The 251,185-nt window shown below is 42.4% G+C and overlaps 13 protein-coding genes and 1 non-coding gene across 15 annotated transcripts in view; 4 read left to right on the top strand and 10 right to left on the bottom strand.

The window, feature by feature from the left end:
* The first annotated feature begins 11,554 nt into the window (after nucleotides 1-11,554).
* Nucleotides 11,555-56,024, top strand: LOC133023459 (ras-related protein Rab-26-like). Its single transcript, XM_061090493.1, has 9 exons — nucleotides 11,555-11,731; nucleotides 14,060-14,170; nucleotides 31,150-31,191; nucleotides 33,265-33,331; nucleotides 39,360-39,412; nucleotides 53,609-53,674; nucleotides 53,988-54,044; nucleotides 54,770-54,846; nucleotides 55,925-56,024. Exons 1-9 carry the CDS (start codon nucleotides 11,555-11,557, stop codon nucleotides 56,022-56,024), a joined length of 750 nt encoding a protein of 249 aa, XP_060946476.1.
* A 1,307-nt stretch (nucleotides 56,025-57,331) lies between these two features.
* Nucleotides 57,332-67,796, bottom strand: LOC133022996 (arf-GAP with dual PH domain-containing protein 1-like). The gene is made up of 11 exons (XM_061089911.1): nucleotides 67,580-67,796; nucleotides 65,742-65,872; nucleotides 64,725-64,816; nucleotides 64,063-64,145; nucleotides 60,223-60,335; nucleotides 59,738-59,884; nucleotides 59,421-59,504; nucleotides 59,020-59,082; nucleotides 58,842-58,913; nucleotides 58,402-58,630; nucleotides 57,332-58,310 (listed from the first exon to the last, which is right to left on the bottom strand). The coding sequence occupies exons 1-11, from the start codon at nucleotides 67,668-67,670 to the stop codon at nucleotides 58,282-58,284; spliced, it is 1,134 nt and encodes a 377-aa protein (XP_060945894.1). The 5' UTR covers nucleotides 67,671-67,796; the 3' UTR covers nucleotides 57,332-58,281.
* A 1,954-nt stretch (nucleotides 67,797-69,750) lies between these two features.
* On the bottom strand, nucleotides 69,751-72,976 carry LOC133023155 (RNA-binding protein with serine-rich domain 1-like). The gene is made up of 7 exons (XM_061090116.1): nucleotides 72,913-72,976; nucleotides 72,082-72,225; nucleotides 71,802-71,978; nucleotides 71,587-71,692; nucleotides 70,782-70,935; nucleotides 70,558-70,699; nucleotides 69,751-70,126 (listed from the first exon to the last, which is right to left on the bottom strand). Coding segments are annotated over exons 1-7 (831 nt in total). The 5' UTR covers nucleotides 72,915-72,976; the 3' UTR covers nucleotides 69,751-70,020.
* Nucleotides 72,977-73,026: 50 nt separating this feature from the next.
* Nucleotides 73,027-76,879, top strand: LOC133023173 (uncharacterized). Its single transcript, XM_061090136.1, has 4 exons — nucleotides 73,027-73,184; nucleotides 74,349-75,035; nucleotides 75,203-75,316; nucleotides 75,553-76,879. Exons 2-4 carry the CDS (start codon nucleotides 74,391-74,393, stop codon nucleotides 76,501-76,503), a joined length of 1,710 nt encoding a protein of 569 aa, XP_060946119.1. The 5' UTR covers nucleotides 73,027-73,184; nucleotides 74,349-74,390; the 3' UTR covers nucleotides 76,504-76,879.
* LOC133023175 (cytochrome P450 2K1-like) lies at nucleotides 76,675-81,989 on the bottom strand. Its single transcript, XM_061090140.1, has 9 exons — nucleotides 81,786-81,989; nucleotides 81,522-81,681; nucleotides 81,226-81,375; nucleotides 80,925-81,085; nucleotides 79,072-79,251; nucleotides 78,665-78,806; nucleotides 77,903-78,084; nucleotides 77,309-77,450; nucleotides 76,675-77,217 (listed from the first exon to the last, which is right to left on the bottom strand). The coding sequence occupies exons 1-9, from the start codon at nucleotides 81,984-81,986 to the stop codon at nucleotides 77,027-77,029; spliced, it is 1,509 nt and encodes a 502-aa protein (XP_060946123.1). The 5' UTR covers nucleotides 81,987-81,989; the 3' UTR covers nucleotides 76,675-77,026.
* Nucleotides 81,990-85,551: 3,562 nt separating this feature from the next.
* On the bottom strand, nucleotides 85,552-91,163 carry LOC133023174 (cytochrome P450 2K1-like). The gene is made up of 9 exons (XM_061090137.1): nucleotides 90,949-91,163; nucleotides 89,112-89,274; nucleotides 88,867-89,016; nucleotides 88,611-88,771; nucleotides 87,848-88,027; nucleotides 87,602-87,743; nucleotides 86,998-87,182; nucleotides 86,735-86,876; nucleotides 85,552-86,636 (listed from the first exon to the last, which is right to left on the bottom strand). Exons 1-9 carry the CDS (start codon nucleotides 91,156-91,158, stop codon nucleotides 86,449-86,451), a joined length of 1,521 nt encoding a protein of 506 aa, XP_060946120.1. The 5' UTR covers nucleotides 91,159-91,163; the 3' UTR covers nucleotides 85,552-86,448.
* Nucleotides 91,164-95,041: 3,878 nt separating this feature from the next.
* abca3b (ATP-binding cassette, sub-family A (ABC1), member 3b) lies at nucleotides 95,042-128,473 on the bottom strand. Of its 2 annotated transcripts, XM_061090135.1 has the most exons (31): nucleotides 128,128-128,473; nucleotides 125,907-125,997; nucleotides 122,996-123,242; nucleotides 119,470-119,594; nucleotides 117,276-117,441; nucleotides 115,657-115,916; nucleotides 115,451-115,567; nucleotides 114,865-114,985; nucleotides 112,515-112,688; nucleotides 112,188-112,369; nucleotides 110,765-110,911; nucleotides 110,463-110,592; nucleotides 110,216-110,370; nucleotides 108,856-109,011; nucleotides 107,631-107,841; nucleotides 107,140-107,290; nucleotides 106,624-106,722; nucleotides 104,758-104,956; nucleotides 104,352-104,658; nucleotides 103,991-104,264; nucleotides 102,662-102,866; nucleotides 102,288-102,507; nucleotides 101,175-101,333; nucleotides 100,889-101,061; nucleotides 99,816-99,950; nucleotides 99,494-99,688; nucleotides 99,215-99,402; nucleotides 98,951-99,121; nucleotides 98,374-98,570; nucleotides 98,151-98,224; nucleotides 95,042-97,407 (listed from the first exon to the last, which is right to left on the bottom strand). In XM_061090135.1, the coding sequence occupies exons 2-31, from the start codon at nucleotides 125,958-125,960 to the stop codon at nucleotides 97,276-97,278; spliced, it is 5,124 nt and encodes a 1,707-aa protein (XP_060946118.1). In that variant the 5' UTR covers nucleotides 125,961-125,997; nucleotides 128,128-128,473; the 3' UTR covers nucleotides 95,042-97,275. The 2 variants fall into 2 exon arrangements, with proteins under 2 accessions (XP_060946118.1, XP_060946117.1); XM_061090134.1 differs by having other exon boundaries at nucleotides 103,991-104,658.
* Nucleotides 128,474-130,531: 2,058 nt separating this feature from the next.
* ccnf (cyclin F) lies at nucleotides 130,532-141,076 on the bottom strand. Its single transcript, XM_061090401.1, has 17 exons — nucleotides 141,064-141,076; nucleotides 139,420-139,571; nucleotides 139,131-139,237; nucleotides 138,970-139,037; nucleotides 138,593-138,789; nucleotides 138,070-138,123; nucleotides 137,582-137,686; nucleotides 137,236-137,313; nucleotides 136,563-136,717; nucleotides 135,921-136,085; nucleotides 135,655-135,778; nucleotides 135,319-135,499; nucleotides 135,061-135,148; nucleotides 133,399-133,498; nucleotides 133,134-133,267; nucleotides 131,947-132,125; nucleotides 130,532-131,614 (listed from the first exon to the last, which is right to left on the bottom strand). The coding sequence occupies exons 1-17, from the start codon at nucleotides 141,074-141,076 to the stop codon at nucleotides 131,160-131,162; spliced, it is 2,355 nt and encodes a 784-aa protein (XP_060946384.1). The 3' UTR covers nucleotides 130,532-131,159.
* Nucleotides 141,077-153,283: 12,207 nt separating this feature from the next.
* On the bottom strand, nucleotides 153,284-158,274 carry LOC133023268 (uncharacterized). The gene is given in 8 exon segments (XM_061090257.1): nucleotides 153,284-153,904; nucleotides 154,030-154,172; nucleotides 155,163-155,301; nucleotides 155,851-155,929; nucleotides 156,026-156,091; nucleotides 156,094-156,751; nucleotides 157,102-157,160; nucleotides 158,067-158,274. Coding segments are annotated over 8 exon segments (1,398 nt in total). The 5' UTR covers nucleotides 158,171-158,274; the 3' UTR covers nucleotides 153,284-153,754.
* On the bottom strand, nucleotides 157,755-157,828 carry trnat-agu (transfer RNA threonine (anticodon AGU)). The gene has a single exon. It is a non-coding gene; the product is annotated as a tRNA-Thr (tRNA).
* A 6,262-nt stretch (nucleotides 158,275-164,536) lies between the features above and the next one.
* hmox2b (heme oxygenase 2b) lies at nucleotides 164,537-170,442 on the top strand. Its single transcript, XM_061089630.1, has 6 exons — nucleotides 164,537-164,683; nucleotides 166,024-166,115; nucleotides 166,236-166,353; nucleotides 166,470-166,961; nucleotides 168,264-168,387; nucleotides 168,475-170,442. The coding sequence occupies exons 2-6, from the start codon at nucleotides 166,036-166,038 to the stop codon at nucleotides 168,600-168,602; spliced, it is 942 nt and encodes a 313-aa protein (XP_060945613.1). The 5' UTR covers nucleotides 164,537-164,683; nucleotides 166,024-166,035; the 3' UTR covers nucleotides 168,603-170,442.
* A 1,260-nt stretch (nucleotides 170,443-171,702) lies between these two features.
* dnaja3a (DnaJ heat shock protein family (Hsp40) member A3a) lies at nucleotides 171,703-177,864 on the bottom strand. The gene is made up of 11 exons (XM_061089609.1): nucleotides 177,657-177,864; nucleotides 176,039-176,175; nucleotides 175,264-175,347; nucleotides 174,968-175,174; nucleotides 174,271-174,423; nucleotides 174,038-174,185; nucleotides 173,670-173,734; nucleotides 173,363-173,491; nucleotides 173,155-173,270; nucleotides 172,944-173,041; nucleotides 171,703-172,348 (listed from the first exon to the last, which is right to left on the bottom strand). Exons 1-11 carry the CDS (start codon nucleotides 177,862-177,864, stop codon nucleotides 172,329-172,331), a joined length of 1,365 nt encoding a protein of 454 aa, XP_060945592.1. The 3' UTR covers nucleotides 171,703-172,328.
* Nucleotides 177,865-178,851: 987 nt separating this feature from the next.
* coro7 (coronin 7) overlaps nucleotides 178,852-251,185 on the top strand; it is a 107,309-nt gene continuing 34,975 nt past the window's right edge. Inside the window, exons 1-9 of the mRNA XM_061089729.1 lie at nucleotides 178,852-178,960; nucleotides 182,115-182,211; nucleotides 183,214-183,294; nucleotides 183,440-183,510; nucleotides 184,445-184,631; nucleotides 186,515-186,591; nucleotides 190,360-190,410; nucleotides 212,621-212,704; nucleotides 213,099-213,181. Of these exons, the coding sequence (XP_060945712.1) occupies nucleotides 178,901-178,960; nucleotides 182,115-182,211; nucleotides 183,214-183,294; nucleotides 183,440-183,510; nucleotides 184,445-184,631; nucleotides 186,515-186,591; nucleotides 190,360-190,410; nucleotides 212,621-212,704; nucleotides 213,099-213,181 (791 nt within the window). The 5' untranslated portion in view covers nucleotides 178,852-178,900. The remainder of the gene's footprint in view (nucleotides 178,961-182,114; nucleotides 182,212-183,213; nucleotides 183,295-183,439; nucleotides 183,511-184,444; nucleotides 184,632-186,514; nucleotides 186,592-190,359; nucleotides 190,411-212,620; nucleotides 212,705-213,098; nucleotides 213,182-251,185) is intronic.
* Nucleotides 234,422-250,504, bottom strand: vasnb (vasorin b). Its single transcript, XM_061089731.1, has 2 exons — nucleotides 250,445-250,504; nucleotides 234,422-238,252 (listed from the first exon to the last, which is right to left on the bottom strand). Exon 2 carries the CDS (start codon nucleotides 238,243-238,245, stop codon nucleotides 236,164-236,166), a length of 2,082 nt encoding a protein of 693 aa, XP_060945714.1. The 5' UTR covers nucleotides 238,246-238,252; nucleotides 250,445-250,504; the 3' UTR covers nucleotides 234,422-236,163.

Below are 251,185 nucleotides of genomic sequence, written 5' to 3'. Positions count from 1 at the left end.
CTCAGGCGCCACTCACTCTCTCTCCCCTCCTCAGCCTGACGAGAGAGAAACCAGATTATTGATTCCAGGCCTCATCTCTCCTCGGGCTCACGTTTGCTTTTTTTCATTCTTTAAAAATCCTTCTTTTTGTCTCTTCTATTTCTCGTCATCTTTTCCCTCGTCTCATCACCCACTTCGACCTATTTTCACATCGTTTTGTTTCTTCTTTGTGTCGTCTATTCTCTGCCGCTGTGAGATGTGAGTAAACACTGTGGACACCGGCAAACCGCAGCGTCTCCAACCCCGGTCCATCACACTCGTGGGGCTGACGACGCTCCCGTTGATTTACAGACTTAATTTTATTTATATCTGACGCTGATTTGTTTGTGTGTGTTATTGATTTTTTATTGTCCATACGTACACATCAAACATGGCAGTCATTTCATGTGGCGAAGAAAGCCCAAGGTCAGGCTTCTGGGTTTAGTCTGCTCTCAAATGATGCACATGCACGCTGTGAATTACAGGACACCATTTGGTGGTAGTTAGGAAAGAGAAGGGGACTTCCAGGCAGACAGAGCAAAAGACTTTGCTAACAACATCAAACGCTGTTTTTGTTGTTCTTCTGGCTGAAGCTTAGGAGCAGGAACTCAAACCCCAAAAAGAAGGTGAGAAGGTCACGAAGAAGCTTTGCTCGGCTGCATTGCTGTTCCTTGTAGCTGTGAAGAGGGATAACAACAATGTACATCCAGTGGGTGTTTATGGCTTATCCATGTTTTCTGTCTTGGTAACGTGAACATACGATATCAGGAACGTGGTCCCACTCTCCGCTGGATGTAATGATGCAGACAGCAGGTGGTTTATTGGTCCTGATCAATGCTGGCGCCAGATATGACGACATTATGGGTCCAGATTTACGTTGTTGTACATTTAACTGTTTCTCGGCTGCATGTGTAAACTGGCTCTGTCATGATAACAAAGGAGAATGCAGCTTTGAGCATCCTAACTATAGTAATGGAATAAAAATCCGTTAAATTCATGTACATAATCGTTGTTATTCCATAGAGCTGTGTCTTTTGGGTCAGTTTTGCAAAACAAAAAAATAATGTAAATTTTCCTTAGTGTAAACTCAGCTCAAGTGTGTATTTTTGTAGTATATATACAATCAATTAGATAATATTTTGAGAATACTGTCACAGGGATTCAAAATCAGTGGAGTCACCTGGACTAAGAATGCATCCTTCAACTTGTAATTGCAGCTACTAGTTGACATGTGTTTTAATAAAATATTCCCTTTGAATTTGCACTATTTATTATTATTTCTATACATATTTATACACATATATATATATATAAATGTTAAATATAAATCGAGGTCAGAGGCTTTCATACTTGGATCTGGAGTAAAATCATCAAATCTGAAATCAAGTTTTAGCATATTGACTGTTTATGACTTCTAAATCAGCAGAACAGATTCTATGAGGCTCAAAACTAACCGAGACATTTTTAAAAAATAAAAATGATTAACATGGCCTCATTCTCCTCTTCCCCTGAGTTTGGAGGAATCGAATAATTTCTGCTGTTTAAAGTGGATCCAGTTCTTTCTCGTCTGAATGCCAAATCAACACATTCCAGGAGACTCGAGACAAACAGCAGCAGTGAGAATGTGAGAGAAGTGAGAAGTGAGATGCTCTGATCCCACAGGTGTTTCTCTCCTCTCTCTGTCATGTGAGTTTGCAGCTGCATTGCCCCCTAGTGGGAAATGATGTTTACCGTCCATAGAGGTCTGTGGTTTCAATAACTGTGTGTTCATTAAGCAGAGGCGGTGAATATTGGATCTCTGAGCCCGGAAGGTGTTGGAACCAGCAGCTCAGTGTCAGCAGCCTGTCGGTCTGTGACTGGAACATGTTCCGCCTCAGTGACTCCATCCAGCGCAGGCAGTTCACATCTGGAGCGTATGTGGGAGATAGACATCGATATGTCAGGCCTTGGGGTCACAGAGCATCCCTAGCATTGCAAAGCATTAAGAACAACTCAGTTATGAACAGATCCAAAGGCCAAAGATGCACTTAAACCCTCTGTCTCGAATGGAAAGAAGGGCTGGGCGGATGAGAGAGAACATGTTGTAAAAGCAAGGGAACGTTTGTTTGGCCACATTTTGCTAATTGGTCTCAGTGGTGCAGCTAATGGTTTAATCTCCGGGCTTGTGAAAAAGGAAGAGGGATGCGTGTAGCGAAGGACTGTAGCTGCTGGGTTTTAGGCTTGTTCATCAGTTTGTGAAGAAGAAGAAAATTGAAAACGGACTCGGACAACATGTGACACAGATGTTAGGTCGTAAGTTTGGAGCAGTTCCATCCAAATGCCAGGTTGATATCTAAAGATCAGCGAGAGGCTTTCATCCAGTTGCATATCTTCCCTTTCGCCCGCCCCCCCTTGTCTTTCAACCCGCTCAGGTTATAAGTGCTCCCTCTCCCGACCCTCACCACTCCATTTTGTCCGTCTCTCATCGGCCCCGGCTGAGGCATGTGGCAACAAAGCTCCGCTGAGGTCGGACGGCATCTGTCCCCTCGGTAATCCTGGCGTTATCGCGACACATCAAAGCGTCAAGGGGCTTGCATAATTGAGTTAACGAGTGTGTTTGGTTCGTAACCCGATCCTTGAGGAGAGTGACAGAGAGAGAGAGAGGGGGGTGGGGGGTGAGAGAGAGAGAGAGAGAGAGAAAGAGAAGGCCCCAAAGCCCTGTAACAACTGTGGGTTCAGGCTGTGGGTTCACGCTGTGGCTCTGGCAGGACTCGCAGCACCATGCGCCAGCACCGGGCTAATGAAAAAACAACAGTGGGGTAATGCTGGTGTGGAGCCGGGGGGGGCCGCAGCACCGTGCCCACTGCACAACTGCCCCCGGTCGGCGCTGGCACCGGCCGCAGCACCAGTTGTCACGGCCTTAATCCTGCCTGCCCGATGACCTCATCACTGCCCGCCTCTCTGCAGCGGCTGCTGTGGTTCGTTACTGCGACAGAGTGACTTCACCTCACGGTCACATGCAAAGTGCTGCAGCGTTCAAAACATGCAAAACCTGAAAGGGTGAGTCCAAAGCAGTGGTGTATAAAGTACTTTAAAGGGACTCTTACCTTTGTTGCATTTTGACACTTTTTTTGGATAAGGTTAAATTGGTATTAATAAGGTAATGACACTCTAAAATGCAAGACAGACCCACCAGGAGTAAAAACAAACAATTATTTCACTCTCATAATATTTAGTGAAAACTTCAACCAATAAAATTCTTCGGACCGAAGGACCTTATTGGCCGACAGACCTGTCTGTTTGCTGCATGGACATGCAGGTTTTCCGTCTGCTTCTTGTGGCGCATTCGGTATATATAACTATGTATATATGTGTATGTATATAACTTACCGAATCCATTGCTTTGGTAAACAAAAACTCACGAGCGTGCGCGGAGGCAGTAATTGTAAGTCTGCTTGTAAATAAAGTTTCTTCAAAAAAACACGGCGGATGGGAACGAGGGGGTGGGGCATTGGAGGAAGGCGGGATGATTTGAATGTGCTGTAATTCTCAAATGCAACAAAGGTAAGAGTCCTTTTAAAGCCATACTTGAGTAAAAGTACAGATGTCTTACCTGAAAGTGACTTCGGTAAAAGTAAAAGTCACCCGTCAGAAAATGACTTGAGTAAAAGTCTTAGAGTAGCTCATATTAAAAGTACTTAAGTAACAAAAGTATCTGGTGTTGAAATGTACTTAAGTATCAAAAGTAAAAGTACAAGTACCAAAATTAAAAATGCAAAGTGCTTTTTATAGTGGTCCTATACAGACACAAAACAACCCAAAATGTTTCTCCTCAAGATTAATCTCAACCGACTGAAAAATTATGACAACAATATGAATATAATGTATATAATGTATAATTTTACAAATTTTGAACCCTAGATGATTGAGAGTGAGAGAGAGAGAGAGAGAGAGAGAGGTGAAAGTACAGATATTTTTGTTCAAATGTAACGAGTAAAAGTAAAAAGTCGTCAGGAAAAGAAGTACTCAAGTAAAGTACAGATATGAGAAAAAATCTACTTAAGTACAGTAACAAAGTATTTCTACTTTGCAAAGTATTTCTACTTTGTTACTTCCCACCACTGGTCCAAAGGCAGATTTCTACGTCTGCTATGTGTCACAGTTTCTTATGATTCTGCCTCCACACCGTTTCCCCAAAAGATCTTTTTACAAGTGGCGGTGAAAGTGTTGGTGTTGCTCAAGCATTGAACCGAGACTATTAAAAGTTTGACAGCAGCGTATCGTTCCAGGAGTAATGTCCCAGTTACTTTGGATAAACCACAGACCTCACTGTGGGCAAAATGTGTATATAAGTAGTCCCAATGAAAACTGCTCATGACGTGTTCTTTGGATTGTTCAGAGCAACCAGGGCCATTGTTTCTGAAACACATTGCTAGTCCAGTTTTCAAAGGTTATTTTTTAATGCTTTGATCAACAAACTTCCAATCACATCTTATTGTGCTGGGCTGCCAGAAGGTGAAGATCTCAAATCCACCACAGTGAATTTAGGAATTATTTTATTGGACAATTCTGCACGTCGGGATTTACGCCCAAAAGACGACATTCTGTTTGAGTTTCCTAGCTGTTGTTCTGACTTGAGATGGCAATCACGTGGATTTTCTCAGTCGGCATCTTATTTTTCCGATTATCCCGACACAACATAAAAGCACAATTACAAACCAATGAACAGACTTTCGCTCAAAACTTCTGCAAATGAAACCAATGCTATAATTCACAGATAAAAACTATTTCCCTGTGATATGGGCGTATTGACACTTGAAAGCTGCCTTAGCACAGTGCATGATGTAAACATGAGGCTCATTCATACACTGGTTAGCACATGGATGTATAATTGGTCCATGTTGCACCCGCATCGAGCGAGATCAAACCGGTTCTGCACATACAAACCAAATCAACAAGCAGAGTGCAGATATTAACAGGAACAAACACAGATGTACATACTCTCCGTGAAACGTATATATCCGCGCGCACGAGGACTCACTTGTGCGTGCGCGTGAGGAAAAGAACACGTGTGTGTGATGAAAATAAAGAGACACTTGCTCTGTTGGCACCTCCTCCGATCACACACGCCGCCTCCACTCCTTCATCCCAGCTGTCACAACTGCAAAAACTCTACAAATACACACGCACACTCTCGCCTATTCACACTCACCCACACACACCACTTCTCCTGCTCACACCTTTTCCCGCTCACCATGGCTCTCTCCAGTTGGTGCTTGTGTGCCCACTCTCTGCCGCAGCTTGTATGTCAAGTGTGTGTGTGTGTGTTTGTGTGTGTGTGTGTGTGTGTGTGTGTGTGGGTCTTTTATTGCCGTGGTTCCAGCTGAGCTCAGACGTGGAGTTGCCACCTCTGGTCCTGCAGCCTGAGAGAGAGAGAGAGAGAGTGGACCGCGGGTTGAGTTTTATTCCGAACACCTTTGAGCTGTGAAAAGTTGCAGCCACCTCAAACTCAATCTGTTCAGCGTCTCTACCCACAGACCCGCTGACAACGGACACATCTGTACACTCGAGACTGCGTAAAAAACAACACCATTTGGTCGTCTGGAGCAGATCTGACATTGGTGTTTATTTGCATGTAGAGCAGGGAAAGTGAGATCTGATCGCATGTGGTCACAGGAAACCTTCAGGACACATTTTATCCCCCAGTTGTGAACAAGGCCTAAATATGAAATCAGGGCAAATTGATGCTTTTCCTCTTCTTTTCACCCATTTTTTTCTTTTTGCTCCGACCGTCCAACTCGATCCCATGTAGTGTTCGGCCTCTGAATCTCATGATCGGTGTGTGAAATCCCTCCTGTGCTTACTCTGCATGTTTTGGCATGTCAGTGCACACAACACCAAGCGCTTCCTGCTGGAACGCCATGTGTGAGGTCATAAATCTGATCACCACAGCAACAGAAACCAGTGACACTGACGCCCGCAGGAAGCACCCCGGATTAGTGAGGATTTATTGCCGGGCCTCGGATAACACACCCCTCATCGGTGAGGGCACCGGGTACCCTCTCACTTGAGATCTTTGCAACCAGAAACCAAAGCGTTTCGCACGTTAAACAAATCCATAAAAGCACTGAGCAGATTCAAATTAAATTGAACTTAAAGGGCCTATATCCAAATAAATAAGGTGGCTGGAAGAAGGAGCAGATATTGAGGGAAATTGGGCCCCTGGTAGTGATTATTGCTGTCATACAGTTTTTCCATCCTGGTACCCTGGCTCAGACTCTTATGCGTCTGGATCTTTTACAGGGTCCTGGGGGAGTTGGGCATGTATTATTTTCAACACTTCAGATTAAACCCTGCTATGGCTCTCCGGGGCCTTACTATTGCAGACCCCCTGCTGGATTGCAGCAAAAAGAAAAATGCCAAAAAAAAAAGGCAAATAAAAAGCTCTGCGAAAAAACGGTGTTAAAACAGAGGTGGAAATTGCAAGCGTGACACTGAGATGCTGCGGTGACGTCTCTGGAAAGGTAACAATTAATGTTGTCACCTTTTTACGACGTAGAGGAAAGAGGATTAAAAATTTTGTTTGACAGATTTGAAGTCGGGGTTTGGCTTCAGTGGTTTAGCACATTAAAACGTGGCAAGACTGAGTGAAACAATCCTGCCAAGGTGATTTCAAACCACCAGAAGAAATTGTTTCTGCAAAGGCTCGTTTCCCTTCTTCTTTTTTCTTCTTTTACTTGTGTTGAGCGCTTGCATCGAGACATTAAAAATCCTATTGTGATAATTATTCAATCATCTCCTGTCTAGGAAAAGTTAATGAGACGAATTTAAGGTATTTACTAATAAAATATGGATATAAATAGTATTTCTGTGTCTTATTTACCAGTCTAAACACTTAACAGTACAAGTCATTCAATTCAGATTCATCAATTTGCACACACATGTATACAGAGCTTCTATACACAGCGCTAATTTCTATCACAGATAATTTACTGCCATCCTGCAGAGAAACACAAAGTTAATGACATGCAGTAGATTAATATAAATGGATTAGAGAAAGAGAGAGGGACAGAAAGAGAGAACACAGTGCATCTTGGGAGTTTTCCCAACAGTCTGCGCTTACAGCAGCACAACTTCAAAATGGTTCAGCGATGACCTGATTCATCCGTAACTTTGATCGGCTTTATCAAAGAGGAAAGTTCTACTTCACAAAGTCAGATGCTTTTTACGATATGAGCTAATTCAAGGGGGAACTGAATGTCACCTTTCCCATAGCACAAAGAAATAAAAATCATGTCTCAATGCAGTACAATATAAGTGGAAAGCACAGCAGCAATATTACCATCAAGGTGTAAGTTTATTACTATTATTGTTCAGTATTTTTGTTTAGTTCTTGTCAAATTTGTGAAAGTTTTACCTCTGAAAAAGGTGTAAAACGTCAGGACCACTGACATCCAGTGTTCCGAGTGACACAACATTTATATAGTTTATAACAAGAACATAATAAGAAGAATATTGTTGTATATTACATGTGAAAGTGAAGGTTGGGCAGTTCTGAGCATTGGATTGCAGTGTGTATGCTGCAGCTTAATACAAATGTTTGATTACCTGTTACATCTCTTGATGCATCCATGTAATATTATTTTTTATTAATTCATTTATTTTTCCAATGGGCCTGAGGGAAGGTGTAGCTGGTAACAGCTAACAGGGATCAGGGTTTGGTTTGCGCAACCTGTCTAGTTTTAAGGAGGCTAGTTAAAGCAATGTTATGGTCCAATGATGATTTTAATGTACTATACATGTTGTGCTGTTTTTTTTTTATTAACAGACTTGTTATCCATCATTCTCTTCACCGTGTGATAACTGCTGTGGAGTTACACGTGGAAATAAACAGGATTATGGATTTAAAGTCAAAGTAAACTCCAAGCCGAGTAAGAACCTTCCATAAAGGAAAAGTATTTTTATGTCAAACCAGTGTAAACTCCAGATTTTCTTGTTCATTAAATCATGTCCTTTACAAATCCAATTTTTATACGCAAGCGGCCCCCATGCCACCCATTCTCCTCTCTCTCTCTCTCTCTCTCTCTCTCTCTCTCTCTCTCTCTCTCTCTCTCTCTCTCTCTCTCTCTCTCTCTCTCTCTCCCTCACACACACTGTCTCTCTGTTTCTCTCGTTTAAGATGCCTCGGGGAGGGAATAAGTGCCAGGCAGTGCCAGTCCACTGATGCTCGCTCTCGCCCAAGCCTGACAAACAGGGGGTGTCGGCTGGCATGATGCCACCCCCCCAACCCACCCTACCCCCCCGCCCCTCCTCACAGCGCTCAGGCCACAGGCAGCTGGGAGGAAGAGCGGCCAACAGATCAACAGTTGCTGGGACTTTGGTTGAGCGACTGGCCGGGCTGCTGCACGCCACCCAGTCCACGCTCGGGGCACCTGACCATGGGTAAACTGACAAATGCCTGGCCTGTGGGTGCGCCTGCAGATGGACGTTGGGGGTCATGACCTCACTGCACCGGGCGCACACGCACACACACACACACACACGTATGAATGCTTGCACTTCACCCTCTCTCTGCCTCCTGTTTAATGTCACAATGTTTTTTTAAGCACCTGACCAGGAACACTGCACACACACACGTTTCAGGATGTTTGACTTATTGTCACGGAGCTTTGTAGACGCCGGGGGAAAGTGTCGTAATTTGCTCCTAATGAACATGTTGAAGTCATGAGATTTGAAACATTCTCAACGGCTGAATCACAGAGTTGCTTTGCAAAAAAGGGACAAAAGGTTTGATTTGATTTCTCAACCCTGCCTTCAGTTTGTATTCGTACATGTACTAATGCTGCCATCTAAGTTGGCACAGACAGCCACAAACATACAAGCATATGGAACACGGATACACATCGCAGGCGCACAATGTACAGTACACTCGCGGGCCATATTTAACTCATCTTGACAAGGCTGTTAATTTCTCTGAAAGCAGGGACGGATTCCAGCAACCCTCTCTATCCACGTCCCCTCTTCCCTCCAAAATGCCCAGCTGTTGCCACAGTAGACAGCTGCTTTAGGGGCAGAACGAATCTCAGCTGTCGAGCAGAGTCGTATGTTGGGGGTTGGGGGGGGTTGGTGGATTTTGGGGGTTTGTGCTCCCCTCAAACCAATGACGCTCCACTTCCTACTCCGCGTGGAAAGAAAAAAAAAAACGCTGACAGACGGCAGATTTAAAGACAGAAACCAGGGGCTACAGCTGTCTGTGTGTTTACAACCCGACTGAACCGGGGTTCAACCATGAGATGTCCCCGAGAAATCGATGTACTGTAACCCCAGCTTGATACGAATCTGGCTGGAAAATAGAGAAATGTGCTCGAATATTAGATTATGCTAAAATCTAATTTTGACATCAAACGGTTTCCAACAATGAATATTCACCACATAGGGATTTGCTGAAAAATGCCTCAGCCGTTGCCAAATCCAGAAAGAGGCGAACATATTGTCGCCGTTCATCCACTTGCACAGAAACTCAACATACACACGGACGTGACTCACAAACCGGTTTATTGCCCTGGATCCATCTCAAATCTTCCAAAATGGTTTGTGTTAAACAGAACGGCCTCTTTGACAGTTCTTGACCCGGCGTTGTAAAGGTCAGAGGTCGTATGAGCCCATTTCAGTCGCCTGGAGCAAATGAGGGCTCTGGGCTATGATCTCTGAGCGTCTTCTAATGAGCCTGGACAGCCTGGCACTTGATCAGAGGGCAGTTACATGATGATACACAAATTTCATATTGCTTAACAAACTAGATTACGGACAGGGGGTGGGCGGGGGGCAACAGCGTCTCATTACTGGCCACAAGAAGGCCGGGGTCTAATCAGAATACGCTGCTGTTCTTTGTTGCAAATGTGGACAATATGTGGAGGACAGCGTGACGTCCACCAGGTTATAGAGAGACTCGGAGTTTCGAGTGATGTTATGAATTAAAACTGTTCTGGGGGAAGAGTCACAGAAAGGCCACTTGTTCTCTGGTTTGTCCTGATTTCAACTACAGATTGTGGATGAAGGAAGCAGAAAGCTAAACTATACCACATACTCTGTATCACTTCAAATATAATTACATGTTATGCACCCGGACTCTTCCTATTTCAAACATTGATCTAATCGGTAATCTTGACATATTCATAAAATGATTCAAATTTCGTCATGATCGCATTCCTTTAGTAGAAAACATTAACTGAATGCAGTAGCAACCATCAAGGGTCCACTTTAACCTGACTTCCTATTTCATGTTCCCATGTCTCCCTCTTGTGGTGAATAACTGCAATCACATCACATGTTCGCTCCACAGGTGGCTGGGTGTCATTACCTGCATTTGATTTATTTCACCACTTAATTTTTCCTTACATTATATAAGTTAAGTCCCTGCTTATATAGAACCAGGTCGCTTAAATTAACTCTGTCTTTTTATTTTTATTTGGCAAATTACTGGTTTCTTAATTGTTCAATTCAACCAAAGGACAACACATCATATTCATATTATATTATATCTTATTTTCATGTAAAACATTTACTTTATTCTGATTATCTCTGGCCTCCAGTTACACCTCATGCATGCATCCAACATTTTGAAATATGAAAACCTAGTATATTCTATTACAAAAAATAGAGTGTAGCCAATATATCCACAAAAATAGCGAATAAGCCTGACCCAAAACATTAAAAGTACACATGTGGCTTTAGAAGATTCCTATACAGCATAAAGTGTCTGATGAAAGACAGGTTGCCCCACGTCATCTTTGTTTTTCTCTAGTGTATTGTACTATATGCAATTATGCACCTTACCATGGAGGTTTGGACTGTTTCAATATTCCATATTCATGCAAAATATTAAAAAATGTCCTTTCAGAGAAGAGAACATTTGAATCCACAACAGTACCATAACGTTTTGATCCCATAAGGTTTGAATCCTTATGGTGGAAGCCTGTGATCATACAGTGTTTGTACAGATGCAGTTATATTTTTCAGCACCACGGAGAGCGTCCTGTGTCTATCTGCCCCCCCCCCCCCTCCCCCTCCCCTTCCCATAGACTGTATATAAGGTGTCACCCTCATAATCACATGTGATGATCCCACGTACACCTCCCAGTTAACACAGTGGAAACAGAGACTCTCTCTCTCTCTCTCTCTCCTGCTCAGTGCAAAGTGCTGCAGCTCCAGCCTCACACCACATCCCATCCAGACTCAGATCCGAAGCTGCTGCCCTGAGGAGAGAAGCCTGTCCGCGGCAGGAAGCGGCTCCACCACAGCGGAAGCCACTGTGTGCAGTTTGTTGGGATCATTACTCCCCCCCCCCTTGCTCTTGAGTCGAGAGGTGTCCGGGGCAGCATGTGTTTGAGGAGCAGGTGAATTTATTTCTTGCCACTTCAACTCTTCCTCGCTGTGCAAACTTTTCAATCCCGCCCTGGATTTTGTTTCTCGTTCCTATCTTTATTGTTTTTTTTGCTTCACCTGAAATTCACTCGGATTTAAAAAAAAAAAAAAAAAAAAAAGAACATCTTGAGAAATGTCTCGCAAGAAGTCTGCCAGGGGCAAAGCGGCGTCCAGCAGCCCGGCCACCGGCAGCCCCCCCGCCGGGAAGGCAGCGCGGAGCAGCCCGGCCATGGTGCAGATGAACGGAGTGGTCCATCCCAGCAGACCGTCCATCAGCAACAGCAGCGAGTTCTACGACATCGCTTTCAAGGTAAGACACACGCTGCTGCTGCTGCAACACAACCAGAAGTGAGCTTTAATCCAGTGTTTCCACCTCAGAGGTGCACAGGCTGCAAACCCACACACACAGAGGTCACCAGACACTGAACACAGAGGAAATGAAATAATCCCTCAGGTGAAATCACATATAGACTTCTCTCTGTTTTCTTTATCTCTGATACACACAAAAATACACACAGGGAACACTTTATGTTATTTCATTTATGTGTGTCAGTGTTTCTGTCTTGTTAAGCTTCCACTGTCTTTGTCAACCTGTATTCACAAGCCAGCAGAGCTGACACCAGCTGTGTCAATAGGATTGATAACCTGGGAAAGTACACACTCATACAAACACACACCTTTGTACCTCTCTATCTTAGTGGGGACACTCACTGAAATAGTACCTTCCCTAGCCCCTTACCTTAACCTTAACTTATCACAGCCCATCGAAATGTCCTCACTTTCCAAAAATATCCTCGCTCTGTCGGGTCTATGCACAAAGATAGAAGAATAGTTTCCTTTCACTTAAACCATATCCATAACCATAACTGATTCTTGCCAAACTCTAACCTTAACCAGGACCTCAGAAATAAAGTTGTGCCTTATTAGGACCGGGCATTGGTCCCCATGAGGTCCACTGGTACGGACAAAATCTGTGTTTATGCTGGAAAAGGTCTATAAGAGGTACAAAAAAACCCAAAGTACACACACACACCTTGTACTTCTTTCATTGGCATAATGTATTCCCTTTAGCCCCTTACCTAAACCTAATTCTAACCCTAAAAGCAAAATGTAACCCTTTAAATGCCCTTTAAAAAGTGCGCACCATCCAAAATGTCCCCATAAGGTGTCTGCTCAAAATGCTAAACACAAAGATATACGTTCAAGTACACACACACACACACACACACACACACACACAAACTGTTTGCTCACGCTGTGCAACTTAGGATCAAGTGCGTGTTTGTCAGCAGCACAGGTGGCTGGGTTTGTATTAACTGTGTGCAATTGTTATCTCTCTTTGGCTAACTACGATGCGAGCACTTGTGTGAGAACAGAACTGTCACTTCATTGCAACACAAACACAGACTCACTCCCACAGACTCTCAGCCTGCACTCCCAGCTCGGCTTCAATGGGACTCGTGCCACCTACTCTTGTGTTTTTGAAGCAGCTGTTTAGGTGCAAGTGCAACGAAACACAGCTTTTGTTTTGAATCGATTGTTCCATCGAGGACACTTCACTCTGTCAACTCTGGATATTATGTAAATTGTTTGTATTTTTTTGTAATGCATTGATGACAACTATAAGCTTGTAGCCAGCAAATTAACAATTACAGGAAAAAATTCAAATTCTCTGGTCTCCAAGTTTCTTTCCTTGAATATTTATCATACATCTCCTGTTCTTATATTCAATTAATCAGTGTGAGTAGTAACATACAGTTTAAGGCAGATTTAATTTTTATCTGTTTGCATGTCTGGGTCAAAATCTGAAGCTTTTCAGAATTCGACCTCTACTATTTCCTGTAAAGAAAAGTGATTGTCATTTGTGGTCCATTGTGCCACATGTCATCATATCCTGTGTTTTCTGTAAGAGCATTAATCTTCACTGAGGAGACTCCATACATTTAATTTAGAAAGACCAGGTGGCTCCTCCTGCAGAGCTGCATAAAGGAGGCACGGGGAAACAGGACAAGAGAATGAGAGTGGATGCAGAGAAGGAGAAATGAGAAGATAGCAGAGAGGGCTCGAGCCTCAGACGTGTTTCTCTTATACCCGTTACTACATCACTTGGCTCTTCCACTCTCCCATCTGCACCCAAGGGGCACTGACTTTATGATTTCCGTGGTCTGGGGGCCCCACAGTCCTTCAGCCAACCTGATACCAGTGATCAGATCAGACCTGTAACTTCATCACAGCTCCGAATATAAAGAGAAAATGTGAGAAACATTATTTTCAGTGGGAAGGAAACATACAGAGTCTCACATACAGACCAGGGGCTGCAGAAATCCACTGGCTGCTAAAATGAGCAGCAGCATACTCGCTCATATATACCTTCATACATCTTCACTGGCCAAGAACCAAAATATCATTAATATTCATAAATAAAATTGCAGGCATCTCCCTGTTTGTTTGTGTTTGTGTGTATATGTTGTGAGTTATTTCAGTGTTGTCTGATACTTGCCCTCATCGAGCAGTCAGACAATCTGAATATTTATAACTTATACCTCTGGTTGTACATATTTTGTGTTTGTGTTTCTTTGTTTACCCTTCCAGTCGTTCCTGTCTGAGCTTTTCCCTCTTGTTTTTTTTTCCCGAACAGGTGATGCTGGTTGGAGACTCTGGCGTTGGGAAAACCTGTCTCCTGGTCCGCTTCAAGGACGGAGCGTTCCTGGCGGGCAGCTTCATCTCCACCGTGGGCATTGACTTCAGGGTGAGTTCAACAAAAACCAAACAAACGTGCCCGATCCACCACAGACGTCCCTTAGTACCTTTTTATCAAAATGGGGCCATAAGTATGAGTGGGTTTTTATAAGCCTTTCAGTGTCTCATGTATTCTATTGCCTGGAGCTGTGTGAGTGTTTCTAATGTTAGAAGTCTCACAAGATATATTGATTTCTTAAATTAGTTTGACATGCTTTAGTTGTTTTTTTTTGGCTCCCTGGGTGATAACAATGTCTCTTATGTGCCAGTTTCGTGGTCCCACATGGACGTCCAGGAATAAACCGTGTCCGTCTTTTCTGTCCGTCCGTCCATGAGAGGCAGACGGGTGGGCACTAAGACCCAGGGCGGCAGAAAGAGACAGTTGCCTCTTTCCAGTACTTATCACTTCTAATACTGTTATTAGTTCTAATCACTTACAGGTTTCATCCAATTTTATTTTTTCACACACTCATTGACAGTTTAAAATGATCCCTTTACACTCACTGGCTCAGGTACATTCAGTCACACACACACACACACACACACTGACACACACTGACACACACACACACACACACTCAGTGTCGCTTTGTCAGATTGGATGATTGTAGACATGACTGACTTCTTCCAGTTCTTCTCTCGACCAATCATAGCTTGCCATCTTCTACGCCAGACAGGGAGCGCACAAAACTGACTCCAGAGCACAAGGATGTAAACAAATATGGCGTCCAAAGTGGCCTACATTACAACACATTACATGATATAAGTTGATAGATTGTCGCGGCCAATCCCCATTGATCATTTCCGAACCCACCTGACATCGACACCTTCCAGGTCGGGGTTTAATCCGGCTGATAATATGACCGCAGCATTTGTCTCTATACCATGATGGAAACTCTACATGCAGGTTGACCTTTTACTTTTTCCTCAAACCTATCGTGGTAATTTAGTTTAAGAAGCTTTTTTAAAGTTACCATGTTATCACCTTTACATAAAGAGCAGGTGCAGCATTAGACCCATTAAACCCCGGCAAGGCATATTCACATGGGCTGCCTTTTGTGTGCAAGTGTTCAACTAAATTTTCCAACCATTCTATAGCCCTGTGTGTGGGTTTGGATGAGTAAGTGGGCGGATGAACAGTTGATTTATTTACTTATGTAACATCTCTTACAACACAGTGTCTGTAGCCCCAGTGTACGTTTGGGCCTATCTTCTCAAAGCAGAGACCTTCATCAGCTATTTCTCTTCGCTGCATTTACCACTCGGGGAGGAAAAAGTGCAAAACTCATAGAGTTTAGTGCTCAGTCGGCTCTTTCCTCATATTGACTTGTTTAATCGCAGTGTGGCACCAAGCTTTGTGACATGAATAATTTCATTATCAGTCCTCAAGGCTCCCATTCTCTTCTGCATGGTTTCGGGTTAAATGGCTCAGTTTCTCAGCGCAACTGAAACCTCATCCTATAGGTTAGGAATGAGACATTTCCATTTTTCAATGAAATCAACTAAATTATCATGACAATTTTGAGAGAAAATCTTTGTATTCATATATTTAAATTTACCGTTTATGCGACTCCACGAATTGCATAAACAATGTATTTGTTTTGCGAAGTTGAGAAAGCGAACTTTGTTGAGAAGAAAAACATGAAGGTCCTCTGTGTTTGTCTTCCCACGGTGGATGCACCGAGACACAGAGAGGCAGGGAGTGATTGTTATTTTTAGGAAAGACAGTTTTGATCCTCATTATTTGCTGGGAAAGAAAAAAAACAATTTGCTCCGTATGGGGATTTGATCCGGTTTCCACTTCAAAGCTGCAGTGCGATGCTGTGTTTTCCCTCCCCATCTTGTTTATTGTGATCTCATCTCGTTTAAACCTCAGCATGTTCTCAGGATTACTGAGCTGCACTGGTACCTTGTTAATCTTAAAATCCAGGCAGTCCGAATAGGAAATACAAGTAACATTGGATTTTATTAGAGAATCTCCCTATGAAGGGCAATAAATTCAAAGAGAGAGAGAATATTGTATCTAATCATATTAATTCCATGTAGGTCTTACCTTGTTATATCTTACTCTGAAAGAGAATTGCTGCCAAACATTAATAGGAAACGGACCAAAGTCTTCTCCAAGAGAGATATGAGAACAAGAGATGAGCACAAAACTACAATAAGCAGAAGCGACAAAGCTCAATCATATGATGTAAGCAGCTAAATACGTTACAAAAAACAGGAAACCATAAAGCTTGGGAGTCTCCAAGGTAAATAGATGTCTCTCAGTCCACGTAAGCGGTGCATAGTACCTGTAACCTCACTAAAATTTACAGCTTTATAAGATAAAAGATTGCAGGCATTGCCTTTGTCTCTCCCTCAGAAGCATTTATACAACTCCCGAGAGCTATGAACTATATTTGGCTTAAAAATCTGTAGAAAACTTGGAGTAGAAGATCAGATCATACAGTCCACATGCCAACTGTGATGTAGCACCTCCAGGTCACCTGTTGCCATGGTAATACAGTTCCTAACTGAGCTTTGGGTTTGAATGTGTGGCCTCTGACGCTTGAGCTTGAAGGAGTCGGTGTGCTGCTTCCATCAGAAGGGAAGGGGGCAGGCATCAGTCCGGTGTCAATGACCCCTGTCGCTCAGGCAGAAGTTTTTTTTTCCTACTGTGTAAGAAACTTTGATTTGTTCTCCCTCGCGAAAGTAAAGATTTGCATCGTGCATAGAGACACACAAACACAAATCACAGGACGAGGACATGTTCTTCTCTCCTTTCCTCTTTAATCACAACTTACATCACTTGTACCTCTTCCAGCTCCTTGAGATACGATGTGAGGATCAGACTTTATCAGTGGAGGACAAATGTAGTTTTCTTCATAGAATGAAAAAGACTTAACCTTTTGAGACTCCACCGACCCTGACTTTCATACCAAGGCCTGGCTCTCCACGCCTTTATTCATATCTCAACAGACAGCAGAAGAGAAAAGGCACAGTTTTTTTGTCATTGGATTTAGTTTTTAATTAAATATTAGACACATTGAAGACGTTAAATTGTGAGAAGCAGTGTCAGTTTTAATTCAGATTTAAAAAGCCATTAAACAAAAGGAGTTAATCAAAAGGAGTCCAAAGATGTCAGTTCACATATTCAAGCTTTATGTTGGTATCAGAGAATAATAACTTCACATTAATTAATTTTCTCATTAGTCGGAGACAAAGATGAAACTGTAATGCCGTTCTTTGTTGGGTCTGGGATAATTATTAAGATGCATGGTGTTATTCAGCCTTTTCCCTCCGTCAACAAATCTTAAGAAAGGGCCAAAACAAAGCATTAGTCATTCACACAATACCTTCCAGCTCCCCCGCCCTGTCTCTGGCACTGAGGCTCAGGCTCCACTGATTCAGACTGGAGATATAGTGTACATCTTTGAAAGCGGGTCACAGATGCATTAGTTTCATTCATCTTAATGCTTTAAGAAGTTTTTAAAAATGACTTGGCAGTGCATTTTCTTATCAAACATTACTCAAACTGAAGTACAGTTTCTATTGCTGTAGTTTCAGCTGTGGATGAAAACACATTTGGGGCTCTAGTGTGTTGGAAGCACACGGGCAGTGTGAGTGGGATTGACACAAAAGACACTATTGAATTTAAGTAAGCAATATGTGACCTAGTGTGGTACATTCATGTGCCTCATTAATTGAGCTCTACGGATCAGAAGAATAAGCTTCATTATATCAGAGTACACAAGCAGTACTTACTGTATTGGTGTGATCAGTTCTCTGCAGGGTTTAGAATATTTTTCTCATTATATGAAGTATGTTCACCTATTTTGTTTGTACAACAAACAGGGTTTTATTCCCGAGGAGATTATCTTTTCTTCTGATACTTTTTCTGTTAGTTAGCAGGATTACAGTTGCACTAGTGGACAGATTATAACCAAACCAGGTGGAAGGATGCAATATGGGTCAGGAGAGAACCCATAAAATGTTGGTTTATATCAGGGGATAGATCCAGGAATGCTTTTTCACTATCTGTATTGATAAGATTGGGTGTTTTTTCAACCTTTACATTGATTTTTCAGACAATAAATCATGGATCTTGATGAGGCAAATCAGCTGTGTCTGTGTAATTTGGTGCTAATCCAAATAAAAATCTGTATCTAGTGAGATTAAATGTGGTTTTATCAGGGGACTGTTCGGCCTTGGCGGAGGTACGCAATCCAGTGAGTGCCCCCTTAGTTTTGGATGGATCTGTTTTCAGATCACTTTTTTTATTGAAAAGGTTGTGTTTGTTCTCTTTGGGTCTTTAATTCACTACCTTTTATTAAAATAAATAAATAGAAGACGGCCGTGCCAAGTACAAATCTTTAACCGAGCTGTGGTACAGTCTGTGGTGGGAGCTGTCCATGGTGCTGAACCCCTAGTCCAGACTGGGGTTCCATCACCATGTTCGGTGTATTAGGCCATTCTACCAATCTGTTTCCAATATCATTTAATAACTGTCATGTCAGCCACTTTGTCTCAATTACACACTGATAGTCCAATATCAATTCCCCATACTGTAATTGTTTAGATCCATCATACTTAAAACTTGCTTCATTTTTCTGTCACTTTTCTCCACGGTGCAGCATTGGGTAGATACTCTCGAGAACATAAAATATTTAATGTGTGTTGTTTATTCTTTTAAATATTGTAGCCGGAAGGCAAACATTTATTTACACTTTTAATCCCTTTTAAGTCCCACACACAGGCAGGGAAGTTGGTAGGCCTATCTCTCGCTGTAAACTCGATGAGTCACCACTGTAACTGACAGAAATACAATGTTTTCAGCTCAAGGGAAGAGTCAGTCTCCGTGAACAGGGTCAAAATGTCTTTGTTTGAAAGCGAGGCTTGAAAAGCAATTTCTTTGGGAGAGAACTGTGGGATCATTACGCGTGAGTCAGATAATTGGGGACAAAAGGGGAGCAACTAATTCCTAGGAGAAGCAGTAAGGCCAATTAATAATATTCCTTCAACAACCTTGCCCTCATTTCCAATGGAGTGGGAAAAACCACCTTCCCTCATATTTTCCTCCTCACTCTCTGACACCGGAGAGACGTTAATCCCTCAGTCATCTTAACGGATGTAAATCCAGTGGGGAGGAGACAAGCAGCACTCGCCTCCACTGAGACAAGGGAGCAGCCCCCAGCTGTCAGTCGTGTGTGTGTGTGTGTGTGTGAGACTTCTTATGCCTCCACAAGTTTCACCATCAAAACACATTTGAACAACTTTACCAAGATCCTATATTGACTTGTTCTGCTGTTTGGTCCAAACTGAAATACCTCAAATTATAAGAATGGATAACAGTTAAAATTATTGCACAGGTCTTTATGTTCCCTAGTCTAGAGGATGGATATTCCTTGACCTTTTCTCTAGCGCCAGAATCAGGTTTAAATTTTTTGGCTTACGTCAATTCTTCGAACAACTATTAGATGGACAACCATGACAACCATAGACTGTATATAAAGATGGACGATGCATCTCCACTTCCTCCCACTAACCAGATATGAAACCAACATATCCCTGATACCAGCTCTGCCATCTTCATCATCACAGGTCTGAAGACCACAGTCTGCACAGTAGAGGGGTTTGTTACATTCTGGAGTTAGAGTCTGTTTCCCAGTGTCACTGTGCAGCCCATACCAGATGAAACATCACAACACTGCTTTACTTTACAATGATTTACTGCAAAGATATTGTCATTGTCATTTGATCACCAGCGTCATCTCTTGTGAGTGGGCGGTTGGAGTGAATGATCTCATTGTTAATAGAAATCCTTTAGTCAACACGGTGTCATCAATGTAAACAAACGTTGCAGCTGAATCCACAAAAGGTTTGCACAGGTAACCGGAGAATTAGCAGCAGACGGGTTGTAGTTCATCCCTCAGATCTGATGAGCAGCTCCAGTGTAGTCACGCTACATTGAAACAGTTAATTGTGACCGTCCTTCACGATGGACACAATGTCTTGATGGCAAGGTTACCCTAGCATTTTGCATATTTGTATATAAATATCAACATGGTTGTAGTGAATGGGGACTTACATAATTCACCCTTGTGCTCAGTATAGTTTCACACCGTTATTTACTTAATGTGTTCGGCGTCAGAGTCCTATGTGGGTGATGACGTCGACCCCAGGGCATGCCGGGTAGCGTGATGACGTCAGGATCCCAATGCATGATGGGAACGTAATGACGTCTGAGACCCCAGGGCATGCTGGGATATGTAACGCCATCTTGGTTGTTTTGTTTTGATGCTACATGGATGCTAAATAAACGGAGCACCATTTGTGTTTCCGACTTGAAGGAAGTTGTGCTGTGTTTAATCACAATTTCCACAGGGTGAACTTTATTCACCTGCACAAATGAAAATAAAAAAGAGTGCGTCACTCAAAGCTCAGGATACTCATGGTACTGACAAAAAAAAAGAAAGGGATGGGGATCAGAGAGGAGGTGCAGGTGCTTTCCACTTGTCCACTTTCCCAAAAAATGTTCAGCTTGAAGCATAACCATACCTCCTCCACTATCCTGTCGCTTGACCCTTCTCGTTTCCATTTACACCAGTGACACTCCTGTGTGTCACAAGTCCGACCGGAGGTTTCACACCTCGCTGGTGGAGCTGGAGCATCATGTAAAATCCAGTTTACATGTGGAGGTAGAGACGAGTTGTGCACCTAACCAACAGCGTCTATTCCGATTTCACTGATGTTATTTTTGGGTGTACTTAGTATGTATGTGGGGCTGGGGGGGAGGATCAGTCGACTGCAACCTTTTTTTGCTCAAACCTTTCAGTCGTCTGATTTTAACAGAACGTGAAGTGTGGATACATGTCAGCACTCCTGCTCCTGCATTTAAGGACTTTGCAGCTATTAGACTGAAAGATGCATGAAAAATAAATCTTCCGCCCTCCAACACAACACAAGCTGCCGTTTTCTGCTGCTCAGACCTAACTTGTTTTCAATGTGCTGAACCCAGTCACCATTTAAAAAAAGACACAGTATGGAGATGGAAGAAAGTCGCTGGCATCTCAGATACTTGAGGTTTTATTCAGCTGTGAATTTGCCACGGGGATCACATTGATGATACTGTTAATATTTACATGTAGCTGATATGAAACGGTATTTATTCAACTTGGAGCATCCTTATCCAGTGTAGAGACCAACCAATAGGTTATCAGGGGCAGATTTGAGTTCATCACAGCTTTATTAATACTCATTATTTTCATAATCCAAAAAGAGCTTAATCAGATTAAAAGCTGTATTTTTTATGCTTTGTAAAATGTTCTCATCTTGACTTGTTGATTTGTGAAGTCTGTGATATATAGCTTATACATTTCCTACTCAATAAAATCTTGGTCATAGTCTTGTAATGTGTTTATGCTTAAAATAAATACAGGTTTGTCTATAAACTATATTGATACAATTGATATAAATAGATATATATCGGCGTCTGCCCCTAATGGTCTTTAGTTCTTTACGTTTCCTGCACAATTTCCTTTTCTTAAACCAACGACAACTACCAGACGTTGTTGATGTTCTCTGTCATCCCCCCTCAAATTGAAGCTGTAAATAAAGATTTCTTGCCTGACCTCTGACCTCCAGAATGCAGAGCCAATCATCCCCATGTGGACGTGCAATTCATCAGAGGGGGTTGTATTTACTGTGGTTTGCTCAACCACCCAGTAAACAGTGCTTGATGGTTGATGTGGAAACCGAAGCCCCTCGTCGTGTGATCAATAGCACTGATAACAGCTTAGTGCTTAAATGGGCTGGAAATATGTCCGACGTTCACTTAACTGATCCGAGGCTCCGCCCACAGTCGCACACGGATGAGATGTTATTTCACTTTGATGAGGTGAGAGCATATGTGTGTTAAAGTTCAGACGGAATCGGGTTGTGTATATTTCCTGAGCGAGGTGAGGACATTAAACATTAAAATTCCTTTAATGAAAAATTCATCCCTCTGTCATTAGATTATTGATGGGGTGGGGTGGGATGGGGGGGGTGGCCGTCTGTCTCCCTTGCGCTCAATCATGAAGTGAGATCCTGGCTTGGTTTCCGTTCGGTCACACATCCAGCGACACGAACAAACACGTACATTCACACACAGTATACAAACTCACACTGATCACAGAGCTCAACAGATGTGGAAACTGTTAATGAACAGTGGGAGATCCAGGCATTCAGATCTTGTTATGCATCTGTCTCTCTCTCTTCTGTCTGTATTGTTTGTTGTCGCTCTTACATCATCATTGGCACAAAACATCCAAGGAAACTGCATCAACCTGCTCACGAGTCATGTTTTAGGACGCAGGCTACTTTAACGCTTTGTTGCTCTAGTCTGCTGTTCTGTGGACAGGATTATTAATTGATTAATCAAGAGCTGAATCATTTAACTGTTGTTGAAACCTTAATGTGGAGGTAAGATTTAGGGTTAGGCATTTAAGTATGTGTGTGTGTGCGTGGTTGAATGCATACACTCAGTGGAAGTTGCGTCCGACTTCTTCAGTACAAACATCATTCTACTGTAAAGACACTGCGTTTTGAAGTGTCTCTGTTATGGTCAAAAATCACAAGGTTCTCGGCTTCAGATGTTTGAGATTGTGACTCGTGCAACGAGTGAACCCTCACGTTATTACCACTCTGGCCCTAGATGCATTTTGCATATACTTTAATTTTAATGTTGTTTTGCACAGTTAATTGAGCAGCTTTATTTTTAGTCAACATAGGTCAGCAGGAGTAAAATGAAGGACGCAGGGAGAGCAGTCAAGCTTTGATGCTTCGACAAGTTGAAGGACGTGTGTTTGTTTCCCTCCCACTGCTGAAACTGTGTTTCTGTTGCACAGGGAAGTGGTGTCACAGAAAATTTGCTTGTAGAGAAGATGCCTGTAGTGTCTGTGTAAAATTAATTGATTTTAAATTATCAATATCTGACCATGATTTTAAACAGTGTGTGATGAGGTCATAATTAATACAGAGGTTACGCTGCTTCAGGACTTGTGATCCTTTGCATTTATTCCTCTTGTCCATGTTAAATCCTGAGCTGAACAGCAGAGAAAGTGTTTCTACTTGCTACTAAATGCAACCTGGAAATCAGGCGTTGTGCTAGCAGCCCTTAACTCCACCTCCTCCCCCCAGCCCTTCACTCCACCTGCATCTGTCTCAGCTAATGCAGGAATCTAGAGCATGCTCTTCTCCGAGTCAGACAGCCTTGGTGCTAGAGGAGCAGACCAGAATCTCTTAGAGCATAATAAAAGTTACATACTGACACTTTGAGTGTTTGAAGACTCGCAACCAGCAGAAACTGTAATATGAGGCTGGAAATGTTTATTATTCACATTTATGAGGAATATAAGACTGCAGCGAGAGAGGCAGGTCTGATGGGTGAAATGACAATAATGGACCCATCTCAAAAATCTCCTCCGTCACTGTTGATGTCTCCGTCTCCTCATTCATGATGGTCCTTATGCATCCGTCTTTCACTCGTTTCCAGCTTCTGCATGTATTTTATAGAAGGTGAATGCTTGACCGACTGATTTCTCCATTATCCACTCTCCTGCCTGCCTGTCAGAGCGCCTGCCTCCTCTGAGTGGGTGCAGTTTAAGTGCCAGGCGTAATCATGCCAGCAAGTGGCAGTAATAGTTTTTTCCTGCTTGGGAAAGAAAAAGAAGAATTGAATTAAGATGGAAAAATAAGTTACAATGGAACAATGTATATCTATATATACATAGATTATATAAACATTTTCAAGCCCTTTTGATCATCGCTAATTGTCCTGTGTGTTGGCCTAGTTGTATTATAATCAGGGGTAAGCTGTTTTATTTTGTTCAGGCACAAGACTCAGCCCTTATTAAATTGAAAAATGTCAAACGTTCAGCTACACTTGAATTACTGCCCAATTCTGTTTATGTAAACGTGAACATCCACGTGTAAGTGTGTGTGTGTGTGAGCATGTGTGTTTGTGTGAGAGTGGGCTGGGGTTCACTTGTGCCCAGGGAGATGTTTGTAATTAACCAGTCTATGGTAGTTAATGAAAAGCAGCTTTGCCACATGCTGCCTTAATGTCACAGGGATGTAGAGAGGAGAGCCCTGATGAGCATCATGAATATTTAACCGTGGCATGAAAGAAGCAGCGAGTTGAGCTGTTTGAATGTGGGAGCATTTCACGATGAAGCAGATGAGAGGCAGAGATGGGAAACAGACAGTAAAGCAAAAGACAGAGGGACATTCATCAAAAAAGAGATGCATTAGTTTGCGCATTCAAGTTGCTTTTATATAACTTATTCTAATATCAACTCGCAAACCAATTGTTATCCGTGAAATTGTGTGTTCAAACAAATAAACAAGTTGATTCGAACAGGACAATTTCCTTGAAAAACGTCTTTTTGTCTTTTGCTCAAAAGTCAAATTGCAACATCACAGGCGGCGCAACATCCTCATTAAATCTCCTCTGGTTGAGTTTTCTTGTAAACAAACAAAAGTAGTGTTTCAATTCAGTGTCAAAACTCAGCTTGAATCGTTGAGGTCTAACAACCGTATTGATCATTATTTCGTTCATCATGACACATTAACAAGGCTGGTTTAAAAAAAACACGTTGTTTACATGTTTAGTGTCTTATCATATACATTTCAGTGGAATCGTGGGAATGTACTTTTATTACTTGGTTCCAGAACTTGTGTTTTCACCCAAACCTGTTTTTGCTAAGTTGTAGTACATAGTCGAGACCCTAAAGGCCACATCGAGGAGCCCGATCTTTGTGTTTGATGGTTTCTGTTTTCCGTCTGAGGATTGAAGAGATTATATTTTTGACACAGTTTATGTTTGAGGTTTGTTTTCAACAATATTCTTGAGAGTGTGGCGCATCATTGCATGAAATATCTTTCAGGAGTGTAGAAATTCTGAGAAGCATATGCAACATTTTCAGTTTGGCTGTGCTTATAGTGGCGGTGTTTGGATGTGTGTGATTGCAAAACGCACCATACGCTGTCTCTGTGTATGTTTATATATTCAGGTAAAACTGAAGACTGCCCCCGATCGCCGTTATTCATCTTCGCACATGGTCACACAACACACACACACAGCCATAGCGTGGCGTTGCCATTTTGATTTGCAGCAGGCCAGCGTGTGAGAGGAGCCTGGGGAAGAGCTCCAGGTCAAGGCTTTGTGATACAGCATCAGAGAAAAGTGCCTGCGTAGGTGTGAGTGCTCTGCTGCAGGTTACAGGTGATGGATCAAAACACTCATGAGAGGCTTTTTCCAGGAAGGAGCGTTAATCCGAAACACGGGCTGAAACAGAAAGAGCAAAGTTTAACCACTTAAATCATGTGAACATCTGGTTGGATGTCACATTTTCAAGGCTTTACAGCACAGTTCAGGAAAGTGAGGCTTGGAAGTAGCGAATTGCTCTGGCTTGGGAATTTTTATAGATACAAGTGCATGTTAACCTATGCGTTGTGGTACCAGATCATCAATTTTACCTATCCAAGTTTAGTTTATTTCTTCATTCATTTGCCCTGATCTTCTGCAGCAGCTCTCTAGCTCTGCCGGCGCCTCTGAGCCGTGGAAATAAAACGAGCGAGCCTGAGTTGTTGCGGGAGCAGGTTTGCTTGTCTGAAGGAGCCCAGAGGTCCACAGCTCTTTCAATTAGTCTCTGTTTCCCCGAGTGAGTTGGAGTCCATAACAGAAAGGTTCCGGCTATTACACCGACTTCCCTGTCAGACGTGTTTTGGGGAAAAGAGACTTTTTGCCAGTGATGCACAGTGAACTTTCTCCCCCTCTCTGTCCTGCACACCCTCACAAAAGTCTTGAATTCAAAACATAGAAGTCAGGAGCCAAAACCATGGTGACCACATGAACAAGGGCCTAATCTCTGCCAACTGTGCCGGCTCAGCAAGTGTAGCCCTTTTAATGAATGAATGAACTCCATTGTTTGCATTATCTGCGTGTCTGGTGTAGATGTGATATATTGTGCTCTCTCTCTCTGTCACCAGGAGAATATGCAGTGCTTCTTAATTTGAACGTATTTGTAGGAAGGGGTTTCGAAAATGCTGAGCCGACTGTATCTAGGAGAGGAGATAATAAAAATATGATTAGCTTCTTAGATAATGAAGGTGGGGGGGTGTCTGCTTCATACATGCTGATCATAACAACAGTTACTTAACAGATACTCATAGATAATACTAGGCTGACCGTAGGTTCTAAGCAGTTTACCCATAGCAGTAGTTATTTCTCCAGTAATTGTATTTGAGAGCATCATCTTGTGGCTGATTTAATTCACAGGCCTCAAAGTCCATGTCTGCTTGATACACTGGTAATTATGATTTGACCTCAACTAAATCAAGAGCTTCCACAAAAACAACTACAGAGGAGTCATTCCTCCAACTTAACACATAAAAAATCCGAGGATATGTTCATTGATTTTAGAAAACTTGCCCACACACACAAAGACACATCTATCAAAGGTCAAACTGTGGAATGTGTGTAATCTTATAAATACATTAGGACTATTGGGTTATAGCTATATTTGCACATTTGGCCTTATCAATAGTTTTTGTGGTCTTGTCTTCTGTCAGTGTGATATAATTTCTTTGGATGGATGCCATCTCTTTTTTTGCAGGGTACAAATAAAGTAACGTAGTCTGTAAAACACAGGGAACAGCTGAAAGGCGGCTTAAACTTGAGATGCATTATGGTGTAAGACAAAGACGAGTGAGGAAGAGGAGGGGAGATTGAGTTATTGATATGGACAAGCTGTTTCCACTAGCAACTTCATTGAGGAGCAGCAGATGGAACACGTTCCTCTCTGCAGCAGATGGAGAGGTTGAGGAAGCTGAATGTTTTTGGTAGAGTAGGTGAGAGTGTGTGATTATGTCTGTGTCAGCAGGACATAGACAACCTGACAGCTGGAAATTGGGCCGACTGCGGAGTAGAGAGCCCTGCCTCTCGTTTAGATATCCTCCCTCTGTTCTTTGGTCTGTTTTCCCCAACTGCTTTGATTTCGGACATGTGTTGATGCCTTCGGAGCAAAAGGAGACATTGAGGAACGGCACCACTTTCCCGGATCAATCTTTTATCTAACAATTCCAGAAATGTCTTGTTTGTCTGTCTGTGTGTGACTCGCATATCTCGAGAACCGTCCATCTTCTCAGCATCACACTTGGCAATTGGAATTTGGACACCAGTTCAATACTCGTATCGGTGGCTGCTGGGAATCATTAACATGAGCGGGTTGTCGAAGTCCACCACAGCTGATTCCTTAGTTTGAGCTCCACCGAACTTTGAATAAACCGGTGAACTGCTCCGTGTGCAGCAGTCCTGGCTCCGGGGTTCTGTGGACCGAGTATGCGGCTCAATTACTGCAGGTCACTCTCACAGGTTCAGACAGCACACCACAGCAAGAAGTTCCTTTCTGTGAGTTCGCATGTTCTCCCTGAGCCAGTGCTCCATTGATATGCAACTCTAAACTTCCCGTTCAGGTATGAATGTTAGCCTGTGTGTTTATTAGTCTCTGCTTGTCAACCCTGTCAATTCAGGGTGTTTCCCCGCCTCTCGCTCAATATCTGCTTGGATTGGCTGTAGGGTTGCAAAGGGGCGGAAAGTTTCCGGTAAATTTCCGGAAACTTTCCGGAAACATTCCATGGGAAGTTAAGCTCGGGAAATTTTGGGAATTTTTAACAAAAAAAAGATAAACGCAAATTAAACTCTGAGCAATAAAAACATCATTCAAAACTCTATTTTAAAGATGTATCGAATGCAGCACACACTGCACATTGAATTTCAACCCTCCACGATTCCAATTGTTTGGCTAACTATTTATATCTCTGGCATTGCATTAGTGTTTTTTTACAAACTTTTTTCTCATCTTATTCTACTGAACAATGCCACGTGCACTATCTCATGTGTGGAGACATTTTACCACATCCAATGTAGAAGGAAAGGCTGTGTACATTTGCAAATACTGTGCAAAGACCTATGTTAAGAATGACACAACGATGCAGAAGCATATAGTCAAGTGTCCAAAGTTTCCTCAGGGCTCAAATCAGCCTATGACAAAACAAAATGTTTACATTTATGTCTGTATATGACAAGGTAAATACAGTTAGTATAAATTACCCACAACATTTCCAGTTTATTCCCATTAAATAATTCCCGTTAATTACCGTATATTCCCGTATATTCCCGTAAATATACGGAAAGTTTCCAACTTTGAATATTCCCGGAATTTTTCAACCCTAATTGGCTGCCCCCTCCCCCCCACCCCACCCTCCCATGACCCTCAAATGATAAGTGGTATATCTGATTGAAGGCTGACACCTGCTCTGAGAGCTCCTTGTGCATTTATAAGTTATGATCCCATGAGAAGTGCTGTTTCTCTGCCGACTGTATCTTCTCACTCACTTAAACATATGCATTCTTAAGGCAGCATCCGGTGTCTGGCTGCTAAGTAGAGCGGTTTGTATCTGAAGATGTTTTCTGCTGCGGCTCGGGGGAATTGAACGGACCTGAGAGTGGTACGAGCCTCTCAGCCACCCCTCTATTAATTGTAAGCATATCACAGAGTATCAGCTGTTTCCCCTTGAAAGACGCTGAAGCTCGAGAGGGTTTTTTGAAAATAAAGTGGAGAAAGTAGAGTCTTGCTGGAAGTGTGACTGGCAGTCTTTAATCTAAACCTTAATTCCCCGTCTTCCACAGTGGACTCGTTCTCTATATAAGCCGCTGAGATGCTTTATTAATCCTGCTCAGGCCTCGCTCTCTGACATTATTAAATCTGCGTTGCTATGCCCTGTCCTGTCTGGTTTCAAATACTTCCAGCGTAATTCTAGGTGTAATCAACCCTGACTAACCACAAAATCCTCACCATGGTGGTTTCGAGCGATAACAAGAACATGGAGGAAGTCTTTGGAGACTCTTGATTCCTATCACACATACAGACACACAGTGTGCAGCTTGACTCGTCTGTGAATATTTATGAGTTTCCTCCTTTGTGACTCGTGAGGAGGTAAATCAACCGAACACGTCAACAAAGGCTGCATCTATTTTTTTCTCCGATGCACCGAGGGAAGATTAGCATCTTGCCGGGGTTGAATATTTCCTGTGTCTCCTTTTGGGATCGGAGGGTGTAGAAGGTCAGCAGTGGCTTTCAGGAACAGCTCCGTGGGGATGATGATGGTGGAGAGGGAGGCTTTGACCGTTGCCGTGGCACCAGGTGAGGTCATCCACACGTCCATAGGGAGGCTGGTGTGTGAGTCACCGAGGGGACGCCTTGACCTCTTCTTTTCTGCAGCAGCGACTCAGAAGACCGGGGAATCCATGTGGTGAAATAAATGTATTGATGAGAATGTGACGCAAACAGCTGCACAGCTCATACATTCAATATGTAGAGTTGTCTGTTTTTTTTTTCTTCAGGGCCAGTATTGATTTTTATTATTATACAATTAGTTTATTAACCCATTAGTATATCAGGAATTATTTCAACAATTGATTAATCATTTAGCCATGCTAGATTGAGCATGTAGCACTGTAGTAGCCATAGACTGCATAAAAAGATGGACGATATTATAGCCCTCCAATAACAAAGCCTGGTCATAAATCCTGCCTCCTCCATGTTAGTGGATAGGACATGACTAAACCAAAATATCTAAGTTCCTGTCAGGTTCTTATCACACTGATGTTTGTTCAATGGTTTTTATTTTCTGGATTTTTTAGCTTCATTAGCTCCAGTCGGAGGAAGTGGTGTGTCATCCATCTTTATACAGCCTATTCTACTACCCCTGCTGTTGCATCACCAGCAGGGGTCCAGGCTGAATCATCTCAATAAATATTGAATGAATTTGCCAGAACTTGCCTCCTCTCACACCTGCTGTGCCTCAGGAAGCTTTGGTGAAATCCTGCTGTTGCTTTACGGTCAACTCGCAAACTTACACCTTGTGCACAAGCAGCTTTGTTCCCTCTGTAAAGAACCGTTCTGTCTTACTACCTGCAAATCTGCAATGGCAGTCGCAATCAGGCAATGTGAAAGAGCACTTGGCTTTTAGAGGTAGTGGGAGATTTAACTCTGATTGGTTTATTGCTTGTTATTCCCAAGACACGGAAATGATTAATTAAAAGACAAAGTACAATCCTTTTCAGCCACGTGCACGGTGCTGCCAACCTTTGTGTCCTGACATTAAACAAAAGTGCATTCAGTATTGCTCAATGTTCTTTAGATTAACGTGCTAAGATAGTTAAAATAGTTCAGTTCAAAAGTCAGGATTTGCTGAATCAAGGATTTTGAACTTTCCATAATTTGGCTCAGAGAAATTTGAAGAAAAATGGTTTCATGATTGAACCAAACGATGAATCGGTTAATCAAGATACAGATTCATTTTGAAAAAAGATTCTTAATTTTCATCACAATGAGGGGAAGCATTGAGAGTGTCATCGTGTACATCCTCTGGGATTTCCAGCCCCTCCAGCTGTGAGAACATGAATGATGTTGGATCAATGAGGACGAAGGGCTCCTCTCCACAGGCCAGATATTTTTAACTTAAAGCTCAGTCATCATTTAGACTGAAGTTAATGTGATGGCAGGTTGTTTAACCTTTGTCCACGCAGCTCTCAAGACAGAGTCATCTTCTGACCTGACAAACTGCTCGTCTGTGTGGTGGAGCAGATCGAAGCTGCGATCAATGTCCGCTTAGGAATGAAGGTACGAGGAGCGAGGCGCGGAGAGCAGGGCGGGTTAAACCTCCGGAGGAAACCAGCCAGGCCTCATCAAAAGAGGCCGGGTCAGGTGGAACAATGCAATATTGATAGAAAGAAGAGGAGGAGAGTAAGGCTGGTAGATGAGAGGAAGAGAAAGGTGTACACAATAACACAAACACACACTGCTGAGATTGTTTCTTCCACACACAGAAAACGTTCCTGGTTGGAAAAGTGCTTGAATTTCGGCTCTGTCACTTATATTATCTTCCTTTCTTTCCCAGAATAAAGTCCTGGACATCGACGGAGTCAAGGTGAAGCTCCAGGTAAGTTTTATTTCATCCTGACAATCAATTTCAAAACAGACTCGAGCTAAATGACTGTAATAGATGTCAAATGAAAGACATCACCCATATACAAATGAGGTTTTACTGTCTCCTAATAGACCACACAGATGATAAAACCAGTTGTTATGGGTTTTAGGAACAAAGCAGACACGTACAGTATGTTTTCAGTTCTGCAAATCAAGAAGTGCTTACATTCAAAAAGGGGGAAACGCTGTCCTGAGATGACCCCTGGTGTCACCCAGCAGTGGGACCCTCACAACCCTGACATCCAGACACATATTTGGATCCAAACAGATACTTTCTCTTTCTCATCAGCACACAAACAAAGAGCTTTATAATGCTGCAGTTTATCTAAGTCGAGCCCACCACCACCACCAGGGTCCCAGGGCACTGTGGTTTCCCCATTTGTTTTGGTTTTATTGCTGCATTCTGGATTCCGAGCACATTTCCCTTAATGTGCGTGCTTTCTCTACTGCTTGTGCTCGGTCCTCGGGGGCCACTATATGTTTTAGGTCTTTACATTAAGCTTTAATGCTTATGCCTTACAATGAAGGAACCCAGTGTCTGTCGCCTTATTTTGTGACGACAATCAATGATCCAGACACAAAAATCTGCTGAAAAACAATTTGGCTTCATCCGTCTCCATGAATACTTTCCACGAGGCTCTGACACTCTTCATTCACAACTGTGAGAACTGACGCCCATAGTTCGGAACAACTCTGCACTGTTGTATGTTTGATATTCAATCACTGCAAGTAATTACGAGAATGCGCCATAATGATCTTAATTAGGGGTTGACGGAGGCTGGTGGAGAGGACTCCTGCCCTGTGATTAATCTATTTGGGGTTAATTGGCCTAGAGTCCGTTTGCAGAGCACCCTGTCCGCCTGCAAACAGAGACAGCGGAGAGTTATTTTTCCTCGTGTAATTGCCATTCGTCACTGCTGCCACACGGATCCTGGGAGGACTGTTGCCCCCGGGTGCAGCGAGGAGACAGAGCCAGCATCCACACGGACATGTCACTGAGAGCGGGGGGGTAAGAGGGAGTGAGGGTAAATTTGGGTAGGTATGCACAGGGAATGATAAGATCCAGCAGGTGACAAGCCAGGACAAACTCCAGGATATGTAGTTTATACATAAACCAAATGAGGGCGGCTGTCAACCTGCACAGGTCGGCTCCAAGGACGGGAGAACGTGTAATTGGCACTGGAGCCCAACTGCCTTGGAAAGCAGTGTTGCCTGATGGGAAAGAGCAGAACTTAAATTGCCTTATTCCGATGCTGTTGGACAAATACTACACTGTATTTACCGTATGCAATATGAGACCTCAACTCTATGTTTTTATATTAACAATAGATGAGATTTTATTGTGCAGTATGAAACAACCCTGCAGCTCTGCTCGGCTCAGTACCCGGTTCGTTTCATTAGGACTCGGTGGAGACCAAAACAGAGCGACCCGTTTCGCACATAACAAGCACTTTGCTCATGCATGTCAGTGTTGTGCTTGTGTTGCTGCCTCCTAGTGACCAAAAGATGCGGTTTTACACCACCCAGAATTTTCACCAGGGCAGACTTCATAATTCAGTGGACTAATTTCCATACTCCTGACTTATCCAGTACCACATGAGTTGATTGAATTGGCTCAGAAGAAACAGGAGAGTTATTAAACAGATAGAAACGTCTCTGCAGTGATTGCCTTGTGATAGAGAGGCAGTGGACTAGTGGCAGAAACTTGGACTATGGGCAGAAAAGGTTTCTGGTTCGACTCCACGGAGAAACAACAAAAAGACGAACCTGGATTGATCTGTCCAAAAATCCAAGAGGATTCTCCCTACCCTGTCTAGTGCCCCTGAGCAAGGCACCTTACTCCCCCAACATCTGCTCCCCGGGCGCCGTACATGGCTGCTCACTGCTCTGTGTGTCCTGCACCAGATGGGTTAAAAGCAGAGGTTACATTTCCCTCCTTGCATGAGTGTGCTTGTGCATGTCTGTGCATGTGTTTGGGACAAATAAATGTATCTTAATCTTAATCTTCCTCTCTCCCTCTCTGCAGATATGGGACACCGCCGGACAGGAGCGCTTCCGCAGTGTCACTCACGCCTACTACCGGGACGCCAACGGTGAGACACACCCACTTATACACCAGAATACTCTTTTGTGAGTTACAAGTTAACGAGTTTTCACCTTCACCTCCAACCAGTTCAGAACACAGCAGCTCAGGCTTCTCTCTGGTCTTTAAAGGCAACTTCACATCCCCCCCGATCCCTGCTTCGCTCCATTGGCTCCCTGTCAGTTTTAGAATTGATTCTAAGATTTTACTGATCACTTTTAAAGCACGCCAGGGTCTGGCCCCGAGCTATATCCCAGAGTTATTGCCCCCCTCGTGTGCCTGGATGCAGCCTTAGAGCCTCAGGTGGAGCCCTGCTTGTTGTTCCAAAGTGGAGGTTAAAGCTAAAGGCGACCGTTCATTTGCCATCAGGGCCCCCCGGCTTTGGAACGGCCCACATGAGGAGTTAAGGCTCGCAGAGTCCGTGACTTCTTTTAAATCGCTTCTTAAATCCCATTTTTATGGACTTGCTTTCATGGGATGTTGTGTTTTCACTGGGTTTTTATTGTTTTCCTTTCACCTTTAGATGACCTCTTCTTAAAGTTTTCCTTTACTTTTCTTGCTTTGTTGTCAAAGGACTTTGTAAACTCTGTATTTAAAAATTATTATTATTATTATTATTTTTATCTAATGCATATCCACTAGATTGTACTGTTGGGGTGTGCGTGTGTATCCATCCACATTTCACTCCTCCTTTTGTGTGTATGAAGATATGGTGAAAATGTGTCTTATGTCATTTTGTATGCTTTGCTTTGCAGTAAATTATATTATTGTATAATTCACAGCCATGTTAGTTTCGCTGTAGGTGAGATTGTTTCTCTTCCGCTGTGCAATATTATCAGGCGATGAAGTTTTTCAACTCCTCTCCTGAGATGAGAAGACAACACCCTCAGGATTCATGGCACCATTTAATGATTTGTGATCAGTCATTCAGACGTGTGTTTGTGTGCGAGTCTGCATGTGTGTCTTTTTTTATGCCTCCGTGCAGATGGCACGTCCGTCTGTTTTATTTTTGTCAACACGATATCTCGGGAACACTTTGACTGAATTTCTTCAGATTTGATGCAAACGTTCAGTTGGACTCACGGCTGAACTGATTAGATTTTGGTGGTCAAAGGTCAATTGTCAAGGTCGTGGTGGCCTAAGAAATTCTTTTTTTGGGCTTGTGAACGTGTGGAATCCTTTCAAATTGGACACCAATGCTCATTGTTTATTCACAGATCAACTGATTATGTTCGGGCGTTCAAAGGACAAGTTCAAACTGTTTCAGATATTTGTGGGCTTCCTTAACATGATATATCAATTTGCCTTTAGTGAAATTCTTGTTTGGCCAGTTGCACACAAACTTTAACTGGGTCACGGTGACCTCATATGTCTGAGAAAGACAGAGGTTCATTTTGTAAACTGCTTGAATCAAATGTCCAAAAGCTGCTTTTAAGATATAAAAAACCGGGACCATTAAAAAACATAGTTTGTTCTGTTTGGTCATCTTTTACTTTTTGTCACTATCCTGGTGAGTTTAAAATTAGCAACACACATACGGTGTCAAGGATTGTGTGACATTGATCACGTCACCAGATGAAAATGCTTTTGAGAACCTTTAAAGAGCAGCACAGCTTTTTTATCCTGAGGGGGGAAATGTTGGCTCTTCTCTTTCCGGCTCTTGATATTCACACAGTGTCGCAGTGTGTGTTTGTCATTTTGTCACCTCATGCGTATTGGACAATGCATAACCTGGTTTGACTTTTAATCTCCAGGCAGTCGGGAAGTTTTATGCAAATTAAGCAGGAATAGGTATTGTGTGTGCGACTCTGTGACACATTACATGCGTGATTTAGAAAGTGTAAATGATCTGTGTCTCTGTGTTATCCTCATTATGCATGTTAGGGGTTGACAATCAGTCTGCAAGGATTAGAGCAGGATTTATCTGCGGCTGTCTCCTGAAGGTTGGGGACCTTGGAGGAGGTTTAAGAGTTTGTACCTCCTTCTGAAAATCACATTTCACATCTACGAAGTATAGACTTAAACTTTTACTTTTCCACTACAACAGTGAAGTAAAACACAGGGGTTCATCCTGTTGCTCTGTGTCTAGAACTATATCTATCAAGGGTGCATCATAAATATCTATATATAGAGATGTGACCTTTTTAAAATGATTATCATCTTATCACCACTCTGTTGCTGAGGTGAGAAAAGAATTAGATGAAAAACCCAAAAGGCCAAAATCTCTGAGAACACAAGTTTCAGTGTGTAAAGCCTATTGTTTTCCGTCTTTTGTTTCCCAGAAGTTTACTTATCATCTAGTAAGAGCAGTCGTTATCCTCTGTGACTTTATTCACCGTTCAGATCCGTCTTCATCGAAGTGTCTCTGTGCAGACGCCTCCTGCAAAAGCCCCTGATTGAATCCTATCTGAATCTTTAAATGCTTTGTGTGCCAGAGGATAACAAATATGAGCCAGTAAATCGTCGTTGATAATGGTTCTCATTATTCTTTACAATCTGAAAATGATGCGCCCGAGCTGTGATTAAAGGTCCACTAAGTAATCATTTTAATGTTCCGTCACACTTCATTTATAACGGAATCCCCACGATGTGATAAGGTCATCGATCAATTCCAATTAGAGTCGTCCTTGTGAGGTTTCTTGTAAACAAACATAAGTTCCATGGTCAACACTCATTTGGTTTTTACGGTCTTTCTCTCCGGCGCCTTTGTTGGCACGATGATGTTTCTTTTTAACAGCCGAGTCTGGCAACGCCTAAAGATTTCAAAAAATAAATGATGATCATTGAAGGAAGGAAGGAAGCTGCAGTGTTAAATGCCAAAAGCCACAAATCAAATTAGGGTCCCGAGAAGACTTAGATCAGCTGTGAGTTACTGTAAAAGTTTTATGTTTTTTTCTGTTGTATTTATGTGCCAAAAAAAATGAATATTTCAGGCTGACAGTGACGTTATGGTGCGATAAAGGATGTGGAGGTCGTTTAGTTTAGAGAGGACTGACAAAACTGCTTTAATGACCTTAAACTCTTTTACATGCAACTTTCAAACACACTCATGCATGGATGAGAGTTATTACAATTACTTTCTTGGGGGGGGGGTCAGGGCTGCAGTCTTGGTGTGGGATGTGGGGCTGTGAGATAGGAGAGGATTATTTGAGATATTGCTGGATTGTCTCAGTATCTGCTCTGTGGGAGAATAAGTGTGGATACCAGATCATCAGATATTTCCAGGCTTGTTTTTGTGTTAGAAATTTAAGATGCTTATCTTGATTCAAGCTTATTTGTGTATAGTGTGATAAAATGGGGGGTGCGTTAAGTACATAGGGAAAAGCACAAAGTAAATGTAAATTACAGGTTCACCCGCAGAGAGATTGCTGGATAAGAAAAACAATCTCCAACTGAACAAAAGCAATGTCCTGTTTGAAACAATTTGATCATGATTAAGTTCTCCTGATTCACATAAGCTATGATCGGCCTGTATAGTCGAGTCTTAGAAAGCATAATGTTTTGATCTATTAGCCCTGTAGCTATGTTTAGCCTTCATTATGCACAATCATGGGAAGAGTCATACAATCCAGGATGCATGAGGGAAATAACAAATTACAATGTCACTCAATTGAGCGCATACAGCCTTGGAGGAGCCTTGGAGGAGCGGAGCTATAAAACTGGAACCAGGGAACAAAAAATGTATTCAAAGGGTTTAAATTGTTTAGTTTTCTAAACTACTTCTGCCAAACTCTAACGGTCCCCTTACAATCAATCAAGCTGCACACGTTTATAGATACAGTATCAGTATGAGTCTCGGTCAAATTTAAATTTTCCATCAAGATCCATGAATTATTCCCTGAGAAATCATTGAAAATGTAAAAAACAAATGCTCTATCTTGCAATGATTAAGAAACCCTGTGTGAAGAACGTGTCCTTGGGCGAGATGAATTACAAATGGCTCCTGATTGCTGTGCTGGCATTGAATGAGTAAGAGCTTCAGAAAGAGGAAAGTGTGCATGAATGGGCGAATGTGACTTCTACTAAAGTTAAGTGCGCAGAGGGGACCATAGGACAAGAAAACGTGCAATATCAATAGAGTCCATTTACCGTTTAAATGAGCTGTTATGGGGAAAAAAAGAGACGCACAATTAAGTATTCATCACAAGTGTTTTCTCCAATTCCCACTGCTGTACCTCCATCTTTGTTGTGATCTCTTTCCTCTTCATGCTTGTCCTTGTTTTCACCTTCTAACGTGTCTGACCGATTAAACTTTTCCTCTTTTGTTGTCGCAACACTTTTTATTCCCGCTGCTGCTGCTCTTACTTTACCAATCAACTCTCTCTCCCTCCCGCAATCTCCGTTTATTCCCTTATCCAAATCTTGACTTCGCCGTTCCATTTGCCAGTAAGTCCTGTGTATCGTGAGACGTCTTGATTGCATCCATTGTTTCTACACCGTACACACGTTACAAATCGCTTATTTGGTTCAAGTTACGCATGAATCTGCGCATGCACACTCCCAACAAGCGATCCGGCAGCGGTGACGGGTTTCATGTGTCCTGACTTCAACCGTGGATTGATGAGAGGGAGCAGAAGAGTGAGAAGCAGCTCCAGGACAAGTGTAGCAGAGCTCGGCTTTATTACACAGCTGTCAGTCTGAATCATGCTCATCCCGACTGGGCCGCCTCTGTTTCAGCTGCACAGCCTCTCACTAACTCTTTAATACCTGCGCTGCCCCTCTCTCAGAAACAGAAGGACATGAGCTGAGGCATCTGTGCAGCTCAAGAGGTCCTTTCACTCTTTTAATCTTCGTTCTTGTTGTAAAATCCAACACCTACAAAATACACACCATTAAATACTACAGTATATTTAAATCTTTTGCACATCAGATTATCACATTGGCTATTTGAGCAAGTTAAATATATATAAATGTGGCGTTTTCCTTTAATTACTTGGATTTCCTTTAGTCACTTTTTCAGTATGTCGCATAATTTCAGGGTTTTTTAAATGTATTGTATGTTCCAGTATTTTTATTCTGTTCAACAAACATCAGTGATAAAAACAAGAGAAGTTTGAAGTCTATAAAAAAACGGCTATATGTTGAAGTTACCATAGTAACCAGAGAAGTTTGACACGACTATATTCCAATGTGCAAAAGGGAACTCGACCAATTTTACATTCATATGTTCATATGTTTTAGACTGTACATAAAGATGGACGCTGTATCTTGACTTTCTCTCGCTGTCTTTAAACTTTTCCCGGATACGAACGCTGCGATCTTTTGCTTTTGGAATCCGCAGCGATCTGTGGATGGAGCCTCCGTAGCAAGTCCCACCATTACACATTTTTGCTTTTATACCTTTTTTTGACGTTTACTTTGACTTTTTAGTTTGGTCCATGTCCCATCCACTAACATGGAGGAAGCAGGGTTTATTACTGATACTGCTGCCATCCACAAGAGGCTGATTGAGAAACTTGGGCTTCACTCGTTTTAACCTTTTTTGTTCATCCTTACATGCAGTCTTTGATAACAACTAGAGTAACACATCAGAATCATGAATCAAACTGTTGGTGATACAGTTGCATTATATGGTGTAGGAGCTTTTTATATGGAAGAAGTTGAACGATGATTTCTGTTCGCCTGCTGCATCTTCTTCCAAAGGGTTTCTGGTCAGACAATGATATATGGGAGCCATGCTAAATCGATGGGGTCTTTTTAAATATCTCTATCTCTGATTCCCATTTATAAAGCTGTGTATTTTTATTAAAAATGCAGGAGGCATGATGTTAGTCAAAGAGATTGAGTCTTAACTCCGGTCTGTCTGAATTCCAAAATGTCACACAGGACTGTAATTTTCAAATTAATCATCCCGGAGCTCGCAGCTAAATGAACTCTCGTGATTTAATCTGAAAGGAAATTGAGACATCAGTCAAAGATTAAGTTAAAGATTACGTTAAGCAGTTGCACACATTTCTATCCAGCAAACTGTTTTGCATTATAATGTGATTTATGGACAGGGATTTTCAAAGTGATGCTCTCTTCTCTGTTTCTTCCAGCTCTCCTTCTGTTGTATGACGTCACCAACAAGACATCCTTCGACAACATTCAGGTGGGCTGTTCTTTTGTTGGCTTGTCCTTTGTATAATTGTGGATCTGTATTCACAAAACTGCAGAGTTGCTTGAATGAGAAACCTCTGTTTGATTTGTGTGAGAGCAAACAACCTCCAGTTTCATTCTATCACTTCTTTTTCATATTTTTCCACAAAGTGACATTTTCCAGCTGTCATGCTCCACTTTGTAAATCAAAGTTGTTCATTAACATGTTGGCCCATCAGATTGATTTTATAGATTGAAGGCTGTGGTTGGATCACGACCGCACATGTTGTCACAGAAGCCTCAGCAGCATCTGCTATGTCATTCATTATTGATGCCTGAATGACTGGATGATGCAGCTTTGTTATACGTCTGCGTCTGTTTCATTATTTAACCCACATGTTGATTGAAACCAGTCCAACAGGCAGAGACTGTATCGAGGACCACAGGGGAAACTGGAGAGAACAAAAACATGATCAAATAGGAGCAGAGCTTAAAGAGATTTGGTGTGTGATGGCACAGGTTAGCCTTTAGTCCAAACTTTTTTTCTGTCCATTCATCATGGCAGACCCCATGGCTGCCATGTTTTTTTTTACAGTAGCCCAGACTGGACAAAGTAAACACTTTTTGAGTTTTAATGACAACTGAAGGCTTCCACAGGTTCTCGTTCATGTTTGGAAGGGAATGGGGTGAGGTGAGGGGTATTCAGCTGCAACATGCAACTTCACCACTAGATGTCACTAAATTCCTGACACTGAACCTTTAATAGGCATGTTTATGCAGGGTGAAGAGAAACCATCATGCAATGAACATGCTAAGTCAACACAGAGGGGTTTGAACCGCCCTGACCACTGAGCCACCGCGGCGCCATGTCCTGCTTGTTAGCACAGGCTGTGAAATGTTTGTGCTTTATGCTTTATGACCCCGGGAACAGGTAAAACTGATTAGAAGAAGAGGGAAGAGACTGCAGGAAGAATTGCCTGAGCGCTCATGCAAAGGAAACCATTTACTTTAGACCAGAGAATTGTATTACCTACACAGGCAGATGGGCTGGATACAGGACTTCATAAACTGAAGCTCAACATGAGAGATGTTGGTACAGAGACTGTGTTGAGAACCTTTAGTTGAAAATGAAAAAAAGGATTTTAGTCCTGCACAGCAGTTTCAAAATCAAAGCACAATCATATCCTGGCTGTCCAGACAAATTCCCTGAATTGACTTAGCTGAATAAAATAAAATAAAAATTAAATGCAAAACTGGAATTCCATGGATTGTTTTGTCAAAGATTACAAATCTACTTATAAAATAATTGTATTAAATCAAATGAATTGACTTTAAGTTAAACAAATTTGATTAATTTGCTTCTTACCAATTTAATTAATTGTTTGAAGTTGGTCCAACAACCTTCTTCTTTCTGCGTATAATAAGTTTGCCAGTAAGATGACACTAGAGTACCTATACATACTTTTCTGCATATAAATGAAGTTTAGTGGAAAATCTTTAACAAGCTATAAACAAAAACGGGCAACATCTTGAAGCATAAGGGGGGAAATCAACACGGATAGGAATTGAAAAAAACAGAGAAGTCAAACCTTGATTTCACGCCTCCATTCAGTCAAATTAACAATTCACATCTTAATCAAGAATGAATGAAGATGAATTTGTACTAAACTGAACAAACATCCCCGTCTTCCTTGAGGTTGGGAGAATACTTGTGGACAGCACCACTGGTTTGCTACCTGTATAAATTAGATAAGATTATAAAATGGCGTCTGTCTCCTCCGGTGCCATCCTTCATCGTTCCACAGCTGTCTGGGGGACGGAAGGTTGTGCCGGCTGGTGTCACTGTGTCATCATACCTTCTGTTTCCCACTGTGTAGTGAATGTACCCTGCACCAGACGGGGTGGCAGCTCTCAACTGCTTTAATTGATGCCGGTCATCAGATAAAATGTCTCTCTCCGGGCAGCAAAGGCGCTGTTAGGGGAAGGAGAGGTTAGTCGTAAGCAGCCTCTGCCAGAGAAATATGACGATCTACCCTGAGAGATCATTAAAGTGGGGAAAAGTGACTCTAGAGCTCCAGGTTTGAACAGCAGCTCAAGGAGAAAGGGAGGGGGGGGAGGATGAGCAGCAGCGGAGGAGACGGACGTGGATGGGTTTTGCAAGCAGAAAGGGAAGGGAGGATGAGTAATGTGCGGTCAGTCATCTTAAACGGATGTTTCCTAATGAGACGGTTCGGCTACAGACCTTTCAGCTTGTCTTATCTCTACTTGGTCCAATGCTTCAGCTTCTGTTTTTTAAGTCTTTTATTTTTGGACAACAGCCTCAATCTCAACTGGTTCACAGTCCTTCCATTGTCTCAGTGGTTGAGCTTTTCGCTGTTGGCAGTATATACGTGTTGCAGTAGGAATACCAGACAGTATAAACACCCTTAATTTGAGTGTGGAAAATGTCCTTAGGTCATCTGTGTATGCAGCTTGCTACGACTCATAGCTGAGTTTTGCTGTTGGGTTGGTTCTGTCCCTCAGGAGTGCTGTCAGCTGTCCGGCTCGAGGGCTTCACCTTTGACTCCCTGTAGTCACATGACTGGGTTGTGTACCACTCCCTCAACATTAGATCCTTTTTAAAAATGTCCAAACTGTTGCACAGTGGATATTTTCAGATTCAGCGCCCTGCTGTCGTGCACGCTGGCTCACAGTCCCACTGTCATCGCTTTCCGTGGCACTTATTAAAAAGATCAGTTACCTCTTGTGTTTTCATTGCTGTTTGTTTGACCTTTAGCAGAAACTACTGAACGGATTTTCTTGAAACTTGTTGGAAGGGTGTGGGGGGGCATATAGGCCAAGGAAGAATACATTAACTTTTGGATCTGGTTCGATTAAATCACATTCAGGAATTTATTTTCATTTTCTTTAACCTTTTTCCAACTTTTTTTGAATTTCTGAAGAACTTACTCATGGATCTCAATGGAAGAAATCAAGCATATTGAGGAGACTAATGAGTCTGTGCAATTTAGGACCGTTGATCATAGTTTGTCTGTCTGTAGGATTATGAAGAAACTACTGAACATATTTTATTTAAACTTGATGAAAGGGTTATGGGCCAAAAAGGTACACAACTTAAATTTCTACGCAGATCCGGTTAAAGACGCAATTCCAGGATCACTTTCTTTAACATCGGGAGATAAGTCAAGTCAAATGATCTAAAATTATAAATATCTGTTCACTAATAGACTTATATTAACCCTTCTTTCTGTTCTGTATTCTGTTCTGAGATCTTTTATTTCAGAATTGATGCCATTTCCCCACTGAGACTGTATAAGTTTATTATTTTAAATAGTTTTTAGTTTCTACCGTTTTATCCTTATCCTCCTTCCTTTATCACATCCACCTCCCTCCACCACCGCACTCACATCCACTCAGCGAGGAGATGAGCCTGTGGCACGAGCTACAGATGCCTGCTGGCCCACGGCTGCCTAACAAGCCCTGATTCATGTTAATGAACGCTAATGCTGATGAATGCCCCTCTGAAGAAGATGAAGAGGAATGAGAGAGGATCAGGGGAGAAATCCTTCTCCTCCTCTTCCGCCCTCAGACCTGTCTGCAGTGTGCCCTCGTCTCCCCGGCTCAGAGAGATTTCAGGCAAGCAGAGCATTAACGCCATCACAGCTGTCCATCACCCGGGGAGAGAGGCTTTCATTTAAGACGAGAGAGTCTCTGACATGATACATCTGAGACACCAGCTGCCTCCGCCTTGATAGGATGATTGTGTTTTAAGTGGTGTGACGATAAAAGTGTCATTTCTTGAATCCCGCATGTCACCATTATTATTTCAAGCTCCTTCCTGGGTCAGAGACTCAGAGAGTTATTGTGGGGTTTCGTGATCATCATCAATCTTTTGTTTGTGTAATCCACTGCAGCAGAAACACAGAAGCCATTTAGCGATGTGATGGATGTCTTCTTGTCAGAAGTCGTGTTTCAGGGGGACTAGAAGAGTCCATTTAGGCCTCTGCTGCAAATCATTTGTCTGGGTTACTGTGCAGAAGCAGCTTGGACTCCTGTGGCGCTGTCGTTAAGACCCAAGAATCGTTTTCTGGTGATGGTTATCGGGAACATTGTCCAATCAGAGATTCAGTGCTGCCTCTCTGTAAATTAACCTGCAGGTCCTGAGACACAGAGTTCAACAACGGGGGCAGATTTTGTTCCCGGACCTTGAAAAGTGATTTTCTTTTTTTGAGCTGCAAACCCCCATTATGCTCATGTCATCAACCTCGCTAACCGGCTGTTAGACGGACACAGCCATGGGGAAAGCAGATATAAACTAAATAAAAGGCGACCGCAATGAAACTTTAATAAAAAATTGGGAATTTCTCTGCGTTTTTGAACATTGTTGGAAACATTTTGGATAATATAAGAACAAAATTACACAAAATATATAACTTTAAGGAACAATTAGAAGATATATACACACAATGTTCACCAAGTAGTTGCATTAGGGTCTGTACAATATTTCCTGAGCTATTGTCCAGAAAGCAATGTTAAGGAAAGTGATAAAAAAACTGAATTCACTCCAAAATGTAACAGATTCTTTACTGGCCTATGTCCCATTCCACATCGGCTCATTGCTTTGTGTGTAATCCTGTTGACAAATACACAAACAGACACGGGTGAAAGCCTCATGTCCTTGGTGGAGACAATAAGCTTAATGACACTAAATTACTCAGTAGAACCGAAGGAAACTAGAGTCAGGTCATGACTTTCAGTCGGTTTGCTCTCTTTAAAATTACAATCATGTCAACGTTGTTCATGTAAAATAAAATAGCCGTGGCAGATCAGGAAAAAAATCTGATAACAAATCTTTTGTAACCATTTTAAAGGCAACGATAGTTGTAGCTGAAGCTGCACTATTGACCGCATGCCAAAATACAATCCCTCACAACATTAGAATTGATCAGCGCTCTGGCAGTGATCCATGTGAAGCAGCCTCATAAGACACCAACTCTGTTCAGATCAATAACTTGGATTGGATTATGTTCTGTGGTCGCCCACCAGTCCTGGCACATGGATCGTGTAGTGCACCGATGGTCAGGGTGAGCATGTGGCCGTGGTCGGTAAAAAACATATATATGTTAACTTTAACAAGTCAAACCTTTCTCTCACATCTATTCTTTCCCCACTCTTTACTTGAGCTGCACTTGCTTGCCTTGGCCAAGTGTTTCCTGCGAGATCCCACAGAGACGTGTAATGTGCCGCGGTTAGATGCACGTAGCAGAAAGAGAAGAATAAAGCTGTATCCGTGCGCCTTCATTCATCTCTCTGTCTATCCCCGGCGCACGGATCAGCTTCAAATAACCACCGACCACGCAGCTGTTACTTAAATGTCATGGCACCAGCGGGCCAGACGGTGATGAGAGAAACTGTCGGTAAATAATGCAAGAATATGAAATTCAAATACCATTCGTTATAATCAGCGGCGGCCCTGGCATTTTAGAAGTGACTCGTTTCACAAGTGATGTATGAAAACAACATTTCATGGATCATTCTGCACCACCACGTTCTGTTCAAGTTCTTGAGGGCATGGCGTGCAGCAGACCTCATCCATTAAACCTGTCACTCACACACCGCCTTTGATTTTCTCTCCCTCATGGAACATTATTAGCATGTCAGCTGGATCCCTTCACCGAATTTACGGCTTGTCCTGGACTTCTATGTGCAGCAGTGGAGCGGAGCTGTGCAGAGGAAAAGTGTCGGAGGAAAAGCAATTCACCTGTGTGTTCAGGCAGCTACTCTCTGTTCACGTCTCCATTAACTTTCATGTCAGCTGCAAAGTGGCAAAGGGGATGGGGTTCTTATCAGTGCACAAACATGCAGTCAAGCACAAGCAAGATTAATGAGGAAAGCCCCATAAATCACCTGCTTTTTGCTGTCGTTGGATCCGTTATCCAAAGGGCAGCGGGGGAGGAAGTGCAGAAAAGAAAACGTGTACTCAAGTAAAAGAAAAGTACCTCATTAACTTTTTCAGAGGTAAGGACTAGCTTTTAAATATACATAAAATATTAAAAGTAATGACTCAGTATAGCCTATTCCCTATGGCAGAGTCTCGGCACTGACGTCTTCTGATTTAAGTTTCTTCTTCTCCTCGTTGGAGGAGGCAGGGCTAATAGTACCTGCCTCCTCCAATGATCCTGATACGATTATTGAGAACTTAATAAGACTGATATTTGCTGATATTTGCAATAAAGTTGAAACGTACCTGAAAATAAATCTGTAAAGTAAGACGCACAGATAATGTTCAAGCTTACAGATACAGACGAAACAGAGCATGACTCCTGGAAATCTTACTACGACGTAAGTGGGCAGGCATGGTTGCATCATTTGAAACTGACATTTCTCTGGTTGTACATACGGGAGACATAAATGAGAAATTAGAAATATATTAACTTCAAACTTAAAAACAATATATGTAATTTTCCTCATTCTTTGTCCTTTTTCCATGTTTTTATCTCAGTTTTATAGCTTTTTAAAAAAGGATTGTCTTTCTTGTGGAGAAAATGAACAGTGTAGTTTGACTTTATAGTTTGTCCCATCTGCTAACACGGAGGAGGCAGGGTTTATGACCTATACTGCAGCTAGCCACCAAGAGGGAATCAAGAGGCTTTGCACCCCAATTTCTTATGAATTATTTAATGTGTAACATGTCAATATTTTAGCAAACGTGGATCATGTTCTGACTCGACATCAGTTTGTCAAAGTCAGTAAACTCCACACAGGACTTTAGGTGGTTTGAGCTTTTCAAAGAAATCACTTCTCTTGACACGACGACTGCACTTGACATATAGTGAAGCTCATTTAGGCCAAAGAAAAAGCCCATTTAAAGAGGACTTGTGTTTACCAGGGCTGACATGAGGACTGACAAGATATCAGCTTGATTGACAGGAAGGCACAGACCCCCCCCCCCCCCCCCCCCCGACACACGCAGAACACATCTCTGGAGACTGTTGACACGGATGTCACAGAGCATTTCATGATAATGAGGCGTGCAACCTCCGCATGCACATTTAGATGCCACGTTCATTTCCTTATCATGAGAAATGTACAACAGCAGCAACAGTTATTCCCCGGGAGCTTTGAGAGTTTTCACCTCCCTCCACATCTATATTTCTCATCAAAGTATATTGAAAACCATGAATTATTAATTTGGATATTCACACTTTCATTATTCATAGAAATAAAAATCAATTTACCAGGTGGAGATCCTGGCTCGCACTGCCAGGGTGTGTGAGCTGATTTCATTTACTCGCTGACCTGTCAACTTGCAGGTGATGCAGCACAGTGGGTGTTTTGCCTGTGCATACTTCACTGTCATAGTGCACTGTAGGTTATCCCAGTTTCATGCATAGACTGTATATTAAGATGGACGGTGCGTCTCCACTTCGTCCCACTATTCAGAAATTAAGCCAAAGATATTACGGAAAGAAAATCCCTTTTTTAGCTTTCAGCTCCTGTGTTTCTTTGGCCAAACTGAATCCCTGTATTGTATAGAAAAAAACAAGTTTACCTTGAGCCCAAGTAATGGAAAGAGTTTGGTGCTGCAGGTGCCGGGTTAATTCTGAGAACAGACCCTGGCACCTTAACCCACAGGTTTATTTAACATCACTCACAACTAGGGTTGCAAAATTCCGGGAATATTCAAAGTTGGAAACTTTCCATGGGAATTAACGGGAATATACAGGAATTAACGGGAATATACGGGAATTAACGAGAATAAACGGGAATATACGGGAATTAACGGGAATATACGGGAATTAACGGGAATAAACTGGAAATGTTGTGGGTAATTTATACTAACTGTATTTACCTTGTCATATACAGACATAAATATAAACATTTTGTTGTGTCATATGCTGATTTGAGCCCTGAGGAAACTTTGGGCACTTGACTATATGCTTCTGCATCGTTGTGTCATTCTTAACATAGGTCTTTGCACAGTATTTGCAAATGTACACAGCCTTTCCTTCTACATTGGATGGGGTGAAATGTCTCCACACATGAGATCGTGCACGTGGCATTGTTCTGTAGAATAAGATGAGAAAAAAGTTTGTAAAAAAAACACTAATGCAATGTCAGAGATATAAAAAGTTAGGCAAACAATTCCAATCGTCTGTAAACATATTTTACAATTGATGGATAAATGAATGGAAATAGGCTAGATGAACAGATGAACAATCCTCAATCAGCATGCTAATATATTTTCCCAGTAATATCATGGAAACTTACCTGACTAGTCCTGCACTCTACAGCAGGCCTCAATAGCCCTGCTGTAGAGTGAAGGATGCTGGGAATTATCTGTGCATGTGATGGAAGAATGCTCAGTGGAGGGTTGAAACTCAACGTGAAGCGTGTGCTGCATTCCATACATCTTTAAAATAGTGTTTTGAATGATGTTTTTATTGCTCAGCGTTTAATTTGCGTAGTTTTTTTTTTTTTCAAAATTCCCGGGCTAAACTTCTCATGGAAAGTTTCCGGAAATTTACCGGAAAGTTTCCGCCCCTTTGCAACCCTACTCACAACTAAGTAAACTTGTCACTGACACTGAGGTTAAGGTCAGGCCTTGTGCTCAGAAACAAATTGGACGAGAGCGCTGAGAGAAGTGATGGTTCCTCTCTGCACGTCTCACTCTCGTGCTCACTCTGTCTGCAGCTTTACAAAGAGCGTCAGTCATCCACACAGGTCTCGCTCCCGTGTCTTCTGCCAGATAGACCCGTCAGCTGCTCTTCTACAAACATAAAAGCCTTTTCCTCTTCCCTGTCAAAGGGAAAATCAGCTTACGATGCTGATGCTTTTAGTGTTGTTTTTATGATGTGAAGAGGTCGTTCACTGATCTTTCTTGGACTGGACGGACTGTGTATGTGTGCACCTATAAAAATCTGCTGATAGATAGAAACCTGGATAAACAAGATCCCACGAGTCTAAAAAATGCTGTTGCAAGTGTTGTATATTCGTTAGAGTAGATCAATTTGGTATGTGTTCAAAACATAATGACAGGCCTACGTTTGTGATGCCTGCCTTCTGGACTCTCGGACATTCTCAGGGAGTCCTCCAGGTGGTTACTTTAGAAGTTCTCTCCCTTTTTGAAATAATCCTTGACTTTGGGAATGACCTCTGACTAGCTAATGGACGGGTGTAGAAGGAATGTTCTTGACCAATGTGTCTTCACGTTCGGACACAAAAACATGTCCCTCTTTAGTCAGAAATCCCATGGGGGGACGGCATTTACCTGAAGTCATGGGCGGAACCAAACTCTCTATATATACTGTGTGTCCGACCCCTGGAAGTCAGACTTTCACTATTGGCTTGTGATGTCTCCGGGTATACCATGGTATCCGTCTGACCTGTGAAACTTCTGTGTAATAATCATTATTATACTTGTGAGTACTGGGTCCGCGGTCCTTTCCTTCATCATCAAACTTCTACAACCACTTGGCTGACCACAATATACTTCACAAGCTTTACAGAGCCTTTTTGGTTTTGAAATGATAAAATATATAGCATATGATTTCCCGCGCACCAGCTCGAATGTGTGAACCCACACAGCTGCGGGAGGATTCCTCTGCATCTGTTCTCTTCGTCTTCTCGTGTCAGACAGCGACGGTGTCACTCAGTTTAGCTCAGCTGCCTCGAGGAGCTTAAACCTCCTCTCAGGGGAGAAGCCCTACTTCCCCCCCCCCCGCGCTACTCCGGGTCGGCTCAGTCTGACTCTGCCGGCTGTCGGGAGCAGACGTCTCCACTCTGTCAGCTGCTGTAATACTCTGATCAAAGTCTGGCAAGAATAGCATCGTCACACCGTAGCAAATCTGCTTAGACGAAAGTGCAACAGAGGGAAAGTTGGAATCGGGTGGAAAAAGGCCCCGGGGCTCCGTGAGGAAAGTCATTATCCTATTCAGAGAAGTGTGAGTTTCAACAGGATGAAGAGCGATTCTGTGAAGAGGAAGGAGCATCATCATTTGTTGTTCATGCCCAGAACTTAGTGGGGTATTCAAAGACAAATGTATCTGAGGCAACAGAGAGATGGTTCACGTGTCCTCACAAGAGAGCTGCTCTCAGACTGGCACGAGATGACATGGAAAAAGGAAAAAGGTGAAGCCAAACTCGTAGAAGACACCAACGAAGATGATAAAGAGGGTTTGTGGTGATTAGAGTCGATGCTGGTGTCTATGTGCTGCAAACAAAACCACGTGATCTCCAGAGCGGAATGAATGCATTCTGTCCTGTCTCTGCCACGTGTGAAAGGCAAAACTGCAGAGACAAGTCCGGACTCAATTCTCCACAGATCCTCCGCAGGACACTTCTGCGAACATCTCAGTGAAGAAGCTATTTAGATTGTTTACTCGTGTCCTCTCACGCCAATTCTTCAGTGTGAAGATTGTTATTCCGAAATAGCAGCGTTTGTTGTGGTGTGATTTCCATTTTCTTTAGTCTTCACTTTGAATCTGTAAAGATATATATTTAGATGTATATATTTTATTTTCTATTTAAAATTTTTGATATTCTATTTCATTGTTATTCTATTGTATACTATTTCTATTTTTATTTTATTTTTTGGGGTTGAAATTACTGAGAATTGCTTAAAGAGAGCCTGTGACCCAAGTATTTCATTGACAGTGACTTCTTCATGTTATCTCTGTTCATTTGACAATAAAAATCTTGAATCTTGAATCTTGAATCTTGAACTGCTGTGACCTTCGTGTCAGATACTAATCCGTTTGAGAGGAGCTCCACCTGACACATGCATTCACATATCTAACTTTACTCATGAGGCAGTGCACCTAATCCTCAATTGTACATAATCAGCAAGGACAGTTTTAAAGGACACCTGCCGGCCTATCACAAACCAGCAAACCGCTCCGGCTGACCTGGCTCGTGCTGTGTTTGGAGCCGTGCCCTGTTTTTTCTTCTCAGCGACAACAAAGGGAGAAGGGATAGGAGGCAGCATCAGAAGTAGCCTCACATACCTCCGCCTGTGACAACTTGTCTCTGCAATGTCAGGATGTAGCCGCCAGCTGCTGTCTGCCCGGCTTTTATCTCCCTTCCTCTCTGATACAGATCCCTCGGTCTTTGTTTTTCACTGTCACTGTCTGTCTCTCCATCTTGCTGCCTCTCGGCACCCTCTCTGTCTCTGTCACATCTCTGCCTCCATCACATCCGTCTCTGTGCCGTCATATTGTCGTCTCGTACTTCTACAGCTGAGCAGGCAGTGTGAGTGTCAGCAGGATGTTTAGGCGCATAAGCTTTTTTGGGGATTTGATATTTTAGAGCAAGTAGCAACCAGTTATTTTCCATAGTTTCATATTTAGAGGGAGCTCGGCTGGGAGGTTTTATTAAACCTTTTAAACTGACATTTGAATTCATCAGAGAACAGAAAGTAAAGCTGCACTTTGAGATATAGGAATAGGGCGACTTGATTCGATTAGGAGCTTTGATTAGGCTAAAAGATGAAGCCCAGTTCCTACAGCCATGGCCACTGAGGATATTCATTATTTATCTGCTTGGTTAAACCTATAATATTCTTGAGATGGTTGGGAGGCCATGTCAGCCTTGACTGGGAGCTTGAGGTCACTATGCCCACCTACACCTGCAACCTGCACCCAATAGGATCATGATTTATTAAAATGAACCTCATGCTGTAGGGAAGAAGACTATTGAGTCGCCCTCTACTGGTCAGAATAGGGCTTCACGTGTCTACATCGCTTTTTGTATTCAGTGTATGATGCTACCTTTAGTGTCAAGGCAGACACATTACCTTACACTGACACTTATGGAAAAAGGAAAAGTGTAAAAAGCAACAGCAGTGTTTTTAATATTCTCAACATTTCAGCTCAGGGGAGATTTGTTGACTGATTTCCTGTGCAAGGGAAGAGTAGTTGAACAATTTCCTGTGTATCATAAAGAGCACATATGCTAATATTTCCGTCAGTGTCACCTCATACTAACAAAACTTTTCTTGAGAAAGATGCACACGATTTAATGAGAAGCCACAACAGCAGTCGGCCTCGCCAAGCAACATGTGAATGAAGGGAAACACTGTCGAAAGTTGAATTATGTATGAAGCAATTAGCCAAATGCAAAATGTTCTTCAGTAAAGTTTCAACCCCTCAGTCAGCACAAATGTTGAAGAGCAGCGGAGATGCAAATTCAAACGACCCGACTCGATCTGTTTCTTTCCAGTTTTCTCAGAATAGCAGAGGGTTGAGTCAGAACCTTTCTCCAAACGCTCCTCTACACTCGAGAGGTTGTGTTTTCATGTTGCTGTTTGTCTGTTTTTCTATCTATTAGCAGGATTTTGCACAAACTTCTGAGCCGGCTTTCTTGGTGGGTCTTGCTTGGTGGAAAACTAGGTGGAAAGGTGTAGATTTGGGATTGAGATTCTTATGAGAAAATATCTGTGAAAGGTTGAAATTGTAGTATATATGGTGATAAATCAGCCTGGGTTATATGTGCTGTCCGATTGCTCTTCTAGTTTCCTGAATAAATAAGTTCAGAGTTTGGATCTCTTGATCTTTTTGACCTCATTGACTCCGGATCACATCAAAACGCAAATGTGATTCAGAATTGATTTGAAGAGAATCGACATAGGCAGAGGGCAACAGAGGCATGTACAGGCAGGAGCGTTTTAAGGGATTTTGGCCTCTTTAACGAAACTTGAAAGAAACACATGATACTTTACTACATTTTTTTTGTATTAAGATTATGAATAATGCACATACTACTGTGCTACTGTGTACACATACATTATAGCAGAGTTGTAAAGTTGAAGTACAAACCTCCACCACCATCTCAGTCATATCATACACACATTAAAACGTTCTAGTCTTCAACCAAACCTCTAAAATTCATGAGATTCATCAGGGGGCTTGTAGGGGTTTTTCAAGATGTTGTCATTGTCATTAAATGGGAGAAAAATATGGTAGAAGGAAAAGCTGAAAAGAGTGAAAGTATAAAACCTAAGCTTTCATTATTCAGTCCTGCATGACCGTTAATTGTTACAGTGTTATTAAAAAGTTCTGAAAAGTTTGGTTTGGGAAAACCAAAGTCATTAGATTAAATTACATTAGAACCATGAGTGTGCTCATACATTTTATGTGACAATATATTAAATACCAAGACCAGAATGGCTCTCGACAGAGCTCATACCTCCAATAATCCCCTAAAATTCAATCAAGCTGCACCAAGTTTCATACACTCATAGATATCACTTCCATAAATATGCCAGAATTTCTTATAACAAATTATCCTCTGGGAAAATGGTGAAAATCTTGCAATGTTAAAGAAAGTGGGAGAAAAAAATCCTGGATCCGTCCCCTGATTAAGATCTGCCCTCAAAACTGAATGGGTTTGTTTGTTGATCATCCGTTCAGGAGTCTTCGTGTCATCCTGCTCACAAACAGACAAACATAACGTCCTTCGGAGGAGAAAAATAACTCCCACACACTTATCATTTCTCTCATGTGCAGGGCAGCAGTGTCAACACCATGCCTGTTTCATCTCCTGTTAATTAACGGGAGACTTTGGCTGGAGGTGACCCCCCCCCGGTGAGATCCTTTCACAAACACGGCGTCATCAGCAGCATTAATTAGAAAAAAAAAACGGGAAGCTGTCGGAGGGGGAATCGCCTCTTGAGCAGGAGCACTCTGGGAAAAAAAGGAGGATTGATGACCAGGAGTTCAGAAATCCAATGTGGAGTAGTTCAGTGTGGGTACAATTAACCTTTGCCGAGATGAGGATTATTAGTTCATCAGCAGGAGAAGCTGCAGGTGTCTGTCTGTGCTGATGGATCATTCATTCACAGTGGACGCCGGGTCAGGGGCTGTCAGAGTTCACACAGTCTGCGTCCCTGTGTCCAAACGGGACGGAGCTTTGATTAAACCCAATCCGATGGGTTTTCATTATAGTAACACTCTCACTCTATTTCTCTCTTGCTGTTAGTCCTTGTAGCGCTCTGTCCTTTCCTCTGTTATGTTCCTGTCTGCCCTTTTTTCTACCTTCTCTCATATTCATCTAAATGCTGCAGTCGCTCTCACTTTAATCCTCCTCTTTATTCCCGTCATTAGATTTAATGCTGCGTCTCGTCCTTGTCGAGTCCCAGACAAGCTTTTCTTTTCTTTTTCTTTTTGCTTTTCTAACAGCCACATGTCTTTTGTCTCTGTGCTGTCACCAGGCGTGGCTGACCGAGATCCATGAATATGCCCAACAGGACGTGGTGCTCATGCTGCTCGGAAACAAGGCAAGGAGTTATGGGAAATATTTGCGACTGTGGCAAGACACTATGATGATATACAAGGTTGAGTGACATGACAGCTCCTTATAAGTGAAGCTAAATCATCTCAATGTTAGTGGATGGGACATGGACCAAAACTTAAGTCAAAATAAATGTAAATTTAAGGTTATTATAAAACAATGTATGTTTCAGTGTAAATTTCTGCAGTGTATTTGGTTTTAGTGTGTTATTTGTTATTGTACGTGTGTTTGTGTTTTTTTGTTTGTGGGTCTACATCTGATGTCGTTCTATTTGATCTTCCTTCTCCACGTCTCTCCAGGCGGATGCCACTCACAACAGGGTGGTGAAGAGAGAAGACGGAGAGCGGCTTGCTAAGGTGAGGAAGTGAGAAGCTAGGCACCTACAGCCTCCGCACCCTGGTGGCCACAGCTAAGATAATCTGTAACCAAGCAGCATAGAGAATAAAAGAAAACGGCTTTGAATTACGGTGAAATCCAAGACCCTGTATTAGACCGTTTGGATTTCAGATTAGAAGATTGTGAATATTACAGAGCAGTTTGAATTATCTTGGTCGGTTTTCGTTTTCACTCGGGCTCCTTATCTCCGACTCTCCTGCTCTAAAGAAAGTGTATCGCCTGCAAACTAAAACGATGAGACAAAGAAACAACACACTCTTCAGATAGTGACAAATTTCAGCGACCAACACAACCACCACACACTGACAGAAGGATGAAAATGATATTCATTAATGTGTTAGACTGTTGCTACACAGCCCACAAAACAAACAGCAAACAGCTGAGTGATTGTCTTCAGAGGTGGGAGCAATAAAGTGCCAGTGAGTAACTAAAGGGAAAGAAAGAGCATCAGTTATCATCAGAGAGGCAAACAAAAAAAGACGAATCCCTTCAGAGCAGAATTTATTCGACATAAACAATTTCAGAGCTTGAACACTGAGCTGAGAAATTCTGATGGAATCTCTTGTTGTTTTTGTGTGATTTGTTTTTTGTTTTTGATGCAGAAACACCAACCTGTTATTATGAGTCACGTTTTCATATGTTTCTGTGAAGTTCTCCTGTAACTGTCACCGCTCTGACACTGCAGGAGTTTGGAGTTCCCTTCATGGAGACCAGCGCCAGGTCGGGTCTCAACGTGGAGCTGGCGTTCACTGCTGTGGCTCGGTGAGTATCATCCTGTTTGTTGGTCCAATCACAACATGTTTTGGAATTTAAATCCACTAAATATCAACCTAATGTAAATATAATAAAACCCCTATTTTATATGATTAGGAAACATTAAAAGCTAGAGTTACCAGCCTGCTGTTGAATGCCTCTGCAAACCAACGCTGTTTCAGGCAAACATTAAAAAAAATCTAGACTCATAATGTCTGCATGACCTTTGAACTTTGACATGAAATCCAACCAATTACATTGAGTCCAAGTGACAAATATAGCCAACATTTGAAGGAATTCACCTAAGAATTTATTTTAATATCTAATCAGTATTAAATTAAATTCCAACAATTTAATGTTGTACCAAAATGGATGAAAATTCACTAGACATGATCCCAGAAATGTGTGTTCACAATACCAACAACGTGTTTTGTGAAGCCACGGTGACTTTGACCTTCAACCACCAAAGTCTTGTTAGCTTTTACGTGAGTCCTAAAAACATTTGTGCGAAATTTGAAACGTTTCTGAGATATCACACTCAGCACACAAAATGTGTTTTTCGAGGTTTGACCTTTGACCACAAAATTCGTAAAGCAACCAACAGCTATTTGGAGTAATGGCCTCCTGAGTGGAGAATGACATCGCACTTCCTCTGTTCTTTCCCTGAAAACGTTTCATCAACTTTGTGGGTTGACGGCAGGTTTCTACGACAGCCTCTCTCCGTTGAAAGGATGTGCAGGTTGCACCTCAACCGCAAATCATCCAAACCCCCATCTAAATTCATCGAATGTCGCTTCTTTTTTTATTTATTTGTCGGCACCATGGTCTCAACGTGCACTGAATCTCAGAGAGGAGGAGCTGGACCACGATTGGCCTCCAAACTAGGTGTCAAAAAGTCCTGCGCTCATACATACACATAAAGTGATTCTCCTGCAGCAGAGGAATATGAAAACAGTCCTCTTGTCTCAAACTGTAGACACACATGATTCTGCACAGCTAAGGTCAAACCTGAGCATTTGTTTTGATTATGGTGGGGGGGGACTCTGGTTGTGTTTAGCCTCATCTCATCCTCTTCTTTTTGTCTCAGGGAGCTGAAGCACAGGTCCCTGAAGGATCCCAGTGAGAAGTTCAAGCTGCAGGAGTACGTCAACCAGGAGAAGAAGGGCACTGGGTGCTGCAGATCTTAAAGCCTGATGCACTCACTCTCTGGATATGTGTGTTGGTGTGTGTGTGTCTGTGTGTGTGTATCACTCATCTTCAAAAAGTGTGTGTTTATGCCTGACACGATCAGAGATGAGGAGTCAGCTCCAGCGAGGTATTAACCTGTTTGTCCTTCTGATCCTTTACTGTTAAACCTCTCAGTTCTCACAGCGTGGGTCTGTTGTCCTCTCCTCCTCCATCTCGTATGTCTGTCATTATCTTTGGACCCCCGGGGGTAGAATGTGACACGTTGCCAACATCTCTGCATCAACGTGTGTAGTGATTTTATTGTGAAGAGGATTAAAATAAACTATTGGCGGAGACAAGGAAAATGTATTTTTAAGCCTTTTTGTTTTTTTCTCGCATCCACTTCAAATTTCAGTTGATTTTTGAAAGTTCTCTTCTTGCTCCATGTACGTATGAATGTCCATATAACAGATGTGTAGTGATTTGTCTTCTGTCCATAGGTTCAGTGTTCACGTCTGGATTTTAAGCTCCACGGAGCCAGGTTTAGCTCACCAGCATAAACTCAGTCGAAGTATTTCCATGATTCAGCTGAACAGAATATAAGCAAATCAATGTTTTTGTATTGAAAAGATACTGAGTATAGCAGCAAAGCTTGTTTTAGTAGATATAGATTCGTGCTTAATGCATATATAAAAAGTAGTTCAAGCAGGTCTAAAGAAACATGACAAAAAAATAAATATCGTAATATTTTCTATGATTCTAAGCTCCAATTCAACCGGTCTTCTTGATAATGCAATGTTTTGTTTTGGAAATGTTCTAAAACAGATGGTCAAACACCTTATGTGTAGAAACTTATCACATTTATTTCTGCACGTTAGAAAAAAGTAAATAGAAAAGTAGCACTTTAGGTGAATAATGACTGTGAGTGGGTTTTGGGAATAAAGATCTGGAGTCTGTTGACAATGTTGCGTGAAGTATTGTAAATAAAACATGTATAATTCTGTTTTTATTTCACTGTTTTAGTTGTAGCCGGTGGACATGTTACTAGACTGCTTCAATAATTCCTGCTTTAGTTTTGCATTCATTCATATAAACAGATTAAATATAAAGTGCCACAGTCTACAAAACATTTTTTACCCTTATCATCTGTTAACAGTCTTTATCCTATTCATAAAGAATCGTAAGCCTCTTTTTAACAGTAAGTTGATTTAGTAGATTTCACCTTAGTCATAGAATTTAAATATAGAGTATTTACTTAACATGGTTTTACTACTTTTCAATGTGCAGCTTCTTTCTTGTAACTGAGAATAAACACAATAAAAACGGGTTACGTGGCTTCGAGCCTTTTTAATCATGAGCACATTTCAGATTCACTGACACAAATCCTCCTCTCACACTTGAATGAATTGATCGCTGCTCAAAAACATCTTCAGGCCTTTCTCTTCAGTCATTGTATGAAATATATTTAACATGCACACCTGGTTAACGTCACAGAGACCTTTTGCGTGGACAGAGTGTGGTGGTTGTGGGTTAAATCACAAGATTAAACCTCCTTTGTCTCCCTCTAGTGGATAAATAGCCTTGACATGAAATAGTCTTAATTTGTTGGTGTTACAAAAATAGGAATGGGAATGCAAGCCAAATAAACCACACACCATACATTTACATGCAGCTGATTGAATGTGTATTAAATGTAAAAATGTTAAGTTGTACCTGCAGTGCCTGGCATTATAACCTTGAACGTTTGCAGAGAGCAAATTAGACAAACAAATAAATATAACTGAATAAATATTATTGTCATTCATGGAAATAAACATGAGTAATAGTATTATTTCTTCTTACTGACATATTTCATTCCTACGTCCGATTGTTTTAATTCGGCCTGTAACTGACCTGAATGGCACAGTTTGTACACTTGGTTGAAATTCAAGACAATGACTCATGCTATTTTTACAAGAATGGAAAACACCACATTTAAATCTCTTCCAAGTCTGAGCAGCAACAGTTTTCACTCCTACACAAAAGGCAAACATACATACATTTACAAATGCATCAGTAATGGCACATTCAGGTCAGGATGGCTGTCCACTTTCAAGTGTGAGAGTTTCCGGTTATGAGAAATGAGATTCAGGCCAATTCTGTAACACCGTCACCCTGAATTTTATAAGACCTATTAAGAGATGTCAAGCACAAATATCTCTCTCCGGCCCTTTTCTTCTTCAGGCTCCACTTCTTGCTCCTCATCCTGAACCAGAAGATCCTCAAACACGACAAGAGTCATGGTTTGTGTTTAAAATAGGCCTCAACTGCAGAGAGAAGATAAAAACAATCAGCAACTCCGAGAGAAAACCCCTAAATAAAGACTTATCTTAGTTGTTTGTTTTTTGTTCATTTTACCTGCATACTCCTGAGGCAGCATTGGTCTGTTGATAACCGTTTGGAATTCAAACATCCAGTCATTCTGACTCTCTTCAGTCTCGCACGCAAAGAGGAAATTCCTCTCCGGGGTCACGATGGTGATTCCAAACTGCCAGTGGTAGCCCTGAGTGTTGGCCGGGAGCTCAGGCAGCAGACTGTAGCCGTTCTCCTTACTGCCCACGAACACCTCGCCTCGGGCATAAGCGTCCTGAGAGCAGGGGGAGAAACAGTCTAACTGATTTAAACAAAGAATACTGACACATATCACATATTTCATTGTTTTGTCTGTTTTGATATTGTTGTTCACCACAGACAAAATGTTACTGAGTGCTCTGTACTGGTGCATGTTTTGAGTTTTGTTGTATTGGGTTGTTTCTAAAAAATAAAATACAGTGTGCAATCGCGGCAGTTTCAGATACCAGTGGATCTTTGTAGTACATGAGTCTCCTGTCGTCCAGAGTGAACCACCTCTTCTTGAAGCCCTCTGTGTGCTGTGGGACAGACACAGAGCTACAAATGAAAAAGTTCCTTCTGCTTTCATGTTTTCACCACAGATATCATGAGTTCTACACATTTCTCTGCTGTGGTAGACCTCACCTTCGGACCAGTCTTCTCCATGTAACCCTCCCTTGCGTAGTTCCTGGTTAGCATCGGCAACAACTAGAGAAACACCAAGCAAATACCTCAATGATTAAACAGCGTGTGTGCTTATCTTAGAAGTTGTGACCACACAGCTTGAGAAAAGTCTTGACTTAGATTCATATTTTATTTACTCAATTTATACAGAAATGTATGCTTTCATTTATTTTGGTATCTTAAAAGTCATCAAATATGAATTTAAGCCCAAGACGCTTGGTATGTTTTTTTGATTGCATAATTTAATCCCCAAGCTTTTTGAAACTCATGAACTATTCAAACCACTCGATGTTGGTGTCCTCAGTAGCAGCTATACACCCTGTGTGTTTGTGCCCATATTGGTACAAAGTGCATATACTCACAACAGAGAGGGGAGACACAGGAAAAGCCACCTGCAGGTAGTGAAACCTGGCTGCTCGGATGGCGTTGAACCAGTCCACCATTTCCTTCAAGACGGAACATCAGGAAGGGCAGTTAAACCTGTGTTCTCTCAGTTTTATTTATCATAAGACAGTCTCTAATGATCACTTATCATAAAAATCAATACACACGGATCTGTAATGACAAACCATCTCCACCAGATGGACACACACGCACACGCACACACATGCTTTTCCTGGACCCACCCCTGCCTTTATTTCCAGTCTAAACCTCCCCACAGACGTTCAGTACCACTCACCTTTCCATCCTCGTGGTAAACAAAGACATTCCTGGTGCTGTTGTCCTTCAGATAGGTTATCTGCAGGCCATGAGGTGTTCCGATTTTAGTTGGCTGGAAAGTGGCATTCACCGTATTTATCTTCATTATCGCTTTGGGCTCCCTGGCCTGCAACAAGGAAACACATTTTTAAGAGAGAAGATAGTCAATGGCAAAGTCCTATTTCTTTATGTCCTGAAATGAGAACTATGAGGATCAATAATAATGTGGTAGATCAAAAAGATGTTGAAAATACCCTGATTGTGGTCAATGCAGGCAATAACATCCATTCGTGGTGTTTTCAGATAGTAAAAAGCACATTTGGAAAAAAACATGCAGATCTTAAAATTGTGTAAATAGAAAGATCTCCGGGAAAATCTGAACATTTTGAGGTAGAATAACAGAATAAATGAAGTGAGATCAGTACTTCAGCTTCAGCAGAGGAGAAGGGGAGAGAGAACACTCACATCGTGCTTGTTGAAGTATTTCAGAACCCCCTCCCGTTCGGACAGGATGAATTTGCGGCTCAGGTACTGTCCATTGTCTCTGCCTCGTTTCCATAGGAACCCCTCTCTGTATCCTGAGGGACCCATTCATCGACATGGGATGGAAATATAGAGATTATACAGCAGACATTTACAACAAATATTAACCTTTAATATTACCTTAAAATCTAAGACAAACATGAATATTTCTAAATAAAATCATAAATAATGAGAAGAGGAGAATGAAGCTATAATAATAATAATGATTATCACGTAGATAATATAGAGGTTCAACCGATTTGGAGCTGCAGGGACTTTTTTAAAGTAAAAGTACTGATAAGTGCTTTTTTAATGATATTATCAAGGCAGGAAACAACTTATTGCTGCATGTGTGTTGTTTATGCACTGGTTATTACAAACTCATGAAGTAAAAGTCTATTTTATACTTTACATAATGCATCAAAGATTACTGAGGAATCTTTAACTAAGTAACAAGAAACTATGCTGCTGCTGGAAAATCCCTGAAAGCCCCTGCGTTACAAAGTCCTGTAGCACCTGTGTGTGTGTGTGTGTGTGTGTGTGTGTGTGTGTGTGTGTGTGTGTGTGTGTGTGTGTGTGTGTGTGTGTGTGTATAGTGTGTGTAGTGTGTGTGTGCAAGTGTATGTGCACACTTTTAGCTTATGTGGTCACTGCTCCAAGCAGCCCAGCAAGGGTGGTAGGAAGTGGTTCTGCTTTTACTACACATCGATAATTCACCTCCATCTGATGAGCTTCCTCTGCAAGCGTGAACATATCCGAAACAAAGCTCTTACGCATATACAGACATATATACACTATATCAAATCATTTGTTAACAAGAACCAGCACAATCTGTAAGATTCTTCTTACAATCTGCAGAGTATGTCTCCCTTTCTCACGCACACAAAATCACACACACACACCCCTTGTTGGCCTGATCCTGACACCAGCTTCTCTGCACATATTCAGCGAGAGCCACCACAAACAGCCTTGCAGAAAGAAGTGCACTATCATTGCCCTTGACACACACTTGCATTCTCACACATACTCACACCGACCATATTGTAGTCTTGATCTGAAGGTTTCTTTAAGCTTGGATGTCCAAATGTCAGATTGTTGTATGGAGAAGCTTCGCTGATTTGATACGAACACTTGTTTGAAGCCAGGGAGCCTAATTTTAAACTTAGTTCCATAGCTTTCATCATTCCAGCAAGACTGTGACACTGCAATATCCAGGAATAACAACTGCTGCAAGAAAACATAGAGCATCAAGGTACTTTTTCATAGATCTTATGGTTTCCTGAAGTGGTTTTTGCCTTGTTACATTTCTTGTTCCCTTTCGTTCAGCTGTAGTCTCAGTTCCACAATTGTAATAGTGGCGTTGCCCTCAAAAAAGGTAAATAGATAAACAACAAACCTCGGTGCTTCCCATATAAACATCACTTGTTTTCATGGGATTACATTCAAATCAGCAAATAAACATCTGATAAAACCACCTCCCCTGCAAGTAACTGAGCAAGATAAAGAGTTCAACAGGAACTGTCTCCGTCAGATGCTGATATAATATCAAGCTTTATGTACAGCGCCATGAAAAGCAGAGAATAGAGACAATTTGAGAAGAACAAATGCATGAACTTTATATCTGAATCATCCCTCTCCTCAGGGAAACGGAGCTGAAACTGGACAATTTAGCTGTTTGCTTGTCCATCTGCAGTTTACAGATTCTTTGTACCGTATAAAGTTATCATGGTGTGGTGTGGGCCACACGCAGCAGCACTGGCTTCATCAATTATTTATGAGTGGGAATGTTTTGTTTAACCACCCGGAGGACACATCGGCACACAGCAGAGGAGAAGAGTCATTCCCTGAAACTACAGGCTGTAAAGTATTTGCATGAACACGGGAGAGCAGAGTCAGTTTCACACAACAGCATTTGTCTTCCTCCCGATCGCTGCTGGGGTTTTGTTTGTCCTGCTTTTCTTATGAGCCAGGTTATATAGAATATTTGCACACAAGAGGCACCATTCTTCCTCCGTGGCAGAGGCACCCACATGCTCCTCGGCCCAGCACAACACAAGAGGCCTTTGACGGAGAGGGAGGGAGACGGAGGACGAGCTTGACAGTCATGAGACTCTGATAATAGAGCTTTATCTTCTCTACCTTAAAGGGAGATAGTGGTTGTTTTACTTTTAGCATGTTGGTATCATCTGTTGCATGAGAAAACCCAAGAGATTTACTTTCTCGGATTTCCCGTATTCGACTAGTCTTACTGCTTTGTTTTTATTAAAAATAGAAATCAAATGACTGTGTTTGAGAAATCCCAGGTCATATTTCATCTCTTATATGCAACGTAAACGCACTTCTTAATGTGCCTGATGTTGACAGCAATAACCAAGAATTTCTGTGAGTAAAAGGAAACTGTGCTGATTTCTAACCTTACAATCCATTTCCTTGTCTCCATGAATACTAATAAGTAAACCTGATTGTGCGGCTCTAACAATGACGTCGCTTTTCTTCACATGTATCAAGACACTCCCTAGTATTGCTCTCACAAGAGAGAGGGGGAGAAGTAACACAGCAGTGTCACAAACCAGGCCTTCTATTGGGTTTAACTGATTTCATTTTGCGCAACTTCCTGTTTCCGGCTCAGATGTTACAGAGGGAAACAGGCAATAAGAGCTGATAGAGCGCGTGGTCAGTGGCCATCAGGTTTTATCAGCACAACATTCAGACGTTTCTGACAGCTTCACATTTCCTTTATAACAGCGCTAAAGACTAGAAAGTGGCAATGAAACGATGAAATTTGCAAAAAACAAATTTGTGATGACGGACAAACGTAGTTATAATGTCACATTTCATTTAATAATTGGTTTAAAATTTCAAGAGTGTGCTATGGACACCTGAAAGGCAACTTTTGAATCATATTGGTCCACTTATAGTTACATGGTGATGTGTAATAAACTCTTAGCTCAATGGCAAACTGATTTCACACAGTCCACTGCAACAAAAGGTTGAGATACTTGGGTAGATGTACAGACGACAACTGTGGCAATGTGGAGCAGAAAGAAATTAGGACACACACACACACACACACACACACACACACACACACACACAGACACAGACACACACACACACACACACACACACACACACACACACACACACACACAGCGGAAAGTTCTTTTTTTCATCCCTTGGTGACAGGCCCTCAATGTCTCTGCAGCTATCCCAGCAATAACAGCCGTGCAATCTGACTGACTGAATAACTGGGCGGGGCAATGGTGACTATACTAGCAATGGTGCAACCTGTGCAATCAGTTGCTTGGCATTAATCCCTTTGACAGGATCATGCCATTACCAGACCAAACAGCACAATCTTCAACACACACCAAACCCCAGCAGATACCAATGCTGCTGTTTTCTCAAAGGATCGACTAACTGGTCAAACTTGAGAAGGAACTTCGGATACTCATGCAGAATTTGTTTTGAAATGTAATGAAAACATTTTCAGGTTTTAAATGTAGTTTAAAGCTCAAAATAAGTTTTTCTTATTTGCAAGGCAGCAAAGTGGGACGTGAGCCGCGGCCTCCTCTCCCTCTTTCACTCATTACCTCGGATGTGATCGGCTGTTTTGAGAATGTTGACAATGATAAATGGATGATGCTGTTTTCCTGCTGAGTATTCAGTCAATGCTGAACAGAAGGTGCTGTGCAGGACACAGACAATTACTTGTTTTCCCGAGTAAGCCATAGCATTGTGTGTTTGGGTGCTTGACCGTGCAGACACACATATATTCCTCACCTGCAGAGTAGGGCTCCTGCCTCTCCACTGACAGGAACTCCTTCCTCTCGTACTTGGCTCGAATCCATTGTTCCCGGAGGAGCCTGCAGAACAGTTGGTGTTGGATACTTTGATTATTCTGATCATACAGCTCATGCTTCTCTTTTATATCTCATATCTAGCTTTGTCCCTTTATTTCTCCAGACTTTTCCTGTAATACTCACACAGCATCTTCAGAACGTTTCGAACTAAGATAACTCATTTCAACATGTTTAATCTGCATCACTCTCTAATGGCTTTGTTCAGCTCCAAGCCCTTCATGGATTTGTCTTTTTCTCAACACAGTACAATCTGTTGATAATTATATCCAAAGAGAGTTCAGAAGAAACCACCCTACTGAACTGTGGCCTCCTGTTAGAACTCGTTGTAACATTACTCCCTTTTTTTACCATAAAAATTAACAAATGAGGAATTAATTCCTTCAGCACAATCGCCATGAACTACTTTTATCCATTTGAACCTTCATGTTGTTGTCATATGCCATTCAAAAATAAACGTTTCTATAGTATCCACCTGGGCAGCAGATGTTTACTCATGCAGCTTTTAGAGAGGACCACCTGTAGAGAAGTGGAGGCAGCTCCTGAATCAGATATCTAAGGAGGGTGGAGGACCACATCACTTACATGCAGTCTTTGTGTTTGGGTTGGTAAAAGAAGTCAGGAACTATCTGCTCATATTTGGCCTTGGCAGCGTTGTTACCAGCAGAGTCCATGAACTGCAGAGGTGAGAGACAAACACATCGGATGTGCATCTAAGTTGCAAAATGGCTAATTTGTCTGATGAGGGCAGTTTGCAAACTCACACACAGAGTGACAGAATAGAGAGAGAGAGAGTGAGAGAGAGATTTCGTCTTCACAGTTACATTGACTTTGAATTCATTTCCTGGAGACTTGCTCAAATCTTAGCCATGGCTGCTACTTCCCTAACCTAATAGTTACCAAAAGAAATGTCCTTTCCTTCAGATTCTATTGATTTACATTATGGAAACTCACTTGTTGTCCCCATATAACAGATGTAGGTCCCCACAACATTAGCAATACCTACACCAGCAACCCTCCCACACACAAGAAAACAAAGTGAGGTATGATGTGGTGCTTGCATTTATGGGTCGGCCTCTTTTCTTCTCATTTATGCTGCTGCCATGAAGGTTTCTTTGGGGTTTCTGTACTTGTTAAGACATATCTGAGTGTTTATAACCACAGGGCTGAGAAGCAGTGGATCACAAGTGCACACACACAAATCAAGAAAGAAAAAGGGGGAAGCACGGAGAGAATGATGATAAAACACACCACAAACCAATTTCCTGGTGCCAAATTCACCATCAGCATGATATAAACCTGTGACGTTAAGTCTGAAAGTCACAGCATTCAGCAGCACAAACACATATTCAGAGATATCAGTTACATCTGCCAGCTGCTGGCTCATGGCTTTCAGGCCGTAGTGAATTGAGACTTGTTTCTTTCTCCCGCTGCAGCGAGAGTGACGCTCACAGCCCAACAGGGTGGGGTGCCTGAGGCCAAAGGCTGCAGAAGTTACTTCAAGCCAAGTTTTAGATTAAAATCAATGCCTGCTCTTCTCTTATAAAACAACTGGGCAGAGTGTGTGTATGAAGAAAATCCTTCAGACGTTATCGTTCTCACCTCCACCTCTGAGGAGCTCCAGGGATCCAGCAGGAGAGACTTCACCTTGCTGATCTGAGCAATGTTTCTATGGAGACCTGAGCAGCTTTGACACACAAACACACCCAGGGTATAGGACGCCCACTCCGGATCTGCAGAGCAACACACAGACTTGTTTGTACATGTGTAAAACCCATTGCAAATGTTGCATATTAGTGCACAAAGGTTGACACTAAACTGGATTGTAAAACAGTCTAATTCCTCAGAGTGATGGTATCGTAGCTCAGCTCCACAGACGATCAATATTTCTGTAAAACGCGAGTATTCCTTTGTGTCTCAAGATGATGCCAACTTGGAAAGACAACAACATTCCAGAGAGTGATTGTTTTACCTTGAATGACCCTTAGGCTTATGACACTACTACTAATACAGTGTATGTTGCAACAATAGACCACAATTACTTTCTTACTGCTTAGAAATGGTGAGCTATCGTTAAAAATGTATTTGGGGTCAAATAAAGTTGAATATTAACCCTTTCAGATGCCGTTATTAATATATCTATTTTGTAGGTACATATATTCCAGCTAGACAAATTCACAGGTACATCATGTGTCTGTTGAATAATGTTTGCAAAATGTTATCAAGTTATGCTTCAGCGCTTGTGAAATGTATCTGTTCTCTGCTGAGAAAGGTCCGAACATTAAGAGTTGAATCATCACTGTGAAGGGACACAAGTGTGGGAAAAGTGCATCATAGCAAACATCGGTTCCTTAGAATCTAAGACTTAAACCAATGGAACATGTTTGTGTCTTTCTTTTTTCAGATCACAAGATACAGTTAACAAATCCATTTCATTTCAGGCCTGTCAAGAAAAAAAGAAAAGCAACGTGTGAAACGCTGCACACACAGCTCTCAGGATCTCACGCTCAGAATCATTGCGTTGATGCAAAGTGACATTACCGCCACTGTCGTGGTTTCTTTGTGAGTGAGTCAAAGAACTAGGGCAGTGTGAAGCAGACTATCAGTGAGCTGCAGCCCTTTAACCGCTGATGACGACTGAAGGAAAACGGTCTCAGCTCAGGGCAAAAATAGCAGCCTGAGAAAAAAAAGACTTCCTTGTGCATAATCTCAAAGATGCACACCAGCATCTGTACGAAAGAGAAAAGCATGATGTGGTTAGACACTTTGCTGTGTGTGTGTGTGTGTGTAATATATAATCCAGACAGGCAGTCAGTAGATAGAGGGTGAACACACCTATTTGGAAGGGAATTTTAACAGAGTTAGTGTTTGTCATCAAGATATGAAACAAATCCTTCAAAGAGATCTGCGTGATTAGAACTGTATAGAGCTGAAATTAATTTTACTGAGGTTTGATTGGATGCTCTGGGGTATTTATTTGGTCATCACATTTCACACTGGAGCTCAAATTACTCAAAATATTTAATAATCCGTAAACTTGTGCTAATTAAGTAATCCAAAAGGACACATTTTACAAGATCTTTCTCACCTCCACTCCGAGTGGACAAGCCTTATTTAACAAGCCACACCTGTTTGCATGTAAGGAACTGCAGATATGACAAGTGCAAACCGAGGTGTGAGCATGAGGGGACGTGCAATATGTCCATGAAGGAAATCAGCCAACAGTTCGATACACATTTGAACCCTGAATCTTTCCAGCAAGTTGAAGTGAGAAACACTAACAGCTCAGCAAGTGTTTCTTATTTAAACGCTGGGTTGAAAGGTGGTTACACATTAGTTAGATCACTCTCCTGTGTGAGGATTGTGTCAACTGTTTTAATTTCATAATCGAAATGACGAATGAATATCCAGCATCTGTTAACTCCCGTCCTCCAGCATACCTGCAGTTCCGCAGTCGGCACACTCTCCATTCCCAGGTTTCCCCAGGAGCTGATTCATTCGCCCTCTGTTATTTTCTGGATCCGAAGCCATGATGACACAGACTTTGCTCTAAGAAAAAAAAAAAAAAACTCCTCAGCGGCTGAAAACGTCAAACTCTTGTGGATCGAAAGTTACAACATAAAGCAGATTTTAAAATAGCGGCCGGACGCGCTGGACTCAGTGGGCACAGTGCGTCATGACGCGCCGGAACACCGAGGAGTGGAGGGGGGGCTTGTGAGCGGAGGGGCTTGGTCAGTGTGATGTTGGTGCTCCAGTCATGACTTCATCTAACTCACAGTGGTGTGTGACTGGAGGGAGACACCCAGCGGAGGATCGCGCTCCCTGCTCTCCAGACACCCGCATCTCTGTGGTGAACTTATTGAGCAAGTGTTTTTATAGAACTTTGCAATATCCAGAAAATGAACTGATTTGATTGTACACATGTTGGACTTTACTTTGAAAAATCTCCAAATCTATACAGTAAAAATGTTTGATCTTCAGTATGTAGGTAGTCAGAGAGGTCAGGAACACAGGCTGTCAGTCTCTCTCTGAACTTATTGAGCAAAATGTTATTATAGAACTTTGAAATATCTAGAAATTATATATTCCTAAGTGAAAATTGTGGACTTTACCTTGAAAAATCTCCAAATCTATACAGTACAAATGTTGATCTTCAGTATGTAGGTAGTCAGAGAGGTTCTGAACACAGGCATGTCAGTCTCACTCTGAACTTATTGAGCAAAATGTTTTTATAGAACTTTGAAATATCCAGAAATTAACTGATTTGATTGTTCACTTGTTGGACTTTACTTTGAAAAATCTCCAAATCTATACAGTAAAAAATGTTGATCTTCAGTAAGTAGGTAGTCAGAGAGGTCAGGAGTACAGGCTATCAGTCTCTATCTGAACTTATTGAGTAAAATGTTTTTATAGAACTTTGAAATATCCAGAAATGAAATGATTTGATTGTGCACATGTTGGACTTTACTTTGAAAATTCTCCAAATCTATCCAGTAAAAATGTTTGATCTTCAGTATGTAGGTAGTCAGAGTCAGGCAGGACTTCAACCACCTATTCATTGCACAATATCTAATAATATGTATATTTAAAAACAAAAATGTACCATAATCATTTCAAATTAAATATAAAACATTTAAAAAAAATTAATTTAATTCAATAATTTAATTTAATTTAAAAAAATAATAATAATAAACTGCGGGCGCACATCCTGCTCAGAAGCCCATTGCGCAGGAATTGCGCCCGTTTTTAAAAAAAAAAATCTTTTTTTATATTTAATTAATTTAAATCGACAGTGTAATATCTTTTGCAATTAATAGGTGATTGAAATCCTGCCAATTTTAAGAGAGATTAACTAAAGCTGTCCATAAAAACATTTTATTATCCTTCAAGGGCAATTTGATGTACAACCAGCAACCAGTGCACGAAAAAAATAAACCAATATATACAATGTAAATAAAACACAATATAAAAACCCCATAGACTAAGTAGCAGGGGAAAATGAGCTTTTAATAAATTAGGGTAAATTACCCGCCAACTATTTAGATATTCTAGAAACATTTCATTCTACTTTTAATTTCCTGTTGTGTTTCTAATTATTAATAATGTTGGTGACATTTCCTTGATAAATGTGTGGAGGTTTTATTACCTCTGCTAAGGAGGTTATGTTTTCACCTCTGATTTGTCAGTCAACATGTAATAAACTACTGGACCAATAACCACAAAACTTGGTAGAAGGAAGCTGCATGGGTCAGAGATGAACCTGTACGGCTCTGTTGAGCTCTACTGAGTGCCAGTCTAGTGAATGAATCTGGAATCCTCTCTCAAAAAACATTTCCCCCCCCACAGGGTTTGTAGTGTGAAGTCCAAAAGTTATTGTGGATGTTGGGGGGCACCAATTTGAAATCTTGCCTAAGGCGCCAACATTGCCACAACTACCCTGCTCAAAACAATGTAACAAACCAACCAAAGAACAAAAGGGTGTGCAGACATATTAAATGTTTTTTGTGTTCTCTAAAGACTGTGAAGCTGTGTTGAGCAAGGTAAACGCAAAGCAAAGAGAGTTGAGGCTGAATCGCCCCCTGGCTGTTACAGACAGAACTCACACACTGTACATGTTTCAGAACCTTTATTTGTCAAAATATCAAAAAAAATTCAGAACATGGTAAAAAGAAGAAACACTTTAAAAAGAGACCAAAGTGGGCCTGACCCAACATTGTGCCAACTTTTCAGAATAAACACAAAACAAAACAAAAAATCCACTTCCTACATGCAGGCAGATGTTTATATTGGCTACAAATCAGATGAACCTATTTCTGGTAAGTCCACAATATCAGTCAAAGCAGGAGGGTGATCACTTGGAATCTGGTGGCCGGAAACCTGTCTATCTGGAGGAGTTAGAGCTGGAGCGGGAGCGGTGGCGCCTGCGACCAGGAGATCTGGAGCGAGAGCGGCGGCGGACCGGGGACCGCCTCCTCGGTGAGCGGGACCTGCAAGAGCACAGGAAGAAAACGTTTGTGGTTTAGAAGCAAGAAGAACAAAATACAATGGATAAATACCAAGATTCAAGATTCAAGATTCAAGATTTTTATTGTCAAATGAACAGAGATAACATGAAGTAGTCACTGTCAATGAAATGTTTGGGTCACACACTCTCTTTAAGCAATGCTCAAGTATAAAATAGAATAAAAAAAGAATAAAATAGAATAACAATGAAATGGAATATCAAAAATTTAAATAGAAAATAAAATATATACATCTAAATATATATCCTTACAGGTGAATGTTCAATTTGTGCAGTAGTGCAAATGTTCAAAACCACACACACAGTGCAGTAGTGTGCAAATCAAGTCCAGGCAGACATTTCACTGACTGAAAGAAATCACTAGTTGACTAAATTTCACGAGATTTGGAGACTGACCTTCTCCTCATGCGTGGAGGGCTTCGACGCCACATAGGTGGTGGAGGGGGCATCCTGCGAGGGGGAGAGGGTCTGCGAGGTGGAGGGCGGACTCGCTGAGCCAGCACGGCAGACGCAGAGATCTCCTGTCCGTCAATCTGACCTGTAGATTACAAAAGTCCTCGAAATGAATACCCACAGTAATCTTGTGAGACAGAAGCACAGAAACAAGAACTCCAGCCCACCTCCGTCCATGTGCTTCAGGGCCTTCTGGGTGTCCTCGGGGGTCTCAAACTCCACATAGGCGTAGCCCCTGGACAAGTGGGGGTGGACCCTATCCACTGGCATGTCAACCATTTTTATCTTCCCGTAAGTGGAAAAGATCTCCTGGATGTGGTCCTGTGCAAAAAAAAGGTAGACGGATATTTATTACAAGTGTGGAAACAAACATCCTTGATTATCCGTGGAGGAATTTTGACGAGGAAAATAATCCATATCATGCTATGAAATAGGCAGTTGAAAATTGGACAACGTTCATCAGAATCAGAAGTATTTTATTGCCGAGTACGTTTACACATACAAGGAATTTGCTCTGGTTATTGGTGCATACAATGAACATAGAAACCCAAAAATGCAATAAATACAACATACATAGGAGAGCAATAAAAAATAGGAAACCATTATATATTTACTCACTGTTTACTTCTTATTAACTCTCTTTTTACCAATATTTATACAACGTAACATTTATTTTGACAAACATTTCTGAATAAAAATATATAAAATATATAAAAAGTGAAGTAAAAAGTGAAATGCTAAATGCAAAACAGTGAACAGTGTACATGTTCATGTTCATATTAATAAAACATAATCACGCATATCAGAACGTTTTCTTTCCCTCATTTTCACGTACGGCGGTAATGTATTAATTTGAAATCATCCAATCCTTTAGAAAACCTTGAAATAAAGAGTAGCAGCTTGGAAGCAGCAGAGCTACCACTCTGTAACTTGCTTGGGTTGGAAATGTGTAATGTGTTTCTTTTTACTGACCTTGGTGACATTCCTGGTCAGCCGGCCCAGGTGGAGTTTAGTGGGTTTGGGGCTCGGGCTTCTTTTCCTTCTCTCCTTATCGTCGCCCCTCTTCTGTGTTTTGGACCTGCAGAATCACAAATCAAACATGGATTAACTTCACAGCGATTTAAAAAGGAACAATGTAGCAAATATTGCAAAAACTCTGTGCGGATGAGTTCGACGAGGGGATTTACTCTGAGCGGGAGCGCCGGCGGTTGTCGTGCCGTCTGCGGCTGGGACTCGGGGAGCCAGAGGAGCTGGAAGAGGAGGAGCGAGAGCTGGAGGAACCAGAGCGACTGGTACCAGATGAGCTGGACCCACTTGAGGAACCTGAACTGGAACCGGAGCTGCTGCTTGATCCAGAGCTCGATCTGGTCACATTCAAAACAAAGGTAAGCTTTAGTACAAAATATATTAAGTCAAGAACAATGTTTTCCCAGGCATTGTTACAAATGTGTGTTTTAGGGAACAAACCTGTTGCTGCTGGTACCACTCGAGCTGCGTCGTTTCCTCACTTTGTCCCGTCCTCTCTCCTTGTCTCCTTCCTTCCTTTCACTCTTGTCTTTACCTCGGTCTTTAGTTTTCTCCTCATCTTTCCGCTTCGTGGGTGATGGTGCCCTAAAGTCAAGAGAAAAAAGGTGTGAGTGAGATTATATGAACGGTGAAAGATGTAGGGCTGCAACAGTCAATCAATTAGATTGTCAATCAATCTGTCAAGGCCATAAAACCTGAAAAAAGTCTTTGAATTAATATTTGGCCAGAGCTACAGAACAAAAGCAAAAAAATATTAAAACTACAATGATTACAAACGAGCCAATCCTCACTTTTAAGAAGATGTTACCCACAATAAACAACAACCGAGTCTGGGATGATAAATAACGAAATAATTGATAGATAAATAAAATGTTTGGCCACTTTGTTTTGGGAACAAAACAAAGTGAAACGTTTCCCCTCCCTCGCACGACCAGCTGTGTGCTGGGATCAATATATCACATTTAAAAACAAACGGGGAAAGCAAATGGTCTAAGAAACCAAATGTAAACTTCTTGTCTTAGGTAAAAACAGAAAGTTACATCGTTTAAACCACTGGAACCTCGCTCGTATATTAACGTTACTAGCAACAGAATGAACGCGCCGCCATTGATTTCCATTCCAGACCAGAAGCAGGAGCCTGGTCCCCGCTGGTCGACAACTTCTCCTCCAATGAGATGTTCACGCTATCAGAAAATATATTCGTATAATCTAATCTGCATTACTCAAATAACCCGAGCTTCGTTTAGATTGTTTTTAAAAGCCTGAACTCACATTTTCGTTTCAAACGAGGGTGAATCCGCTTCAAACACCGACGGCGCGTTAAGTCGCTGGGTGATGACGGGGAAAGCGGACGTGACGTAAGAACCTGAGCGCCCCTTACACACACACAAGTGGTTTGTTTGTATTAGTTCGTATCGAGGAAATGAAAGAGAAATGTGCAGCGTCTGTGTGTGTACTTTGCATCGTAGCTGCCAGAGATGTGACCTGAATTGATTTAAATCTGACCGGAAACAATAATCCACACATCACCTCCTGACAGCCAGGTAAACGCATCACTTTATATATAGACCGATCATAGTGTTAGCTGTTGATGTTAGCCAGCTCAGCTAGCGTCCCTTACCTGGCGTGGGGGGGGGGTGGGGACCATATATTTATATAGTGTGTATTAATGTGTAGCCAGGATATACAAATGTTAGCTAGTGGCGCCGAGCATTGTTTGATTTGTTCCACTTTAAAGTAAAACTAGTTAATTCACACTATATATAATAATAATAGTTAATATAAACCATATTGATATTATATATCATTTTATACAATAATATTGTCTTTTGCACACTCTGTCTACATATTCTTACACTCATAGTATATTATATTATCTATCGTATACTCAAATACTTATATTTATACCTCTACTATATATCATACTCTCTGTATATTCTTTGTATATATAAATCCATATACACATATTTATACATGTATACATGTTATAATTATTATTATTATATTACTATTATTATTATATATACTGTTGCTGCCATTATTACTATATACTGCTATTATATTGGTATAATTACTATCATATATAAATATATATTATGTTATATTATATACTATATATACTGTACTATTTCATTATATACTGTCTAACAATAACGTTACCATCATCTTGCCACTGCACCTTTTCTACCTATTTATCTTGTGTTTCTGTTTTTTATTCTTTCTACCTCAATATTTTTTATTTTATTCTATTGTATTGTATTCAAATATACCGGTTGCTATGACGACTTAATTTCCCTTAGGGGATGAATAAAGTAATCTATCTATCTATCTATCTATCTATCTATCTATCTATCTATCTATCTATCTATCTATCTATCTATCTATCTATCTATCTATCTATCTATCAATCTATCTATCTAATAGACTATCTTGTGGCAGATTGGAGGGGAAAAAAACAGTCGATACAATTGTACAAGAGACATTCAAATCGGTTGCAGTTGTTCAAAGCGTTGCTCTAATGGGAAATACTTTTTCAGTATAGAATAGTTTGGAAAACATAAGAAGATAACAACCTTATTATAAGAAACTGTCAAAACCCAAAAACGATCTCTGGACTGATCACTTTTCTTCTTGTGATGGTGGCAGCGATATATTGCTAATTGAGTATTGATGACAGTTTTTTTTGTTGTTATTTCAATTGTCTATAGATAAACAGCCAAACTCCCAGGGCTGTTCTCCTTTGAGAGACCATGGGCCGGCTGGATGACGCCGCCAAGCACAAAGTGGTGGAGCTGAGGAAAGCTGGTCTGAGTTTCCGTAAGATCAAAGCGGTGCTGGACCTGGAGAACATCAAGGTGTCGGCCCAGGCCATCTACCTGTTCCTGAGGGAGTTCCAAGGGAGGCCCCCGGGGAGGGTCCGACCTGTGGAGGGGGGAGGCAGCACAACAAATGTAGCACAAGTGCAAGCTCGAGCTGCGACAATACAAGATAACTGGAGTAACATTCATCTCCAAAACCTCCTACGGGAGGCATCTCACCACGCTGGCTTCACAGCAGCTGCGGACTTTGCCAAACAACCTTCCACGAATCCAGAGGCTTGTGGAAAGCCGCCTGGGCACGGCGAGTCGAGCGGCGGCAGCAGGTCAGAGCAGCAACGCGTGGGAGATAAGGAAGAAAATGACATCCAGATTGTTAGCGTCACCTCCCTTGCACAGAACAGCCAACAGAGAAGTCCCCAGTGCACCGTACCACAGGCAGTGATGGGCGCTCTGTCTTCCACACCGACAGGCGCTGGAGCCTTCATGAGGAAGAGAGTCTCTCCTTCTCCAGCCTCCAACTCAATTTTGGCAGCCCGAAAGAGGCTTTTGGATAAAGCGCTGTCACATAGGATGAAGGTACCTTCCTATGTTCCCTCATGTGTCAACAGCTTTTGTAATTATTGTTTCCAGTTGCAAAAAGCTGTGTTTTTTACCAAATACTATAACCATCAAATTGTCTTTTAAGCTGTTTTCACACATGACCTCCGGGTAAAGTCTAACTTACATAAATTGTGTCTCAACAGTCATTCCACCAGGGGGCACCGTTGCTCAAAAGAGATCACCCAAGTGTCCAGGGGTCGAATATGAGAAGTGCAATGCCTCAGGTGCCTGAAACATATGATCTGACCACTGAAAGGGTGAAAAAACTTCAAACTTCATAACTGATCTCAAATCCGAAGTGTGTTCCTGCTCTTTAATAAAAGTAGACTATCATTCATTTTGAGTTTTTCTGCTTCTACGCCTGTAGCTGGTTCCAGGTAGAACTGTATTCTAGCATAGATCTGTCATAGTAGATATGTATACCTGAATAAGGGAGACTAACCAATTAAGGATTGTATTATAACTCTAATAATTTCTTTTGCATGTTGAACAGCCTGTTTTGGAGGGTCAGTCTGGAGGAAGTGGTGCCCCCAAGCGTTTTCTGACACAGAGACCAGGCCTGTCTGTCCGTTGTCCTCACCCTCCTCCTCGGGTTGGCATTCGTCCTCCTAATCGCCTGGGAGCACCTTTCACATCCTCAGCTCCCGGGGGTTCCGTCATCCGCCTGCAGACCACTGGAGGCCAAGGTGCTACTCATAGTGAGCAACACCTACAGCAGGCCGCTCAGGACACGGGGGGGAAAGGTGGTCTGCAGGATCAAATCCAGACTCTGGGTTCCGAGGTGCGCGGCTTGGGCCTGGCAGTGAAGATGCTTGTGGAGCAGCATTGCCGCCTGGAGAGGGAGCAGGTGCAGCAGACTCACATTCAGAAGCAGATTCTCAGCACTCTGCAGAGCCTCAGCCTCAAACTGGGACCCTGTAGCAGTTCTCATCAGCAGCACAACAAAACCCCATCCCCCTCTACTTTGCCAACAGCTTCTGCATCTACCTCCTTCAGCCAAGACAACTTCAGCTTTAGTCGGGGCACGTACACACAGTGCAGCCAAACACAGCCAAGCTACAACTCTTTAGAGAGTTTAGACAATGTAGAGGCCTTTAAACTGCCAGGACTGAGCCCTACAAGTATGAATGGGTTTCTGCCATGTAGAAATGCTGAGAACCTTCCACTTACTCACACTCCCCCTCAAACGCAACCATATGCAGCTGCATACACACAGCAAATGAGTCCAAATCTGCTGCCACCCTACACACAATCCTACCCCTCTACATTCACCCAGTCACATTCTCAGAGTTTCAGAACATCAGAGAGCAAGTCATCGGATTTCCCAAGCAGCTGCTCAGCGAGGACCCTCCAGGGCTGCAGCGTTTCCACGCAGCCGCTGGTGAACTCAAGTCACGCTGCACAAGATCAGCGGCTCAATATCATCAAAGTGGAGGGGCCGTAGAGGGCCTCGGATTCAACAATGTGTTTGGAAAATAAGGGCTTGGATTTGCTTTTTAAAAGTCACTTTAGTGTAGTAATTTAAGACGCACATGTTTTTACAATAAGCATAGTTGTAGCATTTTTCAATTTATTTATTATAAATTACATTTTAAGAGAATAAATACAGCAATAGAATGAGGGGATTACAATGTTTTAGGGAAAATGTGGACATGACTGAATTAAGATAATTTAAAAGGTATGTGCAGGCACCTTTTTTAAAAAAAACTTGTTTATTTTGTATTAACCTATTTTGTATCAGTATGACTGACATGAACTGTTACTGTTCTTACCTCTATGCTTGTTGATTGAAAAAAGAATAAATAGCTGGTCATGATTGAAGGCACACACAAGTGTGTGAGTGTTTCATTAAATCATTTTTCAATATATATTAATCATAGCTTTAATACATGTAATAAAGTTATAAAGAGATTAGCATGTTGAGGGTGTACCACTCAAGCTTACTTGACCAATCAATAATTGTTTTATTACAGATGTCTGCTGATAGCACAGAGCTTGTGCATTGCAGGGGTGAGGGTGAAGCCCACAACTGGTGTCAGATCGAGTTCATCCTGTGTGACTCCTGGTGGAGGAGTGAAACGAAAGTGCTGGAGGAGGGAGGTGAAGAAGAGGAAGATCTCCATCCTGGCCAGACTCTCTCCTAAGCAATTTCTTGAGCCTGAAAAAAAGAGAAGACATGAAGCAATGTTGCATCTACAATTAAATGTGTTCTGTAATTTCTTAGTTTAGTTAAACCAAATCATAGGTACCTGCAGAGAATGGTAAAAATGCTTCCCTCTTTTTAAAATTCCCGTCCTCATCTAGGAAATGATCTGGGTTAAAGGAGTAAGTCTTTTCCCACTCAGCTTCCTCTTGAAGAGCAGACGACAGTAGAATAACCACTGGGGTGTCCTACAACATGAAGGAGATGGTGGAAAAGTTTAGGTACCATTGTAAATGTTTTTCACAGTTCTACAATCATTAAAACCAATTTTTGTAGTGACCACACTTTGCTTTAATAATAGCTTCAATTGTCCTTAGAACAATTAATCTAACCAGTTCAACTAAAATTCTTTGTTTCTGATTCATCTTTATTAGTTTGTTTGTTGACAAAATAACACATTGTATCACAGGTATAGAATGCTAAAGCCAATGCAATGGGTTATTTCCTGACCGTGTCCAATCCTTCCACAAGGTTCACTTTGTAGAATTTAGGGACACCTAGTGGTCTAGTTGCATGTTGCAGCTGAACACCCCTCACCTCACCCTCCCCTTCCAGACATGATAGAGAATCTGTTGTAGCCTTCAGTTGTCATAAAAACTCAAAAGGTGTTTAACACTTTGTTTTTGACGGGTTGTTTTACCTTCCTGATGAAATGGCCCTGGAAGGTGACGTCTCTGGAGGCAGAACGTACAGTCAAAGGCACAGCGTTGGCAATTCTCTGTGTTTCATGGATGACAGCATCAATGTATGGCAAGTCCTTTCTATCCTCTACTCGGGGCTGACGGCTTCCTATCACCCTGGCCAGCTCCATCTGGACCCGATCTGGGATGTGAACAGCAAAAGCAGATTAATGTTTTGTAAAGAATGACAGGACAGTGATGGGTGACTGCAGTGGATGAAGGGTTTTGTTTACATTCAATGGGGCACTTTAACACAAGCTCCCTGTCAAACCTGTAGACTCTTATTTATTTTGCTGACTAAATTAAAGTGGGTTATAAAATGCAATATTTCCTGTAAGGAAAAGTAGTAGTGGCTGCACACTGCATATATCTTCAAACACGTCGGCAGAGGTACAACAGTCCCCTTAAAATTAATCGCCACAGTAAATAACACACAAGGAGTTCCTTTTATATGCCAAAGTGTATTCATGAATATCGTTATTTCTTTAGAAATTCACAAAAATGTTGAAAGACCTCTATCTCGCATTGTTAAAGTGAGGGGAAAAACAAACTCCCTGGCGAAGGTCACAATTAACCAGCTGGTGGGGGGACGCATTGGGGGAATGGTTTTCTCACAGAGAATGAGTATTGTCTAATAAGTAAGTGTGGGGATTATAAACCAAGTCTATTCAAACAAGACTTAAATTAGATACCCCTCTGTAACTTAGTCTAACCTTCCTTACCTTGTATTTCTGGGTACTTGGCCATGATCAGTAAGGAATATCTTAGAGTCGATGATGTGCTGTCGCTGCCAGCAGAAAACATGTTGACGACAGAGATCTGCAGATTGTCATCATGGTATTGAGAATTCATTTTCCCAGATTCCTTGACAGATTTTGGACAGAAGTGTTAGTGATACACTTACTTTTACTGATGCAGAAAAGTTATTGTGGTACTTTTACTTCAGTACAATTTTCTAATGAAAAAAGTTAATTGTTTGAGTACTGCCTCGACCAGTCACAAAGACAGATTTTGTTTCTGACAGACTGATTTATTTTTTTCATTAAATATTTAGATCATTCAGATTTGACTAGATATGGATACATAAATACTTTTTATTTCCACACTCACACAGGAAACAAATTTTTACCTCGAGTTTTATCTTGTGTGTCAGAAAGGAATCCACGAAACCTCTGCACATGTGTGGATTCAGAGTCTCCTGTAAACTCTTGATGATCTCAGCCACCCGTTTCCTGTTTGCAGATGCACCCTCCAGCAGTTTATTTCGGGCTCCAACCCAACTGAACAACCTTGGAAAGCTGTTGTACAACTGTTCATGAAAAAAGGAGCAAATTCACATAATAGGTCAATGCAAGAGCCAAATATACAGCTTCCAGTACCCAGTGGTGGGAAGTAACAAAGTAGAAATACTTTGTTACTGTACTTAAGTAGAATTCTCACATATCTGTACTTTACTTGAGTATTTATTTTCCTGACGACTTTTTATTTTTACTCGCTACATTTGAGCACAAATATCTGTACTTTCTACTTCTTACATTCTCAAAACTGGATCGTTACTTGAGCAGCGGAGGTTGGCGGAACGTGCAGCTTTACACACGGTGCACCTCTCTCTCTCGCTCCTGCAGGAGCTCGGTTCAGTCTTTATTATTAGGGCCCGAGCACTGACAGGCACTGACAGACGTGAGGCCCTATTGAAATTGTAAGGATTATTATTCAGGCAAATGAATTGGCTTTTATTAGGTGACTTTCCATAATTTTTTGAAGGTATTCCTTTTTCGAGCAGCAAGTGGTTAACTTGTCTTAAAGAAAATATTGGAAGTAGTTGGTTTAAACAAAAACTGTTGGTAAATAGACTATCATTGGTTGGCCGTGTCTACTTAGTCTTACACGTCCACGTAAACAAAACAAACAGATTTAAAACAAGTCGAGATGGAAAAACAAACAACACACCCAATTATATAAACAAACGCAAAAACAACTTTCAGCCAACACAACCAAAAGCTAACACTGTGTCGTGGACTACTGCATATTCACACACACAATTCAGGTTTTTTAATGGACCTCGCCAAATGGAACCCTGGGTAATCAGGCCCAGTTTTCCACTCACTATAATGCCAATATAATTTTTGCAAAGATATTATTTATCTATATATTGCCAATTCCAATCCTTAGTCGCCCTTTGTGCTGACTCAACACAACTTAGAAGCTGTTGAGTCTTTATATATGTATTGTAAAAACTGGCTAATGTGTACAACTTCAAGCAGGGTTGTGTCTTCACTTTGTCGTCCCTACAGGCAAGATACCCTACAGGTGTATTGTCACCCAGCTGGAAACAAATGCAAACACAAACGCGGGCCCATTCAGTGAAGATAGTCTAATGATAAATAAACAGGCTTACATGTAGATGCGTGGACAAGCTGGCGGGCAAATATACAGGCAGGTAAACATCCAGGCAGTTACACATGACAGCTAATAGACACAAAAGGTTAATTTGGTCTATTAGTGGCAGGTCTATTAGTGTTCTTAGGTAGAATCAAGAGGCACTTGTTTATTCTGTTGTGTTGATTCTTTGTTGTCGCTAGAAGTTGAGATGCACTTGTCCAATACTATTTTAACCTCAGCATCTCGGGTGCAAAATTTGTAAAATTATACATTATATAGTGTTGTTATAATTTTTCAGTCAGTTGAAATAAATCCTGAACTGTACAATTTTGGGTTGTTTTGTGTCTGTATAGGCCTACTATAAAAAGCACTTAGCATTTTTTATTTTGGTAATTGTACTTTTACTTTTGATACTTAAGTACATTTCAACACCAGATACTTTTGATACTTAAGTACATTTAATATGAGCAACTCTAAGACTTTTACTCAAGTCATTTTCTGACGGGTGACTTTTACTTTTACCAGAGTCACTTTCAAGTAAGATATCTGTGCTTTTACTCAAGTATGGCTTTCAAGTACTTTATACACCACTGCCAGTACCTGTACTGACGGAGAGCCCATGAGTTGAGTGTTGGTAATAGCTTGATCCACCATTGATCTGAACTGTTGGTCGTCATATTCATATCTCTGCCCGTAAATTAAAGAACAGATGATATTGGAGACAGCGTAGCTCACTGGCTGGGAGGTGTCAAAGGCTCTACCTGAAAAGGGAAAAAAAGATATTGGCTTAATCTGATATAACTAACAACTTGGGATAGATAATATTCAAGATAAGATCAATTTGAATATGTTCAAATCCCACAAACAAAAACCAAATGATCATGTGTCAGAGGTTTATTACCTTGGTTTCTTTGAAAGACCTCAATCAGGTTCTGAGCCTCCTCTATAATCTTCTCTTCATTCGACCTCTTTCCCATTCCAAACTGTTTCAGGCTGGACAAAGCAAACTGCCTCATCTCTTTCCATGTGTCTCCATTGGAGAAAACAATTCCTGCATAAGACAGGGTTTTATTTTTTTATTTAACAAAAGACAATAAATGATCCAAAAAAGGAAACAAAATATATACAATGCAACAAAATACGTATTTAATATCATTTCTAAAATACAAAATGACACATTTTGTCGTTGCTCCTCACCGTGTGTTAATTTCAGGTCACTTATAATTGGCAAAGCTTCTCTATCTGCAAATGCATCATTCTGGACCAGAGCCTGTCTGATCGTCTTGTGTCCTGCCAGCACCACTGTTTTTTTAGGTCCAAAGTGCATGGTGTAAACCGGTCCATATTTCTTGGAGAGCTTAAATATACATATATACATATAAAACCTTCGTTATTTTTCTCCCTGATTTATAGCCAATCTACTGATGTAAATTCTTGCAACTTTATATCTCCTTCACTTACCTCATACAGTGCTGTGTGAGGTGACTTGGGGTCCAAAAGCAGCAGATTACCCAGTAGAGGCACTGGTCTGGGCCCTGGAGGCTCCTTCCTCTGAGGGCTGGAGCTTGAGGAGACCAGATAGAGGATAAATAAGATCAGAAATGTGCTGATTAGAGTGGTTGTATTGGTGAAGTGCAGCAGGAGCTCTTCCATTGCAGCCATTCTTTCACTTGTGATACTAAGTTGTGATACTAATGAGAAGTCAGACACAGGACTCAGTAGTTAAATATTAGTTAATGTATGACACTGGAGACAACCTCTGAACTTTGCAGGTGAAATCTGATACGATTACAACAGAAGTGATCAATAAATAACTGCCTCTCCTTCTTTCTCTCTATCTGCTACTTTCTCTCCTCCTCCTCTCCATCTTGTTTGTGTGCCTGTGTGTGTGAGCAAAATCTACATCTTGTGGATGCTTGGGTTTTATAATTTATTCGCAGTGGAGAAGGATTTTATCCATGTAAGCCTGCCTCGATTGACTAGAACCAGAGAAAATATGGAGCAGTACAAATAAGGCAGACTCAGAGATGGTGGGAAAAAATATCCCAGCAACTCTGAATGGAGAGAAATCAGTCCATTTGTAGTTGCATTAGACTAATCCCAACTGAGCTAACTATTAATAATTATTAAATCATTATTTATTAAAGAAAGTGAAACAAGTCTTGGATCTGCCCCCACAATTAAATTAAATAAAATTAAATAAGACCCCAAAATAATTTAGAAAATACTTTGTCCTTGTCCAATATAACCCTTCCACTTTTTCCAATTTTTTTTAACTGCTACTTTATTTGTTTCAATTGAAATTGTTGAGAATTTATGGGATATAAATTGAAAATTGATTAGTGATAAGATCCCAAGATGTATCCCAGGTGCACTTTACATGACTCGTCTCTTCACCCACCACTCCATCGTTATTGTGGTGAGTAGATAATAATAATAAAAAGTTTTGGGGGACCTATCCCTTTAATAGGGGATAAACTATATTGTTCAATTGTAACCCTTTGGTACGATTCATTTTGATAGACATTGTGAGCCAGGTAGTAGTAACAACTCAAAAAGACCCATGGATGTTAGTTCTTTACCAGATATTCTCAGAAACTTTACATGGGTATTTTTGAAAAAAAGACAACAGTACACATATTTAATCTATGTGTTGAAAAGTCTTAAATATGCACAGAGATATTAAAATAAAGGTAAAATCCGTAAGTAGCCGTACCAGGATGGCAGTGGTGGGAATTAACAAAGTAGAAATACTTTGTTACTGTACTTAAGTAGATTTTTCACACATCTGTACTTTACTTGAGTATTTATTTTCCTGACAACTTTTAACTTTTACTTGCTACATTTGAGCACAAATATCTGTACTTTCTACTTCTTACATTCTCAAAACTTGCTCGTTACTTGAGCAGCGGAGGTTGGCGCAACGTGCAGCTTTACACACGGTGCACCTCTCTCTCGCTCTCTCGCTCCTGCAGGAGCTCGGTTCAATCTTTATTATTAGGGCCCGAGCACTGACAGGCACTGACAGATGTGAGGCCCTATTGAAATTGTAAGGATTATTATTCAGGCAAATGAATTGGCTTTTTGTGGGCTTTTATAAGGTGACTTTACATCATTTTTTGAAGGTATTCCTTTTTGGATTCACATTAGTTTTCCCTTTCCTGCTTCGTGTCAACATCTGCACATAAATACATAGCTCGAAGCAGCAAGTGGTTAACTTTTCTTAAAGAAAATATTGGAAGTAGTTGGTTTAAACAAAAACTGTTGGTAAATAGACTATCATTGGTTGTCCGTGTCTACTTGGTCTTACACGTCCACGTTAACTAAACAAACAGATTTAAAACAAGTCAAGATGGAAAATCAAACAACACAACCAATATACAGGCAGGTAAACATCCAGGCAGTTACACAATACAGCTAATAGACACAAAAGGTTCATTTGGTCTATTAGTTTTCTTAGGTAGAATCAAGAGGCACATGATTATTCTGTTGTGTTGATTCTTTGTTATCTCTAGAAGTTCAGATGCACTTGTCCAATACTATTTTAACCTCAGCATCTCGGGTTCAAAATTTGTAAAATTATACATTATATATATAGTGTTGTAACAATTTTTCAGTCAGTTGAAATAAATCCTGAACTGAACAATTTTGGGTTGTTTTGTGTCTGTATAGGCCTACTATAAATAACACTTAGCATTTTTAATTTTGGAACTTGTACTTTAACTTTTGATACTATACATTTCAACACCAGATACTTTTGATACTTATGTACATTTAATATGAGCAACTCCAAGACTTTTACTCAAGTTATTTTCTGACGGGTGACTTTTACTTTTACCGGAGTCACTTTCAAGTAAGATATCTGTACTTTTACTCAAGTATGGCTTTCAAGTACTTTATACACCACTGCAGGATGGACATTGTTCCTGTGAGATACATGGACTCATGGCCTCTTTCCACGAGAGTGGAGTTCAGGGTCACTGTATTCAAACCTCTTCCCAAACAACAGAGCTGATATGATATTCGAAGATGCATAAGCGAGTGTCTGGCTGTTGTTGAAGGCTTTACCTGAGAGAAGAGTCAGACACAAGGTGTTAATTATTTAAGCGACTGCAGCAAACTGTGAAGGAAAAATGTAGTTTAGAAATCCATCACGGCTTACATTTGTCTCCCACCTGACCCTCGGGGGGCTCCGTACAACTTCAGTGCTCCTCTTCCCCATCCCAAAATCTCTCAGCATGGACAGAGCAAAGCGTCTCATCTCTTTCCCTGAGTTGCCGTTGGAGAATATTATTCCCGTGAGAGAAAATAAAACAGAAAGGTTCAACCCAGAGGGAAATGTTTGCTTTTCTACAGCTCTAGGGACAAGATTCTTTTTAGCCATGTGCTGTTCTCTTCTGCCTGTTTTCCCATGTTTTCATCAGCGTTAGTTTCAATTCCTTGGATTTTCTACAAGAGACTGGAAACACCAAAGTTATCTATGTGTATTTTAATAGGGGCTTTCTGCAGAAAGGATCAACACAGAGAGTCACAGGGATCTCAGAGAGAAGATGGAGAACAGTCAAATGCAAGGAGCTTATATAGGAGAACAAGGCTGTTTGCCTGAGCCAGTTCAGCATGGTTCTGTAGGCGTAGTTAAAGACAGGAATCTAAAGAACAGGAATAAATGATTTGCATACATTTCCATTGGCTTCTTTGGACAGTCAATAAGTAATGGAATGGGAAGGTCATACAGGTATATAAAAAGGTGATACAGGTTTCAGGTCATAAACATGTCAGGTCACGGAGTCTGAGACAGGTCTGCAAAAAGTTACTCTTCAACTACAAAATAGGTTTCAACCACACCATCCTGAAGACTTGAACTAATCTGCAGCCCCTCCAAAGGAAGCGTGCTGCAAGTTAACACTTAGCCGTCCCTGGTTAATCAGACACAAATCTATTTAAGCGTTAGATCTCTTCAATTTACTCTTTCGCAGCTCAACCTGTTTCCAGCCTGACCTGAACCAGTCAGGAGCAGGTTAAACTTGACTTATTCACTCCACTGTTGTTCACTTCAGTTCCTCGAGCAGCCTTGACAATCAACTCATGGGAAATGTTGTCATTTTGTCAGCTGATGAAATTATAATTTAAAAGCAGCTTAAACTCAATTTCCCCTTTATGAATTATTTATTTATTTGTTAACGTCTGTCATGGGAATTTCTCAATAGTAAAGCACAAGTCATTACAATTGTTCTTTCTGGAAGTTTAATTCTACATCTGCAGATGGGCATCACCGTACAAAACCATGGCAAAGATTTCATACAATGAGCAATGACATACAAGAGACACAGCACTTTTATACATTTCCAAGCTCCTCCTGGAGAGGAACACATGTTATCGATTAACCTCTTTGATCATTAGAAATAGGTGATCAGTATCCTGTCTTCTGCTCTGTCTCAGGCCACTTGAGTGAAACATCTGTATTCAAAGATCTCTTATCAATGTTTTACAACCCACTCACATCCCCTGTCATGTGACTTCATTGCTAGGTGACCATGTGAGTGAGGAAGTCATATAACATCAGTTGCTTGAGCAACACCCTGATATGTAAGGGAATCCATTTGCTCATCTTTCTATACATCAAAGTGGTTCCTTCCATCAATCAATGCCCAAATGGTAAAATTGCCACCACACATCAAAACATTTTGAACATTTCAGACATGTATTGTAATTTCACTTTATATTATCCAGAAGAAATAAAGATGTAGGCACTAAAATAAAAGATCAGAGCAAATAACTGACACTGATGTCAACAATTTGCTGGCAAATCATCTCTGACTAATTGTAGAAAAGAAAAGTAAATCAGTTTGTAAAAAGAAATCCCCAGTTGCTGAAAAGCAGGAATATGCTCTTGTCTTCTCTTACTATAAAAGTCCAAATACATCAAGTTTCTATCGATATATATAAAAAAAAAGACAGGCTAGTCTGCGTTCCCATCTCCTCTCAGATCAGTTCTGTTTCCTGATGCAGATCTGACTGACTCACAGCTCTTGATCTTGAGGATTTGGAAAGCATGAAAAATAGAAGAAAAACTCTTTGTTCAAATGACAAAGGCTGTTATAGTCCAGTGCTCTGGCCGGCTCCATCACTGGCGACGAGCCGCACACAGCTCATGAGGTAAAGGGCTGAGGGTGAAGCCCACAGCAGGCGTCAGATCCAGTTCATCCTCCTCGACTCCGGGTGGAGGAGTGAAGCGAAAGCGCTGAAGGAGGGAGGCGAAGAAGATGAAGAGCTCCATCACTGCCAGACTCTCTCCGGGACACATTCTGCGACCTGGAAGAGCAGCGAGTTGCAAAAAATCACGTGTGTTCAAGTGTAAATTAGTCCTGATCTATAAATGAAAATGAAAACTTGTGACGAAGCTGCTGTACCTGCAGAGAAGGGCATGAAGGCGTCTCTCTTGATGAATTTACCCTCACTGTTCAGGAAGTGGGACGGGTTGAAAGTGTGCGGGGTCTCCCATTCGCTCTCGTCAGCCAGGACAGAAGTAAGAAGAGGAAACACAATAGTCCCCTGTCATGAAACGGGGAAAAAGCACGTAAAGCCCGAGAATGAAGGCATTTTCCAGTGCTCAGAGGTGGAAGACCCAGCAAACACAAATGTATATGTATTGACCCGAATGTGAAGAACTGACCGCTTTGATGAAGTAGCCCTGGAAAGTGACGTCTCGGCTGGTTTTGTGAGGAATGGACATGGGGACGATGTTGGCCAGTCTCTGCGTCTCATGGACGACGGCGTCGGTGTACGGCAGGTTCTTCCTGTCCTCCACTCGAACCTGACGGCCTCCGATCACCCTGCTCAGCTCCTCCTGGACTTTGTCTGAGTGCACATGAAACTAATATTAAAACTTGACAAATGTGGGACGCTACTTTAATCTTGTTTTTGACCCGGTCATTTATCTGGACCGGACTGTTTCCTATCACCCAACTCAACTCCTTCCGCCCCTGGTCTGGCGTCACGAGATGAGTGGTATCAAAGCATGTTTGAAGTGCTCACATATTCGGCCTCTAGTGTTTTTCCCTGTCCTTTATTGTGTCATGAAGAAGATGTTTCTTTTAATTGGTATAAAAATCAGGCCACCACAGATTAATATTCACTTTTAAGACACAATTCAAACGAGATGTTAATGTCTTTAGACAGCTTCTACACACAAAAAAAACTGAATTCTGATTACCAGGATGGGAACTAAAAGGCATTTCAAGGCACCCACAGGTTAAAACAAACATACTTCATCTTACCCTGTAAATGTGGATATTTGGCCATAAACAGCAAACCCCATCTGAGTGTACTTGCAGTGGTGTCGGTGCCAGCACTAAACAAGTTTGTTATCGTAAAAAGTAAGTTTTTCTCATGGTAGTGAGTGTCCATAACACAAGAGTCCTGAGAGAAAGAAAAGCCACAGAACATTATAAAATATTCGTGGGCCACAATCTTATTCTTTATCTAATAAAAAACATGAATTATTTTGGATAATGCAGTCCTACCTCTTCTTTCTGTTTCCGAATCATAAAACAGTCCACGAGCCCCCTGCAGGAGTTCGGGTTCAGCGTCTCTCTGAGTTGCTTGATTAAGTCTCTGACATCCCTGATGCTCGAGTGGAGATTTTGTAATACGAGCTGCCGGGTTCTTATCCAACCGAACAACCTGGGAAACATGTTGTAAATCTGTGGCACAACAGTAACAAGACAACAGAGATGATTTCAGACAGTGTTCAACAAAGCCACAGAGTGTTAAAGCTCCTGAAAGAACTAGAATGGAAGTCAGTAGAGCACACACACCAAGTCCAACAGTCCTCTATAAATTCAATCAAGCTGCACCAAATATAAACACACATATAGACATCAGTCAAATAAATATGCCTGTATTTCTCTTTTATGAATCCTTCCCTGCGATAATGGTGAAATTTAAGGGCCTTGGCCCATCAATTGTACCAAGTTTCAATTAAATCAGTCTTTGTGATTTTGCATAATCCTGTGAACAGACGTCCTTGGAAGGGATGATACAAATAAAGAGAGTTTATTAACTGTAGTACATAAATATTTTTCTCAACACTTCAACTTCAAAAATTCCCAAAGCAACTATAAACTGATGCTACAAGTTATTTGTATCCTACATCATTTGAGCGATTCTCCTTTTTAGTCACGTCCTGATGTGTCAACATTCAAACAAGATCACATCTGTCATCACTGCTGACGAACACATCCCCTTTAATCAGAACTGATTCAAAAAAACAAACATGAGGTTTACCTGCATTGAAGCGGCGCCGCTGTATCGAATGGTTTCATTCGCTCTTGTCACCATTTTTTGAAACAGAGGGTCGTTATATTCAAATCTGCTCCCGAACACGATGGAGGAGATGATGTTGGACGTTGCATAATTTAATGGATTTGCTGTATCAAAAGGTTTCCCTACCGGAGACAGGAAGTAAAATACGTTACATCCAAGCCATTTGTTGTTTTGGCACATCAGAACATTTTGTCAGGTTCTTACATTAACTCAATACCTTTGTGCTCCTCGAACATCTGGATCAGGAACTGGGACTCCTCCACGATTTTATCCTCAATTGCTCTTTTGCCCATCCCGAAGTCTCTCAGGGTGGAGAGGGAGAAACGCCTCATCTCTTTCCACGACTCTCCGTTTGCAAAAATGATTCCTTTTAAATCAAATCAAACAGAGTGTCATCCAGAATTTGTACTGATTTTGCTTTTGTGCCTAAGAGGAAAATAAATAAGAAAGTGTTGACCTTACCATGACCTTGATTCATTTCATAAAAAATGGGGTTGATGAATCGGTCTCCAAACTCGTCTGAGAAGCTGAGCAGAGCCTCCTTGACCGCCTTGTATCCAGCCAGCACCACCACTTTATCAGGTCCAAAGTATACAGTGAACACTGAGCCATATTTCTCTGAAAGCTGAAATAACACAAAAGTCCCACATCGATGATCGGTGTCGGTCGACAAACTGTAGCATGTGGATGTTGCCTGAATCAGGGTTTCCCCCAGAAAACTTGCTAAGCCTGGTGGTAGGGCTGCTAGAAGGCAGCCGCGGGGGGGGGGGTTGTTGAGTCGGATTTTGAGCTGGACACCATTGTTTCTTATACTCTAAACATGATGCACTTTGTTTAATATGCACACCTAACTTTTTTATTTTGATAAGGGGTTAAATAGATACTTTGATATCTTTTTGAGTTGCACTGCTGACTTAACTTATAAGCCCTCTTTTTTATTTATTTTTATCACGTTGGAGCTGCTAGTTTAAACCTACAGTTTTGCACTTTAATATTTGAGCCTTTGTTTACATTTTGTTTTGTGCTGCATTATATGGTGACATACAGTTTGTTGTTGTCAACATAAAATTAACTGAATTGAAATGGTCAATTTGATTTTTTTGGAGGAAAATTAATCGTTTACATTAATCGACTAATCGATAAAATAGTCGTCAGATTAATCGATAGAAAAATAGTCGTTAGTGGCAGCCCTACTTAATATTTAAAAAAATTCAAGTTAGCTGTGAACATAGCAGTCAGGCCTCTTATTTCAGAAACAATGAACCATAACAGTTAGGTTACCAATAAAATGTTAGCCTTTGCTTTCAGCCAGCTACTCAAACAGACAAGCAACAAAATAACAAACAAACAAAATACACAGGCAAGTGTCGGCCTACTTTGAAATAAATTAAACACAGAACTTTGTAGGGCTATTTGAGTCCTCCTCATATTTGTGGAAAATGTATGAAATAAGAAGTACCCTATTTTTAAATAAATAAAACCAAATAGCTGCAGCCTAATCGTGTAACGGACTAGGTTTATGTTTATGTTTGGTTTTGACTTATGTTCAGTAAAACACTGTGTTGAAGGAGCGTTCTGATGTCCGACGGTCAGTGAATGGGTCTGAGTGGGACATGTGACTGTTTGGACCAATAGGATGGTTGCTTGGGGATCGGGGCTCAATGAGGAAGTGAAGTGTTTTTGATGTGCGCGAGTGACGGATTTATTTATTTTTTTAAATAAAAAAAACAAGCGACGCTTAGCCTGGCGGGGGGGGGGGGGGGGGGGGGTATAGTCTGGCGGCCCGCCAGGCCTATACAGCACTGGGGGAAACCCTGGCCTGAATAATGAGATCACCTGTGTATATAAATGTCCTGAGAGGAAGTCCAGACATTTGGTCTTCATCAATCTACAAATGATCTGCCTTCAAGCCAATGACATGCAAATGTGCTCAGAGGCTCTGAGAGACTGTAGGTGTGATTACATCTTCCTCTTAGACCCAACGTCTCTGGCCCCTGTTGTAAAACCTTTGTTCTAGCAACAGGTATTGAAGTCTCCAAGCAAATACACATCTGAGCAGAGGAAGTCACAAGAACATTTTAGTGTTTACATCTCTAAGCCACACAGAAATACTTTGTCAGTAAACTCTTCTACAAAAATGTAATTTGTTTCATTGCACATATCTAAATACAAAAAATTCCCATCACACACATTAATGACAAAGTGAACATGTGAGGAAAAGCACAAGCTCGGGTAATAAAGCAAAGGTGTATGGATGGATGGATGAATGGATGTGCTGGAGCAGGAGGCCTCATCTCACCTCACACAGGGTCCTGTAGGGTCTCTTGAGATCCAGTTGCAACACGTTGCCGAGCAGGGGCAGAGGCCTCGGCCCCGGGGGACTCTTCCCGGCTTCCCCCGGGCTGAGGCTGCTGGAGACCAGGCAGAGGACGAGGAGCACAACAGCAGCTCCCAGAACAGCGGTGGGGCTGGAGACCAGGGAGGAAAACAAGTCCTCCACAACAGCCATGGGGTCAGCTGTTCTCTCCTCCGTGTGTGAAGTGTCAATGCTGCTCTCTGCTCAGGAACTTGAAATAGAGTGTGAGGTGAATTTCAAGTTCCTCCTGCTCCTCTCTCCTCCTACTCCTCCTCCTCCTCCTCTCTCCTCCTCTCTCCTCCTCCTCTCTGTAATGAGCCTCTGCCTCACGTCTCAACAACAACAATCTAAAAAAAAATCTAAATTTCTACTATTTTCACTTTTATTTCGCTGGTGGGTTATTTAGGGTCCTTGAGCTGCTTATATTTGATGTAATGAAATGTGTTTGTTGTTACTATTGTTGTGTGTTCACTCAATTTTTTGATTGATTATTGATTGTGATCGTGACAATTGTAGAGATGAGCCCAAAATAAAGATCCTGGACCCTGTGACGTCCCGGCTGGGGCAGTGAAACCGGATCCTTCCTCCTGGATGTGGCTGCTCCTCCCCCGGGGTGAGGCTTCTACAGAGCTGTGTAGGGAAAAACAGAAACTCCTATGACAATATTTATTGTGTCAGAGTTGAACCTGACATCTATTTGAAACAAAGCTAGTTAAGTTGGAGTGTGTGTGTGGGCGTGCGAGCATGTGTTTCTACAAGTTCAAGAGTGATGGCAGCAGAGAACTAGTTCAACTAGTTGGTGGGTTTCTGGAAGAAGGCTGTAGAATTTTCTGAAAGTCGTTTGGCTCCTCCTCCAAGAGACCGGGGGAGGTTTCAGGTATTTAACCTCTGTAGGTGCTTGTGTACCAATGAACAACTCCTGCATAAACCTTGACCTAGATAGCTGAGAATCGTCACAGACATGTTCTGCAAGTCCTAAAGCGTTTCAAGATGCTTCTGCTGTTGATAGAATCAGAATCAGAATTCTTTTATTTGCCAGGTATGTTTGCACATATAGGAAATTGACTTGGTGTCATTGGTGCACTGAACATAAAACAACAATATAAAAAAAAACAACAATATATAAGAAATAGAATAAAATAAAATAGAATAAAGTAGAATAAAGTATATACATGTATACAGTCACAGAGTAACAGAGTTATGGGCACGTGCTGTGCGAAGGTGCAGAGATTGGTGATAGTGCCAGTAATATATGTTATAAATTATAAATTATGTGCAGGGGGGGGGAGGCTGGTGGGGTAGAGTCAGTGTGATGCAGAGTCAGTGTGGTGCAGGGGGCTTGTTTGTGAGCCCCACTGCCACGGGGAAAAAACTGTTCAGATGGCGAGACGTTTTAGTCCTGATGGCCCGGAACCTTTTTCCGGAGGGAAGTCTCTGGAACAGGTGGTGACCGGGATGTGAAGGATCAGCAATGATCTTGCCTGCTCTCCTAATGGTCCTGGAGTGGAACAGTTCTAGGAGAGCCGGCAGGTCGCAGCCGATGACCTTCTCAGCTGACCTTATGACCCGCTGCAGTCTGCCCTTGTCCTTGGCAGTGGAGGCAGCGAACCAGACGGTGATTGATGAGGTGAAGATGGACTCAATGATGGCCGTGTAAAACTCAACCATCACTTTCCGCGGCATGTTGAATTTCCTCAGTTGCCGCAGGAAGAACATCCTCTGCTGGGCCTTTTTGATGATGAAGGTGATGTTCTCCGCCCACCTCAGGTCCTGTGCAATGATGGTCCCCAGGAATCTGAAGGACTCCACTGTTTTAACTGGGGTGTCACACAGGCTGAGGGGGGGGGGGGGGGGGGCGGTTTGGGCTGGGCTTCTCCTGAAGTCTGCTACCATCTCTACAGTTTTTAAAGCGTTCAGCTCCAGGTGGTTCTGGCTGCACCAGGAAGCCAGGCTGTTAACTTCCTCTCTGTAGGCGGCTTCGTCCCCATTGGTGATTAATCCGATGAGGGTCGTGTCGTCTGCGAACTTCAGGAGTTTGACAGAGGGGTGGCTGGAGGTGCAGTTGTTGGTGTAGAGGGAGAAGAGAAGAGGGCAGAGCACACAACCTTGTGGGGCTCCAGTGCTGATGGTCCGGGACTCAGAGACCAGCTTGCCCAGCCTCACGCGCTGCTTCCTGTCAGTCAGGAAGTTAGAGATCCACCTGCAGGTGGGCTCAGGCACGCTCAGCTGTGTCAGCTTGTCACGGAGAAGAGCTGGGGCGATGGTATTGAATGCGGAGCTGAAGTCCACAAACAGGATCCTGGCGTAGGTGCTGGGGGAGTCCAGGTGCTGGAGGATGAAGTGGAGTCCCATGTTGACTGCGTCGTCTACGGACCTGTTGGCTCTGTAGGCAAACTGCAGTGGGTCGAGGAGGTGGTTGGTTATGGTCTTGAGGTGAGTCAGCACCAGGCGCTCAAAGGTCTTCATTACTACAGAGGTCAGGGCGACCGGTCTGTAGTCATTAAGGCCTGTGATCCTCTGCTTCTTGGGAACGGGGATGATGGTGGATGTTTTGAGGCAGGCGGGTACAACACATTCAGCCAGGGAGGTGTTGAAGATGTCCGTGAACACTGGAGAGAGCTGGTCTGCACAGTGCCTCAGTGTGGGGGGGGGGACAGCGTCGGGTCCAGGTGCCTTGCGGGGGTTCAGTTTCTTTAGAAGCTTGTTTACATCTCTCTCCTGAATTAAGAGAGGTGTGATGGGGGGGAGGGGGCAGTCAGGGGCCATATTGTGTGTGTGTGTGGGGGGGGGGGGGGGTTGAGTCTTTGTCCAGGCTGGGGTGAAGAGGTGTAATAGCTATGTGGGGGGGGGCTGGGAGTCTGGGTTAGAACTGGTCCATTGTCTTTCAAATCTACAGTAAAAGTCATTCAGTTCGTTTGCAAGTTTCAGGTCTTCTACAGAGTGGGGGGGGGGGGGTTTGGTTTTGCAGCCGGTGATCACTCGCAGCCCCTCCCAGACTGACGAGGAGTCGTTGGCTGCAAACTGTTGTTCCAGCTTGTTTGAATACTGTCGGTTGGCCTCCTTAATCTCCTTGCCAAACGAGTATTTTGCCAGTCTGAAACTATCCATGTCCCCACTCTTGAAGGCCGCCTCCTTCTCCAAACGAAGCTGTTTGAGTTTTGCTGTGAACCTGGTGCGTGTCAAGTGTCATCAACTGTTACCTCCAACCAGGTTACATTTTACTGAAAAACTTAATTTTTAGGGCTGGGCAAGTTAACTTGTTTCAATCGAGTTAACTCAAGTGATGAGTTAACTCGATTAATTATTTTATCTCGCATTAACTCAGGTTTGATTATTTATTGTTTTATTGTGAAAGTCAGGCTTTTATTTTGTGAAAGTCTGTTGCTGACTGCTGCAGAACAGGAAAAAAGAAAATAATTGGCGGATAAACAATCGAGTTAACTCAAGTGATGAGTTAACTCGATTAATTATTTTATCTCGCATTAACTCAGGTTTGATTATTTATTGTTTTATTGTGAAGGTCAGGCTTTTATTTTGTGAAAGTCTGTTGCTGACTGCTGCAGAACAGGAAAAAAGAAAATAATTGGCGGATAAACAATCGAGTTAACTCAAGTGATGAGTTAACTCGATTAATTATTTTATCTCGCATTAACTCAGGTTTGATTATTTATTGTTTTATTGTGAAGGTCAGGCTTTTATTTTGTGAAAGTCTGTTGCTGACTGCTGCAGAACAGGAAAAAAGAAAATAATTGGCGGATAAACAATCGAGTTAACTCATCACTTGAGTTAACTCGATTAAAACGAGTTAACTTGCCCAGCCCTAGTAATTTTATATAAATGAGTCCGTTAGAAAAAAAGCTACAATACATGGTTGACAATGATCCACACATGTCAATACAACAAAAAGATAAATAAACAATATGATTTTCTTGGAGTTGAACCAGACATCTCTGTTCTCTGGTGGCGCGTGTGCAGAGAACAGATTCAGAAAAGTGTGAAGTGTGCGCTGGTGGGAAAACAGGACCTGACTCAGATGTTTGCTTCCATGTGCATAGAGCATTATTTTATTTAAAAAGAATTGCGACACAAATACAGTTGACTAGGTCAGTTCCATGGTACAGTACATTACACAGATGTAAATTCCCCTTTTAAATGACAGTGCCTCAGCACTCAACTCCTTCAGTATCAGCAGTACAAACGTTCCCATGTTTGTGTTTCTACGTATCGGACGCTGCAGTTGATTCAAGTCATACAGTGTAAAGAGACACACAAACAAACATAACAAAAGTAAAACATGAAGGGGTTCAAACCTTTAAGGACCAATGGAATGTCAATCTCTACTTCTTTTGTTTCTACACACATTGAACAGTGACATGAAGAAAGTGCAGAAAATTGGTAACAATTCTGATAAACCTCGAGTGCTTCTTGCTTTCCTGTGAGACGCGGAAATACATTCATCTCACTTCTGGTCGATTTGTCTTCAAGAGAAGGAATCTGCTCACGAGTCTCAGCTCATCTGATTGATGATCCGTCTCAGAGAATAACATTGAATCGTAAACACGGCATGGCAAGCAGGAAATTAAAAACAACAATAATGATGATGTGATCCTCATTGTTACGTGTGAGGAAATCATAACAATCCTATGGAATAGAACACACGTGATGTTCAACAGGTTCTTTATAAGTACAAACATGTGACGGAGGGGCACATTCTGAGCTCGATGAAAGAGAAACAAACACTGTGCTGATTATTGTTCCTCAGGGACAAGGCATCGGTTAGTGTGCAGGGGACTGTGTTCACAATCCATACAACTGTTCAGCCTTTTTATTCTATTTCCTAAAAGGAGCAGCTACACGCTAAATGTGACACAGCAGTAAAGCTCGTCCACTGCACAGGGACAATCTCTCAGCTCTCATATCGTAGCACTGATTTACGTTCGACTGGATAAAAATCAAGAATAATGAGTTGTCATTCTCACGCTTCCTCACACACAAACCCACTAATTTACACACACACAAAGTGTATGTCACATGTGTATGTATATATATATATATACATACATACAAACACATACACACAGGTGTACCGTATGAAATGCATAGCTGCGGGAAAAAAAAGAAATAAACATTCAAAAACGCCACATAGGTCTTTGCAGTCTTGCTCTTGTTGGTCCAAATCGATCACATGTGGTCTGATACAACTTGAGGTTAATTCTTCCTGTTTTACTGCGACAGCGTTGGCGGCAGCATCATCACCTGCGTCATACAGCGATTCTCTCTAAATAGCTTCTGCGTTATTCCAAATGGCTGAGACATAAACTGAATCTATAACTTGTTTGGCAGCGAAAACAGAATCATTGGTTCATAAAAGAAGCATATTAAATGTACTCAGACTGGACTTAATGTGCTCCTCTGCAGAAAGGACGGTCTTTTTCTTCATCATCATCATCATCATCATCAGCATCATGCGCTCGGTAAGTCGTATTTTATGCATGCATTCGTTAATGAGCCCCCCAAAAAATATGCCTTTAAAAAGAGTAACAGTTTTTCTCTGTTTTGAATGACAAACTGGTTTTAGTACCATGAACACGCCACATTATTTACATTGTTTTATATTGAGCAATATAATTACACAAACCCTCATTAGTTAGATAAGGCGTAATGGTGTGTTACATTTTCATAGACGTATCAAATAAGAGTGGTTCACTCCTTCGTGGCGACTCATGATCACCAAAGCGCGCAAAGTCTCTGAAATAAAATCATGAAATAAAAATCATAAATAACAAAAAGACAAGCTGTACACACACACACACACACCCTGTCACACATAATTAAGAGAAGTGGTCGTATCTAATGAGTGGTGTCAATGACCTTTGACCTCACTAAAAAAGGTGCATCAGAGTTCATCACGTGGAATAAACCACATTCCCATTTCCTACTTTCTCATCACACAACAACAATAACGACGGCATGAATGAGCCAGCAAACACACATCAACAGGATACAGTAGTAGAAATGATGAAGGTGACGATTAGGGACTGGCCCAGTGTGTGTGTGTGTGTGTCTACATGTGTGTGTGTATGTGTTGTTGGTCATATTAAAATGGAGCAGGAGATAAATCCCTCTCTGCTCCAGCAGTATACACAACTGCTGTGTAACTGTAAGTCCATCTACACACACACACACACACACACACACAAACCCACACACACGCATACATACATTCACACAGATTAAAATGGACGATGGATGGACGGACTCCTCTTCCACCTACTTCTTCCCGCTCTCTATGCAGTGCTGGAACTGGGCAAAGCTGAGGAACACCTGCTCCAGGGATATCTGGCTCACGCAGTAATCTTCAATGCGGTATTTCTCTTTGGCTGCCTCCAAAGTGCCAAACACCTGAGTGGGAGCAGAGGAGATGGAGGGAGAGAACGTGGGAAAGTGGGATGTGAATATATCTCCTGGGTTACCCACCAACTCACAATGAAAACAAACAATGGAAATAAAACGGTGTAGGTCTGTTTCCTTGCACGTCTTTGAATTTTCAAGATCTTTTGTGCATTGTGGAGAATGTAACGTGTAATGTGATCATGCTTTAGTGTAAAGCCCCTCCCACTAACTCCCACTAACAGAGATTACTGGCAATTAACTCCCAGATTGAATGACACTGCAGTAGACCAGGGTTTGAATCGGCTCCGGCTCTGATTGGCAGAGATGGACACGTGACACCCGGGTAAACGGGCTAATATGGCGAGAGGTGAGAGAGCGCCGCATTCGGGACGTTGAGCTTAAAGAAAAGAGAGAAGAAGAAAAGAGAGAGAGGCAAACGGCTCTAGTGGAGTCAACCTGTGTCTACCTGCCAGTGTAAAAGTGGTATAAGTGTGTCAATTTACCCACAATGCAATACTGGTCAATTACAGATTTATAAAAAGTTTCAGCTCATAAAAATCTCAGCTCATCAAGACAAAAACATACTGATGTGACCAAATAAGAATGAGACGGAGACCTTCTGGATTCATAGAGTTTTGCTGAAACTGTCATAGCTGAGGTAACGGAAAGTTGCAGTAAATTAGTTTGTCCACTAGAGGGTGATCATACATAGCACATAAATAATAAATAAACATGCAGCTCTGCGACAGTACCTGGGCCCAGGTTAGTGTTTTGTCAGTCAAGTGGTAGTGCACCATCCCCTGGTGTTCATCCTTTAGTTGACTTCCTGTGGGAGGAAATGCACATGTTTAGATATTAACCATGATTGATGGAGTGCAGAAAGAATATCCAAATCCCTAAAACACAAGTTACAAGTTGTTGTATTTGAATCAAAAATGTTATTCTTATGATTAAGTGTTACTCTGTGTCTCTGACCTGGAAAGGTGCTTTCAATGAATTCTTTAAACAGATGGAGGTCACTGTCCTCCAGATCAGCCTCCACGTGCACTTTCGCCAGCAGAGTGTAGCCACTGCCAAACTTGCTCTTCAGGTGTTGGGGACTCCCGAGACATTTCATCTGGCCGTTGACCATCACCGCCAGCCTGGTGCACAGGGCCTCGCACTCCTCCATACTGGTGAGGGGACAGTGGTACGTTGAGTTTCATATATGAGGATTTAGCAGTATAACTTTGTTAATCTGGTAATCAGGGAGGTTGGGAAATGTTTTAAACAATAGAAAATATCTAACTTAGCTTAAATGATAATATTTTAAAACTACTTAATTACACAAAAGTCTAGTATAGGTAGAGGTTTTATCGACATACTTTGCATTCATTTGTAAATTGAATTCTACCATTGTAAATAATCAGTGCAGACTAAATGCAGAAAATAAGAATATAAATACGATTTTAGTATAATGCAAGAACCACAAAATATGTACTTAAATACAGGTAACTATGCGTTGTTACGTTCCACCACTCCTGAACCAAATACAACACAATCTAAATCTCACCTATGAGAAGTGATGACTATGGCCTTGCCAGACTCTCGTGTGCGTGTCACAGAATCCCACAGCAGCCTCCTGGCCACAGGGTCCATCCCAGTCGAGGGTTCGTCCAAGAAGATGACCGGAGGCCCACCAATCAGAGCGATGGCCGCACTCAGCTTCCGCTTGTTACCACCACTTCCATGTTGATGGTGAGAGGATGTTTTACACACACACAGCATGAAGCCTTATCCAGGATAACACGTGTACCGTGTGGCACAGATGACTCACCTGTAGCTGCGGACCAGTTTATCAGCGTGAGGCTCCAGCAGCAGTGACCTCAGGACGTTCTCCACACAGCCGGACACATACTTCTCAGGTATTCCTCTGAGCCTGGAATACATACTCAGAGTTTCTCTTCCCGTCATGTGGTCCAACACAGCGTCAAACTGGGGACAGTAACCGATGCGCTGCTGCACCTGCAATGCAGAGATAAAAGTGTACTTTCAAATATCTGCACTTTGAAAGCATCACTTTCGACCGAGTGAATGTAAACCCCTCTGCTCATACCTTTTTAATGTCCCTCAAAATGCTGTATCCGTCAATGTAAGCGTCCCCGGAGGTAACGCTCTCATCACCCGTTAGCATCTTAAAGGTGGTGGTCTTCCCTGCTCCATTGAAGCCCAGGAGTCCAAAACATTCACCTTTTCCAACAGCTAGAGACATCCGGTCCACAGCCAGGAGATTTCCCCCGCTGCTGTACACCTGAGAGGAAGAGATAACCACCTTGTCATATCTCATATAGTCACATGGATCCAGAGTGAAGCCGGTTTCAACACTGACGCACTTCGTCTCTGAGTTTTGAGAGGAAAAAACCTTCTGTGCTACCTACCTTGCTGAGCTCATGCAGGACAAGGGGGCTGCCGACCATAGACTCTATTATCGGCTGGCACTCCAGGACCCTCTTCCTCTCATCGGCCACGTCTCTGTCCTCTGGAAGGACCGCTGCATCCTCTATTAGAGGTAACTGAGGCACAAACACACACACATAAGTAAGATGAAAATGTACCGCGAAAAATATAAAACAAGTAAGACATTGCATTCTCCTCTAAACCTCCGTCTTACAAGAAAAGGGGCTTTCAGATGATGATCCACATCTTTTGGCAGCCTATGTCCACATATCTTGCAATCTTTAACTAGACAGCCACTCAGAGAGCCCACCTCCTCCAACAGTCTCCCTTCTAAACCAAATTTAAATTCACACGATCTAGATGATCACCCAATTGCACACACTCATAAATATCTTCTATACCTTTTTTTTCTTCATAAAGACCCATTAGTTATTCTCAGAGAATCTATTAAAACGTTACAATAAAAAACCTGTCTCGCAATGATAAAAGATCTGGATCCACACCAAAATCCAGTGGCTTCTTTCCTGACCCAAACCACATCCTTCAAACAAGTCGTTCTACATACTCTCCTTCTAACTAACAAACAAACACGGGGGGGAAACAGGAACTCCTTGGAACGAGGTAACAAGGGACAACTGTACATACAGTATAAATATGCTCTAGCATACAGGGGGTAGACTCATGAAGGAGATTAAGTACGATTAGTTCAATTACACAACAAGTGGAGTCTGTGTAATTTAATCTTCAACCTTATGACCTGGAATTCAGCCTATTATGATTTCAAGTTTCTAATAGGATTTAAAATGTATATTTCTTTTTTTTAAAACCTTTAATCATATCTGCATGACCAGACACTATTTACTATGTGGTTCTACAATCACTACTCCAGTTGCCTCAGGGGTTTTGCTCTGCTTAGTCTGAATGTAATCATGTACACCTAATATCCCAGGAGAAATCCAACAGTGTGCAGGCTGTTTGTTGAAACCTTCCAGTTTCATCAGAGGAATAATCAAACACACACAAACACTGTGCTGTGCTCCCGCGATTCATCTACCTGTTTGCGTCGTCTGCCCAGGGAGGTGAGGATTCTCCAGAGTGTGCGGACAAACTGCAGCTCGATGGTGAACAGCAGAATAAAGAAGACCACTCCCTGAATCGAAAAGGCCACGAGGAAACGTCCCACACCAGGCTCCGACATGGAGAAGTAGTTGGTCTGGTAAGTGACGTCTAAAACCAGAGGAAACGTTAAATTACGTCAAATAGATCACGAGCACAATCATGCAGAATCTATGCAAAAGTCCCTTTTTTGGTAATACAACAGAAATCGTCATTGTCCTTACTGTAGTGTTTGCAGATTGCCTCGCTAACAAAGCTGGACGTACAAAACGTGAGGAATTCGTAGTTCTGGTAGAACTGGCTGAAGGACATTCCGAGGCAGTAGTTTGGGAAGATCAGGAACACCTTATCCAGTAATTGTGACAGGTGCTGCAGCTTCAACTCTGGAGGAAGAATTCATGAGGGAGCAATCAACAGGAATGATCAGGAATCTTTAATTTTCTTACCTATTTTTCTCCTTATATTTCCACATTTTTAACCTGTGGAGTCAGATGTCTCCTAAGTGTCATTTCATAAAACTCAACTTCTCTCCACACAGGCCTCGAGAACATGCTCCCTCACTGGCTTCATATCCACATATACAGCAGGTTTTATTAGAGGAGGGAAACCGTGTTGTTTCCCTTTCCACTCGAGATGTAATTAGCAACAAAAAAAAACGTTATTTTCCCAACCCCTTAAATCCACCCTGAGTATAAGCAGTCAATTTTGAATGGAAATTACATTTGAAAAAGTAAGGGTCCTATTCAATTTGAGGGCTATAAAATGTTAACATTCACAACATTAGCGGCGCGACCTACAGAGGATTGATTATGGAATAAAGTGATTATAGATTATGAGTTGTCTTTACATGCAAGGCTAGCATGTTTGTTTATAGTGCATCTTTCCGCACCTTTTGAGTTAGTCATCCTAAAGCATTGCTTAGTTCGCTTAGTTTATTTATACGAGTTCTTAAGAGCTCATCTAATGTGTCACAGAGGAAATAAATTCCTGTTAACGACTCGAAAGTGTCTCGCACTGTTTTCACAGTAGAAAAGGACAGAGGGGAAAATAATCTGTGACGCTGCCAACAATTACTGTTATCACTGCTCAGGCAGGAGCGCAAGTAGAGAGTCGGAAGTATGGTAAGAGCCAGAGAACCTGTGAGTGACAGATAGGAGAAAAGAAGAACTGGCTGCACCTGAAAAGATATTTGGACAAACTACAGAATAGTCAGGAGTTTATTTTTTTTGGGACTCGATCTGATTTACAGCTATCTGAAAAGGTGAGGTTGTGTCCACTAAGGCACTGAGACACTATGTCAATGTCTACCTAGGATGGAAAGCAGGGTCTCCTCTCACCTGGGATGGCCATGATGTTGACAGCCAGGAAGGTGGCGGTGCCAGAGATCACGTTGAAGATGGTCAGGCGAGTGTAGGCGGTGGCCGCAGAGGAGAAGAAGAAGCTGAGTAGGTACATAAGAGGCACCACACCCCAGCCGTAGAGCAACAGCAACAGCAACACATCCACCAGGTGGTTATCTTCTACGAAGGCCTTGACTGCAAACGCCCGGAATACGACCTGAAGACCGCAGAACAAGTCAAGACACCAGCGAGGACAATTCAATCATCAGATCTATGCAGACTGTATTTTTAACCAGGACAAATCTCGCCAATCTCCAACCTGTCAGTCTCAGTATACTAGTACCAGCACGTCATCAGATGTCAGAACTCACCAACATGAGGAGACAGGGCAGCAGGTAGTTGAACAGGTCCCAGAGCAGCGCCGAAAACCAGAAGTTGGACAGGTAGACGCCGCTGACCTGCTGCACGTGCTTGGACTTGATGGCGGACTCGGTGACGAGCAGCAGGGCGAAGGTGCTGGAGAGGGAGGCCATGCCGTACATCAGGTTGATGGCGATGGCAAAGCCCGTCTTCCCCCTTACAGGAGGAAGGAAAAAGAAAGACGGTTAGGACGGAGAAGAAAGGAGGAGGTGGAAACTGGCTGATGATTGACAGAATCACATTCATGTAGAGAATATAACCTTGTCCGGCCATATGGACAATGATGTGTTGAAAATCTGTCTCCTAGCTCTTTTCTCCCCACACCTAGTTAATGCATGCAAGGCCAGCCCGACACACCACCCACCGAGAGCATGTCCCCGTGGCGTACACTCCACGCCAGGGGTTTTCAACTGGTGGTACGCAACTGCATTGCAGGGGGTCCGCGAAATTCGCTTTGATATTTCAACACATTTCCAGATTACTCTTGAATATCGTGAAAAATATCTAAAATAAGAAAAAATATGTCTAAAATAATATAAAGGTGCTGGTGATCATGAGGTTAAACTTAAGTAGGCCTCAATTGTTTGTGTGATATTGTATGATTATCATTTGTGACATATTCTGCATTACTTTGTCATCTTCCCTCTTCAGCTGTAGCCCCAGTTTATGTTGATTGTTATTGATCGCTGTGACTTTAACGTTCTCTCAACATGTCAGCTACAAGTCTGTACATTTAAGTCATGAACGTTATATTCTGATTTACATATGGTTCTGAGATGCAGTACAACTACAAACTGCATTTTAATTTTGTTTTCAATTCGTAAGCACTGAAAATCAACCGTTTTTGTTGTTTTTTTCACAAATTTTTCTAGATTTGTTTGAGGTTTTTAAGTAGATATATCTAGATTTGTTTAAGGTTTTTAAACAAAACTAACATGGAAAACCAAATGTTAAACTTCCTTCAATCCACATGCACACACACACGTAGGAACATCAGTGGGCCGCGGATTACTTTCTAGTCAGCATCGTGGTCCTTGGGACAAAACCAGTTGAAAACCCCTGCTCTACGCTAAAGAAATGGCATGGCTCAGAGGGCGTAGTATAAAGTCATGGCTCTTAAATGCAACAATGGCAGACACTCTTGGCAGGCGACCATTAACACTCATTAACCTCTTCCTGCGAGAAACCACGTCCGACAGATTCATATCATACCCTACCTGGTGGAGACAATAGTATTGATATCAGGCTAATTGTTCACCCCCCCCCCCCCCTGCACTCACTCGGTCAGCCGGCCCTGGGCGATCTCCGACAGGTTGCGCGGCATGGGGTAGTTTCCCATCTCTATGGAAGCATTCGGCCCCGCTATCAGTTTGAACAGAGCGTTGTCCACCATCATGAGAGCCGTGGCAGGTGTGTGGTAGCCCTCGTTGTTGAAGTAGGCCGTGGCTTCAGTGAACTGGCTGCTGTGGCCACGGAAGGCTGCACCCACCACACAGCGCTCGTTAAAGCTGCCTCCCTCCTCCTTTGCCTGGGTCAGGATGTATTCAGTGAAGTCTGAAGGGAGAGGAACAGAGAGAGGACATGTGGTCAGTAAACACTCAACCGAGCAGACAAGCCATGTCTCGCTCTCTCTCGGCTCACCGGTGATGTTGACGAGTCGGCCTAGCTGGGCGGAGAGCTGTGAGGTGTATGCGTTTGCCAGAGCAGAAGCCAGGGGACTGGCCCCGGGCGGCAGAGCCAGAGGGACCTTGGTGGGGCCGTAGCGGCTGAGGGCCAGCCTCAGCTGAGGGGCGTTCTCGTGACTGGGGAAAGTGCGCGCCACGACTAGGGCCACGACAGTGAAGACCAAAGGAACCAGGAACTGAGCCACCATCACCTTCCAGTTTCTCCAGCTGTACAGCGCCCTCTTCAGGAACATGGCATAGAACTGTTGCAGGTGGAGTCTGACCTGGGGACGGGGGGAGAAAAAAGGGAAAGTGAAATGTGAGCCATGTGAACGATATTAAAAAAAACGACCAAAAAAGCAGTTGGTTCCTCTTTGTCTCACCCCCGTGTTGAGCTTGATGTTGGAGCAGTCCTCTGAGATGAGAGTGCCGCTGTCGGTGAAGTCGGTGACATCGGTCATGCCGCTGATGCTGCTGGCGTCGTCTGTGGTCCAGTCATTGGACCGTCTCTCATGTTGGTACTGAAGGGGGGGCAGCTGGATAGCCTGGATGTCCAAACTGGAATCTACCAGCTTTCCCACTCTGAGCACATACAGAAAAAAGGGTTAAGGAGACAAACAGAAAACAGCATTAAAAGGTGAATTGAAGTCTGCAGTTTTGACAGCAACTGACTAGAAAAACTGTATATGAATATACAGTTGAAGATTGATTTATTTGTATTTCTTTTAGTTTGTTTAACGAGAAACACTAGCTGTGCAAATCCATTCCCTCTGTTTATTTTTTAATAAAAGAAGAAAAGCAAACCAGGGCTGCTTTCAAATAAAACTATTTATAGGCCTTATAATTAAATTATCATTGAGATCATCCCGTCCAAGGCCGATCCAACTATATTAGACACGCTCGTCCTGCCAGGTTCACTGTGCCTTTGTGAGCCTAGTTGCAAACATCTTCACATCTTTATTTCTAAGGAATGAAAAAACTAATTGTGAATAAACTGAGCTCTACAACATCATATTTCCAAAATGGCAATTGCCTGCAATGCCACATTTGCAGCTTACTTCTGTTGGTCATTAGATGTTTTGGAACAATAAAACCATTTTAAATGGTAGGAATGCTACTATCTGAAAGACAAGTCACGTTCTCGGCTGCAATGTTCTGAACTCGAGACGGGAGCTAAACGAGAAAAAGTTGAAACAGCAGCTTTCTCTGTGGGTCATGTTTGATGTTTGCTGTGTAGCGTAGACGACCAGAACACGGAGATAGCCTCTCAGTGTGATCCGTAAATAATGAGGCCTGTTGCGATGCCATACACTCGTGCAAGTGAAGCAGAGTCAGCCGTCTGCAGTGGATGCGCTCGTGTGCTCGTTGCCACAGATACGCACGTCGAGTCGACGGGAGCCAGAAATAAATGCTCATTAAGTAGCAGGCAGCTGGAACTGAGATGTGTACACTAAGACCTGCAAATTGTTCCATTTTACACTAAGGTTGAGTTGATGTGGTTTTGTGTACAAAAGGAGAAAAGGGATTTTATGAACCTGGGATAGAAACCGTTTAAATGTTCCAAAAATAGATGCATTTGAAAGTCGGAACAACTTTATTAAAATTGAGAGACTCCGCAGGGTTTATCTCCACAAAATGTTTTTTTCTTCTCTTTAATATTCTATTAAATGTTTCACCTTGTAAACTGCAATAATAATAATAATAATATGAGACTTTTTTGTTTGTCTGGTCATGATACACCTGTGTATCGATTTTTGTGAAGATCGGTCAATGTGAACACATTCCGGGGGTCTCGGGGGGCACCGTTGAGCCATTTCTGGACGCCCATTGAAAATTCCTCCAGAATACGTAAATTTTCACCACTTTCTAACTTTCTGCAAATTTTGGTAAGAATTTGAGCATGGTAAAGCTCTCAGAAAGCCAATTAATTTGCCTGAATAATATAAATAATAATCCTTACAATTTCAATAGGGCCTCAGGTCAGAGCTCAGGCCCTATTAATCTTTATAAAGACGACACTGAGGTATAGCGTGACTGATTGATAAAGGACAGTTATCCCACAGGAGCCATGACAGTTAAAGCTCTACCACCATCTCAAGTCTTCCCCTGGGTACTGAGAGAAACAGCTGATTCAATAGCAGATTTCAGGTTCATGGTTGATATTGCTGTGCCAGACAGTTACTCCCAAATCAGATTCTACTGATAAAAGAAAATGATCCCCATGACCTCCCATGTGCTATTTCTCCTACCTGAGGAAAACTTCTTCCATGGTGGTGACAGAGGCTCCGTAGCTGGCGATGCCCAGTTCCTCTCTGTTCATCTCCAGCTCAGCGAACAGCAGCTCAAAACTGAGGAGTCATTCACAAAAGAGTAAATTCCGGGAAACACATTACACACAGTGAAATAAAGGCTGTCACTCAGCAAAGCTATTGTTGAATCTAAAGCTGCCAAAATTCATTGAATAATCATATCATAATAAAAAACCCAAGAGAAGAAAGAGAGAGAAAAAGAAAGGCCACTGTGAGGTAGGAAATACAAACGGATGCGATTTCATATTCTTTTATAGATTTCCTGATTCATTCTGGGACAATTCTCAAGTGAAGGTCTCTTTTCACAGAAGCCAGAGTCATTATCCTTTAGTCATATGGTTCAGCCGAGCCGAGGTGATTTCTGGTTAGTGCTGGTTCGAACCATTAGACCACTTCACTCTTTCCACTGTGTTTTTGTGAGTATTCAACAGAGGAACAAAGACCAGACTGACTCACCTGCTGGTGCTTTCTTTGGGCAGAATGTAAGAGAGCTCGGCTCCGGCGCTGCTCTCCAGCGTGGCGTTTGGAACATACATGTGGACAAGGCGGGTGATCTCGGACACGTTACAAAGAGCATCCTTCACTATCACCATGTGGTAGCCAGCACCTGGTGAGCACAGGAAATGAATAAGCCGCTGTAATAAGTCATGGTGATCACGTGTTTCCACTTCATCACTAGATTTTCAATTCTCACGAGCAAGAACGACATCTGATAATACAAGTTAGGTCACCATGACCATGACCACGAGAATCTAATCAGGTCATCGTTGAGTCCAACTGAATGTTTGTACAATGCTTGATATCGTGTTCACAAGAATTTATATATTTTTATAATTCCTGTGAGCTCCTATAAAAAGGGACAGCTGTCTTTTAACAACCATTCCAAAAATCGATCAACTCTGAGAAGGACATGGTCCGCAGCCATTTCGACATCAACCTCCACTTACCATATTTGTTCTTAAGGAACAGCGGTGACCCGCAGCACTGCAGCTCCCCTCCTGCCATGATGATGATTCGGTCACCGAGCAGGTCGGCCTCATCCATGAAGTGCGTGGTGAGCAGAATGGTGCGACCCCGTTTCTCCCCCTGCAGGAGGTCCCAGGTGGCCCGTCGAGCTGAGGGGTCCATACCCGATGTGGGCTCATCTAACATTACAACCTAGAGATGGGTGAAGATAAGAGGAGTCCATTGAGGTGGAGAGATATGACATAATGAATGACGCTGAATAATGCTTGGTAGCCTCATAAGCAGCGGGTGAGATTCGCCTAAAATGCCTGTCTGAGGAGTACCGAATGTAAATTGAAAGCTGTTCTTGAACCATTTGGAGTACATGCATGATCTTGGTCTCTTTTGAAAGTTAACATTCTGAACTTTTCCCCCAAACAGTCAGAAGTCTAAGTGCTACTGACATTGAGTAATAGCAGTTGGAACACAGTGAAGTAGAAGGTTTTTATTTCCGCCTGAATATTTTTTGTTAAACAGATGCCTGCAGATGACTCTAGCTGGGACTTATGAGCTGGAAAACACACTGGGACCCGAGCATGAAGCCTTGACTAGCACAAGTTCAAATTTGATAACAATACCACAGAAAATGAATATTTCACAGATTTTTTCCTGAGGGCATGTCTAGGCGTTTTCCACAAAGGCCATTTGGAACTATGGTAACCAACTAGGCTAAAAAGGCTACTTTTAAACTCAAAATCATACTTTTATATAAAGGAGGCGAAACCAGTCATGTGGTTTAATATTTATACCAATAAACATCTTTCATGTTGTTTACATCTCGATGCTGGCTGCGCTGAGATTACGCAACAGCTGACTGTGGCTATTCTTTGATGTAATAGTGTGTTTTGGACAGATTATGTTACTGGATTGGATCGTCTGGACCTTTGTACCAAGACTGTTTTCGTTGGAATGTTATCGATCTGTGGATTAATATGATGCTTCTTAGGTGAGTGACGTCGACTTTGTGATTGTTTTTTTTGTGTTAGTGTCTTGACTGAGACGTTAATTGTACCGGCTGTGGTGATCGGATCTTGAAATGGCTTACATCATTGGAAGAATCTTAGCTTTCTAATAATATGTTGCATCAGTATCTAGCGGTACGAGGCAGTTCTGACAAATAACAATGTTTGAGGCTTATCGGCAGTTTTACAGTTAAATTATTTTTACCTTGGAGTCTCCAATGAGGGCAATGCCAATAGAGAGTTTTCTCTTCATGCCACCGGAGAGGGTCTTGGAGCGAGCGTGCCGCTTGTCCTCGAGGTTCAGGACACGGAGGATTCTGTCCACCTCGTCTGGAATCTTTTCTTTGGAGTAGCCTTTCAACTAGACACAAGTACAAATAGAGTTAACCACCAGCATTTACCAGGCTCTACAAATGGGAAAGTTTAGTATTTAGAAGAACTGAAAAATAGCAATAAGCTGATAGAATAATCCACTGTGGAAGGACACCAAGATGGAGGTCCCAGAAAAAAAATGCTCTTAATGAAACTAATGTGGAAGGTTTATGCTAAATTTAATCTCTTGGTACAGTAAAACTGCTGCGGCTACAATAACAGTTATGGAAATAATATTATAATACTCATTCATCTATCCATCATCTGTACAGCTTTTCCTTTTGAGAGTGGTGGGGGGGGGGGACTAGGGCCAATTATAATAATGGAGTTTTGTCTTTTTAAAAAAACATGAAATAAATGTATAATTTGGAAATTATGTGTGGAACAACAAAGGATTTAGCTGAGAGAATGTATAGTGACTAGGGACGGGAATCGGCAGGGACCTCCCGCTACGATACTATCACGATACTTAGGTGGCGATACGATATGTATTACGATTTCTGTGGGTATTGCGATTCGATATTACGGTTTCCTGGGATTTCTTTTATACTGGACCATGGAAAAATGTTGAATCATTCCTTCAAATACAACACAGTCAAATTCACTTAGAGCTTTACCAGTTTTATTTCAAATATTAACATTAACTTAATGACTGCTGGGCAGCCAATAAAGAAAATAAATAAAAATGTGCCCTATTATTGTATAGCCCCTGTCGACTGCACACAAACTGACAGATTAAAAAATGTATGCCACTTAGCCTACTTTTAAACAATAAATAAAAGGTAAATTAAATAGAATGAATAAAAGTTTACTTAAAATATAAACTTTGAAATAAACAAAAAGAAGGCTATTGTTGTTTGCATGTAGCCGATGCAAAGCTAGTGCTTGGGTATGTTTAGATTCTTGTGCAAAAACAAGAGCTGGTCAACATGCTCTGGGGTGATGTTGCTCCCCCAATATATCCCCCCAGGTATAAACCAATAAATAAATCGATTTGGGAGGCAGCATATCGATATAAAATTGTCATTCACAAGAATCGCGATTCGTAACTGAATCGATTTTCCCCCCCATCCCTAATAGTGACACAAACATCTAATAAAGTGGTCTCAGAATTTGGACCCCATTGTAACTGTATAGTAGGTGTGCATGTTTGTGTAGTAGTTTCATGTATACCAGCGTGATTGTGCGAGTACCTGAGCGAAGAAAAGCAGGTGCTCGCTGACTGTGAGGTTATCAAACAGAACGTCGTGCTGGGGACAGAGTCCCAAGCTGCGGCGGATCAGGGACATATCCTGACAGATGTCGTAGCCGTTGATGTAGGCCCTGCCACTGGTGGGAGGAAACAGACCTGCAAACACCAGCATAAATACGGGTTAATATCGTGTAGGTGGCATCTATTCTTATCTGTGTGCAAATTGCTTTTTTCTATATCCTGCTCACCTGTCAGCATGGACAGCGTGGTCGTCTTCCCAGCACCGTTGTGTCCCAGCAGCACCGAGATCTGTCCTTCAAACATGTTCAGCGTCAGATCCCGCACCGCTGTACGCGTCTTGTTGCCCACTCGGAATTCCTATCGAGAGAACAAACCCAAAACCTTTATATGCAAATCCTAAGAGGAAATAAAGGTACCGTCTAATTGCTGCAATAGATTTTTGTTACGACCGTGTATGCCACCTGCACCAATCTAAGCAAGGGGTCATGCTGACTCTCTGGGCCACAGTGTTCTTTTTTTTGCTGCTCACCTTAACAAGGTGTTTGATCTTGATCCCAGAGACTAATCCAGCTGGTTCCTCCTCTATAAACTCTCCTTTCAGAGCCTTTTCTGCATCCTCCTCTTCCTCTTTCTCGTTCACGAGAGCCATGCGAGGGCTGCTGCACCAGTATGAAGGCTGCCGATGTGGAGATCGAGAGAAATTGAAGGAGAGGGAGAGGCAGAGGAAAGATGAGGGATAGAATAAAGGTTTTCGTTACAAATGGTATCATAATATCAGCGTATATTTCCAACATATTGGTGCATTTCATTTTGCACACTGCATATTTCGCACAATATGAATGAAGCAAGGTAATCACAGGATGCTACAAGGGAGGCAGAGGAACTAGACCAGTCATAAAAACGCTAGACAGAGAGAATGGGCCGACATTAACATTGTTAACATACACTCGCTACACAGAACTGTTTCCGCACTCAACCTCACTCCCTGCTGCACTTCCTAAAAACCAGAGCTACTCCTCCACTTTCGAAGCTGTAGAAACATTATCTCACTCCCACAAACACACAATGGTCACAGAGTAAAGTGCGTCAGAGTCTAATCCACACCCTGAATCCTGGGAAATAGAGTAGAAAGTGTTTATTTTTGTGTATGTGTAAAAGGCACGGCCATTTGTGATTGTCCACAGTTCTTATAAAGATAAACATTTGTGTTGGCTGAAAAGACTCGGACTTTTCCTGTTATTCTCCTTGGCTGAATCCAACGATTTCCTCTGGCCGATAAGCTGCGACCTCTCGTTTTCAATCCCCCGTGCTGTCACCACATCACAGACCGTTTCTGTCTCTGACCGCAGGAATTTCTTTAATCTACGGCAGACTAAACGGGAGACATCAGCCATGACCTTACAACTACCTGATGCTGTCATCGGAGCTGAATGGGTCGTTCTTCATTAAATAAAGGGGGAAAAAGAAAAATGGAAAAATAAATTCATCATTTGATAACAAAGTCTCTGAGCCGAAAATAAATGAAATCCTGGGATAACAAAGGTAAACAACTTTTCAACTACATCTCTTGACCAAACCCATTAAATGTGAGTAAATTCATAGTTAAATACAAACTATCCAATCTCACAAGTTTAACTAATACATGAAATGGGAAAGGTGATTAAGGTGATATTTTGTTCGCACAAGACTTCCTTCTTTTTCGTTGCACTTCTCAATTTGACTTCTCATGTTTGAATCTGTGACTGACTCTGCTGTAAAGAGGAAAGCCACTGGGACACTGGGACAAACGCAATGTGGTTCAAGGACCTTCTGCTTGCAATTATCTGTAGAATCCATATCTGTTTTTATTGCATTATCTGTCCATGCTCACACTAATGCATCTGTATTTGGTTACATCCTCAGTTAATGTATGTGTGTGCATGCATGCGTGAGCGGCTTGGTGAACAGCCTACCAGTACAAAGAAGTAGGACGGTAGAGGCACTCCATACTCCCCGGGAAAAACTGCCTCCATGTACCAGGCTACCAGCCCATAAAGCACAGAGTCGAACAGCAGCAAGGCCATAACCTGGGCCATGGAGAAGTCGTCGTCCACAGTGACAGAGTCAAACAGGTTCGACCACTGGATTCCTGTGCCTGTGGAGGACGAGAAAGACAAGATTAACTTCAAAGATAACTCCGTTTTTAAAAAGACTTAGAGGAACAAAGAATCGCTCCATATTTACAGGCTGCAGTTTGACATCTTTTATTAATTTGTATTAAACACGAGAGAGAGGCTCACCTTTGCCTTCGAATATTCCAATGAGCTGAGCACCCATGGACATGGCCACGTTGGAGATAAGGCAGGCTGACACCTTCTGGGCATGGCTCAGTAAGTCCCAGCGTGGCCACAGGAACAAATAAGGCAAGTAGCTCAGAAAATAAATGAAGCCGCCCGCTGCTGCTGCCACGTTGGCTAAAGAGAGACACAACAAGAAAGAAACACTGGATAATGTAATGTGATGTTGATAAGTAACGAGATCCATGTAGCAATAAAGAAGATGATGTTTGACCAAGAAACAAGCTCTCGTCTTGTCTGTTCGCTGTCAGACACACAGATGAAGCGTGAAGAAGATGAGCACCACACATGGATTTGTAGAGCTGAGAGAGATACATTTATATGCGACAAAATATATGTTTGCGGTAAAATCTATTTCTCTGATTGACAGACGGATTCTGTGAGAGCTGCTGAGAGGACAAAGGAAGGATGGGGGAGAAATTCAGGAAAAGGGCGAGTGATGGAAAGAAGGAGAGACTTTGAAAGGTGTTTTTACTTCTATTTCTGTGCAGCATGAAGTGGTACTTGTGGCAGACAACGTGACATTTTGAGCCTTTCTGGACCATTGATCAAGAGCTATTAACGGTTTCTAAAGAGTAGGGTACGGTGGGAGAAGTGTTCAGACAGCTGCACACACCAACACAGCCAGAAAGAAATAGTCCACTGAAGGCACTTAAGGGTCCTTTTTGTTGGTTTGGCCAATTTTCTGTAAAAGCCCTACTTTCCACTTCCATCATCATTGACAAGAAAAACCGAGTCGGGCTTCGTCAGTAACATTCTTTGTGTTTTAGCAACTTCATATTTCTTTAAAGTGTCACAGAGAAAAGAACATTTGTAAATGGATTCTTTTGCTTCTTTAATCCACTCAGTTAAACGGTCCTGATTCAATGATTTACAGTTGGACAATTAATCAGGCTAAAAGTAGCACAAGGAAAAAGAAAGGATGTCAAGTTTCAGTTTAGACCCATGTCTGAACAGATGCATTTATTATATGTGGTAAAGACAGTAAGATGGGATTTAATAAAAAGGCAGTAAGTATATTTTTATTTTATTATTTTATATGAATTCCTGAATTATGCAAAAATCAACAAAAGCTCCTTGAGGCAAAGTGAATATTTGTGCCAAATTTGAAGGAACTTCCTCAGACCATTCTGGAGTTATTTATATTAATGTGGCAAAGAACGTGTTTGATGAGGTCACAGTGACCTTGACCTGTGACGACCAAAGTCAAATCAGTTTGTCATCGAGCCCAGGTGAACCTTTATACCAAGAAATTCTCCCAACATTCCTGAAACATTATGTTCTCAAGAGTGGGACAAAAGGACGGCCAGACCACCAGCACCCATAATGCCTCTGGCTATGTCTGTCGCCAGCGCCCGATCATAAAAATGACACTAGCAGGACTAAGCCACATTATGTCTAAGCAATAAAGGAAAACAGCCTGGGCACAACAGGGCACAACTACCATCGAAATTAATGGAGAGAGAAATTAAAAACCTCATTGTAAAACTTTAGCTTTTCTCTTCTGCTCTGCCCCTACGGACCAAAAGGCTTTTAAAGCTTAAACATAACCAATCACGATTGTACGTAATCGTACTTGCTGTTGCAATAAGCCCTTGGCTGTTTTGCAAGAGACTAGCAAGCAAGTGCAATCCGAGCCTCTTTAGAAGGGGGGGCCGCAGGTTTGAACGAGAAATTCTGGAAGAGTGAAATGCACAAAGAAGGAGAGGAATTGTGATAACGCTGAGACGCAGGTGGAAACTGCTAAGAACTTGCTAACAATGCATTTCTCTTCACCGAGACATGGCACCTTTCTAAATGTGCTGCCTGGATTAGCTAATATTGATCAAATATATACCCAAACATAGAGGGACATTATGTAATCAACCCTGAGGAGTCTTGGGGTATTTTGGCTTGTTTTTAATTTTGCTTTTATGTGTCACATTAAAAACACCCTTTCCTATTTTTGGTATATTTTTTCAGCACCAAATTTTACTTTGACATAGTATATCAACACATTGGACCTGAAAACAAACAAGAATCATCAACCTGATTTAACTCCAGAGGGTTAATAACAATAATTACCATATAACTTTGTGTAGGAGGGTTTTTTTTGTAGCTCAAGAGCCCTTTGTTGCTGCTTTTACGCTTTGGATCAGAGAAAAGCTGAAAACAAACACTTTGACCTACATCTGAGAGACCACGCACTGTTGCACGCACTGAACATTTCAGCCTGCTGCTCCTGAAGTTAACATACGTGCAGTGCAAAGCACGAAGACGTGATGAAAGCGCAGGAGGACACAGAAACACGCACCTCGTGAGAAGAAGGCACTGATCATGAAGCTGAAGTTGATGGTGGCCACAGTGAATGCGAGCAGGAAGACAAAGACCAGCGTGGGGTCACTGTAGCTCAGCACGGCGCCGTTAGGGCTCACCTGAAACGACACATTCAGATCCAGCGCTCAGTTATCACTCACATGTTTACTGCCTCTGAACCAAGACATCAAGTTACTGTTCAACTGTACTGAAGCCGATATTTCCCTTTCACAGACATATTAATTCATGTTTGCCAACATACGCCAAAATGAACTTTTAACAGAATAAACAATGCAGAAAAGAAGAGCATTTAAGTTAACAACAAAAATGTTTATTATTAGTTTTGTACAAAACAGGTCATGGTTCAAATGTAAACTATCCTGTATATCTTGTAAAAACAAATCTGTGATTACATTTCATTGTCATAGGGACTTTGAAGGAATCACTCTAATAGGAATTTTTACTCCCTAATATCAGCCTCCAAAAATCCTTTTATTGCAGTTTCCTTTGCTTGAATATGTGGCAATGGCATTACATGTTGGAAATATTGTGTTAACTGATGACAATCTGTCACACAAACTCACCTTGATACAGAGCAGCAGGGTAAAAAAAAAGTTGGAAATGGAGAGGAAGAGGAAGAACAGGAGGAACCAGGCACTCCAGTGGAGCCAGTTGCTGAGACCCATCATCCTCATGTACTCCTGAAATGCACGAGACAAAGGATCAGACTGGCTGGCTCTACTGTATTGCGAATTGTCCGAGCAGCCCACGCAGAGACACAGAAACACACCTTGAGCTTCCTCTCCTTTTCCTGCACGACGGATCGTACAATGTTGAGGGATGTGTACGTGAAGCTGAGCACCATAAGTAGGGGCAGTTGGTTCTGAATGGCCAGGATGAAGACGTCATATATAAAGGCAGGATACGGAAACCGTGACAGGACCACTCTGACCTGTCCCAGCAGAGGGGCAGCAGCAGTGCTGTTGTAAGAATGCATGATGGCTCTGTCCACTGCATGCTGCACCGCCAGAAAGCCCTCTCGATTATAACCTTTGAAAAATAAAAAAGCAGTTATTCAATTTTGTAGATACTGTATCAGGGTTCCAAGGATTTTCTCGTGGAGCAAACCCACTTTCTACGTGACCTTGTTCCACAAAGTCCCATAGTCTCTCCAGAGCTCAACATTAAAATGGGTAAAAGCCCTTGAGGCAGAAAAGTGGAGCTGCAGTGGTGAGTGATGATGCATTTGGAAGTTGGACATTCATATATATGAGATCCAAAAAGCTTGTTGGTGTATTTAATGCTGCTGTGAAAACTTCATCTTCTGGAGTATGCCTCCGCATCCAATTAAAGTTGCATTCACCTTTGGCAATTCATTAAAGTTTTTTTGTCAAACATGACCTGCGGGTCAAATCTGGACAATTGGCTACGGAGATATTTGGATTTCTTGCTTTCTTCTTATTTGCGTCGGTCACACGTGAGAATCGTCAACAAACCCCCCCACACACACACACAAACACACACACTTGTTCGCATTGAATCCAGCTGGGGATTCCCTGCTGTTGTCACACATACTAGGAGGCAAGGGAGAAAAAATCCTCAGAAACAGCAGAGGGTCTCCAAAATTTGCGTTCACACAAGCACCTTCTCCGGAGAAAATATGGAGGAACTACAGAGTTCAGTGCTTCTCTAAGATTAAGATTAAGATACATTTATTTGTCCCAAACACATGCACAGACATGCACAAGCACACTCATGCAAGGACGGAAATTTAACCTCTACTTTTAACCCATCTGGTGCAGGACACACAGAGCAGTGGGCAGCCATGTACGGCGCCCGGGGAGCAGATGTTGGGGGAGTAAGGTGCCTTGCTCAGGGGCACTAGACAGGGTAGGGAGAATCCTCTTGGATTTTTGGACAGATCAATCCAGGTTCGTCTTTTTGTTGTTTCTCCGTGGAGTCGAACCAGAGACGAACCAGAGACCTTTTCTGCCCAAAGTCCAAGTTTCTGCCACTTGTCCACCGCCTCTCTAAAAGCAGCTTATGAGACAGATTTGCAGAGCTTCTTGGTGACAACAGAGCAGTGTCGCCTCTTATCCCCGGTTAATCATAATCACATAATTTAAACCTGACATATCCACTGCATTTGAGGATTAAGTTTAAGAGCATGCGATGTCACCTGAACGGTGCCTGACACTTAACAAATGGCTCACAAATGATGAAAGGCCGTGCTGTAACCTGATCGTGCCAAAGATGGTTGCCGTGGAAACACAGCCTGAAGATAGGGCTCTCGCTCGAGAGAGATAGTGGGAAATTAAGAGCTTCTCATAAATCACAGTCTCTGTCCAAGCATCAAAATATCATGTTTAGGACTAATGCTTATTTGAAAGAAATATGAGGATTTTATACCTGGCGTGCCCCCATCACTGTCATGCTGCTCTCTCGGCCCTGGCATTAGAAAAAGGGGAAAGAGACGGTGTGTGTGCCAGTCCAGGTCACTGTTCGGGTTCAGCTCGGACTTCTCCTTGATTGGGGCATTGAGCGGGCTGAAGGAGAACCGCAGGTGGTAGCGCACCTGTGTGTGAGAGAGAGAGGGGAAAGAGGACGTTTTCAGACATGACCTGCGGGTAAAATCTAGAGAATTGGCGATGGAGATTAACTGCAGTTTGCCTTCCACACATGCACCACACAGCGGGAGATTCTCTACACAGACACGGTCAAATCAGCCACAAGTCCTCTGCATTATTCAGGCGAGAGGTGAGGCAGCTGGGAGCAGCAGCCGGAGAGAGTCTTCTTGTTGAAGAGCGGAGAGTTGTGGAGGTTAGAGGATCTAATCAGGATGCCTTCTGGGTGCCTTATATTGGGGGTTTATTGGGCATGTCCAATGGGGAGGTCACCACACGTTAGAGCCAGAACTCGCTGGTGGGACTACATATCCCATCTGGCTTGGGAACATCTCAGGAAGAGCTAGAAAGGATGTCTGGGGAGAGGGATGTCCTACTTAGCCAGCTGCCTCAGTCACCTGATCTGGGATAAGCGTAAGACGATATATATATATATACATTGGTACATGCACTTGGCTTGTCTTTACTGATCCCTTAACATTGAAATAAACATAAATATGACATGGAAAAGAAGGGACAAATAATAAATATGTTTTATGGCAGAGTATCTCAGTTTCACAGTGAATGATCGCAGTCGTACTGACTTGTATCCAAACGATAACAAGGAGAAAAAGACTTTGGCTCCTCTTTCTTCTCAGCTTTGATTATTAAAGCTGTGATAAATGGCTGACTGATCTATATATGACTGGAACAAACAGAAGAGTGAGGAAAAGCAATTTGCTTTCGTCAAATGCTTTATTATTGTTCTCTTGTGGGAGTAACTCCATCCTGCTGTGAGCTGTGGCAGTGGGAAGTCTTCAAACCTATTAAGTCTGTCAGATCCCTCTAACACCCAGATAAAGCTTTTCCCATGCGGGACCACACTGGATAAACACATGAATTCATCTGTCCTCCGTTATTCCTGCTAGGCTGGAGGAAAGGTTTCAACTCTGATTTCATTCTACTTCATGTATATTGACAGCAGATAATCCCGTCATATCTTATTTGACCAGGTTTGGTCTAGGGATGGGGGGAAAAATCGATTCAGTTAGAAATCGCGATTCTTGTGAATGACGATTTTAAATCGCCATGCTGCCTCCCAAATCGATTTTTTAAAACATATTTATTGGTTTATACGGTGGGGATATATGGGGGGGGCAACATCAACCCAGAGCATATTGACCAGCTCTTGTTTTTGCACAAGAATCTAAACATACCCAAGCACTAGCTTTGCATCGAACAAACAACAATAGCCTACTTTTTGTTTATTTCAAAGTTTATATTTTAAGTAAACTTTTATCCATTCTATTTAATTTATTTTACTTTTATTTATTGTTTAAAAGTAGCCTAGGTGGCATACATTTCTTAATCTGTCAGTTTGTGTGCAGTTGACAGGGGCTATATAATAATAGGGCACATTTTTATTTATTTTCTCTATTGGCTGCCCGGCAGTCATTAAGTTAATGTTAATATTTGAAATAAAACTGGTAAAGCTCTAAGTGAATTTGACTGTGTTGTATTTGAAGGTATAATTCAACATTTTTCCATGGTCCAGTATTTATAAAAAAAAATAACCAAAAGAAATCCCAGGAAATCGTAATATCGAATCGCAATACTTACAGAATCGCAATACATATCGTATCGCCACCTAAGTATCGTGATAGTATCGTATCGGGAGGTCCCTGCCGATTCCCGTCCCTAGTTTGCTCTAAGATTTTCCCTCTATAGCTTAGGCACCAGTTGAATGTACATGTAAACAAATGGAGTTTCTGAAAACACGTTGTCTGAATCAGTATTAGTTGTCACACATTCTGAGCGTACACAGTATGAGGTTATGCTTTTGTTAAAATAAAACAAAAAATACAGATAAGGTAGATGTATCAAAAAGACTCTGCAGTGTCCCTGAAGCAATCACAAGACAACAACACAGACAACGTGCTGCAAATGCGCCCATACCGGCACTGGGAAAATTGACAAGTGTGTGTCAGTGTGTGTTTTACCTTTAAAGGCATCGGTTCATCGTCGTGGAAAGCGTGCTCGAACACCAGCGCCGCCAGCACCTTCCCTGACTGAGGGTCATGCTTCACGTACTGGTCAAAACTCTCCTCTGTTTCAAATCCACGCGCTAGAAAAGAAACACACAAACAGATATTAAGAATATTGGATTGGTCACGATGTGCTTTTTATGTCAAATACATCTGTTTTCATGCCTGTGTCTCATTGCCCTGCCTTGGTGCTCGTTACTCTCAGATAGTCGGGAAGTTGGTCGAGAAAACATCCTGCCTTCATCGTAAATCTTTTGCCAATATTTTCATTAAAACTCGTCAATTCTGGTGGAGGAAAAAGTGCAACTGAACAGGCCCAGATACTTGCTTTATTTGACACATATGCTAGCTATTATAAAAAAGGGAAGAGAAACCTCCAAGGCTGACACACAAAGAAGACACTGTAACAAACCCAACACAAATCGACCTGAAAAAAACCCCCAAAAAACTGTCTTTACAGCAATTTCTAAAGCCTTGAATTTCTCAATTTCAGTTTTTATTCTACTTATCAAGCACACGTGAGGCTATTGATTCTGAGTCATGCAGAGAACAACATTTTTAGACAATGGTCCCAGGGTTAAATCTGGGTCAGTCATATTAAGCAAACACTTGAAATATGACACACACAGAGGGAAACAGGTAAAGGACAAAAACCTGTTAAACACACCAGGCACTCGACACACAGCTCTTAACTTTACCAGCTCGTAATTCCCAGACTGTAGCTGTATCTGGCAGTTGCAAAGGGGTGAAATAGGCTGTTTTCAGATGTGTCCAAACCCAATTTCCTGGGGGATATTCCAGATTTTGCATTTCACATATGAAGTACGCATCAGGAGATAGTTCAGGTTAGATGTGTTGGAAAATGTCCGAAGCGTGGCGTCTGGGTAGAGCATTATTAACAGTACATTGACATCAGTGTCAGCCCTTATCTCAAAAAGCTCTTGAATCTAAGTTTATATTTTCTTTATATATACAGCCCATCCCAAAAAATTCAGGAGAATGTCCAGAGTTCAATTCATTTCGGAAAGCAGCTGTAAAAAAAAACTGTGGATCAGCTTGTTGAGAAAGAATTGCTCATAATTGAATTTGTTCAAAGAAAGACATCCCCCGTTATTTGTGTTTAGGTAAAAAAAAACACAACACATAAACAGAATTATAATTTGTTGTTGGCTGGATGTGGCATCTACATGTGTATGAGGGATTTCCACGAAGAAGCCCTTACTTTAGTCAAAACACATATTCTGGTTTGATGTAGGTTGCATAAAAAACTAGCCTTGATTCCCCTCCACCTTTCCCTGTGAGCACGGAGACGGGCTAAATTATTCATTAATGGCTGAACTGGGATCTCATGCGGCTGTGTACAGGACAACCTCCAGCCACTCAGATCCGTCTACCTGCTGCCTAGAATCAGTCGCCAGGCCCACCCTGCTGCTGTTTGTGCATCTTTCCGATGCCTAAAATATGTAAACAGCCAGTGTGAACACCGGTCAGTTAAACTGTCCGCATTATTTATCTGGGTTGCTGGTCGTGCAGAGAGGGCGTGGGTGCTTCTGTCAGTAAGAGAAAGAGAAGGAGTGTACTCTTGTGCTACAATAGGCTCCGTGTCTCCTCTCCGTCCCTCTCGATACAGTGTAACACAAGAGAAGGGTGTGGTCTATTTAATCTCCTGTGGGTTGTTTCTAGAGAAACCAGTATTCCCAGGTCTGCCCTGAATTAAGAGTGGTGTCCAGGCTCAGGTATATGTTTCACTGGTTATAATGGTCTAGTAACAGCTCCCATCGTGTGTGCAGACCATATGCTTTAGTCATGATGAATACGAGTCATGGTTTGTTTTGTACTAACAAAACCATTGTCTTCCAAGAATCAATATTCTTAGACATTTACTCAAGAAGTGATACATTCAGACAATGTCCATATTAAAAGCAGTAGTTTGACATTTTGCTCTGATTTGTTGTCATGGTGAATGTTAGAAGATCCATATTCCTCCGACGACCTGTAAATATAAGGCTACAGCCTGTTCGAGGAGCAGAGCCTCAAGACTGAAATCAGGAGGAAATAGATCCACACAAAACCCCTGACACCGTATTTCAACATTTCGGATTTTACAGAAGATAAAATAACTATAATGTAGAGTTTATACCTCCACCAAGGCCCAATAGTCACCTTAAATTCAATCAAGCTACACCAAATTGCACACATATAGATATTAGTCCCCTGAAGGCCGGATTTATTGTCATCTAAATACATGAATTATTCCCTGGGGAAATAGTCACCCAAAAAACTAAAAGAAAGTCCCTAAAAAACATTCCAAGACTCACCCCAATTTACTATGTTATTCCCAGAGCCATACCTCAACCTTCCACCAAGTTTTGTGATAATCTGTCCAGTCGATTTTTTGTGATCTTGTTTGTTTACAAAACAAACTAACAAACCAACAGGGGTAAAAACCTGTGCTCCTTAGTGGAGGTAACAACTATGTCTATGAGCTTTAGATGTGTTGTTAGGCAGATTTTGTTATTCAGATGAAACCAGGCCGGCTGTTTCCAGTCTATGTTGCTACGCTGACAGGCCAATGGCACATTTTTCTATTCCTACTATTGACAATACACAACTGTTCACACACATACACACACTTTAACGTGTAGTCAGATACACATCATGTCCTTTGAGCGTAAACGCACATACATTATTCTTCTGCTTCTCAACTTCAGCATGCACCTCACGCACACACACACACACACACACAAGGATAATGAGCGGACCTTGGCCCTCCCTGCCTCACACACACACACACACACACAGTACGACATGTGGTTCTTCTTCTCAACTCCTGCCTTTGACTCCTTATCAAAAAGGGAGTCTGCCACAGCGGACAGATTAGACTTAGAGCAGGCTTTCATATCTTCTTTTCATGAATCGCTTCATTGTGTTGGTTCTGGGACGTCCTCTCTCATGTGCATGGATACCAGTTCGTTGCTATGCTCGTTGCACTTTCTGTGGTTTTGCTCTGTGTCTGACCTTGTGCCTGAGTCGAGAAGATGTACATCATTCAAATTGAGGGAACAGTTGTAGTGTTATCTCAACGGTCCCCCTCTTGACATGTGTTAATCATACAGGCTGTTTTCAGCATGACGCCAGGAGGAGGACCCAACGAGCCAGGAAGGCAGGACTGCATTGTGAACCAGCCAACGAGGCCGCGCGTACAAGAACCTCTGTCACACCCAGTATATCGATATATAAACGATGTGCGCACTTTGTGAAAACGCCTTTTTTCCTGTGCAGCTTACTGCGTAGGACTGGAGGCCCATGCCTGGGCCCACGCATGATCATTTGCTAGACACCGCAGTTTCCTGACCTCTGAATAAACCTGCTTAATTTTAACTTGAGAACGACGCCTCCTGCCTTTGATTTCCACCCGCAACACTACACATTTGCATGTGAACTGAACCCGGTGACCATTTCCTTCCCAACTATGACCCACCTGAGGAGAGAGACAGTCTGGCTCGCACGTCCTCCGCCACCTGGCGCACCACACTGGAGTTACCGGGCACGTAGGCCAGCTGCATGCGTTGCATGAACTTCTTGGGGAGGTCGTCGACAGCGTAGCTCCCATAGACCGTGGCATTCGGGTAATCCTCAATAGGCACTTTCTGACGCAGCACGATGAGGATGCCAGAGAAGAGCAGGGGCAGGAGTATCTCCACCAGAGTCACCAGGATTTGACGTTTCTGGGAAATAAAGAGATGATCAGTCATTTTTTAAATGAGATTTTGAAGGGGATATAAGCGAACATGTTGTTGTATCAATGAACATGAAGAGCAGATAGAGAAGATACTGACATTAATGAACCATGTCATGCTTCACAGATTACTTCTAAAAAACTAGAAACCTACGTTAGAATAGAAGTAGAATAAAACCTCATTTGAAACACACAGCTAAGAAGAATACGGCACTCAAAAGTAAAAACAACCCCATTTCAAAACTGTTAATACGTTTTGAAAATGCTAACTACAAATCATGTTCAGCCGAGACGGAGCATCAATTTATTCTTTTCACACTACCCAGAGTTGAAAGCAGACGGTGGAAATAAAGACTAATTTATATGGCGCCGTCTTCCTATCGACTGATTGGAGGACAAAGTGACTTGGACAGTTTCAGGACATTACACAGTCAATCTCAGAGGGGAGCCAATATCAGACCCTCTCCTTACGGCGCTAAATCAAAGTTATGACTCAGGGAAATAAATAAACCCCAAGACACATTCCCTCTGCATGCACATGTATAATATAAAGTATTTTAATCCATGAATAGATTTGATATTATGTCCACATTTGCATAATTCTGTTTTGTGTACAGCTGAGTCTTGAGCGAACCTGTGAGGGGGAAATGAACACGTTGAGTTTTTTTTAATTTATTTTAAAGATGTTAGTTTTCAGACAACAAGGACACAGACTGTATTTTCTTAATTGTTTTAAAAAACGACACGTCTACACTCTTGCAAATAAGGAATCGTGATTTAAATTGTTCTGACTCATGAGATTTATAGGCCCGTATCATTTACTATAAGCTCTGAAGTCATTACGTGTCACAGTGCTGCTGGTTCCCCTGAGTCAGCGCTGCAACTCAGGGGAGCCATGGTGCTGCTGATGCCAGTGGGACCGGCTCCATGTGGAATATAACGCTTCAGGAACTTAACACTGGGGTAATTGTCTCAAATGCTGCCATACAACTGGGGAACTGTAAAGCTTCAGTAGTGTAGAAGAGAGAGTTTGTTAAATCTGCTAATTCTATTGAAGAATTCGATCTCTGTGTTCCTCGTAAAAGATTTATTTTGGGGCATAGATATTTTCCTTAATTACATATGGTCCACATGCTTACATTTTGTTCAAGCTAGGCTAGAGGCCACTGTTGAACAAAGAACAAGCACATTTAATGCAGGGTAACGTCTTTGTATTGGTGACATGTTTTTACAAACCTCAATTACAGGGTCCTGTACATAAGATGTGATGGTTCATTACATCCTTAATAAAGATTACATGAACAACATGTACCCTGAGTCTCTGTTCTGGTGCCAAGATGGTGAATAAACACCAACAGTTGTTTTTTTCCTGCCCGGCCCTAATGGAGTCTCTTGAGTCTCTGGACTACCACAACTGTGCAGCAGCGGGTTGCCAAAGAGTAAAGGCGCAGCTGCCTCCTCACACAAACATGTTATGCAGCCGATAACCAATTCCATTTCTGAATATTTTTGAAACCATCAGCTGATTTTGTCGCTACGCAAGCAGCCATACAGAGAAATACACAGCAAGAAATGTGCCAAGACTCCAAGCTGAATATCAGGCAATGTTGACTCTATCAAATTCTTTCCCATCTACTGTAAACTGAGACAGAACCTGAGTCTGATGATAATACGTTGCATGAACTTTATATTTGTGCAAGAAATGAGTGATCTGCTACTGTGAGACAGCCTGTCTTTCCTGTTGATTAAGATCAGGTGTGTGTAACCTGCTTAACCGGTTACTCAACAAAACAAAAACACACAACACACAACGAAGGCACATGAATCAAAAAACAACATAAAAGAAAAATATTCTTGTAATAATACCTGTCTCGTGATAAATGTCACAACATTAAATAAATAAAGCAACCAAGTGACTAATTGTACAAATAATGAGTTCCCCGAGGGCAGCCATATAAGGTGAGGAAAATCATGTGACGGCCACTAACATGCTGACCGAGCTAGAGCCTGAGATACAGCAGCTCAGTGCAGACACAGTGGGGTCTGGGTAACTTCATTAATTTGTAAAAAACATTGTATTTATGATGGCACATGAGCCAATACCTTATTAAATACTGTCATAAGAAACTCCGCTATGTAAACATAGCTATAGCCGACAATTCACAGTCGCAAATATTGTCACAACCTAATAAGGACACGCAAGCTGCTTTCAGACATGAACTGGAGGAGCTGTATTTTTGAACGCAGGTGATCGAAAGCCTCCGATGTCAGAACGCAGCAGGTGATCCCCTCTGCAGGATCACAGCAAGCAGGCGGGCACGTTGATGATGTTTCTAACATGAGACAGACGCAAAACTAAAATAATGCAAATGTCTCCAGATGAAAAGGCGCTGCCATACACGCCGAGGACACGGACAAAGATGTCGAGGGAGCTTTTGGTCCCTTGACACTCTGAACCAGCCCTCACCTGAATCCTGCCGAGTCTCCTGTGTTGTTGTGAACGCATCAGAGCGAATAATCTCCCGCTAGGTTGTGCTTGCGTGAAAGGAAACATCCAAAGAGAGTCCCGACCTAATTCTCTGGAGATCCTCCGAAGTTCATGCCTGAAAACTGCTTTTCCGAGTGGGTGTGGGTGCAACTCCTTCAAACTCACCTGCTGGAGATAGTTCTTCCACACCAGCAGTCCAAATTGTTTCGCGATAGCCATTTTGGATCCGTGTGCAGGGCTCGGTCCCGTCAGACTTCTACAGTAGTTGGAGAAAGACAGAGAATGACATTTTGAGCTTTCGGAACAGCTTCTGCTCAACTGTGTCAGTTTCTGATATTGGTTTCTGTTCATCATAACAAAAACCAGAAAAAAAAAGGGAGAAGTGAAATTGGGCCATCAGCAGGATCATGATGAGAAAAATGAAATATTTTTAACACATTCACGAGCTTATCACATGAATTAAAATTCCGAGAAAACACAAGGCCGGGGCGGGGGGGGGGGACAGCTATGGAGGTGACATCAGCATCTGCAGGAGAAGACAGCAAGGAACAAGAAGACAAATGCAAATGAGATGAAGACTAAAACAACAACAGGTTGACATCCACATGTTGGACCAGTTGGACAAGCAAAGCTTTTAGTTTTAGATTTTAGTCGAAACTACACGAGAAAGGCTTCATATGACAAACACACATGTTATATGAGTGTTTCCATGTACTGATAGTCACATGCATGTAGAGGAGAGGATGATCAATAACATGAGGCCACATTTCCCCAATGTCTCCATATCAGGTGACTCACATTTGACCAAACCGGTTTGAGGAAATGTCACGATGCTAACCATGGTCTCAAGACTTGGGTCAGGAGCAGTTCATCAAAGTATTAAAAACATGTTACTTCCTATAGCCAGCAGGGGGGGCTTTGACGACGAGTCAATATTGACACATGGATCTGATCAGGACGGGACCTTGAATGTGTGAATGAGGTTTGAGGCTGATAGAACAATGCACAGAAGAGTTATAATAAATCCCTTTTTTGGGGAATCATCCAAATTTCACACCACAGTCAGAGCGTGTCACGTACACTTTAAAAATTATTATTTTACTCTTAATCATGAACTAAAGTTATCTCTCAACATTAATTGACACACATCAGTAAGTTTAATTTAGTTTCCAACATATAAACAATGTGTGAACAAGCTCTTCACCCTCTAGTGACCAATATTGTAGCTGCAGCTCAATCATCTTGATGTGACTCATCAAACCTTAATGCCACGCCACGGTCAGACTGTGTGACCAAAACGCAAAATTTGCAGTGCTTTACATCTCCATCATGTTGAGACGACACTCACCTCAGTATGCAGTTGATCTGATGAAAGCCCTTCGACAAGTTCGTCAAAGTAAAAATGTGGAAAATGGCCAAAAAGGCCACTAAAGCCAGTAGTTATTTGTTGTCAGTTTGGTTTAATGTCACAGTGTCAGTGGTGTGAGATTCCTTGATTTCTTAGATGGTGAAATCTTGAAATATTAAAACGATCTGAAGAGAGAAAAGAGTGTTTTTGACCTGAACAGATCTATTAGTCTGTATATAGTGAGTCACAATCAAGTGTTATTCCTTCAGCTTAACACTTTGATGAGCCATTTTGGCACACGCCCATTCTAAATTACTCCAGAAGAGAGGCAGTGGACTAGTGGCAGAAACTTGGACTATGGACAGAAAAGGTCTCTGGTTTGTCTCTGGTTCGACTCCACGAAGAAACAACAAAAAGAGGAACCTGGATTGATCTGTCCAAAAATCCAAGAGGATTCTCCCTACCCTGTCTAGTGCCCCTGAGCAAGGCACCTTACTCCCCTAACATCTGCTCCACAGGCTCTGTACATGGCTGCTCACTGCTCTGTTTATCCTGCACCAGATGGGTTAAAAGCAGAGGTTAAACTTCCCTTCAATTGCATGAGTGTGCTTGTGCATGTCTGTGCATGTGTTTGGGACAAATAAATGTATCTTCATCTTAATTCAAATACTTTTAAGGTTTTTGATTTCCTGCAAACTTTGGTGAGTATTTGAGCATGTCTAGGCCCTGAGAAAGCCCCAAAAGCGAAATTAAAATACATGAAAATTCAATAGGGCCCCTCACCATAGGTACTCGGGCCCTAATAAGACAAATCCTCTCAGTTTCGATAGGACCTTCGCACTGTCGGTGCTCGGGCCCTAATTACAGACGTGAGGGTCCCGCCTCCCTTGTGTCTGATTGGTTCCCCGCAGCCCTGTGGACCCCTCGGATTGGATCATCCACCTGCCCTTCAAACCCCCGCGGAGGCTGATGAATGCTAATAACGGAAGGACAAAGCTCGTTGTTTTCACACATAATAACCAAATAACAGCCAAATACCTGCGAGGGATCGGACCCGGGGACGGTTCCTCTTCAGCGTCCTTTTCAAAACAAAGGTCCGGACCCGTGAACTCCACCAGGCTGCTCTCCTCTCGGAGGTGGAAAGCACTTCCTCCTTCTTCTGTCTCACACCCGCATCGAAAGCATCACAGCTTCTTCCCTTCACCGACACCGCCAAGGCTCGGCCCGGCTCGGCATGAGTGACCCGGCGGGACGTGTGGTGGTCCGGGTCCGGGTCCGGGGGTCCGGGGGTCTGGGCTGCTCTCCGTCGGTCCGCTCCGGTGCCTGCTAGCGGGGCGACATTGCAGCAGCTGTCCGTGAACGCATCGCAAAATGTAGGCACAACGTCAACAAGACGAACCACGTGATCTCACTGGACCTGGCCTGTCACGTGATCGCAACAGCTGGACTTCATTGCCACATCTGCAAGAAAACTACAGTATTTGCACTATTGCACATAATTGCACCACTTTTTTATACGTCTCGACAATGACTGTTTTAAAGTTCCTTGTAGTAACGGAAAAATAACTATTATTTCACTCATATAAATATATTAACAAAGGCATTTTAACTTTGTACTTGAAAAAATAAGGATAACAAATAATGAAAGGTCTCCTATATTGTTTTAGACTAGAGATTGCTGTAGTTGGTGCTTATCTGTGGGGAAAAATTGCATCATTAATACGCATCGCTTCTTAATCCTACATTCCATGCTGTAATATTCTCCATGTCTGTTTTTCAAGATGTTGTTATATATAAATATATATATATTTATATATATATATTTTATTTTCTATTTTAAATTTTTGATATTCTATTTTATACTATTTCAAATTTTGTTTTTTGGGTTGTAATTACTTTGAGCATTGCTAGAAGACAGCCTGTGACTGAAGCATTTCATTGCCAGCGACTGCTTAATGTTATTGTTGTGCATTTGATAATAAACTCTTGAATCTTGAATCTCTATTTATAACATAACATGCCTGGTAGGTTTGTTTTCTCCTGAACGTGTCATTCTGCACATTAGTGTACAGTCGTGATTTATAGTCGTTAAATGTATATCACAAATTCATTACAATAAGTGTCTGTGTGTGCGCGTGTGTGCGCGTGTGTTTGCTATTATTAAAATATCCTGCCTCAGACAAACTTAATAAAATACAAGGTTTTCATCACCATATTTGTTTTATTTGATTGCTTTATTATTATAATTCACCTCTACATAATCTTCAGATATAATTTAATTCATCAGCTGTTAGTCTCAGGTTGTGTTACTTTTCATTTGTCATATTGCATCCGATTAAGAAATTGACTTTTTATAAAAAACACATTCAACTCTTTTATACATGATAAACTGAATGATTTTAAATCTATAGCTATTTTCATATATATATCTTTATGTAGTTATACTATATACAGTATAGTTCACATTCAACTAACTTCTCTGCTAAACACGTGCTCATACATAACTATTTGCAAGTAGGTTTTTTATAATAATCTGGAAAATAGATATTTTCAATACTATTAATGCCAGAATATAAAAAACTCAATCTCACTTCCATTAGTCAGGAAACAGTTCAGAGTAAATTAAACTCTCTGTGTTGTGGACAATGCATGGGAAATGACACTTAAGAAACTTGCATGATGGCTTTTTTTATTTGAACTCAATACAAAAATGACATTCACATCACAGAACTAGTGAGGAAATACTGTATTGTAGAAAAACGAGCTTCACATAAAAAAACTGCCTTTTTGGAATGAAGCAATAACAATTTCAAGTAGTAGTGGCATATTCTTCTTTTTATACATATGGTACTATGTACATCTATAAAACACAGGCTATAACCAGTTTTGAGCAACAGTTTAAAATGTATTTAGTCAGTAATAATCACTGAGTCAATGTGTACTCTGCCATCAAGATATATCTTTCCTTTAGTGTCTGAACATCCATTTCTCTCCAAGGAGCCAAATCCAATCCATTCAAAAAATATTTAAGTATTGATTGTTCAAGCTTAAAAAAAAAATAGTAACATTTCATTGAATTGCTGCCCTTCTGTTATGATAAAAGTGCTAAACCTAGTTCAACCTATCAGCATGTCAAGAGTTTCATATTCCATTGGGTGCCTCAATTCATCTTATGAATAGTAGACTGCAGCAGCAAACACTTGGAGAGGCTGAGGTCCGTACAATACTTATTCCGATGGTGGTTCTTGGCTCGTCAGTATTTCCATAGTTAACAGCCTTAGGTTGGTCTGGTGTTCCTGAAAACGGTTCAATGCCGTTAAGGTAATATTGTTAACAAATATGAATAACAGCACATCAGGTGTATTTGTACAAGACGACAGAAGATGCAGACAACTATAAAAGACTAATTTCACAGCTGTTTCTTTTTAAGTCGATGCCCCTGAATACACAAAATGACATCACCACAGTACCTTTGGCAAACACAAATAGAACTTAGTACAAAACTGAACAAGTATTAATACAGTAAAAAAAAAAGTTGTAAGTATAAGACATTTTCATCAACAAAGACGATGACCGAGTAGTCGTGTATTGATGGCCTTCACCAAATACGACACATTATTTTCCCGAACAGTGCATACCAGAAACTACGGTAACCAAAAATCGTCACAATGAGGTGACAGCTAGGCTTTCCAAAACATGATCTTAACAATGAAAACTTTCCCCAAACAAGTCTGTGACATGACATGTTTTGAGTTTTGTTGCAGAAGGCTGTAAAATAAAAAATGGCAACCAATGTACCAGGGTCCTGAGGAGAATGAAGTTATGTTCCAGTGGTTTAATAGCTGACTGAGTCTAGTTTCATGGAGGTATTCCAATAACTGTAAACAATGAAAGAAATGTATTGTAAAACAACAGCAAGTTTCTAGGTTATTCATATTTATATGTTTTTCCCTTGTCTTAAACTCAAAATGTCCTGGTCTTCGCACAGTTGACGGACCAGTGCAGACTGAGAGGAGAGCGGATCATCGCGAGAACTAATGGAAAGTGCTGGAGGAGAAAATAACCAGCGTCTATAGGCTGAGAAACCCAACACTGGTTGAATACCTGTCCTCTTCCCTGTCCTCATCCTCTTCTCTTTCTATCTCGCCTCCGCTATGAGCTGCAGAGTTCTTCCTCTTCACTTGTTTGCTGGACGTGCCCCGGGGCCTCTGCATGGGCACCAGAAGATGGAAGCCTGGTTGGGCGTTGGCAGAGGCTGCACCCAAGGAAGGCACATAGGTCTTAAACGTGCAAGGCACAAGGGGGGTGGAGGAGCAGGTGGATGAGGGGCTAACGCTCTGGACAGAGGAGTAGCCTGAACTGTGAAGGTCTGCAGAGGAGGAGAGGGGTTCCTGGCCTTGGGAATCTGTTTTCACCTCCTTTTCCACTTCACAGAAACTGTCTTCATCACTGGACAGAGCTCTGCAGAGCTCGACTTTTTCATCCCCGTCGTTCAGAGGGAGCAGGTTGATGGATAACACTGAACCTATTGAAAGATAATGACAGTGAGTCATTCTGATAGAACATTAAAGGACTGTAATTTAGTCTGTGCAGCTACGGTCATTCATCCACATTTATTCATAATGCCTGCGTAAAGTTATAGCTTAAATTTATGCGCTCTCTTACTATGCGGGACATTGCAACTGCAGAGTCATCTTTAGTCACATACTACCAGAGGACTGACTCATGCATTCTTCCCCTCCATGTATGGATTACCTCATTAATATACTTTACAGAATAACACCTCTGAGAATTTACTGGTAATCACACATCATTAAATGTGCGCAGGCCGTTCCTCCTTTTTTCTCCAACACTCACAATCACCATCTTTCTCCCCCACGCCTTCTTCCTCCTGGTCCCCCTCATAACCCGAACAGGAAGAGTCCAAGCTCCAGTCCAGAATGTCGCCGACCAGCTTCTCCTCCTGACTGGATAGCTCAGCCGTGGGCGTTGCCACAAAGCTGGCTCTGTGGCTCTGCATGCCGTCATCGCGTCTCCTTGGGAGAGAGAGTGGACAAGCAGTGGGTTACAGTGAGTCACCGATGCGTCTCACAGATGGCACAAACAAAAAGCCTTCTGGACAAGACACAGTGTTTGTCACAGAGCACGGGAGACTCGGCACAAAGAGAGAACTGCTAAAGGAGCAAGGGTTGAAGTGGGGTCTGGGCAGGGGTCACTTTTCAGCCTTAAATAGTAAGGTTCTACTAGTTTTCTATAAAGCTGGGAACCTATGATATGAATATAGTAAAAAATATGACCAGGTGTTTTTATCTGGGATTTTGTAATAGTCTTAGCCACGTATAGTTGCTTCATCAGAGTCGATTTCTGCTCTTGCGTGCTGCATCACATTCAGCTTTCTAGTATCATTTCGCAGTTCCTGGTGTCTGATATAAGAAGTGAATGTTTCAAACCGATTAGCCAACTATCACCAATTCCCTTGTCCCACATCTAATTTATTGTGGATCCAAATATATAAACCACAACAACTATAATTGGACTTTTCACATAATCAAGAGAGCAACAAAATTATAGCTAAATTTGTCTTCCGTGGTGTGAACACCAATAAAGGATAATTTGGCCCCACAATAAATAAATGATTATATTGCATCTCACCACACAGCCCATGCCTGCATTGCAAAACTACATGCAAATGGATAATGGAGTTGAATTAATTCAAATATTAATACTTCTACTATACAACAGTAGGTTTGAGAGAGTGATAATATTCAGTGGCCCAGTGCCTTTAAAAACAGTGAAAGCCCAGTAAGGCTGCATGCTCACAACAGGACTCTATAATCAAACATAATCATAAAATATTTAATGACAAACATAAAATGTCCAAGGGGCCATCAGGTGCGCTGCATTATGCAGTAAGTGTAGTGTCATAGCTGTCCTCCATTGCGTATTCCTTTGCAGCACCATTAAGATCATGTTTAAATGTCTTTATACACCACTCAACTCAAACTGGCTGTAATGGGAAACCTGTGTGTTGGGGAGTGGCTTACCTCTTACTGGTGCTGGATGGAGAAGCAAGGAAGGTGTGGATATCTGCTGGTTGACCAGTCGGGCTGGGAGGCTCCATCTGAGGCTCCACCTCAGGAATCTCCAGGATCTGACACAGTTCTTTATAATCCATCACCTTGTGAAGAAATCAAGGACCAGTTACATTCACATGAGCATTGGAGACGCGCAGTGCCACATTTTGTTTTTAGAAAAATCGAATATAGAGGAGCTTTCTAGAGAGCCTGTTAGAGAGAAAATTCAAATTACCTTTTCTTTGCTGATGTGCTGGTAGAGATCGTCCTCAAACCGTTGCTTGACTCCAGTCAGAGACACGTGTCTGTAGTCTTTGGGAACATCTGGACTGAAACTGAGGAGGGGGAGAGAGAGGGGCAGAAAAAAAAGAGAAAATGACTGAGTTTGATCCACTTTGCTTCCTGCACATCTATAATCAACTCTTAGAAGCAAATCTTGTTACTTGTCCATTTGAGGATTAGTTTGTCGATACAACGCTCACCTATCAGAGTGACTCACCCTGAGGCACGTTTCTGTGACTCAGTTGGAGATTCACTGATGGTTACACACACACACACACACAGACACACACTACAGGTGCTTCTTGCTGTCCTTTATGATTCTGTGGCTCTTAGGCTTTAAAACATCAGTGGCTGTCCATTTTCTTCCCCACCAGACGTTATAAGCAATCCTATATCTAATCAATGGCTATGTAAGCATGCAGGAAACGGCCACGTCACCAATCAATTTATGTTATCTCCTCGTGGAGGAAAGCAGTGATGTCATAGCCATGCGAGTCATGGTAGAGATCCAAAAATGGAGGGCAATGATTTCATTGACATTTTCTGTAGCTTAAATTACAAATACATACATTGCCCATTATAAAATGTAGCTTTTAAGAAAGTGCTACATAGTAAGTTGAATCAATGAGACTAAGGGTTAATACTTCTTGCATTTGTTTCTGTTCTTGTGTTGTTTCCACGTTGGAAACCATAGATTATTAAATGGAGCTGAGGTCATTACTGGAACAAGTCTCAGTAATAAGCAACACCAGGCTTATGACATGACTTTTGAAAAATTGTAACATGCTGGGAAAGGCTCATCAGATTTTTAACATGCCAAACAAGACTGCTGTCAAATACCAGATGTGGAATTTGCATTGCTGTACAACATTCCCAATAATTTATCCTCCCATTTTCAGCATGTATTTGATTATGCAAGAAATTATACAGATGTATAAAAATGTATATATTCTAACTAACAAGTCTGAGACAAACAATCTTTTTCCTTGAAACTGTTTTAGAAATGTGTAGCCAGTTATTATGGGTAATGAATTGATCTGTGTGCATTCTTTAAAAAGGGGTAAAGGCAGCCAAAAAGATAGGAAACCAGTGTTGAACCACTTAAGCAACACACTTTTTCAGTTGTTCGGTTGAATACTTCATTTGATCATTATCCTTCCATTGTTGTTAGGGCAAGAACCTCCATACTGAATCAATATAAAATACAAAGAGAGCACAACAATGTTCCTGAGCAACAATGAGCCGAATTTTCATCTGCAGGGGTTTAACCTCCACTTCAGTACACAAGTAGCAGCTAATGGACCCGTTATTTACAATCACACACACTACAAGTTAATAGCTCCTTTGTATGTGCCGTGATTGTTGTTTGGTCTTATTTCAACGTTTTCTCTCCCACAGTCATGGCAACACCAATGTAATTATTATACCTGATCTAATCATGGCTGATGACTTGAATTCATGTTAAAGAAACAGTTCAAGTGCTCGGTCTGTATAGTTGCAGACATGTCTATGTGTGAATATCTTGACCTGACAGACTGGGTGAGTGCGGAGGATAAAGGAGGAGGATTAGAAAATAAATTGCTTGGCTAGCATCTACACGCTGGGAGAAACTCACCACTTGACATAGAGCAGCACAGAAAGAGAGACAAGGTCTTGCTTGGAGAAGCCTGTGTTGTCAGCCAACTGGCCCGGCCAGACTGGAGCTGCAAGGAGGGAGACCACAGACAAACGTTAAAGTGAAAATAAACTTAACACTTAACTAAAGATGTAAATTTTTGCTTTGTTTTTGTATTATGTGACAGTGTTTAAAGTGGGACTTTGTGCATCTTTTCAATCTGGCAGGTTGTACTTGTGTGTCAGTGCGTGTTATTACCATAGTGATGTAGTGCCCGTGTGAGAAGGAGTGCAGCACAGGCCAGCTTGGCGGGCTGCGGTTCGGCGAGAGCAGAGTAGAGCAGAGACAGCTCACAGATGTAGCCGAAGAGGTGAGTGGTCCTCCTCTCCAGGGGGAGCAGAGACAGGAGCACCTCCCCATAGTCCAGCAGTGTGGGGCTCTGTAAGAAAATAAAAGAAATTACCGTTTAATTTATGTACAATTAAAGACTCCTCCAAAAGATGCTTTGGCAGCAAAATAGACATCTAAAGAACACATATATATATATATATATATATATATATATATATACACACAGTCAATTGTTGTACTCACTCTGATCTTTCCTCCCAGCACAGAGATGACCTCTCCCATCATTCGAACCAGGTCCTCATATTTGTAGGTGTTGTCAGTAAGCCAAACAGCCTCACGTATGGTCAGGATTTCTTTACTCATGTAGCTGTAAGAACAACAACAAAGGGTGTCATAAAAACTAGTCAAATCTCCAGAGAAATTGCTTTTAATAAAAATCAAAATACAGTTCTGGATATTCATCACCGCAACAATAATTACAAGATGGAAATGAGATGGGATTTTCTCACCGTGTACAGACTACCATGCAGGCGATGCCTAATAACTGAAGGCGAGCCTTTGGCACAGAGCGGAGAGCCAAGTAGCGATCCACACATCCCACAGTGACATGAAGTGTGAGGCTGGAGAAGTCCTTCATGGTTGTCACCTCCACGAGCCAGTCCACCAGGATGTACCTACAGAGGCAGAAAGAATCAGACATATGTAGAAATTGAAGATAATGTGCATTAAAAAATTGTTGTGTCAAGACCACACCCAAAAGAATTCAGAAAAATAATAATAATATAAATGAAATTAAAAATGACACTGAAATTATGTATGAGTTAGGTCCTTGTGTTTAAGATCATCTGAGGTAAAAATCTAACTGCAACCGCCCGTAAGGAGCAGACAGTATTTGATATTATAAATCAGTTATAATGGCCAACTCATCTGTGATAAGTTTTCTAGGCTTACAGGGAAAAGGTTTCGTTTTACTTATTGAGAATCCTTATGCTAGTGTTCTGTTTCATCTACTTCTTGGTAACATCATTAAAGAAATGCAAGATGATCCAAACAGGGTGAGTCATCACAATGAGTAAAAGGGAAATCTAATTGATATTGCAGATATTAATCCCCAACAGACTGATCATGGCAGCGTTTCTGTTCCTGTCTACCTCATGGTGTCCTTGATTCCTCTTCTGAGGATGGCCTGAGAGCAGCGCTGTGAAGCCAGGTTAGACGAACTAAAGAGCTGGGCCACCAAGTCAGAGCAGGCCTTCGTCTCCAAACCCAGTGGGTTCCCAGTGCCGCACACTTTGGCCAAAGAAAACTGGGGAAAGAAAAATACATTTTAAGAAATAGTTCAGAAGAGTTTTAAAGTGGCGGAATATCTGGTTGAATCCATTTAACAATTGAACAATAAGGTTGATTGACTGAGCAAGTGTTTGGTACTTTAATTACAGAGTGGTGACTATGATGAGTCACAGTTTTTGTGATTCTGTGCAGCTAAGGAGGGGAAAAAAATGTGTCAACTGTCAAGACCTCTTGACTCTGCATTATAATGCTTCACTAAGAACAACTTCCAAATCTGGATAAATGTCAGAAGGGATAATTAAATAGATTGAGAAAAAAAAAACATGACAGCTGAAAATCTGTCTTTTGTCTTATTACAGTGAACCAAGGAAGAATAATGCTTGAGAATGATAGGGAAGGCCATTTAGTGACTCAATATATAATAATAACTATTTGTATAGCTCCTTTCAAGAACAAAAGTCACAAAGTGCTGCCGAACACACTACAAAAACAAAGAGCAATTAGAGAGTAAACACAATATGCACAATAACACACCTGTGCCTCCCAGCATCCTTTGCCAGCATAGTCCCTGAGGGTTCGGACACACTGGAGGTACCGGCCTGGATCTGCCATCTGAATTTCAAAATTGAAAAACCCATTTAATCTTCTGCCTTTGGACACATTTGTCAAATGAAAAGCCTGAAAAGCTTTTTAGAGGGATTCAATAAAACATTTATTGGTTCAGTGAAACCTTAGGCATTTCATTTGAATACAAGTTTCAAATACTATAGACTAATGAGCCTACGTTTGGGTTTGAAATGGGGAAAAAAGTTCAATCAATAAGGTCAATGTTTCGAAGTGTGTGTGTGAGGAGAATACTAAAGAGGAGATTAATACTTACAGCTGCTCTACGGTTGTGCTCCCACAACAGGTAGGAGCTCTGAAGACAGCCAGCCTGTGAAGACTGCTCCAGCATAGATATGGCCTCTAAGTGTTTTTCACCCTCCTGAAAAAAGTTAGAGAGATACCAATGTCAATGTTAATTTTATTTATATAGCACATTTAAAACAACTTGGTTGACCAAAGTGGTACAGGTATAACCAGATGAATGATCTTGCATATCAGACAAAATGTTTGATCTGGCACATTTAACAAGAGCGTTAGTCTCCCATTCGCTCAAGTACAAATGAATGTGTCAAGATCCTGGAAAACGAATTAGGGTTCCATTTAAACGGCATGAATTAATTTGTAGCACTCAAAAGACAAAGCCCACCAGAGTGTACGAGTTCTACTGCTATTAACCAGTCGGACTGTCCTGTGACAGCAGCATGATAGAAACTGGGCCGACCACACCCAGACAATCAGATTCAGTCTCACTTTCATACTCACTTCAAACAGCTGCAAAACTCTCGCCAGACAGTGCAACAATGGACCCCTCTTCTCCTGTGGAGACAAGAGAGAATACATAAACCACTTGAAACTCTTTAACATCTTCTTCATGTGAACTCGAGCAGTTAGGTTAAGTTGCCATTAGATCATGGCAGCTTTTTATGCCAATAAAAGCAATGAGAGATAATCACCATTGTTTACAGCACAGTTTGGTTCTGTGACAAAAAAACTAAGTGAATCTTAAAATGACAGAGTTTGTGGGCAGGCCTCTGAGAAAAAGACAGGAAGTGAATTTTACCTCAATGGTGGGAAGAAAGAAAGTATCAGTGAAATGTTCCTTAGGGTAACAGTTATTAAGTGTAGTTTCTGCATAGTGGCCTCAAAACCCATCACTAGTAGGCCAATCATTCCTGCTTGCCAATTAGTGATACATGTCCTACATAATTGCTGTTTGGAGGCATTTAAAATTAAAACATAAAGTGCATGTTCGTCTGCCCTTTTAATTGACAGGAGCCAAACTTACTACGTTGGTTTCGCACTCAGCCTTGAGACGGTCAAACACGACGGCCTTGCAGCAGCTGCCGGTGGGCGACCACGGAGGACGGATGAACACCCAGATGAAGGGATCTGCTGTGAGAGGGCACAGGCTCTCTGCCAGGCTGAAGAAGTGGGAGGCCTTACGACCACACACATCTGCTCGGCCCTCATCACTCAGCAACGCTGGTGGAGAGAAAGGTGACACGAGTGAGGCGCTGTGGTCAATATGAGTTTACATCGAGAGGGTTTTAGATCTAATTTCATTTGACCTTTATATAAACCGGGCTCTCGTGCAAGGTATTACAGAAACATAGCAAAAGAAGGAAATGGTTGAATCTGGACAAAGTGCAGTGTTGTACTTACGTCCTTCATTGTACAAATACGCAATCCCTAGTTTCACAGCAGCTTCAAAATTCCCTTTCTCAGCAGCTCTGAAGGAGGAGACAATTTATATTAACAAAATATTTCAGAAGAAAAACATGAGTGAGTTTTATCATTCTTGAATTTAACAGAACTGACTATACCTTTCGAAAAGCCATAAGGTATTGGGGGACGGCCACGTGTCCCTGAAACTGACCCTGGCCCAGACACTGGAGTGGTTGTCAACAATGTCCCGCAACTGGGAGTGAACCTGTGGCAGAAGAAGACAATTAGTCCTCGAACAAAGACGACTAAACCAACCGATCCATCAGGGTCAAGTGGTCACAAGATGTGGAGCCGGGCAAGAATCTGTGATGGCCAAGACACAAACACACACACACATGCTAGAGGTTGTGTAGGAGTGTGAAAGTGTGTGCAGCTTGTTTTACTCACCGCCCTGACAGACAGCAGGTCCTCGGCAGAGAGGCACTGGAGGACACACAGGAGGACCTCCTCGGGCAGAGACAGCAGAGTCAGGGCTGGAGGGCGCTTACTCACCCGCTTCCGTGCTGGAACCGAGTAGCATTTAGGGCAACGGCAGTGGACTGGAGGAAGGAGGAGGAATATTAGGTGTTAGACAAATCATATATTGTTTTATGTTACACCCTAGCGACAAATGTATTGAGGAGTTATTGTGAGTCTGTCAAGCAGTCTTGTTGTAATCATAGTCCACGGTCGGCTGCCACCATGATCAGGATCCACCAGGATCCACAATCCATCATCATGATCCACCACCACTATCACTTGTAGTGAAATATATTTGGGTGAGCTTTTAAATGTGTAATCAAAGAAAAGCATTTTCATATAATTTAATTAGGGAAAAACTAATTATAATCATTATTTTCTAGTTTCTAGTGTATATAATATTATTATACTGTTCAAATATATATATTGTATGTGCTTTCACTAATACACAAAATAAATGTATTGTATGTGTATATCTCCATGGCAATGAACTCAGATTCTGATGTCGGATTTTATTATTACATGTCTTTTGTTTTAAATAATTGGTTATATCTAATCCCTGGTATCTCAATTAGCTTTATTCTTAGTTAATTGTGTGTAATTATGTGTGTCAATCACTTGCATAAGATCTTGTCAGTGAATCCCAGAGCATGTTTGTCTGGTTGATAGAGAAATTTCAACATACCAGTATCAATTCAGCACGAATATTAGGTGTTAGACAAATCATATATTGTTTTATGTCAAATGCAACAACCACACCAAGGCTATTTCCTGTATTTATAAATATACTTGGCAATTAAACGAATTCTGATATTATAAACAGGCAGTTTGCTAAGGACAGTCGAAGTGTACACACTCACAAACACACACAAATCACCCAAAAGCATTTCACATCTACGTGCAGGGCTGGCCAAACTAATTCTCACGTTAATGTCAAACTAATATTTGCAGTTCATCTAAACAGCAGGCCAGTGTGGAGTGAGCAGATAACGAGGCGCAGCGAGGTGAAGGTTATTATGGCTCCACATTCAAATCTCCCCAGGCTGCTCCGGACCAACCCACTGCTCGAATGGGAACATGTATAAACTGGGTGAAAGGTGAAATCCTCAGACGAGTAAATAATAAGCTCAGAACATCTAATAGATATTATTGTGAGTGATATTAACTTCTTAATGGCGGTGAGCTTAAGCAGCTGACAGGGAAGAAGTCGCATCGAGTGAGCGCCCAAATTTCCCTCCTGTGGTTCGAACCCTCACGTCCACTTTCCCCCCAACTCGACTTCTATCAAGATCGGGTTCGTGTTCTCGGGTTCTCGTTCCTACAGAACCTTCAACGTGACTCCAGGTTTAATACGAACCCTAATCCACGGGAACCCGGTTTAAACTAGGGGGGACTTCAGGGGGAATCTAGGGGCTACATCTGTTAGCAGTGGTGCTAGCAGCTAGTTCCCAGAGCTAACACCCTGGTTGAGCGTAAGACTAGTTTAGCAAACAAACACACACATCACACATGGAACCAGTTGTGTGTCTGTAATGGTGGGGAATGACATTTGAGTGGGTTTGATTTACTTACCGCCCGCTTTCATCTCAGGTACAGTGGAGTCTCCTAGAGCACCGTTAGCTGCCTGGAACAGCCGAGGAACAGCCGAGGAGCTTTTTAAACTTCGATGCTCGCGTTGATATCAAACTTTACCGGCCTTCCCCTCGACTCCAGCCCGGGTAGTGACGAGGCAGCTTCCCGATGAGGCTCCGTGGCTTCCGCTATGAAGTTTCAACTCGACTAATATCCCTCCGTAAAGTTTCTTTTCTAACTTGAAATTCAAATCCTCGCACGCTTACTCACTCACTAGCTGGACCCGCCCCCCGCCGCTGCTCTAGCACCGCCCGCGCCCACGGTTTAAACTCCAGATTCAATCTGATTGGCGGAGGGAGATGACGCCCCCCGGCTGCCCCGTGGCCCTGTGATTGGCCTGTTCGAGGAAGCCGTGCCAGCGATTGGTCAGATTTTTATAAACTGTGGAAAGTCGACGTGTCATTGGACAACGCGACGGCATTTCGAAGTACGCGCTCGCCCGGGGAGTGCGTTTGATTGGTTGACCCGTTTATCAAGCGCCTGCGAGGGAACCGCCCATTTTACTGCGCATTGTGGGAGGTGTAGTCGAGCAGGAAGTGCGTGTTTAAAGGTACCACGTTTAAAGGGACACGCACACAGATCAACTACAACAATGAGCAAGAGAAAGCACTTTGAAATCCAAATCAATCAATCACATTGTATTTATTTAATCCATATTCACAAATCACAAGTTGTCTCATAGGGATCAACAAGGTGCAACATCATCTGTTCTTCACTCTCAACAAGAGGAAATAAAGACTACCAAAAAACAACCTATTAACAGGGAGAACAAACACATAGAAACCCCAGGGTGATGATGATTAGATTAGATTAGATTAGAAGAAACAGTTTGTAACATAATCAGGATCAGAAAGTATTTATTGCCAAGTAGGTTTACACCTACCTGGTATTTGCTTTGGTTATTGGTGCATACAATGAACATGGAAACATAAAAACACAATAAATACACCACACATAAGAAAAACAATAGTAATAATAAAAAAACAATATATTTACTCACTATTTACTTCATTTTTACTCACTTTTTCTAATATTTATACAAGGTAGCATTTATTTAGACATAAACATATCTATATAAAAATATATAAAAATTAAAAGCTATAAAAAGTGAAGTAAAAGGTGAAATGCACAATGCCCAATGCAAAGAGCAAAACAGGGAACAGTGTAATATTGCAATATGCAATGTAATACAGTGTAATATATATAATATAATAATATGTGTTAATTTAACACATCTTAGGGTGTGGGGGTGGAATAAAAGTCCAAGTCAGGTGGGGGTCCCGGGCCTTGTTGATAAGGCCAACTGCAGTCGGGAAGAAGCTGGTCTTGTGGCGGGCGGTTTTAGTCCTGATGGCCCGCAGCCTCCTGCCGGAGGGAAGAACCTCAAAGAGTTTGTGACCCGGGTGAGAAGGATCGGCCACAATCTTGTGAAAAGTGTGTCAATGTTTAAAGTATTTATTTTTTACATTAGAAAATGTCTGATAGAGATGAAGGGAGGCGCAGCGACAAATGTATTGAGGAGTTATTGTGAGTCTGTCAAGCAGTCTTGTTGTAATCATAGTCCACGATCAGCTGCCACCATGATCAGGATCCACCAGGATCCACAATCCATCATCATGATCCACCATCACTATCACTTGTAGTGAAATATATTACATTACATTACATTACATTTCATTTAGCTGAAGCTTTTATCCAAAGCGACTTACAATAAGTGCATTCAACCCCGAGGGAACAAACCCAGAACAACAAGAATCAAGACAGTATAATTTCTTTGAAATAAAGCAAAACTACAAAGTGCTATTGGTAAGTGCCATTTTAGTGCTACCAAAGTGTTAATTTCAAAAGTGGTTATTTTTTTTTATTTTTTATTTTTTATTTTTTTTATTTATTTATTTTTTATTCAAGGTTCAGTCGGAAGAGGTGTGTTTTTAGTTTTCTGCAGAAGATGTGTAAACTTTCAGATGTCCGGACGTCAATTGGGAGCTCATTCCACCATTTAGGAGCTAGGACAGCATTTGGGTGAGCTTTTAAATGTGTAATCAAAGAAAAGCATTTTCATATAAATTAATTAGGGGAAAACAAATTCTTATCATTATTTTCTAGTTTCTAGTGTATGTAATATTATTATACTGTTCAAATATATATTTTGTATGTGCTTGCACTAATACACAAAATAAATGTATTGTATGTGTATATCTCCATGGCAATGAACTCAGATTCTGATGTCGGATTCTATTATTACATGTCTTTTGATTTAAATAATTGGTTATATCTCATCCCTGGTAGCTCAATTAGCTTTTATCTTAGTTAATTGTGTGTAATTATATGCGTCAATCACTTGCATAAGATCTTGTCTGTGAATCCCAGAGCATGTTTGTCTCGTTGATAGAGAAATTGCAATATACCAGTATCAATTCAGCACGACCTGACAATAATTAAAAAGAAAGAAAAATCCGCTGAATGCACATCAATATTTGCAGACAAGATGACGCAGGTGCACTTGAGTTAATTACATTATGATTAAGACCATGGCATTGGATCCCCGGTATGAGCGGAAAGACCACCACTCACTCTGCTGAATAGGGTCCTCTTAATTGTTGGTCTTTAGGAGAGGGCCATAAAGGAGCTGGGTCAACCACAGTGGTCATTTGTCCTTTCCAGACCGTCTATTGATCACCTGCTCTCCCAATCACATCATCACCTACAAGGACTGTGTAAACATTACATCTACCTTTCAATTGTTGTCTTTTTAAACTATCTTATACAGTTTCTACACCCAGTACAAATTATTACAGGGAAAGTCAATTCAGAGATTCAGGCCTTTTCTTCTTCTAAAACTGAGACGTGTGATTGTGAAGAAGAAAATCGATTTTCTGCTGTTTTTCTCTGCACCAAGTGAGGCGTGTGTTTCCTGCTGTCTGTCACACTAGAAGTGTTGTATTATTAAATTATCCTGTAGCCGGGTGACCTCAGATGGGGCAGGGGGCTGTGACATCCTCACCTTGATGCATTCACTGTTCCCATAGAAACCTCCCAACCACCCTCAACCATTTTCTCAGTAAAAAACACAAAGAGTCCAGCAATGGCTATAAGAGAAAAGAGAGTAGTTGGTACGTTTAAACTAAATTGAAGGTAATCATAGCATTTGAGCTGTACTGAGTGCACAAAGACCAGGTCGCTCATTTTTGTCTGCCAAGCATCCAGTATTTCACCGATGAGCAGCGCCGTTATAAAACCTCCCACAGGAAGTCATTGAGTTTGTTTTGAGAAGTAGATGAGAGAGTGATGACTTCCCGCCTGAGCAGTTTACTTCATAAGAGCTGCCTCTGAGGTGGGGAGGTATTAATTAATGAAACAGACATTAGAACACACTATAAATAGTTCTGATTTGACCACGAGGGTTCTATCTAGTCATGAATCAACTACCTCGGGTCCAAATGTTAGAAATAACCTTAAAAACGATTACATTTCAGAGGGAGAAAGAAGAAATAAAAGAAAAAATCGTGACAGTAATTATACCAGATAGTCAAATAAGAATTTAAAAGACCAGAAAGAAAGAGTAATATCACATGAAAATAGTTATAAAAAGGTTTACCCAAAGATTGGCTTTTTTTACTTGATTGTTGTTTTGTATTTTATAATTTGCTATCTTTGAATTGAAATGACATTGCATTATTTTGCCAGTTGTTGTGATACTATGATGCACGACCTACTTTCTTTTAACAGAATTTCACTCAGTGGAGCTCATACCTCTTTCAAGGTCTAACAGTCACCTTATAAAACCATGTTTAAATCACTATTCATCCAAATAATATCATGAATCTCTGAGAAAACAGTGAAACAGATCCTATCTCACAATGTTAACGGCTGTAAAGAATAATTCCTTGACCCATCCCACATCCTTCCACCAAGGTTCATGGGAATCCATCCAGTAGTTATTGTGTAATCCTGCAAACTAAGGCTTCATTCACACTGCAAAAACTGATACTGGTCGAAGCCACATGACCTTGACGTTACTCTAGAGCAACATACGTCACAAAACTACGCAGACGGGATTCAATCTGTTGATACAAGCATGGCAGGCAGCAGCAGCAGAGGTTGTAACACCTCATTTAAGGGTTTACACTGAGATCCACAGAAGGACGAAGGCTTTGTGGTAAAAGACTAGTGAGCTCAGCCAAGACACTTCATTTAAGTCAATAAAGATAGGTTTTAGATTTTTTTAGTGGCAAGACATGTGCAAATCAGGTTATGTGATGACTGAAACGCTGATATGTTTTTAAAAAGAAACAGGGTGACAGCAGATGAAAAATTAAGAGAAGACGGGAAGTGATTGGGATGAATCACGGGGGAATAAAGAAAATGTTCCCTTTATTATGTCATCAAGAGATAATCAGTGTTCAGTGTGTTATTTGTGATTTAATACCACAGCTTCTCATCTCAGTAGTTTTTATTAAGATACCAACGCTGTGACTGCTCTAAATTCAATTTTTGTTTGTAATTTAATTGGACCGTCAGTTGTTTAAGCATAACGATGACACGATCTTACACTAAAGGTTTCATTTGGAGCCAACAGCAGTCCGTGGCTAATCAAACACGTAGGCTGAGCCGTCTTCTGCACAGATGCTATTGATCAGGAGTTTGAGTGAAAAAATAAATAGAGTAATCCTTTATTTCAACCACAGTGCAGATGGTTTGAGTCCAGACCAAATGACGTCATGTGGGTCTGCTTTTTTAAACTGATGCCAGTTTTGTAGAGTAATAATTTAAAAAAAAAAGGAAAGGCAAGTAGCGCTGAAAGCTTGTGACTGAAGCCAAGTCCTGGAGATTGAGAAGCGGATGAGTTGCTCCCATCTGGTTTCCTGTAAACCTCTGCTGACCCCAGCAATCCAACTGCCCACTTCCACACCATCTGCACTTTACCCCGCTGGCCTCCCCACCCTTCATCCAGAACCGAGCACTCTTCCCCCCACACCCATAGTGATTTCCCAGCACAGTTACCCGTCGCTGATGAAAAGTGTTTCTAGACAGAAAATATACTAGTGCAACTGGAAAAACAACCCAGTTCCCCCAGTTTCTGTCTGATGCAGAATATCTTTATCATTTTTGCCAGTAGGGGGTGACATTCATTCTGCTTGGTAGCGACCAGTCTGTTTACCATAACAACCAAAGTATCCCACACGTCTCTGACCAAGTCATCCAAGCTGGCAGGGCAACACATGGCAATGTGTCTATATACAGCTTCGAAATTTCAAGCACAGGGGAAGCTCAGGTGGTCTAGTCCACCAAGTTAATGTTCAATGTTAATGGTAGTACAGTGATAATCCTAATAAAAAATCTGCATGCCATTCATCTGTCTCCTGTATATTTAGCCGGATGGAGTTCTCTCCAGGTCTGTCGAGATAAAGCATCATTCCCAAAGAAAAGTAGATACAAACTAGAGCATCACAGACTGAGGTGTTCACGTAACATTTATTTAATACAACAGTTAAAATGTACATGTGAGTAGAAATATTACAGTACAAATATAAAATAGTCATATATACAGCACCAAATATTAGAGGGCTCACAAACGGACGTGTTTCGTGTGTCACCCACGAGAGTGACAAACAGCATATAGGCAAGACAACATGGCTGTCTACTGGGTGAGGGACATACTGTGTTTCCCCCGCAGCACAGAGGTAGATTTTCCCTTTTTATATTTTTCAGAAGGCAGAAGGGAAATCACTTCACATCTCTAAACAAACAGAAAAAAAAGATCTGGTCACGTGCCATATATTTTTTGTGATGAAACACTGGCACAAAAAAAAATAGCAGGCACAATAATGCAACCACGATGTACTACGTGTGTACTTATACATGTGACAATTGCATTGATACTCGAGCCCAAGCAAAAGTGTGTGTGTGTGTGTGTGTGCGTCTTCCTTGTCTCGTTTCTCCCTCTCGTTTGTTCTCTGGGCCGTTTGATCACTGGGCTACAATACATCTCTGAGAAAAGAAAAAAACACACCAAGCACTGGGCTAATCCGCTGTAACAGAGGCAATACAACCTAAAGACAGAGGAACAGTCACATCGACAACTCGTCCATCTACCTTCTTAAACACTGCACATTATTGATCTTGAACTTAAACATTGTGGAGCGTGGTGATCCCTCGGTGTGGAGTGAGCGGAAACAGACCGGGAGGCCGGGAGATAGAGAAGTGACCCAGTGACGCAGTCATTGTGATAATCTAATTTAATGTATGTCTCACTGTTCAGAGGATCTCACCACACCGAGCTTGAAAAACCAAACTGATTTATACTCTTTATAAGCATTTCCTTTGTTGTCTACCTTAAACAAAAGTGCTTGCAAATACAGGCCGATCTATGTCATGTCTTTTTTGATCCTATAGAAAAAGGCTCCCTAAGGCCTAATGTGTGAACAGCATTTTCACATGAAACTGCTCTGTTCAGGATGGCTGACCCCAATTTAACGACGAGGATGACTCCCCACTCCCAGATAATAGTATAAAGAACAAGCTCCCGGGTCTGCCTGTACACAACAACCTCGTTATTTCGTCCTTCTCCCCATTGACTATACAGAGAATGGCTGATGATAAGTATACAGCAGGTCATAAGTGCACTCTAAAAAAAGGTGTGAGAGAGAGTGGACTGCTCCACTGCATGCCTATTCAAGCAGGCAGGCAATTGCAGCCTTATAATTGCCAAGCTGGCCTTCATAACAGTCTTTGGCATTGTGTGTTAACTGCTCACACTGAATGCATAGACACATTTTACACAACAAGCGCCACCAGTCTGGTGGTCAGAATCAATGAAGCAGTTGATCGATCATTATTCTGAAGAGTGTGAGTACAGTCCTTCACATGGAGACCACCGGCACTGACTCCTCTCAGACTCGATACATTCTGTACATCGCACCGTCTCCTTCCATGATTTGCGTTTAAATCACACGTTACATTCACTGACAGAAACCAGCAAGTTTACGACAGGGATATAATGCCATTGTGTGTCTCATCCTGTGAGACCGCACGTCAACAGAGAGCACCTATTCACAGATGGGGAGCCGAGCCCGGCTACATTCACCGCCTCTCTCTGAGAGAGAAAGCGTAGGAAAGGGAAACCCCCAGAGTCGCAGAGCGCAGAAACGGGAATCCGTATTGAAAGGAGAAAAAGGCTTGTACCATATTTTTAGACTAACAAAGGGATTTGCAGCTGACTCAATCAATTATGATCAATTTTCTTTGGCGCAGAGAGAAAAAAAAACAAAAAGAAAGACAGTGGGGCTTACAAGTGTGTGTGTGTGTGTGTGTCATCGTTTCTGTGTCAAAAGGCTATCGACATTTTCTCCTGGGCTTTATCGTGATGGAGACAGGAGATGGATTAATAATTAATTGGGGATGGAGTAAAGGAGATGGATGGAGAGAGTGCTGTTGGGGTACAGAGAGACAGGGGGGGGGGGCATTCTCAGGAGTTCAGATGGAAAAAGGGAAATGCGACAGAGCCTTTTTCCATGAGTGCTTGCTCAAGGCACTAAGCGGGAGGGGCCATATGGGAGCAGGATCAGTCAAAGTGTCCCTAGTGTGGCATGTCCCCTCAGGCAGTGTCCTTCAATAATCCTTGTCTGCCCTATGTGGAGTTGGGGTGCCCCACGTAGACACGAGCCTGGCAGGAGGGCAAACAGTCACCCAGGGCCACACACACGTGGAGCTGAAGCTACAAAAGGCCTTTCAGAGTACGTTGCTTTAATAAAAGTTCTTGCTCTTGCTTGGCATGGACTTGGCCATTATTGTGCGAATCTTTTTGTTTCCTTCGCAGTGAGGTTCGAGGTTCGAGGTCCAACAGTCTTTCAGTTTCAACAGAATCTTTACTTGAGGAACAGACAAAACAAAACCTCCACTTCCCCAGTAGGTCCTCGGGCCTCTCCGGCTCCTCGTCCACGCAGATGCCAGCAAGATCCTGCTGGACTCAAGTTCCACTCTCCCATTGCGTAAAAAAAGCCCCCAACACATTGCTGCGGTGTCACAGGACGAGTGAATGACGCTGGCCCCTGACGCGGGTGCGCTGCTCTTTCGGCTGGGTATCAAGTTGCCGTCTTTGGCCCACTTCTGGCCTCTTGGAGAGTCACCTGTCCTCGCCGGAGGAATGTTGCGACTGACGTGCCTAGTGACGCCAGCACTGACTCCGGCAGCAGCTCTGCATAGCGTGTTGGGTGTCGGCGCGAGCTCCCACTGTGACTGCTACCCGCATATGTGAGTAAGGATCGCAAGGGCCATGTATCTGTGCGTGTAAATATGCACGCAGTGTGCACTGCATATTTGTGTGTGTCTCCTCTGAGGTTGTTTTGACACTGGACACCTGCTGTCTGATGATAAAAGAGCGTGTGAGGCACTGGTGATCCCTCATTGCCGAGCCAGAATGGTCCAAACCTTACAGACTAAACAGATCCTCAGCGCCCTGTCTATCTGTCCTTCCACGTTTGTATGATCTCTCAGTCCAACTTCTCTCCAGTATGAGCTGAGCCAAACTCTGTAAAAAGGAATGGAGGGGGTTTGTGACAGGGTGGAGGTGAAGTGGCTGCTTCTCAAGCCAACCCATGAGCTCCCAGCCTTGGGTATGTCTCTGCTTTCGAGCTCCTATAAGTGTTTTCCCCATGTGCTTCACAGGGGACACTGCTCAGAGGTGAATGACCCTCCTTCTTTCTTTTTCCTCCTCTTTTTGTTATGGGCAGTCCAACAGGCAGTGGCCATCAGCAACAACAGAACACCCATGACAAGTAGCACCACAGACACCACTTTGGTCTGAGGCAGGTCATTGTAGGTGTAAGTCACCCCCGTTCCTGCCACGCCGATCACCAGGGAGATGATTCCGAAGGGAAAGATGCAGCGGTACCAGGACTTCTCCATGCCTCCGGTGGCCTGGGACAGACGCTCCAGAGAGGACAGCACGTCCGGGACTTTGGCCCCCCCGCCCTCCAGGGCCTGACTGTCCTGCCCGGAGCCGGTCTGGGGCTGAGGTTGGCAAGCCAGGTGGCCCGTTGTGCAGCCCATCTCGATGGTGAGGGCCGGTGGATCCGGAGACCCGGCTGCAGCGTTGGCCTCTCGGATCCCGTTTGCAGTCTGGCCTGGAGAAACAGACAGCAGAGAGAGACAGAGACAGAGTGGAGGAGAAGGAGGTCTACGTGAAACCGGAGAAATGACTGGAGCGGGAATGGCTGGAGTGTGTCAGATGAAGGCGTCTGAGTCAGCGCGGAAATCCACTCACACTTTCCCCTTCTCTCCCTCCCTCTGTGGCTCTTTCTCTGTACGCTGCCTGCTGGCTCTCTGGCAGCACATTGTACACTCTGCTGAATGTAGTGATGGGGGATATATAAAGGACCGGAGGGGGTGGAGCTGGGGAAGGAGAAATGGGGAAGTCCAAACGCTGCGATTGGTCTTCTCCTGTGTGACGTCCGACACTGAAGCGCAGAGAATAGCGGTTGATCAAAGGGGTTGATGAAGCACAGGAAGGGGGAGGGGAGTAAAATGCTCCCCCTTGTCTTCATCTCCCCATCACTGCCTCTCAATTGCAATTTATTTTTTGTTTTCCTCCCGTATAGAAGCCTCCCCTGGGGAACACAGAGACCCGCTGCCTCTTGGGAATGAGGGGATAAAGGGGGATCCCTCAATATTCCAGACTGGAACTCAGTTCTTCCTGAACATTTAATGAGAGCAGGAGGCATCTCACCCTGCACTGCAACTTCACATAGGTGTCACGTCCATATGGCAACTACACAGGAACTGTTGCACCACGCCAAGTCAGCAGAAACAGAAATCCTCGGACCACCCACACACGTTTTCCGTACACGCACCGAAGCCACTGGTTTGCAGAGGAGAATAATGCATATGTGCTGCCTCTGTAATAAAACTGTAAATACACTAATGAGCATTCCCCCCCCCCCCCCCTACGTGACAGAAGACCCTCGTGTAAAAATACACAAGTGGCCCCCACACATTTCCCACCCACCCACACACACACACACCCACTGCTGGTGCCAGTCCTTTCTGAATGGAAGGCGACCAAGTTAATCCCCCCGGTATGATCGTAGAAAATCAATCATGAAAGCTCGCTCTCCCTGAACTCACTAATCTTACTCCTCTACATCTGAGAAGAGCCGCCGGGGAAAGATAAAGGTGTGTACACAGCCGAATGTCTGTTTTTATCTGCAGGCATTAGCAGATTTACTATGGCAACACTTCCTTTTCTCAAAGCTTATTCGCAAATTGAAAATTGTGATGATGTGATGCTGAATAGTTTTGGGTTTTAAAAGGTTCGTTAGAATTTATAAAACACTGACATGACTTCATTTTGGCAACAGGTTACTTCCCTGATGATACGGTGAAAGGATTGTTCCTCTATAATGGCCACAAGGCACACATTACCATTTCAAGAGCTAACAAGTGTTCTCATTTAAATGCCTCACATGCCTCCGTTGGAACAGGACAAGTGCTCTTTGGTGAAGACTTTGCCTTCTCAGAAAAGACAACTTGACAGAGGAAGCTGGCTTTGAGCGGCTGAGTGGTGGTGGGGTCAAATAATAAACCCAAACCGCAGTCTAACTGAAGACCACACTGACTCTAGGATCTCTGCTGTAGCTCAGTCAATTAACAGAGCTGTAGATGAGCAGAGGAGGGAAAGGGAGGAATGTGTTTGTGAAGGTTTGAACCAAGAGAAAAGAGATGTTAGAGCACATTAGGCGTGAGAGAAGTGGATTCTTGGAGGCACTGTTCCGTTTCTGTGGATTTGTACTTGTACTTGGAGCCCAGTGTTGTGGTAAGTGAAAGCAGGAAGGTCTGTGTATGAGAAATGTTTGACACACAGCAGCACTGTCAGGGAAACGAAATCGAAGAGTCTCCCACGGAAAGTAGAATTTCTGCCGAGCTGCCACGATGACAAAACAAGGCGTGGGAATAATGGGACAGAGGCGTGAGACGTGGTTAACCTGGGCAGGGCCAGGCCACGGGGATGGGAGGGGAAAGGCTCTGTTGGTGACAGGCAGAGCCAGGCAGAGGCTGATGCATGCAGGTCACAGGAAGGCTGAGTTGCGTAGGCGCAACTCCCTCTGGAACCTGTGTGTAATGTTGACGTGATCTCTAGGATGCATCCCTGCCTCCTTTACTCTGCTCACACACACTGATCCAAACCTGCAGGGACATACAGTCATGTAGAGAACAATCGGCTGCAGCCCACCGATGGTGAAACAGTGTTGAGATACTGGAGGACCTGCAAAGACACATTTACGCCTGGAGCTGTTGTTTGAATTATTGTCCTCCTGCTGTTTGAGGCACAGACAATGTCAGGATAGAATAGTCTTTTTTTTTTTTTTTTTTTTTTAGAATCTGCTTTTTATTCCTCCCCTCAGGGAAACAGGTCATTTCCAGCTTGCAGCATGCAGAGAGCCAGGCCCCGGAGCACATTGTCTCTGTGAGTCCAACAGCTTTCGGTGTGCGTGTGTCCCTGGATTTGTGTGTGTGCACGAGGGCTGGTGCAGCAGGGCTCCAACACCCACGTCCTGCTGTGTGAACCCAGCGCCACCTGTCGCCCAGTCTGGCACAAATCCGTGTGCCATCCACACGTCATCTGTGGGCACGACTCTTTTCAACCTCTCCGAGCCCTGCAGCATCTCACATCCACCCTCACATCACACGACCACCAATTTTCACACATCACAGGGACGTAGTGCGGGTCCCATATGTACTATCTTATCACGTATGCCAGTCACAAATGCCAGATTGAAAAGGCCCAGCGTTGAAATCAAATGTATCATATGGTGAGGTGCAGGTCCCCAACAGACAGAATCTAATGAAAACTAGTCCCATTTCCTCGTGGGATTCCAGGTCACAAATTGGATCCAACTGATGATTCATTAATTGATTTTGTTCGAACAGTAATTAAAACACAAGTGGTTGATATCAGTCACCTGCCTTGTGTTACCACCTTTGTCAGTTGACTGCCCCCTGCTGGCAATGGCTGTCTGTGTCCAGAGGAGATTATATATTTTTAGATAAATGAAAGGACTCAATGTTTACGAGCTGAATACATTATCTTATCTCTGGCTTAACAAACCAGTTGAATACATAATACTGAAACCAGGGATTTTTGTGTTAAGCTCAACTCAACTTCTGGAGATATGTACATGATTTTAATAGGACAGTGACAAAATTGTACGTACACTTCTTCACAGTCAGACAAGGAAATATTAGAAACTATTAAAGTCTTCAGACATTCAAGTTATTTGATAGAATGAGACATTGAATAAATAGTCACAGCAAATTACATTTCTTGACAATAATGACACACATTATTTAATTCCCATGTTCTAAAGCAAATCAAAATACTGGTTCTGCAATAAATCCTATTTTAGAGAAGTATAAATATGATATGATATGAAAAATAAGATGTGATCTATACATGTGTAGTATGTTCTGGTTTTATTGACAGCGTCAGAGTGGCATGGCCCAACTTGTACTGCACTGGCCTGTATTATACTCAGAGGTGTGTATAATATTTGATGTCTCTTATGTACATAAATGTGAATGGACAGAGTACCTCATGATCTGGTAACTCAGTGTTTTACTGTGTGTTCTGTGGTCAGTCAGGCTCACAGTCCAGGACTGTGGCAGGGAAACGCTCCCCTCCTTCACCCAGCAGGGAGTACATGTCTCTGAGCACACTGGCGCTGGGACATCCCGGCCCTGGTGCTATAGATACCAGCTGAGGGGACAGAGTGTCCGACAGAGCCTGAAACAGAGAAGAAAAGTCTGTCAGTGCATTATTTCTTAGGCTTCATTGACTCCACGATGAGCACAATCGAGTATCCGATGTACTTATAGTTTATAAATGTGGTTTGAGAACACAACTCTGACCTGCTCAAGGCTCATCTCCTGCTGCAGCAGTGCCACCCGCATCCTCAGCGTCTCCACCTCTCGCAGCTCCGCCTCCGTGGTGTAGGTTATAGTCAGGGGGAGACAACCTCCCTCCGGCCTCCATCGATCCCGTGTTTCCAACTCTGACGAAAAAATACAGTTATTTTTAGAGTGTGCGCGTGAGCAACCGTACCCTAAAACGTTTTCCTGCTTTGCAGCCTCAGCTTTAAATAGCCAGGCCCTCGCCTAGCCGCGTCAGGATAGACAGCTCTAAAAGCCCACAGTCGCGGGGAGGGGGAATCTGTCGAGGCCAAGGAAAGTACTGATCTGGCGCTGAGGTTTCACTGCAGCTCTGTTTTCATTTTCCATAGGCCGGGATGTGGGGAGGCTGCATTAGCTCATTAGCACGCTACACCCATCACAATAAATAACTGGTGAACGTAAACAAAACTCCTTTCCTGAAGGTGAGACACTCATTTGAGTGGTGCGAATGGAAAAATTTCTGGACATTCAGCGTCATGACAACGGTATCAGTGGAGGTAGTGGAAACTATACCATCTGTAGAGAGAGTGAGTAATCATTCAAAAGACTGCTGGGTAATATGAGTCACACGCAGGGTCGAGATTTCTCCAGAAGTTTCCTCTTTGTTATTTCAGTGTGTTATTTGGAACAAATCATTCTAATAATGTTCTTGATTTGGCTCATGAACGTCCTCGCCTTGCAAAAGTTACGTTGACATGTCATCTGTTGGAACTTGATTTTCCTAGAACCTGCATTGAAGTACATAAAGCAATAATAATCAATATAATAAATGATATTGCAGCAGAAGCCGGGGTTGTTTAGTTAAACTGTACTGTGTTTGTGGTCACTGTTATTGCAACAATTACAGGAATATGTCAAATGGTCACTCCAGGGCACTGAGCACCAGCAGCAGAGGGAAACGCTCAACCCTCATATATCAGTTTAAATACCTCTCATAAATTCACTTCCTTCCAACTCCCCGTGCAGTTTCTCCTCCTAAATGATCATCTTCTCACCCACAGACGTGTGTCATAAATCTAATCAATTTCTCATCATTCCCTCGACTCCTGATTTTATCTCCATGCTTGTGTGACTCGGTTCAGGCCATGTACCGTTTACTACGGTGGCTTCTGGGGTTGGTTTGGCCAGAATCTTATTCGTCCGGCAGTGGTGTGTGAGGTCGAGCCCTCGATGAGTCAGCTTGTCGGCCCCGGTCGGATCTGTGCTGCCACACGGCGAATCCTCGGGGAACTGGAGGGATCGAAGGAACATTGGCATGGATGAGACACTGGATATTCTAAATTATAGAATATGTATATATAAATAACTCCAGAAATAAATAATTAAATACATAAATGAAAAAATAAATACACTTGCTATGAATAAGGCAATGTCTGTATTATACATTGGTTTATTTAGAACTGTATTTATTTATTTGTGACTATTTCTTATTAATTTTTTTGATTATTACATTTATTTATTTATTACTGTACTTCTACAATTATTTGTTTTTGTGTCCATCTGTAAATTAGTTTGGCAGGGTTAGCTCAGTCTAAAGTCGGATGAGAAGGCAGGTAGTTATTTATTTATCTATTCATTATTCACCTATGTCCTTTGTGTCCATCATTTTCTGGCTGATAAAAGAATGTGCTATATTCAAAATTGTTCAGAAACCTACTGATTTCTGATAGTTGTGTATTGGTGATCAGCAGGTGTGGAACTGAGTGCTCAACATGACGCGGCATGGACAACATGTCTCTGTCCCTTTGTGATGGGCTCTACTAGAAAAAGGAAGGATACCGTTTCTCTCATTCTCTCCATGAAGTGACTCCTCCCAGGCACAGGACTCCTCTGTAGGGCGACAACTTTGTCCCACAACCTCAAGATAAACCGGAAAAGAAAACTTAGGGCCAAACTAAAACTGTGGAGCAAAGAGTGGTATTCTCATAAAATCCACAGATCGAATTTAGCCAACCTGTTTTGCTTGTTCCTTAAAGATTTCCATTTTGTGATTTGCTCAGACGTTTTTCTGCCAAATGCAAACAGAGGGATTACAGCAGAGCACCTGTTCCGTCCGTGACCGACAAAGCACCGTTATTAAAGTCCCGCTGTGTGAAAACATACCCGTCGCGTCCAAGCAAACTATGAGCCGCAGCCTCGGGTGTGTGTGGAAAAGGCAGTGTGTTATTTGAAGGAGGCGCGGAGATAGCTGCAGCTTTGCCCGGGTCACCAGCGCTCAGCACGCTGCTTTTAATAGTCCTGTTTTTAGACTGCGAGGTTGAGATGCGACTGCCCAAGGCTGAAGCGGCCTGCTGCAATTTCCTCGCTGCCTGGTGATGCAGAACCTCGGCTGACGAGACAGGATGCTTCTGGATTGTGCTTTTATTGTTTGGCTTGATTGTTGACTTTCCAGGATTGATTCTGGCTGAGGGCCTGGAGCCTTGTGTGGAGGAGTCTGATGATCCAGGTTTTTTGAGCTCTTTTCTGTCGAGACTGGCCAATTTAGAGGTCGATCTGACGGTTGTTCGACCTCCTTTAAACGACGCAGATGACCCCGATACATCTTTTAGAGGCCGAGCTTGCTTGTTTACGCCTGGGTCCTTTACAGAGGCTCCTGAGCTGGTGCGGATTCGAAGAGCTTTCTCCAGAGCTTGCTCAAGCAGTTCTATATCTTCCTTCTCCACCGGTGAGGTATCTGTGTCTGAGGACGGCACCAAAGGAAACACCTGGTTATAGTTTTCTTATTTAACCTTTGTTTAACCAGTAATTCTCTTGAGATGCATAATTTCGGATGCAATCAAAAGCATCTGCATGGAGTAGTAAACATTCAGTCATCTAGGGGCACACAGTGAATGTAGAGAATTCAAGAAGGACGTGGGAGGCACTCAAGAGAGAAGTGTGACCGTGTGCTGTCATCTTTTCTACGAGGCCACAATAACCAAAAATACTATTTTATTTTGTATCACATGTGTTGCATTTTTCTTGGTGACGACTTTGAGTTGACTTGTTTTCCCTTTTTGTTCTGTTGCTGTTTTCATTGTTGTTGTTTACCTGTAGCTGCAGCATCGGAATGTTCCGACTCCTCAAGGCTCGACGTGTGATGCGGTGCTCTGTGGAAAAAGAATTCATGTGACTACAGACTCAAAATAACCGAGAGGCCCGCATTAAGCAAACGTAGGCATCGGTAGTATAAGCAGCAACATAATATGCACAACATATGTGTTAATAGGCAAGTTCTGACATCCTTATTAAAAGTAAATAAAAAATAATTATTTTCGCACCCCACCCAGGGGACATGGGGTGGTTTGTCTTTCTCAAGCTCGGGGTCGTGGGAGTCTGAGGGTCCGGCGCAGCATCGGAGCCTGGGACTGCACTTTTCTTGACAGTGGCTTCAGATGTATTATCATGGATCTGCTTGATCCACTCTCCCAGTTTAACCCCAGGGGTCACATGCTGTTACAGGCTGTTACATGCTGTTACAGGCTGTTACAGGCTGTAAGGAGTAAGAAGTAATTTGAGTCCCTGTAAGCTACAATCACAGGGATCACATTACATTTCACCTGTTCTAGCTGTTCTTTCAGCCCCTGGTATGTCTGATATACATATACATAAGGAAGGATTGATGCTCATGAGATTCACTAAAAAGGGAATTGATGAACACATTAGTTTTAGTGAAAAATGTTGTCACAGTGTCATCCACCAAAAGGCGCTGCTGGGATTTGAACCCAGGATCTCCTGTTTACTAGACAGGCGCTTTAACCAACTAAGCCACAGCACCAGTTATCCCGGTGGCATGACAGATCTTAATATATATCTAACCTCATTAGGGCCCATGTCACTGCATTGCCTTATAGCGGATTTAATTATTCTTTGTAAGAAGACCATATAAGGGAAGAAAACATGATATTACCTTTTGTCCTCGTTAATGAGAAGTGGTAGCTCATTTCAAACCGTGTGGTGGATGACTCAAGTGTAAAGTAGTAGTACAGTGTAGTATAGTGTAGTATAGTACTCACAAACCGAGTAATAACTCCCTGTAGAGTTGAATGCTGTCGTGGATCCTGGTTTGTTCCGCTTTGCAGGACTCGATCGCCTGTTCAACCACACACAGCACCGACATGACGACGGACTCGATCGACCGACTGTTAAAAGTTTCGATTTAAACTCCGATTCAACGATTGTACAACTTAAAGAAAAACCACGGGGTCGAGCGGAAGTGGGTGAAACACGTGGTCCGTCGGTGCATTTCCATAGAAACGACGAGGGGAAAAAAAGTAACGGATACGGAAGTCACGTTTCTTCCTCGGGGTTTAGAATAGAGCAAAACAACATGAATGTTTTACATTGTTATTATAACTGTGACGCTCCTCTAACTTTTGAATTAATGTCGCAATGGTTTTTAAAAAACATGCACGCGCACAAACAATAAACTTTTTATATCTATTTAGAAATGATGGAGTTCTCGCGAGAGCTGCCACAGCTGCCTCGTGTTTTTCTCCTTTTTTTTTTTTTTTTACAGCTGCCACAACCACGTGACCACAAGACCATACTATGATAAAGAAGTAGATTTGTACAACGAAATGAATTGATACTACTGCTACAACTACTAATAATAATAGTTATAATAACAATACCAACAATAATAATATCAATACTACTACTGCTACTACTAATAATAATAATAGTTATAATAACAATAACAACAATAATAATATCAATACTACTAATACCACCACTAATAATAATAATAACAATAATAATATTGATACTACTAATAGTAATAATAACAACAATGATAAAGAAGTAGATTTGTACAACAAAATTAATCATCAGAATCATCAGAATCCTTTAATAAGACAAGAGCAAAAGAAAGGGCAAAACAACATAGTAAGAAACAAAACAACAATGAGCAAAAAGAAAAAGTAAACAGTCAAATAAGCATATAAATAATAAGTAGTAGAGCAACTGAACAATACAATTAAATAATTAAATTAAATAATTAAATAAATAATAATAAATAAATAAATTAAATTGCACAAATTGCACGAATTGTGTTGTGTGTTCAATGGGGTCACAGCTGGTTGTCTGACAGCAGCAGGAAGTTGATACTACTGCTACCACTACTACTAATAATAGTTATAATAACAATACCAACAATAATAATATCAATACTACTAATACCACCACTAATAATAATAAAAAATAACACTAATAATATTGATACTACTAATAGTAATAATAACAATAACAACAATGATAAAGAAGTAGATTTGTACAACAATACTATTGATACTACTACTGCTACTACTACTAATAATAATAGTATAATTGCTGTTTAATATATAGATATATATATATTTTTATTGTACTTTCCACTCCAGCAGCACAAGAACACGTCCCTACTGGACACTGACACAATCACATCATTGCATCCCATTCCTGTATCTGTATATATATTCTCCCTATGTGATTTATGTATGTATGTCAGTGTGGTGTTTAAGTGTTAACTGTATAAGCTACTGGATGTTCTTAATTTCCCTCGGGATTATTAAAGTATCCATCTATCTATCTACCTACCTATCTAATAGTAATAACATCAATAACAACAATAATATTGATACTACTTATACCACTACCATTACTACTACTAATATAAATAACAATACTAATATTGATAGTATCACTACCACAACAACAACTGATCATACTAATAATAATACTGATACTACTACTACCACTACTACTACTACTTATAATAACAATAATAATAATAATAATAATAACAACTATGATAACAATAATAATATTAAGATTATCATGTTTCAAATTGCACAATAACCACTATGAGAACACTTACTCTTTTTGCCCTCTGTTTGGGAATCTCTCCATGTACTGCTCTCATGAATGTGACCTAGTCTATCTATAAACCACAAGTGTTGAGTGATGACCCGTAAGAGCTTTGTGGATCATTTCACATCGTCCATTAAATTGAGTAAACATGTTGCCAAGTCAAGTAGCCTGTTTACAGTTTGGTGCAACTGCTTGTGAGTGAAGCTTAAAAAAAGGAAAGAATATGATTAGTTTTGGGCTAATTCATTGTTGTTTAACTGCTTTGTGTAGCATAGTGTAACTATAGATCAAAATCAAGTCTTGAATCTTGAAAACCTTTAAGTCTCAACTGTACAATATTCACCTTGCTATATTCATCTGCCTGTGCAATATCAACAGTTCATGTGCAATCCATTCACTCTACATATCCTCACACTGCATATATGTCTTCCTGTCTTTACACTATATATACTAGTTTAATTACCTTCATATGTTTCTCTATTTCAATATGTATTTTTTATATTCTTTTCAATTTTCAAGTATTGCATGTGACTTATTGCTTGCTGATGTCTTTTGGACTTTTACCCATTGTTGGACTAATAAAGGACTTATTATCTTATCTTATTAAGAAGAAGAGGTGCAGTTTGGTGCAACTGCTTGTGAGTGAAGCTTAAAAAAAGGAAAGACTATGACTAGTTTTGGGCTAAGTCAATGTTGTTTAACTGCTTTGTGTAGCATAGTGTAACTATAGATCAAAAACAACAGATTTGCTATATCCCAAAAAAGACCTCCCGCTATTCCGTAGTTTTGAGGCAATATTTGAAAGTTGTCAAAGATTGTTTTTCGAGCCTCTTATCCATAAATGGACTAACTAGCATCTGAGAGGCTTTCGCTTCAATTTGATCAACCCAGAGCGAGAGTATTGAATCCCCTGGTCCTCCCTCCTCTCATTGAATTGCATCAGTGGCACACAAGGCTCCTACTAAAGCAATATAATGTGACGGCGACAGCTTGGCAGCCCCACTGGAGGGAAGTGAATCATCCTGTTAGCTCATCTCCCTGCCCCCCCACACACACACACCAGCCTCCTGTGGCTCAGTGGCACAGTGGGTGGGGGCAACCAAGCATCTGACAATGCAGGCTGTGGATTGTCTGACACACACACACACACACGCACACACACACACACACACACGCACACAAGCACACATGCACGCACACACACACACACACACACACACACATACACACATACACATACACACACACACACTCTTTATGTATCTCATATGGATTTACTCAAACAACATACTCAGATATGCCTACAAACACTGCATTCAGTCAAACACGAATGGACCAATCAGCTAAGCAACACAAACAACCACCTTGTAGATAAATCAGGAACAGCCTGCATGAATCATTTGTACACATGACACCTGCTAAACTCATTATGAAACCATGATCTGTGGTGTACATGCACAACATGTTTGTAAAGAAGGAAGCATGTGTTGTTTGTCCAGAGAGGGCCAGAGCAGCATGCCATGATTCAACGCCGGAAAGAAAGATGCAGTCTTATAATTCTGTACATTTGTAAACATTGCATTGACATACACAATGGTCTTTAAATTAGCAAAAAAATGAATATATTTCAATTAAATGGCCTATTTGACAATGTTGTGCTCGGGTAGCCCTCTGAAAAGGAGGAAAGGAAAGAAAGAATGGTCACTTTATATCAATACTTTGTTAAATACTTATTCCAAAACCATACAACTATGATAACAGAGACAATTACATGATTACACTAATTTTGTGATGTGGTTTTCCAAAATAACAACTTTGTAATAATTCCAGTTGGGCCTCAGAGAGCAACAGCGGCTGGGTGGTGCTAAAAGGTAATTTGTTTGGCAGGAAAGATTTAGACACATCATGTGGGAGAAATTAGGTTTATGTAATTGGAGCAGCAGTGTTTTTGGTAATTTCAGGATCTCATCTTAGATTAGATTGACAGTTGACTTTGCTATAGGCTACTAAATGATCTCATAGGTCTGTTGACCTCTAATTTCTGCCACATGATATGTTTCTAAATCTTTCCCGCCAAACAAATGACCTTTTAGCCATCTGTCGTTTTATTTAACCTGTTTTTTTAAATGTCACATTTTCATTTTTTGATTTTCTGTTGACATTAATCCATAGCTGTTGTTAATAAATATTTTCCTCTGTTTTATTTGAACCAGGTCAAAGGTCAATGAACGCCTGTCATTGCTTTGTCTTTACTGAAGTTCGACTTTTAAGGAGCGTGACTGTATAAACTGAGGAAAGGAATATTAATTTGACATTGTCAACATTGTTGATGCATACTTTAGGTTAAATAATGACCGGTCCACTAACATTTGAAATTCATAAATTGAGGAAAGAAGACATACTTAAATGTGTCTTCTTTATTTCAGTGTTGTTTTATTTCTATGCATTTTGTAAAATGAGCGCCAAAGAAGTTTATAATGTTTTATTTATAAAGTTGACACAGCTTTGAAACTTCCTCAGAATCTGTGCCTAGAGTTTGGAAAGCAAATGTTTTTAAAAATAAACAATGTACATTATCCATCAGAGGATATTTACAGATTGAGCTGTTCCATAGTTTGTTAAGACCCCTACGATGATCAAAGACCCCTATCACCCCAGTCAAACCCTGATCTGCCTGCTGCCATCTGTCTGATGGCACCGCAGCATCTGGGCCCGAACCACCAGGCTCAGAGACAGATTTTTCCCCCAGGCCATGAGACTTCTAAACCCCTCCATCTGTCACTCGGTCATTCAGTCTACTCAGTAGTAACATACTTTATTTCAGTTTAAAAATCTATATAAAGATGTATATTTTATTATATATGTTATTTTATAATTTATAATTATAAATGTGTGTGTTTTGCTGGTGTTATATTTTCGAGGATGGCTAGAAGGGAGCCTGTGATCCAAGTATTTCATTGCCAGCGACTGCTGAATGTAATTGTTGTGCACATGACAAATAAAGTCTTGAATCTTGAAAACCTTTAAGTCTCAACTGTACAATATTCACCGTGCTATATTCATCTGCCTGTGCAATATCAACAGTTCATGTGCAATCCATTCACTCTACATATCCTCACACTGCATATATGTCTTCCTGTCTCTATATATACTAGTTTAATTACCTTCATATGTTTCTATATTTCAATATGTATTTTTTATATTCTTTTCACTTAAGTATTGCATGTGTAGAAAAATACAGCAGTTTTGGCAGGTCATAGGGCAGGAAATTAATAAGATTCTGTCTATTAACAGTAATAATAACCCTTTATACCTGCTACTTGGTATATCTGACATGTCCATCACTGACAAATTTAAAAGAAGACTTTATCAGACACTTGCTTTTTGTGCTAGAAAGTGTATTCTTTTGAATTGGATCACAGATATAGCTCCATCTAAGGCTCAGTGGCAAAGGGTTGTTTTTGAATGTGTTGTGTTGGACCATTTGACATGTAACCTTCATAGCAATGATGATGCCTTTCGTAAAACATGGGAACCCTTTCTGTCATATGTTGGTCTGAATGTTTCCACCATTCTCACAAGAGGGTTTGTATCATAGCTCAGAATGCTCTGCCTCAAAAGAGGCACTCTGTTTTACCATTTAATCGATTTACTTTTTTTCTGTATACTTTTATTATACTTATCTGTTTTTATTTTTTTTCTGACTTGTATAGGACGTGACCCCTGAATCTTCTGCCTGTATGGATTTGAATATGTGTGTGGGCCAAATGTTTGTCTTGTTTTTGTTTTGTTTTGTGTTGTATTACCTGTTGGAAAACTAATAAACATATATGAGAAAAAAAAAAAGTATTGCATGTGATTTATTGCTTGCTGATGTCTTTTGGACTTTTCCCCATTGTTGGACTAATAAAGGACTTATTATCTTATCTCATTAAGAAGAAGAGGTCAAAACAGATAATGACGCAGATTGAGAAACACATAGACTCCATGTTGTTGTGAACACTGCGTGCCTCCGTGTTGCTCCTTGTTGTGCAAGAGGTGCAAACTTTTGTGCTGCTCTATATGTTTTTTTTGTTTTTGTTTGCTTCCTCAGCACTTTCTGCAGGGGGATGGAGCCGGCGCCTGACCGCGGCCGGGCCGACAGGGGGCGCAGTCGGACGGATCCGCCTCCTCCAGCCTGTGAGTCGTGGACGGACCAGTGAAGGACCGAGTCGGTGTGAAGGTGAGTGGAGCTCAACATCAACACAAACAGGTGAAACCTCCCGATGTGGCGACGCAGGGATCGAACCTGGACCCGGGGTCAGACGGAGTTCCCGCTGGGACAAAAGTGTGACGCCGCTCGCCGGAACCTCAGTCGAGTTAGTTAGCTTGTTGCAGCGCTAGCCAGCCGCTAGCTAACTTAGCTAGTGAAGTTAGCTTGTTGTCAGAAGTGAGCGGCGACGTGACAGTTGATGTTTGTGATCAGAACACAAGGAGCTGGGGAAATTCAGTAAATACACAAGCTTAAGATTTCGGACCAGCTCCGTCCACCAGGCGGCGTGTGAGGGCCCGAGCTGCTCTGCTGTGATGTGCTCGTTTGTAAACAAAGGGTCAGCTTTAAATCCCTCGTTAACTTGTGTGTCTCTTTCAGAGTAAACAAGGTGGAAGGTTTCAAGCAACTCAACCAGCTGACAGAAGGAAACTTTCTCTGGACACCATCATCATCATCAGCAGCGACAGTGAATAGGAGTGGGGTGACATCAGCCCCCCCCCCTTTGTTCTTTAGGTCACTGCTTCCTCCTGGGTAAGGATCAACAGAGACTCGGGAATATAAGAAACCTTTCTATCTGAAAAATGAGGAAAATAAGACTGCTCAACTCACTTCACATGTCACATTTAATTCTGTGAACAACATTGTCTTCTACACATTAACTGAAGTGCAAAAATTAAGAAAGGGTAGTGCAAAAACTTTGTCCTTGAACATTCAGGACACAGGACCTTTGTAATTATTTTCTGAATTGGAGACCTCTCACAGAGGTCACCTGAGAATAAATATAAAATAAGAGTAACCTAGAGCTTCAATCAAATTGAGAAAAATAAAAAAATTGTGTACTACTAGAGTCCAGTCCGGTTGGCTGCAAGGTCATGACCCAAAATGTTAAATTAATTTAGGAATATTGGCATTTTTGTTCAGAAAAAGGAGTTGGTCAACATGCTCATATGTTAAAGTGCTCCTCTGGGCCGTTACTATATCTCCTGCAGTGGAGAACATCCTTTCAGCATACACACTAGATATCTTTTAAACTCTGAAACTCTCCTCGTCATGTTTTGCCAGCCAGGGGCTGTTACATATATAATTGTAAATAAAGTATTAAAAATATTAAATATTGCAATACTTTGTGCTACAGTATCGATATAATCGCGTGCGCAAAATATCGCGATACTGAACAGAATCAATTTTTTCCCCCACCACTACTTTTGGAGTTTCAGGGGTAAAGAGCGTTGCAGCCAAATCCATTACAGTTGCAAGAGCTGGTGACCGACACTTCAAACGTAGAAATACTCTAACCGTAACAGAAAATGACTTCAAACTGAGGTGTCATCCAAGTGTGTGTGAACCCCGACATTCATATTCTACTTGAAAATACATTTACACCAATTTTTGGGTGAACTATGCCTTTTAAATTATAATCTCTTTGAAAAGGAAACTTTAAAAGAATTGTGGCAGTCTATTTTTCTACAAAACCTTAGGGATACATTATGTTATTTTTTCCATGAGTGTAGTTCTTACTGGGATTCACATCATATATGTTTGGCTCCTGTGTTGTTGTTGCTGTGATGTACAAAACCTGTTCTCTAGAACCACAGCGACTACTCTCTGCTGTCGCCTTGTTTATTCTGGTAACGAGTTATTTAATCACGGCCACTTTTAGACAGCGGTAAACAAATGAAACTAGAATACATTAAACAATCTTACACAGGGTACAATGGTATTTACCTTAATCCGAACTGTACCAATGTAGTCAAGTACATATATATTTCGGATTATATCGCATATGTACAGTAAATATGATGAATCTTAAATATATCTGATGCCATTATTTTTTCTAATGTGATACTGCTACATTGATGTCTTTCACTCAGAACACACAGCTAATGTCAGCAGAGAGTATGGAGACAAAGAGTGTGTCCAATGGAGCGGCGCCTGTGTATGAAGACAAAGAGGTCAGCCTCAGGTAAATGCCGTGTTACCGTCTATCATAGGACAATGTGGAATAACATTACAGAAAAATCAGGTTGTTTCTGTCAAACACATGTTATAGCTCCTGTTATTGTTTTAATTTCCCTCTCCCCAGTCCTGAAGACCTGTCTGAGGTGCTGGCAGCGGGGACCAAAGAGGTCCATGAAAAGGCGGAGAACACCCAGTTTGTGAAGGATTTCCTGAAGGGACGAATCCGCAAAGAGCTCTTCAAGGTCAGTTTTGGACAAAAGTGGAAGTGTAAAGATAAATTATAAAAAGTAAAAGGGAACTCAAAGAACAATTTAAAGAGAAAGGCAAAATATCTAACTGTTCTCTCCTGACTCTCCAGCTCGGCGCTGTGGCTCTTTACTTCACCTACAAGGCCATGGAGGAGGAGATCGAGAGGAACAAGGATCACCCCCACTTCGCTCCGCTTTATTTTCCTGCAGAGTTGAGTCGCCATGAAGCTCTGGCCCGTGACCTGGAGTATTTTTATGGTCCAGAGTGGCAGAGCCAGGTCAGCTGCTCCCCGGCCACCCAGCACTACGTGGACCGTATCCACCAAGTGGGACAGGAGGACCCAGTGCTGCTGGTGTCCCACGCCTACACCCGTTACATGGGGGACCTGTCTGGGGGCCAGGTGCTGAAGAAAGTCGCGCAGAGGGCCTTGAAGCTTCCCACCACCGGAGAGGGCCTGGAGTTCTACCAGTTTGATGCCATCCACAGTGCCAAAGCTTTCAAGCAGCTGTACCGCAGCCGAATGAATGAGCTGGAACTAGACATGGAAACCAAGAAGAGGCTCGTGGAGGAGGCCGTGAAAGCCTTCAACTTCAACATGGAGGTGAGAGGAAAGTAGGTCAAGAAAATAGAAAAGCTTTGTTTGGAACTAATGGTGGGTGATTTGTTCCCAGGTGGTGATGGTGACGTGGTTAAATTAGGTAATTGAATCAGGAATCAGGCGGCAGGAGCCCAAACATTAGTAGGTGCTGCTGCTGCTGCCGGCTGCTGCTCCTACTATAACTCTATTCCAGCCACATGATTGGTTCGGCGTGACTCTATTCTCATTGTGAGCAACTGTTTGTGTTGTGTGTCAAAACATGGATGGAAGTTCTATTGACATTGTATCAACTGTGTCTTATATTTCTATAGAGGAAAAGTTATTTTGCGTTTATTATCGTTTTATCGCCCAGCCCTTTTCCGAGGGTGGCTGTATTGATTATTAACTGCATTGGTCTTTGTCTATTTACTAGGGGGTGGAATGGGCAAAAATGTGACAATTCAATAGTATTGCGATTCTGCGATATATTGCGATACTGCAAGTATTGCGATTCGATTCTGTGATATATTGCGATTCATGTCCCCCATATTATTCAAAGGCATTACAAAAAATTAGGAAAATAAGACTACTCAACTCACTTCAAATGTCACATTTACTTCTGTGAACAACATTGTCTTCTACACATTAACTGAAGTGCAGAAACTTTTTCCTTGGACATTCAGGACACAGGACCTTTGTAAGTATTTTCTGAATAGAGACCTCTCACAAGAACGCTGAGCTTCCAGCACATAACTTACAATTATTTAAATACAATACAGTAACATAAAGCAGACATAACAGAGTAACATAAACCTGAGAATAATCATATAAATAAGAGTAACCTAGAGCTTCAATCAAATTGAGAAAAATCAAAAAATGGTGTACTACTAGAGTCCAGTCCAGTTGGCTGCAAGGTCATGACCCAAAATGTTAAATTAATTTGGGAATATTGGCATTTTTGTTCAGAAAAAGGAGTTGGTCAACATGCTCAGATGTTAAAGTGCTCCTCTGGGCCGTTCTCTGCAGTGGAGAACATCCTTTCCGCATACACACTAGGTATCTTTTAAACTCTGAAACTCTCCTCGTTATGCTTTGCCAGCCAGGGGCTGTTTTTTTTTTTTTTTTTTTTTAAATATTGCAATACTTTGTGCTACAGTATCGATATAATCGCGGGCGCAAAATATTGCGATACTGAACAGAATAGATTTTTTCCCCCACCACTACTATTTACGATGTTTTTTATATCAGTTTGGTAAATGATGATGATACTTTGAGTACGCAACTACATTGATAACAATACATATGCATGTGTGTTTGTGCTGGCAGGTGTTCAATGAGTTGGAAGAGATGGGGAAAGACATCCAGGAGGATGTTTTAGATGCTGGCTTGCCTGTGCATGGAGCCACGGGTGGTGACATCAGCAAATGTCCCTACTATGCTGCCAAAATGAGTAGGTTTTGATACTTCTCTTTGTGTGCATCATGCTGCTGTGAGGTTGTTGTTGTTAAGGTTTGTTTTTCTCTGTTTGTGTTTCCAGCGGCGTCGAGTGGAACGGCATATGCTGGTCAACTCGCCATGGCCATACTCCGACACCCAACGGGACAGGTTCTGTTTGCGACTTGGATTGCTGCTCTGGCTGGATTCGCTGCATGGTATCTAATGTGATCCCGCTCCAGCCTGTCATTTTACTGCTGCTGAGAGAGAGAGAGGGGGAGAGGGAGAGGGAGGAGAAACATTGAGGGAAGGCGAATAAGGAGATTGAGACCATTTCATAGTTTAATACAAACATTCATTAGGGGTCCAAGATAATTAAATATTGCACATTGCTAAAGAGGGAAGCTGATCGGAAATATACTTGGTTTTATTGGACTATTAGCACATCCACTCCATCCATCTCCCATGCTATGCCTTGATGTGTTGTTTCTCCGCTTCCTTTGGACCATCCCTCCATTTTATGTCCCTTCAGAGTATCTGGTCGTACCTCAAAACCTTCTGGAGCTGTTTGCTGATATTGGCACAGAAGCACATTGTGTGAATACTTCGATTTTATTATTTTTTTCAATTTCACTTGAAATTACTTTTTGATGCGACCCACTTATAAACTGTAACTGGCTCTACAGCTGACAATCATGCACCTATTAATGCTAAAACATACTATGCAGAAGCTTTGCATGGAAAAGCACAAATTTGTTTTTGAAATTAGTTAAATTTGAAATCAAGTTTGGTCAAAATGCAACAGTGCTTTTTTTAAATGTATTGTGTAAACGTCCCCGTACACATTGATGACGGTTCAAAGTATAATCTGAAAATACAATACACTGTTACACAAGTTCTTTTTTTTAAATCCATTCTCACATTTCGTAATTCATACTCGGCCTCCAGAAAGTTAGTACATTTGCACAGACAGGTGATAGGAATCAGAAGCTGTTTTTCAAGACCTAGCACACCTACACTTTGACAAGTGCATGTTTTATTTAAACTATTTCAGATAATTGAATGTCAACTGATGCATGTTGAAATGATTTAATTCTTTGCTTTGGGTTTTTAAGCTGTATTAGGATTAAGGTTTAAACCTTAGGTGTAAGGACATTTTTTTTTCTTCTAATATTAATGGTTTATCTACATTCTTCTAATTATAGACCTGTAGTTTATCTACTTGACGGTTAGTTATGTGAGAGGTAGGTCTTTTAACAGCTCATTTGTTTTGAATACCCAAGTATCTACCATCTCTACAACTGTGTACCAATCATCCCTATTTGGTTGTGTATGACTTTGAAGGAAGTTTTCTCCTGTTAGTACAAGACTTTTGTGTCGCTTGTACTTTATGCAGTGTACTTAATTTTAATTTTCACCCTGACACCGTCATGACATTGACTGTATGCTTGTTGCACACAGAGTACCAAAGGAGATGTGTTGATAGTAACATTTAAACCAGGATGCTGTGCTCTCAACGCATACTGCGTGTGACTATGCAGTATTCTTTCATTAGCAAAGCTCATTCAGGACAACAGCTGGAGTGCAGCTGTTTGGTCACAGCCATGGAAACCTAAGTAATGATACTGATGTGTTATGCGTTCTCGTTTCTCAGGTTCCTGCTGCAGAAAGATCGCAATATAGTATGTTGGGTATGGACTGCCTGATATACCCCTGTAGTGTCCATGTTTAATTCATTTTCATGCCAGTGTTTTGTGTCAAAATGCTAAAAGTGTTTTTTTGGAAATACAGAAGGGACACATACTTGAATTTCAGGGACGCAGGTTGATTAAAACTTAGTGTTACGTGGGGAGAACTAATTTGTGTTGGTTTTGAATTCTCTTGCATTTTCATTAAGCCCAGTTCTTGTATCCTTTTGTGTGTCTAACTGAACAGAGCTTTATTAGTAACTGAAGAGATAGAGTAACCTTCATCGTATGAGAGGGAAAATCCAGAAGTATGTTGTGCTGCTAACGGTGAAATGAAACTCCTTTTTTTCCTGTTCATGCTGAAATAAAGTGGATTCACTTGGTCTGACGTTTTCGATCACATCTTTATGAAACACCTCATTAGCTTCACACTACAAACCCTGTGGGGGGGGGGGAGACTGTTTTTTAAGAGAAGATTCCAGATTAATTCACTAGACTGGCACTCAGTAGAGCTCAACAGAGCCGTACAGGTTCATCTCTGATCCATGCAGCTTCCTTCTACCAAGTTTTGTGGTTGTTGGTCCAGTAGTTTATTACGTGTTGACTGACAAATCAGAGGTGAAAACATAACCTCCTTAGCAGAGGTAATAAAACCTCCACACATTTATCAAGGAAATGTCACCAACATTAACAATAATTAGAAACACAACAGGAAATTAAAAGTAGAAATAAATTGTTGACGGGTAATTTTCTGTTGGTCGACTTATCAATTAGTTTATTAAAAGCTAATTTCCCCCTGCTACTTAGTCTATAGGGTTTTTATATTGTGTTTTATTTACATTGTATTTATTGGTTTATTTTTGTTGTGCACTGGTTGCTGGTTGTACATCAAATTGCCCCTGAAGGATAATATAGCTTTTCTTTTATGGACAGCTTTAGTTAATCACAAGCTGCACAAACCAACCAAGAGCAGCAGATGAACCCAGCAGCCAGCAGGGGGCAGCCTCAGGACATCACATGGAAACCAGCAGCAGCAGACTGTGATTCTTGTAAGGCGTCAGAAGACAAGTTTGGATGACAAAATAATCAGCAGTAATTGTACAGAATTATATGTATTTGTCCCTTTAAGTAGCTGAGTGAGATCACACCTCATATTCTGGAAACCAGTTATGCACCCTGTGGACCATGTTATATAAAGCAGAACATAATAGGAAAATAAGTGACCTCATTTTAGCTCAACACAGGATCCCAAGGATAATATTACAGTCACTCAAAAATAAAAATGCAGGTTTATCAGGTTCACATGTGCAATGCAATATAATGTGATACGATCTCCCTGCAAAAACAAATTCTACACGTCGTTTGTAATGTTAGACTTTGGAGATTAGTTGTGTTTTATATTGCATATGAATGAGGTGGAACCGTATCTGTACAAATATGATAAATATAACAGATTTAAGTACTACTACTTAAGAGATTTACAAAAAACAGGCTTTTATCCAGTCCATAGCTTTATTATAGCTGTACAGTATATATCCTCTATATGACACATTGTTGTGTGTATGATCTAGCTGTCTATGTATAAATGTTATTACAGATCAAACTCCCAAGTGATGCCGGAGTTAAAGGAGCGACAGATGAGGGTGAGTGTCAGGAAAATGACATTTCCATTTTTTAATCCTACATCAGAGAGGGTGAGAAATGGAGACACTCCCACACTGTCCAACACTTAAAACACAGAAGTAAAACATGTAGTCTGACGACATTGGCCCTGCGATGTGTGACATTGCTGAGAATTAAAGTGAACATGGGTGAAAACACAAGAAAAACATACGGATGGACAAAGGCATCAGGGAGATTTGATCCCAAATAAAAACGTTTGACTATTCTTATTCTTTGTCAATACAATAATTATTTTTTTGTGCACATGGATTCTGTAACGGAAGCAGAAAACCCACACGCACACTCGTATTGTAAATGGCCAGTCTTTGTAATCAAAGTATCCTCCGTGGACATTGGACAGAGAGGTGAGTGGCTGCTTCATCCCCTCGTGGGAGGATCACCTGGGCAGATAACAAGAGAAGGTAATCCTCTTGTTTATCCACTGCAGGGTGTGATAGGTGGGTCCCTACTGATCCATCCAGAACCCTCATAGTCCTCATCCACCACCCACAGCTTCTCAAGCCTCTGTCCCCTTTTCTGTGATGTGTCTGTCTTTGCTTTACACTGTCGTCATCCTCTCCGCCCGCTGACCTGCAGGTGGAGTCTCTCAATTCCAGGATCTTTTACCTTGAAGAAAAGAAAAAGGAAATTGTTGGAGATTTGTGTATAGCAGCTTTAAAACTTGATCTCCCCATTGTCCCAACTTTGAGAATCTTTTAACACAACTATATTTTTCTTTAGAAGCACCTACAGCCACTGACTTTAACCACCACGAGTACACGTGGTTGTCAAGCTTGAATCCCCATGTTTGTAAACTAGCTAGCAGGCTAGAGAGGTATTAGTTTAACCCATTAACTTAACCAGAGACAGACAGACGATGCAGGACACACAGGAACTAATAACTCTTCTTCTTTGGTCTGGCAGAGAGGAGTAACTTTATGATAGGTTTTAGAGGTGACATGCCTTAAATTATTAAGACTCATCAAATCTGAAAGTAAGATAATTTATTACTTTAAAGCTTTTTATTTTAATATTTAATTAAAGACTTTTTTAAGGACCCATAAGCCACCCTGGAAGAAGAAAGTAGCAGCCTGCACCCGGATAGATTTACAATGCGTCAGCCACATTAACCAGACCTTCTTAAACCCCATCTCAGTAAAGGAAATCAGGAACTGGCAGGTAAGAGAAAAAGTGAATTTGTCAGTGAGAGTGTTCCTCTTACCTGTAGTGGTGTTAGTGACGCCGCTCACCGTCCCCTCCACATCTGTCTCGTCCTCAGCATAGCTCATCAGCAGAGCTCGCTGTCTGTCTGTCAGTGTCCTGCACACAAAAACAACTTCTGTTTACTCATTTATGTTCATTGTGATATGGAAAACTTTCTTTCTTTATAATAAGTTGTACAAATAGATGAACAAGATGTGTGTTTGCCTTACTTGGGTACTTTTATTTTGACATGGACATAGTGTTCACCGTAGCCGTAGCCGGTGACACGGGCGATTCCTTTCCCTGCAAGTCGGATCTTCTGGTCTGTCTGGATTCCTGCAGGGATCTGAAGAAGGGAGAGATCAAATTAAAACCATCTAGTCACCTCTTTGTATTATGTTTTTGATGTTCCCCTAAAGAATGTTCTAGTTTGCTTACTGATAAGTTGAGCGTTTCATAAAGGCCCTGTGTCTTGGCCGTGCCGCCCAAAACGGCTTGTGCCACCGAGATAAAAAGGTCAGAGTGAAGGTCGGCACCGTCCCTCCTGAACACTGGACTTTTCTGGACCTGGACCCCAAACCAGAGCACAGAGAAGGAATTTCAAAAAGCAGGACACCTCAGGTTGTTGAGTTTAAGAGCTCAGACAGATCAATGTCTCCTAAATGTCCACACGCAGACACACAAGACAATCCTATTAACGAGGGAAGCATGCACTGCGAGGGGAGCTCTTTCTGGAGATACTCACCCGAAACGTGATGAAGATCTCCTTCTTAGCAACTGGCATTCTGACAGTCTGACCATTCTCCACTCCTTAAAGCAAAAACAAGAGTCAGGTGGTGCACATAAGCGACGTAAAATGATGACTTTCCTTTCTCATAATGTGTATGTGTGATCATTTTCAGTTTCTCATTAATAGTCATGATTACTTGGTGACAAGAAGCAAAAAAACAGAATGCAGAGTACAGAGCACGTTCATCTGGAGAAGGACAAACATTTTCTTCCATTATTTCTATTCAAGCATAATGAATCTACAGCTGTATTTAACATGGATATATATAAAACTAATTAATTCGGGTATATCCACCAAAATAAAGGCAGTGGAATGTAACTGACCTGCAGGCACAGGGACTGTCACAGTCTGCTTCTGCTTGGTCTGTCCGGCCCCACGGCAGGAGTGACAGGGAGTGGAGATCACTGAGCCTTTGCCTCCACAGCGGCGACATGCGGAGCGCATCACAAACGGACCCGTGTTCACTGTCTCCTGCAGGTTCGGGACAATACACGCGTTTGGTAATGCGACAGACGTGTGAGCACTTTAACGAGTGGCGGCGTATCGGAGCTCTCACCATGCCGGAGCCGTTGCAGTAGTGGCAGTGCTGGACCTTGGTGCCCGGTTCGTGGCCCTTTCCGTCACAGCGCTGACAGGCTGCTTCCATTTGAAGGGATATCTCTTTGTTGACTCCCTTCGCTGCCTGAGTGAAGGTCAGCTCCATGATGTACTGCGCCAAGACAACAAGAGAGAGTTAGAAATTCATCAATCTGCATTAAACGCAGATAAAAGTACAAGTACATCAAAGTAAAAATGTGGAATATGGCCAAAATGGCCAATAAATGCAAAATAGCAGGCTTCCTGTGGCGTTTTTCCAATTGCACCTAATACTTTTTTGTTTGTCTGGTCATGATACACCTGTATATTGATTTTTTTGAAGACCGGTCAATGTGAACACGTTCCAGGGGTCTCGGGGGGGCCATCGCTGAGCCATTTTGCGACGCCCATTGAAAATTCCTTCAGAATACGTAAATTTTCACCACTTTCTAACTTTCTGCAAATTTTGGTAAGAATTTGAGCATGGTAAAGCCCTCAAAAAGCCAATTCATTTGCCTGAATAATAATAATAATAATCCTTACAATTTCAATAGGGCCTCACCTGACCTTTGATCAGTGCTCGGGCCCTAAATACCAAATTTAAATCAGGTGAGCTCTAAAATGCAAAATCAGGTGCTCTCCTTGACTTAAATCCTGTTTTCCAGTGTCCCACTAACCTCCTGTGGCTGATCGAACATGGCATTGAAGTCACCAAACCCTCGTCCTCCTGAGAATTCCCCAAAGATCTTGCGGAAGAGCTCCTCTGGATTCACGTTGCCGGTCTGTCCACTCCAGTATTGCTGCCCTCCACCGGCCTGACCAGCGTCAAAGCCGGCTGAGCCGTACGTGTCGTACTGCTTCCTCTTGGTTTCATCACTGAGGATCTGAAACACGGGGACAAGGTTTTAAAACAGTTCATCGCTAAAGACAAACACATCATTGCTGGAACAACCAATAAAGAGTGAGAACAAACCTCGTAAGCTTCAGCCAGCTGAGCAAATTTCTCCTTGGCTTGGGGGTCTTCTTTGTTGGTGTCAGGGTGATACTTCTTGGCCATCTGAGGAACAACAAACACACGGTCAACCAGTGGTGGGGGAAAAATGCCAATATTCCCAAATTAATTTAACATTTTGGGTCATGACCTTGCAGCCAACTGGACTGGACTCTAGTAGTACACATTTGTTTATTTTTCTCAATTTGATTGAAGCTCTAGGTTACTCTTATTTATATGATTATTCTCAGGTTTATGTTACTCTATTATGTCTGCTTGATGTTACTGTATTCTATTTAAATAATTGTAAGTTATGTGCTGGGAGCTCAGCGTTCATGTGAGAGGTCTCCTATTCAGAAAATACTTACAAAGGTCCTGTGTCCTGAATGTTCAAGGACAAAGTTTTTGCACTTCAGTTAATGTGTAGAAGACAATGTTGTTCACAGAATTAAATGTGACATTTGAATTGAGTGGAGCAGTCTTATTTTCCTCATTTTTTGTAATGCCTTTGAATAATTTGGGGGACATGAATCGCAATATATCGCAGAATCGAATCGCAATACTTGCAGTATCGAATCGCAATACTTGCAGTATCACCATATATCGCAGAATCGCAATACTATTGAATCGTGGCCCAAACACGCAATACTATTGAATCGTCAAATTTTTTTGCCAATTCCCACCCCTACCATCAAGTACTGTGAGGATTGGTCAGCTGAGAACCAGACATTTGGATATGCTCCGGGCAGGGACGAACCTGGTAGTAGGCTTTCTTGATCTCTTTCTGGGTTGCTGTGCGAGGAACCTCCAGGATCTGGTAGAAGTCCGTCTTGCTGCTCGCAGGAGAACTCGTGTGAAAGTAGTGTGTGCAACCTGCATGGGGGGGTTTGAGACCTGAAAAGAATCATAAAAGAGTTAGAGGCTTCAATTGTTGCCTGGTAATATCAGACCTGGTGCAGACCAGCAAATAACAAAGATGGGTGGTTAGTTTTTTTCCTTTTCAGTTCACTGTGATTAATATTTTGCATTTGAATATCTGCCTCTTACTTTCAGTTATTATTGCGCCTGTGTCTTGCTCCATCATTGATCTTCCCTGCATGAGTGTACCTCAGTCCGCCCTCAATCACTTTACTGGCTATACCAGCCCCATGCACAGACTTTACATTCTCTCTTTAATTCTTATATATATATATTTTAGTTTTGTTTGTTTTTAATATATATATTTTTTGTACTATCCACTCCAGCAGCACAAGAACCCTTTCATACTGACACTGAGACAATCACTGTTTTCTGTACCATAGGGTCTGACCCATTCATGTATCTGTAATATGTTGCCCCTATGTTTCTGTGATTTATGTATGTATGTCGGTGAGGTGTATAAGTGTAAATGTATAAGCTACTGGATGACCTAAATTTCCCTCGGGATTAATAAAGTATCCATCTATCTATCTATCTATCTTGTTGTCATTACGATATATTTAATTTGAAAAGTGTCTTCCTGTTGTTGTTGTTTTGTCCTGTCAGTTCTAACATAAGATAGATAGATAGATAGATAGATAGATAGATAGATAGATAGATAGATAGATAGATAGATAGATAGATTGCTAGATAGATAAATGGATATATAGATGGATAGATAGATAGATAGATAGATAGATAGATAGATAGATAGATAGATAGATAGATAGATAGATAGATAGATAGATAGATAGATTGCTAGATAGATAAATGGATATATAGATGGATAGATATATAGATAGATAGATAGATAGATAGATTCCTTTATTCATCCCCGAAGGGAAATTAAGTCGTCATAGCAGCCGGTATATTTCAATACAATAAGATACAATACAATAGAATAAAATAAAAAATATTGAAGTAGAAAGAATAAAAAACAGAAGCACAAGATAAATAGGTAGATAAGGTGCAGTGGCAAGATGATGGTAATAGTACTGATGATATGATGGTAATGTTATTGTTAGACAGTATATAAAAATAGTACAGTATATATATATAAACATCATTAACCACAGAAAATAGAGGAGCAGCTGTTTAATCATGACTTGATAACAGACAACACATTGACATGTGGTTGTTCAGCAGGTCTGAATTGTTTCTTTGTTTTAATTGTTGTTGAGTAAATAGCAAAAGCAAAAACAAATGTTAGCCATGTCTGTCTGACAGGTCACATTCACCCTGATGACTACAGATCCCAGTATGCAACACTGATCTCACGTCATCTGCTAGAGCATGAAGCTAAAACCTTTGAGTTACAAAGTCTTCGTATCTTCAGAACTCATTGTTATTGTCTTGAACTGCGTCACATGCATACACTTGTAGAAAGCTAGCCTAGCCTAGCCCAGTGGACCACTCACCTGACAGCCCTCTCAATGTCACGGCTCTCCCCGCAGCGCAGCACGCCACGCCGCCCGCCCGCCACACTGTACCCGCACCCCCGGTGGAGACCCCGCGGACCCCTCCAGGCCCGGAGCCCCCCGCTGCGGCCCCGGAGGCCCCCCGGCGGCGGCCAGAGGACAGGAGCACCGAGATCCAGCGTGAGGAGCAGCGAGCAGCCGCCATCATTTCTTCAGACGTTGCGAACCCACTGCGCATGACCGGAAGACAGAGGGCGGCACCGGCAGCAACAAAGATGCTAAATTTGACTCGAGATGGTGCTCTCTGAACGAAACGTGTTGGTCTGAAATCACTGGCATTGTTTGGTTTTGTTCAGATTGCATTAATTATGACGAGAATATCAGGTGCCAAAAAAGGCACGATATAACGAGAATAAAGTTATGTGTTAGATATATATATTAAATATAGCTATTAGATATACATATTTTGAGAAGAGGAATATTTAGTTTTGGTGTAATTAATTGAGAATAAAGTAAAGTGTTTCGAGATAAATAGATAGGATATGAGCAGTAAAGACAAACCATGCCTTCTAGTAATATGTCGATGTTATTCACATAAATTTAGGGCATTTTCTCACATTATCACAACTTGTTATACTACATCGTAATTGAATAATTATTTATGCATGGGAAATTTGTGATCAAATGAAAACTTGTGTTAAAGCTGACTTTAAACGCCAAACAATGAATAGCTTCCAAAATTAAATGCTCTCACAAAATGCTTTTAAAATGGAAAACCCTAAAAAGCTTTGCAAATATATTTGTGTTTGTGTATCGTTGTATTATTTCATTTAAATGTTTTTTTTAATATGATTCCCTCTCAATCTATTTGTTGCGTGTTGTTCATTAAAGTTCCTTGGATTCAAAGAAAGTGAGAAACGACAGCGGAAGTTATTTTATTATTTTATTTTAAAAGAGGAACAGAACCAGAAACAAGTGACCATCGAGTTGTGCTTAAAAACGTACAAAAAGGATGCGCACGTTTTACTCACCAGGGGAGCACTTGGCAACGCTGTGGGGGAGAAAAGCAAAAAATCCGCCCAACCGGACTGCTCCGGTGACCAAAGCGAGCAGACAGGCGGCTGGGCGAGCTGTCAGCTGATCCCAGTGCAGACAGCGGAGCAGTGACACACACACACACACACACATACACGCACACGCACACACACCCGGAAGGCTCGGCAGTCAGAGAGAGAGAGGGCAGCATGAACCGCTTTAAGACCTCCAAATTCAAAAACACCACTCCGAAAATCCCCAAGAAAGATGTGAGTAGCTCCGGAGCGCCTGGGCAGATCCAGCTGTGTGAATGTTCCCTCCTAGCTACCGTTAGCACTGGTTGTTAGCAGCTGTGCTACTTCTTCAGCGTGTGTGTGTGTGTGCCTGCAAGGGATGTGCAACTTCCTGCATCTGGAGATGAGAGAAGCACAGGAGGGCAGAGATCTGAATCTGAAGAGAATCCAGGAGCCGTGTGTGTTTGCACTGATCTGCTTCATCTGATCAAACAACGAGGCCGAATCACAACCGTCCCATTATGCCACAGATCACTGAGTTTGCTCCTCTGCAGTCTTTGTGTCCTGCAGAGTTTCTGATTGGACACTTCTGCCTCCTTCCTGTGTCATTCAATGAAAAGATTCAAAAACACAATGTAGCAGTATGAAGAAGCCTTCCTGTCAGTGGTGGCTCTCCTGCTGGAGGCAAGAGGCAGCTTGTCTGGCCTGGAGTGTTCTCTCTCACACACACACAGACAGATAGATGGATGGATGTACTTTGTTGATCCCACATTGGGCATTGCACATAGAGCGAGAGACTAAGAGATGACAAAATTAGAGACAAGTGTGCAACATTGCAGTAGTTTGCATGACTAAAATAATTCAATATAAGATGATATTGTCTGGCCTGTAGTGTTCTTGCACACACACAGACAGATAGATGGATAGATGTACTTTGTTGATCCCACATTGGGAAATGATTGTGTTACAGCAGCATGTCCAGGGCATTGCACATAGAGCAAGCGTGCAAAATTGCAGTAGTTGTTTGCATAATTGAATAATTCAATATAAGATGTGCAAAATAAATCAGTAATTAAGGAGTTTTGGTGTGGACAGAAACTATAGGGCTCATGGTCTGCCGTTATAAAACATCATCCATTTGTCTGAAGTTGCCTGCAGCTTTATCCTGGCTCAGGTGAACTATGTAACCCACCCCACCCACCCCCCTGCCTTGTTTTTACTGAAGCAGTAAAATGTTTGGCATGTACACTCAGAGACACTGGATGGTCTTGGTATGTCTCTCTCTCTCTCTCTCTCTCTCTCTCTCTCTCTCTCTCTCTCTCTCTCTCTCTCTCTCTCTCTCTCTCTCTCTCTCCAATCTCCCGCTCAGGATCAGCAGCATGTGGTGCTTTGCTTGTGTTGAATGTCAAACAAACAGGCCAGTTAATGTGGCTGCTCCAGTCCAAAGGGAAAATGTGGTTAAAGGTGTAAAGGTTGTGAGAAGAGGTTTACATGGATTTAGAGATATGACGATTATTGATCAGCTTCAAATCCCCACATGGTGAGAGATAAGTCACAGGGATTGATTTATTTTGACATCTTTTCTTGAGGCTGACCCTGAGGTGTCCCATTATATTCCTCCTGCCTATAAGCCTTGATGTCAAAGGCCGAAAACAACAGTTATTGTACGTTTTTATCTCTGCAGAGTAGTTTCTGTTTTCATCTGTTTGTTTGTTTGTCTGTTTTTTAGCAGGATTCCTCAAAAACTACTGAATTGATGATCACAAAACTGTGTGGAAGGATGCTGTATTGGCCAGAGATGAACCCATTCGTTTTTTTTTCACTTTCTTTACATTGCAAGATTGTGCTTTTCAACATTTTCCTTAATTTCCAAAAGATAATTCATGTAGAAAACAATCAGGCATGTTTAGGGGACTGACATATTATTCAATTTGGTGCAGATCCAAATAAAAACCTGGATTTGGTGAATTCAAATGTGGTTTCACAAAGGGACTTTTGGGGAATTGGTGGAGGTGTGAACTCTATTCCCTTCTAGTAATATGTCAACGTAATTCACATAAATGTAGGGCATTTTCTCATATTATCACAATTTATTATACTATATAGTAATTGAATAATTATTTATGTATGGATTGAATTTGTGATCGAATGAAAAGCTAAAACAATAAATTGCCTCCGTATCTAAATGCTCTCACAAAAAGCTTTTAAAATGGAAAACCCTAAAAAGCTTTGCAAATATATTTGTGTTTGTGTATCGTTGTATTATTTCATTTAAATGTTTTTTTTTTTTATATGATTCCCTCTCAATCTATTTGTTGCGTGTTGTTCATTAAAGTTCCTGGAATTCAAAGAAAGTGAGAAATGACAGCGGATGTTATTTTATTATTTTATTTTAAAAGACGGACAGAACCAGAAACAAGTGACCATCGAGTTGTGCTTAATACCGTACAAAAAGGGTGCGCATGTTTTACTCACCAGGGGAGCACTTGGCAACGCTGTGGGGGAGAAAAGCAGAAATCCGCCCAACCGGACTGCTCCAGTGGTGCTTTTCAACATTTTCCTTAATTTCCAAGATTATAATTCATGTAGAAAACAATCAGGCATGTTTAGGGGACTGACATATTATTCAACTTGGTGCAGATCCAAATAAAAAACCCGGATTTGGTGAATTCAAATGTGGTTTCACAAAGGGACTTTAGGGGAATTGGTCGAAGTGTGAACTCTATTTCCTTCTAGTAACCAAAATTAATTTTAATTTTAATTTCACAGGAAGCGATGGACCTTGTGTAAAAGATGGTGACCTTAATATTATCCATGCAGGAGAAGATGCTCCTTCCTCCAATTCATCCTCTTGTTAATTGCGCTCTTCAAGCCAAACGTCTGTCAGGTTTTGTTCTTGTGACAGATTTCTGAGGAGCCGCGGAGGAGGATTTGTTGGAGCATGTTGTGCGGACACTCTGTCTTCCTGCTGCTCTCGCCTTGTTCGTGTTATGAAAGAGGCTTTGAGAGTTTCTGTGCTGTGCAACTCGGGGGGGGGGGGCCCTCCCACTTCCTCAACGCTCTCTCAGAGGAGCTTGTGTGTCTGTTTGTGAGTTTGAATGCTCTCAACTAGATCCTCCCTGTTTATGTCGTTCTTTTATTCTTTGTGCGTTGACACCAACGTGGTCGTGTGCGCTCCAAATGAAAACTGATAAGCCAGACATGTTTTTCTCTTTGGTTTGTCAGTGCAGCTTGCTGGTGTTTTCCTGTTTGCACCAGTGATTCTCCTCATCTGTCGAGTTGCATTTCATCCACTGTGGTCTGATGAGTTACTCGTTCTCCCCTCTGTGGTGTCGTCTGATCCTAATTATCTGTTCTGCTTCATCTGCTCTGCTCTCTGACTTGTGCGATCTGTGTCTTCAAACTCCAGGAGTGGATCAACAATGTCCGCGCCGGTTCCTTCTCCTCCCAGGGGAACCACATCAAAGCCAGCTCCAAGCTTGTGGCCTTCAACACCGATCAGGCTGGTAAGGATGTAAAAGAGTGGTCAGCGGTTTGCACCAGAAGAAGAATCCACCGTCTGCAGTTTGAGCAAAGTTCTTCAGTGGCAGGGAAAGATTGTGGGACATTATGATAGATAGATAGATAGATAGATAGATAGATAGATAGATAGATAGATAGATAGATAGATAGATAGATAGATAGATAGATAGATAGATAGATAGATAGATAGATAGATAGATAGATAGATAGATAGATAGATAGATAGATAGATAGATAGATAGATAGATAGATAGATTACTTTATTCATCCCCGAAGGGAAATTAAGTCGTCATAGCAGCCGGTATATTTGAATACAAAAAAATACAATACAATAGAATAAAATAAAAAATATTGAGGTAGAAAGAATAAAAACAGAAACACAAGATAAATAGGTAGATAAGGTGCAGTGGCAAGATGATGGTAATAGTACTGATGATATGATGGTAATGTTATTGTTAGACAGTACATAAAAATAGTACAGTATATATGGTATATAATATAACATAATATATATTTATATATATGATAGTAATTATACCAATACAATAGCAGTATAAAGTAATAATGGCAGCAACAGTATATATAATAATAATAGTAATAATAATAATAATAATATAATAATTATAATTATAACATGTACACCTGTATAAATATGTGTATATATACTTATATATACAAAGAATATACAGAGTATGATATAATATATGATATATAGTGGAGGTATAAATATAAGTATTTGACTATACAATAGATAATATAATATACTATGAGTGTAAGAATATGTAGACAGAGTGTGCAAAAGACAATATTATTGTATAAAATGATATATAATATCAATATGGTTTATATTAACACATATCACATATGATGTGAAGTAAGTGCATATGGAGCGGTGTGTTGTACAGGGTACACAGTGCAAGGAGACAGGTCTATTTAGTGCAGTAATATTAAAATGTCTTTGTCTTGTCTGTGTGATGTGTCTCCAGGTGGAGGTTTGCTGGGCCTGTCTTCAGTCAAACCCGGTGCAGATGGCCAATGGACAGTCGCTCAGATTTCCTGCCACTCTGGTAGTTTGTTCTTCATGTTTTTATCAGCACACTATTTTCTGGCAGGACACTGAGTCACATTAGGAAAAACAAATACTTTGAAAATTACCCTACAGCCTACACAGCTGTGATCCGGATCTAATTGTTATTTTTTCCCCTTTCCCAGATTTAATAACCGATATGGACTTTTCACCTTTCGATGAGAATCTGCTGGCAACATGCTCCGGAGATGAAATGGTGAGCTCATCGGTGGAGTCTTTAACTTTCTGTCTTTAACCTTTTCCTTCCTGCCTTTGTTTTGCTGCAGTGAACTTAAACTGAAGTGCACTGTCCATCCTCTATGGCTTTGTTGTTCCTGGCAGGAAATTAAAATGCATCATAAACCTTCTCAGTTTATGATGACTCCCCTGCTCTCGGCACGTTATTCTCAGCCACAGGTGAACCCGGCTCTCTGGAATCTGCCGGGTGTGAGCCTGCATCTCCAGACTCAGCAGCTTGGTTTACCTCAGATTAACTGACTCAACCAACCATTGCCACACATGGACCTTTTAGCACACAAACCAGAGTTGTCCGCAGTGCCCAGCATCTGCAGCTCACTTTCACTCCTCATCTTTTTGCCGACAGGGCACGTTGTTTCTCCAGCCCGGTGCTGAGCAAGTGGAATTAGAGCCAGACTGAGAGAATGCACCCACCTGTGAAATATGTATCCGGGGATTTATTTTACTGACGCATAATCATACAGTTTCACTTCATCTGCTCCCATCAGCTAGAAATCCGAACCTGATCTGGATATAGATCCCTCTGGCTTCTCCAGCGTGCTACTGTCAGTGTTTTCCTTTTCAAGAGTTGGAGGAGATTTAAATAAAAACCCAAACCTTTTTCTCATCTCTTGGTGTGATGCTGCATCCTGACATCTCAGCTACCTGCTGTACTGATCCTTTTTGCTCCCGGCCTGCACATCTTCAGCAGAACTAATCAGAATTTTGGTTACACAAGTCTGATATGTCGGATGTGGCTGTAAAAACAGTTTACTGATCATAAGCATTTCATTTGATGTCCAAAAGAGCAGGAATTCACCGAAGTGTGAGGACTATTTCCATCATGAATTACAAGCTTTTATAAAATGTAAGTGCATATCATTTTGTTTATTTTCCACTGTGTTTGTTAACAGGTGAAGCTGTGGCGTCTGTGTGATCCAGAGCTGGAGCAGCCCAGCAGCCCCGAGCTGACCCTGCATCCAGGGCAGGGCCGGCTGGAGCTGGTGCTCTTCCACCCCACCTCCTCTGGGTTACTGGCTGTCGGCAGCGCCAAGTCTCCTCTGATTTGGGACACCAGCCGCCAGGACGCACCCTTAGCAGGTAGCTAGCTGGCGGCATGAGCTGCACACGCTCACACACATTTGGTCGTGAGCGCTGATTTGAAACACACGTTCTGTCTTTGTCGCACATCCTGCACTGTTACTGTCTGTTACATTTAACATTCTAGTATCTGTCAGTTAGTCATTAAGTTTCGTCGTGGCCTGTTTTTGTTTCTGTGTTTAACCAAAATATATATTTAAAAGTCGAGTGAAGTGGTTGGTTTCCTTTTTTCTTTATTTCTTTTCTTTCTTTGGGGACTGTCTGACTGACACTGCCTACGTTTTACAGCCCTGTGGCTCTGTCTAAGTGCCGGAGCAGCAGAGGTAATGTTTTGGTTTGCAGTCCTGGTCCCAGTCTTCCCCAGACTGGCCTCAGGATGTTGTCACTATCCTCTGGCCTCATCACCCACCCCCCACCCCCACCCCTTCCCCCACAAACACTGCAAGCACCCCTCCATCCCATGACAGCTGGCCTGGCTGCTGCTGCTCACTGCTGATGGAACTTTTTGTGAGCCGTACCTAGGGTTGCAAAATTCCGGTAATATTCAAAGTTGGAAACTTTCCATGGGAATATACGGGAATTAACGGGAATAAACTGGAAATGTTGTGGGTAATTTATACTAACTGTATTCACCTTGTCATATACAGACATAAATATAAACATTTTGTTTTGTCATAGGCGGATTTGAGCCCTGAGGAAACTTTGGGCACTTGACTATATGCTTCTGCATCGTTGTGTCATTCTTAACATAGGTCTTTGCACAGTATTTGCAAATGTACACAGCCTTTCCTTCTACATTGGATGGGGTAAAATGCCTCAACACATGAGATAGTGCACGTGGCATTGTTCTGTAGAATAAGATGAGAAAAAAGTTTGTAAAAAAACACTAATGCAATGCCAGAGATATAAATAGTTAGCCAAACAATTGGAATCGTCTGTAAAAATATTTTACAATTGATGGATGAATGAATGGAAATAGGCTAGATGAACAGATGAACAATCCTCAATCAGCATGCTAATATATTTTCCCCAGTAATATCATTGAAACTTACCTGACTAGTCCTGCACTCTACAGCAGGCCTCAATAGCCCTGCTGTAGAGGTAAGGATGCTGGGAGTTATCTGTGCATGTGATGGAAGAATGCACCGTGGAGGGTTGAAACTCAATGTGCTGCATTCCACACATCTTTAAAATAGAGTTTTGAATGATGTTTTTATTGTTCAGCGTTTAATTTGCATAGTTTTTTTTTTCAAAATTCCCCAAATTCCCGAGCTAAACTTCCCGTGGAAAGTTTCCGGAAAGTTTCCTGAAATTTACCGGAAAGTTTCCGCCCCTTTGCAACCCTAGCCGAACCCCCCACCCTCTTACATCCCTCCCATTCCACATTCATATGCGGTTAAGGAAAAAGATCTGAATGATGACACTATCTATATTTGAATAAGTGCGTCTGTGGTAAAAATGTGTTTATCTCTACTAATTAAGTTCATGTCCCATCACTTTGTCTTAACCTGTTCACCTCTCATCTCCTTTCAACTGGTGCAACTGAACAATTCACTCAAGTGTTGCTGTGCTCACTTAAGGCACCGCAAGCTAATGTGTGTCACGCTCTCAGCCTCTCTCATATGCTTTAACTGTAAAGACGTATGATCCATTCCTTGATGTGTATCACCCCCATCTTTGGTGTGTTATTACGTGTTTTCAGGTTTTTCATGTGCTTTTTCTCCGGCTTCATCTCCTCCCTGCCCTGTCAATCTGTGCTAATTCTTTGTGTTATCATGTTTTTTTTTATTCTTTGCCCCATTTTGTCCCTGTCTAACATGAGCTTTGCGTCTCTAGTCCTTCTGCTCCTGTCTCCTCACTAATGTTGACTTGTGCGTCTGCAGTTCTGGAGCAGCACGGTGACCAACTGCAGAGTCTGAGCTGGAAACGGGACGGCTCTCTGCTGGCCTCCTCCTGCAAGGTGAGGGCAACTCACTCTGCACCTGATGTATTGAAGAGGCGTGATGAAGTGAAAAAGCTGCATTTAGTTTCACTCCCTCGCCAACTTCATTTGTGAATATCTCAAGGTTGGATTGCTGTAGTTGCAGAGTGTGGCCGCTAGATGCCGCCATTGGCTCACATTCGGTGCAGCTTGTCTCACTTTAGACCTCTGCAGCTCCTTATCTGTTTATATGAGGTTTATTTTATCCAAATGTCAACAGAGGTGATGCTCATAAAAGAGGGTGGAGGTCACATCATGCATTTGTTTAGGAGTTGATGAGGAAAAAAACAGAATAAAGTTGGAAAGTCTGATGACGTAAAATACCTAAGAGCCAGTTTGTTTTAATACGGTAATAGTGATGACAAAGCAGTTGAAGAAATCCTGGCTTTGGTTGATAGAGAGCCTGTGGAGATTGGAAACTGTTATAACTTGGCAATGACGACACTAATAAGAGAACACGCCCAATGTGAAGGATAAATCTGTCATGGCTTCTGACCCCAGCTGACCTTAAATGTCTATCCCCAGTACACAGCTCTGTATACCCTCTTAAACCCAACTGTCCCTAGATGCAAGCTCAAGTCACATCAGGCCCCGAAGAACCAAATTGTTTTGACGTGCACAGTAGTTATGGGGCGTACGAGAAAAAGCTCAAAAAGGGGAGAAAGTCTCCTTGGGTTTTTATGCGTCCATATGGCTGTACTCATTGGTGTCATCGGGAAATAATCACAGCGCTTGAAGGCCTTTCCATTAAGTTGTTAGTGCGTTGTGTAGGAGGAGGAAGGAGGGAGGTGGTGTGGGTTTAATAGTAGGGGGCAGCGAGAGGAGGGGTTTATGGGTTGACATTGTTTCATGAATATATTTGGTTTTATAGGAGATTAAAATAACCATCTGACTGCGCACTCGAGTTAATATCTCCGTGCTTTTTGAAAGTACACTTAGACTGATGTTAAAATGAGACAGCCGGGCCCCGGTGTTTACGAAAGATAAAATCAGATGAACTAACTGCTGTTTGAGACCAAATAAACGCTGACACAAATGTGCGCACTTACCAGGCATGATTGTCAGGCCAATCTCCCTTGTTTGTCTTCGCTCTGACAAGTAACAAATTACGCCGCCCATCACATGCTACCTCCAAATTATGACAATTACTCTGACAGGGTAATGCACCAGATCAACCTCGGCCTCAGCCTGACAGAACAAGGCACCTGAAAGGAAAGGGGGGGGATGGAAACCAAGAACATAGGGGGGCGGGGGGCTCTGAGGCTCTTACCCGTTTGGGCTCTGGTGTCATTTAACACAAAAGACCCCGTTCAATCTCTTCAATCCAGCTTATTAAAGCAAATAGGGCCTGCAGACATGTGGGTCCAATCCCCCCCAGCCCTCCTGTAGAGTAAACACTGGGGGTACAGGGCTGGGATGGGGGGAAGATGAAGGGGAGACCACCGCCCCAAAGAGCAGGAATCAGGACGGGCCTCACCCCGGACCGAGAGACATGTATATTTATGACAAACTTGGAGGGAGAAAGGCGCCATTCAGTGTGGCGAAGGGGAATCCACAGGTAGTGTGAGCCGGGATGGAGGAAAGTCTGTGTTTATCCAAATGACCCGGTGGACCTGGGTGGTGTGCTGTTTGAAAATGGGGTGCCGCTGGATTTATGGTCCCCGGTCCCACCTTTTTTAAATTTAAAAGTCACCGGCTCCTTATAACGGCGCTCAGGCTGTAGAAGTGAGATTCAATAAACGATGAAGGCATCCCATAGTCTCAGATTAACGATCGCAACGGGCCCAGCGCTCGTAACCGTGGGAGATTAGGAATGGGAGGTCGTCGGCCCGGTGTGTTTGATGAGTGGAGAGAGCATCAGTGGCCAGAGATTCCCACCGACTGTGTGTGTTTACACATAAGTGAAAGTTGTGTGCAGCAGACGAGCAGTGAAAACTCATTAACAGCAGCTTGAGAATGAGGCTCTATCACTTTGATTAAACAGCTGAACACACACACACACACTCACACTCACACACATACATACACACACACACTCACACTCACACTCACACACACACATACACGTCTCCTGCTCGTCCATCTGTGCATTTATGAGTCGATGTGGTGTTTGAGTGTGTGTTTGTACGGGTTATTGTCACAGGCTTTAGTGTGTGTGTGTGTGTGTGTTTGCTTGAGTGGGTTTGTGTGGTTGCTTAGGAGACACATCTGTATGTGAGTGGCCCTTCATTTGTGTGTTTGCCCTGCCTCTCTTCTCTCATATGTTGTTGTTTTTTTGACACTATTTAGGGTAAAATGCCAATAAATAAAGTTAATGTGGGAATTGTATACTTGTATATTATGCATTAATTTACAGGAGACATATGTTATCTATTCTAAGGTTTTAAGGGGAAAGAATTGAGTGATGGGTTGAATAGGATTGTATGCACAGATGATGTCAGGCTCAAATGCTGCAACAATAAATCGGTGTCTCAGGCGGGTACACTTCGAGAATGCTTAGGTCAGAGGTGGTTTTATCCAGAATTTGGCATTTTTGCAACAGGTCGGTTCTTATGCCCAGGTGTGTGTCTGCGTGCGTGTGTGTTGTGTGTGTGTGTGTGTGTGTGTGTCTGTGTGTGTGTGTTTCCACATCGCTCTCTGAGCCTTTGGCTTAAGCCCAGGTCGCAGAGCCCTGAAGACACAGCCCTGGGGCATCATATTCGTGGGTGGGCTACACACAAACATACTCGATACACACACAGATGGAGAGGCAGGGAAAAAAAACCAGCACATTAGGAAAAACCTGCGTTTGCTTTTCTAACTAATAAATAGCAAATAAATCCCCTTTGAACTGCTGAGAGGAGCAGAATCAAGAGAAGCTGACACTGACGCTGGATTTAGCCAGATTGAATAAAATGCTGTAGTTATGTTGTTAGGGGCCGAATGCTCAATGACCTTCTATCCATCTGTGTGTGTGTGTGTCTGTGTGTGTGTGTGTGTGTGTGTGTGTGTGTGTCTGTGTGTCTGTGTGTCTGTGTGTCTGTGTGTGTCTGTGTCTTTGACTGTGGCACTGTCAGCCTCCTGATTCCCTTTGACATATTTTCGTTAAGTGTGTTTGCCTGGTTCGGTCCAGGCCCTTTTACTTATTACCTGCTCTCAGCCCGTGTGTCGGCCTGCCGCTGGGATCACAGTCACACAGCCGTATTGAGTGACACGGCTGCAGACACACATGTCCCGGTCACAGCCTGATCCCATTAGGGCCCATTTCCTCTCATTCATGAAGAAGCCTCTCTGATTGGCTGCCGTGATTGATGCCGAATGCGTGTTCGAGCCGACCGGGGTCAAGGCACTTGGGGCGCGGAGAGGTCGCGATGAATCAGTGAGATCACGCTGATAAACTGGTGGTGGAGGGATTCTAATGTTTTCACTGTTTAACGTTCATATTTCAGTTTCTATGAAGTCATTCTTCCTTTCCTCTGTTCTTTGTGAGAACCTTGAATATTGACCTTGCATCGTCTCTTGAACCTCCTTTGTACACCAAAGTCACACTCCTCCCAAATTACAGTAAACCACAGACTTGCCTCACAGCCCTTTCACGTTATTACTTAACGTCACATGCCGTCCGTACAAGGAACCAAGCTGTGATTTAAAACAAAAGGGTTTTGAGTTCCCGACAGCCAAAGCTGATTTTATGGTGCGTCATTCATCAGGTGAATCCAGGTTCTTTCAGCTATGTCCTGATTCTTCTCTCTCTCTTTGTATCTCTAGGACAAGATGTTGCGAGTTTTTGATCCCAGAGCCCAGCTGACACCTGTTCAGGTAAGTTCTCCAAATAAAGGCTCCATCAAACTGTCAAAACACCCAATACTTCTACTATGTGCTCCCAAATCAAATGCACCTTTTTCCAGCTTAGAAAAACATTTATTGTGCAGTGCCCATTACAAACCTGCCCAAACTGTGAAAGTCCGCAGAACCCTGAAGCTGCTGGAGAAACAGCCTGTTGTGGTGAACAACGTGAATGGGCCGTCACTGCTACAAAGCAACTGTTTATTCACAGTTTATTAATTTTGAACATATCAGGTGCCATTAGGGTTGCAAAATTCCGGGGAATATTCAAAGTTGGAAACTTTCCATGGGAATAAACGGGAAATAACGGGAATAAACTGGAAATGTTGTGGATAATTTATACTAACTGTATTTACCTTGTCATATACAGACATAAATATAAACATTTTGTTGTGTCATAGGCTGATTTGAGCCCTGAGGAAACTTTGGGCACTTGACTATATGCTTCTGCATCGTTGTGTCATTCTTAACATAGGTCTTTGCACAGTATTTGCAGATGTACACAGCCTTTCCTTCTACATTGGATGGGGTGAAATGTCTCCACACATGAGAGAGTGCACGTGGCATTGTTCTGTAGAATAAGATGAGAAAAAAGTTTGTAAAAAAAACACTAATGCAATGCCAGAGATATAAATAGTTAGCCAAACAATTGGAATAGTCTGTAAACATATTTTACAATTGATGGATAAATGAATGGAAATATGCTAGATGAACAGATGAACAATCCTCAATCAGCATGCTAATATATTTTCCTGAGTAATATCATGGAAACTTACCTGACTAGTCCTGCACTCTACAGCAGGCCTCAATAGCCCTGCTGTAGAGTGAAGGATGCTGGGAATTATCTGTGCATGTGATGGAAGAATGCACAGTGGAGGGTTGAAACTCAACGTGCAGCGTGTGCTGCATTCCATACATCTTTAAAATAGAGTTTTGAATGATGTTTTTATTGATCAGCGTTTAATTTGCGTAGTTTGTCTTTTTTCAAAATTCCCCAAATTCCCGAGCTTAACTTCCCATGGAAAATTTCCGCCCCTTTGCAACTTTAGGTGCCATACATATTTGACACTGCACTTCCTTGAGCCCTTAACAATACTCATGCCAAGTTTGAAGGCGACAAGGTGAACAGTTCTAGAGATATACGTGCCACGGAGGGATGGACAGAAGGATGGATGGACTGACAACCAATACACAGACATTCCTAGAATTACATGAATAGAATGTCATGTGGAACTATTTAAAATGCATCCAAAAATGTAGGTATTTTATGAGTAAATCGGTCCCCGTCACTCCACCACCTTTTACTGTAAACAGATTTTTTCTTCCGCACTTCATTTAGTGATAAACATGTTGATGTTAATCCGGAGAGCTCACCGCTGGCTCCTCTCAGTGAGTCATCTACAGCTGATTTATGGATGCTGGCGCTGCTCCTCTATTCCCACGGGTACCCGTCCCACAGCAAACCAGTGCGACCATGAACCTCTCCACTCACACCACTCCTTTTTGTGTGTCTGTGTGTGTGTTTTTTTTTACTTTCACCAATGGTATCCAGGAATGAGCCGAAAAGGCCTCGGTCTCAAGCAGCAGCAGTGAGAAAGAGGGATGGGACATTTGTGTGTGGAGGGAAGATGAGGATGAAGTGTGATGAAGGTGAGTGTTGTGAGAGACTGGTCGGCGTGGAGCAGACGTCCTCACACATTGGAACGGCGGACCTCCCAGGGGGTTTCGATAACGGAGATGCTCAGGCTGCCTCAGGCCGTGGGCTCCCTCAAGGAATCCTGCAAAAGCACGACATGCTGCAGCAGATTAATTGCATTCACTCTGAAAGGAATCGCTTTATTACACTCGACTCTGTGTATATACGCCGGGGTGTTGCTCTACGTGTTTTGAGTCTTTCCACACCTTCGTGAAAGGTGTACTGTTACAGACGCATGTGATGTCACGGGCTGACGAGGCACGGAGCCAGCGGAGAAAAAAACCCATCATGCAGATTATTTTCTTTGCGGGAACACTGTCCGTCTTTTTACACAACGGAGTGTGAGTACAGAGCATGTGTGTTTGCTGAACTAACATGAGTCAGCTGGCTCCTCTCCCGGGTTGGACGGCTACATCAGGTGTATCTCTGTTAAAGTACTTTTTAATGCACAGCAGCTTTACAGCAGCTTATTTGAATTTTCCACTTAAGGAATCTCTCTCTTTTTTTTTGTCCCTCTCACTACACATCCCAGCTTTTTAAAACTGCCTGAATCATCACTGTTCCAGGTCTGTGTTTAGAAAATGATTTCAACCAAGTCATATGTAATTGCCCTGAAGTTCCTTTTAAATCACTTAGTGCAGCCAAAGGGCCTTATTAGTTTAGACTGAATTAGCATTGGGTTGTCTGTATGTCTGAAATGGCGTCTCCCGTCAGAGCCCACTGGTTACTGGTGGCGGTGGGATGAGCTGCTGGGACATTCCGACCAAGTCGATGGCATTTTTTACTTCATTTTGATGGTCGACAGTGGTGAACAACAGACCATCTCCGGGAGAAAGGGAAAATTTGATGTGACTAAGGTCTTAAGTTAGATTTGAAATGAGGAATATGTTTTATATTTGAGTGGTTCCCCATCCCTGAGCCTCTTGTGGTTGCATGAAACTAAGTACACATACTCAAGTACAACTTAAGTATACTTTAAGGTACTTTTACTTTTACTATGCAACTTTATTCTTCCACTTAATTATATTTCAGAGGGAAATATTGTACTTTTTACTCCACTACTTTTATTTGGCTTTTAAATAGGAAACACACAATTAATGAAAACTTCAATGCATTGGTGTGGACTATATTATTCAACAGTATAGAAAGTAGCTCAAGTAAATGCCGTTGTTTAACTTGTGTATTACTGCTTTTACTGAAGTAAATTATCTGAATATTTCTTTCAGCTCTTCAGACCATTTATAACTGTCATTAATATTACTGCACTGTAAAGCGCTTTGAGTGCTCATCAAACTAGAAAAGCCAGATATAAATACAGACCATTTATAAATGTGGTATCAAAACAAGGGGGCTCTGGGTCACCAGGACCCTGAGGGACCATCCAGCCAAGTCTGCCCGAGTCTCCACTTTAGTTTTTTCTCCTCAGCATGTTTTTTCTCTCTCTCTCTTTCTCTATTTTCTTTCTTCTTGTCTTCCACTTTCTCATTAATCCTCCTGGTCTCACTGGCACGGAGACTTAAGTCAGAGGAGAGCAGAAGCCTGAGTCAGCACCCTGGCCTCCTTTGCAACGCCGCACATGGCTTCACCGCCTCCAACCGAAGAAGAGCCGAGGCCCCAGATCAAAGTTATGAGAGGGTTGCTCTTCCCTTTTTGGCTTTGTGCTCTCTCGCTTTCTTGTTCTCCCCTCCTGACTCTCAAATACGCGAGGTCCCGCTGTGGGAGGCTGCAGTTTGAAGTGGGTTAGAGCCTCGGCCCGGACAGTTTGCATGTGCGCCTCTAACGCTCCGTCTCCCTGGAGAATGGGAGCACACCGCCACTCCTATTAACGCTCCATCTGCTGAAGGAGGGTGTAGTCTGTGAAGTTTAAACACGCTTATGACAACTTGAAGGCAGTAATTTGGATGCATGGTAGAGTGTGTTACTCTAATTCCTACATGTACCCGCAAAGCAATGTTTAACACCATAAAACATAACATAACACAACATTGGACTGGTTTAAAGGCGACTGGTGTTGTGGATGTGAGGTTCAAGAGTTCAATCACTTCCTCCACTCTGCTTAGCTTGTTGTTGTAGATGTGATGTGATACCAGGGAAAGACCAGCGTGGCCACAAACGTAAATAGAGAGGGGCAAGGAAGTGTCCAAACTATTTGAATATGTAACCTCACTGGGAGGTCTGGTCAGTCATCAAGAAGAGCCAAAAGTCCTCACTGAAATATTTCTGGTGAAAGGTATCTCATGAATGCTGCAGAGCATTAGAGTGAAATGTAATTTCCCTATTTTAAAGTGGAAAGAGTTTGAATTGTAGTAAACTAACAGAGTGAGAGAGCGTAGATCCCAAAAAACAAAGCTGATGATCTGAGGTTAAAGACTTGTCACCTGTGTATTTGCATGAAATACACGTTTTGATTCGTAAAGTCAATCTATAGGTCTATCAAACAAGCATGTAGGCTTTACAGGACATATGCACATATTCCCTTTTTAAGGACAGGTGGAATTATGCTAATTTTAATAACTGTCAACTGAACTACTTTATAAGACTGATATCATTTGAAAATGTGCACCGTTATCCCCAGGAAGACGAGATATAGTGTTGCATTCAGTTGTACTTTTGAAAAGTGCCGGATATTACAATATATATACAAAATATTCTTCAAATATCTTTTAATTCATCATCCATTTTGTGTATGTGTGTGTGTGTGTGTGTGTGTGTGTGTGTGTGTGGGGGGGGTTCTCCAAGGTTAAAAAAGTATCACATACCATATGCATCAGTTATAGATACAGATGTGGAAATTCCTCTCTCAGTATGAAAAAATGTTTGGTGTTTTACCAACATGTGATTTCTTCTCACAGAAAGTCGATGCTTAATAGCAGAGAGCAATATTTTGATTCCTCCCACAGAATGAAGCTTGTTAAGTGATTGGGGAATGTCTTTGTACTTTTGAAAAGTGCCGGATATTTTTCGGTGATAAACAAAAAAACGAACTAAAAAGACATGAAATGTGAGTGAAGGTCGAATTGTGAAAGTTCGTTAAGTTACAAAGCTGGTTTTACCATAATGGGTCAAACAGAGCGGTTCAATTTGAAAAGATTCCCTGAATACAGTCGAGATGGCAAATCTCTCTTTTCGAAATGTTAGGGACACAATTACTGGTGCAACAGTTGTCGCCCTAATCAGGAAGCAGTTCGCTGATTATTAGGTATAACCCCCCCCCCAATCCTCTCCCATGAGTTTGGCCCCAGCCCCTGTGTCCACTGGTGTCCTGGTTCCACCCATGGCAGCAGCTGGCTCATCCCTGTGGCCGGCACTGGGCTGAGTTCTCCCCTAGACAGGTGGGGTAAAAATAGGCTCTAATTACAGCCCTGCTCTCGCTGTATTTTTATGGGAAATAAGACTGTGCAGGGTAATTAAGGTCTTGGACAGGAGAAGCAGTATATACTGCATCTGTAATCAGTGAGTGTGTGTGTATATGCATGTGCACAAGCATACAGACGGTTGCATTTAGATAGTTGGCTCAGAGGGGAGAGAGTGTGCACATGTGGCATCCCTGTCCCACAATGAAGGATGGGTTGAATTTCAGATTAGACTTTTATTTTGTTGTCTGTTTTCTGTCTCTTCCTTCCCTAGTAAACATTTAAGCGAGTATGTTTCATCGGCCTTTCAACTTTAATCTCTTCTTGGTTTAAAAATGATTGATTTGGACATGGGCCACTTATGTGAAAGCTGAGGGAAAAAGTAAAAAGCTTAAAAAAGCACTTGTTTAAGTTAAAAATAACGACATTACAATTTTTTCCAGGTATAGATTACACACAGTGTACAGAGAGCAAGCGACTCGTCCAGTGCCCAAGATAAACATTAAATGTTAACCCAGCATTAAATCACTTTTTTTTTACCCTCTCCTGCTGCAGTGGGTTCTGCCCTCCCTGTCATAACATCCCAACACTGGCCTCTTGTTTTCAGATATGTTTCTTTCACATGTAGCCGGGCCTCCACCCTGCTTTCCTGTACTGAGCCACACGACTCCTCGGAAGACAATGAGAGAATGAGAAGAGGCACATTCACTGACCTGGTCCCTCTGGTGTTTTATGGATGTAAAGCCACGTGCCTTTGTGGACTTTTGCTGTCTCTTCTCTTTTATCGTGTCTTATTGTATTCTCTTGATCTATCCCCAAAGTCTGTGGATTTGCTGAGTGTGTGGTTCTGTACGGAGTCTGTGTGTGTGTGTGTGTGTGTACCATGTGTGCCTCAAATTACAGTGCTGAAAATACCCCTCATAGTTTTGGGCCAGTGCTGGCCGTAGAGCTGTCGATCTGTGGTCGGTGGAAGAGGAGGGAGACAGGAAAAGGGAAAAGTTTGCTGGACTTGGGGGCCAGATTCCTCTTTTTCAGCTCAAGCTTCTGCTGCTTTGGGTGAAATTAGAGAGGACCACGGGCTGGAGTGGGTTTGGACCTGAGGAGGGAACGCTGGGCAGGGCCAAGGAAAAGCACAGCGGTTTCCCTGCTATAGGTGGCTGCTCGCAGAAGTCGTATCGTCTTTTATATCCTACCATAAATTACACAGACTGAACTCCCTGGTAGGTGTGTGTGTGTGTGTGTGTGTGTGTGTCCATACTTGGATTTGTCGTTACAGGCATAATAAATTACATTTTGTACATCTGTGTTATCTATGTGTCTTTGAATTCTTATAATTGGAAAAGTGTGTGTTTGGGAAGGGGAAGGCGGGGGTGTGTGTGTGTGTGTGTGTGTGTGTGTGTTTGTGTGTGTGTCCATACTCAGATTTCTCATTACGGGCAGAAATAACTACCAGCGGGCATAGTGAGCTTAGTGTTTGTGTACTGGCAGCACAATGAAGCTCTGTGAGTGGAGCAGAAGAGTTTAGTTTGTATCGCAGATGTAAACCCAGGGGGTGAGCCATGAAGGAGAAACATTGGGAGAGATGACGTGAAATGGAAGAAGTTCATTTTGGTGTTCGTGCCTCTATATTCTGAGAATAAGAAACAAGGAATGAGCTGAATTGAACTGACTTTAGTTTGTTTTCCTCTACGTGGGACAGGTGTCCCAGTCTTAGCTTTATGATATCTGGATAATAACCCAACTGATGTGTTGGGGATGACTATATTTGTGAGAGATAGGTTGAAATTATCCATATGTTTACAAAGATGCAAAAAGAAGCAGCAGTGTGATATTGTGTACTATGTTCAGTGCTCATTTTCAATACAACTGGTTACATCATCTTCTATATTGAGGGTAATATTTAATTATCCGGCCTCAGAGACATACATATTCAAACGCATGTGTTTTATAACCACATTTGTTGAAGACATCCCTGACAAAAAGGATTTTATAGGTTTAGATTTGTTGTTCATATAATAGAAAAACAATATTGGCAAAAACACTGTTGTACAGTTTTTATTTTTCTGATACTTTACCTCAAAATATTCTTCAAATATCTTTTAATTCATCATCCATTTTGTGTATATGTGTGTGTGTGTGGAGGGGTTCTCCAAGGTTAAAAAAGTATCACATACCATATGCATCAGTTATAGATACAGATGTGGAAATTCCTCTCTCGGTATGAAAAAATGTTTGGTGTTTTACCAACATATCATTTCTTCTCACAGAAAGTCGATGCTTAATAGCAGAGAGCGATATTTTGATTCCTCCCACAGAATGAAGCTTGTTAAGTGATTGGGGAATGTCTACTACCAACACCGCAGACATACGCAGTCAACATCGTGAAATGTGAAACATAGTGTCTATAAAGAACGGGAGCTCAGTCCAAGAAAATGTCAGAGGCTTCCTCGACACTGAGCCCCCAACTCCAGATGCACAAGCTGCATAATTTAACCTTAAACCGAGCCAAACATGCTTCTGTGTTTTAAAGAACGGTTCCTCTGCAGAGCCAATAAAGGCCACGATGCTCCGGCAGGAAAGAGACCACTTGTGAAAACTTGATTTAAGGGCTTTAATGCTAAATATGTGTTCAACACCAGCTTCTCTTTTCAAACGTAAACACGTCATAGCAGAAATATTCCTCGGTGCACACAGTGGCATTCTTTTCATAGCAGTTCCAGCTCCCCTGTGGATGTGTGACGGCAGGAAGCACATGCCTCAACACTGCGGCGCAGGACGACGTGCCAGCTAACTTTACGAGTATCGACCGGGAGGCGTAGTTTTTGCTTTTATTTTCCTCATTGCGACACACATCACAGCCTTCACTGCTTCTAGAAAGGCCCTGATCCAGAGAAAGGGCACCTGGCAAGAAACATGTCTTTGATTTTACCAAGGTCAAGCTGCCAATTAGGAGGATGATCCCCCTCTATCCAGTGTAATCCCTCTGACCTTTGACCTTCCCGGGGGTGATAGATATGCACCTTCAGAGCTAGGGGTGGGAATTGGCAAAAATGTGACGATTCAATAGTATTGCGATATTTGGGCCACGATTCAATAGTATTGCGATTCTGCGATACTGCAACTATTGCGATTCGATTCTGCGATATATTGCGATTCATGTCCCCCATATTATTCAAAGGCATTACAAAAAATGAGGAAAATAAGACTGCTCAACTCACTTCAAATGTCACATTTAATTCTGTGAACAACATTGTCTTCTACACATTAACTGAAGTGCAAAAACTTTGTCCTTGAACATTCAGGACACAGGACCTTTGTAATTATTTTCTGAATAGGAGACCTCTCACATGAACACTGAGCTCAATCATATAAATAAGAGTTTAAATTGAGACCTGCAAGGTCATGACCCAAAATGTTAAATTCATTTGGGAATATTGGCATTTTTGTTCAGAAAAAGGAGTTGGTCAACATGCTCAGATGTTAAAGTGCTCCTCTGGGCCGTTACTATATCTCCTGCAGTGGAGAACATCCTATCCGCACACACACTAGGTATTTTTTTTTTTTTTAAATATTGCAATACTTTTCGCTACAGTATCGATATAATCGCGGGCGCAAAATATCGCGAAACTGAACAGAATCGATTTTTCCCCCCACCACTATTCAGAGCTTGGTTTGACATCTAAGTCCATGTCATGCATTTATTCATACAGCGTGTTAACGTAACTCGGATGACATCGTTTTTTTGCCAATCTGTGTAGGATTCTTCCAGAGCTAAGTGGACACATGTCTCCTTGTGTGTCTCCTTGCCTTCTCCCTCTGTCCTCACCCTCTTTCCCAATCAGCCCCACGCACACTGCTTTGTGCCTGTTTCTTTCTCCATTGGCCCCTGTAGGGATCAGGACCCTGGTAATAGCCAGTGGTTAACTCAGCCCAGATGTTCCCGCTGTTTCTTCTCCTTTATTTCTCCATCTTTCAGCTCCCTGTGTTTCTGGCCTCCCCGCTGCCAGAGCTGGTTAAAGTTTGAGGAGATCTGGCATGGCTGACAGTCGTCTCTCCTAATGAGGGAGCAGGAGTTTTTTGCTGCACACACGAGACAGCTCAGCAAAACAGTGGCGTAAAATCTGGATGTTGAATTCGCTGAACTGTCTCAATGATGAAGGATCCACCAGTGTTTGAACGTCTGAGCTCCTCTGTGTGCGTTTTCTTTGGAAATCGAGATAATCGTGGTTTTGGGTCGATGTCATGATGTCTTGATGTTATGTTTTGTGTGTGGAGGTACCAAAAGAATTGTGGCTTAGTGAATGTTCACTGTGGTTCCTGGACAAGGAACTGAGGGGGTCGGGAAGTTCAGGGATCAGGTTTTGAAGTAGAAGATCTGAAGTTTGAAAGGGTTTTAGCATCTTCAGCTTATGTGCAGATTGTTCGTGTGTACTCATTTTTGTTGATTCTTGAGGACCTTTTTCCAGTGATCTTGTTTGAAGTTTTCCATTATGGAAAAGTTTCGGACTTTACACCGGCAAATTGGGGGCGACTCGTTCAATTGGGGACAAAAGTCATGTCCCCAATTGGGAAAAAGCTGAATTTGAGGTCAGTAGTTAAGGTTAAGGTTGAAATGAGGGTTAGGTTTTGGGTCAGGCTGACTATGTGTGTGTGGGGTGATGTGTGTGTTGCAGGACTGGCGCTGAAATGATTTCTTTCTTGCAGGAAAGGGGTAAGAGTGGATGCCAGCTGGCAGCGACTGGGCTCTCTGCACATGTGTTGTTTGTGAGCAGAGGTCTCATTAGTGAGCCTGGTGCTCTGGAACTCCAGTGTTCCAACTAATTAAGGATCTATGCAAACATGTGGACGACACCTGGAACCAGAAATAGATCTCGGATTTGTTTTTTTTTCTCCTGCTATTTACCGAGAGAGAAGATTCATTGTTGTGGGAATTAGTCTCTTCTTCAGATGTCAGTCACATGTTGTCCGATCACAATCAAGATATATCAGTCAAAGGATCATTTTTACTTGATAATTGGTGTCAGGTGGTATGGGATTCATTTCTTTGAAATCATCATTTTTACAATGTGAGAGATAGATGCAAGAAATGAATCATAACCATAAATGAGTCATTGCACCAACATCAGCTCCCATGTGATTCATCTCAGTTTCCCCTCTATCTCTGCTTCCCTTTTCAGGAACTAAAACGTGGCTGTAACCACCATCTGCACTTCATTGCTTATAATATCCATTTTATTCTACACAGCAAATAGTTGCTTGGCCAAAGTCTGACACTTCTGGAGTAATTACAAGAGCAGGATTCAGTCTTTTCTTGGTCTCTCTCAGACAGAACAGCAGAACGAGGTGTGAATTGGTTTATTTTCTAATCTTTTACACCTTATGTTCTTTTACAAATGAACAATTACTACTGGTTTAGTGTGTGGTTTTGGGGCATGCATGTACTCAACAATGCCAGCAGGTGCTGTTTGTGTGTGACTTGATGTTTGTCCTATGAGTGTGGAGCGGGTGTTAGTATGTGCATCAGACCTCTGAGAGTCATCATGTTAGGTTGATAAAGACACAATGCTATGTGCTAGAAGTTGAGCTTCTTGTTTGTCATAGGAGATTTACATATTAATCCAACACGGAGTGAGAACAAGACCAGAGGCACGGCTGAGACTAACCTCAGAGTTCTCAGAGGGAAGTAAAGTGCCCTTCGGCTCCAGCCGTGGTTAAGCTACAGCTCGACCAATCACTGGTGTTATTTCAATCATCCTGGACGACCGGTGCCCTTCAGCCCTGGTCTCCTCTTCCATATGCGAGCTCGATCATCCTGGACGGTTTTCTAGTTTCCATTACTTCAGCAGTCTTTAGCAACTAAAATGAAAAGGAATAGCCAAAGCACTTGGCTATATGCTCAGATTCCCATTGTCGAGTGTAATTTAAAACTTATTATTCCATAAAGAAATAAGGTAGTTAGATTATAATTGGAGATAATTGGCAAAGAAGCAGATCAAACCTCACAAAGCAAAATGAAATCTTTCAAATTCTACACATAAATCACTGGTGGCATCGGATTGAAAGAGAACAAGTGGAAGTATTGTTGATATAATAATCATAACAATTAGAAAGAAAGTCAAAGTACAGTTTAATAAGGGGTCAGTCTATTTTAAAGCACTTTGACTATTTCAACATATTGGTGATTCAAACTTGTACTTTATGAACCCTGAAGTAAATGTTTGTTTTTAACACACCAAGTCCCATTTAGACAGCCCCATTCAAAATGATTCCCCCCCAAATGTCTCGCAGGGGTTATTACAGAGGAATCCACTGCAGTCCAGCTGCTGTTTACCACAGGCTATGACAATGGGACACAGGTGTGCATACCTGCATTGGTGCTAAATGATTTTCCTGTCGGAGGCCAAAGAAAAGGAGCAGTGCTCTATAACATAATGAGTTACTAATGGGGGAAGCAGTTGAGCGGAGGGGGCCCTGAAATCTGGTTCGCACATGTCTTTTTTAATGCCACATCCTTTTCACAACAAAAGCCGGCTCAGCTCATCTTTTACTAATTGAGCTTCTGAGGACAACAGGTCCCGCCACAATTTGTGGTTTGATGCAAGAGCTGAATGGAAGTTCACCCAAAGTGAAGCTGCTGAGTGTCGGGGTAACGTTAGGGAGTGTGGAGGGCGGCAGCAGGAGATTGAGCTGTTTGTTACTTCAGTGTAGATGAGGTGATTAATCAAGCTGTCAGTCAGCTACACCATGCTCTGCTGCTGCACATACAGTGAGTCAGGGGTCAGCACATGGGCTGCGGGCACTCAATTGATGATTGACCTAGAGTGTAAAAGATTGAAGGCTCAGCACTGGCTCCATGTTATCTCATTGCACGTCTATGTCCCCATGGGGAAACCTTTTCGTGTAATTATAATCAGACCAAACCTGTTTTTCCCTCTCTTAAATGTAGTGTTCATCTCAAGTATAGTTGATACAAAAGTTCACACTTTGATTTCAGCAAACAAATAGTAAATTAAGAATGGATTGTAAAACACAGGAACAGCCTGCAGTATTTACACAGGCTGAGGGATTCCGTGATTATACGCAATCGACGTGAACACGACATGCCTCGCACACATGCTTATCCCAACTCGCACAATTCATGCTTCTCCACAACCGCGTGGGGGTACTTTGAAGATGTGAAGCCTGTGTGATGTGGTTTCAGGGAGGGAGCAAAGTCAGCCAGCTGGATCCATTGCCAGCTATGAAAGAGCAGGCTTGAAGGGCTGGGTCAGGCCATAGGGACTGAGGGGCTGCGTGTTGTCTCCTATAGTTGGAACATGGGTAGCTCTGTGTTGTGTGTTGTTGTGTGCTCCTGCTGGGTCTACCACACCCTGTCTTCATCAAAGATCCTTCCAAAGAGCCATCCCTTTGTTTTTATGGAGCAGGTCTGGCGTGCAGATTGTCATCGGTCCTGAGTATCAGAGCTCTTGCTGTCGTCAGCAGTATCACTCTATCCTCTGTCATTTGTTCCTTGTCCTGCCCCGTGGTCGATCTCTGCTTGGATTTAAAGGACCCAGCCACTATGTGCATCTGGAGAATATTCATCGCTGGAACCTCAACCACAAGAACCATCAAAAGCTCTAGCGATCATGAATGAAGCACTTGAAATCTCCTCTGGCTCTCCGGTGCTTCCTTTGGATTGAAATGTAGATTCTGGCATTTCAGCGGTCCTGTTAATCATTTAGTTCCAGGAAGCATCTAGCTCAGTATGGCGCTCTGATCCAAGTTGAGTCTCTGCAACCTTGGTATATGTTTTCACTGGGGAGGGGGGGTGCTGCCAGTCGGAGCTGTGCAGTTGGGACCGGTCCCTTCTAAGTGCAGTGCAATCGGGTCCAACCTATTGTCCCCCAGGCCCCAGAGAGGGATGACCACAGCCCAGGCTGGCACGTCACTGGCCGACTGGATCTCTGACTGTGGCCACACGCAGCAATTAGCACCGTGGCTCAATAATCATAGCCTTTACTACTTCAGTGTTTTATTTCACTTAACAAAGTAGTTAAACTGTTTTGTTCGCCTTGCTTTGACCAAAAATCACAACACAACGTCTGCCTGGCTTCACCCGAAACCTAGCTTTCAAAAAACATTCATGAGGAGTGGTTGGAAAACATTTTATGACGTCCTGATATGATTTATGACTAATACAAACAAGAAATCATGTGATTGAGGGATAATTTACTTCCCATAACTCCAGTTTTCACCATTAGTTTAGCTGGCCCTGTTTGTGGATTCTGTTAGATTCTGAAAATGTATCTCGATCTATCATCCCAAAAAAGCTAAATTAAAAAAACAATGGATCCTTGTCTTGACCTGTTGGGCAACAAATCATGTGTGGATTACATGAAACCTGCAGTGTCGGACAAGGAAATGTTTTTTTTACACCTGTAGCTTACAAATTCCTCAACAAACACGAACGCTGGATGAGATTACTTCACCACCACCAAATTGCAGTTGGCAGGACATACAGTGGTTGCAGTGTTTGTAATTTGATTTTTGGCCATTCACTTGCATGGATCATTGCCGCTGTGACCTGACACATCCTGGAAGGGTCTGGTTTTAAAAAGATTCCTTTGCAATTGACAAACCATCAATTGTTGTGCCATAATGTGCTGTGTCATAGCTGTGTTGGTAAAATGTTACTATGTGACTGTTCCTTACTCTGGCAAGAATTCAATGAAGTGAGGAAGGTATCTAAAGAGAGTTTACCCATGAATCGGAGTTTAAATAAACAAAATGTGGCACTTGAATAGCCTTTATTTAAGGAAAGTGTATGATCTTGAATGAAGATAGAAAAGAAACTGGGACTAACAGCGTAGCAGCAGTGGACTTATGGTAGCACAGTGCCAGCTCTTGAAAGCCTACACCTGGGAGGAAGCTGGGCCTCTTGCACTGAGGCCACCAGAGCGCTTGTACATAACCTCCATGTTCCTGCCTGTATGTTTAGCCATGGACAAACGACATCTTTTCTCCAAACATCTCCTTTTGAGCCTGTGCTGCATTTTCTTTCTTTTAACTTTCCCCCTTTCCCCTCTACCTCTTTTTTCTCCCCCCTTTTGATTTATTTGTCCATCGGGTAGAATGATTTCTGGGGCCAGTATTTTTTCCTGCCCTCTTAAAACACAGGGTGATGTCTTTGTGGCGGGCAGTCGGTCTCTCACTAAGTCTCTAAGGAGCACAGAAGCTGAGCCAGCCCTCTGTACTGTTGGTTGAGATTTTTTATTTTCCTAAAGATTGAGATGGTAAAAATCTACAAATCTCTACATTTTTTGAAGTTGTTTTGTTGTATAAAAAGCTAGATTGTGTTTAAGTCGCGAGTGAAGAATCTCACTTTTTTCACTATTCACCTCTCGATTTCTTTTCCTCCTCCATGTCTTACTTTTATCCCTCCAGGCTTGTTCCGATTAAGAAAGAAGAGTATTAAGGGAGACAAGATGAATAACCAGAGACTTCTTGTTATTCCATTCTAGTCGGACACTATATTTAACTGGGGATCGATCCCATTTGTGTCACTGGACCGTCCCCAAGAGCAGCAGCTTGCTTGCCTGGTGTCTGCAGTGTGGACGTGGCCCAGTGGCTGTGCTCATTGTCTCGTTGGCCTGTACAGTGATTTTCATTTGCTGACACAAAGGAAATGAGATGGCTGCAGGCAAGGCAAATATGAAAAAAGGATGATGACAGTAACAGTCTTTGAGCTCAAGCCATTAAAGATGTTTTTAGGGGAAATCTTAAGTCATGTATTTGTAGTTTAATAGTTTAATCTACAGAATGACAGTTTCTGGATTAAAATGACCCTGACACAAATGTATGACCCTTATTATTACTTATTAGATTCTTGATATTACAGCTGCATCCAAGGGTTTAGTCCATGTTGTCATTTGTACTCCCTGCCCAGCTTCTGACCTTGCACATGGATTTTCAGGATCTTAATCTCCAGGAAGGAAGAGAGCAGAGAAGTCTGGAAATATAAGAGAATGGTTTGTGGCTTCTGGACTCTTTGAAGAGATGAGTGAAATGCTAGATGGTTCCAATTAATGGATAAAAAAAAGTGGCAACAGGCAGCAGAGGAAATGAAAGAATAAATGGCTAGTTTGATTTCCATCTTCTACCCCCCGTCTCCCCCCAAAGTTTCCCCCTTCCATCTTATTTCTCAAACCCTGTCTGCTTCTGTAAAGTCTGTTAGATTCAAAATAGAGAACCCTGAGTCAGAAACTCAATGTCAATGGGCTGTGAAGCCAGAACAGGATGAAGAAAACCCAGTAATTGCTGAAAAGACTAATTAACTGTGGATGAAACGACTAAGAGGGAGTCTGTTTCGGGAGTGATGAAAGCTACTCGGCAACAGTTATTGATTATAGGAGGAAACCAAAGGGGAAAAAATGATGAGGAGACTGGAAAGATGAAGAGGAGGGAAAATGAGGAGCAGGTTGAATAGATGAGTGGCTGCAGCTGAGACTATATATGGTGTAGTGTTGTCTGTGAGACTCGGGGACAAAAACAAGGGATGAACCTGCAAACAGACGCCATTGTTACCGCAAACTTCAGTCTCAAAAAAGAAGGAAGACAACACATAGAAAAAATGCACATTTATGATAAAAAAAATCATAAAAAATCTTGCAATCAAATGTTTTATCAGAAATAAAGCCGGAAAGTCAATACACATGCTTGAACAATGGCAAGTCAGTTTAGTCTGTCAATCATGATGTTTCACCCTTTTTTTATAGTATTAACTAATCAAACACAAACTAACTGGAAACATTTGCACTTCAATGACAGATTGTATTCTGACTTTTTAGTTTGACCCATGTCCCATTCATTAACATGGAGGAGCCAGGGTTTGTAACCTCCACTGCAGCCAGCCAGCCACCCGGTGGTGATTGAGACACATTGGCCTCCCTTTGGGAGCCGTCATGTTGTCCATCTTCGTAGCAGCAGAATGTAAACACATATAATCAAACTGGAGGATCTGCCATTGTAGTATATTATATGATTGGAGGAAAATAAGCTTCTGTTATGAAAATAAGCACTTGATCTTCCAGCACACCACATTAATTTCTGCACCACTGACACTCATTGTTGAATACTTACACCCCTACTGAGCTGATCCACTGAGCAGTGGAAAGAACGACAGAACGAGAGGTAGAGAGAGATCCAGGGATTGTGATAGTTCCCATATGTGCACACAGACACCTGATATTCGTCCCGTTGGGTGAATCAACATTCTCTGTGAGTGACACAGATGTGCGCTCCGTCTGTTGAAGTGCACGGATTAAAACGCTGAGGGAGAAGGACAGAAGGAGATGGAGTGATCCTCATTTGTTTATATTGGGAGAGGATATTTAATAGACCCATAAAACCATAATTGGCGAGACTGCTGACTGGTACTTTTCTGTCTCTACGTCAATGTCAGCAGAGTTAAAGCTGAGTCTGAACCCTGTCTGGTATGATTTTTAGTTTTAATAGTGTTAGAGCCAGTTACCTTTTTTTTTGTGTCTCTTAATAGCTGTTTATCCCATTCCGTTGCTGTCACTATTTAACAGTCGGAAAAATGTGTTTTTTACATCTTCGTGAATACACCTGTGCTGGAAATACTCTTTTCCCAGATGTGATGTCATTTCCTCTCCTTCCATTATTTCTGTGTAGCAGCCAGTCATTGGAGCAGTGGTAACCGATTCCTTACACCTCCCGTGCGTATTTTGTCAACTCATGAACCGTTTCCCTCTTTTCTGTGTACTTCTGTGCGAATTCCATCAGGTCCGATTCTTTGTTCTGCTGCTAAAGAAAACATTTTTCCTTTTTTTCTTTTGCCTCTTTTCTCTCTGTTTTTTAAGTTGAGAAATGATCGATTTTTAGCATGCCGGTAAAGTTCAGCCGTGAGGGGGGAGCAGGGGTTCTGTGTGAATGGGATTTGAGTTAAATTTATGTCTGCAGAGGAGAGATACTGTTTGGCAACACTTATATATACACACACACACACAAGGTCCAGATGTTGTGTCCTCTGGCTGCCCCGCGGTGTCAGTAGTTTTGTGTTGCTCACTTCCTTAAACTGAAAACTGTTTATTGGGAAAGAGCGAGCAGAGACCCAGCACAGACCCCTAATCCTCAGCTGCACTTGTATCGCTCCAGCCGCCAAATCCCCGGTGACATCTCTGTTAAAAGGCTCAAAGCTGCGCGTGCCTTCAGCTCCGGGTGAAGGATGACATCATGGCAGTGCGATCTATGGAGCATGTATAGTCATCTGCCGTGAGAGGTCTGTCAGGCCCGTTTGCTTCAGCCCTGGAGCTGTCTGGCTCAGGCAGCGCAGTGCAGGCCTGGGGGATGTTGTAATGGCAAAAGCTAAACCCGTCTGCTTCTGAGACAGTTCACAGAAAGGTGATATATTGGTTTTTTTAGTGTTCTTTTTTATTGAGCTCCTGAAGGGGAAATTTGTCTTCCTGTCCTTACCAGGTGTGATATCAGGATGAACAGTGGTACACTGTGAAGCTTTTGTACAATCTTAATTGCCTTTTTGGTCCAGATTCAAACATCTAACTACTGCTTGAAATTTTTGTTGAATTCTTTCAGAAATACAGAATATGGTATAAACAAAGAATGGACTCTGATCATACTTTACCTGTAGCGTTCCGCCAAAGGGTTGACGTTTTTGGCTATTAGTAGTGTGTATGGATCCCTGACTTTTTGTCTAGCGCCACCATGAGGTTGAAATTATTCTCATTATTCCTCTCAACACCTTTCAGAAAGATTCTCATCAAGACATTTTCTTTCTCTTCTTGCTATAGCTGCCAGGAATTTATAAACTTTGCAATTCACTACAGTATGACCATCTCGACAATATACTGTTTTATACCTGATACGTCTATTGTGTGCAATGTATTCTTTTTCTACCTCATTTATTTATTATTTAAATTGCATGCACCAACCTGGAGTAGCAGTTGTAATTCCGTGGTATTTTTGTAGAATACAATGGCAATAGGTTTTCTATTCGTCCAGAAGAGATCTCCATTGTTTATTACCACAGTCCTGCAAAGGTCACTTCATTCACATCAGCTTCAGTTTCAGTGCAAAATGGCAAATGGCATGGTAGCATCATCACGGTGCAGGGTGAGCATGTTAGCACTCAGCTGTGCCCAAGCAGAAAATGGCAAAAAGTAATGCTGCAGAGATTAGGATGTTTACACGTGTAATATGAACACCATTGGAATCTCCTGCCGTGAATCAGACGCCACTTGTTTCTCCTAAAAGCAGTGGCAGTGTCAAACAGACCCCGGGCAGATTAAAATAGTCTGCGCTCAGCTTGTTCCTAGTTTGGTCAGAGTGCCAGTTGTGCATCGTCTTGCCCCTGCAAGGAAATCAGCCAGTGCTGGTGATGAACAGCTCCGTGGCAATGAATTCGCTCCATGTCTGTTTATAATGTGCTGGCTTCAGTCTATCTTTCTCCTTTCCCCGCACTTTTCTGATCGATTGCTTTTTTGGAGGTCTCAGTTTACTCTGGATCTCTCCCGTACATCTGGCCTATTTTTCAACAGAGAGACTTGCATGGACTTATCAAGGAAAATGTGAGGTCAGTTACCTGCACGAGGCATACCGACTGACTGCCGGCTGAAAAATGATCCCCAGGCACGGCTTAAGTGTTTATTCAACCCAGGACTTATTATCAACTCTGTCAGTGCTATGGTAGCGTAACTTTAAAAACGTGTTTGAGAGCCAGGTCAGTAGAGTGTTTGCTAATCCCTCTTAGTGGGTAAAATCATTTGGGAGCACACCAGGAGCCCGAAAACATCTGTATAACATACAAATGTTATTAGATAAAACACTGGTATGGACAAAGATGTATCATCAGGGAGAAAAGGGCTAGAAGTGCACATCTGAGAGTTTCCTTTTCAAAAAATGTGTGAACCTGGGGCTCTCAACCTGCCGTCCTGGATCATTGTCAAGTCAACTCATCGCTCAGAACCATAAATTCAGTTTGAACCACCAGTTTTTCCAATAAGCACTATTGATGATTTATGGTTCATTCCTGCTTCTCTGACGGGGATGTTCCAGCGCAGAAGTCTGAGCCGAACATTTTTTGCAAAAAGACTAACTTTTTGGGACATATACTTGTTTTCTCTCCAGCCTACAGTTAGACAAGATTTATATGCATTCACCTCATGTAGCTTTTATAGACAAGAGGTATGTGAGGCAAATGCTCGGAACAGCATAGCTTTACAAAACTGGCTTTTTTATCTATCCTCCCCAAAATTTAGACGAGAAGATGTGTACCACTATCATGTTTGTGCGTTAAGAGCATAGATTGTATAAATAAAGACATGAAAGCTCCTAAAAGATGAATCCAAAGTGTCTCAATTGCCACCTTTTTGACTCTATAAATCCCTCCTCCTCCATGTTAATGGATGGGACATGTACCAAACCAAAAAGTCAAAGTACAAGTATCATCTTATTGTCTCTCAAGGATGGCTTCAGTCATTGTAGGAAGTTCTTGTCACACTGATGTATGTTAGTGTTAATTTTCCTGGTAAGTTTGGCTCCATCCCCCAACCTGTATACTGTGCAGACTCTGACGGGCCAAGATGCACCATTTGAGTCCAGGACATTTTGCATTTATTGCTGGATAGCACAAGGATGTGAAGACGCATTGTCCATCTTTTTGCACAGTCAGGAGGTGATTAGCTTAGAATCAGATAAAGTGAGGCTCAGCCCAGAATTAAAAAGTTGACCCACAAATTCCTCTGTTGCTCACTGATTTGTATCTTGTGTATTTGTAAAGAAACCCAAATTATCAAGTGGTCACTTATGGTGTTGGGAGAGGCACATATGACGCAGCCATGAGGACATGATTGTTGAGATGCTGCATGTGCTGAGTCACTGCCTCAAGTGGTTGCTCAATAAATGACTCATCCTTAAATCTGCATCTCATTTCTAATAACCGTATCTTTATCTGCTCAATAAGATGTGACTACAGCACCCTCACGGGAAAGGGAGTTTTTTAATTCCCCTTTATTTAAATCAATAAAACAAACTGCAGTTCCCCAGAATAAAAACTCACCACCCTTATCCTCCACTTTCTCTCCTGCAGCTTCCACTGACCCCTGACATGTGTGTGGCATTTATTGTCCACATGTACTGGAGTAAGAGGCGCCCTGCAGAGGATTTGGGAAGAGCAAGCACCGATCGTACATTAGATCCTGACAGTTTGAAGACATTTATATAAAGTGATGTCAGAGGAGAGACAAGGGCGTGGGATTTGTATTAGAATTGATAAAGCCCACATGTGTTGCCCTTTATGCGTATATGTGCTTCACAAACTGGATTTGATATTCTGCGTTCATCCCCATTTGTCCAGCTGTTGGCTCCAGTGGTAGTTTTGCCAAGCACTCAGTGGACATTGACGTTATGTTAATGTAGGGTCGTATTCTCCCTCGTGTTCTGGGTGTGCAACATGGCAGCTCAAGTTGTCCCCAGTTGATTTTCAATTTGTCATCTGCAGACATTTATCAGTCACACGAGAATTAGGCGGCACGCTCCGTGGAAAGGTTTTGAGTGTCAAGTCGCAGAAAACAAACTCTGTCTACTCTCCATGCGCAGACGCACGGCCACGCTCCGTTGGGTTGAGGTGGCCATAAAAATGACAACAGTAATTTGGGGAGACACAGTGAACTTAGGGGCCGTCGGCTCCTGTTCCACGGAAACTTCATTGTTGACCCCCGTGCCTTCTGGGGAAGCTCGGTGTAACTCTAGTATTTAGTAGACAGATAACAGGGGGCTCAGTAACTGACTGCTGCTGTGAGACGTTAGGAGTACTCAGGACCTGACAGATAAGCTCCAAATGGAAAGATTTGAGTGCTTTTTAAAAACCATGTTACTTAAGGCCGGCGCATGCTTCTGCGTTTTCATGGACCCGGAAGCGTAAGAGCCCTTCCGGGCCTCTTAAGTACTTACGTATCCCTTCTTACGTGCTTACGTGCGTCGCCCAATTTTTCTAACTAGACGGCAAAGCTCCGCAAGCGTCACGTAGCCGGCAAGGCTGTGATTGGTCTGCTAACTACATAATTTCCGGAGTTGCATTTCCGGTTCATGCCCGATAATACCGGCGGAAACCACGGAAGATTTAGAAGAACGAATATGGACCAAATAGAAGAGCACTTGGCAGAAGAGATCCGAAACCATGACCACTAGTATAACCCGTCACTGACCGGCGGATTTGTCTGCAAGAAAAAGGCTCTGAGGAGCCGCCGTGGCGATGTAAATAAACCGCTCTTCTTCGTGCCACCCACGAAGAAGAGCCGACTTCGACAAAAAAAATTACTCCGCCAGTGTTCTGGCGGGGAATTGCATGGCAACACGCGCAACGCTTGGAAAACCATGAATGACAACGAGTCCTGCGTCACAACTGCGTGAAAAGCCGCAGACGCCGTTGCAGAAGCATGCGCCGGCCTTTAGTGATCACACTTTTAAATAGTAGTTGATTGACAACCTGTAAGCCGGCCTTGGGATCTGGTCTCATCTTTTGTCCTTAGCCCTATAACTACAGTACATTTATGGCTTAACTCAATGCTAGCCCAGTGTTGCGTACAATACATTCAAGACCCCGCACAATTAACTCACATTCCGACTTCTCTTCATCCTGTTTTCTTTGCAGACATTCTCTTATGTAACACTCACAGTTGTTTTTAAGCCGTCACCACTGACAACATGTGTCGTTTGGATTCGGGGACCACCTAACAAAGATAACAAAGACTCCATGAACACACAGGCAGATGCGCTGTCACAGCTCAGTAATGTAAGCTGCACTTGTAGCAGAAGTCATCTTGTCGGCTACATCAACAAAAAAAAGCGCTCCTTTCATGGGACAAGTCCTGTTCCGTTCCACCACAGGGATCTGTCAGTGGCACCTGAGAATAGTCTTTCTTCCTTCCTCTCTCTCTTTTTTCCCTGTCTTCAAATCATTCACTCATCACCCAACCCCCCCACCCCCTCGTTATCTAGACCTCAAGGTCCTATGTTTGAATGTAGGAGTTCATCAAGTAAGAAGTGTTTGATTTGTCTCATTGTGATGCTCATGGTCGTTCCAGAGTCACATTTTTTGTCTCTTTTCTCTTAGAGTGCCAAGAGTCTCCAGAGCAACAAGGACTCACGCATCCTGTGGGCCAAAGACGACTTTCTACTGACCACCGGCTTTGATATGGTGAGGTTATGTTTCCATTGCTATTTGTTGTCGAAACCATTAGATTTAGAGATCTGCATAAATGGGCAGATCCAGGATTTTCTCTTCACCACTTTCATAACAATGTTGAGATAGAATTTAAGTCTTGTCAGAGGTAAGCGTTCTGCGACTATCCTTCCAGTTAAGTGTGTTTTTCACACCTCGTGGGAAACAAGTTTATAAATGTGTAATTAAATCACTATCCCGAGCTTTTAATAATCAAATAAATGTACACACTTTAAAATCACAGACAATCTGTTGTTTTGCATTTTCTTAACATATGGCAATGTAAGTAAATCCTCTGTATATGTACTCTGTTTCTAATCTGTTGACGATTTCTGTCCGCCTCTGTTACATCTCGTGTTATTGGGTGAAGAGCCGGAGCCGAGAGGTGAGGCTGTGGGACAGCAGGAAGCTGAGCTCGTCTGTCGGCTTCGCGTCACTCGGCACTTCCAGCGGGTGAGTACAGCATCAGTGTGCAACACCTTAACTGACTGACCCAGTCGTGACTCTGACAGTTTCACTTTAATGTTTGTCAGTAAGTCGTGTGTTTAAGTACAAAGGGCACCTTTGTGTGACTTGACATGCTTAGCATACAGTATATGTGTGTGGTATGTGGCTAGTGTGTGGCATTTGCCCATGTGGAATGATGTATGGAGGGCCTCCGCACATTGTGAAGCTTCCTCGCGGCTGTGTGTCTGAACGGGCGGGCAGACCTCCCAGGGCTGTGACGCTGTCCGTCCACATTTCTGCCATTTCCTGGGTCAGAGCCACACACAGAGACTCCTTTCCTCTGTGTCCTCTGTGTCTCTATGTCCATAACCGCCGTGAAGGGTCGGGCTACAGCAGAAGACACACTGACACTGCTCCCCTCAGCTCACCGCCTGTCGTTTCTCCTCCTGACCTTCTCCACTCGCCTATTTTTCCAAACACGACTGCCAAGGACTGGAGGAGAGCAGGAGCGTGGCCGTGCTCCAGAGAGGAGAGGAAGGGAAGGATGGAGGAAGAGAGAGAGAGAGAGCAGAGGGGATTGGAGTGAGGGCTCCTTTGTCAGATCCAGTTCATCCATTTTAGTATCAACAGGTTAGCGGGCCAGGTCACTGAAAACCAGAACTGACCAGACTTTGCCGCATGGGGTGTTGGATTAAGGAAGTTTATTATTAAGAATATCACTGAGCTAAAAGAGCGAGAGTAGCACGTTCATTCTGCCGTTTCTGTGGTAACGTACAACACAGATTTCACATGTGTTCCACGCCACAGGTATTTCAGAGTCTGTACTGTACATGCCCGAGTTTGGTTGCAGCAGTAACAAGTTCGAAGGTGTATACAAGGTAGATCTTTGTATTAATGAGTTTAGGAAAGCACTCATCGTTTTTCCCTTCCTTTTGGAATGTGTGTGTGTGTGTGAGGGAGAGAGAGAGAGAGAGAGAGAGAGACATTTAAGAGTTGACACAGCAGGGTCCCAAATAACAACCTCCGCTCTCCCTCCTCCCTTTCCCCGCATGCTCGCCACTCGTCTCCATTTCCTCCACTTCCTCTTTCATTTGAGTGAGACAGATAGTTGCCTGTCTGAGTGCCTCTTTGGAATCCACCGCATTGTTTGGTGCCAGCCGGACTTTTCTTGGAAATGGAGGATATCTGATGCCACTGATGCCACTTTGTTTGTTTTGAATTCCTTATCCCGAAGACAAATATGTTTTTTTGTGATATTCATAATAGATGTCTGGAAAAGTCCCCACAAGACACAAGCTGCATGTGTGTTCTAAAACCCACAGTGTTAATAAGTCAACTTCATCAGGAGGGGTTCTCTCCCTGCAGTGCCTTCGCTTGCAGACAGAGGAATGTTGATGTTTACTCAAGAGCCTGAGGCCAGTGTTTTGTAGGTGTGATGACGGCCCAACTCGATTTTAATGCATAATGAGTTTGAGGATTTCTTCTAAATTGTCCTGCTCATCTGGGGACAAGCTGTTAAAGCATTCCTGACGCCTTCTTACTCAGCCACCGTCTGGGTTTCTATGAGTCTGTCTGCACAATTCTCAAATCCGCAGAAAATCTCATCATCTTGGAATTATTAAATGCATTTTCATTACCTTTGAATTTGATCTCCTGTATTTTGATACTTTGAACGGACAATAATTGCCTGGGTGTGTGCTGCTGACCCGTCTGCAATATGTCCCGTATTAAATCACTTCAATCATACTATCGTATGGCGGGATGGCGTGTCAGAGCTTTGACTCCCAAGGTCATTGATATTAAACAGGTAACAGTCCCATGACAGATGAGACCTTGCCCTTTACTGCCAGGGTTTTTTTTTTCCCATACCGTCTCATTTCTTACATCTTCCTTGCTGCCTTCATCCCTATCACATCTAACTCGTCTTCTTCCCCGAATTATTTCCACATATCCATACGATTATCTCTTTGAAATTTAGCATCAATGCAGCTATATCAAACTCTTGTATAGCAATTGAGGTTTTCTCCCCCCATTCTCATCATGCTCTGTTTAATCTGCCCCTTATAAATGGGACTCTTTATATCTAACCTTACTATAAACAATGTCACCCACTTGGTTGTTGAGTTTTGCTCTTTTTAAAAGTTGGTCCTTCCTAGACTTTACATGCTGTTACAGCTGCTGCTACAGGCTGAGGCAGCGTTCTTGTCTGGTAACCTCTGGAGTGGGAAGCATCCAAAACACTGTCAAAATTAAACAGGGCTTCCAGAGTTAAATTAAGGGGAAAATGTTTTCACTACGACCTTTTCATCTAAGCACCCGACAAACATAGACTTACGAAGCTAAATCACTCCTAGACGTAGACTGCAATCAGCAATCACAGATAACAGCAATGACTGACCTCTTTCTGGGTAAAGGGTAAGGTTTACTTATACTTACTCTATCTTACTTTTATCAGTGTTTTATTATGCATCTGGAGTTCTAGTCTGGGCCGTCCACTCACGCTGGGCCTTCCCGATACTTTCCATCATTCAGCTTGTTCCCTTCAGCAGTGGGCCGCCCTCGAGTTATGTGTGTTTTCACGGAGAGTTTTCTGTGGATAATTTAGTTTCAGCCCGGTAGCGAATGACCTAGCAGATATGAAGTAGACAAAATGCAGTAATCAAAAGGGGACCTTGTCTCCATTTCTCTTTGCACTTGATAGATTAAACCATGAGGGGCAGAGGAAGCTCAAAGTCAAACATCCATAGAAGGGCCTTTCGTCCCTGTCACTTTCTGCATATAAAGATGAATCTGTTCTTTTTTTTCCTTTCGTCCCTCTGTTTTTAATTATAATGGCCGTGGTAAACATGGTGTGTAATTGGAGCAGCGGACTGGCTTGTATCAGGTTAGCTGTGCTCGTCCACAACATTCAGTAGGACTGTTTTCTTTGGAGTGTCACAACATAAAGAGGCCCCGGCGCATGAGCCAGTAAAATGGGGTTGTGGGTGGAATATAATTTGGATGGCGAATAATGGAGGGGAAATGTTTATTTTTCGGTTGGGTTTGAAATGGAGACTGAAAAATTGAGGCATGGAAAGGGGTGTTTTCAACTGTGCATGCATAGGTAGCTATTACTGCAGGCCTGTTTTCCATACAAGCGGCAGACACTGGAGAACAGTACGGATCTCTGTGTGCTGCTCTCTCACCTCACGCTCGTCCCTCTATAAAGCTAATTTATAATAATGAGTTTAACTGGGGCCTCTAAGCCAGCTGCAATCATTGAACTTTACTACTGGAGACGATTGCAACCAGCTTGCCGTGTAAATGTTTGAGACGTCAGAATAATTATCCACACTCCCACGCATTAGCAGCATCGCACACAGATTCACCTCGCTCGCTGAGCTAATACGGCATGGTCATTATGATGCATGCCTGTGTAGTAGCTTGTCATAGTGTTATAAAGCTGACAGTGACTTCTCTGAGGGGCAATTGCTTAGGATTCGGCATGGCAAAATGATAACGTCAGAGAAAGTCTTGATTTTAACCTTAACCTATGTAATAGTGCACAGGTTCTACCAATGTTCTGCTTCTCTACTCGAGCACTTGAACAAATGAACTCATCCACGCACACACACACACACGCATCCTCCATTACCCGTCACGTTGGCGTACCTCTTCCGCCCTGTCTTTCTTCTGCCATGAGGCTGATTGGAACAGATCACTCTGACCTGGTGCCTGCCCCCTCCCGGTATCCAGCCCACCAATTGGAGAAGACATAAGCTTGTCCCTGGAGATCCGACCCCACTGTTTTCCCAACCCAGTCACGGTTTACACAAAAAACTGTCCCTCTGAGGCAAGCAACGCTGACAGATTGTGCTGTTACCTGAGCAAGGAAGGTTTAGCAGTGGACGGATGAGAGGGCCTCAGGTGTGAAGCACAGATTCACTACCTCTGTTGAGTCTCCACATCTATTTTTGTGTGTTTTCCAGCCAGGGTCGTGCTTAAGAGCAGGGCCCAGTCATTGGGCGTAATTGGGCCAAACTCCCTTTAATCAGTTGGATTGAGAGGAGGCCTGTGCCTCCAAAGGGAACCAGCTTTTTACAAAACAGTCCCCCCTTTTCTCCCACCCCAGCCCAGGCACTTTAAAATCAGTCCCAGCTGAAGGCTTTCCTGTGGGGATTAGGTGCAGCTGCAGCCCTGCTAACCAAACCAGACCAAAAAAAAAAAATGCCACAGAATGTCTGAAACGATAGTTTGACCTCGCTCCTTTCTACAAAGTTCACTTTCTGAGAGGAAAAGGGAGCTTTGTTGTTCGGGTTCAGCTCAGAAACTTGTGTTCAAGGTGGAGAGAAAACGGCAAAACTACAATCTGAAGGTGATCTCCAGGGTCAAGTCTCTGGGACGGCCTCGGGGGGATGGGACGGGGTTAAGATGTGACCGCACACGCTCTGTCAAAGAACCTGAACTCTGCGCTCTGACAGTTGAAACACGGCGTCTGGAATCTGTTAGTCATTTGGGGTTTCAGTTTGTGATTCAGTGGAGGGGGAGTTCGACCGGGAAAGGAGGATGAAAACGGAGAAGGAGGGAGCTCTGAAATTCCGTCCTATGTTTTTTTGAAGATATCGTCTTAATAGCTTTTATGAACTTTTCACGGTAAATCATCGGGCAACCCCGACCTTCTTTTACTGCGTAACACCTCATTGGAGAAATCATCTGCTCCTCTTTCAAGTCCTGTGATCAACTAAAAGATCAAATGTCCTATTATTCCTGGGCTCTATTAACATGTCAAGAATACAGCCATTGTCCTTCAGTGAGTCCTTGTTTTAGCCTCAGCCGGCCACGTATTAAACCTTTTGTCTTTCACTGTTCGCCCCCACAGATGAAATGGTAACAGGGAGCTGAGCTTTTGAAGGTGCTGCCGTCTGGGATTGTAATTAAGTGGGTTTTTTTTGGGGGGGGGGGGTTAAGAGTGGAGCTTAATGGAGCCTTTCAGAACTGGTGAAATAGACATGCAAGTATGCAGAGCGTTTGGCAGCAGTTATTTAATATAATTCACAGAGGGTTTTGATTTCATCCCGCAGGTATGTGCTCAGCACTCCAGGGATCAGAAGGACCCTTTTGTGTGAACTTGCCACAGAAGGGAAAATAGAAAAAGTCTCTCCCTCCAACCTTCTGCTGCCTCTTTCCTTCCTCACTCCCCCCTTCTCTTCTTCCATTAACCTTTACTTTTCTTTATTTTCCTTTTAAGGTTGGAGAGAAGTTATCAAGGGCTCTGCATTATGTGGCAGCTTAGAATGTCCTAATGATGTTTAGGGAACTGCACGAATGACTTGAATTAAAGGCCTTTTCTGGATCATCACTCTGCACTGCCTCGGTCTTGCAGCGAGAGACGGTGTCAGACTTCACTTTCCATCCTTAAATACAGCAGTCGACGTGCACTTGCAGCTGCAGAGTTTCGAGAACATCTGGAAAAATTTCATTTTTTTTCCCCTTTAATAAAATGCACTGACAAAAACACTTGGGATCTTTGCCCTACCCAAAGCCTTCAAACTGGTTGCCATCCCAAGTCCATTTCAGCACTTTTCTCCCAGTTCTCTGGGGTAGATATCCAGTAGCTGAGTGTCTGAGGAAGGCTTGGTTAAAGTGGAATCAGCACAGAAACATGCTGCCTATAAGAATCACTGCAAGGGAAGAGTATTTGTGGAGTGGCCTTGAGTAGTAGTTTCAGAGAAAATGCATTTGTTTAACAGTAATCCTTCATTTATTGTATACTCTTTTCCAAGCTTTTATGTATATTGATGTATGTATATGTCATCTCGTTCATTTACATTTTCTTTCCTTTTTTATTCATTTTGCCCTCCATGCCTCACTCTCTTTCTGTTCATGTTTTCTTTTGAACCCCTTCTCTTTCCCTAACAACTCTCTTTCAACACACGTTTCTTTTGAATTAAACGCTTGGTCCCTTTCACGAGACCCGGGAACCGAAGCGCAGCAGAGCTCCCGTTTTTAAATCATGCCTCCCTTCTGGACGCCAGTCACCTCCTGGACGCCTGCCACCCCTCTCTGCTGTGGTACAAAGAACGATTTGAGGGATGGAGAGAAGTGTGTTTCCCATTAGTAGATGGTTTCCTCTGCCTTGCACCCCGCCCACCCCGTCCCGCTGCCTGGCCTCTGCTGCTGCCTCTGGGACTGCTGCAGATTGGCACCCAGTCACTGCACACCTCATTGCATTGCAAAGAATATTGAGGGTACAAAGGGAGCAATATATAAAGTGCAATATTGATGCACACTGACAAGCAGGAGTCGTTCATGTCCACATCATTCATACAAGTAGACTTTTATATATATAAACATACTGTATATGGGTAATACACACGGGAAGGACTTAGATCATGATCTCTTCCTTGCTTTTAAACTTTCTGTCAAAGGTTGATCTTAATCTCGTCTGTCACTTTCATAACTTTTACTTTTATCTTTGTTTCTTACTTTGCAAACCATAAACTCCTACTATTAATATAGACTCTTACCACAGGTTTGTTTTGTTTTCATCATGTTAGTGTCGTCCTATGCTAAAGATATTTCCAGTTATTTTTGTTCATGTTCCACCAGTTTCCTTGTAATTGCCGAGTTCAGCGGTATTGTTTTGTTTCATAACAAATGATACCAACTTTGGGATTTGGACATATGTAATTTCCGTTTTTCAGCTCAATGATGGCTTCCATCTTCCTACAGCTGAACAGATGTCACACCTGTAATAGATTCACCTTCAGCCTTAAGTTAACAGAGAATGAATTAGTGATGAAGTGATACACACCCGTGCAGTCAGTTATCTCAGTGTTTGATCAGCGTTGCCATTGTTACATTTCAGATCCAGCCATACAGTCCAAATGCTTGCAGCCAATCCCAGTTGCCTATAGTGATGGCAAAGTTAATATCATAATAGCTCAGACAATGACTTTTCCCCATGCGTAGCTGGTCTGTGTATTATCGACACAGCAGTCGTGCACATCTGGAACTATAGCGAAACCGGCCTGACTTCCCTCATTGTTAAAATCGAGTTTGAGTGAGCGGTCTTTTCCTATCACTTAACAGAGAGAGCAGACAAGGTGTGTTGTCTGCTCATTGTATTCTCTCTTATGATTTCCATGATGGAAACCAGTGATCCTGTGACCGTCCTTGGAAGGCCCGCTGTCTAAAAAGAAAACTCGAGGAAAGAAAGAAGGAAATTCTTTATTAAAGAAGCTTCCCGATTGGTTGGTGGCAGCCGGGAAACATTCTCCTGGCTGATGTCACTTCCCATGTGGGCCCTATTTGTCGGCCCACGCTGTGGAAACATGTCAGCGCCAGTGAGGCAGGAGTAATATGCTACGGTTAGTTTAATCGGAAAAGTGCTGAGGCATGCTGCTGCTCATCATGTGTGCGTGTGTCCCAGTGTGTAATGTTTTCATTCTGTTGATGCAGCAGACTGTGAGATTGGAAAACAAACACATGTGTACTGTTATATGTGTTTGCCTCCATGTGTGTATATGTGCATGTACGGTAAGTTTGTGAGTAGAACATGGACAACAGAGAGGAAAAGAACAGCATCACCGCCAGATCTCTATGGAAATGTTATGACAACAAAAGCTGCGCTGCACCTGCATGGCCCCTCTGCTTTTCTGCCCAAAGCTGTGTGGGTCTGTGAAAAAGCAATTGAAAAATTTCATCAAAATGTAATTGGTTGAGGAGGTAGTGGTGGTGGTGGCCAGGAAATAATTTACCCATTGTGCAAAGCATCTTCGAGTGGGCGAGGAGAAGAAAAGGCTGAGGACCCTCAGGGGGAACTCCAGTTGGTCTTTAGTCTGTGTGCTCCTCAAGAATCCTCTGTGGAGCTTTCGTCTCCAACATCCACTGAAGGTCCGCTGTGTGAGGCCAGCTAACATTATTTCTGCGAGGTCAATTAGTCAGCCAGCTATTGTATGGATGCTTTGTGTGAGGGGTGGGGGGGGTAAGGGGAGTGAGTTGGGGACAAGTGGGAGGTAGAAGTCTTGCAAAAGCTGCGAGTGTAAGCCCTCTATTGTGCCTGAGACATCTTTTGTTCAAAAGTTGTTTCCTATGGCAGAAAAAAGATGATGAGGAAACTAGGATTCAAGTTTAAGTTTTAAGGTGTCCTCAAAACTAATTTAACAACTTAATCTTCTTTGTTGCAGAATACTGTGACACATGTTAATTTGTGGTTTTAGGCTGAAGATGGATGCAAGCAGACCTAGATGGATGGTTGTGAAGAAGTGTTTTGCTGTGGAGTGCTGTCTCCCATAAAGTGTGTGAGGTTTCTCACCCGTAGCTCCCCAGTTACCAAAAAGTGGGTTCTGTCCCGGGCCATTATCCAGTGAATTGTGTTTTGGTGAACATTAGGCATGAGAGATTTTGCAATGCCATTCAAGGAAATGTAGGGACATTCTGTGTGTGTGTGTGTGTGTGTGATGAGGGCATGTAGGGCACAGGTGTCTCACACACAGCAGTCCAACCGTGAGCTGGAGGGCCCGCATTCCTACTAACAGTCACACACACAAACACACACAAAGCAACACACACAGCAACACACACACACACCAACCCCTTCATACTTGCTGTCGCACTCCCATTTACATGCCTGGACGGATCTGCCATTTCTTTACCTTTTTCAGCACACACAGACCATCACCAAACAGCATTCATCATCACTCAGTGGGGTTTGACAGTCAGAGTGACGTGGGTGTAATCATCCATGTCTTTGTGTAGCCATGCATTCAAACAGAGCATAGGTGATACTTCATAAAACACACAGAAAAGTACCAAACCCTTTTTTTTCTTGGCTCAGTTTAGTTTAAATTCATTTTACCTTTGTGATGGATCACAGTGCAGCTCTCATTGATTGGTGGGACCAGCATAATGACTAACTAAATAAATAATAGTAAATGATCAGCTCCCTTTGAATTTCTATTATCCTTCAACTCCAGGAACTGTACTTTGTCCCCTCTTAAATAGACATTGTGCTGCTTCTTTGCCTTCCCTGTGTTGTATCTACATATTTACTGTATCCTGCTGTTTTTCCTTTCCAGTGGGTTTCTTTATATACCGGCTGTGTTGATTGGGTCTTGGTGAGCGGGTGAAAGAGTAACTGCTCCACAAAGCACCTTAGACAAACATGTTTGTCCAAAGAACCAGCTCGGAGAAAGAGGGAGGCCCGGTTGCGGGGAAATATTTAAGGGACCACTTGTTCCTTGTGGAGGCCAAAGGGACAAAGCTGCTGAGCTGCTGGGCCTTTCTCTCTGACCTGCCTGGGTGGTGTGGGAGGGAAACAAACTTTTCATCCGCACTGGACTGAAGAAAATACGGGCATGATGGATGAATGGCGACAGAAACGTACACACGCGTGCCCCGATGAGGTGTTCTGTATTGTTCTTCCACACATCCTGGCCATCATGGTCCATCCACGGTCCACTGCTGCTGTGAGGCTGTGGGGACTCACAGCTGTGAGCTGGCAGGCTGTGCACCTCTCCACGGTCAGCTACAAGCTAACGACTGGGCAAACTAACAGAGGCACAAATTCACTCATTCGCACCATCTATTTTTTTCATGCCCAGCATCACCGAGTGGTGACAGCTGACCTCATCCAACCTTCTGCCCTTCAGAGATGATCCTCTGCTGCTCTGTGCAGTGTTAGTTAGAGGAGGACATCATGTCCCTTCAGAGTTTTCTGGAGCAGTATTTGTCTTTTCTCTGAAAAAGTGTTGATCCAGAGCTTTTTGCTTTTCACTTTAAACATACAGACACAGACATTTTCCACAATGTAGAGACAGTAAATGGGGGGTTGTTTGGCTGAGGGGGAGGCCACAGTGGCATGAGATCCCCCGAAGTAAACAAGTGTCTTACCTAGGGTTGCAAAGGGTCGTAAAGTTTCCGGAAAAAAAAAATCTGTAAATTAAATGCTGAGCAATAAAAACATAATTCAAAACTCTATTTTAAAGATGTATGGAATGCAGCACACGCTGCACTTTGAATTTCAACCCTCCACTGTGCATTCTTCCATCACATGCACAGATAACTCCCAGCATCCTTCACTCTACAGCAGGGCTACTGAGGCCTGCTGTAGAGTGAAGGACTAGTCAGGTAAGTTTTCATGATATTACTGGGGAAAATATATTAGCATGCTGATTGAGGATTGTTCATCTGTTCATCTAGCCTATTTCCATTCATTTATCCATCAATTGTAAAATATGTTTACAGACGATTCCAATTGTTTGGCTAACTATTTATATCTCTGGCATTGCATTAGTGTTTTTTTACAAACTTTTTTCTCATCTTATTCTACAGAACAATGCCACTTGCACTATCTCATGTGTGGAGACATTTCACCCCATCCAATGTAGAAGGAAAGGCTGTGTACATTTGCAAATACTGTGCAAAGACCTATGTTAAGAATGACACAACGATGCAGAAGCATATAGTCAAGTGCCCAAAGTTTCCTCAGGGCTCAAATCAGCCTATGACAAAACAAAATGTTTATATTTATTTCTGTATATGACAAGGTAAATACAGTTAGTATAAATTACCCACAACATTTCCAGTTTATTCCCGTTAATTCCCGTATATTCCCGTTAATTCCCGTTCATTCCAATGGAAAGTTTCCAACTTTGAATATTAACGGAATTTTGCAACCCTAGTCTTACCAAGTATCTAAAAACCTTCCTTTTCCTATTCGAAGCTCATTTTTCATCCCTTCTCATCCTCTGTCACCTCTCTCTGTTTTGACCGTGCTGAAGAAGTGGACGCACGGCACTGAGACGGGTGGAACGCCACTGTTCGCCAACCACATGCTGCAAAAACCCAGATTGTTAAAAGACATATGGCCTTGGAATAACACACGCGAACGCACACGTGCATCCCTCAACTTAAAATCCACAGCGATTTGGAGCAAGTCCCATAAAAATATGGAAAGGAAGGGATGCTCGGAGAGACAGAAAGAGAGGCGGACCGAAAAAGAAAGGGACAGAGGGAAAGAGAGAGAGACAGAAAGAGAAATGGGGGGAAAATGTGTTGGCTGCTGAGGCGGAGTTGGCACCGCATGATCCGCTCGTGACCTTTAGTGGGTTTGTGTAAATTATATCCCTTACGAGGGAAAATATGTGGTGGTTGAACTGTGGAGACCCCCTCCTCCTATCTTCATTTCTGTCTGCTGTCGTTCACTCTTTGGCAGGAATTCTCCATCCATCTTTTTGACCCCCCCCTTCCATGTCTTCTTGTGTCACTCATCAGGACTTCCTCCTTATCTTTCTCACGATATTCATTCCATTGTTTTATGAAGTTGTTTTCCCTCCATGGTCACACCATAATAACTGTCCTTATTTCATCCATTCATCACCTTGTCCTTCTCAACCCTCTACTTTTGTGTCTTTATAAAAAACAACCCCCCACTCCTCTCCGTACTCTTTCTCCCTCCCCACAGTTATGCTATTTTCTGCTGGGCCTGGAGGATTCATTTAGCCTGTGGTCACTTGGGAAGTGTTGGCTCCATTAGCGGGTAGGGGGGGGTCTGTTGAATCGCTACCTTCTGTTAGCCACAGTGGGCTTCATGCAGGCTGATTCAGACTTTCCACTGGGGTGAACCCATCGACATGGGGGTGCCTACTGGGATGCACGGCCCACACCCCCCCCCCCCAGGCCGCAGGCCGGGCTGGCAGGCGCCCACACAGGCACGTGGCCTCAGCCTGCCCAGCGGGTGTCCCTGCTTGTGTTTGTCTTGTGTGGTGACTAGTTTCTCACTGTGATGTAGTGACCATAGCACCACCCATCCCGACACGCCACCCTCTCTCCGAGGAATGCCCTCTCTGACCCTGACCAACCCTGGGACAGTGTCCGGCTGTAAGTGACCTTTGGCATCCGTCGCTTCCACTGGACTGGTTCACAGGTCAGCTGTGGCCGAGCGTCCACATACGGTGAAGAGCTTATATGGCCATACTGGTGATTTTGTGTGTTTTTGCTCATGAAATACAAATTGTGTATACTTAAAATTACTTCCTATCATTTACCAAAACATACCGTACATTTTTAGGCTGACTTGTTTTTTCCAGCATGAAAATAAACTAACCCTTGCATAGAATTGATACTTGCATTCGATAACTAATAGTTTCTTGTGGCCATTTAGACCAATTGATTTTCATGTAAAAAATAGGTAATTGTTGCTTCAATGCTGTTAATTCAGCTTGAAATATGTACACTTCTGAAAACACTTGGTAGTGCCTTGAACATGCTTATTATTCAAGTGCTTTTCAGTGGCATACTCAAATCCCTGCTCACAACTAAGGACTGGTCACTTTGGAACTTTGACAAACCATGACAAAAGTCTTGTCCACTACACTTTACCCACATTTGCAGCTTCTGTTGCTGCCTTCAAACCTTGTGTGCGACCATTTGACTGAATCAGACGGGTGAGTTTTGTGCACTTGTCTGGCAACTGAGAGACATGGACGAGACAATGGACCAATCTCAGATGTAGCAGTCTGCTTCACCAGAACATACAGCTTCGTCAGTTCAGTGCAAAAGTATAAATCTGCCCTAAGCCATCCAAAACAGGGGATGATCTCTTCTTCTTCTGCGGTTTCTTCCAGTTATTCCCCGATGTTTTTCGACTTTGAATTATTTGCTGCCTGAGGAGGTTTAGACTGAGTTGGGAACCATTGTTAATGGGGTTCATGTTCAGTATCACAATGCATATGATACTTGAACAGTTGTCTGTGTTTTCATTTTGACAAAGTTGAAAATGATCTAAGATGACAGTTAGTTTTTTGCTGTCATAATTCTTTTTAGAAAAATCTCTGTTCACTTTAAGCATATTTTGTACAACCGTTTGCTTGTTCTGAAAGAGGATCACGTAGACGAATATATCCAGGATTGTGTGTGTTTGTCTCTAATCAGCCAAAAACGTCCTGAACATGCAAACCAGCTTCCTAATTACCAGACAACAGCCAGTGAAAATCAGCCTTATCCTGGTCTGCTACCCATTTCCCAGCTCACCACTAATCAGCACCCAGACACTTGCGACTGTCCAGACCTTCCCTGTGGACAGGATTAGGAGATCAGCACTTTGTGCTGCTCGAGTATAATGACTCAATCCTAAACACCCCCTTTCCTCTGTGTGTTATTAACTGTGAGGAACAAACAGGTGTTTGTTGGCCGGAAGGTGATGGTCCAGTCTTGTAGGGTTAGAGTTCACATGCAGGGGTCAGAGGTCGGCTGGCCTCAGCCCACTGGCAGCAGGATGTTTGGGACACAATTAGTTTGACTGATGTGTACGACTGAAGTCAAGCTTTCTACCAGAACACATTCATGTGCACAGATTCGTTTTCCACATTTTAACTGGTTATCCTCATAACCATCATCCTTATAAAAATGCCAGAAGCATATATTTGTAATGTATGAAAACTCTTCAAGGTAGTGCAAGAAACTCCTAATCCTCTTGTACATGTAGGGAGGAGTTCCTCTCCACAGAGACAACATGAGCACCTACTGTGATGAAAAGGATTACAGACACTAACCGTGCCTGTCACCACCCTCCACTCACCACACATGTGAGCACACACACAGGATTCGCCTCTAGTGTACGATTTAAATCCAACATGAACAATATACACATATAAGTGCCGACCTGTAGTCTCCTCACAGCTGCATTATTTTATTTCGACAGTGTTAGGTACTTCCTTTTTGTGTCAGTAGATCTTTTAAATCGACTGGGATTTTTTATTTCTCTTTACTTACCAGTACCCATAATATGCCCACCCACGTTCCAGCATAGCTCAGCTCAGTTTGAGCTTTCACAGGAGCTCCAGCCACAAACAATGTGGAATCTGCAGATGTGTATACACAGCACGGACATGATGCAAGTAGAGTTTGAAAGTTAGCGCAGGATGTGTACACAGCAGCGTTTGATGAATGTCTGCCGCTGTCTTAAGGGGGATGTATCAAGGGCCTGACCCCGAGTCCTCGGCTGGCTTGCTCCCTGTTTGTGTGTGCTACCTTGAAGTTATGTTATAAAGTTAGTTAAACATGTTTCGGCTGTTGTGTTTTGGAAGTGCTGCTGTATGTCTGAGAAATATGAGAAATGGAAGAATGAAATTAAAGTATTTTTGGTACAATTCATGTAAAATTAGTTCAAATAGGTAGTGCGGATGCCTTGCATGTCTCCTATTTAAATTTGTGCAGATCATGATCCAAAAGCTGTATTTTCCACTGTGGCTTTTATGGTGTTTTGGCCATTTCTTTGTTTTTAAGATTTAGCTGTGGCTGCAATTCTACAACAGCAGGGAGCTGCTGCAGTTAAATTCATATACAGGAAATAATGCTTAATAATCCTTAACAGCATGCCCAGACTGAGCAGCTGCTAACTTGAGCTGAACTCAATACTACACTACTTTTTATAGCCTGTCACACACAACCATAGATCCCTTATTTTAACCTCATTTGAAGTGCCAGCGTTTGTATGTGTTGACCGAATGTGTCCTTGCTGATGTGGTAAGATGGAATAATGCGATGAGTGATGCTGTTTTAATTGGTGCCTGATCAGACTCCAGATCTTCCTCCCCTGCTGCTGCCTCCCCTCGTCTTCATCTGGAACATGTGAGGCCCCTTGCAGTGACAGATGAGCAAAAGCCATGACTTCATCATGATCATTTTAATATGTAGCTGTGTCAAGTTGTGGGAGGTTAAGAATGGTTCATCCTTTGTTTCTATTCTCTTTCAAAGTCTTTGTGCAAACTCATAGACTGTTCATAAAGATGGATAGTGAGTATCCACCTCCTTTCACGATGCAGAAATTATGCAGACATATCTTGGAAACGAATGTTGCCATCTAACCCTAACCCATTTGAATCCATAAGATCCAACTGAAACACACTATTGACCAATCGCAAGTCATTATCAGCTGTCAATCATGAGATCTCACCCTGTTTTTGTAGCATCAAATACCTAATTAAAACCAAACTTACAGGAAAAATGAACACATCAGTGTGATAAGAACTAGCTGAAATTACAGGAGCAATCTTTGAACTAACATGGAGGAGAAAAAGGGGTGTGACCTATACTGCAGCCAGCCACCAGGTGGCGATCAGAATGTTTAGCTGTCATGTCGTCCGTCTTTATATACAGTCTATGGTCCAAACGTACAATCCACTCAAAACATTCTCGCAATTTTATCTTTCTCCTAAACTTGGTCTTGATTTTTTCATTGCTGCCTAATGAGAATTTGACTCCGAGCTCCCCTATGTGTGTTTACCTGCAGTAAATATGTAGTGTAAACACTGCAGTGTGTGTTTTAGTTCCGCTCCCTGGCCTCAGGCTGAGAGTTAAGGGTCATAAACATGGATGGTTTTTCACTTCTTTGCCAGTCTGTAAAAGTTACAGTCAGTGCAGCCGTTGTGATTAAAAACTGCTTCACATAACAAACAGGCCTCTAACCAGAGGATGATTTTTATAAAATGGTCAGCTCCACTTTACCGCCACTCGTCTTGTTTTCTTGTTTCCTTGTTTCCTTTGCCTGGAGATGATGGAAACGTTGAGGTTTTGGAACCCTGACAAAAGAAAGACAGGATTGCATAAAGCCTGAAGCTTACCAGACCCAAGTGTGGCGACTGTAACTGTTGGTGACATTCACCAAAGTTCACTGAAGAGTTTTTTAATTGAAGTGTACACTTGCCTCCGGCGTTTGTAACTACTAGCTCCATGAACAGCTGCTCAGACCTTCATCACTTCTCGTCACAGCTGTTTTCTTGCAAAGGTCATGTGAGGGAAGAACCTTTCTCAGGGCTTGTTGAAATCCAGACGTGAGGACCTTTTAAAAGTTTCTTCACCACCACAGTTCATCCCTTGCTTGGAAATGTAAGGCTCCGGTTGTTCACCTCAGGGAAATGACATGTAAAGTTGTAATTGTTCTCATCAATGAGTTGTAACTTAACGTCCGAATAGTTACAGATATTTGTTATTCAGAAAAAGAACGGGCCAAGAAATTGAGTCTGCCTGCCAGTAAGCACTTGAGAGAGCTATAAACTATTCGTAGTCTTGCTTATTCTGCAATAACTGGATGTGATTAGTTTAAATGACAGCCAGATACGCTTGAGCTAATAGCTTCATCTGCCTGTCTTATGGAGCTTATTTTGGATTTGACAGACTGCACGCTTGATTCTGGAAGTTTTTTACCAAAATGTGCAAGTACTTTACCCCCACCTGCACCCATTCTACCCACAGCAACCTCCGCTCTGTCCACTGCAGCCTCCTCTCCTCTTCGTTAATACCACATTGCTGGTTTGCTTATGTTTTTCTGGATAAATAAAACTCTCCCCACCCACTGTCCCTCCATTCCTTTCAGATGAGAAGCACTCTTGGGTTGCTTTCCAGGGGTGACAGGCGGTTCTGTTTAGGTGCTCTTTAATTCCACTGCTGTCTCTTGGACATGCATACACACACACACACACACTCAAACACACACACACACACACTCTCACATACTCAACACCTCCCCATTTGCACCCCCTCTGTACCTCTCGTTAGTACATTTCCAAAGACGGATAAGCTTTTCGGTGCATGTGGCCGTGCTAGGGCTCAGCCAGTAACAGCACCTCCTCTCCTCCACCTCCCCAGCATTTCATCATTGCTCCACCTCTTAATTCATTTTAATTCTTTCCATCCTTTCTTTCTTATTTTACAGTGCTGGTTAGATCATCTCTATCCATTTTGGGTTTCATCATTTAGATTTAGATTTTTGCTTCGAGGCTTAACACCTTGTGCTTAATTGTGCAGAAGCTTGACTTTAGCAAACACTTCCACGAATATAAAAAAGCTATGACACATGAAATGAAATCGGAACACTCTGAAAAACATGTAACAGGCACTTTAACTCAATTTGACGTGTGACCCAATTGACTTGTCTCCCGAAGACTTGGATCACGTCTCTCAGCAAACAGTGTGCCATGTAATTTGAAATCATCACAATGGAAAAAGTGTGTGGTTAAGACCCGGCATCTGGTTTTGTCTTTAAACAAAGTTTGCCATGACCAAATTTTCCATATACTACACAACGTTATCTACTTACAAAGTTTTTGGAAATTGGACCCTCAACCATTAATAAATAATGGCAACTATTCGAGTAGAAATGATTTGTCGGCCATTTAATTCATTTGCAGTTTTTAATAATTCACTTCCTGGCGAAGACGCAAAAGTGATTATGCAAAATAAGCAAAACCGACATTTGAAGACGTCTCCTTGGGATCTGGAAAGTTGTGATGGGTAGTTTGACATTTTATGGACTTGATTCTAATGAATCATTGAAATGAATCTAGCTGTGATTCATTTATAATGATGTGTTGAAGTTATAACGTCGGTACTGGCACAACTGATGATTTATAACTACAAAGAAATGGATAAAGTGAGACAGTCTATTGGATAAGATATTCATATCTTTATTCTTTATATTAGAATGTGGACTCGGCCAGCCATCATCTCATATTCATACTATAATAATCAGATTAACTCCTCTTATCCATTACCTACCATAGCTTGCATTGTCATGTCCAGTGTCGGTCTCACTGACACAAACGACTATGGGAAAGAACTCAATACCTGCATTGGGGAAGTCATGCTGCCATTTGTACTTATAATGTACCGAATGGCAGATGAAATGACTTGCATGTGTCTGCTAATGTGTGATGCCAAGAACTGACCAAAATCTAAATCTTCCCAGTGCTCTCGTTTCCTGTTTTTCTTTCTCTCTCACTTCTCATCTCTCCCTGTCATTGGTTTTAGTCAGAGCAGCATCTAGGCCACCTGCTGGCACTGACTGGTCAGCTGTGTGGCATGAGAGGAACTGGTGGCATACCACCCCCCCCCCCCCCCCCAATCTGCTTTGGGAACTTCAGACAGATGTAGAGGGAGGGAAAGTGGGATGTGGGGCAGGCGTATCGGGGTGAGCGCTGTAGGGAAGCGAGCAGAGGCCAAAAACTGGAGCCAGAAAACCAGGTTTCCAAAATCAAAGTGGTGTGTTTCCTTTTACTCAGCCCTTTCTGCTCTTTTACTCTCTGGTGCTCAAATTCTTTCTTATTTTAAATCCCAAGTGGTTGTTGAGAATGCTCAAGAATAATATGATTTTTTCTGAATGGAGGCATTTTAAAACGGTGGATGTTGTTGGTACCAGCAAGTTTTAGAACAGCGGAATTTTCTTATATTTATATTTCAGTGTTTTGTTGTTCGTTTGTCAATCAGCAGGATTACTAAAAAACTACTGAACAGGTTGTGGTGGAGGGGGAGGGGCTTAACCCATTAAACTGTGAAGCGGATCCACATAATGTGCGGTTGCAGAATCTTTTTTCAACTTTGTTTAACAATGGCGAGATAGAGCGTTAGCGGAGGTATGCGCTATCCGGGTGTTGACTCAACACTGTTGCTGCAAATGTGTTGCTCCTCCATCATTTGAAGCCACAGTCGTCTTTTCCTCACCATTCTCATAGCAAGATACAGCTCTGCTTCCTGCTGTACATTGTTTTCCTTCTTCTATTTCCATTGCTACAGAAGAGCTGTAAATGAATCAATACCCTAACATTGCATTTAACAGCTTACCTTTGTGCCATTTAAGGTTATTCACACGATTTGACCTTCTTAAGTTTGAATATAATCCACTAAAATTAGTGCTCTAAATCATTTGACCATAGAGGACATCATTCGGTTATTTGCATGCCATATTTTGTCAGGTTTATTACGACTTGAATGCGTCATCTTATGATTTTTTTGTGGCGTTAATTTCATGCCCTCAACTGCTGACTGTAAATACTCTTGGCTGAGGTTGGAGAGCTGGTTTGAGGTTACTGCAGGGTCAGCTGTGCTGTGTCGGCAGGAGGGCTATTTGCAGGATGGAAAACAGAGGGACAGAAGACAGAAAAGAGACAGAAAAAGTGATCTGAATAAAAGATCGAGAGGTGCAGAGGAGACACATCAACACATTGTCCTTGGCTGCCTTCTAGCAGGCCCCGGCTTTGGAAACATTTTGGAAACAAAAAATACAGCGTGAGGGAGAAAACGAAAAGACGGGGGAGAAGGGAAGGAGTGAAAAAAGTCAAAGAGAAATATTTGCTCAGAAGTAAATTTTAGTAATAATCCGTTTGAATTTTTTTTTGTGGGGGGGGGATAGGGGGGTAATAACTGGGGAAAAAGGTCCCTTGAAACAACAATAGGGGCCATTGAGCAGGGCAGGCTAAGTGTGAGTGTTAAAGTTGGCTCGCGTCCAGGGACCAGGTCTTTCTTAACGACAGGGGAAGAAAAGAGAGACTGTTTTATGGAAGGAAAGGAGCAGACGTACACACACACACACACACACACACACACACACACACACGCACTCCCGCTGGTCTCCCTTTCCTTTTTCTCATTCACATACATGAACATTTACAGATGCCTGGAGAGAGAGAGGACAAAAACCTGCCTGCATTCTTACAGCCAGAGGTCTGATCTGATATGATCTATACCTATCCTATCTGTCCTTTCACCTGGGGCCATTCGATTATGTGCACATATGTTGTGAATTAAGTCCCATTTATTGCCTTCCATTTCACTTTTTATTTTATGTGGCAAAAGATACTACAGCAAGCTAAACTCCTCAACTCATTTCCCTTTTAAAAAATGTGTATGTGTGTATGCGTGTATGGTCGGGTTAATGAACATTCAAGAATTCCAGACACATGGGTATTAAAATAGTGCAGGAAGGAGAAAGAAGTTAAAGCCTATTGACCTCCTGCGGGAGTACATTGTTTCTCCTGTTTATTTCACCAGGAAGTTTTCTCTCTCTGAGCAAATTGATATAATGAGGCCTGCATGACAGGAGTGGTGCTGTTTTATGTGTTTGTGTTGTTAGCATGGGACCTTGCACAACTGCTCCCGGCTGTTAGCCAGTGTACTGTATGTGTGTGTTTGTGTGTGTGTGTGTTTGTTTGTGGGAGTGGATGTGGGCGTGTGCGTGCTGCATTAATTCCCTACCACCAACCCACCTATAAAACACATGGGTGGTCAGCCTGTTTATTGTGTGGGTTTGTAAACAATGCTCGCCCATTAGAGTTAGACCAGTGAGTCATTCATAAATGGTTAAATCCACTTTCTACATTGACCTGACTGTTCTCAATCATTATCGCTATTTCCATTTTGCCTGGAGCTGCCTGTTGTTAGGGAAGAAGTCCAAGTGACGGCACACGTCTTTATACACTGGGGGCGTTTTGATTTGTTTTTTTCTCTTCCTCCTCAGCTGCACCACTAGCATCCCCAGCAGGACTTGTACTATTGACATCTTAAAATGTTTCCTGAACTTCAGCTCCTGTATAACACAATCCTCTCTTCCTCCGTCTTGTAAAATGGGAAACGTTCTCTTGTGTTGTTGAGCAGGAGGACAATTCTTCCTCACTGGATGATACCTAAGTTTTCATTTTCTTAGACGAATGGGCTGGCACAAATCTATTCTAACCTGTTTTTCCCCCAAATTTTAAACATGTTTGTTGGTGCCCACAGGGTGTAAATTCCCATTAACCAAGATGGTTTTGATTGGTGCCAATAAGTTTAATGGAGCTTGAAACATTTGACTATTATTCACATCAGCTTACAATTTATTATAATCCGCATACCACTTGGTAATGTTACGCCCTACAGCAACACACAGTTGGTCTCTCGGTCGTTTGGTTTACCACTTTGGCCCAGACTGAAATATCTCAAAAACTATTTGTGGAATTGCCATGAGCAGTCAGCATGTTAGCAGGCTGATTTCAGTATTGAGCTCAAAGCACAGGCTCTCATTGTAGCGAGCCTGAGACAAGTGAGAGACATTTGGTGTCTGATACATGCTCACATTTATGTCCATAAAGAGATTTGACATTTGTATTGTATTGAAAGCTATTTCACACAACAACGAAAGCACATGTCCAGTTTACACACACACTACTGTCTTTACTACCCAGCATAATTACACCTGCATTTATACCGGGGCCCCCTCCTTTTTAACTTTTCCGGACTCCCCCTCCCTGTGATCTCTCCCCTCACACCGTTGAGTGATGGCTTAAAAGGGAAGGGAAGTTGAAGGCAAACATAATACCCCTCTTGCCTGTCAATCTAATCCTTCCTCTCAAAGAAGAAAGGGGGGAACTACCAAAGAAAAGAACATGGTCTGTTTTATTTTTGGATATTCATTTAATGATAATATCACTTTTTTGTACAAATAAGTTCACATAATTAAAAAAACATTGAATGACAACAAACACTTCCCAAAATAAACAGGGAGAAATTAACAATCATATCGAAAATACTTTTGGTTATCTTCAATGTATTCTATATTACAGACAAATATTCCAGTTGCATTGGCTGATTGTTTCTTGTGTGGATTCCCAAGGCACCTGGTTAGCACCAAACTCCTGGCAGGGGAAATACTACAACAGTATCTTAATAGACATTCACAGATGTGTCTTTGGTGTGTTTGTCTATAGGCAGAGTTGTTCAGAGCTTAAAGTACTCCTTGGCATGCAGGCTCATAAACGGGGTGACTGAAAGTAACCTGATGTCTGCAGGTCTTTGCACAAGCCCCAACATGTACCCGAATTATCACAGATGTTATCAGATCAACACACTCTCTTCTTCCCCTTTGCAAGTCTCATTGTCTTCTACACAGCAATATAAACACTCTGTTGTGCCTCTGGCCTTTTCATAGTCTGGTTAGGTGCAAGGAAGCAAAACTGGGACTCTTCTTGCAAAGGAGAAATTGTGCACAGCATTATGCCAAGCAGGATATTTTTAACCAAGAGCAACACAGTACACAACCACCACTTGCTTTGCTTGTTGTGGGTCAGGTCGAATACTATGTTGTACGTTAATTGTGGTTGAGGGTGAAAAAACTGAGTTTCCCTTGAAGGGAATATAAAGAATAAATAAAGTCTTTTAAGTTATCTTTTCCTGTGGTGTTGTTGCACGAGTGTTAACTGTAATTGACGTGAGTTTTAAACTATAGGTAGGATTCAGTGCAACAGTGAAACAGAATGGGTTCAGTCAACTGCTTCCCGGTGTGTACCTTTTGTAATCCTGCTTCCCTTCTCCCTTTGTGGTGGTGAAGCAGGCTGAGGGCTTCAGAATGGGGAAGGGGGATTTAGTCTTGAGTCTGTCCAGACTCACATCTACTTAGACTGTCTGACATTCTGGGGCAAAGCCCTTTGATTGACTTTGCTGGTACCAAACGCGTTTTAATCTTCAAAGATTTTAATCTGCTGTTTTGTCTGTTAGTCACAAGAGGTGGGGGTTGAGGATATGAAGGGATGTTAACACAATGTTGCACAATCAAAAATACAACAAAGACACAGGTATAAAAAAAATACATACAACAAAACCAAAGGTTTTAGAGCCGAATAAAGTAACAAGCGCCAGCTATTTACTCTGCACATCTTAACTTGGTCTGAAAGGTCATTCACAGCAAGCACTGATCTCTTTGTGGTAGTACTGAGGAGTTACAACATGCAGCAGAAAGAATTGTTGATGGTGCTTAGCTGGACGATTGTTATGGGGAGAAGGCAACAAAAACCCATTTCAGTGCACACTCCCTTTTGAATAACATGGAGGGCATGGGGTCATTATGTCCCTTAACCCAAGTTTTCATCCAAAGACAGCACATCATCAGTTCTAGCACCATAGCTTGAAAGCTGAGAGGTGGCCAGTCCAGCAGTGCGATTGAAGAAAAACCATTGAAGCAGAATGCAGCATGTAAATGGAGTAGAGGCAATTTCAATGCTTTGATGTCCAAAAATGTTTTTGAATTTGTTTATTGTCTACTTAGACAAACAGAAAGCATTGAGTTAAATATATGTCCAGTTTCTCCTCTGCTGGTTGGCTTACTGTGTCCTGCACATTTGCTGCTCTCTGTGTTTCACCAGGGGGAAAACAGAGCTGAAGAATGAAAATCTCCTTTAAGTTAGAGTAGTCAAAGCCACAAGTCAAAAGTAGGAAGGCTTGTGTGAGGACATATTGTTATTTGATGTACAGTGATCCTGTAGTAGCAACACCTCATATTCCAGATTTCCATTTTGAACAGCAGGTTCAGGGATCATAATTTGGGGCTGTTTTTGAGGCAGTGCCCCATTGTCCAAACCAGCCTTAACTCCATCCAACTGCAGCTGGGAAGGCTCACAGTCTAGCTCCATGTGGCCCTTGGCCCTCTTTCTACGAAGATAGCATACTACTCCCAGTGCTACTGCTATCAGTACCAGCAATAGCAAGATGGCAACTGCAGGCACAACCATAGTAGTCAGTCTCGGGTCAGTAATCCGTGCATCAGGGCTGCTGATGATTTCAGGGGCTGTATGGGCCTCAGTGCACACACTGTCTATGCCACTAGGTGCACCTAGTGGACTGGCACAAACACTGTAGGTGGAGTTGGGCCTCAGGCCTCTGAGTCTGTACTCCGGGAAGGATGCAGGCAGGCTGAGTTGAATTGGCCTGCGGTCTGGTCCAGAGAGATTGCTGTAGGTTAGGCGAATTCCACGGATGTAAGGACGCATTTCAATGTAGCGGTGAAGGTCCAACAGGATTGAAGTTGCTGTTACATCATGTGAGCTAATGTCTGCTTCATCTGCACTCACAGTTGCCATGGGGATTCCAGCTTCAGGTGGTGACAGTGGGTGGTAGTTTTTGACTTCACAATACAAACCAGAAGTGCCATGTGGACAGGTACATTCTACCTGACCATGTTGGTCTATACGACAAGTACCCCCATTCAGACAGGTGTTAGAAGGACAAAAATGCGGATCCTCTCCTGGGTCCCTGCTGCTGCTGCTGGGGGATGCAGGAACAGGGGGCAGGGGAGGGTCATAATCATCGTCTGTGGGTTCATCACTAGCCCTAGGGATTAGAACAGCTTCAGTAGTACTTGGAAAGGTGGTGACGATTGAAGGCTGGATCGTAGTAGTTTTGACGGTACTAGTGGGGACTGTAGTTGTGGTAGGACAGCCAAAATCCCTGTGGTCCAGTCTCTCCAATACCTTCCCGGCATTGATAGGTGGGAAATGGCAGCGGGTGTCCTCTGTTCTCTCAAGGGTGATGCTCTGGGCTCGAAGCCATTTTGGGAACCACGCTAAGTCACAAAGGCAGTTGAAGGGGTTCTCTGCCACTGTAAGCTTTCTGAGGTGGGGGAAGAGCTGGGAGAACTCTTCAGGGAGACCCTGCACACTCAGGCTGCTGATGTCCAACTCCTGAAGCTCGCCAAGGTTCTGCAGGTCCTGAACTTTAAGAGGACCCATCGGGTTCTGTGCCAGACTGAGGTGAATCAGTCCTTTGGTCTCCTTTAGCACTGCGGGGAAGGAGTCAATTTGGTTTCCTGAAATGTCCAGTTCATGGAGGTTCTTCAGACTACTAATGAGATCCTTATCCAGGCTGGTGAGCCCCACACCACCCAGCTTGAGTGACTCCAGGTTTGGGGTCTGGAGGTCTGAGGGACCCAAGGTTTGTAAGACGTTAAAGCGAAGGTCCAGCAGCAGCAGATGGGGCATTGAGAGAGCAGGCAGGGATGTCAACTGGTTGCCCTGTATTTTGAGTTCCAGCAGGTGCTGCAAGCTGTTAAAAGCTGCAGGGTGAATGGTCTTGATAAGGTTACTATACAAATAAAGACGCTCAAGCAGTACCATACCCTGGAAGCATTCCTCTGAAATGTGGGTGATCTGGTTGGATGACAGATCCAGGTTTCTCAAAGAGGTCAAAGGTTCAAACACCCTATCAGGAATTTCAGTCAGTTTATTTTGACTGAGGTCGAGCATTTCCAGGTTCTCCATACCATCAAAGTCCTCAGATGTCAAGCCTTCAATGCCATTGGCAAAGAGATAGAGACTTTTTGTGTATGAGGGCACTCCTTTGGGAATTGTAGAGGAACGTCTCTGAAAACACAAGATGGACTCTGGTGTGGAGCAGGAGCAGTCCTTTGGGCAGTGGCTGGACAAGATGCCATCAGGGATAATGAGGAGGAGTAGAAAGGGCACCAGTTGAGTCATGTAGACCTTCATGGTACAGACTCTGTCTCGCTCCATGTTCAGCCTAAAAAAAGAGAACATAAATATATATCATTAGTAACTTACATTAATCAGAGAAACATACAAGTTTTGACAGATTGTAAATGGGATAAAACAGTACAACACATAATATTACTATTTCCTGTCACTATTGTGGAACATGTTTAGTTTTGGGAGCATCCAGCTGCTGCATCAAGAAATGAGATGGATGCAACGCAATGTCAAATTTCTTTATGATTCATATTTTCCCCCTATAAAGACTAGTTTCCAAACCAGCCTGGATCAGCTATTGTGTGGTTCTACAACGTGTGGTTCTTAAGAGTATTTCATGGAGGGAGATTACTATCAAAGGTTTAATTATGCATAGCCAGTGATCAAAGGGGGTCTTTTGTCACAAGGCCTCTCAAACAATGGGGCTGCAGTCATGACCTCATGCTTCAGAGGAAAAATCGACATATTGGTATCCTGCCTCACTTTTCTGACTAAAATGGTGCCACATTCTTCCTGCTATGATCTGTGTAACAGAGAGCACTGTGGGATTTTCAATTCCATTATTTTCTTCTGTAATGATCCTACAGATGCAGAATGTGTGCATGCGCGTCAGCAATATGCCACCGTTATTTACTGCACACGCTCTGTGGTTGTGGTGGGGGCACAGTTAACTGTTCTTCCTAAGTTTATGACAGATTCCATAGATTATGAAACGAACACATATGAGCCAATTTATCTCGGTTTGGACGGTGCACCAAACTGAAAACACAGCCTGACTTTGAAAAGCTTTTCTGTCTCTCAAGCGCTACTGAAACCGTGAAAAGCTCTGCACACGCTCTCTAAATGTTGAACCCTAAACACTGCTCTGGTCTCTCCAGTTTCATATAACCATACCGTGTCAGTTTTGTGTGGCTGTGTGTCTGCCGTGCTGCACGTGGCCATGCATCTGTGGATGATTTACTGTGCAGCGTTCTAAACTTGGAGAGGAGCTCCTTTGAGAGCCTGGTGCTGCTTCCTCGACCATGGAGCAATGCAGACAACACACTTATATATCAATATGCATATTGACGGTCAAAAAAGTGTCTTAAATACCGTGAAATTAATGAAATATACAGAAACTACATTTTCTGTTGCTGTCAATCCTATTTTAGTGGAGTGTCAACATTGTACTAAAAAATGGCTTACGGATATGGGTGACGGAATGAGGAAGGTGAGAGGTATGAGTGAAGATAAAGAAGAAAGTAGTCACAGCAGTTTATCATCTTTTGCTATCAACTCAAGTGAGGCGGCCTTGGGGGGGAAGAGACAACATCTCTTTCTGTTGACCATTCGTCTTCTTTTGACAGCTTTTGGTTTTCTCTGATCTTATCCATCAGGGCTTTGTGCTTAATCCTTAACCAGAGGCATCCTGGTGTGCTTTGTCTGAATCTGCACAAATTCTAGGTGTCCTGAAATTACTTTTGTTCATATCATAGTGTTGAATGTATCTCCAAACCTGACTTTCTGAACATTTACGACACCCAACAGAAACAGAACGCTGGTGTTAATTTTAGGGCCTTAAATGGTGCAGTTGTTGATGTCTGCACTGCGCAAATACCCGAATGATTCGCCAAGTACGTGTGACTTATAATTTTACACCGACGCAGCACACACAGAGAGAACATTGTGTTCTTACAGTGCTTAGGTTGTGACCTGTTACCCCATAAATGTCAAAGAAATTGTGATGTTCTTTTCTTCTGAAGTTACAGCAGTAATTCTATTTTTCTTATCAACTGCATATTGTTAGCTTTTCAGGGATTAGAGTAGTATGTAGAAGCACACTTAAGAGCTCCTTCTACTTTATCCTCTATGTATCAGTGCCACAGAAATCCATTCAAGCCAGTAACAGTAGCATCAGAGACAACTCTCTTTCTGCTTCAGCTCTTTCCTTTCACTTTTTAATGAAACATTTTCTTTACAAAAAAAAAATCCCTGCCTCGAATGTCAGAACTTGGAGAGGAGATCAAGGGTTTTATTTTTGAGGGGGGGGGGGGGATATCATCTCATCACGCCACGGCTATGGCATTTATTTTCCTTCTCTTTCAGCATACTTTACTTTCCGGTCCTCCTTGAAATTGCAACCTCCTTGGAAAGATTCCCTGATGTCTTAATTTCCCTTCTCCCGTGTATACACTAAAAGCCAAATACTTTTAAAAAAGTCACGCAGGAAAAAGTAGGCTTCATTACGGGACTCGTGAATGATAGAGGTGCAGATGGAATGGAGAAAAGGAAGGACTGAAAGCAAGACTGCTGTGCTGCATGGGTGTACAGAAAGAAAAAAGGCAAACAAAGGGATCTCGTAAGATAAACAGGTGATGAAGGGGATTTAGAGATTCAGGAAACAGCTTGAGCTCTTACAGATGGTTTTAAGTTTTTATATCATGGCTGTGTGTGGGAAGCTGCATCTCTATCTTAATGCAGGATACTGTGTACGTGTGAGCGCTCGTGTCTTTCTACGGTCGTGGAGACAAATGATCTGTGTCTTGACTCTGAAAATCCAATCTCATTCCTTCCGCTGATAAGGAAACCTACATTTGGTACAGTACATCAGGGCCAGAGAGGCATAAGGGTCCAGTGCTAGAACATAAAACAACATCAGGGCACACATGAGAGGAGAGTGAGCTCTGCAGATAGAATGAAATATTTGTCTTAGAAGTTCAACGTGGAGTTTCTACCATAGCTCCCCGGGGCAGATTGTTTATTTGAGTGTGCCTCATTCCAACCTGGGCCCGCACATCTGATAACCCAGAGGAGGAGAAAATGGGAGGGGAGGGGTTCAGACAGTGCAGATCGTAGATAAACCGGAGCTTGATAGGTTAGATTCTCCGGTTTTCTTGCTTTTCGGATTGCAAGTGACTTGTGCGGGTCTTATCAGTTCGTAAGATAAGGTGCAAGAGTGGCGTCACCGCAGAGTGGATCCACAGTGTACTGTAGTGTTGTGTGACTCCTGACTTGTGTGGCTGCAACTTAAAAGTTTTGAAGTGGGTGGAGGTGGGCGGCCTGGAGAGAGAGATAGTAGAAAGACAGGCTTGTCATCCTGCACACGGAGCAGTACCCCCTCCCATCTTTCCTTCCTCCTCCTTTCTTGAGTTGTAATTTCCTTTTCTCTCCCCTGCGTGCTTGTTGAGACATTCCTGAGACAGGCAGCAGCTGAGTTTGAAGAAGTAAACTGGTCCGTCTCATTGGCTCGGTGTTCAGAGATGAACAGGAAGTTTTTCTGGGTATATAAACAGATTATATATTGGATGAATGATTGCACTGCTTATGAGACGGGGAGTAAAAAACGTCTTTGTGACCAGTTCTGTTATGTAATAATTGTTCCTACATCTGTGTTTTCTTTATGCTCAAGTCGAGGTTTCTGGGTTGCATTAGTATTGAAACATGTTGACTGATGCAGAATCACCCGAGCGTCAGAGAGAGTGATGTGAAACTACAAAGAAATGAGCTGGAGAAGATCTTTTGCGCAACACTAACTGAAATCCATGGTCAGACCCTTGAAAAGAAATATTAAAGAGGCAAAAGGAAGAAAATATTTTTTTCCTCTCTGTCAGCTCTCTTCTTATCCCACTTTTTTTTTTTTTTTTTTTCCTTTTCAAGATGAAGAGGAAAAGAAAACATGAGCAGGGGAACAGCAGAGACAAAAGCAGGTTTCTGTCAGCGGGGGCAGAGGGGTGGAGAGGTGGATAAGACCTGGCTCTGGGAGGGTGAAGTGGGCTTCGGCAATTAAATCCCGGCAGGCCGAGCGTCAAGAGCCCTTATCTTCAGAGCTGAAGGCCAGCGCTGAGGGCCAGTGAAGGGTACAAGAGGGAGTAGAAACTGTGGTGTGTGTGTGTGCGTGTGTGGGGAGGGGCCGCAGGTCAGTGTGCACTTGCATAATTCAGCAGACCGAGCCAGAGACGACAGGGGGGGGGTCACAGTAAGGGGATAAGGCTGTACACTACAGAGTACATATTCTCATTAAAGAGGCCCCTTCTCTTCTGGGACTTTATCTTCTTAAGCAACTCGGCTTGCGAAACGTGCATTAAAGTTTGATCTACCGTGTTGCAGGTCTGACCACTCGGTTCACGAGGGCACACTGCTAACATATATTACTCCAGCAGATTTACTGCAGTGGCTCAGGAGCATTAATTCATATTGGCTGTAAATGATAACTTCGGCACCCAGAGAATCCCTGGAGATGACGGCTGATGTGACCCCTCTGACCCCCTCTCCTCTCTCCCTTGTTCCCTTTTGCTCTCTCTGTGTTTGCCCCTTTTCCATCCGCAACCTCATGAGACGACAAAGAACCAAAAGGAGTGAGTGTTGCAAACGCTACTTCCACAACGTGTCTATGTCTGCACAATCCATGCCACAGAAGGAGCCAGTTATCCATCAACTTTGACAAAGGGGTCATTTGGAAAGGAAAAACAATAGTTGTGAGGATAAAGAGATTACTTAAAGAGTCGCGCAGGAGGGAAAGCTACAGAAACATGCAGCACAAATATGTTTTGGAAAAAGTCAGCCGTGCTAACATAAGACTGTTGGTATGCGTGTGATGTTTGGAAGCATTTGTTTATGGCATGAGCTAATGTCGCTAATGTTTTTACTTTAGATATGCAAACAGAAAGGATCAAAAAAGCAAAGCGTGTTTAGAGCCGAAAACAATGAGGAGTAATAGAACACTTGAATCAACATTCTCATCCCTTTCCCTGGTTTTAATTGCATAGCGTGTGTTCATTCAAGTATAAGCTCTAAACTATGAATTCTCTTAATTTTAAAAGGAAGGATGTCTTTGTTTTGAAAATAAATCTGATAAAACAAAAGCAAATTTGTTTTTTTCCTGTCGTAATTTTGTAACTGTCCCGGTAAATAATACGGCAACATTTGTGATGAGACAAACAGCAGTTTGGGTGTGGGTAAAATGTACGTAGAGTCAGAAACAGACTTTCCTTATAGAGACGATTTCCCAAAATACACTAACAGTGCACTCACATCAAGGTCAATCAAGCAGGCGGAATAAAAACACAGACAAGGGAGAGAAGGACATGCGGAATGATAGTTTTACTACATCTGTCACTTGCAATACTCATCTTGAAGCCACAATATCAATGCAATGCTTTGTAGTGGTATTAGTGGCCTTGGTCATTTTACAATGTGCTGTACAAACAAAGGTTTCCAACTGATTTCAGCCTCGCCACAAGGATACACTCTGTAAGACCCACAGGCCTCGTAAGCATCGCCACCGCCTTTGCTGATTGATGTCAGAGTATTGTAGTTTCAATTAACGCAAAACAACCACTTAACCCGCAGGTTCCTTTCACATTGCCTCTTTGTTTCCTTATGTCCTTCTCTCCTTCCATGCTCCCTACGTTGTGCATGTCTGCGTGAGTAGCAAAGCAGCTCATTAATGGTGTGAAAGTCAACTCTTTCTACCTCAGGATTACACCATTAGAGCCTGCAGCTGGAAGACTTAAAACAGAACCCATAATATACGGTCCGAGTGTGACTGGGCGGGTATTGGAATTGTAAAACCTCATTAATTACTGATTTTGTGATCCAAGTCAATAGTTACTTTTTGGCGTTTCTGTTTACTTATCGTGTACTGAAGAACTACGTTTGATCGTACAATATTAACACAAAAGCCCTAAGGAGGAACCTGAGAGGCATATCAATCATTGCTCCGTCTCGTTCATCTTGTCAGATAGCATCAGTCTAAAGGCCCGTGAACCAGTGAACCGGCGACCGACTCCTCGAGGTCAGAGGTCAGCCTTGGATTAGTGTTTCCCTTGCTGCTCAGTATTCTGTGTCCTCTGTTGTAACTGTGGCGCAGACAACACAGATAACAGGCGCTGTTAAACACGGGCCCACACCCAGCTCCAGTTTCAAAGACGTACACCTGAAGCCAAATGGTCCTCGTCTCCACAACAGGTGCTTTCTACGCTCCTCCGGGGCAACATGAAACCCAAAACCTCTGGAGTGTGTCTAAGTAAATGATGCTACCGGTGCCAAAGCTGAAGCCTCAGCCGGCTGCAGACTCCAAACTCCAGCCTGAAGAGTACAGAGCAGGCGAGAGGAGAAGGGAAGCAGGCGGCCGGGCAGCCAAACCAGAGCCGAGCTGGGCTCTGCTACAGCATGTCTGCCGTCTGGCCTCCTCTGAGCTTTGGAGCACAGAGGTCAAGCACTAGGAGTTCCAAAAGGAAACATGGACAATTTCCTTTTTGTTCCATTGCTGAAGGATATGACTGATGGTGCTGTAGATGCTAGACTTGATTTTATTTTTATAAAAGGCACTTTACAGAATGCTCTGCCCGAGGTACAATCTGTCTTCTTCTCTTGTTCTCTTTCTCTCAGCCCACAGATATTTTACTATCGGTTTTTTTTCTCAGCAGAGCGATGTCTCAACACCACACGCGTCTGTCACCAGTGCACCCAGCCCTGTGACCTACTGGGACTGATAATCAGTCGGGGTCACAGTCATGTTTCCTTGATAGGAAAAAGATCTTCATCACAGAACTCTCACGTTACAGAAACACAAAGGATTTCAGTGCTCGACTGACAACCTAGTCTTTCATCAGTTTTCTTATTTCTCTTTGTTGTGTTTGCAAAAAACACAATGGCTCAGTCACAACCCAGGGGCAAAAAAACAACTAACAACAATTCTTACCAACTCTCTGTCTCCTTTTCTCTCCTTTTTTCTGGAAGACACAGTAGTAAACCACACAATTGCAGAAGTCAGGATCCGATGAGTCCAAAAACCCCCACATCACACAGACGCACTAAATACGGCATCCTTGGACTCTCGCTAATCTTTGACTTCTGCCGTCCTGTCCCGTGCATGACTGTCCTCGCCTCCTCCCTTGTGCTGTCCGACAACCAGAGGCAAGCTGGTCTCAGCCACGAAGACGTCTCCTCAGACATTCTTGAAAACACCTCAGTGAGCTTGGTAGGGACCATTTTCATGCACTGTGTGTGCTTGTGGTTTTAAGTGGCTGGATCGACCAGTTTTATCAGTCAGCTATGCTCACACTCCAACGTTCTGGCTTGATTGACATTCAGCTCTAAACACAACTGCAGTGCTACTCCAGGTTGTTCCTACGATCATGAGGTGCAGCACCTTGGACCGAAACCCTGCTGAGAGAGTTCCCTCTGACCATCTTCTTCTTGATGCATTAAAAGAACAGGTGATGCACCACAACTTTTCTTCCAACAGAGCTGTGTAAGAGTTAAAATTGGAGCATAACTGAATCCAAGGTTTTTTGTGTGAGTCAGACGGCAGGCAGGCACACTGACTGACTGGCAGCCCGACTGTCTTCGTTAGACAAACAGAGTCACGCGCATATAATGAGGTAACACTCGCACAACATCCGTCCGCCTGTCAGCTCGTCTGTCAGCACATCTTCACTGCTGCTCCTCCCCCTTGAAACATATTGAGGTTACCTTGTATCTACGGATACATTTATCTGAACTGAAAATCGTCCACTTGCATTTCTGTAAAAGCACCGATGCTAAATTTCAACAAACAGTCCAGCCGCCAACAAGTGACAGGTTTGACACATCACACAAGTATTTCTAACACCTTCCCCTGTTGGCCGTGTCAATCACGCGCCCTCTCCTCCCCTTGCTCCTCTGCTCACCTCCTTGCTTTCCTCTCAGGTTTGTTCATGTAGCTGTTGAGAGTATGACTGGAATCTGAGGAAGGCCCGTCTCCTCCGCCTGCCACAACAGCCCTGAGGGCTCTTGTGGCAACAGTGTTGCTGTCAAAGTGTTTGTTAGGCTTGTGAAAGCTCAAGGCTAAAGTAAGGGGTCGGTGAGCAGGAACCTGGAGCGGTGCTAATGCTGACGGTTAGACAACGTGTTTACCTTGGTTAAATTACAGTAGCACAGTATTGGAAACTTGGAGAACACAAACTCACACTTCAATCGCTTGGAGCAAATGTTTGATTGGACTTAGCAAATATTCAATGTTCAAACAAGTGCAAGGTTGAAAACCTCTCAATGCACCCCAGGCGTTCTGCTGCAGTATAGGGCATAAAACCTGCCTCCTCCATGTTAGCAAATGGGACATGGGTCAGCCTTGATACACAAAGTACGCATCACATACATTAAAGGGAGCTCTTATCATAAGTATTTTCATTTTTGTTACAGCTGAGATTGACTTGTGATTGGTCAGGGTGGGTTAATCGGCGGTTAATATCAAGTTTGAACAGAGCGATGTGCTTTTTATTGTGTGTCAACATGTCGACACAAAGGACACAAGGGACACTATGGTCATTATAAGATGTTTGTTGATGTCTGGTAGAGGAAGGAAGCAAGTAATTTATTGATAAGTGGATTGACAAAGGATTACTTCACTGTGATTAATTGCATCTGCACTTAAGTATGGTTTGAGTCACGTCCGTATCCAGCTCGTGACATTGAGTGTTGTAAACCTCACGCGAGTATCACAACCTTCATTTTAAGACCTGCTTTTCAGCCTCCCTCCCTCCCTCCCTCCCTCTTTTACTCATTTCTACTGTCATTCTTCCCTGCAGGCTTTTCTCCCTCCAAACAGAAAAAAACACCTCAGACATGTGCCTCACACACGGGATAAATCTGGGCCGTAGATCACTTGTACAGATAAGGTTGTCACATTGGAATTTATTGTGAAACGGTGTTGGTACCACGCCAGTTCTAAGGAGGTTGGCTCTGATTCTGTCCCGGACATTGACATGCTTCTCCTCCATGGCCTCAGGTGCCCTGCGATTACGACCTGAACAAAGACATGCTGACTTATTTATTACAGTATTATTATGACAGCCTGCTATGCAGAGCGTACATGTCTGATGTGTTCAATTGTGTCGCACACTTTTATCTTTTGCGAATGCCGTCTAACAGCATATAAATAGTCTATGAGGATGTGTGGTTTAGTGTCACGGCCTACAAATAATGAATTTAGGATTATTTACGATCCCGACTCTGAAGTAAATCTGATAATCCTCTGGGTGAGGCGATCCAAAAGATTTCTCAGCGAAATGACACTCAGCCTTTGCCAACCCCTGATTAAAAAGATGAACCCAGCCACAGTGACAGCTGTAGAGACATCAGTCAGCAACAGTCTATTAAGACATCAACCCTGACCCTCAACACAAAAATTTGCCCGCAGCAGGTGTGCAAAGATTCCTCGTGTTCAGCACAAACAGGGACAGAGTGAAGGAAGTGGGGAGAGGGTTCTGACAGAAGTGGAGGAGTAGACCTAAGACTCTGTCTCCAACCTTTGTTAGGATTTGCCAGACAGAAAGAGAAATACTCTAAACAAACTCAAAATTCACCCCAGGCCGGTTTCTCAAGGACCATGACACATGTTTCCAAGTTAAGGCTCTTAAACAACAGATTATATATCGGTCAAGTCGTTTTTTTGTCTAATGCTGCTATTTATCAGATGAAAAAACCAGGGGCGATCGGAGAACACATCCATCCACCAAGGCCAATACCTTGGTTCAAATCCTCATGCAAATCGGTTCTATCGTTTCTTGGCAGAGGAAATGATTGGTAACCAATGGGTGTGTGTAATGCTAAAGAAAACACATTTAAAATTAAACATAACTCCGCTGCATGGTTTGCGTAGTAATTATTGCGATGTAAATCTAATGCGATTTGCATTATTCGAGACAAACATGCAAAACCCCTGATGCCTTCACACTGACGCCTTAATGAGGACAAAGAGGGTTCCTCTGTGTGGTCACTTAGTGCTGTGTGATCATAACACGGGAGTTGTGTGTCAGTGTGTATCGGCTCCACGGGGTTAGTCACGCTGTCGTGTACAGAGATCCTGAGACGACTTAACATACTTCCGTAAAGACAGAGAGAGAGAGGAAGCCAGGGTGAGACAGTGATGGCTGCTTGTTATTGCAGTGAATTACCATTGGTCTGAGTGAAGAATAGTTTGTTTGTGTGCGTCAACGCGTCTGTTCAGACTGTCATCGAGTGAGTAGATTCCTGAGCCGACCTGTTAGGCCGCACAATGCCTACCTGTGTGTACAAATATGCGGTGTACGTGCAGTGGAGTATAACAATATCACGGAACACTCTTGTTTGCTGTTCCTTGTCCCCTTCAAGATAATAAACTGACATTCGTATATACACTTGTTGTTGTGTTGGGTTGTCTAGAAGTTTAACACACAGCTACGGTGCACAGCCGTTCCAAATCAAAGCCAATATTTGGCGTGTTAACGTTTACTTTATTTTTTAAATGCACTGGTGTAGGTGTGGCATGGATGTGTTGTCGTCCCTCAGGGAAAAGGCAGGACAAACACACACTCAGGTTGACGGATTGTGTTGTATTCGAGGCAGTGAATGCAAGCTTTGATGTTGAAACCCCAGCATTGAGGCAGACGCAGAGCCAGTATGCATATTGTCTGCATGGTCAATATATATTAAAGCAAGCAAACGCACACACCTTGAACAAACCCCTTCACCTGAGGAATGTGTGTTATGACCGAAAACTCAACCCCAGAGAGGGAGCTCCGCACCGCCGCCACTCTCTCTCTCCTCCTCCCGGTGTCCCTGAGGAGCAGTGGGCTGCCCAGAGACAGAGAGGTGGAGGAGTGTGTGTGTGTGTGTGTGTGTGTGTGTGTGTGTCTCTCTCTCTCTCTACCAGCCTACTGTCACAGCTCATTGGCAACAAGCACAACACAGGAAGGAGGCCGGACAGAGAGTGTGGGGTCAGCAAGGAGTCGGAGTGTCAAGTTGAACGGTTTTCAAAACAGTGAAACAACAACCAGACCTCGGCACACACAGTGGAGGCAATTCACAAGTATTTCGTTTTTTTTCAAGCAATGCATTACAAGTGTATCACTTTAAAAAAAAAGAGACTTTGTGATCAATGCAGAAAATTGTAAATATTTAAGCTGACAACCATCAAAAACGTAATTGCTGCAAATGCATTCCATAAAAAGACCAAAAACTATTTGTTTATCTCCCAATAATAAGCCTTCCCTACGGTATGCATCTCTTAGAGAGATGACGAATACTTAGTAGCGCAAACTCAGTAACTTCCTAAAGCAGCAGAACACTGTAGATTTCATTAAATAATACTACATCCTGGATTCGTTCCGGTCTATTTTCTGCAGTGGCTGAATTTACATTTGCCGCTCTAGTGAGTATTTATGTCAACAGGAATGTGTATTTGGGATTGACTCTAAATAAACTACTGCCCCTGGTTGTGGTCATGACGGAACATGTCACCCAGTGCAGCAATGTGATGCAATCATGCGTTTTTTAAATACTGTTTTGAGAGAACAATGGAGCTTTATGTCATTGACGAATCATCGACGTCAGACTCTGTAAACAGACGATACTTCATATGAATTCAAGATGAATTCATAGATATACAGTATACAGGGTCACACTGAGGAGTCTACCTCCAATCAATCAATCAATCAATCAAATTTTATTTGTATAGCCCACATTCACAAATAACAATTCGTCTCATAGGGCTTTAACATTGTGTGACATCCTCTGTCCTTAACCCTCAACAAGAATAGGGAAAAACTACTAAAAACCCTTTTAACAGGTAAAAATATATAGAAACCTCAGAGAGACACATGTGAGGATCCGTCTCCCAGGACGGACAGAAGTGCAATAGATGTCAAGTGTAGGAAAACATCATCGGGATTAAAGATTTTTAGCAGCATCGATGAGGGTAAACATTTTTGAAGAATAACTTCAATACTATATGTCAAGTAGTCCTGCTGCAATCATAGTCTCCAGCCAACCTCTACCACAGATCCACAACTTCAGTCCCAACCTCCTCCCTTCTCTCTTTTCCTTTTCCCCTCCTGTCTGCCGTCCCACACAGCCTCACTGTCTCTAGTCAATGCTGCGTGCGTGTGCGTGTGTTAGTTAAGAGAGCTGCTCTTGTTCTCCTGCCAGTCTCGTTAAGAGGCTCCGAGTTGTGTGAAAGAACCCTATTGAGGCAGCCGGGTGTTACAGTGAACACAGTGAGGACCGCCAACAGCGTGCGGTCGGGGGGTTCCTCTCTGGTGCAATTATTCAAAGGACTGTATTATCGTGACAAAGTGTCAAAAAGCACATTGTTTTCCCGTGTAATCTACGGTGCGCGTGTGTTTTGTGTTGTGTTGCGCTGAATTTCTGCTGTTTGTATCATGGGAGCTGACCACATCTTACACACAACGACCAATCAAACTGTCAGATTTCATTCCGTGCTCACCCGGTGAAGAAGCGTCCTCCTCTCCTCCCGCTCCACTGTCCTGGGGCTGACGTCTCCCTTTGCCTGCAAGTAACACAACAGTTGTACCTGTTAGCTTCATTTGATGAAACGTTCTCCCCGCCCACTCATGTGGAATCCAGCCCCCCTTGTCATACATAGTTAAAGCTCCACAAGCAGGACAGGAAGCTTTTTTCCTCTTAATTGGTGGGATTCCAGCTGTGTGCGGCGCAGCAGAACGACAGAGCCGGGTGGGGGGGGGGGTGGAAGAATGCAGGCCGACCACTCTCCGCTCTGTCAGCTCCTTGTCCCGCGGTATCAGCCCATCAGCTGTGGGCCCGGTGTTTTTGTGTGCGCCCGAGCGGTGACACAAAGACACAGTCACTTTCTTGTTACGGCCCCTATACGTTGTGCTGAGTTTACCGCACGTGAGCTGTGTGGGACGAGCAGAGATTCGGTCAGTTTCGCCCTCTTCGGCAGCTGATGAATGAGGTATTGTCTCACGGGGGAATCAAAGGTCATTCAGGTTAGGATAATATTTACTGACGTGGCCTGCAGAGACTAAAATGTGGCTACATACATATGATGATTTAGTTGAGAAGATATCAGGTTTTTTTCCTTTACTCATTTCCATTTTGGATCCGTGCCGGTGCTTTTCCTGGTGTTTGAATCAGGTGTGTGCGTTGGAGGTGTGTGTGTTGGCCCCGTGGCACCAGGCACCAACAGCTTTTACTCTAACTGATC

Source organism: Limanda limanda, chromosome 17 (genome assembly GCF_963576545.1).
Source record: "Limanda limanda chromosome 17, fLimLim1.1, whole genome shotgun sequence".
NCBI lineage: Eukaryota > Metazoa > Chordata > Actinopteri > Pleuronectiformes > Pleuronectidae > Limanda > Limanda limanda.
This window is presented reverse-complemented; position numbering and strand designations above follow the sequence as displayed.

Excerpts from the sequence above, each read along its gene's own strand:
- LOC133023459 (XM_061090493.1), top strand. The coding sequence starts at position 11,555 with ATGTCTCGCAAGAAGTCTGCCAGGGGCAAAGCGGCGTCCAGCAGCCCG. Across the intron at positions 31,192-33,264 it reads GAGTCAAGGTGAAGCTCCAG|ATATGGGACACCGCCGGACA; the intron begins GTAAGTTTTATT and ends CCCTCTCTGCAG. Across the intron at positions 54,847-55,924 it reads GCGTTCACTGCTGTGGCTCG|GGAGCTGAAGCACAGGTCCC; the intron begins GTGAGTATCATC and ends TTTTTGTCTCAG.
- LOC133022996 (XM_061089911.1), bottom strand. The coding sequence starts at position 67,670 with ATGGCTTCGGATCCAGAAAATAACAGAGGGCGAATGAATCAGCTCCTG. Across the intron at positions 64,146-64,724 it reads CCCAAACACAAAGACTGCAT|GCTCCTCCGGGAACAATGGA; the intron begins GTAAGTGATGTG and ends ACTGTTCTGCAG. Across the intron at positions 58,914-59,019 it reads TGGAGAAGACTGGTCCGAAG|CACACAGAGGGCTTCAAGAA; the intron begins GTGAGGTCTACC and ends TCTGTCCCACAG.
- LOC133023155 (XM_061090116.1), bottom strand. Across the intron at positions 71,979-72,081 it reads AGTGGTACCAGCAGCAACAG|ATCGAGCTCTGGATCAAGCA; the intron begins GTTTGTTCCCTA and ends GAATGTGACCAG. Across the intron at positions 70,127-70,557 it reads CCTCCACGCATGAGGAGAAG|GTCCCGCTCACCGAGGAGGC; the intron begins GTCAGTCTCCAA and ends GTGCTCTTGCAG.
- LOC133023173 (XM_061090136.1), top strand. The coding sequence starts at position 74,391 with ATGGGCCGGCTGGATGACGCCGCCAAGCACAAAGTGGTGGAGCTGAGG. Across the intron at positions 75,036-75,202 it reads CGCTGTCACATAGGATGAAG|TCATTCCACCAGGGGGCACC; the intron begins GTACCTTCCTAT and ends GTGTCTCAACAG. Across the intron at positions 75,317-75,552 it reads ATGATCTGACCACTGAAAGG|CCTGTTTTGGAGGGTCAGTC; the intron begins GTGAAAAAACTT and ends CATGTTGAACAG.
- LOC133023175 (XM_061090140.1), bottom strand. The coding sequence starts at position 81,986 with ATGGCTGCAATGGAAGAGCTCCTGCTGCACTTCACCAATACAACCACT. Across the intron at positions 81,376-81,521 it reads TGACCTGAAATTAACACACG|GAATTGTTTTCTCCAATGGA; the intron begins GTGAGGAGCAAC and ends TGTCTTATGCAG. Across the intron at positions 81,086-81,225 it reads GGTCTTTCAAAGAAACCAAG|GTAGAGCCTTTGACACCTCC; the intron begins GTAATAAACCTC and ends TTCCCTTTTCAG.
- LOC133023174 (XM_061090137.1), bottom strand. The coding sequence starts at position 91,158 with ATGGCTGTTGTGGAGGACTTGTTTTCCTCCCTGGTCTCCAGCCCCACC. Across the intron at positions 89,017-89,111 it reads TGAAATGAATCAAGGTCATG|GAATCATTTTTGCAAACGGA; the intron begins GTAAGGTCAACA and ends TTGATTTAAAAG. Across the intron at positions 87,744-87,847 it reads TTCGGAAACAGAAAGAAGAG|GACTCTTGTGTTATGGACAC; the intron begins GTAGGACTGCAT and ends TCTTTCTCTCAG.
- abca3b (XM_061090134.1), bottom strand. The coding sequence starts at position 125,960 with ATGGCTATCGCGAAACAATTTGGACTGCTGGTGTGGAAGAACTATCTC. Across the intron at positions 110,593-110,764 it reads AGATCAAACACCTTGTTAAG|GAATTCCGAGTGGGCAACAA; the intron begins GTGAGCAGCAAA and ends TTCTCTCGATAG. Across the intron at positions 98,225-98,373 it reads CATTGAAAGCACCTTTCCAG|GAAGTCAACTAAAGGATGAA; the intron begins GTCAGAGACACA and ends TTCCTCCCACAG.
- ccnf (XM_061090401.1), bottom strand. Across the intron at positions 137,314-137,581 it reads AGCACAACCGTAGAGCAGCT|ATGGCAGATCCAGGCCGGTA; the intron begins GTAAGTATTAAT and ends TTTGAAATTCAG. Across the intron at positions 133,268-133,398 it reads AGCACATCAGCAAAGAAAAG|GTGATGGATTATAAAGAACT; the intron begins GTAATTTGAATT and ends TTTCTTCACAAG.
- hmox2b (XM_061089630.1), top strand. The coding sequence starts at position 166,036 with ATGTCAGCAGAGAGTATGGAGACAAAGAGTGTGTCCAATGGAGCGGCG. Across the intron at positions 166,116-166,235 it reads GACAAAGAGGTCAGCCTCAG|TCCTGAAGACCTGTCTGAGG; the intron begins GTAAATGCCGTG and ends CCCTCTCCCCAG. Across the intron at positions 168,388-168,474 it reads CTACTATGCTGCCAAAATGA|CGGCGTCGAGTGGAACGGCA; the intron begins GTAGGTTTTGAT and ends TTGTGTTTCCAG.
- dnaja3a (XM_061089609.1), bottom strand. The coding sequence starts at position 177,864 with ATGATGGCGGCTGCTCGCTGCTCCTCACGCTGGATCTCGGTGCTCCTG. Across the intron at positions 173,492-173,669 it reads AGATCTTCATCACGTTTCGG|GTCCAGAAAAGTCCAGTGTT; the intron begins GTGAGTATCTCC and ends TTTGGGGTCCAG. Across the intron at positions 173,042-173,154 it reads GTCAAAATAAAAGTACCCAA|GACACTGACAGACAGACAGC; the intron begins GTAAGGCAAACA and ends TTTTGTGTGCAG.
- vasnb (XM_061089731.1), bottom strand. The coding sequence starts at position 238,245 with ATGGAGCGAGACAGAGTCTGTACCATGAAGGTCTACATGACTCAACTG.